This window comes from Nomascus leucogenys, chromosome 8, assembly GCF_006542625.1.
Source record: "Nomascus leucogenys isolate Asia chromosome 8, Asia_NLE_v1, whole genome shotgun sequence".
Lineage (NCBI taxonomy): Eukaryota > Metazoa > Chordata > Mammalia > Primates > Hylobatidae > Nomascus > Nomascus leucogenys.
The window spans coordinates 113,069,255-113,347,556 of NC_044388.1; the positions used below are offsets into that span (position 1 = coordinate 113,069,255).

At 57.1% G+C, this 278,302-nt stretch overlaps 8 protein-coding genes and 1 pseudogene across 24 annotated transcripts in view; 4 read left to right on the top strand and 5 right to left on the bottom strand.

Annotated features, from left to right (window-relative positions):
• The first annotated feature begins 795 nt into the window (after window positions 1–795).
• Window positions 796–19,537, top strand: NELFB (negative elongation factor complex member B). Its single transcript, XM_030818289.1, has 13 exons — window positions 796–1,109; window positions 1,405–1,568; window positions 1,827–1,926; window positions 2,322–2,552; window positions 9,897–10,082; window positions 10,947–11,059; window positions 12,528–12,630; window positions 12,902–12,997; window positions 13,662–13,804; window positions 13,986–14,092; window positions 18,054–18,195; window positions 18,480–18,588; window positions 18,751–19,537. Exons 1-13 carry the CDS (start codon window positions 1,008–1,010, stop codon window positions 18,895–18,897), a joined length of 1,743 nt encoding a protein of 580 aa, XP_030674149.1. The 5' UTR covers window positions 796–1,007; the 3' UTR covers window positions 18,898–19,537.
• Window positions 19,538–23,684: 4,147 nt separating this feature from the next.
• TOR4A (torsin family 4 member A) lies at window positions 23,685–28,057 on the top strand. The gene is made up of 2 exons (XM_030816500.1): window positions 23,685–23,783; window positions 24,474–28,057. Exon 2 carries the CDS (start codon window positions 24,511–24,513, stop codon window positions 25,780–25,782), a length of 1,272 nt encoding a protein of 423 aa, XP_030672360.1. The 5' UTR covers window positions 23,685–23,783; window positions 24,474–24,510; the 3' UTR covers window positions 25,783–28,057.
• A 23,324-nt stretch (window positions 28,058–51,381) lies between these two features.
• NRARP (NOTCH regulated ankyrin repeat protein) lies at window positions 51,382–54,005 on the bottom strand. The gene has a single exon (XM_003279814.3). The coding sequence runs from the start codon at window positions 53,654–53,656 to the stop codon at window positions 53,312–53,314; it is 345 nt and encodes a 114-aa protein (XP_003279862.2). The 5' UTR covers window positions 53,657–54,005; the 3' UTR covers window positions 51,382–53,311.
• Window positions 54,006–58,600: 4,595 nt separating this feature from the next.
• Window positions 58,601–169,046, bottom strand: EXD3 (exonuclease 3'-5' domain containing 3). 15 transcript variants are annotated; one of them, XM_030818291.1, is made up of 24 exons: window positions 168,898–169,033; window positions 139,415–139,516; window positions 126,969–127,033; window positions 121,038–121,211; window positions 120,517–120,684; window positions 115,587–115,640; window positions 114,170–114,309; window positions 103,799–103,899; window positions 101,675–101,748; window positions 101,314–101,352; window positions 99,380–99,546; window positions 98,804–98,939; window positions 98,060–98,270; window positions 97,780–97,889; window positions 96,670–96,832; window positions 96,403–96,575; window positions 96,348–96,353; window positions 95,308–95,463; window positions 74,865–74,918; window positions 74,500–74,631; window positions 65,387–65,509; window positions 61,290–61,383; window positions 59,315–59,353; window positions 58,601–58,970 (listed from the first exon to the last, which is right to left on the bottom strand). In XM_030818291.1, the coding sequence occupies exons 2-24, from the start codon at window positions 139,467–139,469 to the stop codon at window positions 58,657–58,659; spliced, it is 2,748 nt and encodes a 915-aa protein (XP_030674151.1). In that variant the 5' UTR covers window positions 139,470–139,516; window positions 168,898–169,033; the 3' UTR covers window positions 58,601–58,656. The 15 variants fall into 15 exon arrangements, with proteins under 15 accessions (XP_030674151.1, XP_030674152.1, XP_030674150.1 ...); XM_030818292.1 differs by having other exon boundaries at window positions 101,675–101,745; window positions 168,870–169,033; XM_030818290.1 differs by having other exon boundaries at window positions 168,870–169,033.
• On the top strand, window positions 166,937–167,031 carry LOC115836533 (annotated as a pseudogene).
• Window positions 169,047–169,098: 52 nt separating the features above from the next.
• Window positions 169,099–179,978, top strand: NOXA1 (NADPH oxidase activator 1). Its single transcript, XM_030818305.1, has 15 exons — window positions 169,099–169,508; window positions 172,022–172,104; window positions 174,117–174,225; window positions 174,851–174,985; window positions 175,245–175,367; window positions 175,732–175,741; window positions 176,384–176,418; window positions 176,650–176,675; window positions 176,812–176,917; window positions 178,618–178,663; window positions 178,794–178,852; window positions 179,029–179,183; window positions 179,325–179,439; window positions 179,538–179,652; window positions 179,796–179,978. Exons 1-15 carry the CDS (start codon window positions 169,332–169,334, stop codon window positions 179,930–179,932), a joined length of 1,431 nt encoding a protein of 476 aa, XP_030674165.1. The 5' UTR covers window positions 169,099–169,331; the 3' UTR covers window positions 179,933–179,978.
• Window positions 179,936–183,143, bottom strand: ENTPD8 (ectonucleoside triphosphate diphosphohydrolase 8; the record flags this gene model as incomplete). Its single annotated transcript, XM_030818306.1, has 7 exons — window positions 179,936–180,672; window positions 180,754–180,888; window positions 181,269–181,379; window positions 181,565–181,828; window positions 182,207–182,437; window positions 182,555–182,714; window positions 182,845–183,143. Coding segments are annotated over 7 exons (1,392 nt in total), but the record flags the coding sequence as incomplete, so codon positions are not given.
• Window positions 183,144–193,411: 10,268 nt separating this feature from the next.
• NSMF (NMDA receptor synaptonuclear signaling and neuronal migration factor) lies at window positions 193,412–202,667 on the bottom strand. Of its 3 annotated transcripts, XM_030818307.1 has the most exons (16): window positions 202,327–202,667; window positions 201,788–201,849; window positions 200,710–201,204; window positions 199,715–199,790; window positions 198,933–198,938; window positions 198,542–198,610; window positions 197,700–197,752; window positions 197,195–197,284; window positions 196,564–196,688; window positions 196,270–196,353; window positions 196,088–196,121; window positions 195,900–195,970; window positions 195,392–195,471; window positions 195,139–195,241; window positions 194,815–194,890; window positions 193,412–194,705 (listed from the first exon to the last, which is right to left on the bottom strand). In XM_030818307.1, exons 1-16 carry the CDS (start codon window positions 202,395–202,397, stop codon window positions 194,608–194,610), a joined length of 1,593 nt encoding a protein of 530 aa, XP_030674167.1. In that variant the 5' UTR covers window positions 202,398–202,667; the 3' UTR covers window positions 193,412–194,607. The 3 variants fall into 3 exon arrangements, with proteins under 3 accessions (XP_030674167.1, XP_030674168.1, XP_030674169.1); XM_030818308.1 differs by lacking the exon at window positions 198,933–198,938; XM_030818309.1 differs by lacking the exon at window positions 198,542–198,610.
• A 586-nt stretch (window positions 202,668–203,253) lies between these two features.
• Window positions 203,254–278,302, bottom strand: part of PNPLA7 (patatin like phospholipase domain containing 7) — an 86,723-nt gene continuing 11,674 nt past the window's right edge. The window contains exons 9-35 of the mRNA XM_030818320.1: window positions 263,596–263,724; window positions 262,610–262,690; window positions 261,084–261,210; window positions 256,542–256,682; window positions 248,644–248,744; window positions 248,275–248,421; window positions 244,358–244,435; window positions 243,398–243,603; window positions 240,691–240,822; window positions 239,771–239,894; window positions 237,579–237,692; window positions 235,850–235,919; window positions 226,553–226,702; window positions 222,948–223,011; window positions 222,299–222,467; window positions 221,044–221,226; window positions 220,052–220,170; window positions 210,682–210,838; window positions 207,817–207,933; window positions 207,602–207,671; window positions 206,857–206,973; window positions 206,132–206,280; window positions 205,637–205,789; window positions 205,389–205,499; window positions 205,019–205,103; window positions 204,109–204,212; window positions 203,254–203,951 (exon numbers count right to left, since the gene is read on the bottom strand). Coding sequence (XP_030674180.1) covers window positions 203,868–203,951; window positions 204,109–204,212; window positions 205,019–205,103; window positions 205,389–205,499; window positions 205,637–205,789; window positions 206,132–206,280; window positions 206,857–206,973; window positions 207,602–207,671; window positions 207,817–207,933; window positions 210,682–210,838; window positions 220,052–220,170; window positions 221,044–221,226; window positions 222,299–222,467; window positions 222,948–223,011; window positions 226,553–226,702; window positions 235,850–235,919; window positions 237,579–237,692; window positions 239,771–239,894; window positions 240,691–240,822; window positions 243,398–243,603; window positions 244,358–244,435; window positions 248,275–248,421; window positions 248,644–248,744; window positions 256,542–256,682; window positions 261,084–261,210; window positions 262,610–262,690; window positions 263,596–263,724 — 3,282 coding nt within the window. The 3' untranslated portion in view covers window positions 203,254–203,867. The remainder of the gene's footprint in view (window positions 203,952–204,108; window positions 204,213–205,018; window positions 205,104–205,388; window positions 205,500–205,636; window positions 205,790–206,131; window positions 206,281–206,856; window positions 206,974–207,601; window positions 207,672–207,816; window positions 207,934–210,681; window positions 210,839–220,051; window positions 220,171–221,043; window positions 221,227–222,298; window positions 222,468–222,947; window positions 223,012–226,552; window positions 226,703–235,849; window positions 235,920–237,578; window positions 237,693–239,770; window positions 239,895–240,690; window positions 240,823–243,397; window positions 243,604–244,357; window positions 244,436–248,274; window positions 248,422–248,643; window positions 248,745–256,541; window positions 256,683–261,083; window positions 261,211–262,609; window positions 262,691–263,595; window positions 263,725–278,302) is intronic.

Consider the following 278,302-nt stretch of genomic DNA (forward strand, 5'->3'; position numbering starts at 1 on the left):
GAAGGATGGAGCGATCTCCTCCAGCTGGGCTGAGGAAGGAGGGCTTCCTGGGGGAGGTGGTGGAGGAAGAAGCCTTCAAGGAAGAGCAACAGTTTGCTGGGCAGCGGGAAAGAAATTTCTAGAGAAAATCTCAGCAGCGGAGACCGAAAAGAGAGAGGGTGTGTGTAAGGTGCTTGGCGCGGAGGGCGGCGGGCTGGAGAGGCGGGGAGGCCCAGGGAGCCCACCCGCTTGGGATGAGAAGAGACACTGTGGAACCTGGACTCTCCACGGCTCCGCGGAGCTCGGTGGGCGCCACAGCCTCCCGGTACCGGGGAGGGCGGCCGTCGCTCGCGCTCCCGCTGCGGGCCCGGTCTCCGCCAGGCCCCGGCCCCCTGAAGGCGCTCAGATCTCAGTCTTGGCGACAGCGCTGGGGTGAGTTTCGTGCCCGTTTCACGCAGAGGAAGCCACGCTCAGGAGGGAGTCTGCGCCTGTGTCCGGCCCCTGCGGGGCAGAGGGGCGGGGAGCTCAACCCCCTGCAAAACGTCCCGGCGACGCGTGGCTGCCGCGAGATCTGCAAGAGCGTTTTCCACGCTTATGCAGACGAAATTCACTCGGCTGAGATGACGTCCGTTCCCGGAGCAGGCGGACCCTGCGTCAGACCCCCACGCTCTCAACCCGCCCTCTTCGGCCAGAAACCCCGGGCGCGGGCGGGACCTGGCGGGCGCATGCGCGCTGGGCTGGCTGGGCGGGGCCTCTCGTGCCGGGTGAGGGAGCTGTTCCCAGGAACCTGCGCGCGGCCCCGGCGGTGTTTCCTGGGGGCCGCTTGGCGGGTGGACCTGGGCGGTGCGGGGCGGAAGTGGGCGGCTGCGGGACGCGCGCGGAACCTGGCCGAGCTGGAGGGCGCCGGGGAGCGCGGCTCGGGCGGCCCCCGAGGCCCGGCGGAGCGGGCTTCCGGGGCGTCTGCGGCGGCGCCGGGGGAGCGGGCTGGGGATGGGGCGCCTAGCCGGGCGGTGGCCGGGGTCTCGGCCATGTTTGCGGGGCTACAGGACCTGGGCGTGGCCAACGGCGAGGACCTGAAGGAGACCCTGACCAACTGCACGGAGCCGCTCAAGGCCATCGAGCAGTTCCAGGTGGGGCGGCCCCCGGGGCGGGGGGAGCCCAGTGCGAGGGCCGGGCCGCCTGCTTGGGAGTCGGGCCTGGCGGAGGCGCCGGAAGTTTTCCGGCTTTCTGCTGGTGGCTGAGTCCTGTTCTGGGGGTGGAGTCCGGGGCCAGCACCCCTTTGCTGGACGGCTGGGTGGCTTTCGGTGGCTGCGGTTACCTCCAGCACGGCTGGGAACACCTGGGTTCGTGCCTCCCTGTTCTCTCAGGACCTCGGGGTGCCCGGGCGCACTGGGCTGCGTTTGAGGTTTCTCTTGGCTTTCTCAGACAGAGAATGGCGTGCTGCTTCCCTCTCTTCAGTCAGCCCTCCCCTTCTTGGACCTGCACGGGACGCCGCGGCTGGAGTTCCACCAGTCGGTGTTCGATGAGCTGCGGGACAAGCTGCTGGAGCGAGTGTCAGCCATCGCTTCGGAGGGGAAGGCTGAGGAAAGGTGGGTTAGCGGGAGGGGTGGGCAGGTGAGATGTGCAGCAGGCCTCTCAGCCTCGGATCGACTCAGGGGCATTTATGGTCCTTTTGGCTCCATATCCTTGCTCCCAGAGGTGGCCTGGGCCTGTGTCTGAGTGACCCCTTGACCCATGTGTTCTGCGCGTGGAGGCTTGTCCTGGTAGCTGTTATCTGTGTGGGGACAAGCAGATAGCTGCTGTGATTTGGTGCATCGCTGCACTATCAATCCTGTGAGTTGTTCCAGGTACAAGAAGTTGGAAGACCTTCTGGAGAAGAGCTTTTCTCTGGTGAAGATGCCGTCCCTGCAGCCCGTGGTGATGTGCGTCATGAAGCACTTGCCCAAGGTAGGGCCCTAACCCTAACCCTGATGGCTTGGACCGTCCGCCCACCCTCATGCCCTTGGTTAGTGGAAGTTCCGGTGGCCGCCTAGTTTCGGGAGCTTCCTATGCTGCCTGCCCGCGTGCTGTCCATGGTGAGCTCTGTGCTGGCTTCTCCCACATGAGCCGCGTGGAGACTGAACCTTAGCACTGGAGTTGGGGTGTGGGGCCCTTCCTAGGAAAGAGCTGTTGATATTTAGCATGTCTCCCTGAACCTGCTGGGGCCGGGGAACCAGTCATAGGTGCCCTATGGGGTGGGGCTTACTCGAGGTCGTCTCTGGGGGGCTGAGGCCTATGGGCTTGTCTTGAAGGAGACCCAGGGACACAGGTGCCACTCACAGGCAGCCTGTGGTGTCATGTAGGTTCCTGAGAAAAAACTGAAGCTAGTTATGGCTGACAAGGAGCTGTATCGAGCCTGCGCTGTGGAGGTGAAGCGGCAGATCTGGCAAGACAACCAGGCCCTCTTTGGGGACGAGGTTTCCCCACTGCTGAAGCAGTACATCCTGGAGAAGGAGAGCGCTCTCTTCAGTACAGAGCTCTCTGTCCTGCACAACTTCTTCAGTCCTTCCCCCAAGACCAGGCGCCAGGGCGAGGTGAGGGGACAGGCCGTGTGCAGGGTGGGGCATGGGGATTCCATGGCTAGCCCCTTCAGCTGCTGGGGATCAGCACTCTGCTGCCCTGTGAATGGTTGGGTGGTTCTGCTTCTTGGCTGGGTGGTGGGGGAGGGCTGGCTTGTACAGGTGCTGGAAAGAAAGTTGGTTGTTTTTCTGTTTGTATTTTACTTTTCGTTAAAGTGATTTATGGACAACATTTAAAATCTGCAGAAGGGCCCCTGATGTGAAGTTACAGCATTCCCCCTCCCCTACTTTTTTTTTTTTTTTTTTTTTGAGATGGAGTTTTGCTCTGTTACCCAGGCTGGAATGCAGTGGCGTGATCTTGGCTCCCTGCAAGCTCCGCCTCCCGGGTTCACTCCATTCTCCTGCCTCAGTCTCCCAAGTAGCTGGGACTACAGGCGCCCTCCACCATGCCTGGCTAATTTTTTGTATTTTTAGTAGAGCCGGCATTTCACTGTGTTAGACAGGATGGTCTCTATCTCCTGGTCCCGTGATCTACCTGCCTCAGCCTCCCAAAATGCTGGGATTACAGATGTGAGCCACTGCACCCGGCCCTTTTTGTCTGTTTTTTTTTTGAGAGGAGAGTTTCACTCTCATCACCCAGGCTGAAGTGCAATGGTGTGATCTCGGTTCGCTGCAGCCTCTGCCTCCCAGGTTCAAGCTATTCTTCTGCCTCAGCCACCGCAGTAGCTGGGATTATAGGCATGTGCCATCATGCCCAGCTAATTTTTGTATTTTTAGTATCATCATGTTTGCCAGGCTGGTCTCGAACTTCTGAGCTCAAGTGATACGCCTGCCTTGGCTTCCCAATTTTTTTTTTTTTTTTTTGAGACAGAGTCTCGCTCTGTCACCCAGGCTGGAGTGCAATGGCACAATCTCGGCTCACTGCAACCTCCACCTCCCGGGTTCACGCCATTCTCTTGCCTCAGCCTCCCGAGTAGCTGGGACTACGGGCGCCTGCCACCACGCCCAGCTAATTTTTTGTATTTTTAGTAGAGACGGGGTTTCACCGTGTTAGCCAGGATGGTCTCGATCACCTGACCTTGTGATCCACCCACCTCAGCCTCCCAAAGTGCTGGGATTACAGGCGTGAGCCACTGCACCCGGCCGGCTTCCCAAATTGCTGGGATTATAGGCATGAGTCACTCTGCCTGGCCCTTTTTTTTTTTCTGTTTTTTTTTTTTTTGAGACGGAGTCTTGCTCTGTCACCCAGGCTGGAGTGCAGTGGTGCAATCTCAGCTTATTGCAACTTCTACCTCCTGGGTTGAAGCGATTCTCCTGCCTCAGCCTCCCGAGTAGCTGGGACTACAGACGCGTGCCACCAAGCCTGGCTAATTTTTTATATTTTTAGTAGAGACGGGGTTTCATTGTGTTAGCCAGGATGGTCTCGATGATCTCCTGAACTCGTGATCCACCTGCCTCTGCCTCCCAAAGTGCTGGGATTACAGGCGTGAGCCACCGAGCCCGGCTTTTTTTCTTTTTATTCTTTTTTAAGTGACAGGGTCTCACTCTGTTGCACAGGCTGGAGTGTAGTGGCGTGATCACGGCCCACTGCAGCTTTGACCTCCTGAGCTAAAGCGATCTTCCTGAGTAGCTGGGACCACAGGCACATGCCACCACACTTGGGCTAATTAAAAAAAATTTTTTTTTGTAGAGATAGGGTCTGGCTATGTTGCTCAGGCTGACCTTGAACTCCTGGGCTGAAGCGATCCTCCCACATCAGCCTTCTAAAGTGCTGGGATTATGGACGTGAGGCACCACGCCTAGCCGAGATTTCTTGGGGTTTGTGTTTTTTTTTTTTTTTTTTTGAGACAGGGTCTCACTGTCACCCAGGTTGGAGTACAGTGGCGTGATCATGGCTCACTGCAGCCTCGACCTCCTGGACTCAAGCAATCCTCCTACCTCAGTCTCCTAAGTAGCTGGGACCACCGGTGTGTGACACCATGCCTGGCTAATTTATATATTTTTTGTAGAGGTGGTGTTTCGCTGTGTTGCCCAGGCTGGTCTCGAACTCCTGGGCTCAAGTAATCTGCACACCTCGGCCTCCTGAAGTGCTGGGATTATAGGTGTGAGCAACCGCAACTGGTTGTGAGATTTTTTAATTAGCCAATTTTTTTTTTTTTGAGACAGAGTCTTGCTCTGTCACCCAGACTGGAGTGCAGTGCCTTGATCTCGGCTCACTGCAACCTCTGCCTCCTGAGTTCAAGCGATTCTCCTGGCTCGGCCTCTTGAGTAGCTGAGACTACAGGTGCACCCCACCATGCCTGGCTAATTTTTGTATTTTTTTGTTTAGTACAGACAGGGTTTCACCATGTTGACCAGGCTGGTCTCGAACTCCTGACCTCAGGTGACCCGCCCGCCTTGGCCTCCCAAAGTTCTGGGATTACAAGTGTGGGCTACTGCACCTGGCCCTAACCAACTTTAAACTAGCACCGTTCAGTGGAAAAAGGGAACTATAAGTTAAGATTTTTCAGTATCCACATTAAGAAAAAAAAAGTGACATCAACTTCATTAATGTTTTCTTTGGTCCAGTATATCCAAAATATTATCTTTCAGCGTGTAATTCATGCGAAACATTGGGCTAGGTACAGTGGCTCACGCCTGTACTCCTAGTACTTTGGGAGGTGGAGGCGGGAGGATCGCTTGAGCTTAGTAGTTAAAGACCAAAGGGAGACCTTGTTTCTACAAGAAAAAAAGTTTAGCTAAGCATGGTGGTACATACCTGTTGTCTCAACTACTCAGGAGGCCGAAGCAGGATTGCTTAGGCCCCGGATATTGAGGCTGCAGTGAGGTATGATTGAGCCACTGCACTCCAACCTGGGCGACAGAGTGAGAGACCCTGTCTCAAAAGGAAAAAAAAATATTGAGCTATAATGCTTTTTGCGGGAGGATCACTAAGATTTGAAACCTGGTGAGTCTTTCACGTTTAGAGCCCATCTGAACTACTGCACTTCAAATGCTGAGCGGTTAGTGTGGCTCTGGGTTCCCTTCGGGCCGTGGTTCCTGACCACGTGCACAGGCAGCAGCAGGCTTGTTGGGGGTGGCTAGTGCCACCTCTGTCCTCCCTTCCCTGTTTGTTTATTTCCAGTTAGGTCCTCCATGGGCCTGATTCTTGTTCCATTGCTGTCAGACAGAGCCCTTGGACCTCTCTGCTAACTGTGGGGTGCTCTGCATTTCCCAGGCCTTCCTCCTATTCCCTGTGTCTTCTGGTGACTTGGTGCTGCCTATACTGATTCTGTCTGTGAGGGACTTGCCTGGTTAGCTTAGTCCTAGGTTGATTCTCTTTTATTTTTATTTTATATATTTTATTTTTATTTTTATTTATTTATTTATTTATTTTTTCGAGACGGAGTCTCGCTCTGTCGCCCAGGCTGGAGTGCAGTGGCGCAATCTCGGCTCACTGCAAGCTCCTCCTCCCGGGTTCACGCCATTCTCCTGCCTCAGCCTCTCCGAGTAGCTGGGACTACAGGTGCCCGCCACCACGCCCGGCTAACTTTTTGTATTTTTAGTAGAGACGGGATTTCACCGTGGTCTCGATCTCCTGACCTCGTGATCCGCCCGCCTCAGCCTCCCATAAGTGCTGGGATTACAAGCGTGAGCCACCGTGCCGGGCCTATTATTTTATTTTATATATATATATATATATATATATATATATATAATTTTATTATTTTTTAAATTTATTATATTTTTATTATTATTTATTATTATTATTTTTTTGAGACAGGGTCTTGCTCTGTCGCCCAGGCTGGAGTGCAGTGGCACGATCTCGGCTCACTGCAAGCTCCGCCTCCCAGGTTCACTCCATTCTCCTGCCTCAGCCTTCCAAGTAGCTGGGACTACAGGCGACTGCCACCACGCCCGGCTAATTTTTTGTATTTTTTTTTTTTTTTAGTAGAGACGGGGTTTCACCGTGTTAGCCAGGATGGTCTTCATCTCCTGACCTTGTGATCCACCCGCTTCGGCCTCCCAAAGTGCTGGCATTATAGGCGTGAACCACCGCACCCGGCCTATTTCTATTTTTATTTATTTATTTTATTTTATTTTATTTCTGAGACAGAATCTCGCTCTGTTGCCCAGGCTGGAGTGCAGTGGCGCAATCTCGGCTCACGGCAAGCTCCGCCTCCTGAGTTCACTCCATTCTCCTGCCTCAGCCTCCCTAGTAGCTGGGACTACAGGCGCCCACCACCATGCCCAGCTATTTTTTTTTGTATTTTTAGTAGAGGCAGGGTTTCACCATGTTAGCCAGGATGGTCTCGATCTCCTGACCTCGTGATCCACCCGCCTTGGCCTCCCAAAGTGCTGGGATTATGGGTGTGAGCCACTGAGCCCGATGGGTGTGAGCCACTGGGCCCGGCTATTTTATTTTATTAATTTTTTTAATTTTAAAAATTTATTTAATTTTTATTTTTTATTTATTTTATTTTAATTTAATTTTATATTTTGTTTTATTTTATTTTATTTTATTTTACTTTTTTAAGATGTAGTCTCCTTCTGTTGCCCAGGCTGGAGTGCAGTGGCGTGATCTCTCTCGGCTCACTACAACCTCAGTCTCCCAGGTTCAAGTGATTCTCCTGCCCCAACTTCCCGAGTAGCTGGGATTACAGGCGCCCACCACCACGCCCGACTAATGTTTGTATTTTTAGTAGAGATGGGGTTTCACCATGTTGGCCAGGCTGTTCTTGAACTCCTGGCCTCAGGTAATCCACCCACCTTGGCCTCCTAATTTGCTGCAATTACAGGCATGAGCCACCGTACCCAGCCTGATTCTCTTTTAAAAAGTTAAATTAGGCCAGGTGTGGTGGCTCATGCCTGTAATCCCAGCACTTTGGGAGGCCGAGGTGGGCGGATCACGAGGTCAGGAAATTGAGACCACGGTGAAACCCCGTCTCTACTAAAAATACAAAAAATTAGCCGGGCGTGGTGGTGGGCGCCTGTAGTCCCAGCTACTTGGGAGGCTGAGGCAGGAGAATGGCGTGAACCCAGGAGGCGGAGCTTGCAGTGAGCCGAGATTGCGCCACTGCGCTCCAGCCTGGGCGACAGAGCGAGACTCTGTCTCAAAAAAAAAAAAAAAAAAAGAAAAAGTTAAATTAGTCCAGGCGTGGTGGCTCACACCTATAATCCCAGCAGCACTTTGGGAGGCTGAGGTGGGTGGATCACAAGGTCAGGAGTTCGAGACCAGCCTGACCAACATGGTAAAAACCCATCTCTACTAAAAATACAAAAATTAACCAGACGTGGTGGTATGCACCTGTAATCCCAGCTACTCAAGAGGCTGAGGCAGGAGAATCACTTCAACCCGGGAGGCGGAGGTTGCAGTGAGCCAAGATTGTGCCACTGTACTAGGCAACAGAGTGAGACTCAGTTGCAAAAAAAAAAAAAAAAAAAGCTGGGCGCAGTGGCTCACGCCCGTAATTCCTGCACTTTGGGAGGTCAAGGTGGATGGATCATGAGGTCAGGAGATCGAGACCATCCTGGCTAACATGGTGAAACCCCATCTACTAAAAATACGAAAAATTAAGCCAGGTGTGGTGGTGGGTACCTGTAGTCCTAGCTGCTCGGGAGGCTGAGGCAGGAGAATGTCGTGAATCCGGGAGGCGGAGCTTGCAGTGAGCTGAGATCGCGCCACTGCACTCCAGCCTGGGTGACAGCGCGACTTGGTTCCCAAAAAAAAAAAAGTTAAACTGGGTCAGATGTGTGGCTCACACCTGCAATCCTAGCACTTTGGGAGGCCGAGGCGGGTGCATCACCTGAGCTCAGAAGTTCAAGACCAGCCCGGGCAACATGGTGAAACCCCGTCTCTACTACAATACAAAAAATTAGTCAGGCGTGGCGGCCAGTGCCTGTAATCCCAACTTCTTAGGAGGCTGAGACAGGAGAATAGCTTGAATCCGGGAGGTGGAGGTTGCAGTGAACCGAGATCTTGCCATTGCACTCTAGCCTGGGTGACAGCGCAAGACTCCGTCTCTAAAAAAGAAAAAAAAAATTGGTTGGGTGTAGGGACCAGCCCCACAGGGTCGGTGGGTTTTTTCTCCCCGTGTGCAGAGATGAGAGATTGTAGAAGTAAAGACACAAGACAAAGATAAAAGACAGCTGGGCCCAGGGGACCATTACCACCAAGACGTGGAGACTGGTAGTGGCCCCGAATGCCAGGCTGCTCTGATATTTATTGGATACAAGACAAAGGGGCAGGGTAAGGAGTGTGAGCCATCTCCAGTGATAGGTAAGGTCACATGGGTCACGTGTCCACTGGACAGGGGGCCCTTCCCTGCCTGGCAGCCTAGGCAGAGAGAGAGGAGAGAGAGAAACAGTTTATGCCATTATTTTTGCATATCAGAGACTTTCAGTACTTTCACTAATTTTGCTACTGCTATCTAAAAGGCAGAGCCAGGTGTACAGGATGGAACATGAAGGTGGACTAGGAGCGTGACCACTGCAGCACAGCATCACAGGGAGACGGTTAGGCCTCCGGATAACTGTGGGCGGGTCTGACTGATGTCAGGCCCTCAAGAGGTGGAGGAGCAGAGTCTTCTCTAAACTCCCCCAGGGAGACTCCCTTTCCCTGTCTGCTAAGTAGCAGGTGTTTTTCCTTGACACTGACGCTACCTCTAGATCACGGTCCGCTTGGCAACAGGCGTTTTCCCAGACGCTGGCGTTACCGCTAGACCAAGGAGCCCTCTAGTGGCCCTGTCTGGGTGTAACAGAAGGCTTGAACTCTTGTCTTCTGATCACTTCTATGTCCCCTCAGCTCCTATCTCTATATGGCCTGGTTTTTCCTAGATTATGATTGTAGAGCGAGGATTATTATAATACTGGAATAAAGAATAATTTCTACAAGCTAATAATTAATATTCAAATATAATCATATCTATGATCTGTAGTATAACTATTCTTATGTATTTTATTACACCGGAACAGCTTGTGCTCTCGGTCTCTTGCCTCGGCACCTGGGTGGCTTGCCGCCCACAGTTGGGTGTCCTGGCATGCAATTGTAGTCCCAGCTGCTTGGGAGGCTGAGGCACGAGGATCACTTGAGCCCAGGAGGTCAGGGCTGCAGTCAGCCACAGTTGCACCAGTGCACTTGAGCCTGGGCAACAGAGCAAGGCCTTGTCTCAAAAAAAGTAATAAAAAAAATAAAAATAACAGAACCTGCTACCATCAGACTGGGTGCCAATATTTAATGAGAGGAGGGAATGTTTTCTGCCAAAAAGTAGGAAGGACAGATGTCCGGAGAGAGGGCCGCGCTGTCGCTAGGTGTGACGTCCCTGTGTCTGTGGTGGAGCCCAGGAGGGTCCTGGGGCCTGACGGTGCTTCTTGCTGCAGGTGGTGCAGCGGCTGACGCAGATGGTGGGGAAGAACGTGAAGCTGTATGACATGGTGCTGCAGTTTCTGCGCACGCTCTTTCTGCGCACGCGGAATGTGCACTACTGCACGCTTCGGGCTGAGCTGCTCATGTCCCTGCACGACCTGGACGTGGGTGAGATCTGCACCGTGGACCCGTGCCACAAGGTAGCACTGCCCTCCCTCCTTCCCCCTGCCCTCCTGAGGGTAGCACTGCCCTCCCTCCCTCCTTCCCCCCCACTCCCCAGCCCTCCCTCCTCCCCCCCACTCTCCTGAAGGTAGCGCTGCCCTCCCTCCCTCCTTCCCCCTGGCCCTCCTGGCTCCTCTCCTCTCTGTGGGTTTGGCTGGGCTGGGGACCACCTGGGCGCCCTTCTCTCCCAAGCCTGTTTCCTGGGCTATGGTCTTTCTGTCCTGTGTGCTGGCCCTTTGGCTCCTCTCCAGACCCTGATGGGGGAAGGAGGCTAGTCCCCTGCATCTGAGCCAGAGACCTGGCCGTTCCCGGGGACTCCCTTGCCCCATCCAGCCCTTTCTCTGTTCCTGAGGGCTGTATGACCTATGGGCTGGACCTTGACCATTGCCCCAGCTTCCTCCCATCTTTCCCCCTGGCCCATGGCCCTCCCCTTCCCCAGAACCCTGGGGGCTGCTTGCTGGCCAGGTCCCGGGTGCTCTAGGAATGGGGTGTCCCTTCATACGGACCCTCCAGCCCCGGGACCATCTTTCCGGGACTCTGGAGTCACCCTCCGAGGCTTCCATTGTTTGGAGTGCTGCAGTGGCCACCCCCATACTCAGGGTGCCATGAGAGAGTCCCTTTTTGGAAAGAAACATCATCACTTTCTCCACCGCTGTCCTGACGCTGCTGCTTTGGCCAGGAGGTGTGGGGAACACTGCACCATCAGGATGACTGGTGCCCGCTGCCCCCTCAAAGCAGCTATGATTGAACAAGAGGCCAGGGCCTGGGGCTGTGTTTGGGGCCTGGGTCTCTGGTCGTCCTGGGAGGTTTGGGCTGGTCCCGACCGTGCTTCCTCCTTGCAGTTCACCTGGTGCCTGGACGCCTGCATCCGAGAGCGGTTCGTGGACAGCAAGAGGGCGCGGGAGCTGCAGGGGTTTCTCGATGGAGTCAAGAAGGGCCAGGAGCAGGTGCTGGGGTGAGGGTCAGCTCCACGAGGCCTCTGCCCCTCAGGGCCCTGTGCGAATCCGGTCTGCGCTCGCCGTGTTTTGTCGTGGGTAGCAGGCGTTTATTCCCGGATGTTGCTTTTTCTTTTGTTTTTTTCGAGACAGAGTCTCGTTCTGTAGCCCAGGATGGAGTGCAATGGTGCAATCTCTGCTCACTGCAACCTCCGCCTCCCAGGCTTAAGCCATTCTCCTGCCTCAGCCTCCCAAGTAGCTGGGATTACAGGCACGCGCCACTGCGCCCAGGTAATTTTTGTGTTTTTTAGTAGAGACAGGGTTTCGCCATGTTGGCCAGGCTGGTCTTGAACTCCTGACCTCAGGTGATCCACCCGCCTCAGCCTTCCAAAGTGTTGGGATTACAGGCATGCGCCACCGTGCCTGGCCTGGATGTTTCAATAGAGCTATGCCGGGCACTGCTGGCCCACAGCTTAGGGACATGGTTGTTGGGATGTGTGTGGGTAGCAAAGTCTCCCTCCTCAATTCTGCATTCTGGAGCCGGGCCCAGGGGCTGGGGTCTGGTGTCTGCAGCGGCGTGGGGTCAGCCTCTGAGCTGAGGGGCATCTACTGGCATTTGCTTTCCAGCATCCTCTGGCTGGTGTATAGACACAGTGCTGCTTGGCCCTGCCTTTGCCACTTTTTTCTTTCTTTTTTTTTTTTTTTTTTTTTTTTTTTCTGAGACAAGGTCTCTGTCACCCAGGCTTTAGTGCAGTGGTACAGTCTCCCTCAACCTCCTGGGCATTGATTCTGCTGTCTCAGCCTCCCGAAGTGCTGGGATTACAGGCACACACCGCTGCGCCTGGCCGATTTTTGTTATCTTTAGTAGAGATGGGATTTCACCACCTTGCCCAGGCTGGTCTCAAACAAGCAATCCACCAGCCTCAGCATCCCGAAGTGCTGGGATTACAGGCGTGAGCCACCACACCCAGCCTTTTTTTTGTTTGTTTTTTTAACTTTTTAATTTGAAAGATCTTTGAATATGTTAAGGACAAATTGCAAACCTTAAGCTTTTTTTTTTTTTGAGACGGAGACTCGCCCTCTTGCCCAGGCTGGAGTGCAGTGGCGCGATCCTTACTCACTGCAAGCTCTGCCTCCCGGGTTCAAGTGATTCTCCTGCCTCAGCCTCCCGAGTAGCTGGGACTACAGGCACCCGCCACCACACCCGGCTAATTTTTTGTATTTTTAGAGATAGGGTTTCACTTTGTTAGCCAGGCTGGTCTCAATCTCCTGACCTGGTGATCCATCCGCCTCGGCTTCCCAAAGTGCTGGGATTACAGGCGTGAGCCACCGCGCCCGGCCATCCTTAAGCTTTTTTTAAGAAACCCAGCATGTGATGGGCACCCACTGCCAGTCCTGAATTCAGCCTAGGCCACCCCTCCTGAGGCCTGTGCCACTGAAGGGAGGGGCAACAGGCGTCACATTAACGCCAAGGCGGCCTCCTTCCAGGGACCTGTCCATGATCCTGTGTGACCCCTTCGCCATCAACACGCTGGCACTGAGCACTGTCAGGCACCTGCAGGAGCTGGTCGGCCAGGAGACACTGCCCAGGGTGAGTGTGGGCTTGGCCAGCAGCTGTTGGGGCCATGTGGCCACCCTGCCGGCCGCTCTGGTGGTCGGGGATGTGGACGGTGGCCCAGATAGAGGCATGTGCTTCCTGGCTGTGAGGCTGGGTTTCACCCCGTGTGCGGGGCTGGTGATCGCAGTCGTGTGGTCCTGGCCATGGGCACCAGACACCCTCCTGAGTAACGAGTAGGGTCAGAGGAGCTCCATGGCCAGGACACAGCTGCCTGGGAGAGGCACTGAGCCCATCTTCCCTACAGGACAGCCCCGACCTCCTGCTGCTGCTCCGGCTGCTGGCGCTGGGCCAGGGAGCCTGGGACATGATCGACAGCCAGGTCTTCAAGGAGCCCAAGATGGTAACGAGCCTCCTGTGGGGGCTGCCAATTTCCCACGAGGGGTTGTGGGCTGGAAGTGGGGTGGAGGGGGAGGTGCTAGCAAGGTGATTGTGGAGGCCCCTTTGGTCCCAAAGATTCCTGCCTGGAGGTGCCCACCTTCCTTTTGGGAAAATGCCCACCAGGGGAGTTCTGGGGTGTCTCCGTGGACCATGGCTGGTTCTGGGGTGTCTCCATGGACCGTGGCTGGTTCTGGGGTGTCTCCGTGGACCGTGGCTGGCTGGTTCTGGGGTGTCTCTGTGGACAGTGGCTGGTTCTGGAGTGTCTCCGTGGACCGTGGCTGGTTCTGGGGTGTCTCTGTGGACAGTGGCTGGTTCTGGGGGTGTCTCCATGGACAGTGGCTGGTTCTGGGGTGTCTCCGTGGACCATGGCTGGTTCTGGGGTATCTCTGTGGACCATGGCTGGCCATAGGTGGTGACTACTCCATGTGGGTCCAGACCCAGAAGGGGGTTTGAGGAGATGGCCTGGGTGGGGGACTCGGGAGGTGGAAAGAGGGACCTGGAGACCTGGAGAGGAGGGAGGGTTGGTGAGGTATTTGGGGGAGTGGGAGGGCCAGGGGCAGGGTGTGTGTCACGTCAGGGTGGGGTGGGGCGGGGCCCGGGCCCGCTCATGGCCTCCCTCCTTGTAGGAGGTGGAGCTCATCACCAGGTTCCTGCCGATGCTCATGTCCTTCCTGGTGGATGACTACACTTTCAATGTGGACCAGAAACTTCCGGCTGAGGAGAAAGCCCCAGTCTCATATCCAAACACCCTTCCTGAAAGTTTCACTAAGTACGGGCTGTGGGGCCATGGTGCAGGGGTGGCCGTGGTGCAAGGGTGGCCGTGGTGCAGGGGTGGCCGTGGTGCAGGGGTGGCCGTGGCGCAGGGATGGCACTGTTGCCCAGGGGGCTGCCTCGGGTGGGCAGGGGTCGGTGTGGGGGCTGAGGTGGGGCTGATGGCGCCCTGGGCACAGGTTTCTGCAGGAGCAGCGCATGGCCTGCGAGGTGGGGCTGTACTACGTCCTGCACATCACCAAGCAGAGGAACAAGAATGCGCTCCTCCGCCTGCTGCCGGGGCTGGGTAAGTCCTGACGGGCGGTGCCTGGCTGTGCCTTCCCTGCGGCAGCTGCCGCATGCAATCCTGCCCCGGGTGCAGGCCCCAGGGCCCCCAGGAGCTGCCCTGTCTCCCGAGCCTACCTCCAACTTTGCTAGCTTTGTTTTCACTTTTTTTTTTTTTTTTTTTTTTTGAGATGGAGTCTTAATCTGTCGCCCAGGCTGGAGTGCAGTGGTGCGACCTCAGCTCACTGCAGCCCCTGCCTCGCAGGTTCAAGTGATTTCTCGTGCCTCACCCTCCTGAGTAGCTGGGATTACAGGCGCGTGCCACCACGCCAGGCTAATTTTTGTATTTTTAATAGAGACGGGGTTTCTCCATGTTGGTTGGGCTGGTCTTGAACTCCTGACTTCCGCCCGCCTCAGCCTCCCAAAGTGCTGGGATGACAGGCGTGAGCCACCGCTCCCAGCCTCGTTTTCACTTTTACTTTTGTCTGTAGTTTACTAGGAAAGGGAGAGGAAGTTCAGCTTTGTGCTTTCCCACAAAAAGGTGATGCAAGAGCTGTCTTTATTTCCTCCTAACTGGAGAGGGGTTTGGGACCTCTTAGGTGCTCAGAGGATGGAGCAAAGGGGAGGGAGAGAGATCCCCTGTCCCAGTTGCCCACCCCAGGTGGTGACAGGCCCACTTCCTCCTGGGGGCCTTGACGGGGGAGGGGTTGTTGCAAGCCAGGAAGAAGAGGAAGGGTCCAAATGGGCGCCTTCAAAAGTAGAGCTGCAGGTCCCATGGGAGACGGGGCCTCCTTAGCCTGCTGCGGGTCCCATGGGAGACGGGGCCTCTTTAGCCTTGCGGTACCCACTGTGACACAGACCCTGGGCTCTTCCTTGCTGACTCAGGCCTTGTCTGGGGTTTGCTGTCTTAGTCCACATTATGCTGCTGTAACAGAGACTTGAGACTGAGTAGTGTAGAAAGGGCAGGGACGGCCGGGCACGGTGGCTCAGGCCTGTCATCCCAGTGCTTTGGGAGGCTGAGGCGGGCGGATCACGAGGTCAGGAGTTCGAGACCAGTCTGGCCAACATGGTGAAACCCTGTCTCTACTAAAAAAAATACAAAAATTGGTCGGACACGGTGGTGGGTGCCTGTAATCTCAGCTACTTGGGAGGCTGAGGCAGGAGAATCCCTTGAACCTGGGAAGTGGAGGTTGCAGTGAGTGGAGATCGCACTGTTGCACTCCAGCCTGGGCGACAGAGTGAGACTCCGTCTCAAAAAAAACAAAGAGCAGGGACTTCTCCCAGTTCTGCGGGCTGAGATGGGAAGTCCAAGGTCAAGGGGCCTGCATGTGGCCGGGGCTTTTTGCTGTGTCATCCCATGGTGGAAGGCAGAGAGGGCAAGAGAGCACGGGCAGGGGAGACACAGACACAGACCGAGATGAGAGACAGAGACACACAGACCGAGATGAGAGACACAGAGAGATGAGAGACAGAGATGACAGATGAGAGACACAGGACAGAGACAGATGAGAGACAGAGCTAGAGATGAGACATAGACAGACGGAGACAGAGAAGGGGGCCAAACTTACCCTTTTATCAGGAGCCCACTCCTGTGCTAACAGTGAGAACGCTTTGGTGAGGACGGAGCCCTCACAACCTCAGCAGTGTTGCGTTGGGGATCAGGTTTCCGATGGTGAACTTGGGGACACGTCCACAGCACGGCACGTGCCTAGTGTGTTTCTCGGTGGCTGGTGTGTTTGAGGGCGGTGCGTGCATGCGTTTTCCAGCTTTCCTTGTGGAGGAAGTTACCTGTGGGTATTAACCTGTCCCCAGCCACTCTCTCACTGAGCTTGGGTCGCCTGGGCCTGGGTTTCCTGTTGTTGCTTGAACAAATGACCATAGACAGTGGCATTAGACGGCGCAGGCAGACATGACCCCCTGGGCTTCTGCGGGCGCCAACACTGCCGCTCCTTCTGGAGGCTCAAGGAGGCTCTTGAGGGCATTGGGACATCGTGCTGCCGGCTGCCGGCCGCCGGGCAGAGCCGGTTTGTTTATTTTTTGAGACTTCCGGGAACATAGTTATAAATAACTTTGATTTGCCTTGGCCTGCCCACTGCAGTACAGTCACGTGTCATAACATTCTGTCCACCGTGGACCACATATACGACCACACGGTCACATAAGCTGACAATACTGTATTTTTACTCCACTTTCTCTATTTAGATACACAATCAGTTACCGTTGTGTCCCAGCGGCCTCTGGTACTCGGTACAGCCACGTGCTGTGCAGGTGTGTAGCTCAGGGGCACGAGGCCATGGCCCAGCCAAGTGTGCAGTGCGTGGCACCTTCTGGATTTGTGTCAGTCACTCTGGAGTTTGCACAATGACAGACTCACCCGGGAGGCTTTCCGTGTGCTTCTGTTTCTTCCTCTCATTTGATTGTGGCTAGAAACAGGCTGGGAACCAGAAGTGCGGCTTCTCGGAGTATGTGGCTGCCCCACAGGCTGGGATGTGCATTTTCAGTCCCATTTGGGGAGAGCATGCTTGCTCTTAAGTTTTTAGTGGGTTCTAGTAAGAATGAATGTTGATTTTTAGAATTCTCTCCTGTTTATTTTTTAACATTTTGTGGTGGGAATTTGTGAAAGAATATAAAGTCAAGAGCATGGTATGGTGAGGACCCAGCACCATCTCCAACCTCCCCGGGGTCCGCGTGTGGCTGCCTGTCTCTCAGTGTGATGTCTGGGTGTAAATCTGAGACATCACAGCATGCAGGCTGCAGACGTAGGCATCTCTACGAAAGAAGGATGCCTTTACAGGAGAATCGCTTGAACCTGGGAGGTGGAGGTTGCAGTGAGCTGAGATTGCGCCACTGCACTCCAGCCTGGGTGACAGGGTGAGACTCTTCTCAAAAACATAAAAAACAGTGACCACAGACCATGGGCCACTGTCACATCTGAGCTGGGTTCACTGCTGCTCCTCTGCCAACTGCCTGACAGCGGCTGCACTTCTGCAGGTGTCTCCTGCCTGCTGTGCGGACGGTCCCGTCAGGGTTGGGAATGCAGCTGCCGTCCCTCTCCGGTCTCACGGTCTTGGGTTCCCTGGAGGAATCAGGGCATTTGCCCAGTGGGGCCTTGCTGCTGGATCCCCTGGTCGGGACTGTGTGCCTGCCATGTGTCCCATGGCCACCTGGCCATGTGGCCGGCCAAGGCCCTGTGAGATGTGGCAGGCAGGCACCTGGGGGGCCTGGGACTCCTGGAAATGTTTCTGTCACTCTGTGGGTGCAGGTGGCGCCAGCTGGGTCTGTCCTCGGAAAGGCCCCATCCGGGATACTAGGAAGGCCACCCTCAACCTGTCCGCACACGTCACCTCCACGTGGCCTGGCCACAGCTCCTTCTGGCATCATTCCACAGGCATCAGTCCGCAGGCGGCCGCCCTCCCTCCCTGCAGGGGCCCCGTGTGGGGCGTTGTGCTTGCTCTTGGCAAATGTCTGCCATGCACCGTGGCTTCTGTGCTGCGGTCGGACGTGAGGTGTCTGTGGGCACGCTTGCTGTCTTTGTTGTGTTTTGGTGTCTGGCTTCAGAAAAGAATGTGGAAGAGCTTCATTCTCTTTCCTGTGGCTCAGTGTAGCTGGCAGTCGGGGAGAATTCTCTGCAGCCGGCGCCAGCCCTGTATTTGTTAGGCTTGTTTCTCCTGGGCTCGGCTGCTGGGAAAGGCCTTTTGGGACTGGAGGAGCACCTCATTTTTCTGTCTCCTCCTCCCTCCATCCTCCTCCTGTCCCCGGGCTGCAGCTCTGCTTCCCTGCTGAAGGTCCCACCCCACCGCCTGCCCCCGTCCACCTCCCACCCTCCTCTTCACCTGCTGAGACCCTGTGCCTCTCACCTCAGAACAACCGAGAACTCTCATGTGCGCACCCCCAGAAGTAGGTTCTGAGGTCTCCGAGGACAAAGGTGGCTTCTGGGGTGGGCGGGGTGGGTGGCACTGGGCTGACGCCTGCTGTGTCTGCAGTGGAGACCTTTGGCGACTTGGCCTTTGGCGACATCTTCCTCCACCTGCTCACGGGCAACCTTGCGCTGCTGGCTGACGAATTTGCCCTTGAGGATTTCTGCAGCAGCCTCTTCGATGGCTTCTTCCTCACCGCCTCTCCAAGGTAGGCCTGCTGGGTACCATCCAGCCCGCTCTGTCCTCTCAGCTCTTGTCCGTAGCAGCCTGAGAGGTGGCTGCTGTCCCCAGCCTGGGGCAGAGGGTCCGCGGGCGGGTCTGTTGGGCACCAGGGCTCGCACGTGGCCCTGCAGGGTGCCTGGGCACAGCTGGGGAGGGTCCCAAAGGCTGGCCATGTCCTGTCTCCAGGGGCCTTGGCCACCTGCATCCGGGCTGGGCCTGGGCAGACAGCAGGACCTGCCTCCTGCCCCAGCCCTGCACGGCCTTTTCCAGGAAGGAGAACGTGCACCGGCACGCGCTGCGGCTCCTCATTCACCTGCACCCCAGGGTGGCCCCGTCTAAGCTGGAGGCCTTGCAGAAGGCCCTGGAGCCCACAGGCCAGGTGGGTGCCCGGGGGGGCTGCGTGTGAAGGCACCTGGTCCCTACCAGCCCGTGTGTGCTTGCCAAGCTGCCCTTGCGGTGCCTGTGGTCGGTGGGCACCCACCCCTGTGTGCCCTGGGCCTGCCCATGTGCCTCGCCTGCCCCATGGTGTGGTTCCCCACAGAGCGGAGAGGCAGTGAAGGAGCTTTACTCCCAGCTTGGCGAGAAGCTGGAACAGCTGGACCACCAGAAGCCCAGCCCGGCACAGGCCGTGGAGACGCCGGCCCTGGAGCTGCCCCTCCCCAGCGTGCCCGCCCCTGCCCCGCTCTGAGGGTCCTCCAGACCTGCTCAGGCGCCGGGGCCATGCCGAGTCGCAGCCCTGCTCAGCCAGAAGAGGCTCCCGGACCTGGGTGTACAGGGCAGTCCTTCCCCCCAGGGCTGTGGCTGGGCCTGTCCTGCGGTCATGGCCCCCTGCTTCCTGCTCTTTGGAGCTGGCTCCCGGACCTCGTCTGCCATCCACGCGGTGGCTCCGAGGGCACAGCCTCTCCTTGTACTTTGACAGCTATAGAAAGTGTGCTCATTTTCCGTTTTCCTGGGTTAGGAAAAAACCACCTGTTTTCCAAGGGGAGAGGGCAGGGCCTGAGGGTGGGGGCGGGGCCTCTTCATTGGCCCAGCCTGGCGAAAGCGAGGCTCACTGCTTACTGCCTTGGGGTTGTGGAGATGGACCCGTGACCTCGTGGAGGCTGTGTGGGGGCAGCAGCCTGGCCCGTGCCATGGTGGGTGTCCTGGGGCCTGTGCGGAGGGAGCCACCTCACCCTGCAGCCCAGGTCGCAGGTGTGGCCAGAGCAAGCCCAGGTGCATCTGTGGCCTTGTTTCTCCTTGCCCAGCAGTGCCGCCTTCAGCGGCGTGACGGGGCCAGCTGGACACACGGTGAGATTTTCTCTTATGTAAATAAAAGGCATTTTGGTAAACGTGGAGGCTGAGATATCTCTGTGCCTGCCCTGGGGTTGGATGCAGCTCAGATGGACACAGGCATTCGTGCTATGGAGCCAATACTTGGGGCTTTGTGGGCCACAGCCTCTCTGGACTGCTCAGCCCTGTCTGTGACCAGCAGCTGGGGATGATATAATAATTTATAGGGGAGAAGGATATAATTTCTGGGGGAGGATATAATAATTGTGGGAGGTTGATATAATATCTGGGGGAGGATGATATAATTTCTGGGGGAGGTTGGCAGGAAGCCCTCACCCTCGGGGCTTGGTGCCCCTAAGACGCAGATCAGCTGCTTTGTTTTTATCCTGCGATTCCAGGGGGCACCTCTCACCTCCCCGTGCGCACCCTGGAGGCCCAGGATGTGCCATGGGTCACAGTCACAGAGCCAGGGCCATTTCCAGCAGATGAGACCTCAAAGCCGGGTAGCAGTTCATAGCATGCAGGGGCAATGGCCCGGCTGCCAGGTGTCACCGTGTCCTCAGAGACGCCTGTTGGCGAGCTCGCCTCCCTGGAGTGTGAGGCCACAGCTGAGCAGGTTGGGACCTGTTGGGCGAGACAAGCCCATGGTGCTGGGATATCGTCAGTATGGGAGTCTCCGAGCTGGTATCCTCGGGGACAGAGCCGGGGACGCCTGGGACTCTGTTGCCCCTGTGCATGGGGCTTGTGGTCTACACTGCCGGATCCGTGCCTCGGTTTATCGTGGTCTACACTGCCGGATCCGTGCCTCAGTTTATCCAGTCATGTCTTTCTCTTCAAGAGCCCCAGGGCAGGCGGAGAAGTCCCAGCCTGAGGGCTTTGGTGGGAGCTGGGGACCCAGGTGAGGCTGGGTGTCTGGGGCTGGCCTGGCTGGTGGGTGGAAGGCGCAGGTCCTGGGTAGGTGTGAGCAGCAGAGGAATCTTGAAGGGTCCAGGGCTCTGAACTTGCCCAGGTGGGCTGTTATGGGAAGATCAAGGGCTTGTCTGACAGGCACATGCAGTGGGTTTGGGGGTGTGGAGCTCAGAAGAGATTGGGGCCAGGTTGTGGATCTGGATGCTGTCACAGTGAGTGGTGTTTGAGCTACTGACTGGGCCAGATCAGCCCAGGTGAGGGAGAGCAGCCGTGTGCTCTGGGTGGGCCTTCCTGGCCAGCTGGGGCTGGGGGGGCAGCTGGCAGCAGATTGGGTGCCCCACAGCCCAGGGAGGAGGGGCTGAGGAGGAGGGGCTGAGGAACAGTGCTTTGGAGGGAGAGCTGAGGAAGCAGGAGAGGCCTGGAGACCCAGCTGAGAGGCACTACGGAGTGGGATGAAGGTCAGGTTTGGCCAGGAGTGCGTGCTTTTTCTGCTTTTTTTTTTTTTTTGAGATGGAGTCTTGCTCTGTTGCCCGGGCTGGAGTGCAGTGGCGCAATCTTGGCTCACTGCAAGCTCTGCCTCCCGGGTTCACGCCATTCTCCTGCCTCAGCCCCCCCCAGCAGCTGGGACTACAGGCGCCTGCCACCACGCCCAGCTAATTTTTGTATTTTTAGTAGAGACGGCGTTTCACTGTGTTAGCCAGGATGGTCTTGATCTCCTGACGTTTTGATCCGCCTGCCTTGGCCTCCCAAAGTGTTGGGATTACAGGCGTGAGCCACCGCGCCCGGCCTGGGTTTTTTTTAAAGATAGAAGAAATAGATGTTTCTGGGCTGATGGGAATGACCCAGTAGGGTGAGGAGTGGAGAATGGTCCAGGGGCTGGGCTGTCACTGAATGAGCAGGTGGCTGGGGTCTCAGCACAGCAGGGGTGTCCGCAGAGGAGGGCTGGTGGGCGCAGATGCTGGGGTGACACTGAGGAGACACTGGGAGTCCCCTGCTGCTGCCTCCCGTTTTCTCAGGTCTTGGGCTAGGAGGCAGGATGGGGGAAGTGGCAGGGGAGAGGACGAGGAGAGGACTTGACTGTAGGAGGAATGGCCGGTGAGTGGACCCGGGTGCCTGGTGTGGTCACTGGGCAGCGGGCGTGTCCTGTGCAGGGTGCCTGCAGGGGGTGCCAGGCCCACGGGTGGGGAGGGAAGGACAGAGAGTGAGGAGCCCGTGGGTGAGGGACTGGTGAGGTGGAGGGTGTGAACTGCAAGGACTGGGATGGGACCGCGAGTGGACGGCTGAGCCTCGGGGGCGCATGGTTACTGTAGCGAAAGCCTTTAGGGACAGAAAGAGCAGAGCTGCCTGAGCGACCGGGTATGGACGCTGCTGGGAAGTTAGGGAGAAGGACTTGGTGGGGGAGGACCGAGGGCCTGGGCATGGGAGGCATCGTCTGGTGAAGTGAGACCTATGGGGAATTTGGGAGGAGGAGTGGGGAGGCTGCCCACGGTTTGGGGAAAACAGCCTTGCTGGTGAGGGCTGGGGGAAGCAGTGAGGGTGAAGTCCTTTCAGAGGCTGAGAACATGGACTGTGTTTGTGGGTGATGGACATGAATTCCGGGCGCAGCGGCAGGACTGAGTTGGGTAGGGAGGCGGGAGGGGAGGCCTGGAATGGGAATGGGTGTGATTGGGGGTGGCCCTGGGTATCACAGGAGATGGCGATGGCCCTGGGAGCTGGGGTTCTGGGGCTCCCTTCACCCCTGTAGATGGGAGAAAGTGCAGGGGGTGAGACCTTGGGCCAGGGCTCAGATTCACCTTTGACCCATAGGGCCAGGTCTTGGGGCACCCCTTGAGTGAGTCCCTTTTCCGCAGAGGGTTCTGCCCTGAGGATTTGCTGGGCCAGCGTCTGGCAGAAGCAGCTCCAGCCTTGGGTGCACTTGGAGGCAGGGCAGAGGCTTTGCTGCAGGTTTTCCAGGGCTCGGTCAGCCTGCATCTGCCCGAGGGCCCCCCCTCCAGGGTCGTCTCTGTCAGAAGAAGCACCGAGACTCAAAGCCTGAGGCCCCCAAAGGACCCCAGCCTCCGTGCTGGGGCCACGGGGCCTGGACAGCCAACCTCTTTCCGCTCTGGTCCCACAGAGGCCGGGGAGTGGGCCCAAAGAGCACCGGCATTCCACGTGGTGTGTGCGGCCCCCGCGCACCCCCTGCACAGGGGAGGGGAGCCCTAGGCCTGGCTCCTGGAGGGGAGCATGACAGTTCGGTGGACCCCATACCCTGGAGAGAATGGAAACCCCCAACCCACGACCGATGTTTCTGTGATGCAGTCCCTCTGGTTGGGTGCAGCGTGTGAGGAACATACAGCTGGAACCCATCAGCCCCGGCTGGCTGTTAGGAGGAGTGGGGCGTCCCTGGGACTGCAGGGTCCTGAGCTGAATGCCTGCAGCACTGGTGTGGCTGGAGTGGCCACCTTGCCCCTCCTTGGAAGGCGGCTTCCAGGCTGGGCCAGGGTGGGAGGAGTCCAGGGTCCTGCAGGCGGGCCAGCAGGGGGAAGGGCCCAGAGCTCCAGCTCCTGGCTCCCGGCCCAAGTTGTTTCTAAATTTGTTCCCCAACCCCCACAGGGACCCTGAGCCACACGTGGTTTTTTCCGTGATAGAACTTCCGTCTGTGTGTGCTGGCCTGTCCTGGGCAGGGGGCTCCGGGCTGGGGACAGAGGAAGGGGGGAAGGAAAGACAATGAGCCCTATTTTAGGGGGCCCCGATTGGGATCAGGAGGGGAATGAAAAACCGGGGAGAGGAGTAGTAAGAGAGGGACTGGGGGTATGCAGCTGGGCAGAGGACCCTGCCCGCCCCCTCTGCTGCTGCCCTGCTCCTCGCTTGCTTACGCAGGGCCTGGAGCCCCTCCCCCCAGCTGTAAGCCCTGTGTGTGGGGTGACAGGTGGAAGGGATAACCTGGGGGAGGTGGGGGCCGTGGAGGACAGGCTGAGGTGCGGGGGCCCAGGGTGGGGGCAGGGCATGCAGCAGGGGCCCTCGGCCTCACCAGGTGTCCTGAGCCTGACCAAGCCAGGAGGGCTCTGAGCGCTGGAGAACTGAAGAGGGGATGTGACCTCCGGCCAGGGGATCTGGGCAAGCCGGCCAGGCCTCCCCCCTTTGGCGCCTCCGTCCAGCCTAAGTCCCGCCTGGGCCGCACCCCCTGACTCACTTCCTTTGCATAGAAGCGGAAACCTCCCCAGAGCTTCCTCTGCTCTGACCCGCAACTCCCTGGGGACCCGCAGGTGTCGCTGCCCCTCCAGGCCGGAGCTGGCCCAGGAGGCCCCTGGCCCCACCCCCTCGCCCTGGGAGGCGCATTTCCTGCTTGGAGTCTCAGGCCCCAGCGTCTGGCACAGGCAGGGGCCCCCGGAGCTGAGGGCAGTGGACCAGCCGCAGGTAGGGGGTGGGTTGGGGCCCAGAGCCCAGGCCAGTTCCTGCCAGTCAGTGGCTCTCTTGCTCCGACCAGCCTTTTCTTTCTGTCCTTCTTTTCGCCTCACCTCCACTGGTTTCTGGGGGGCTCCCTGCACTGCTCTGCTCGTTCACTGGAGGGGTGTTGGGAGGACCCCAGTTTTGGAGTCGGGGCTGGGAGGCCTGGGTTCAGCCTGGGGACGGGGCCCGGGCCTATTCTGAAAATCGTAAGTTCCAGCCAGACCCCCACCAAGTGTTCTGGAGCGTGTGGGGGCGTCTCTGAACTCCTGGGCGCTCAGGCCTCTGCTTCCCGCGGCCCCTCCTTGGGAGATGGCCCAGTCCAGTGGGAGCCGCGGGCGGGGGCAGGGTCCGGGGGTGACTGTTCACCCCAGTGGGCGCCTCGGCGGCCACTGACTCCTTCGACGACTCCTCCAGGAAGCCGGGGCGGTCACCAGATAAGCCTCTACCCCGCCACTTCCTCAAGGCCCGCGGCCGTTTATGGGAAGACCCGAGAGATTTGCATCGGGGCCCTGCGGAGGGGCGAGGCCGCGACGGGCAGCCCGGGTCGCACCCCACGGGACTCCCAGGGGATAAGATCACTCGGGGGACCGGTTCCGGCGGCCCGCGGGAAAGGGCAGTGGCGGGAGTCCAGAGACCCTCCCCGTCTTCCCGTTGCAGGGAGGGCGACCTGTATGCGGAGCGCCGTTCCTGCGCCATGGACCGCGGCCAGCCCAGCCTGGAGCCTGCTGCCGCGGCCCCCCGAGCCTCGGGCCGGTGCGTGATCGCGCCCGTGCGCGCTGTGCTCCGCCTGCGCCGCCGGGTGTGTGTCCTACGCAAACGGCGCCTCCTGCAGCCGGGTGGGGGGCCCGACGTCGGGACCGGGGCGCCAAGGCCGGGCTGCAGCCCCCGGGCGCCGCGCGCGGACCTGGACCAGCCGCAGTTCTTCACCTTCGACGGCCCCGCGGAGCTACCCTCCAGGACGCCACGCAAGAAGCGCCGGCGCAGCCGCCTGGTGCTTTACCCGGAGACCTCGCGCAAGTATCGGCCGCGCGTGGAGCACAGGAGCCGCGCGCAGCGCTGCCTGCTGCTGCTAGTCGCCATCGTGGGCTTCCAAGTTCTCAACGCTATCGAGAACCTGGACGATAACGCGCAGCGCTATGACCTCGATGGGCTGGAGAAAGCGCTGCAGCGCGCGGTGTTCGGCCAGCCCGCTGCCGTAGCGCGCATCGTGGCGCTGATGCGGGACTACCTGGCCACGCATGTGCACAGTCGTCCGCTCCTCCTGGCGCTGCACGGGCCCAGTGGCGTGGGCAAGAGCCACGTGGGCCGCCTGCTGGCGCGCCACTTCCGCTCGGTGCTGGAGGACAGCGCGCTCGTGCTGCAATACCATGCGCGGCACCACTGTCCCGAGGCGCGCGCCGCACAGGATTGCCGCGAGGAGCTGGCGCGGCGCGTGGCCGACGTGGTGGCGCGGGCCGAAGCGGAGGAGAAGACCCCACTCTTGGTGCTGGACGACGTGGAGCTCATGCCGCGGCTGCTGCTGGACGAGCTGCACGGCTTCCTGCAGCCCCAGCGCTCCCACCACTTCCACAACGCCATCTATGTGCTCCTCAGCGGCGCGGGTGGCGCCGAGGTCACGCGCTTCGTGCTGCAGAACGCGTCCCGCGCGCTGCCCCTGCGCCCCGAGGGCTTCCGCAGTGCCGAGGCCGCAGCGGCGCAGGCGGAAGAAGACCTGCGCGCCAGCCTGCTGGCTCTGCTGTCCCGGGAGCATCCGCTGTGGCAGGCCGCGGCCATCGTGCCGTTTCTGCTGCTGGACAAGCGGGATGTGGTCAGCTGCTTCCGGGACGAGATGGCGGGCGAGGGCTTCTTTCCCGACCAGGCCCGCGCGGAGGACCTGGCCGCGGAGCTCAGCTTCTACCGCGTGGCTGGCCGCGAGTTTGCTGTCACCGGCTGCAAGCAGGTGGTGGCCACGGTGAACCTCCTGTAGTGGAGGCGCAGGACGGGACGTTTGGGTTAATGGCGGCAGTAGGAGGGCGACCAGGGACCTTGTAGGCTGGTGCAGGCCCCTGAGGTTTCTAGTGAATTTGTGGTTGCCCGGCTGGTGGGTGCGGATCAGCTTGGAGCTCTGCTTCCAGGTCCACACCCGCCTCAGAGTCCCGAGTCTGTCCCTGGGGGCGGCAGGACAGCAGCCACCTCCCTCCCGAACTCGCCCATTGCCCTGCTGGGCGTCCCAGGCATGGTCTGGTGCGTTCTCCCTGTGGCCCCAAGAGGTGGGTTCCCATGGTACAAGGATGATCTCAGGGCCAGCAGTTCCCGGGGTCACACAGCTGGGACGTGACCCCGCCTCTTGGGGGTGGTCGCGTGTTGCTCAGTGCTGGGGTGGGGTTCTCATTCCAGCCCCCCTGGAGATGACCGCGGAGGAGGCCACAGCCAACCATAACAGTGCTGGGGTCCTGGCTGTCTTCTCCACCCACCCCAACTCTCACTCAGGTCGTGTTTTCAGGAGCTCAAGGCTTGCGTGTCTTGATCGTAAGGGGAGGGGAGCGGAGGCGGAGGCGCCTCAGGCAGCCTCTCCCCCTCCTTCCTGGACCCCCTAACCCCGTGCCCGCCAGCCCTGGCTTGGGTTCACTGGGTGACCGAGAGCCCGCGGGGCAAGCGGGAGGTGCATAGGCCGCTCCGCATCCCCCTCTTCTCCGCACGTGGGACCCTTAGCCCGTGGCCAGCCCCCTGGTCACCACGATTGCGCGACCTCCCTTTCCCTGGGGCCTTTTGTACCCCGAGTTCCGCCCACCCGCACCCTCTGCGCAGAGCGCCCTCCCCACGCCAGTCGACCCACACCCCCCACTCCCCACGCTCCGCCTCCCGGAAACCCTCCCGGACGCCTCCCGTGGATGGGCCCACCGCGCCCACGGGGGCTTTAGAGGAAGGTGCTTTGGGCGCCTTTTGCGCCGTGTCTTCTCGGGGGCGGCGGTTGCCTCGGGACGGTTCTCGCCTCCTCCCGCAGACCCGGTGTCTGGGACGCACCCGGCAGCCTCACTGCTGCCGCCTTGTGGCGCGCCCGGCCCAGCCGGTGGCTTCTGTGGCCGCCGGGGTCGGAGCGCGCGCCTGGGCCCTGAGTCCCCCAGGCCGCCTCGAGCCTCTGTCCCCGCCGCCGGCCCTGCTGCAGTCCCAACCCGGGCCTGCCGGGAGGAGTGCACGGGCGGCGATGACCGGTCCCGAAAGGGGCTCAGAGGGCAGCGAGGAGGTTTCACGCCGGGGCGGGGCGCAGTCGAGGTGGGGGCACCGCGAAGGTGGAGGCGGGGCCGCGCCAGAAGCCCGGAGTCGAGCGCACACGGTGCGCGCCCCTGGCAAGTGGGAATCCTCCGGCCCCGAGGCCTGAACTCAGCCCGGAGACCGCGCCCGCCAGCGCCGGTGTCCCTGGAGGGGACCCGCTAGCTCCCTGAGCAGAGGTCCTGCGGGTCCCCGGAGGGTGTCCTGTTCTCTCCCCCGCCTCGCATCCATTCTCGCCCTGGTGGTTGGTGTCTGTGGTCCGGGGCGAGGGCCGTCTAATGGAGACAGGGATTCAGGCCGCTTGAAAGTCTGGGATCTCTAGGCGGATGGTAGCGGCTCCCCGGAGCTCGAGCTCGGCACGCAGGTCCTGGGCCCAGGGCGGGAGCGCTGGCGAGAGGGCTGCTCCGTCCTGCCCAGAGGGTCCTGAGGACTCCCGCTGCTCCTGGAGTCTCGGGGAGGGGTCCGGCTCCACGAGGTGGGGGTGGGGGCTACCAGGAAACCTTTGCCTCCGGGGACTGTGCAGGACCGGCTAGCCAGCGCTGGGAGCCGGGGCTGAGTTCAGCCCAGCTCTGTCCACCCCACCCCCAAGACTAGGGGAAGGAGCTGGGAGGAGCCCCACCTCTCCCAGGCGAGTATCTGTCCCAGGAGCCCACACAGAGGGACACCCAGCTCTGGTCTGGCCTTCGCGTTGGCTTCAAGGTGGTAACAGAGAGAGAGCTGCAGAATGCGGGTGTGTTTGCTAGTCCCTGCATGGGTGAATGTTGGGGTGCCCACTGCTCCCCAGGCAGGACTCCCAGGACTGTCACCTCCCCTTCCCACAGAGCACCCACCTGGAGGTGTCATCTGCCGGCAAGCGTGGGCCATTCATCCACCTGTCAGTCAACAACACCCACTGAGCATCCGCTTGTATCAAAAGATCCAGACCTAAGGGAAAATTTTCTTTTTTTGTCTCTTTCTTTCTTTCTTTTTCTTTTCTTTCTTTCTTTCTTTCCTTTCTTTTTTTCTTTTTTTCTTTCTTTCTTTCTTTCCTTTCTTTCTTCTTTCTTTCCTTTCTTCCTTTTCTTTTTCTTTCTTCCTTTTTTTCTTTCTTTCCTCCTTTCTTTCTTTCCTTCCTTTTTCTTTCCTTTCTTTCTTTCCTTCCTTCCTTCCTTTCTTTTCTTTCTTTTTTTTTTTTGACACAGAGTTTTGCTCTCGTTGCCCAGGCTGGAGCACAATGACACGATCTCGGCTCACTGCAACCTCTGCCTCCTGGGTTCAAGCGATTCTCCTGCCTCAGCCTCCCGAGTAGCTGGGATTACAGGCACCCGCCACCATGCCCGGGTAATTTTTTTGTATTGTTGGTAGAGACGGTGATTCACGATGTTGGCCAGGCTAGTCACGAACTCCTGACCTCGTGATCCACCCACCTCGGCCTCCCAAAGTGCTGGGATTACAGGTGTGAGCCACCGTGCCTGGCCTCTTTTTATTTATTTCTAAAATATTACATTGAGGCCAATTTCTGTGCTTAAGAAGAATGTGCACCAAGTGCTGGGGTGGAGGCTGGTTATAAATGAGGCCACAAATCATGCTTGTTAATAAATTGTGTGATTCAAATCTGACGACCTACTGTTTGGTTTGTTTCTTGTCTGCTTCGTCTGGTAATAATTAAGGAGGATGCTGAAATCTTTCTCTAATTGTAGATTTATGGTAGATTTATCCATTTCTCTCTAAGCTTCTATTTAATAGGACATGCTGATCGAGAGTTTTGTTTTTTTGTTTTGTTTTGAGAAACTTCTGAATGGGGAAGTGGTGTGGACCTGGAGGCTGTTGGAAGGATTGGGGCTCACATGCAGTCTGCAGCTCAAACATCCGGGCTTTCCAGGAAATCCATAAATAACTAAAAAAGTATTTTATTTAATTGCCCTGGACAGGTGCTGAGGGCAGAGGACCCAGGCTGGACATGTGGGAAGCTGCCAGCTAACCAGATGATCCCAAATGTCATAGCTGCTGTCCCTCATATGTGCAGAAACCGTTTCTGTGCAGTTATCTCTGAGTTATTCTTTGACATCTGTCATGTATGGTTATGTAGTAACCCTCGTGATCTGTGTGTGCACATCATAATGGCTTTTTTTTTTTTTTTTTTTGAGACAATGTCTCGCTCTGTCACCCAGGCTGGAGTGCAGTGGTGTGATCTCCACTCACTGCAGCCTCCACCTCCTGGGTTCAAGTAATTCTCCTGCCTCAGCCTCCTGAGTAGCTGGAATTACAGACGCCCACCACCACTAACTTTTGTATTTTTAGTAGGGACTCAGTTTCACCATGTTGGCCAGGCGGGTCTCGAACTCCTGACCTCAGGTGATCTGCCCATCTCAGCCTCCCAAAATGCTGGCATTACAGGTGTGAGCTAACGTGCCCGGCTTCTCTTTTCTTTCAATAGAGACAGGTTCTGTCTGTCATTCAGGCTGGAATGCAATGGCATGATTGTGGCTCACTACAGCCTCCACCTCCTGGGCTCAAGCGATTCTCCCACCTCGGCCTTCCAAAGTGCTGGGATTCCAGGCAGAAGCCATCACACCCGGCCCTTCTTTGCATTTTCTTGTTTTCTTTTTTTTTGAAATAGAGTCTCTCTCTTGTTGCCCAGGCTGGAGTTCAGTGGTGCGATCTCAGCCCACTGCAATGTCCGCCTCCTGGGTTCAAGTGATTCTCCTGCCTCAGCCTCCTGAGTAGCTGGGATTACAGGTGCCCACTACCATGCCCACCTAATTTTTGTATTTTTAGTAGAGATGAAGTTTCGCCATGTTGGTCAGGCTGGTCTTGCACTCCTGACCTCAAGTGATCCACCCACCTCTGCCTCCCAAAGTGCTGGGATTACAGGCGTGAGCCGCCGTGCCTGGCTGTTCTCTGCATTTTTCAAGGTCAGCATCCTTCCGACCATAGCCAGGAAGAGTTTTCTGCTTTTAAGGACCCATGTGACTAGATGTGTCCACCTGGGCCAGGCGCAGTGGCTCACGCCTATAATCCCAGCACTTTGGGAGGCCAAGGCGGGCAGATCACCTGAGGTCAGGAGTTCAAGACCAGCCTGGCCAACATGGTGAAACTCTGTCTCTACTAAAAATACAAAAATCAGCCGGATGTGGTGTCGAGTTCTTGTTATCCCAGCTACTTGTGGGGCTGAGGCAGGAGAGTCGCTTGAACCCAGGAGGTGGAGCTTGCAGTGAGCCAAGAACGTGCGACTGCACTGCAGCCTGGACAACAGAGTGAGACTACGTCTCAAAAAAGATAAAATAAATAAATGTGTCCACCTGGATAATATCGGATTATCTTCCCATCCAAGGTCCACACTCTTACCTACATCTGCAAAGTCCCTGGGTCAGTTTTGGTAATTTGTGTCTTTCTTAGAACTTCTAGGAATTTGTCCATTTCATCTAAATTGTCTAATTTTATTGATTTTTTTTTTTTTTTTGAGACGGAATCTTGCTCTATCGCCCAATCTGGAGTGCAGTGGCTCGATCTTGGCTCACTGCAACCTCCGCCTCCTGGATTCAAGGGATTCTCCTGCCGCGGCCTCCCTAGTAGCTGGGACTACAGGTGTGTGCCACCACGCCCAGCTAATTTTTGTTTTGTTTTGTTTTGAGACAGAGTTTCACTCTTGTTGTCTAGGCTGGAGTGCAATGGTGCGATGATCTCGGCTCATTGCAACTTCCACCTCCTGGATTCAAGCAATTCTCCTGCCTCAGCTTCCCGAGTAGCTGGGATTACAGGCACGCACCACCATGCTCAGCTAATTTTTGTATTTTTAGTAGAGACAGGGTTACACCATATTGGACAGGCTGGTCTCAAACTCCCGACTTAAAGTGATCCTCCAGCCTAGACCTCCCAAAGTGCTGGGATTATAGGCATGAGCCACCGCGCCCGGCCCTAGGAAAACTTCTTGAAATAAAGCTTTTTTCTTTTTTTGGTTTATTTGTTTGTTTGAGACAGGGTCTCACTCTGTCACCTAGGCTGGAGTGCAGTGGTGCAGTCTCGGCTCACTGCAGCCTTAAACTCCCAGGTTCAAGTGATTCGCCTGCCTTGGCCTCCTGAGTAGCTGGGACCACAGGCGTGTGCCACCATGCCCTGGTAATTTTTTTTTTTTTTTTTTTTGAGACAGAGTCTCGCTCTGTTGCCCAGGCTGGAGTTCAGTGGTGTGATCTCTGCTCACTGCAAGCTCTGCCTCCCAGGTTCACGCCATTCTCCTGCCTCAGCCTCCCAAGTAGCTGGGACTACAGGCTCCCATCACCACGCCCGGCTAGTTTTTGGTATTTTTTTTTTTTTTTTTTTTGAGATGGAGTCTTGCTCTGTCACCTAGGCTGGAGTGCAGTGGTGCATTCTTGGCTCACTGCATGCTCTGCCTCCCAGGTTCACGCCATTCTCCTGCCTCAGCCTCCCAAGTAGCTGGGATTACAGGCATCCACCACCATGCCTGGCTAATTTTTTTTTTTTTTTTTTTTTGCATTTTTTTAGTAGAGACGGGGTTTCACCATGTTAGCCAGGATGGTCTCGATCTCCTGCCCTCGTGATCCACCCGCCTCGGCCTCCCAAAGTGCTGGGATTACAGGCGTGAGCCACCGCACCCGGCCCCACATTGGGTAGTTTCTATTGATCTAGGCTCAAATTATACGGCAAGAGCATACAATTCCAGCTGCCCGGGAGGCTGAGGCAGGAGAATCTCTTGAATCCAGGCAGCAGAGGTTGCAGTGAGCCCAGATCGAGCCATTGAACTCCAGCCTGGGAGACAGAGCAAGACTTGTCTCAAAAAAAAAAAAAAAAAAATCTGTTGCTTAGCCTCTTTAGTGGATTTCTCATTTCAGTTTTTGTGCTTTTTAACTCCAAACTTTCCATTTCCATTTGGTTCTTTTTTTTTTTTTTGTCTTTCAATTCTTTATTATAAAAAAATTGTTTTCCTCTTGAAAGTTTTTTTTAAATTTTTTTTGAGAGATGAATCTCAATCTGTTGCCCAGGCTGGAGTGCAGTGGTGCAATCTCAGATCACGGCAACCTCTGCCTCCCAGGTTCAAGCAATTCTCCTGCCTCAGCCTCCTGAGTAGCTGCGATTACAGGCATGTGCCATCACGCCCAGCTAATTTTGGTAGTTTTAGTAGAGATGGGATTTCTCCATGTTGGCCAGGCTGGTCTCAAACTCCTGACCTTAGGTGATCCACCACCTCGGCCTCCCAAAGTGCTGGGATTACAGGTGTGAGCCACTGCGCCCTGCCTAATTTTTGTATTTTTTAGTAGAGATGGGGTTTCACTATATGTTGGCCAGGCTGGTCTTGAACTCCTGACCTCAGGTGATCTTTCTGCCTCAGCTTCCCAGTGTTGGGATTACAGGCATGAGCCACTGTGCCTGGCTTTTTTTTTTTTTTTTTTTTTTTTTGAGATGGAGTCTTGCTCTGTCGCCCAGGCTAGCGTGAAGCGATCTTGGCTCACTGCAACCTCCGCCTCCCGGGTTCAAGCGATTCTCCTGCCTCAGCCTCCTGAGTAACTGGGACTACAGGCACCTGCCACCACGCCCGGCTAATTTTTGTATTTTTAGTAGAGAGGGGGTTTTACCATCTCGGCCAGGCTGGTCTCGAATACTCCTGACCTCATCATCCACCCACCTCAGCCTCCCAAAGTGCTGGAATTACAGGCGTGAGCCACTGTGCCCAGCCAATTTTTGTGTTTTTAGTGGAGACAGGGTTTCTCCATGTTGGCCAGGCTGGTCTCGAACTCCTGAGATCAAGCAATCCTCTTGCCTTGGCCTCTCAAAGTGCTGGGATTACAGGCGTGAGCCACTGCACCTGGCTTCACCTTGAAAGTTTTAAAGCCAATGTATCTTCTCTTTCTGAAGATTTGAAACATTTTGTAGACAGAATGGAAAGCAATGAAAATCTCCAAAAATGTTTTGAAGACCCAAAAGAAAAAGCATCAGATTTGTTTCTGGCAATACCTGTGGTTGAGATGAAGGAATCCATAGCAGAGGTTTCTTCAGAGCCTCAGGCCTGGGATCAGTTTTTGTTGCACTATCAGGTTGAGTGTCTGTGATTACATGATCAGAGGATCAACCAAAGTCAGAATTTCTGAAGTTGAAGTGAAACTACAGTATACTTTTTTTTTTTTTTTTTTTTTTTCAGACAGAGTTTCACTCGGTTGCCCAGGCTGGAGTGTAATGGCATGATCACAGCACATTGCTTAAGCACATAGCAACAGGATCAAGCAATCCTCCTGCGTCAGCCTCCCGAGTAGCTGGGACCACAGGTGCATGTCACCACGCCCGGCTAATTTTGTTCATTTTTTGTGCAGATGAGGTTTCACTATGTTGCCCAAGCTAGTCTCAAACTCCTGGGCTCAAGGGATCCTCCTGCTTTGGCCTCTCAAAGTGCTGGGACTACAGGCTTGAGCCACCACACCTGGCCCAGACTGTGTTCTTTTTTTTTTTGAGACAGAGTCTCGCTCTGTCGCCCAGGCTGGAGTGCAGTGGCGTGATCTCGGCTCACTGTAAACACCTTCTGAGTTCACACTGAGTTCACTTCCGAGTTCCTGTCTCAGCCTTCCAAGTAGCTGAGATTGCAGGCATGTGCCACCATGCCTGGCTAACTTTGTATTTTTAGTAGAGACGGGGTTTCACCGTCTTGGTCAGGCTGGTCTTGAACTCCTGACCTCAGGTGATCTGCCCACCTTGGCCTCCCAAGGTGCTGGGATTACAGGCGTGAGCCACTGCGCCTGACCCAGGACAAGGTCTTTGACTGTGTGGAGCTGGTGATGGATGAGCTACAGGGAGCAGCCCCTGCCATGGGCCTTCGTGGACTGAGGCCTTCGGAGCCTCCAGCAGGTGTCAGCGCAGCTCAGGGACAGACGCCCGCTCAGCACCGCCCCAGCTGCAGCCACAGCACTTCCAAGACATGCAGACTCACTCTAGGAGCTCTGGAGTTTCTGGAGGCTGGAAAGGGAACGGGGATGGAAGGTGCCCCAGCACGTGGCTATTGCCTGGGGGTGTGAGCTGGCGATTTCTGCCCTTCTGCCTCTGAGGATGAGCGTAGAGCATCGTAGTTTTTCTTTTTTTTTTTTTTTCAAGACGGAGTTTCACTCTTGTTGCCCAGGCTAGAGTGCAGTGGCATGATCTCGGCTCACTGCAAGCTCTGCCTCCCAGGTTCACACCATTCTCCTGCCTCAGCCTCCCAAGTAGCTGTGACTACAGGCACCCGCCACCACGCCCAGCTAATTTTTTTTTTTTTTTGTATTTTTAGTAGAGACAGGGTTTCACCATGTTAGCCAGGATGGTCTTGATCTCCTTGTTAGGTGACGCAAGGCGCCAAAACATGGCGCTGGTTCCGGGTTCTTCTTCACTCAACACTATGTCGGCCCGCCAAATGAGACCCAATAAAAGAAGGCACCTCCTACTCCTCCCTTCAGGCCCGCCCCCCATCCAAACATCAGTGCCCATGTAGCCCTGGGGGCTATAAATTACTCCACCCAACAGCTTTCTCTCTCTCTCTCCTGCGCGACCTGACCTCAACCTCTCCAATAAAGATCTCTTGGCCATACTCGGTGTGGTTTGAGTTTGCCGGCATCCCTTGCATTTGGTGCCGTGTCTCGGATCGGGACTCCCCACTTTTAGTGGGACCCCGATCTCTTCTTAGACTCAACCCAAACCCCCGACCAGCCTTCACCCATTCTCCTGTTCGCCAAGCTGTTCACCCAACACCGGCCTCGTCTCGGTAAGTCTTCCCCTCCGGGGTCTACCTCTCTAGGCAGGCAAGAGACCCCACGAAGTGCCTCGCCTCAAGCGCCTAAGGCCACGGTAGACCCCAAATAGCAAACTGGCCCACATATCCCCTAGACAACCAAAGCAAATGGCCCACTTATGGGTCTCTCGATCCTAACATTCTCCAGGATCTCTACAATTATTGCGAGCGAACAGGAAAATGGGTAGGGATCCCATATATCCACGGCTTCTTTCTCCTACGGGATAGACCTAACCTTTGTCTCCCTTGCAAACCGCAGCAGCTCCTTGCCGCTCTTAAACCGCCAACCTCTCCCTCTGCCCCTGACTTCGACCCAGCTGATGAACCCCCACCATACCACCACCCTCCGCCGCGCCATCTGGCCGCCACCCAACTGGAAGTTGCCCAGCCTCCCACTGCCCCCCCCATGCCCTCAACCACCTATCCCGTCAGCCCTGGCCTTCAGCCCCCCCACCACTCACTCCAAGTCACACCCCCCCTTGCCCCCCTTAGAGAGGTGGCAGGAGCTGAAGGTATTGTCCGAGTCCACGTCCCCTTTTCTATGGCTGACTTATCACAAATAGAAAAACACCTAGGCTCTTACACTTCCAATTCTGCTTTATGTATCAAAGAATTCCAATACCTCATCCAAGCTTATAGCCTTACCTTCCATGACATCTATATGATTCTCTCTAACACCCTCCTCCCCGAGGAGCGTAGGCGAGTCTAGGAACAAGCTCGAACTTATGCAGATGAGGTTCATCAAACAACCCCAGCCCTACCGCTAGGAGCGCAGGCAGTACCTGAGCATGAGCCCAGTTGGGATTATAACACCCAAAACGGAGTATCAGCCCAAGACCATTTCACTACTTGCGTCATAGCCGGTCTACGGAGGGCAGCTCAAAAGGCAGTTAACTTTGAAAAACTTCATGAAGTCATACAGGATAAAAATGAAAACCCGTCCGCTTTTCTAGACCGCCTTACACAGGCACTCCAACAATACACCAACATAGATCCCGAAACCCCAGACGGTAGGCAACTCCTCATGTCCCATTTTTTTGCTCAGAGTTTTCCTGATATCAAAGGTAAACTAAAAAAACTGGACAAAGGCCCCCTCACCCCTCAAACCGAGATCTTAGAGACGGCATTTAAGGTGTATCACAATTGAGATGAGAAGGCAAAGAGGCAAAAGTACCAGTTACTGGCACAAGCCCTTCAAGCCTCCCCTGGATCACACAGCCATAAGTTGTCATCTGCCCATCCATCCCAACGTCAGCCCCCAGGGCCCTGTTTCAAATGCAGAAAGGAAGGGCACTGGGTCTGAGAGTGCCCAAATCCCAGGCCCCCCAACCGGCCATGTCCTAAATGCCACCAATCTGGCCATTGGGGCGTAGACTGCCCCGGCTCCCGAAGGGGGGCCGGGCCGGCCACCATCCCAACTCCCGATCTTCTAGGATTGGCCATTCAAGACTGACGGGGCCTTGGGACTTCCTTCCCAACACAAATCATCACCACACAGGAACCCAGGGTCTCTTTAACAGTGGATGGACATCCCATCACCTTTCTCCTAGACACTAGAGCTACTTTCTCGGTTTTAAGAGAATTTTGGGGTGCCACTTCCCTCTTTGGATCTCCCACAGTCAGGGTCGGAGGCCAAACCATACATCCAGGAGCCACTCCTCCCCTCTCCTGCACTTTCTCCGGCCACATCTTTTCCCATCGATTCCTAGTCATGCCACAATGCTGACTCCCTTTGTTAAGAAGAGACATTCTCTCTAAATTTAAAACCTCCATCACCCAATCACCCTCCCGCAATCCACCTCACTCATTGCCTTGGTGGCAAGTTCCATAGATCAAACTCCTGCTCCTACTCTGCCTTCGCTCCCAGCCAGCGTCAACCCCATAGTGTGGGACACCACCACCCCCTCATTAGCACTCTGTCCTCCCGTACAAATATTCCTTAAAAACACACACCACTTCCCCAGCCAACCCCAATATCCTCTCCCTGTCTCCAGCCTGAAAGGATTACAACCAATCATTTTAGACCTCTTAAGAAAAGGGTTCCTCAGGCCAACCCATTCTCCATTTAACACCCCTATTCTAGCAGTGAAAAAATCCAATGGTACGTTCCGCCTCGTCCAAGACCTCAGCTCTTATCCTCTATTCCTCCTAGTGCCACACATTTCTCAGTCATAGATCCTAAAGCACCATTCCCCTCTCCCCTCAGTCACAAGACCTGTTCGCCTTCACTTGGACTGACCCAGACACTAAACAGTCACAACAGCTCACGTGGACAGTGCTTCCCCAAGGGTTCAGAGATAGCCCCCATATCTTTGGTCAAACTGTTGCCTCAGACCTACAAAAATTACACTTTCCCCAGTCCACCCTCCTACAATACATTAATGACCTCCCCCTATGCAGTCCCTCTCTAACTGTCTCACAAACTGACACCACCTCTCTTCTCAACTTCCTTGCTGACCGAGGCTACCGAGTATCCCCTCAAAAGGTCCAGCTCTCCCTCACTCAAGTCACCTATCTAGGAGTCCTCCTTGCCCATGACTCAAAGGCCATCACCCTAGACCGAAAGTGCTTCATTAGAAGTCTTCCCATCCCAAAAACCAAACAAGAGATACTCTCCTTCTTAGGACTAGCAGGCTACTTTAGAACTTGGATCCCCAACTACTCTTTATTAGCAAAGCCCCTATATGATCTCTCCCGAGGTACCCCATCCGAGCCTGTAGAGGCCACAGTCAAGCAGCCCTTCCTGTCACTCCAACAGGCACTACTCAAAGCCCCAGCCCTACATCTTCCAGACTTACAACAACCTTTACATGAGTGCAATGGCTTGGCTCTTGGAGTCCTAGGTCAGATGCATGGACCTACCTTTGCAGCAGTTGCATACCTATCCAAACAATTCTGAGAGTGAACTCGGCCTGCAGGGAACTCAGTTTTCTCCTTTCCCTCCTCACTCGTCTGGCCTGGGTTTCCTCCCTTCTCTTACTCAAAAAATCCTGGTACCAGGTAACCCACGGCCCTCGGCCTTACAGAGGCCCATCAGTTCTTTCATTTCGGTGACGACCGGCTCGAAGGTTCTGACTCGCAACACGGCCATCGGCTAATAGGGGACACCCTGTTCAGCCAGCCGCCGTATACATATACCCCTTCCTCTCTCACCATGGGAGGCTCTGCATCCCTGCTGGCCGACTAGACCCCACCGTGCCAGGGTGGGCCCCCTGCCTTCGGGCCCTGGCTGCAGCCTACCTACTACTTCAAGAGTCAAAGAAATTAACGTTTAGGGCAGCTGTTGTCATTACCTCTCCCCATCAAAACTCCTGACCCACAAAAGTCTACAAACCCTTCCCCCTTGCCGCGTACTGTCTCTCCTAGTTTCCTTCCTGCACGATTCCAAACATGTGCACACACCAATGTCATCAGTCCTCAGTAAACCTTCCCCTCCCTAAACTCACCACAATAAATAGCGCCATTTGCTTTCCACACCAACAATCTCGCAGCGCCTGTAAAACTGAATGGCCCCAAAACTATGGGTGTCCCTCGACCAGCTGTTATGAATTAAATCACCAAAGAAAACCGACAGACAGACCCCATTCATGTATTATTAAACACCTCTCAGGTCCCTACTTCCGATTGTTTCTTAGGTGCAAACATCAACACATCCCCTCTTGCTGCGGTTCCACTATCTAGCTCCATAAACACAAGCAACTCCTCCCCCCCGACCACCGGCTTTGTAATCTCCCAGGTCCCCTCCTTGCCAACCTCAGCATCCCTCTTCCTACCTGTTACAACACCAGCTACCACCGCCCCCATCGCCCCACAATGTAACATGCAAACAAACTGTCACTCCCCCCAACTTTCCAGCTCCAGACGGCCTTTTTTTTTTTTTTTGGTGTAACGGCCATTAATTCCTCTATCCCTGGCACCTGCATACCCACCACACTAGTCGCTCAACTCACATTGCTCTCCTTCTCTGAAGGCCTTCAAGCCTATCAGTTTAATCACCCTAAACCCAACTCTCCTGAGGACCATCTCTAACAACCTCTCTCACAGGTATACAGCGTATCCCAATTTTCAGACGGCCATTGAGGAAATGGCTCAGTCTCTAGCCACCCTCCAACGACAAATCACATCTCTAGCTGGTGTCACCCTTCAAAACCGCCGTGCCATCGACCTACTCACAGCCGAAAAAGGCGGTACTTGCATCTTCTTACAGGAGAACTGTTGTTATTACATTAATGAGTCCCAAGTAATCGAAACTAGCATTAAAACCTACATCAGATAAAAGGTAAACTAATGAATGCTAGCACTACTCCCTCCCTTTGGGAAACCCTCAAAACCCCCCTCTTAGCTTGGCTCCTTCCCTTTTTAGGCCCCCAGTGGGTATCCTCGCTTTCTGCGCACTACTCCCCTGCCTCATTAAGTTTCTCTTCCATATCTAACCAAACATTTAACCAGCTTCTCCTCAGAAACTACCAACTTTTAGCCACCAGCAAGGACGGGACAGATTCCACAGATGGGCTCACAACCTGCTAACCCAAGCTGGTCATGACAACCGCCAACCGATTCCACAAACTTCTCAACCATCTCCGCACCGACAGCTGGCTCATAGCCAATCCCTCGCTACCCTTCGAATGGATCACAGTGTTAGAGGAACCTTCACAGACTTCACACCCCAAGAGGCGTTTACATACGCCGCCACCCTACTCGGGCTTATTCTACTGATAGATGCCCCTAACAGTCCTCCCTTTACTCCCCTCAACGACCCCACTCAGCAGGAAGTAGCCAGATGAGACACGACGCCGCTGCACCCACCTCTAAGAGAAACAAAACGGAGGAATGTTAGGTGACGCAAGACGCCAAAACATGGCGCTGGTTCCGGGTTCTTCTTCACTCAGCACTATGTCGGCCCGCCAAATGAGACCCAATAAAAGAAGGCACCTCCTACTCCTCCCTTCAGGCCCGCCCCCCATCCAATCATCAGTGCTCATATAGCCCTGGGGGCTATAAATTACTCCACCCAACAGCTCCCCCTCCCCTCCCCTCCCTCCCCTCCCCTCCCCTCCCCTCCCCTCCCCTCCCCTCCCTCCCCTCCCCTCCCCTCCCCTCCCCTCCCCTCCCCTCCCCTCCCCTCCCCTCCCTCCCCTCCCCTCCCCTCCCCTCCCTCCCCTCCCCTCCCCTCCCCTCCCCTCCCCTCCCCCACCTGACCTCAACCTCTCCAATAAAGATCTCTTGGCCGTACGCGGTGTGGTTTGACTTTGCCGGCATCCCTTTCGCTCCTGACCTCATGATCCGCCCACCTTGGCCTCCCAAAGTGCTGGGATTAAAGGCGTGAGCCCCTGCGCCCGGCCTATTGTATCTTTTCTATGTTTACCTGTGTCTAGACACACAAATACTTAGGGCTGTGTCACAGTTGCCTACAGTGTGCAGTACAGCATCATGCCGTGCAGGTATGTAGCTCGGGAGCACCAGGCCGTGCATGCAGGCTGGGTGTGTAGCAGGCTGCACCCTCCAGGTGTGTGCCAGCATGTGCCATGATTTTCACCCAACAGGGAGATCATCTAACCATGCAGTTCTCAGAATTTGGGCCCATCTGCAAGTGACACGTACCCGTATATGTGTGCATGTGGGAACGGTGACGTGAGGACCCGGGAAAAGACGGCCACCCGCGCTGTGAGACACCACGCTCCGTCCCCCACGCCGCCCACTCTGTGGTGCTTTGTCTTGGCAGCCCCAGCGAAGCAGCAGGTGCACGTGCCTTGGAGTGGGATCTGAGTCTGGCTCCGCTTGGAGGGCAAGGCCGTTTCCCAAGTGGCTGTGCTCAGTACAGTCCCAGCCCTGGAGCCGCTTCCCTCCACACGCACCAGCCCTGCCATCGTCAGTGGCGCCGCACTGCGGTTGGAATTTGTACTTCCTGGGTTAATTCTTGTGCAGTGCCTGTGTAACCAAACCCAGGTTTGGCTGTTGCTGCTGTAAAGTCAGACATGAGAGAGGAGGGTTGGTGGGTGGAAAAGCAGGTTTAATTGGAGAGCCAGGCTGGGCGTGGTTGCGTGTGCCTGTGGTTCCAGCCACTCAGGAGGTTGAGGTGGGAGAATCGCTTGAGCCCAGGAGGTTGAGGCTGCAGTGAGCTGAGATCGCACCACTGCACTCCAACCTGGGTGACAGAGCAAGACCCTGTCTTAAAAAAATAAAAAGAGGGGCGGGCGTGGTGGCTCACGCCTGTAATTCCAGCACTTTGGGAGGCCGAGGCGGGTGGATCACAAGGTCAGGAGATTGAGACCATCCTGCCTACCACAGTGAAACCCTGTCTCTACTAAAAATACAAAAAATTAGCCGGGCATGGTGGCAGGTGCCTGTAGTCCCAGCTACTTGGGAGGCTGAGGCAGGAGAATGGTGTGAACCCGGGAGGCGGAGCTTGCAGCGAGCCGAGATTGCACCACTACACTCCAGCCTGGGTGACAGAGTGAGATTCAGTCTCAAACAACAAAATAAAATAAATAAAATCAATAAAATAAAATAAAATAACATAAAATAAAATAATAAAATAAATAAATAAAATAAAATAAAATAAAATATAAAAAAGGGAAGAAAAAGAAATTGGAGAGCCAGCAAACCGAGAAGATGGACCGAACCTAGTGTCCTGAACCAGTATCTTACATTTTCCGTGCTGGCAGGAGGGTTTTCATGGGACGGGGGATGTGGAGAAACCGTGTGCAGGGCTTGGGATCAGGAGGGGACCAAGGACCACACACATCTAGGTGCCAGTGAGGGTACGAGGAGGCTGTGGCCATTTCTCTGTCCTTGGTCAGGTCACGGTGCTCCTGTAAATTTTTTTTTTTTTCGAGACAGAGTCTCGCTCTGTTGCCCAGGCTGGAGTGCAGTGGCGCAATCTCGGCTCACTGCAAGCTCCGCCTCCCAGGTTCACGCCATTCTCCTGCCTCAGCCTCCCGAGTAGCTGGGACTACAGGCGCCCCCACCACGCCTGGCTAATTTTTTTTTTTTTTTTTGTATTTTTAGTAGAGACGGGGTTTCACCATGTTAGCCAGGATGGTCTTGATCTCCTGACCTTGTGATCTGCCCACCTTGGCCTCCCAAAGCGCTGGGATTACAAGCGTGAGCCACCACGCCAGGCCCGTGCTCCTGTAAATCTTTAACAAAACCTAGTTAGTGGGTTTTATTTTTATCTTTTTATTTTTTTTTTCAGGGTCTCACTCTGTTGCCCAGGCTGGAGTGCAGTGGTGCGATCTCGGCTCACTGCAACCTCTGCCTCTCGAGTTCAATCGATTCTCGTGCCTCAGCCTCCCGAGTAGCTGGGATTACAGGCATGCGCCATCATACCCAGCTAATTGTTGTATTTTTAGTAGAGACAGTGTTTCTCCATGTTGGCCAGGCTGGTCTTGAATGCCTGACCTCAGGTAACCCGCCCACCTTGGCCTCCCAAAGTACTGGGATTACAGGCATGAGCCACTGCACCTGTCCCCACATATATATTTTTTGAGACAGGATCTCTCTCTGTTGCCCAGACTGGAGTGCAGTGATGCAATCATGGCTCACTGCTGCCTCAACCTCCTGGGCTCAAGCCATCCTACCACCTCAGCCTCCCAAGTGGATGGGACCACAGGCATGTGCCACGTCTGGCTAGGTTTGAAAAATTTTTTTAGAGATGAGGTCTCACTATGTTGCCAGGCTGATCTCAAACAGCTGGGCTCGAGCAATCCTCCTGCCTCCTCCCAAAGTGCTGGGATTACAGGTGTGAGCCACCACACCTGGCTTTAAGTAGAATTTATTTTTACATATGTATTTATTTATTTATTTGAGATGGAGTCTTGCTTTGTCACCCAGGCTGGAGTGCAATGGCGCGATCTCGGCTCACTGTAACCTCTGTCTCCTGGCTTCAAGAGATTTTCCTGCCTCAGCCTCCCGAGTAGCTGGGATTACAGGCACCTGCCACCACACCCGGCTAATTTTTGTATTTTTAGTAGAGACAGGATTTCACCATGTTGGTCAGGCTGCTCTTGAACTCCTGACCTCGTGACTCACCTGTCTCAGCCTCCTAAAGTGCTGGGATTACAGTCGTGAGCCACCATGCCCAGCCTGATATTTCTAGTTTTATTTTACCAATAAGTTAAAAACCATTTTTGGCCGGGCATGGTGGCTCACGCCTGTAATCTCAGCACTTTGGGAGGCTGAGGCAGGCAAATCATGAGGTCAGGAGTTTAAGATCAGCCTGGCCAACATAGTGAAACCCTGTCTCTACCAAAAATACAAAAATTAACCAGGTGTGGTGGCACGCGCCTGTAGTCCCAGCTACTTGGGAGGCTGAGGCAGGAGAATCGCTTGAACCCAGGAGGCAGAGGTTACAGTGAGCCGAGGAGGCAACGTTGCACTCCAGCCTGGGTGACAGAGCAAGACTCTGTCTCAAAAACAAACAAACAAAAAACCATTTTATTTACCAAAAATTATAAAATTCATGTGAACCTGATAGACATTTGGACTTAACTTATGAGTATCCATTTACTTATAGGCCAATTTGGTAACATGCTACATACAACATATAACAATACCTGTACATATACATAAACACATTTAAACATGTATACACACACACACACACACACACACACACACACACACACACACAAAGATCCAAACCTTTTTTTTCTTTTTTTGAGACAGAATCTGGCTCTGTTGCCCAGGCTGGCGTGCAGTGGCATGATCTCAGCTCACTGCAACCTCCACCTCTGGGGTTCAAGTGATTTTCCTGCCTCAGCCTCCCGAGTAGCTGGGATTACAGGCACCTGCCACTACATCTGGCTAATTTTTGTATTTTTAGTAAAGACAGAGTTTCACCAAGTTGGCCAGGCTGGTCTTGAACTCCTGACCTCAGATGATCCTCCCGCCTCGGACTTCCAAAGTGCTGGGATTACAGGCGTGAGTCACTGCGCCTGGCCTTTTTTTTTTTTTTTTTTTTTTTTTTTTTGAGACAGAGTTTTGCTCTTGTTGCCCAGGCTGCAGTGCAATGGTGTGATTTTGGCTCACCACAACCTCCTCCTCCCGGGTTCAAGCAATTCTCCTGCCTCAGCCTCCCGAGTAGCTGGGATTACAGGCATGCACCACCACGCCCGGCTAATTTTGTATTTTTAGTAGAGACAGGGTTTCTCCATGTTGGTCAGGCTGGTCTTGAACTCCCAACCTCAGGCGATCCACCCGCCTCAGCCTCCCTAAGTGCTGGGATTACAGTCATGAGCCAATGTGCCCGGCCTAATTTTTGTGCTTTTAGTGGAGACTGGGTTTCACCATGTTGGCCAGGCTGGTCTTAAACTCCTACCTCAAGTGATCCACCTGCCTCAGCCTCCCAAAGTGCTGGGATTACAGGTGTGAGCCACCATACCCGGCCTGTTCTTTATTTTCAAGATTATTATTATTATTTTGAGATGGAGTTTTGCTCTTGTCGCCCAGGCTGGAGTGCAATGGTGCGATCTTGGCTCACCACAACCTCTGCCTCCAAGGTTCAAGCAATTCTCCTGCCTCAGCCTCTCAAGTAGCTGCATTACAGGCGCCCACCACCACGCCCGGCTAATTTTTGTATTTTTAGTAGAGATGGGGTTTCACCATGTTGGCCAGGCTGGTCTTGAACTCCTGACCTCAGGTGATCCATCTGCCTCGGCCTCCCAAAGTGCTGGGATTACAGGCATCAGCCACCGCACCTGGCCTATTTTCAAGATTATTTTGTTTATTTTTTTGACATTTGTGTTTCCAAATGAATTTTAAAAATCATCTAGCCAATTTCCACGGAAAGCCTGCTGGATTTTGATTGCGATTGCATTGAATCTGTAGATGAATTTGGGGAGCACTTATAACACTATCAAGTCTTCTAGGCAGTGAACATGATACATCTCTCTTTTGATTTAGATTTAAAAAAGAATTTCTCGGCCAGGTGCAGTGGCTCACACCTGTAATCCCAGGACTTTGGGAGGCTGAGGAGGGTGGATCACAAGGTCAGGAGATCGAGACCATCCTGGCTAACACGATGAAATCCCGTCTCTACTAAAAAAAAAAAAATGCAAAAAAAATTAGCTGGGCGTGGTGGCGGGCGCCTGTAGTCCCAGCTTCTCAAGAGGCTGAGGCAGGAGAATCGCTTGAACCCGGGAGGCGGAGGTTCCAGTGAGCCGAGATCAGGCCACTGCACTCCAGCCTGGGCGACAGAGTGAGATTCCATCTGAAAAAAAAAAAAAAAAAAAAGTTTCTAGCAATGTTCTATAGTTTTCGTTGGAGAGATCTTTTATTACACACTTTCATTAAATTTTTTGTTAAGCATTTTATGTTTTGCCATATGCTATTTTAGTGGTATTTTCTGAATGTTGACAGGATATAGAATCACAATTGACTTTTGAGCATTGACTTTGCGCCCTACAAGGTTCCGACATTCACATATTCGTCCTAGCAAAGTGCCTGGTAGGCAGCTCATTCCTCTCTGCTCTGGCAAAGGAGAGGCCCCAGATCTCAGGCCTGGTCTGGGTGGGAAGAGCCTTGCACGGGGAGCTGCCAGGTCTGCAACCCTCCCAGGTTGGATTTCCAGTCCCTGGGCTCAGTGCCTGTGAGAGGGGACGGACTACCAGGGAACATGGCGGGGCCCCTGCTGGGGACACAAGAGCTGGCCGGTGCCGCACTCTGGGATTCCAGGAGGGTGTCCTCGTGACGCAGTTCCTTTCTGGAGGAAGATGAGTGTGCCAACTGAAAAACCACCAGGGAACATGGGCCTGTGTGGCGCACCAGCCAGATTTTACGAGTTCCGAAAAAAAAAAAAAGAGGCTACACCTTGCAGAAGTTAGGGAAACACGAACCACACAGACAAATCTCAACAGCATGGCGACGAGTTTCAGAGGCAGGACAAAGGAAGCGCGTGCCACGTGATGCCTTTAGAGAAAGCTCTGGAACAGGCGCCGTGAACCCATGGTGCTAGAAGTCAGGTCGGTGGTGGTCTGGGGCAGGAGGAATTGACTGGGATGGGCCGGAGAACTTTCTTGGCTTTAATAATATCTTTATATAATTGTGATTGTGGTGTGGGTTACATGGGTGTAAACAGCTATCAAGACTTGCCACACCCTCAAGGGATGCATTTTATTGCATGTAAATTACATCACCGTAACGTCGATGTTTGGGAATGTGAATGATAAACCTAACGATTTTCTTTCCGTCTGGAGTCGAGTGAAAAGAAACAGCCCATAAAGAGACCGAGGGGAAGACTTGAGAAGGCGCACTTTATTGACAAAGTAACCTTGGGAGTTGAAAGAGCTGGGTTACTTATTACTTTCCTCAAGATAAGGGAGCAGGGACCTCGCCATGCCCTCGGAAGAACCAGGAACCAGGATCCCGCCGAGGCAAAGGCTGATCCCGGGCACTTTTCCGGGTGCTGCGTTACACGGGGCGAGACGCTGCCCGCAGTGCTTCCTGGGTCACTAGGTCAGAAAAGTTAATTTCCTGATGGCCACACAGTCTCGTGGGACATTGTATTATTCAGCTAATCTATAAAATAATGTTTATTTTTAACTGAGCTGTCTTTGCCACACTCATCACTGCACAAACTGTGAACGCATGGCTTGAGAATTTTGCCAGCAAGTTCATGTGACAACATGGCCAGAATGTTGACGCCACCGAGGGAGGCACAGCCTTTCGCCCACCCAGCCCCTACCCCCCAGATGGCTAGTCCGTCTTCCTCCATGGCTCCGTTTTAAGTGGGCACATTTCACAGATTAAAGACTACATTTCCCAGACTCCCTTGCAGTGAGGTGGGTCGTATGACTACGTTCTAGCCAATGGGATGTGAGCAGCTGTGGCAACACAACTGTTGGGAGGCATCCTTGAAGGAGAGGGCCCTGCCTCCTTTCTGCTGGCTGGAGTGCAGATGTGATGGCTGGATCTGGGCTGCCATTTTGAGCCATGTGAACGAAAAGCCTATCCATGAAGTCTGGGGCTCCCTGGGCCACCCACCCCAGCTTCATTGGGCTGAGAAATACACTGTGTTTTGACACCACTACTATTTCAGTTTTGTCATTTCTCTTTGGAAAGTTTATGGGATATTTTGGGCTTCATTCCTTTGCGGGTTCTTGTCTGTGGGGCCAGCAGATGGCAGTGGGGACCTTGTTTGGAGGCTCACAGACCTGAGGAGAGTTTTATCCATTTAAACACATAGCGGGTGTAAACCAGGTCTCCAGGCTCCATCTCCGAGCACGCGAGCGTCTGAACAGAGTTCTGTTCTTGCGCCTCCAGCACAGCCACTTCCGTGAGAGGAGTGCGGCGGGGAAGCCAGGACGAGCCTGCAATTTGCTGAGGCTCCATGGCTAATGTAGCGGCACCTACGGCCCAGTGGGCCCGGCTTCCAGCGGTCCTGAGGGATGGGCGCCGGGTCCTGCTCCCACCGGAAGTGTGGCCTGTGGTTGGCCGCGTCCACGGGGTCCTGCTATCTACTTACTCGTTGCGGCTCAGAGCCTCCCTTTCCCATCGGACCGCATGGAGAACCGCACACCATTGCCAACTGCTTGTTTAGGACTATGAAGGGGTCACTTTTCCAGACCCTGGTCTGGGGGTCCTTTTGGGGGCTGCAGAAGCCAAGAGTCGCTAAGGGGTACCTGCCGCTTCCTCTGCCCCAGGGCTCCCCTGACCTCCGGGTATTGGGGCCCGGCTCCCCGCAGCCTCCCACCCTGCCCTGCTCCCGAGCCAGCAAAACCCACATGGCCCCGCCATCGGACCCGGCGCCCGCCCTGCCTGCCCGCCTCCCTGAGGCCGAGGCGCGGGCAGGAAGACTCGGGGCCCCCGGGGGTCCAGGGCAGGGCGGAGCTCGGGGTGCACGCGCTGGAGCGCGGCCGGGCCCGAGGCGCAGTGCGGGCGGCGGCCACAGGGCGGCAGCACAGCCGCGGCGGCTCCGAGGCTCGGGGACCCGGGGGCTCCGGCCCTTGCTGCCGGGCGAGGTCGGTGGGAGCCCCAGGCGCGCCCCCTCCCCTGCCTCGCATGCCCCCCGCGGGCCGGGCCGGGCCGGGGAGGGCGGGGTCTCCGGCGAGGTCCGCGCTGGGTCGGAGCCCCCTCCCCACCTGCGCCGGGCGCGCTCGAGCCCCACGCGCGGCGGCGTCCGGTGGGCGGGGCGGGGTCCCCAGGACGAGCCGCGCGTCCCAGGACGAGCCGCGCGTCCCAGACCGCGACTCCAGCGCTGGGGCGAGTGGGTGCGCGGCGCTGCGAGCCGGGTGCGCCCCCTCGGCCCGGCCCTCGACTCTACCCTAGCCCCTCGCGGTGCGGGCGCTTTCCGGGTGCGCAGGCGCCCCGCCCCCACCGTCCCCACCGTCCCCACCGTCCCCGCCTGGCGCGCTGGGGACCGGAATGGCCCGGCTGGTTTTGAATGCAGAGATCGGGCTTTGTGAGCGGCTGCCCCCACCCCCACATGCCCCCCACGGCCCGGCTCCCTCCCCCCGCACCCCGGCCCCAGTCCCCCGCCCTCATTAGCATAGCAGCTGCTCGCCGAGCCGGACGGCTCGGAGGAAAGGGCAGAGGCCTCGGGAATGAATGGGGGCCGCGGCTTTGGAGGGGAGAGAGAAGAAAGACCGACAGACGGACGCGCGGAGGACGGTCGGAAGGACGGCCCGGCAGAAGAATGCGCCGGACGGGTGTTGGGGGTTTCCAGCGGGGGGAGCGGCTCCGGGCGGTGGAGCCTGAGTGTGCGGGGGTGGGTGGAGGGCGGCCTCCCGGGGACCTCCAAGCCCCGGAGGGTCTGCACTGGAGGCCCCGGAAGCAGCAGTTGCGGAGGTTCCCAGACCTTCCACGGCCCCCTCCCGTGGCCTGAGCCCTCGCATCCCGGCCTCAGGCTTGGTTCCCCAGGTGTCCCTGGCGCGGGACCTCCTTTCCCGTCCTTCAAGGCCCAGGTGGACGCTGCCTTCTCCCCGCAGGCTCAGCGAGCTTCAGGGGCAGCTGGCCTTCCCGAGGTGGGAGGCTCTGTGCGCCGGGTGTTCTAGTGTCCACGACCCTCTGTCCCAACCTGGGCTGAGCCATGAGGCCTTTGGGGGACAGACCCCAGCGGGCAGCTCCTTCTCGCTCTTCCTTACCCGCACCCCGTCTCCCTGGCTTCTAAGTCCTGTCCGCCCTCCTCTGGCCTGCTGTATCCTGGCTCCCACGCCTGCTGGCTTTGGACATCACTCTTTCTAGCTGACCATCTTCCTGCATTTCCTGGTCTTTCCGTGGCGTCCGTTCCAACGTCAGCGCTTCCTGCCTGCAGCCGGGGTCAGATCAGAGACAGACAGTTGGACGGCAGCCCAGCAGTCCTGGCGGGGGATGTGGGGCAGGTCCTGACCTTGCCGGGACTGTCTCCTTTCTCTCAGGGGTTCCCAGGGACCCAGCCCCCACCTGCCAGCCCCTCCACCCTGGCTCTCCTCCGTGCCTCTCGGCTGGACACCTCACCTGGCCTCCAAGGCACACCTGCAGATCTGGGAGGCCGGGGCTGAGGGTGTAGGCTGGGCCACCCAGACCTTCTTTCTCACCCTGGCCACAAAGGGGCCTGCCTGGGGAGGGGGGTTGGGGACTCCCCAGTAACTCTGCCATAGGCCAGTACCCACCATACCTGCTAATACCCACCAATACCCTGCTGCAGTAAGTGACCTGCTGAACACAGAGGCCCTGGAAGAAGTGGGTGCACAGGCCACTGAACTCAGGAGGAAAACAGGCATCAGAGACACATAGCAGCATCGACCTGGCCATATCCAGAGACCAGGGACTTCCTTCTTTTTGCCCATACACCAGAGCTGCCCCCCTCCCCTTGTAGCCAGGGAGGCCCACTCTTGGCGCACAGGTGGCCAGCCTCCCCCTCCACTGAGCTGCTCCTTCTAGGAATGTGCTACCCGGGGCTCCCTAACAAGGACAAGCCCGTGGGCCGTGCTCAGCGTCTGCGGACCGCCCTCCTGGGCTCACAACACCTGGACCCTCCCAGCTGAGATTTCATTCATAGATCTGACCCCCAGAGGTGGGAAGACAATCGTGGTTTTAGAGTGTGTGTCTACCCGTCCCCCAGGGCTGTGCCTGGTTTTAGAGTGTGTCTACCTGCCCCCTAGGGCTGTGCCTGGCAAGAAAGGTCAGCGAGGCTGTCCCCAGCCATCCGGGCTGGTCAGTGTACACAGCGGCACCTGGGGAGGAAGCAGACCCCCCCCCCCCCAGGGCTCCACCCTCTCAGCCCTCCTCTTCTCAGCTGCCCACAGGGCTGCCGGGCAGGCTTCCTTTTGTTCCTACTGGAGAGAAAAGCAGCACAAGGCCTTTCTCAGTCAAATGTATCTTTCAGAAGAGAGAATTTAAGGGAGCTGCAAAGAGTACCCTGGGGTGGCAGCCATGTGCCTGGGAGGCCCCTGGTGCCAGGCCAGGCCTCTCTGCAGTGGGAGAACTTCCCGGATATTGCAGGGGCAAGCAATTGGCTGGGACCCCACCCACCTGCAGGCTAACGCCAGTAACAAATGTTACCTTTGTTTTTCAGACCCTGGGTGGGGAAGGGTGGAGTGCTCCCGCATAGCCATCACTGGGGCTGCCTGACCTCATTCTCTGGTCACCCCAATCGTGTCCAGGTTCTTGTGGCCACTCTCCTTTCCAACGGCTGGGCATCCCCGGGCTGGCCCAGGGCAAGATTTCCCAAAGCCTGCTTCAGAGAGCTGGCCTGTCTCCCAGGCCGATTCTGCAGGATAGGAAATGCGTAACGACGGAAAACACGCCTGGAAAACCAAGGGTAAACAGGGCGGCAGTGCAGAGTAGGAAGGCAGAGAAAGTTTGTGGGAAGGGCAGCCCTTCTGCGAACACCGTTTAGGGAAGCAGATTCCCCTTACACTCGGCGGAGGGGTTTGAAAAGTCCTTACCTTGTAACTCCGGGTCTTTGCCCTTCTCCAAGTTCTCCCTGCTGGCTGCTCTTGCTGGGGGCGGGCGTGCTCCCTTGCAGCCCCGTACAGGGCCCCCAGGGCATCTCAGGAGTGGACCAAGACTCTCTGCCCCTTTCTATCTATCAGGTGCCGGCAACAGCCATCCTGCTCTGCTCTCCTCTCTTGTGAATGGGGGTGCCTGGCCCCGACGCTCGTCTAACTCAGGGTCTGTGCTCTTTGGGGTGTTTTGACTCCAGGCCTGTGCAGGCCTTCAGAGCTCCCGGGTGCTTCCAGGGGACTTTCCACTTGCCAGGAGTGAGCAGCTATATTTCCCCCCAATTTACAAGATACCCCTCCTGTGCAGCAGGCAGCCTCCAGCATGACCCCCTAGCGGGTCAGAGTGGGCAGGGCTTCAGGCCGAACTCTCCTCTCCGGCGGAGGTCTCACCTGTTCTGCTGGGGAGAGCAGAGGCTGTGACACCAGCTCTGGGCACTCTGGAGGTGCTGGGTCCTCGTGAGTCCTGTGTGCAGCAGGGTTGGGCTTGGCCGTTGCGTGGGGCTGGGAGCGAGTTTACCAGGCTCTGTCTTCAGACAAATACAAGCCAAGCATAGTGCACCCAGCACCCACAAACCATGTCACAGCCTGACCCCTGTCCCCAAAGAGGGTGTTCTGCAACTTGTGCCAAAGCCAAGAAGGACCAACAAACTTTTTTTAATATAAAAAGATCAATGAAAAATTTATTTATAAATTTTTCACGCTGGGCTACAGGTCAATATCGTACACTCAGGAATGTGCTGCACAAACTTTATCCAGTTAGAAGTGATCACCCCGTGACCCACACACAGCTTCGATATAAGCCTAGAAAGTCTTAACATTAATTAACATAATTAAAAAGGTATTTGCATCTAGAAAAAATATACAGAACTCCTTGTGGAGTAATCTGTGCCTCCATTTCAATGTCTGTTTCACTGACATTATCAATATATTCTTCTCACACAAAGTTTTATAAAAAGCGACGGAGGGCTGCCCGAATACGACCAGCCACGCACAAAGGGCCTCCACCCACCTGTGTCCTCAAGTGCTCCCCATTTCTGCACGAAGGGTCAGCAGCACTTCCATGAAGGGGAAACCTCATTTAAATTTGAATAATTCAGCCTCCCTTTTATTTCTCAGGATCAAAACAACAAGGGGTGTGGGGCTGCATAGAAAATTGGAGCCACAGAAACCAGGAAGGGCGCCTTTCAGGACAGAAAGTGACGCAGGAGAACCTCCCCCGGCCCAGGTCTCGACGCAACCCCTCCCCCACGGCAGGATTTCGGATTCGAATTGAGTCCTCGAAGCTCTGGGAGGCTGAAAAGGGGCAAAACGGTCCTTCAATTCACTCAGCCATTAGCACAAGAGATTCACAGTCTCATAGGTATTTTATAAAAATATAAATATGGGTACACTCTGTTGCCTTCACAACGCTGGATACATCGCCCTTTAAAATTGGGTTTATAACCAAGATTCAAAAAATACACCTAAAACTTGGCTTAAAATATGTTAATATTTTATATTCTGTCATAAATGTTATGACATTTAATTGTGGCAAATCCATTTACTTTTTTTAAAAAAGTGTGCAACCGTTAACTGTGATAGAACGCACTAGAAAAGGTAACGAACCTTCACCCCCCGCCCCCCCACCCCGTGTCCCCGCCACCCTCGAGCGCCAGCGAGCTTCCAGGATCCTGGGGAAACTGCAAAACAAGCCGGTTTGGGGGATGGTGGCCTCATCCAGGAGGGGCGGGGGGAGAGGCCCTGGGGCTTCCAAAACTCACGGATTTGAGAGAGAGGGAGAAAGAGGGAGGAGAAACAGGACGGGGGGTGTAGACGCGGGGAGAAGGGAAGGGGGAGGGACAGCACGGGAACACCATCAGGCTGGGCGGTATTTTCAGTGCAACCAAGAAATGGTAGACTCAAGTTTTTAGTTTTAAGACTAGAAAAAAATGCATCACTCCCCCCCATAACCACATTGACCACGCAGTGTTTTCCAAACAAAAAAAACCAGGCGCACAAACTCCACCCACAAATGTACACACACAAGATAAATAGTTTAGAACACCAGGAACAGCGAACAGCAGAGCGTCTCCTCGGCCGCGCGCCAGCGGCGCAGACCGCGGACCTCGGGGCTGCTCCTCGGCGGCAGCCGGCATCGGCGCGTCCCGGGCCTGCGGGCGGGTCCTGCAGGCGGCGGCGGGGCGCTCCGAGTCCGCCTTCGGCTCCCGCCGCCCGCCTTTCACCTTCGGGAGAAAACATTTTGCGCAGAGGATCCGGTATCTCGGGATTCCGAATTTGCTGGTTGCGAGACTCAAATTTCAAAAGGGGCTGGAGCCCGCGCCCCGCCCCCACCCGCGAGGCGGGCGGGCGGGCGGGGGCCGTGGGAAGCTGCTCCGGCCCGGCCGGGCCCGGCTAGGCCGCGGGGAGGCGCTCGGCCGGCGGGGCTGCCGGACCCTGGGGCCGGGACGCACGCGCCGTATTCCCGTGGCCGCGGGCCTTCTGGCGGGGCCTGCGAGCCGGGCACGCACCGAGGTAGTTGGCGGGAAGGTACAGCAGAGACGACGCGGGCGCAGGGCCGGGGTCCGGGGTCCCAGCGGGCATCACCGGCCGCTGGCCGCGTACTTGGCCTTGGTGATGAGATAGAGCACGATGTCCTGGTGGCCACCGAACGCGGCGATGTGCAGCGCGCTCCAGCCGTCGCGGTTGGCCAGGCGGATGTCGGCGCCGAACTTGACCAGCAGCTTCACGAGCTCCAGGTTACCGTCGATGACCGACTGGTGCAGCGCCGTCTGGCCCTCGGGCCCGAACGAGTTCACGTTGAACTCGCAGTTGGTCATGTTCTGCAGCAGCGACTGCAGCTCCTGCGTGTTGCCCTTGCGCACAGCCTCCTGGAAGATGCGCTGCGTCTGCGGCGCGGAGCAGGTGGACAGCTCGGCCTGGCTCATGCTGCCGCCGGGCGCGGGCCGCGGGCCGGGCCGGGGCTCAGCGCGGGCGGCGGCTGCGGCGCGGGCCCCCGGCTGTTTCGGGGCGCGCCTCGGCGCATGGAGGGCGCGGCGTCCCCGGGCCCCTCACGCCGCCTCTGGGCGCTCCGGGCGCTCGGGGCCGGGGGTCGCCGCAGCGGGGACCCCGCCGCATCCAGCCGCGCCCGGGTGGGCGACGGGGGCGCGCGCTCGGCTCGCGGGGGCCGGGCCCGGCCGGGGACGGCGGCGCCGCGCGGTCCCGGTCCCTACTCGGTTCGGCTGCGGCCCCCACGCGGCCCCAAGGCGCCTCCCCACGCGCCGCAGCACTAGCTCGCCCGCCGCGCCGGGGCGCCTTTTACCTTCTTTATATTTGCATAACAATGGCAGCCCGTGACGCGCGCGCCGGCGGCCCGGGGATTGGGCCGCGCCCACGTGGGGGCGGGGCGTGGGCGGTGCCGGGCGCAAGGGTCTGGGGGCGGGTCCCGGCGGCGGCGCGCTTCGCAGCAGGGGGCGCTGGTCGCCGGCAGCGCCTGGGCGGGGGAGGCCAGGTGGCCGCCGGGGGGGTCTAGCTCCGTCGCCACCGCCGTCCGCGCGCCCCCCGGGCGCTCCGCGTCTCTTCGCGGTCGTCCCGCCCCTTCTCCCTCCGGCCACCCGGGGAATTCCAAGCTCCCTGCGCAGCCAGACCCAGGCCTTGCCCGGTACCCGAGCGCGACCGCCAGGTGGCCCCGAGGGCGGCCTCTCCCGGGCAGGGGGTTCGCGGGCATCTCAGGCCTGTGGCGAAGGAGAGACCTCTCTGAGCGGAGAGGCGCGCGGCGACCCCGGCCAGCCTGCGCCTCCGGGCTCGCCGTCCACGCGGGTGGCAACTCCAGGCCCTGACGTGGGGCCTTCAGCCACGCGGGTCCTTTCCGCGCGCGGGCAGCCTCATGGCCGCCGGCTCAGCCTATGTGTGCCCCAACCGTACTGATGCGAGGGGCCTCCGGCCGGCCACCGCGGCTTCCATCGCCTGGCGGTGAAGGGGGTTCCGCTGTCCTCTCGGGAGGAAGCCCAGGGCCGGGGCGCAGCGGGAGGGTCGGGACCGCGGCCTGCCTCCCTTTGCTGCCCACCCACCAGCATGCGGAACACATGGGTCCTGCCCAGGTGAGCAGGGTTAGGTGTGGCGCCAGGGCCAGAAGGGAATTCTGAAACGCCTGGCTTCCAAACTGTAAAACCCATTTTTATTGACCACTCTTAACAATTGACCGGGAGGCACTAGCAGGGGAAGCACAGCGCATTTCCTCATTAGAGTTTTACAATTTACAGCTCGCTGTGGGCGTTGGAAATTAAGGAGGAGTGATTCTCAGGCGCGGAGCAGGAGGCCAGGCAGGCTGGGGCTTGAATTCCTTCTGAAGCCAAGCCGGGAATTCCGCGCAGGCAGCTCTGAGCTCGGGCTGGGGAGACCCCCATGCCAGGCCTTGTCTGGGGAGGCTCCCGCCCGCCAGCTCCATGTCCCCACATCCAGCTCCCCACAGGGGCGTGTCCCCACCCCATGCTGTGCCCATACTGGCAGGAAAAACTGGGCAGGCCCCCTTCGGGACCGACCCTGGCTGACTGGAGCAGGGTCCTGAGGCCCTAGGGTCCTCCTGGTGGCCTGGGAACCTCTGTCCCTCAAAGACACAGCTCAGAGCTCGCTCTGGTCTTCCTGGGGCCGTGGTCCCGCTGGTTCTGTTCAGCCCTCTCCCTTGGGCCTCACTGCTTCTCCCAGGAGCTCTCAAGGGGGCCACGGAGGGTGGAAGAGTGCTCCCCAATATGCAGGTGAGGACACAGTGGAGTCCCAGAGTAGGCCCCCAGAACAGAGATGGGCACTGTGGAGCCCAGGCCTGGGGCAGGGATGGCATGGCCCGGCCTGCCGTGCTCTGCTGGGCACCTTTGGCCTCTTAAGGAGGGGGAGCCGCTGGCCTGCCCACTGGTCCCTGGTGCTGGCTATGTCTGTGGACCTGAGACCAGGGCTGGGTGTGCAGTGTGCTCTGAGCTCACCTTCAGGAGGGCAGGAGCTCTGTCCTGGGCATTGATGAGTTTTGTGCATATGCCCAGGACCCAGCCAAGCTAGACTGGCAAGAGGCAGAGGGCATGGCTGGGGGGTGGGCAGAGCCCTTGGTGCTCAGCAGGCACAGGGCCTGCCCTGGAAGGTGGGTGGTTTGCAAACAGGCCGAAGCCCAGGTGGGCTCAAGCCGGGCCTGGAGAAGGCATTTGGCTATGCTGTGGGCCAGGAGCAGGGCCTGGGAGAAAGTGCCGTCGGCATCCGTGGCGGCGGCAAACAAAGGGGCCCTGTGTGAGCTCGGTGTGGGAACGCGGGGCCCCGCCACGGGCGTGAAATCGGCGGCGGCCCCTGGCGAGGGCCGGGCGGTGCGGGCGCCCCGGCAGGCACAGTGAGGCTGGTGTGGCGGCCCTGCACGGCGGGAGCCTTCCCCCTGCCTGGGGTCCAGAGTGGGGTCAGGCAGAGGTGGTGGGGCCTGCCACTGCAGTGTGGCTGTGGCCCAAGGCGGGTACCCAGGCTCATCTGTGGGACTCAGAGGCCAGCCACACCACACTGCCCACAGGGAGTTCGCTGAGTGGCCCCGGCTCCTGCTCCTTCACTGTGGCTCCCAGCTCCCCTGGCCACACCCACGGCCCTGAAGCTGCTCCATTTGAGGATGGGAAGAGGGGAGGGGCCGGGGGGCAACAACTCCGAGTCAGCACTTCCCGAATGTTTGCTGAGGGACATCCAAAAGGTGGACATCTGTTCCAAATGCTGGGACACGGGGTCCACCTCCAGCCACCCAATGCTTGTGCTCGAGAGGACCCCCTGGTGTTTGCTGGTGTTGCTTGGAGCCTTCTGCTGTCTGGGAGGGGACCCGGCAACAGGCTCAGCTCCGACTGTGCAGCTGGGCCCTGTCCTTCCTCCCCTGCCTGTCCTGAGGATACTGGCCCAGGGGGTGCCCTGCCTGTAACCCACCTGCCCCCAGAAGGCAATGGTGGGGCCCCTTCTCTCTGCAGGCACCCCCTTTCTTTCCTTCCCTGGAGGCTCAGAGCAGTGGGCAACATGGGGAGGGAGGTCTGTGCGGGGCGGCCGGCCTGCCTGAGAGGGCCTAGGGAGGACAGCGCAGAAGGGGCAGCTGGCCAGAGCTGGGCCGAGGCCTGCGGCCACCTTAAAGGCGCTAAGCGGGGAGGGAGGGTGGCGGGCAGTGGGGGCGGGGCTTCCAGCTAATTCATTAAAATGTGTCGGGAGCGTGGGAAAGAGGAGAGTGTTTCTTCCCAGCAGCCCAGACACCTGGTAGAAGGGCTGAGAGGATCGAGATCAAATAACAAACACTCAGCCCGGGCCAGCACAGGCCGCAGCAGAGGAAGGACGCCCGGGCAGGAACTGCCACAGACAATCCCTGCAACCGGTGGCTCCTGCCTGCCAGGATGGCTGCTCAAGGCATGGCCTGGCACTGGCAGCCTTGGCCACCCGGTCAGCCTGGTGTCTGTCCCCAGCCCAGGAAGCAGCCTGATGGGTGCTGACCCCCAGTGACCGAGGCGGGCTTCCAGCACCTGGACCAGGTTGGGGACTGGGCAGAGAGCCTCACCCCCACCAAAGCCTGGGCCTGGGATGGACGCCGCAGAACCAGGCCAAGCCTGTGCTTGGTAGTGAGGGACGTGTGGAGGCGGGAAACACATATGGCGCAGCATGGCCATGGCGGAAAGTGAGGGCGGGCGGAGGCAGAGCCAGCCGGGACGGAGGATGTGTGGTTTCTGTCTCCTTGCGGCCTCTGCACCGCTCTGCCTCCCTCTGCCTCCCTCTGCAGCACTCAGGCCTGTGTTGGGAGCGGTGTCTCCAGGATGCAGCCAGGCCGGGTGGAGGGTAGGTGCCCTCAGCCACTCCCTCTTAAACCCTGCCAGGCAGGAACGGTCAGGGGCTGCCTCCCCAGAACAGGATGTGGAGCTGGGGTTCCCCTTCCGGAAGCAGATTCCAGTCCCAGAAGGCCCTGACCCTCTCCTGGGGTCCTGCTCTGCTCACCGTGACGCCCCCACCTGACTCTCAGGCTCAGGCCCTGCAGCTGCCCAGCAGGTCAAGGGGGCAGGTCACAACTAGAGTTGGCTCTGACACAGGCCAGGCCCTCCCCGTCTCAGCCTCACACTCCCTATCTGTGAAATGACACCCCTGCTGGGGTTGCTGGGGGCTGAAGGGGCTGGGCTGCAGTCCCTAGGGGTACCCAAGGGCAGTGGCCAGCCCTGGTGTGGTCAGGACCCACAGGGAGGTCCCGGCTGGGCCAGTCCAGGGATGCCCAAGGCCTTCACACCCAAAGCCTGCTCCTTACTCTGGGCAGAGGCGGCTGCCTCTCCCCAGCCCCCAGGCCCCTGCTGCCTTAGGCTTCCGCCCGCCTCCTCGGCCAAATCTGAGCTGATTTCCGCTCCAGGCAGGAAGCAGAGGAAAAGGATGTGGGTGAGGGGAGGGGGTACATTCCTGGGATGGTCCCTCCCCAGGCTTCTCCTCCTGTCCCACCTCTGGGACCCTCTGCCCTCCCTGCTCCACCTGGCAGAGCACCTTCAGACCCTCAGGGTGGGCAGCAGTGGCCGCCTGGGCCTCAGCCTCCTCCCAGACAGGGGCAGCAGCTGCTATGTCCAGGCAGCTGTGAGGACGGAGACGTTGGCGTCCACGTGTGCAGAGCCCTGGCCATGGCCGGCTGCCCAGGTGCCTCTAGTGGGGCTGTGGCTGCCGCTCTCCCATGGGGATCACACAGCCCTGACGGGGGTGATGGAGAGACCTCATGGGTCCCACCCAGCTCGGGGTCCCAGCATCCTGACCATCTGGAAACCCTGTCTTCCCCCGACAGCTGCTCGGGCTGGGGCCCTGCCTTGGTGTTCCCAGCGCTTGCTGGCACAAAGGGGCCCACGAGGGGTTTGTGGGCGAGCATGACACACGTGAGCAAGTCCACAGCCATGGGCCCAGCAGTCGGGCACTTCCCATGTTTATTGTCTGGCTGTTCTCAGAAGGGGCTGCTGGCTGGGCTGGGGGCTGGGCTTAGCTCACAGTGGCTGGGGGTGCTCTCCAGGACATCTCGGAAGTGGGTGGCAACACGACCCAGGTGGGAGCCGTCCCAGAAGACCTTTCCACAGCGCGTGCAGCAGTAGAAGTACCGCAGCCCGGGTGTCCTCAGCACGCCCACCGGGACCCCTGCCAGCTGCAGCCGGGTGCCGTTAGCCAGCATGTCCGGTGTCTCCGCCCGCAGGTCAGCCGTCTGCAGCCAGCGGCAGGGGCGGTCATAGGTGCAGCCCCCAGGGGCTGCGTCTGGGGCTGGGCCTGGACAGATAGAAGTGGACTCCCTGAGCCCTCAGCCTTCAGGCACGGCCCCCAGGCTGCTCCCAGAGTGGCCCAGTTGGCGGCTCACACTGAGCCCATCCTCACTCCTCAGCAGCTCCTTCTTCTGCTCCCTATCCGCTGACTCTGCCTCCTCCACTTCCTCCTCTGTACCCATTTCTCCTATCCAGGGACCCCACCCCTCACCTTGTGGGCCCTAGGGCCTACAAGAGCCCCACAGAGCCCCCTCTGCCCAGCCGGGACCCAAGTCCCCCATTCTGGGGAAAGCCAGGCGCCAGGGCCATGGAGAAGCAGCTGTGTCCTTGGTGGGCGGTCCCAGGGCTCACCTGGCTCCTGCACCTCCTGGCTCTGGGTGGCCTCGTCACCTGTCAGTTAAGGATGAGAACTGGTCCGGGGCTGTCCTAGGGATGGGGGCTTGGCAGCCACCAGGGTCCACGACGCAGCCATGCGGCTGAGCACAGCCACCTCATGGGGTGCAGCCTCTTCACGCACCCCCCAGCCTTCGAAGACGGGCAGAGGGCAGGGGGCCAAGGAGCTGTGGGACCGGCCTGGTCCCCTCCCTTGGGAACTCACACCTCAAAAAGGTCTTGGGGCTCAAAGGTCCCTGGGAAACATGTTCTAGGCGCGAGATCTGCTGATTAGGGCTCTTGGGGGCCTGAGAACCGGCGGGCGGGGGCGGGGGCAGCCCATTTGTGGCGATGAGCAGATAAGCCCACTGCCAGTGAGTGAATTTCGAAATCAGCCAGCACAAGGGCGGGCGGGTGGGCAGGGCCCAGGGACTGCCAGGCTCAGGGTCTGTTGGAGACCCTGGGAAGTGGCTCGTGCTGGCCCTGTGAGGCCCTGAGCCCCCATTGAGAGCCCAGGGCAGGCAGGGCCGGTATCCACCCAGGGGTCACTGCGGGGCTGAGTGCACGATAGCTGAGGGAACACTGGCCAGCAGGTGGGAGAAGCGTCTGCCCTGCTCCTGTTGACCCTCGTAATTTGCTCAGCAAGCATTTCTCTACAGATGGCTCCAGATCAGCTGCAGCCGGGGATGAATGCACGAGGCCCCCACCCCAACCTCAGCTCCTCCCTGAGCCCAGGAGGCCATGACCCTCATCTGGCCTCCCTGCCTCACCCCTCCCTGGTTGGCCCCAGCTCTTACCCTGCAGTCCCTGTGACACCCGTCAGCCCATCTGGGTGTTGCCCACCACCCTGGGATGGGGTGTGTGCTGTCACGTCCTGGGGCTCTGGTCTAAGTGTGTCTTTGCGAGTGGGGGGACCTGAGGTTGGAGGCCACCTCCAGCCTCGCTCTCCGGGGTGTGCTCTGCTGGCCACCCTGGGTGATGGTCGCTCCCCGTCCTCCCACCCTGAACTTGGACTGACCCTTTTTTTTTTTTTTTTTTTTTTTTGAGACGGAGTCTCGCTCTGTCCCCCAGGCTGGAGTGCAGTGGCGTGATCTCGGCTCACCGTAACCTCTGCCTCCCAGGTTCAAGCGATTCTCCTGCCTCAGCCTCCCGAGTAGCTGGGACTACAGGCGCGTGGCACCACGCCCGGCTAATTTTTTGTGTTTTTAGTAGAGACGGGGTTTCACCATGTTAGCCAGGATGGTCTCGATCTCCTGATCTCGTGATGCGCCCGCCTCGGCCTCCCAAAGTGCTGAGATTACAGGCGTGAGCCACCGCGCCCAGCCTGGACTGACCCCTTTCTATCCACCTCCATTCCCTTAGCCCCCATGCCAGCCCCCGACTGAGGATGACCAGGAGCAGCACCCTCCACTCCCTCCCTGGGGCGCCTCCCTCCCGAGGGTGGGGACCAGCAGTTCTAACGGCAGCGGGGCAGGGCAGCATAGTTCCAGCCCCCGTGCAGATCTAAAACTGCAAAGTCCTTGGGCGGCCTGCACCCTCCACAGGAGGAGAAAGAAGCCCTCTTTCTGGTTTCCCAGGCAGGGAAACGGGCTGGGCCTTCCCTGGGGAGGGTGGACATTTGGGGTCAGCTAGCGCTGTGTGCAGGTGGGGGTGCACGTGTGTGTGTGTGCACCGCGTGCCTGGGCCCAGCAGAGAGAAGGAGGTGCACACCACTCCAGAGGGTCGCCGAGGGCCCTGGTGTCCTGATTTTCTGGTCTGCTACCGCACAGAAGGGAGCAGAGGCCACCTGGGCACCTGACCCTGGCTGTGGTTTTTCCACCTGTTGTCACCTGGCCGCCACCCTTATCTGAGGAAGCTCAGTGCTGGACGGGCCAGACCCCCCTCCCTGGCTTACCTCAGTAGGTCGACCCATCCCAGGCCCCACAGACCCAGTGCCTGATCCTGACACACTCACCTGAGCTCCTGGGCCCCTCCTGGTGGCCGCTGAGCCACATGAGCTGCTTCATCATGTCCCTCGAGACCTTTAGGTACTGGTCACAGTTACAGGCCTGGGGGCCAGAGGGGGTGCTGAGGCCCAGGCGGGGCTTCTCCGGGTGCCCCTACCCCAGCCCTGTGCTCGCTCCTCGAAGCTCTGGGTCTGGCCATGGGGTTTCACAGAGACAGATAATGGGTCCCCTCCTGTCCCCACACATAGTCCTGTGGGGTTCAGGCCACACCGCCTCCTGGAAGCCCTCCCTGACTGTGCTGGCTTCTCATGGGCCCTGGGAAGCCTCTTCTGTTTTTTGAGAACTTGTGGGACTCTCTGCCCAGCTGCCCTCTCCAATTCCAGAGCCCTCGAGGGCAGAACCAGGTCTGGGTCCCCCCGGGCCACCTCAGCTGGGGTGCTGGACACAGGGCCCAGCCTTAAAGGGTCAGCGTGGGCAGCCCCATAGTTGCCCCAACCCCTGACCTGTCCATTTCCGCATCCACATTTCCCTGATACCTGTGCCTCCCACTGCCCTGGGGCGGGTGTGGTCCTGAAAGTGGCGAGGGGACTGGAGCAACACCACTGTGTGCCTTGTCCAGGGCACACAACGGGTCCGCGTGGCTGCATTATTATTATTATTATTATTTTTTTGAGATGCGGTCTCACTGTCACCCAGGCTGGAATGTAGTGGCGCAATCACAGCTCACTGCAGCCTGAAGCCCCGGGGCTCAAATGAGCCTCCCACATCAGCCTCCTGAGTAGCACACCACCACACTCAGCTGATTTTTGTATTTTTCATAGAGATGAGGTCTCACGATATTGCCCAGGCTGGTCTTGAACTCCTGGGCTCGAGTGATCTTTCGTCCAGGTTTCCCAAAGTGCTGGGACTCCAGGTGTGTGCCACGCCCAGCCCCTCTGGGTGGTTTCTGAGTATGATCAACCCGCCAGGCTTACGGTGATGCTGGGGGTGGGGGCAGGGAGGCCGGGAGGCTGGGACCAGCTTATACCCCGAGTCCTGACTTGGAGCGGGGTGCACGGCCTTCCCAGTGGTCACTTCCTGGACAAAGAGATGAGTCAGATACCCAGGACTCCCCGGGCAACGACAGGAGGGGGCTGGGTGCCCACTGAGAGCCAGGTCCCAGGCAGGCACCTGCAGGTCCTGTGGAGGTGTGGCCTTCCCATCACAGCCCTTCTGATGTCAGAGCACCCTGGGGAGGAGGTGGGGCTCCCAGGCCATCTGTGCAGGGGAGCAGGGAAGAGGAGGCTGAGATCCGTGGTCACATGGCTATTCCAGGACCCCTCCCCATGCAGGGGCTTTGAGTGGGCCCCGGATGACATGGTTGCCGCAGGCAGGTGGCCTCGAGGCCCCTGGAGCCTCCGGGTGTGGCCATGTTGGGGGCACCGGCCCTGCCCCACACGCTGTCTTCCCCTGAGCCTTTCGACACTAAGAGGCTGCACTACCTGCCTCTAGCATTGCAGCCCCCACCAGTTCAGGGGCCTGGGGCTGGAGGTGGTGAACAGGTCGGGCTCTTCTGCTAGGAGGCCCAGGCTGGGCTAGGGAGACAGGACCCTCCCTTCCTCTTCCCCTAGCTCCCATCTCTCCCACCGGGAAGCTCCTTGTGCCACGATGGCAGGTCCTGTGCCCTGGCCTCTGGGCCCAGCCCAGATCTGGGTCCAGCAGGCTTCCTGGGCAGGTGTGCGGGTGGAGAGCCCTGGCTGCAGATTTGGCTGGGAAGGGCTGAGAACAAGCAGGTGGCCCACCCTCCACAGAGCTCCACTCTCCACTGTGCAGGCCACCTGCAGGGACAGTGCCAGTGGATGTGGGAGGGGTGGCGAGACTGCAGCAGGGTGGGATGGGCTCCCCACGCCCCCAAATCCTCCACATGGGGTCTAGGGCCTTCCCAGGACCTGGGCCAGGTGCGCACGCCTGGGCGGGGCCAGCCAGCTCGTGCTGAGTCACCGGGTGCCGTCAGTGAAGGCCTGGCCCCACCCTCGGGAACCACTGGTGCTGGTTTTCCCACGGCTGCTGCCCGCTGTGGGCCTTGCTGTCACCTACAGGGCCCTGGGAGGCCCTGCCCCGGCCAGGGCTGGAAAAGCCGGTTCTGGGTCCACTTGCTGTGCCCGCCCTTGGCCCTGGGCTCCCCAGCCACAGGGGGGCCTGGCAGCGAGGGCCTCCCTGTCCATCTGTCCACTCCAGGGCCAGCAGCCCTTGCTGGACCGACTGCCCTGGGCAGGTGGCTGCCGCAGGCTGAGGGAGTGAGTGGGGCTGGTGGCCCAGCGCACACCTTGCCTTTGGATGGTGATCGTCCACCTGAGACCACCTGCCTGATACCCTGAGACCCGTCCCCCAGCACTCGGGGTCTGAGAGCCTCTGCCCTCCCATTTTGAAGAAAAGGGGCTTCTGACGGCTTGCTCAGTCACAGGGCACTCAGCGGGCCAGGACCCCATGCCAGGCTTCCCACACCGCCTCCCTCCATCAGTGTGGGACGCACAGACACCCACTCCAGGGTGCCGTCGGGTCTGGGCAGAGACAAGTGGGGCCTGACGGGGACCCTGAGCAGAGGCCAAGGCTGTGGGTCCAGAGCAGCACAGCGGGGTGCCTGGGCACCTCCACCCCACCCCCACCAGTCTGAGAGCCTGAGGGCAGGCAGCCGCCACCCCCAGAGCCTGACTGGGAGGGCGGGGTAGGAGGGCCCAGGTGAATGGGGGGCAGGACTGGCTGGGAAGGCTCCCAGCTACCTGCCCAGGATCCCGTGTGCCTGGTTCCCACGCTCCTCAGCCACTGGGTGCCAACAGCGCCGTGCCAGCCCTGACACGGGCCACTTCCGCCCGGGACTGTGTGGGCCGGGCCATGAGCCCGTGGGCGTGTGGCTGCCTCCTGGGGGCCGGGCCACCAGCCAGGCTGTCCTGGGGATGTTGGGGCCCATGGACCCACAGCCAAGTGGGTCTGAGTGGACACCCACCCTCCAGGGCCCTCTCCTCTCCAGGCCCAAGGAGGAGTGAGGGAAAGAGCTGGTCAGCCACGGCCCCAGAGCTGGCCATCCAGGGAGGCGCACTCAGGATCAAGGCAGAGGCCAAGATGTGTTAGGGGTGGGGTGGGCAGCTAGGAGGGCTTGAGGGGTCTGTTCCCAGGGTGTTTGGGGGCTCTGAGCATCAAAGCTGGGAGCCACACCCATGAGTAGGCCCAGTTCCCACCCCCACCACCAAGGGAGTGACCACAGCTGAAGGAGCCAGAGCTGGGCTGCAGAATGTGCCTCCAGCAGTGTCTGTGCCCACCTGACCTGGTGCCCACCTGACCTGGTGCCCACTTGGGTGCAGGGGTCACACCCACTGCCCCAGGCTGCAGGCCTGCGGGTGTGCCAGCCTGTGCATCCCAAGCAATAGGTGGCTGGTGCACAGGAGTGGTGAGGGAGGACTGGGCACTCCCAGGCAGACAGGGCTGTGCAGCTGCACACAGCCCCTGCACCCAACACCCTTGGACCCCACACACCCCTGAGGCCTTGGGTCTTGACAAGTCGGGGGCTTGAGGGAAAGAGGAGAGTGAGACATGAGCCCTGGGACATGCCAGGGCCAGAGCACGTGGGGAACCTGTGTCCTGGGGTGTAAGGCAGCAGGCAGCGGCCTGTTGGGTTGGGAGCCTGGGAAGGGAGCTCTGCTCCACCAAGAGCCTGGGCCAGGTGTCTGCTGGGCCCGGGCCGAGGTGACCTGAGCACTCCTCCTGCATGCCGGCCACCCTGGGGATTCCCACAGCCCCTGCTCTCCTGGCCCAGTGGAGCTCAGGTCCCACCACCAGGCTGGGAATGAGCCCAGGTCCCTCGGGTGATCTGGCCTGAGGGGTTTCTGCTCTGTGCCCAAGCCCAACTAGACATGACCCCCTGAGAAGGTGAGGTGGGACTGTGAGGGTGGCAGGGGCCTGAGGAGCCTCTTTGGGGCCTCCTGCTTCTGAGCAAAGAGCAAGCTTGTTGCAACCTCAGCCCAGGTCTGTCTCCTGCACTCCTCCCTCTGGGCCCCATGGCGGGTGTGGGAGGTGGGGTCCGCCGGGCTGGGGCCCCGGCCTGGGTGGAACTCCTGCAGGAGATGCCAACCTGGGATTTCCAACCCTGCAGGCAGGTCCAGGAGGAGTCAAGGCCTGAGGCCACCAGGCAGGGCGATGGGGCTGCAGGAGCACACGCCAGAGCAAGAGGACATTTCTGCTCATTTAGAGCAAACTGGGAAAATGGCAAAGCATGAAAGAGCAAAGATAAAATCTCACTCCGTCCCACCACCCACCACGCGGGAGGGTGCCCAGCACCTTCCCTGGACAGGCCTCTGCATGGCAAGGGCTGTGTGCTGAGATGCTCACGTCGGGAAGAGGGATGCTGGCAGGGGTCGCCAGTGTGCCGTCCCAGGATGGACGTTGCCCATTTGGTCCCTGGCAAGCCCCTGGGCGGGTCCTGAGACCCCCAGGCCGGCCCGTGCACTCTGACCTCCCCTAGAGCCGCCCAACAGATGGCGGGGCCTGGGGTGTGGGCCTGACACCTTGCTGGACAGGGTGAGCCAGAGGCCCAGGAAGAAGCAATCAGGCGCCAACCTGCCTTCCAAGGCCTGGGTCTGGCCCACACCTCACCTTCCCACGCTGTCCCCAGAGTGCCTTGCAGCCCTGGGCTGCCCGCCCCAAAGGTGACCCGACACTGTCCCCTGCTGTGGCACTGTGAGCCTCTTCAGAGAGAAGGGAGTTGCGAGTTTGCCAAAAGAACCTGGCCAGTCCCGATACTGACTTTCCACTGGAGACAGTGCTGGGGTGGGCGGAAGGCCGAGCCCCAGGCCCCTGGGGAGGTGTGTGCAGCTGGGGATAGCGGCCGTCTTTTGGGAAGCTTTTAAAACCCAGTCTATCCCGTGGAGCAAGCTGGCAGCCACCCCCTCAGTGACCCCCGCTCTAATGCCCCGGGAATGTCTGGAGCCTGTGACTGAGGGTGGCAGCCCCAGAGAGGCCTTGCTCCTGCCCCCTTGCCCCCTGTCCCTCCGCCCCCAGGGCCCCAGAAGGGCAGTTCCCACGAGCCCCAGCCCCTCCCCCACCCAGCCACTGCCCCGTCCCCTTTGTGTGGCCAGGACAATGTCTCCACAGACAGTGTGGGGGATGGGCCTCGGGCAGTGTTGGCGGCGAGAAGGTCCCTGGGGGTCAGGACAACTGGGCCCACAGCCCTCACCCCAGAGTCCCCAAAAGCCAGGGCCCTGAGTGTGGGAGAGGAGTGAAAGGGCATGTGAGTCTCTGGAGGCCGGGTCTGGGCACACGTGCGCAACAGCCAGCCCCTCGTGTGCCTAGAGACGTCTCTCAGAAGCACCAGGGACAGGGGCGTCTGCATGTGGGTGGGTGTCAGGGTGTGAGCCAGGAAGCGTGTTACTGTGTGGACACGGAGGACATGTGGCCGCCTGTGTCAGGGTCTCCACTTCCTGCAGCTGCCTTGGAATGTGCCCCCCGGAGCCACCAGCCCTGCCTGGCCCACCGGGCTGCCCCCAAGCTTGCTTAGCGGGGTGGGGGCTGGCACCTGGCAGTGGGTCACCATGTGGCACCTTGCCCTCCTTGGCCCAGCACCCCTCTGCACAGGTCACCCCAGACCGGGTTCCCGTGAGGGGTCTCAGCCTTTCCCTGGGCACCACCCGACCGGGCTTTCAGGCCTGGGCCCTGAAGGAAGGCTGCCCCACCCTGTGCCCCCCAACCTTGGTGTCCAGGCCTGGGGCTTGGCTGCCTTTGCCCACCTCCTCCCAGCCTGCACCCCCACCACCACCGCCTGAGAGACCACGCGTGTGGGCCTGACCTGCTGGCAGCTCTGAAGCCTGTGGCCCCAGCCCCGGGTGTCCGGCACCCCTCAGGGTGTGGCCCCTGTTCCAGCAGACTTGGGGGCCCCCGGTTGACCCCGTCCAGGAGGCTGGGGGTGAGCCACAGGGCCTGGGCAGGAGGCCGAGGCCCCAGCACTGGGTCTCCCACTCACATGGGATGGTCAGCCCCCACCCCGGGGGAGGGGGGCAGCAGGACACAAAGCCCCGTAGTGTGAATTTCAGATAAAGTGCAGGACACGTTTTTATATGAAAAAATGATCGTTTTCTGAAATTCTCGTTAGCAAGCGCCTGTGTTTGTCAGATCCCCCGGCCTGCCCTGGGCGGGCAGGAGGAATACAAACAGGGTCAGGAGCCCCAGACCCCACTCCTCGCCCAGACCCGGGCCACTCCCACCTGCCTTGGGTCAAACCAAACAGAAGCCGGGCCACACAGGCTCCCAACACGGGGCCCTGGGCCTCGGGCTCCCTCCAGGCGCTCCGGGGCGCCCCCACACCGTCCCCATCCCAGGGGATGGCAGCTCCCCTCTCCCCCTCGCTGTGGCCCCCTCCTGTCTCTGAGCCTCCCAAGGAGAGTCCCCCTTCTCCCCCTCCCCGGGGCTCCAGAGCTTCCCCTCCCCCCTCGCCCCCCAGCTCTCGTTCCCTCCCCCGGCCCCCCCAGCCTCGGCGGGGCGCGGGGCGCGGCGCGCTGGCTTTCCCAGACGGGGGAGGGGCGGCGGCCGTGAGAACCCGCCGGGCCGGGCCGCGTGGGAAAGTGGGAGGAGGGGCGGCGGGGGGCGGGGCGCGCCTGGGAACGGCCCCCGCCCCCGCGGCCGGCCTTTGAAACGGCCACTCAGGGCGCCCGGCGCAGATTCAAAAGCAAACGGCCGCCCGCCCGCGGCCTTCCCGCGCCGGCCTGGGGGACCCCGCCCGCCCGTCCAGGGTCGCAGGGGTGTGCGTAGGGGGCCGAGACCCCTCCTTCCCAGGGGCCGCGGGGTCGTTGGGGGACTGGGCTCCCCGCCCACAGAGGGGGGTAGCCCGCGCGCCCCGGGCGTGCCCATTCCAACCAATGGGGCCGGTCCCGGCAGCAGGTGGCAGGCCCTGAACCCGCCCCAAGCAGCCCTGGGCCGACCCTCGCAGCTCCCAGTGCCCGGGAGACAGGGCCCCGAGTACTCCCTCCAAGAGCGGTGATGGTCCCGCCATCGACTGGGGGACTTCCTGGAGGAAGCGACATCTAAGCTGGGGCCTGGCAGGCCAGGGGGAGACGGAGGCTGCTCTGGGCTGCAGGGACCGGGCGACAGCAGAGTGGGACGAGGGCCCCGGGCTGGGCAGGGCAGAGCCGCTGGGGGCTGAGTCTAAGAGGAGGCCGCGGTGGGAGCCGCGTGGGCTGCTGGAGCCCGGGAGCCACGCCCCGCACAGGGGCCTGGGCGTGACGGGCCTGCCTGGATGGAAGGGGAGTGGCCCATTCAGCCCACCTTGCTCTGGTCCTTCCAGGGGAGCTCGATGTGGGAGGGGCACATTGTGGGATCTTCAGAGGAGTGGGGAGCTGGGCAGGGACCCCTTCTCCTCTCCCCACCGCAGCAAACCCATGTCATGAGGCACAGGGGTGCAGGGGGCAGCTCTCCTGCTCAGCCCGACAGGGCGGCCCAGGTCATTCTCTGAGCGTGGCGGGCCTGGAGGGGTGGGAAGGGAAGGGTCAGGAGACCCCAGCCGGCCTGTGAGGAGGCTGAGGCTCAGGAGAGGCAGCCCTGCCTCTGCAGCTGCGGGCAGGGGAGGCAGCCCCAGGAGCGCACCTGCCAGCCCACCCGGGGCCTCTCCTGTTGGGTGGGCAAAACGTGGCGACCTGACACAGACCCTACCTTGTCACCCTGAGGAGCTCCCCAGGACTCCCTTCCTTGAACCTGGCCATGGCCAGTCCCTCCTGCGTGCACCCCTGGCACCCCGAGGCCAGCCTGCCCATCCCATCCATCCAGGCTGAGTAGAGAGTGGGGCTGCAGGAGCCAGGCCCCGGGGCCACCTGAGGAGGGGCGGTGGGCCTCGGCATGCTGCATGGCCCTCTGGTCCTCAGGCACTACCTCAGGAACCTGTGGTCCCCAGGCCGGTGGGTCCAGATCCTCCATCCCCAGGGGCCACCTGGTGGGAACCCAGGCTGGGCTCTGGCTGAGACCCACAGCTTTTCTGGAAGGCTGCTAGGAAAGGGGGGACGAGGGGGCAGTGGGGCCTTCTGGAGGGTCCCCAGCCCAGAAGGCTGTGGGGAGGTGGTGTGGGTGGCCTCCTGGGGGAACCACCTGGACCCCTGGCTGACCACCCTCCTGTCAGCCCTGGGGGCTGCCCTAAGCCCCCTCAGGTGCCATCACCCCCTCTTTGTCCCCAGCCTGGGTGTTGTGCTAGGCCCACCCGCTGCTGAAACTTGCCCTGCAGTTCCATGCCCTGGCTGGAGGGCCCGTCTTCCTCCAGAGCTCTGGGGCTGGGCCCCTCCCGCCACCTTGGGAGCAGGGAGGAGGTCCTTCTGTACCCTGTGTGCCTGTGTGACATGGGGGTGCCGAGTGTGGGAATGGGGTCTGGGCTGAGGCGGACAGAGCCTGGGAGGGGTGGGGTCTGTGACCGCTGCACCTCTTCCTGTCTGTCCCTCTGTCCATCAACTGAGCACAGAGAATGTGAGGCCTCCAGGCCCACGGCAGGAGTGGGCGGGGGCCCCCAGGCTGGATCTTGGGTCTGGGCTCTGAAGCCCCTGTCCACGGCAGGCTCCAGGTGCTGAGTGCGAACGCCAGGGGCAGCTGTCCTGGAGCCCACTCTGTCCCCTCCTCGAGAACCCCCTCTTGGACCCCTGTCCGCTGGGCTGGGGTCCACCACCCTCCCCAGGGTCCCTGCCCAGCCCCGCAGGGCATCCCAGGCGCCCATGAGCTGGGCCCCAGCTGCCGGCACCCCCCTCATCCCCCCCATAATGGCCAGCTCTGCCTGGGAGCCCTTGGAGGCAGGGTCACCACAGCCTCCTGGGATGCCCGCTTCCAAGGGGCTGACGCCACTGTTTCATGACGTGTCCCCGTGGGGGCTGCAGCCCGCTCCCCAACCATGCTGGGGGGGTGGGGACTGGGGACAGTAAAAATAGACGGTATGCCTGGCCATGTCAGGGGTTCATGGTAAGGGTTTTTTTTAAGCTTGAGCTTCTTTGATAAAATATTTTCCCATGGTAGACGGCACTGGGAATGTTCCCCACCCCCACCCTGCCCCAGAGGGCACGGCCCCGCCCTCTACGTGAGACCCACAGCCCCTGTGGCTTCTGTGGGTGGGCCACTGGGCCATCCTCACTCAAGGGGAGACCCTCCCTGCCTGGCTCAGGGGCACACGTGGGCAGATGCTACCAAAAAGCCAGCACCAGCAACCCCAGCACCCAGGGGTCCCCCTGCTCAGGGTCCCTGGTGAGTGGTGGGTCCGGCGGTGGTCACAGACCCCTGGCCAGGTCCCTGGCCCAGCTTTGGGCTCAGCCACGAGCGCCATTGCTCACTCCCTGCTGTGTGCCCACCGTACCACCCAGAGAGCACCCCAGCCTTGCTCTGGGAACCCTGCACATTGAGTGGGCTTTCCCTCCGGGAACAGCACCAAAATAGCAGAAGGAAGAAGAAAATGGAAACTCAGCCCATCGGCAGGCGCTCTCCAGGGAGGTGGCCAGCTCTGGCCGGAGCTAGGGGACAGCGGAGGCTGTGAGCCTCAGATCCTGTGACCAAGCCCAGAGCCAGGCCCCGTGGGCAGCTCCAGGGCAGAGGGCCGATCTCTCCTGCTGCGTCAGCCTGAGCGTGCCGCTCTCTGCTGGCTGGTGATGGCCAGCAGCCCTCTGGTGTCCAGATGGGTCGTAGCCAGCCCAGCCCTGCACTGTGGCCACGGGAGCAGGGCTGGGGTCTGCAGCTGCGTGGAGCTGGGCCTGCATGGTCCCTAGGCCTGGCCTCCATTGTTTTGCCTGTGCCCACCTCTTTGGCCCTGAGGATGGGCCTCTCTTCACCTCTGGGGTAGGGATGGGGCAGCCAGTGTGTGGGGTGGCCAATCAGTGGTGTTCCCAGCTGCCTGCTCAGGCCAAGCTCCCAGGGTTCAGCTGGGAGCACTGAGGCTGCAATGCTGCTGGAGTGGGTGGTGGGAACGTGGCCTGAGCCTGCCCAGCCCTAGGAAGAACTTTCTAGAGCACATGGCTATCACTGACGTGTGGCTTGGGGCCCTGGCCCTCCAGGCCCTGAGCACCTCTCGGGACTCCAGAGCCAAGGAGGCAGGTGTGCACGTGGGACCCTGGGCTGCGGGCATTGGGCCACCAGCCGGCTGAGACACTTGTACAAAGCAAGCTCCATTCTCCCACCTGGTGACCTGGAAGGCTGGCTTCAAATATAGACATCTCCGTTTCTCAGAGACCCCTTTCTTGCCCTCCTGGCCCCATCGCACTGGCCCTGAGGGACTCTTGTGCACATGGGGGGCCCTCTCCCAACAGCTCTCTGTCACCTGCCCAAGGGTATCCTGCTGGGGCTCAGCAGGGTCCCCAGCCCCGACGAAGGCCTCCCTCCCACCTGGGCTCCCACCTGAGGCCTCATGTGGCCCACACACGTGGGGCTCTGCACGGGCCAGCACCCACTCCTGCCTGCCCTGCACCAGAGGGTTTGGGTTCTGGTGTGGCTGCCAGCATGTGCTCTGCTCCCAGGCCGGGGCGGGCACGAGGAACGCATGGTTCCCTCCTCACCACGCACCACCCAGCATCTGTGGGATATGCACACAGAGAGATGCATGTGTCCGCAGGGCCCCTGGCCAGGCAGTCCGTGGGGCGAAGGCAGCCCACCCACCCCTTCCCCACGTCCTGCCCCCACATGGAGGGGCTGGCAGAGGTGGCAGGTCGCTGCCTGGGGCTGCAGCCAGGGCCCAGGGTACCCGCCAGGCCAAATTCCCCGCTGGCTGTTTGCAGTCTCTCAGACCCAGATGCTCCTTCCCTCACTGCCTTGGTCCTGGACAGCTGGCGCTGCCCTCTCCAGCCTGGACATTTGCTGGCCCCCAGTGGGGGTGCAGCTCTGGCCTTAGCCCCTCCCAGGCCTGCTCTACCTGCAGCACCCCTGGGCCTGGCGCTCCTGCTTGCCACAGCAGGGGCAGCCTGGGGGTTGCAGGGTGCGGGTGGCAGAGTGGCATCGGCAGCATGGAGATGCCAGTAGCCAGCAAAGAGGCAGGGCGGACGTGGGTCAGGGCGGCCCCCACTGTTCAGTCCCCGCCGCCCCCATCCCATCCACTCAGCCAGGCCAAAGTCCGCCCTTCTGCCTCACACCCTGGACACCCTTCTCCACGCAGGGCTTGGCGGCCCCTCCATGCCTGGCCTGGGTCCTCAGGGGCGCTCCCAGCACCCGGCTGCCCAGGGATCCAGCAGGGGTTTCCTCCCAGCTACCCAACTTCCTGTTTTCTCAAGAAAATGCAGCAGCAGATTCTGAACAGCTCATTAACATGCCTCCCCAGGCGTCCCGGACATCCTGGGGTCTTTACAGCACTTGCCGGCCTGAGCACAGACAAAGAGAGGCAGCGGACGCGGTTCCTGCCGCCCCTGGAGCCCAAGGCTGCAGGAGAGGCCCCTGGAGCACACTTCCTTGCCACCTGAGGCAGAGGCCGCGGTCCCCGCAGGGCAGTGGGGTCAGAGGGTCAGACTGCACCCCCAGGTCAGGGGCAGTGGGAGGTCCAGGGGCCTGTGTGTTCAGGTGCCTGACCGGCTGCGGATCGGAGTCGGAGCTTTCTCTCTTTCCTTCCTGCTTCAATCCCCGCCAGGCCCAGCCTGAGGCTGTGGGGGCAGAAGGGCGGTGGCAGGAGGCCCAGGCCTGCATCTGTTTCTGCTCAGCCAGGTGGGTGCCCCTGAGGGCCATGGGGTGGAGCTGAGCTCAGGGCCCCTCCCTTCCCAGCCCAGGCGCCAGCAGGGACCCTGACAGTGGCCTCCATGAGGGGATCTCCCTCCATGAGGGGGTCCCAAAACTTCCCCCAAAATTGGGCTTGGGAGGCTGGGATTACTCACGCCTGTCATCCCAGCACTTTGGGCGGCTGAGGCAGGTGGATCACCTGAGGTCAGGAGTTCAAGACCAGCCTGAACAACATGGTGAAACCCTGTCTCTACTACAAATACAAAAATTAGCCGCCCGTGGTTGTGGGCACCTGTAATCCCAGCTACTCAGGAGCCTGACGTGGGAGAATCGCTTGAACCTGGGAGGTGGAGGTTGCAGTGAGTTGAGATTACATCACTACACTCCAGCATGGGTGATGGAGTGAGACTCCGTCCCCCCGAAAAAACCCCAGGAAACAAAACTGGGCTTGGTGGAGCAGCCCCGACCTGCTGCTCCAGGCAGAATATTGACGTGGCCCTAACTCTGGAATGTTCTGGAAGCAGCCCATACCCTCCACTGGGAGCTGCTGAGAGCCAGCACAGCCCACAGTCCCCCTGCTTCCGTGTCGCCCACGGAGACCCCGGCGCCTGGCGTGGAGGGTAAAAGGCGGCATCAACTCCCCCCAGCCTGGCCATGCCCAGATGCCCAGTAGGCTCAAGCCAGTCGGTGTGGGGCATGGCAAGCTTGGACAGTGCAGCCCTGGGCAGGTGGCTCAGCCCAGTCCCCCACTGGGGACAAGAGAGGAGGGAGAGAGGTGAGTTGGGCTTTGGTGCCCCCACCAGCCTCCTCTACGGATCTCTACCGAGGTGCGGCAGTTCCCACTCAGGGGTTCTGTTGCCCAGACCTTGCTGGACGTCACCAAGCACACGCAGGCTGTCCTGCATGTTGCCTTTGGAAAGTGGGACCCACCCAGCCTGAAGGAACTTCCACAATTTCCCTCGATTCCTTCCAGAAGCCCCATGGGAGCCAGAGGGAATTCCCCAAATCCGAACCAATGCGTGATTGGAGCTGTCCCCGTGGCCATGCCAGCCTGCACTAGGGATGCTCTGCCGACGCCTCATCCCGGACCCACAAGGGATGCTCGGCCGATGCCCCACCCCAGACCCACGAGGGATGCTCTGCCGATGCCTCACCCAAGACCCACGAGGGATGCTCTGCCGACGCCTCACCCCGGACCAGGGATGCTCTGTGGACACCCCAACCCAGACCCACAAGGGATGCTCTGCCGACGCCTCACCCCGGACCCACGAGGGATGCTCTGCCAACGCCTCACCCCGGACCCACGAGGGATGCTCTGCGGACACCCCACTCTGGACCACAGCAGCCCCCCAAGGCATGTGGGTGTCTGGGTGGGGGTGGGAGCAAGAGGGTTGCTGCTTGCCATGGCTCCTGTGAGCAGAGCAGAGGGCGTGGCAGGTGCCTCTGCCGTCCACCACTGTCCAGGGTGGGGCCCACCTCCCTGGACACCCCCGTAGCTCCAGATCTCGTGCCAGCCCCAGGGAGGATGGGGTACACAGGACCCACCTGGCAGCGGCTGAAGATGTCTGCGTGGGTGACGCGCACGTTGAAATGCTTGAGCACAGCCTTGGCCTGCTGCTGGGCCTTCAGGGAGCAGTCAACCGAGAGGCAGCACCCAGCACCAACCTGGGCCCGGAGCTGCAAAGACACGGCTCGGCTACTGAGGGGCAGTGCAGAGCCCAGCACCTGCCCAGGCCCAGCCCACCTCTGCCAGCATGGGGCAGGAGCCTTCTCTTGGCCCACCAGGGGTACAGCAGAGGCGCTGGGGGTTGGCCCCACAGCAAGCTGACCCTGAGATGGGGGTGGCCAAGGGGCTGGGGGCCTGGGAAGATGGGGCTCAGGCCCACTGAGCTCATCTGTGGGACACTCACCTTGTGGAATGGCTGCCCCGACGTCAGGATGATCCTCCCCTCCTGCCTGGCAACCTGTGTGAGAGGGGCGACCAGCGGGTAAGGGGGGCAGCTCCATGCTCCTGGACTGGGCCACCTCTGCTCGCTGCCCCCTAGCTCCCCGGATCCTGGCCCTGCCCCAGGCCCCTTTTGTCCTCCAGGGTGGCCTCTGCCTGGGGTCTGGGTGGTGAGGAGCCCTCTGCTGGGTCCTGGATGTCACCTCATTGTATAGATTTAATCTTGGCACCACGCAAACATTTTTTTTCATAATTACAAACAAAATTGAATTTAAAAAGCAATCCCTCAAAAGCAGAAGAAAATGAAATACATAAAACATACACAGAGGTATTCCAAGAGACTGTAGAAATTTGAAAACACAGTAACTTGCCCCTAGCTCGTAGGGAGCCAACTACACATCCAAAATGAAGAAAACCCTGCAGTGACGATGCTCTGGGTGACAGTGTTGACACAGCTCTTCCAAAGCTTTGTATGAACTGTGGCATAAAACAGATGGATCATTTTGCTGATTTTGTGAGTATGAGAGTTTTTAGCTGACAAAGGAGATATAAAATTAAAATTAAGGATATTAAGCTTACAAGAAAACTCCAGATCTGAATAGAAAGCTTCAGTATGAATTTCTGATGTATGTTATATATATTTTTAAAAGTGTATTTCTGCACAGTCCACTGCAAAGGCCTAGAGACAAGACCCAGTCCCATCGCTGGGAGTGCCCTGTACCCAAAACTGGTTTCTACATACATTTTACACAAAAAGGAGCCTGAGCTTTTTGGAGAAATGACTGATTCCAGATCTAAGGTAGAAATGCAGACAATGAGGCTGGAGCATCTAGACCCTGCAGAAAGCAACGGTGAAGAGCCAAGTGTCACATCCGAGGATTCAGGAGCCAGCGGGGCTCCCACACCACAGGGAGGCAACATGCCAGCCAGGGAACAGGTGCGGAGGAGGACACGGGACACCTTTCTATGCATTCAGAGTGGTTCCTTAAAATCATTAGTTAACTTTTTTTTTTTTGAGATGGAGTCTCGCTCCGTCACCCAGGCTGGAGTGCAGTGGCACAATCTCGGCTCACTGCAAGCTCCACCTCCTGGATTCAAGCGATTCCCGTGCCTCAGCCTCCCAAGTAGCTGGGACTACAGGCGTGCACCAGCACACCCAGCTAATTTTTGTATTTTTAGTAGAGACGGGGTTTCTCCATGGTGGCCAGACTGGTCTCAAACTCCTGACCTCAGGTGATCTGTCTGTCTTGGCCTGCTAAAGTGCTGGGATTACAGGTGTGAACCACCACGCCCGGCCAAATCATTAGTTATCTTTAAGAGTGCAAGACCAACTCAAAAACATCAGAGCTAATACTATAAAACTCTTAGAAGAGGCCGGGCAAGGTGGCTTGTGCCTGTAATCCCAGCACTTTGAGAGGCTGCGATGGGTAGATCGCTTGAGTCCAGGAGTTCTAGACCAGCCTGGGCAACATAGCAAAAGCCCATCTCTACAAAAAATAAAAGAACTAGCCAGGCGTGCCTGTAGTCCCAGCTACTTAGGAGGTCAACGTGGGATGATTGCCTGAGCCGGGAGGTCAAGGCTGTAGTGGGTCGTGTTTGTGCCACCAGACTCCAGCCTGGGCTACAAAGTGAGACCCTGTTTCAAAAAAAAAAAAAGACTCTTAGAAGAAGACACAGGGGACACTTCCTGGTGCTGTATTTGGCCAGGATTTCTTTGATATGACACCGCAGCAAAGGCAGCAAAAGAAACACTGGAGCAACTGGACCCTCATTACAGTGAAATGTACACGTAGGACACTCTGGAGGAATAAAACACCTCAGGGTGGAGACGTCGGTATTTGCAAATCACGTATCTGACCAGGGGTTGATATCCAGAATATAGGAGGAACCCTATAATTCAACAACAGAAAAGCAAATAATGCACTTTAAAAATTGAAGGGCAGGGCGTGGTGGCCCACGCCTGTAATCCCAACACTTTGGGAGGCTGAGGCGGGAGGATGGCCTGAGCCTGGGAGGCTGAGGCTGCTGTGAGCTGTGATCGTGCCACTGCACTCCAGCCTGGGTAACAAAGTTAGACCTTATCTCAAAAAGAAAAAAAAAGTTGGCAAAGGACTTAAATGGACACTTCTTCAAAGATACACGCGTGGCCAATAAGCACATGAAACGATGCCCAACATCATTCGTCATTAGCGAAATGCAGATAAAAACCACAGTGAGACATCACATCCATTAGGGTGGCTTTTATAAAAAAAAAAAAAGGGAAATAAATGTTGGTGGGATGTGGATAAACTGAACTCTGATGCGTCACTGGTGGGAAGGCAAATGGTGTGGCCGCTGTGGAAAACAGTGTGACGGTTCCTCAAGAAGTTAAACACAGAGTCCGTAGAGGATTCAGCAGTTTCACCTTTAGCTGTATATGCAAAAGAACTGAAAGCAGGAACTCAAGCACATCCTCATACATCAGTGTTCGTAGCAGCCACATTCAGAATAACCAGAAGAGAGAGGCAACCCAGGGGCCCAGCCACAGACGAATGGAAACAAAACGGGTCCGTCCTGCAACGGAATGACGGAACGTCATCCAGCCTCAGAAAGGAAGGACGTTCAGGCCGGGCGCGGTGGCTCACGCCTGTAATCCCAGCACTTTGGGAGGCTGAGGCAGGTGGATCATGAGGTCAGGAGATCGAGACCATCCTGGCTAACACGGTGAAACCCCGTCTCTACTAAAAATGCAAAAAAATTAGCCGGGCGTGGTTGTGGGCACCTGTAGTCCCAGCTACTCGGGAGGCTGAGGCAGCAGAATGGTGTGAACCCAGGAGGTGGAGCTTGCAGTGAGCCGAGATCACACCACTGCACTCCAGCCTGGGCAACAGAGCAAGACTCTGTCTCAAAAAAAAAAGAAAAAAAAAAGGAAGGACGTTCTGACACAGGCTACATCGTGGATAAACCCTTACAACACGCCGAGTGGAAGATGCCAGACACAAACGGGTGGATACTATATGATTCCATATCTACGAGGTACCTAGGACAGGTCAATTCATAGAGGCAGAAAGTGGAACAGTGGCCACCAGGGCTAGAAGGAGGGGGAGGGGAGATAACTATTGGTACGGAGTCTTTTCTTTTTTTTTTTGAGATGGAGTCTCACTCGGTTGCCCAGGCTGGAGTGCAGTGGCGTGATCTTTGCTCACTGCAAGCTCCGCCTCCCGGGTTCACGCCATTCTTCTGCCTCAGCCTCCTGAGTAGCTGGGACTACAGGCGCCCGCCACCACACCCCGCTGATATTTTGTATTTTTAACAGAGACAGGGTTTCACCGTGTTAGCCAGAATGGTCTCGATCTCCTGACCTCGTGATCCACCCGCCTCGGCCTCCCAAAGTGCTGGGATTACAGGTATGAGCCACCACACCCGGCTGGTATGGAGTCTTTGGGATGCTACCAAGTTCTGGAAAGGGGTGGTGGTGATGGATACGTGATATAGTGAATGTGCTAATGCCATGGAATTGTACACTTAGAAATGGTTAAAATGGTCAATTTTGTGTTATGTATGTTTTACCACAAAAAGGGAAGAAATAAAGGAACACAGAAAGTAGTTACTTCGTGGTGATAACAAATATACACCCAAATGATGAGTAAAAACAACTAATATACACCCATATGATGAGTAAAAACAATTAATATACACCCATATGATGAGTAAAAACAACTAATATACACCCATATGATGAGTAAAAACAATTAATATACACCCATATGATGAGTAAAAACAAAAGTAAAAACAAACATAACTGGTAAATAAAGTAAATATACGGGAAAAAAATCAGAGGAAACAGGGGTCAAAGGGAAGAAACAGACTAGTTATACAGGAACTACACAGGGCCACACGCGGCTACACAGGAACTACACGGGGGCTACGTGGGAACTACAGAGGGGCCACAGAGGGACTACAGTGGGGCCACACAGGAGCCACACGGGGCCACACAGGAGCTACATGGGGCCACACGGGGCCACACGGGGCCACACGGAGCTACACAGGAGCTACATGGGGCCACACGGGGCCACACAGGAGCTACATGGGGCCACACGGGGCCACACAGGAGCTACACAGGACTGATGGCGGACTTCTCGAGGGCAACAATGGAGCCAAAAGGTAGTGGAGGGTTTTCAAAGTTCTGTGGAGCTACAAGTATAAACCCAGCAACACTCTCCTTCAAGAAAGAGGAAACAGCTTTTTAGAAAGGAAAAGTGGCTCCAATTAAAGAACAAGGAAAATTCATCATTAACAAGGAGTTTGTCATTTCCCAGAGGAAGGTCTGCCATGCAACAAACGGTCCACACATCGTCAACACTAAAATACATCGAGACCATAAAACAAACAGGATAATGTCTAATTTTCAGAATTAAGAAAGACAGCATCGTGTTAACTTTCTGGAAGATGACAGCAGGTAAGGTAAGAAAGACAAGTCGACTCTGCAAACGGAATCCAACAGCACATTAAAGCAATAATTCACCATGATCGAGTGAGTTTCATCCCAGGGATTCAGGGGGGTTCAACATGTGCAAGTCAGTAAGTTTGATTCATCACATAAACAGAATTAAAGAGAAAAACTACACGATCATCTCAATAGATGCATAAAAAGCATTTGACAAAATCTAGCATTGTTTTATGATAAAAGTCCTCAACCAACTACGCTTAGAAGGAACACACCTCAAAATAATAAAAGCCATATATGACAAACCCGCAGCCAACATCCTACTAAATAGGGAAAAGTGGAAACAGTCCCCTGAGAACTGGAACAAGACAAGGATGCCCTCTCACCCTCATCCTCCCACCCTCGCCCTCCCACCCTAACCCTCACCCTCTCCCTCCCACCCTCTCCCTCCCACCCTCACCCTCACCCTCGCCCTCCCACCCTCACCCTCACCCTCGCCCTCCCACCCTCACCCTCACCCTCGCCCTCCCACCCTCCCCTCCCACCCTCACCCTCACCCTCGCCCTCCCACCCTCCCCTCACCCTCGCCCTCCCACCCTCACCCTCACCCTCGCCCTCCCACCCTCACCCTCACCCTTGCCCTCCCACCCTCACCCTCCCACCCTCGCCCTCCCACCCTCACCCTCACCCTTGCCCTCCCACCCTCACCCTCACCCTCGCCCTCCCACCCTCACCCTCCCACCCTCCACCCTCCCCCACCCTCGCCCTCCCACCCTCACCCTCACCCCCTCACCCTCCCCACCCTCGCCCTCCCACCCTCACCCTCCCACCCCTCCCACCCTCACCCTCCCACCCTCACGCCCTCCCACCCTCACCCTCACCCTCCCACCATCGCCCTCCCACCCAACACAGTACTCAAAGTCCTGACCAGAACTGTCAGGAAAGACAAAGAAAGAGAGGGCATCCAAATGGGCAAACAAGCAGTTAGACTATCTCTGCCAATATTATGACTGTATACCTCGAAAACCCTAAAGCCTCCTCCAAAAGACTCCTCGGCTTGACAAATGAATTCAGTAAAGTCTCAGGTTACAAAATAAATGTGCACAAATCAGTAGCACAACGACCAAGCTGAGAAGGAAACCAAGAACTCGGGTCGGGTGCAGTGGCTCACGCCTGTAATCCCAGCACTTTGGGAGGCCGAGGCAGGTGGATCACAAGGTCAAGAGATTGAGACCAGCCTGGCCAACATGGTGAAACCCCATCTCTACTAAAATACAAAAAATTACCGGGCGTGGTGGCGCGCACCTGTAGTCCCAGCTACTTGGGAGGCTGAGGCAGGGGAATCCCTTCAACCTGGGAGGCGGAGCTTGCAGTGAGCCGAGACTGTAAAAGGATACATGGTATTGGCCGGGCACAGTTGTTCACGCCTGTAATCCCAGCACTTTGGGAGGCCAAGGCGGGCAGATCACAAGGTCAGGAGATCGTGAGCATCCTGGCTAAAACAGTGAAACCCCTCTCTACTAAAAAATACAAAAAACTAGCCGTGAGTGGGAGGCTGAGGCAGGAGAATCCCTTGAACCCGGGAGGCGGAGCTTGCAGTGAGCCAAGATTGTGCCACTGCACTCCAGCCTGGCGACAGACTGAGACAGTCTGTCAAAAAACAAAAAACAAATCTGGAGGCATCACATTACCCAACTTCAAATTATACTTGTGAGGGTTTATATTGAGTGTCAACTGGATTGAAGGATGCACAGTATGGATCCTGGATGTGTCTGTGGGGGTGTTGCCAAAGGGAATTCGCATTTGAGTGAATCCATGGACGGGGAGAGGCAGACCCACCCTCAGAGGGCACCATCTCATCAGCTGCCAGCACGGCTAGGATAAAGCACGCAGGAGAAGATGGAGGAGCGGACATGCTGAGGCTTCCCGCCCCATCTTTCTCCCGTGCTGGATGCTTCCTGTCCTCGAACATCAGACTCCAAATTCCTCAGCTTTTGGACTTTTACACGTACACCAAGTTTGCCAGGGGCTCTCCGGCCTTTGGCCGCAGGCTGAAGGCTGCACTGCTGGCTTCCCTGCTTTTGAGGTTTTGGGACTTGGACGGATCCACCACTGGCGTCCTGGCTCCTTAACTTGCAGACGGCCTATTGTGAGACTTTACCTTGTGATGCTGTGAGTCAACTCTCCTTAATAAACTTCTTTTCGTGTGCACATCTATCCTATCAGTTCTGTCCCTCTTGAGAACCCTGACTGACAATACACTACAAGGCTCTGCGGTATAATTTGAAGGTGTCCCCGCCCAGATCTCATCCTGAAATGCAAGCCCCGGTGTTGGAGGTGGGGCCTGGCCTGGAGGGAGGCGACTGGATCAGGGGGTAGGATTTCTCAGGAGTGGTTTAGCACCGTCCCGCTTGGTCCTGTCCTTGCCTGGTCGTTTGAAAGTGCATGGCACGTCCCCTCTTTCTCTCTCACTCCTGCCCTCACCATGTGACATGCAAGCTCCTGCTTTGCTTTCTGCCAGGACTAGATTTTCCAGAGGCTCCCCAGAAGCAGCTGCCAGTGATGGGGTTCCTGTACCGCCTCCAGAACCATAAGCCAATTGAACCTCTTTTCTTATAAGTTGCCCAGTCCCAGGTATTTCTTTTGTTCTTTTCTTTTTTTTTTTTTTTTTTTTTGAGACAGAGTCTCACTCTGTCACCCAGGCTGGAGTACAGTGCAGTGACGTGATCTCCGCTCACTGCAACCTCTGCCTTCCGGGTTCAAGTGATTCTCCTGCCTCAGCCTCCCGAGTAGCTGGGACTACAGGCGCCCGCCACCACGCCCGGCTAATTTTGTTTTTTTTTTTGAGATGGAGTCTCGCTCTGTCGCCAGGCTGGAGTGCAATGGTGTGATCCTGGTTCACTGCAATCTCTACCTCCTGGGTTCAAGCGATTCCCCTGCCTCAGCCCCCCGAGTAGCTGGGACTACAGGCACACACCACCACGCCTGGCTAATTTTTTGTATTTTAGTGGAGATGGGGTTTCACCATGTTGGCCAGGCTGGTCTCGAACACCCGACCTCAGGTAATCCGCCCGCCTCTGCCTCTCAAAGTCCTGCGATTACAGGCGTGAACCACTGCAACCAGCCTCAGGTATTCCTTTATAGCAATGTGAGAAGGGACTAATACAATATAGTTACCAAAACAGCATAGTACTGGTTTAAAAGTAGATATATAGACCAATGGGATGGAATAGAGAATCCAGAAATAAAGCCAAATACTTACAATCAACTGATCTTTGACAAAGTATAAATAAACATATATTGGAGAAAAAGACACCCTATCTAATAAGCAGTGCTGGGAAAACTGGCTACCCACATGTAGGAGAATGAAACTGGATCCCTATCTCTCACCATATACAAAACCCAACTCAAGATGGATGAAAGACTTAAATCTAAGACCCGAAGCATAAACATTCTAGAAGGAAATCTAGGAAAGCTCTTCTGCGCATTGGCTTAAGCAAACAATTTTGACTAGAACCACAAAAGCAAATGCAACAAAAACAAAAATAAATAAATGCGACCTAATTCAACTAAAAAGCTTCTGCACAGCAAAAGAAATAATCATCAGAGAAAACTAACAGCCCACAAGGCCGGTGGCTCACGCTGTAATCCCAGCACTTTGGGAGGCCGAGGCGGGCAGATCACGAGGTCAGGAGATCGAGACCATCCTGGCTAACACGGTGAAACCCCGTCTCTACTAAAAATACAAAAAATTAGCCGGGCGTGGTGGCGCGTGCCTGTAGTCCCAGCTACTCAGGAGGCTGAGGCAGGAGAATCACTTGAACCCGGGAGGCGGAGGCTGCAGTGAGCCAAGATCGCGCCATTGCACTCCAGCCTGGTGACAGAGCTACACTTCATCTCAAAATAAATAAATAAATAAATAAATAAATAAATAAATAAATAATAAACAAGTTAGTACAACATCTATGAAAACAACATGGAGATTTCTCAAAGAACTAAAAGCAGATCTACCATGTGCTCCAGCAGTCCCACTACTGAGTATCTACCCAAAGGAAAAGAAGTCATTGTATCAGAAAGACACCTGCACACATATGTTTGTCACAGCACAATTCACAGTTGCAAAGACATGGGTATCCATCAACCAATGAGTGGATTAAAAAATGTGGTATATATATACACCATGGAATACTACTCAGCCATAAAAAAGAACAAAATAACGTCTCTGCAGCAACTTGAATGGATCTGGAGGCCATTATTCTAAATAAAGTAACTCAGGAATGGAAAACCAAATACTGCATGTTCTCACTTATAAGTGGGAACTAACCTATGGGTACACAAAGGCATGCAGAGTGATATAATGGACACTGGAGGCTGAGAGGTGGGGAGGGCAGGAGGAGGAGTAAGGGATAAAAAAGCGACATACTGGGTACAATATATACTATTTGGGTGACAGTGCAGTAACGTATCAGACTTCATCATTATACAATTCATCCATGTAACCAAATGCCACTCGTACCCCAAAAGCTATTGAAATATATGAAACATAATTTGATGTAAGATCCCTGACTTAACTGTAACTTTAGATATCATTAACTCAAATATACGTGTTAACATTTCTCAGCCATGTGTGGTGGCTCACGCCTGTAATCCCAGCACTTTGGCAGGCTGAAGCAGGTGGATTACTTGAGGTCAGGAGATCGACACCAGCCTGGCCAACATGGCGAAACCTCATCTCTACTAAAAATACAAACATTAGCTGGGAGTGGTGCTGGGTGCCTGTAGTCCCAGCTACTCAAGAGGCTGAGGCAGAATTGCTTGAACCTGGGAGGCGGAGTTTGCAGTGAGCCGAGATTGTGCCACTGCACTCCAGCCTGGGTGACAAAGCGAGACTCCGCCTAAAAAAAAAAAAAAATTCTAGGGCAATCCCTACAAAGAAAAGAAATAAATCCACAGCAAAATATGCATATTTTAAGAAAACAAGGAAAGCAATAGCAATAGAATTTACAGCTTTCAAATTGATTGAAGGAAAAATAGAATGAAGGTAAAAAAGCTAAAAGCATGAAAAAAAGAAGAGGAAAAAGAATAGAAAAACTTGTACAAATAGAAAGCACAAATTAAGATAGTACGACTAAACCCAAATTCTATCAATACTTACAATAAATGTGAAAGGACTAAAGTAATAAGTTAAAAGGCAAAGACTGTCAGACTAGATTAAAAAAAAAAACCCAACTAGAAACAGTTTACAAGAAACACATCTACTATATAAAAGAAGGTTGAAAGTTAAAGGATAAAAAAGTGCTTTACTAGTACCAAAGAATAATGGAGAAATGGTATTAATGTTAGTTAAAATATATTTTATAGCAAAGAGCATTACTGGAGTCAAAGAGGTTCACCACATAATTATAAAAGATTTCACACAACAGAAAGATATAAGAATTCTAATAATAATATGTATATGCACCTACTAACATAACTTTAAAACATATAAGGCAAACACTGACATAACTGCATGGAAAATTTGACGAATGCACCATCACAGGAACCCTCAGTATGTCTCTCTCGGTAGAATCAGGCAGAAAAGTAAATAGCATAAAGATGATTTAGGCTTGGTGTGGTGGCTCACGCCTATAATCCCAGCAGTTTGGGAGGCCAAGGTGGGCGGATCACAAGGTCAGGAGTTCGAGACCAGCCTGGCCAATATTGTGAAACCCCATCTCTACTAAAAATACAAAAATTAGCCGGGTGTGGTGGTGGGCGCCTGTAGTCCCAGCTACTCAGGAGGCTGAGGCAGGAGAATGGCGTGAACCCGGGAGGTGGAGCTTGCAGTGAGCCGAGATTATGCCACTGCACTCCAGCCTGGGTGACAGAGAGAGATTTCTTCTCAAAAAATAAAAATTAAAAAAAAAAAGATGTTTTGAACACACATTTGACAAGCTGGATCAACTGACTGAGTGTGTGTATATGTTGGGGTGTAGGTGGAGTGGGAGGGAGAGAGGGGGAGAGAGATGAGCATGACTGGAAGGGAATACCATGTATCTTTTTTTTTGAGACGGAGTCTTGCTCTGTCGCCCAGGCTGGAGTGCAGTGGCGTGATCTCGTCTCACTGCAAGCTCCACCTCCCGGGTTCACGCCATTCTCCTGCCTCAGCCTCCTGAGTAGCTGGGACTACAGGCGCCCGCCACCGTGCCCAGCTAATTTTTTGAATTTTTAGTACAGACAGGGTTTCACTGTGTTAGCCAGGATGGTCTCGATCTCCTGACCTTGTGATCCACCTGCCTCGGCCTCCCAAAGTGCTGGGATTACAGGCGTGAGCCACCGCACCCGGCCAGTACCATGTATCCTTTTACAGTCCATGTGGATCATTTATAAAAAGGATCATCTACTTGGCTACAAAGCAAATCTTAAGATTTCCAAAATTGGAAATATACAGACTATGTTCCTGAAGTTAGGTTAGAAATCATTTTTAAGAAGATAACTAAAAAGTCCCAAGATCCAAGCTTTCTAAAATTGAAAAACAGCCTTCTAAAGGACGAAGTCAAATAAGCAATCATAATTGATATTCAAACGTTATTAGAACTAAAAACAATGAAAACGCTCTATATCAAAACTGATAGAGCGCAGTGAAAACAATACTTTGAGAAAAATTTATGGCCTTAAATATTTATATCATAAAATACAAGAGTCAGAAAATTAAAGAGCTAACCAACGCCACTTGGAAACAAACCCAAGAAAGGAAAAGGAAGGAAATTATAAAGATAAGAACAGAAACGGATGAGATAGACAACAAAATGCAATAGAAAGACTCAACGAAGCCAAATACTGCTTATTTTAAAAGGCAGTAAGTTGGCCAGGCGCGATGGCTCACGCCTGTAATCCCAGCACTTTGGGAGGCCGAGGCGGGCGGATCACGAGGTCAGGAAATCGAGACCATCCTGGCTAACACGGTGAAACCCCGTCTCTACTAAAAATACAAAAAAATTAGCCAGGCATGGCAGCGGGCGCCTGTAGTCCTAACTACTCGGGAGGCTGAGGCAGGAGAATGGCGTGAACCCGGGAGGTGGAGCTTGCAGTGAGCCGAGATTATGCCATTGCACTCCAGTTTGAGCGACAGAGCAAGACTTCGTCTCAAAAAAAAAAAAAAAAGGCAGTAAGTTGACACATCTCTGCGAGAGCACAAGAAGAGCAAGAGCAAAAGGAAGCGACAATAAAAAAGAGAGAACCCGGCTGCAGACACAGCAGAGCCTTAACAGAGGACACCAACAGTTTATACTTATGTATTTGAAATGTTGGATTAAATGGACACATTCCAGAAAAATTATAAATTACCAAATGTGATCAGGAAGACACAGCCAGCCAAGTGGTTCTATAACTATTAATAAAACTCAGTATCAGAACATTCTCCCCAAAGAAAACATCAGGCCAGGAAGCCTCATGGGAAGTGAGCCAGTTTCAGGAGCAGATAATTTAAACATTACTCAGTTGCAGAAAAAAGAGGGAAAGCTCCCCAATGTATTTATGAGGCCAGAAAAAAAGAGAAAGGAAAATTATATGTCAGATGTACCCATGAAGATGGATACAAGCTTCCTAAACAAAAATCACAGACCAGGCCGGGTGCGGTGGCTCACACTTGTAATCCCAGCACTTTGGGAGGCTGAGGTGGGTGGATCACCTGAGGTTGGGAGTTTGAGACCAGCCTGGCCAACATGGCAAAACCCCGTCTCTACTAAAAATACAAAAATTAGCCAGGCGTGGTGGCACATGCTTGTAATCCCACCTACTTGGGAGACTGAGGCAGGAGAATTGCTTGAACCCGAGAGGCAGAGGTTGCAGTGAGCTGAGATTGCGCCATTGCACTCCAGCCTGGGCAATGGAGCAAGACTCTGTCTCAAAAAAAAAAAAAAAAATCACAGACCAAAGTCTGCAATGTATTAAGAAGCGTAATATGCGGGACCAAGTTGAATTTAACACAGGAGGCCGGGCGCGGTGGCTCACGCCTGTAATCCCAGCACTTTGGGAGGCCGAGGCGGGAGGATCACGAGGTCAGGAGATTGAGACCATCCTGGCTAACACGGTGAAACCCCGTCTGTACTAAAAATACAAAAAATTAGCCGGGCGAGGTGGCAGGCGCCTGTAGTCCCAGCTACGCGGGAGGCTGAGGCAGGAGAATGGCGTGAACCCCAGGGGGCGGAGCCTGCAGTGAGCCGAGATCGCGCCACTGCACTCCAGCCTGGGTGAAAGAGCGAGACTCCGTCTCAAAAAAAAAAAAAAAGAATTTAACCCAGGAAAGAAAGATTAGTCCCAAATTCAAAAAGTTAATAATGTCATTCATCACATTTACAGATTAAAGGAAAAATAACCCTATGAGTATCTGAAAAGCTGCTGGGAAAGCATTAGGTAGGTCGAATTCAATATTCACTCATAACAAAAACCAACAGCAAATGTACAATCGTGGGGGAACTGCCTCAGCCTGGTACAGAATATCGAGCAACCACCATACTTCATGTTAAAACATTCCTTTCTAAATCAGAAACAAGACAAGGATGGCTACCATCGGCATTTCTATTCAAAACTGTCTTGGAGATCTTGATTAATGAAATAAGATAAGGAGCCGGGCGCGGTGGCTCAAGCCTGTAATCCCAGCACTTTGGGAGGCCGAGGCGGGCGGATCACGAGGTCAGGAGATCGAGACCATCCTGGCTAACACAGTGAAACCCCGTCTCTACTAAAAATACAAAAAATTAGCTGGGTGTGTTGGCGGGCGCCTGTAGTCCCAGCTACTCGGGAGGCTGAGGCAGGAGAATGGCGTGAACCCGGGAGGCGGAGCTTGCAGTGAGCCAAGATTGCGCCACTGCACTCCAGCCTGGGCGACAGAGCAAGACTCCGTCTCAAAAAAAAAAAAAAAAAAAGAAATAAGATAAGGAAGGAAAAGATATAAGCATTGGAAAGGAAGAAATAAAACCCTCATAGTTTGCAGATGATGTGTACAAACAGAACCCCAGATAACTGACAACCAATTCAGTAAGATTCAGGGGCATTTAGCAAGTTTTCTGGACAGAAGACTGATGCATCAAGAGCAACCACAGTCCATGTATCAGCAGAAAATAAAACCCACATGATTTATAAAAGCAACAAAAATCTAAAGTTCCTGAGATGAAATCTAACAAAAGACATGCAAGATCTTTATGGAGGTTATTAAATGTGTTTGAAAGAGGCCAGGCGTGGTGGCTCACACCTGTAATCTCAGCACTTTGGGAGGCTGAGGTGGGCGGATCATGAGGTCAGGAGTTTAAGACCAGCCTGGCCAACATGATGAAACCTCATCTCTACTAAAAATACAAAAATTAGCTGGGTGTGGCGGTGCGTGCCTGTAGTCCCAGCTACTCAGGAGGCTGAGGCAGGAGAATCACTTGAACCCGGGAGGCGGAGGTTGCAGTGAGCCGAGATTGCGCCACTGCACTCCAGCCTGGGCAACACAGTGAGACTCTATCTCAAAAAAAAAAAAAAAAAAGAAAAAAAGAAAGAGTTAAATATTCATGAACAGAAGACTCAATATCTTTTTTTTTTTTAAATGAGATCTTGCTGTGTTGCCCAGGCTGGAGTGCAGTGGCATGATCCTGGCTCACCGTGTAGCCTTGATCTCATGGGATCAAGTGATCCTCCCACCTCAGTCCCCCAGGTGGCCAGGACCACAGGTGTGCACCACCATGCCTGGCTATTTTTTTTAAGAAACAATGTCTCACTATGTTACCAGGCTGGTCTCAAACTCCTGGGCTCAAGCAATTCTCCTGCCTTGGCCTCCCAAAGTGCTGAGATTACAGGTGAGGCCACTGCACCTGGCCTCAATATCTTAAATATGTCATTTTTCCCTAAATTGATTTATAGAGTCAATGCAGTTCCAAGCAAAACTGAATTGGTGAGCTGTTTCTAAACCTATATAGAAAGGACAAAGGACTGAAGGAGAAGAACAAGGTAGATGCTCACCCTACCAGATACGAAGATGAGTGATAACACTAGAGGAATTAACACATCGTGGCATCATGTAAAAACTTAAGGCCAGGCCGGGCGTGGTGGCTCACACCTGTAATCCCAGCACTTTGGGAGGCTGAAGCAGGAGGATCGCTCGAGGCCAGGAGTTCAAGACCAGCCTAGACAACATAGCGAGATCCTGTCTCCACGAAACATTTTAAAAATTAGCTGGGTGTGGTGGCCTGTGCCTGTGTTCCTGGCTACTCGGGAGGCTGAGTTGGGAGGCTCACTTAAGCCTAGGATTTTGAGGCTGCAGTCAGCTATGATCATACCACTACACTCTAGCCAGACAGAATGAGACCCTGTCTCTTAAAAAAAGAAAGCAAAAGACTGGACCAGGCATGTGTTAAGGGTCCCCAAGATCATCCTGAGGTGATTCAGTGTTACTCACACTCAGCACACAGTCACACTCTGGCTAAGACTCATTACAGTGAATAGTACACAGCAATGTCAGCAAAGGGAAAAGGCACATGGGGCCTCAGGCACCCAGGAAACGGGGCTCAGGCACCCAGGAGCCGTCTCCCAGGGGAGTCAGAGGAAACAGGGCTCAGGCACCCAGGAGCCCTCGCCCAGGGGAATCCTGTATGATGTGCTTAACTTCTGCATAAGTTGTAATGACATTTGTGAAGTGTTGTCTATCTGAGAAGTTCAGTAGGGATTCATCGCCTGAGGTTTTTACTGGGGGTGGTCACACTGATACCCTTTGCCTGGCATATACCAAAATTTCAGAGTCCTAGGAGGAAAGTGGTGTCCAGCATAAACCACGTTATTTGTAAAGATTAGGAACCACAAACCACCTTCATCATCAGGGAAGGTTTATATCAGTCAGGGAACTGTTTCCCAGCCAAGTTCCCAGCCTTGCAGCCAGGCCTTTCTTAGGGCAGCAGTGGCAGCCACAAGACGTTCCACAGAACAGAAAGTGCAAATAGCTAGGGAACATATGGAAAGATGCTCAACTTCATCAAGAATCAGAGAAGGGGCCGGGCGCAGTGGCTCACACCTGTAATCCCAGTACTTTGGGAGGCCGAGGCAGGTGGATTACGAGGTCAGGAGATCAAGACCATCCCAGCCAACATGGTGAAACCCTGTCTCTACTAAAAATATAAAAATTAGCTGGACATGGTGGTGGGTGCCTGTAATCCCAGCTACTGGGGAGCCTGAGGCAGGAGAATCGCTTGAATCCGGGAGGCGGAGGTTGCAGTGAGCCAAGATCGCACCACTGCACTCCAGCCTGGGCGACAGAGTAAGACTCTGTTTCAAACAAACAAACAAACAAAATAATCAGAGAAAAGCAAGTTCAAAGACAATGAAATATAACTTTACATGGACAGGACTGGCCAAGTGGACAAAGTTTAATAACATCAGTTGTGAATTTAATTTCTGTTGTAATTCAGCTGCTCACAGGATTAAATTCTAGTAAAATTGCGTGTTCAGCAATTTTACTTCTGCAGCTACAGGGGATAAGGGCTTCTTTTAGGGCCAATATAGAAGCTTGCAGGTCCTTTGTGTGGAGCCTGAGCTCACCTTTTTCTTTCCCACTTTTTCCAGCACAGTTAGGAGCAACCAGCCCATCCCATCATATCCATTAGTTTGCCTGCAGTGTTTGGAAGTAGCAGATACTTGTTCCATCAGAATCTGTGCTTCTATAGGTTCCCAATGAAGGGTATCCCATGGCAATATTTTGAATAATTTTGCAGCATCTCACCATGGACTACTGTATCCTTTTTTTTTAAGACAGAGTCTCACTCTGTCACCCAGGCTGGAGTGCAGTGGCGTGATCTCGGCTCACTGCAACCTCCACCCCCCGGGTTCATGCCATTCTCCTGCCTCAGCCTCCTGAGCAGCTGGGACTACAGGTGCCCGCCACCACACCTGGCTAATTTTTAATATTTTTAGTAGAGACGGGGTTTCACCGTGTTAGCCAGGATGGTCTCAATCTTCTGACCTGGTGATCCGCCCACCTCGGCCTCCGAAAGTGCTGGGATTACAGGCGTGAGCCACTGCGCCCGGCCTGTACCCTCTTTACTACTGGAAACTAGGCCCTTAGTGTCTCTAAATCTAATAATATAGAGAACCAGTTCCAGAAGTCCCAGAAACAGTGCAGATGGCTCATCTGTAAGACTTTCCTCTGCAACAACTTCCGGCACCAAAATTGGTCAGTTGGGCCGATCTAGAGAAGCGAACCAATGGGAGATAAATATTAAGAGATTTACTATCAAGAACTGGCTTCCATGCTTGCGGTGGCTGATGAGACGTGTCTGGGAAGATTGTGAGTGGCGTGGAACTTCGCTGGCGCATTTCCTGTCCACTTCGGCATCTGCGGAGGCGGCCAAGGGCTGATGCCCCTGTGCTTTCTAGAAGCCGCGGGTTTGCTTTCGAAGACTGACTGTTCCGACCTCACTCCTGAACAGATACACACTCGGCTTTTCAGGTCACACTTTTGGGAGCGATCACTTATTCTTAGCATCTTTTGCCATCTGGACAGGATGAAAGTTTCCCAAATCATCAAGTCCTAGTTCCTTTTTGTTTAAGAGCGCTCCCCTCACTCCCTCCTGCTCACATTTCACCATAAGCAGCAGGAACAGGCCAGGCTGCACCTTCCACAGTCTGGAGATCTCCTCAGCTGAATATCCAGGTCTTCTGCTCACATTTCACCATAAGCGGCGGGAACAGGCCAGGCTGCACCTTCCACTGTCTGGAGGTCTCTGCTGTCAGCGGAACACCCAAGTTCACCTGACAAAGTCAGCTTCTGTCTGACAGCAGGACACAGCCCAATGGCGTTTCCCGCCACTGCCTGGATGTGACAGGCACTGTGCCTTCCTCCACTTTGTCAAGACATGCTCCTCACATCCTCTGGACTCTTGCCTGGAGTGCTCTCTTTCCTTTTTCTTTTTAAAAAATGTTTGTAAATTTATTAGTAATGCTCCTTTTGAAAGGTATGGAGAATGAAACTCAAGGTATAATCCTTATATGAAACAATTAACTCATCTCTGCAGGAGTCTTAGTAGAAAACACATGATTTGGAAAGATCCTGCAGGGTGCGGTGGCTCACGCCTGTAATCTCAGCACTTTGGGAGGCCGAGGTGGGCAGATCACCTGAGGTCAGGAAGTCGAGACCAGCCTGACCAACATGGAGAAACCCTGTCTCTACTAAAAATACAAAAATTAGTTGGGTGTAGTGGTGAGCGCCTGTGATCCCAGCTACTCAGGAGGCTTAGACAGGAGAATCACTTGAACCCGGGAGGCGGAGGTTGCAGTGGGCCCAGGTAGCACCACTGCACTCCAGCCTGGGCAACAGAGCGAGGCTTTGTCTCAAAAAAAAAAAAGAAAAGAAAGAGAAAGCAAAAGCTCCATAGAAGCCAAAAGGATACCAAAGCTTCCCTTCTTAAAAAATGTTCTCTCCAGAAAATGCCTGAAGCTATGTCTGCATCTGTGAGATTATTACAGCTGTGAGTAAGGTGGTTACAAACGTGAACGTCTATCTAGAACATCCTAGACAGACATAAACAGACAATCCTTGAAGCTGCAGAAAACAAATGAGGGTGAAAATAAAGCTGTACTATTTGGAGAGCAAGTCCTAAAAATACAGAATTCACTAAGAGCTTGGAACAGAAGACCTAGGAGATAAAAACCAGTGAAAAGTAATTAGAAAAATACTTCACTCCTTGATCGAGACCATCCTGGCTCACACGGTGAAACCCCGTCTGTACTAAAAATACAAAAAATTAGCCAGGCGTGGTGGCAGGAGCCTGCAGTCTCAGCTGCTTGGGAGGCTGAGGTAGGAGAATGGCACGAACCTGGGAGGCAGAGCTTGTGGTGAGCCGAGATCAGGCCATGGCACTCCAGGCTGGGAGACAGAGCCACATTCTGTCTCAAAAAAAAAAAAAAAAAAAAAAAAAAATTCACTCCTTACTGAAGGAAAAAAAGAAGGAATAAAAGTAATTAGAAAAATATATGGGTAAGTTTACCCATAACTAGTATTTAAACAAATTGAGGGTTCAGGATGGATTCCGCCTCTCCATGAAGAATAAACACCAACTAACCCACTTCTTACACCCGAGGGAGAAAACTGGTCAATTGGCTTTGATCTGACACCTGCACACTCTTGTGGTTTAGGTCTGACTATCTCGGCTCCGTCTGTTTCAGCTGCATTTACCAGCATCCCACCTCTATTTCCCAACCTTCGACACTTTTAATGTCCGTATTTCTACAGACGGTCTGTTTCAAGGCCCTCTAGGCCTTTCATGTTGTGATCCTCAGAACTCTTCCACCCTCTACTCATTCCCTGATCTGAAACTACTTCTGCATTTTTAGCTGTGTGATACACCAGCACCCCACACCTGGTACCACATCCACATTCTTTTTTTTTTCTCTATTGTTTTGAGACGGAGTCTTGCTCTGTCACCCAGGCTGGAGTGCAGTGGTGCAATCTCCACTCACTGCTGCCACCTCCGCCTCCCGGGTTCAAGCAATTCTCTGCCTCAGCCTTCCGAGTAGCTGGGATTACAGGCGCCCACCACCATGCCCGGCTAATTTTTGTATTTTTAGGAGAGACAGGGTTTCACCATCTCGGCCAGGCTGGTCTTGAACCCCTGACCTTGTGATCCACCTGCCTCGGCCTCCCAAAGCGCAGGGATTACAGGCGTGAGCACCCAGCCTCCATGTCATTTTTCTAATGCTGCTGTCACAATTTACTAAAAGCTCAGCAGCTTACAGCAGAGCTCTGTGGAAGTGCAGAAGTCCGGTGGACTCAACCAGGTTCTCTGCTCAGGGTCTCATGGCTGAAATCACAGTGTTCGCGACCAGGCTCCTCTTAGGAGACTCCGGGGAAGAACCTGTTTCTGGGCTTGGTCAGGTGTTGGCAGAATCTGGCTGCTTGTGGCTGTTGGACTGAGGTTTCCTTGTGTGGCCTCCTCCATCATCTTTTTTTTTTTTTTTTTTGAGACGGAGTCTCGCTCTGTCGCCCAGGCTGGAGTGCAGTGGCGCGATCTCAGCTCACTGCAAGCTCTGCCTCCCGGGTTCACGCCATTCTCCTGCCTCAGCCTCCCGAGTAGCTGGGACTACAGGGGCCCGACGCCACGCCCAGCTAATTTTTTTATTTTTACTTTTAGTAGAGACGGGGTTTCACCGTGTTAGCCAGGATGGTCTCGATCTCCTGACCTCGTGATCCGCCCGCCTCGGCCTCCCAAAGTGCTGGGATTACAGGCGTGAGGCACCGTGCCCGGCCAACCTCCTGCATCTTCACATCCTCAAGCCAACAATGGGACACGGAATCCTTCCCGTGCTTTGAATCTCTCTGTCTTGTGCGTTTCATTCCTGCTTTTTTTTTTTTTTTTTTTTTTTTTTTGAGACGGAGTCTCGCTCTGTCGCCCAGGCTGGAGTGCAGTGGCGTGATGTCAGCTCACTGCAACCTCTGCCTCCGGGGTTTAAGCGATTCTCGTGCTTCAGCCTCCTGAGTAGCTGGGATTACAGGTGCCCGCCACTACGCCCAGCTAATTTTTCTATTTTTAGTAGAGATGGGGTTTCACCATGTTGGCCAGGCTGGTCTCAAACTCCTGGCCTCAAGTGATCCACCCACCTCGGCCTCCCAAGGTGCTGGGATTATAGGCATGAGCCACTGCGTCTGGCCCCATTTCTGCTTTTAAGGGCTCATGGGATTACACTGGGCCCACCCAAATAAGATAGACTCTCTATTTTAAGTTCAACTGATTAATAGTGTCAATTACGTCTGTAAATTCCTTTTGTAGGACAATGAGGGCTGAGGCTGGGAAAATCTCAGCCACTTGGCCCCCAGCTGCTCCATCCTTGGCCACCCCGTCCTGTTCCCAGAGCCTGCCTGGCACAGCTGGCAGCCTTGGATGAGCTGGAGGAAGGAGTTTGGTGCTAGGGGTGGGCACACCTGTGCTAGGGGCAGCTGCACCTTGGGAGGACCCCAAGACCCTCCCCGCACACTCACCTCGGCCGCCCTGCGGTGGTCTTCACCGTCGCCCAGCATGCGTGCGTCCACACCCAGACAGCGGAGGCTCCGTGCCAGCCCCTGCAGCATGTTGTCACACACCACGCGGAAGGCCCTGGCCGGGACCTGAGGGGCGGTGCCCTCAGCCACAGGGACCTGCAGTGAGGCCCCGGTCAGCAGTCCCACGGTCACCCCGCCCAGCCCCTCACAGCCTCAGAGAGCGAGGGCCCTGAGGCTGTGTGGTCAGCTCTCTGTCTCTGTTTTATCTTCAAAAGAGGAGCACTGTGTGTGCTGTGCATAAAACAGCAGAAATGCAGACAAAATGCAACGAAACCACCCCTGGGGGGCTCTAGTGCTCATGCTGGGGGGGCCTCCACGTGTGTGTCTGGGGTGGTGTGTGTGCCCTGGAGAGGGGTGGGGATCACGGGGAAGGTGCTAGAGAGGGGTGGGGATCACGAGGAGGGGACTAGAGAGGGGTGGGGATCGGGGGAGGGGCTGGATAGAGAGGGGTGGGGATCACGGGGAGGGGCTAGATAGAGAGGGGTGGGGATCACAGGGAGGGGCTAGAGAGGGGTGGGGATCACGAGGAGGGGACTAGAGAGGGGTGGGGATCACGAGGAGGGGACTAGAGAGGGGTGGGGATCGGGGGAGGGGCTGGATAGAGAGGGGTGGGGATCACGGGGAGGGGCTAGATAGAGAGGGGTGGGGATCACAGGGAGGGGCTAGAGAGGGGTGGGGATCATGGGGAAGGGCTAGAGAGGGGTGGGGATCACGGGGAGGGGCTAGAGAGGGGTGGGGATCATGGGGAGGGGCTAGATGCTGCTTCGGGCCATGGTGCCAGGCCAAGTGTCAGGAGGGGACAGGGGCACTCAGGGGCACAGCTGCCTCCTGAGCAGTGGCCCCCCCCAGGCAAGGGCAGCCCCCATGACAGTCATGCAGGAAGTTTAGGCCTTTGCTCCCCTCTCGCTCCAGGAGCCGGGCCCCCTTCACACGCTCTGACCCAGCGGCCTTGTCTCCATGCAGGTCCTTGGTTTATGGACAGGGACCTCCTTCCCCAAGAATCCTGACAAACGGACCCTGCGGGGCTTCACCCACCTGCCTGGGTGCGGCCGATGCTGACGCTTTCGGCAGGCCAGGTGGCTTCTGTGCCCCTGGTCTCTCTCTGTGCCTGGGCCTCCGGCTCCCAGCCAGGTCCTCCGACAGGTGGAAGCGGGCGGGCTCTCTGCACAGGGCTTGGTGCACCTCCAGCAGGCAGTAGGCGTCGGCAGCTGTGTGGGGAGTCGGCCTCAGCCTCCCGGGGCAGAGGGCGGGAGGGCTGTGGGGCGTGAGGAGGGGTCACTTCCACCTACCGCCCCCACACACCTGCGTAGATGAGCTGCTCCTCGCAGAGCGGCCTCCGGTCCCAGTTGGACAGCTGCTGCGTCTTGTCCAGGGCTGTGCCCAGCACCTGTTGCACCAGGAGGCTCAGGCCCCTCAGCCCCCTGGCCCTGTCCATGCCTGGGGCTGGCATGTTCGCCACCCGCATCTGCTGAGACAGTGCCCTGTAGGGTAATGCGTCTGGCCCTGGAGGGAACACAGTCACCGCGCCCACTCACACCAGCCCTGTGGGGGCTCTGGAGGAGGCCCCGCCTCCTCCACCAGCGGCCCGTGCAGCAGAGACAGGGAGAAGGAGCGGACACGTCCGAGGAGAGGCTCCACGTGGGGGTCGCAGGCTGCAGGTACTGCACACCAGGGTCAGCTCCGGGGGCCCTGGTCAGCAGTCCCACGGTCACCCCACCCAGCCCCTCACAGCCTCAGAGAGCGAGGGCCCTGAGGCCGTGTGGCCGGCTCTTAGTCTCTGTTTTATCTTCAAAAGAGGAACACTGTGTGTGCTGTGCATAAAACAGCAGAAATGCAGACAAATGCAACAAAACCGCCCCTGGGGAGCTCTAGTGCTCATGCTGGGGGGGCCTCCACGTGTGTCTGGGGTGGCTGTATGCCCTAGAGAGGGGTGGGGATCACGGGGAAGGTGCTAGATAGAGAGGGGTGGGGATCACGAGGAGGGGGCTAGATAGAGACGGGTGGGGATCATGGGGAAGGTGCTAGATAGAGAGGGGTGGGGATCATGGGGAAGGTGCTAGATAGAGAGGGGTGGGGATCATGGGGAAGGTGCTAGATAGAGCCCCAGGGGCTCCCTCCCGGAGCTCCTCCAAGTGGAACCCAGGGCTCAGGTCTGGGGGAAGGTGTCCTCACATCAGATAAGGGCCCCACAGGGGCTCAGGGATGCCTGCATCAGGAGGTCCTGCTCCCTCCCTGGGGACGCCAGATCCACCTCTGCCAGGCTCTGCTCCGGGGCCCTGGTGACTAAGGCTGAGCTGACAGGAATCCAGCGGGAGAAGCCCAGGGCCACTGGGAAGGTGTGGAGGGGCCCCAAGCAGCCCTCGAACCCCAGGCCCACCCTGGCATCATGTGAGCGGCTCAGTGGGTGCCCACCTGTCTGTGCACCAGCAGCAGGTCTATGCCGCCCAGAATCTGCTTCTCCACATGGGCCAGAGTGGGGCAGGATGTGCCCAGTTTCTGCAGGTCCCCCACCATCCCGTAGCCTGTGGGCAGGAACCATCATGGGAGGGGTGCCTGCAGGCAGGGACGGCACTGTCCCCTGACCCCAGGGTGCACCCAGCACCCTCCCTGGGGCACACGGAGGGAGGGGTCAGGCAGGGGTGCAGGCTGCTTCCCTTCTGGACTGGGCAGGGGCCCCCAGGGCTTCACTCACCCAGCTTGGTGATAGAGGGGTCCGAGAGGAGCTGGGCCACCAGCCGGGAAAAGGCCTGGGCTCCCTGCCCTGTTGGTGGCTGCGAGAGTGCCAGGATGTCCAGAAGGAACACGTGGCCCTCCACAGCCACCTGCAGGAGTGACGGCCGAGGCCGGCCCCCAGCAACAAACACCGGTGTCCACTCCAGGTCTACACCAACCACTTGGTGGCGCTGAGGGCAGAGAGGGGCAGATGTGACCATCAGGGCCAACTCAGCTCTGCAGGGACCGCAGGCTGGAGGGCCTGAGCAGCTCTGTGAGCCTCAGGGAGACGCCCCTGTACCCCTGCATGCTTGCAGGGCTGGGGCTGTTGGGGGGCTCTAAGGCCAGTGCTCCAGCTGCCCCCTGCTTTCTGTGGCTGGACCAGAGAGGGAGGCCTGGCTGTTGCAAGCAAGAACCTGGCCTGGTGCCAACGGCAGTGCCCGTGTCAGGGAGGCACCCCACGTCTCGGGCCCCGTCTGTAAAATGGGGATTCCACGGCACCTTCCACAGGCTGGCAGGACTGGGTAAATGCCAGCACTCAGCATCCTGGAGTCTCAGCAGCACAGCGTGGGGGAACGGCTGCCCTCACAGCAGCCCTGAGGCACCTGGCGGGCTCATGCCCAGAGGCCTTGCCTCTCTCCGAATGCCATGCCCCTGATGCTCCTCCAATGCCTGGCAGGGGGATCCCACCACCGGGCGCTGCCCCAGTGGCCGAGGAACCCACCTGCAGGAGTGCACCCGCGTGTCTGGTCAGGTCTTCCCACGAGGCCAGGAGATGGACGTTCTCCCTGGGGATGGGCAGCTGGTAGTACTGGTCCTTCATGTCCTTCACCTCCAGCCTCGAGTCAGCCTCAGTCGCCCTGGGAGGAGCAGAGCTGGTCGCGCCCCCACCCTGGTCCCCCACTCACTCTGACCTTGGAGCAGGAGGGGAGCATTCAGGGCCTGTTTGGTGGGGGCATCTCAGGTCCTGGCTCCTCCTCCCACACCGGCTCAGTCCAGCCCAGCATGACCCCTGCTCCTGCCTCTCCTCCCAGTGGTCCTGGTGACTGCCCCCGCCAGGCCATAGGGCAGCCTGCTCCTCAGGATTCCACGTGGGTCGGGCTGGCCATGGATCTGGCAGCAGAGGAGGAGGGCTGGGCCCTGCTGTCTTGTCTGCTCTGTGTATAGCTGTGCTCTTTGTTTTGTCTTGATTTCTAATTCTCAAGCCACTGGCGTGAAGACTGGTGAGCTGTCATCCCAAGGGTAGGGGCCATCCTGGGCGGAACCCACCCCTGGCTGGGGTCACCCTGGTGGCGCTCACCTCCCCTGGAGTCTGAGCCGGTGGAGTTCCACAGCCACCGCAGCAGGCAGCTGCTCCTCGGGCAGCGAGAGGTCCATGGCACACTGTGCGGCCGTGACTGGGTCACCGTGGGAGACCAGCAGCTGAGACAGCTGCTCCTGAAGGCACGGGCTCTGCCCCACCAGGCCCTGTGAGGAGGGTGGTCGTGAGGATGGAGACGGGGACGTTGTGGTGCCACAGGGCTCTGCCCCGAGGGACCCCCGTAGACCCCGACCTTGCAGACTGGCTCTGAGCACTCAGGGAGAAGGGGCGGCCGTCCACCCGAGGCCTGCAGCGTCTGTCCTGCCTGAGGTCAAGGTTCCACAGGACCAAAGCGGCTGAGATAGAGGTGCTGAGGCAAACGCTGTCCACCCCAGTGTAGCCCCAGCTGGCCTTCCGGGTCTCCAAGCCTGAGGTGAAGGCTGCCCACCTCCGTTCAGCCCCAGCCGGCCCCTCCTGGCCTCCAAGCCTCCGCTGACCTTCCCGGCCTCCAAGCCTCCACTGACCTTCCCGGCCTCCAAGCCTCTGCTGACCTTCCCGGCCTCCAAGCCTCTGCTGACCTTCCTGGCCTCCAAGCCTCCGCTGACCTTCCCGGCCTCCAAGCCTCTGCTGACCTTCCTGGCCTCCAAGCCTCCACCAGCCCTCCTGGCCTCCAAGCCTCCACCGGCCCGCCTGGCCTCCAAGCCTCCGCCGACCTTCCCAGCCTCCAAGCCTCCGCCGACCTTCCCGGCCTCCAAGCCTCCACCGGCCCTCCTGGCCTCCAAGCCTCCACCGGCCCTCCTGGCCTCCAAGCCTCCGCCGACCTTCCCAGCCTCCAAGCCTCTGCTGACCTTCCCAGCCCCCAAGCCTCCACCGGCCCTCCTGGTCTCCAAGCCTCCACCAGCCCTCCTGCTCTCACCAGGCATCTGCCCCCACCCCAGGTCCCAGGAGCCCGGGTGTGTTTTCTGGAGCACCTGCCCAGCCTGCCCCATCTCTATGCTCCTCGTCTTGCCGGGGGAGCCCCTCTGCCCCTTCCCCTCCTCCTCGCTGTGTGAGGTTTGGCTGGCAGGGCTCAGAGGCTATTGGGCACCCATTCACCCATGGCCCAGGAGCAGACAGAGGGGTGCCCTCGGGGTGGCAATGACCAAGGGGGTCCCGAGAAACCTCATCCTCACCAGGGTGAGCTCTCTCCCGCCCCACAGCCACCCGTGGCAGCGCCCAGCCCAGGAGCAGAGGCGCCTACAGGCCTGCGGGACCCTCAGCCCCCGCCAGGAAATGCAGGGCCCAGCACGAGCGAGGGTCTCCCTCCCTGCAAGGTCCTGGAGTCCATGGGTCCAGGATGGCCTTGAGTGTCAGGCGGGAAGGGAGGGGACCTGCCCGGCAGGCTGAGCTCCTGCACGACCTCCCACCCCACGGCCTCCAGGAGGGTCCGCCTGCCCTGCTGGCTTCAGGCCCAGCAGCCTGAGGCTGCTTCCCCGGCGTGGGTTCCCACGTGGACGACAATATGTGGAAGCCACCCGCATTCTTCAGGACGTCCGCTGCCCTTCCGGCCGGCTCCGCGCTGGCACCGGGCGGTGGGGGCCGGCCTTCCTCCTTCCGGCCTCGCCCAGGCGCCCCGCACCTCTCTGGTGACTCTCAGCCCACACCCGGCCCCACAGGCAGCTCCGCTGGGCCGGTTCGGGTGGCACGGACGCTGCCGTCCGCCTGGAACGAGGCCCAGTCAGGCTCCACCGATGCCCTCGGCTCCCGCTCAGGCCTCCCGGGCCTGGAGACCGTGCACCTGCCTGCCGGCCACACGCCCCAACACGGGGTCTGGGGTCAGCAGCCTCAACGAAGGCCTCAGTTCTGCCCGCTTTCACCAGGAGGCTCCAGGCCTGTGCCCCCAGGACAGCCGCCCAGGCCGCTCTGCAGCCTCACGGGCAAGGGCACGAACTCACCTGCACGTGGTCGGTCCAGTTCTCCTGAGACAGGCTCTTCTGCAAAAGCAAAAAGGAAGGGGCGGTTGCCAGGCAGCTCCAGAGGCTGAATAGGGGCCTGGTGGGAGTCTTCCTCGACCCCTGGCAAGGTACATCCTTGGCAGAGCCCAGGTGCTCACCCGCCCCGGTGCCACAGCCCAGAGCCAGGGCCCCACGGCCTCCCCTTCATCCAGGCCTGGCCCAGCTCGCCCAGCTCTGGGGCAAGAAGCATCTCCTACTTGGGAGGTCCGTGCACCCCGCGGTGCGCAGTGAGTATCCCAGGCCAAAGTCTGCGGCTCAGGCCGTGGCTGGCTGCCCCCAGGACCCCCTCCTGCTCACGAACCTCCACAAACCGCTTGTGGCACAGGTGCCGCAGGGCCGCCAGGCGCTGCTGAATGGCCGCATTGGGACACACCGCTGAAAGGAAAGGCCAGCTCAGCACTGCGGGCTCAGGGCAGCCTCACCACGGCCTCCTCCTGGGGCAGGCTGGAGATGGGCAGAGGGGCTGTGCCTGCCTCTTCACCGTCCTCCACCTCTGCTCCGGACCCCACCCATTCCCCACCACCTGGGCCTCTGCTGGGGTCCACCCCACTCAGCCTGGGGGTCCCGCTGGCCGTGGGGTCTCCCTTGCACTTGTGCGACGTGCCCTTTCGTCTGGCCTCCCTCTGGGGCCTCCCTGTCTTTCCTCAGGGAGGTTCCTTCCTGGCGTTGGCATCTGCGTTTCTGCCCTGCCCTTCTCTCACTGGCACATGGAACCCTCGTGGACAGGGCTGGCTGCTCACTATGGGTCCTGTGACTCCAGCCCCGTGAGCGGCAGGGACTGAGGCACATGCACGTCCACGCTCTCTGTCAGCCTCACCTCCATACTCCACTCCAGAGCCTGAGGGGGCCCTGGGGAGGGCACCAGGGTCTGGCTGAGCCCCTTCCCCCCAGGGTGCAGCAGCCAGTGGTGCTAACGGGCTGGCTGGTCCTCAGTGGGATGCTGACCTTTCAGGGCCCCACCCACCCATGCCCAGAGCGCAGCTACGGGGAGCTGGGCGACCATCTGCCCTGAGGTCCCTGCCTGGCTCTGGCCCGACCTCACTGAGGGTCCCTGTGACCCACACTCTCAAGACACATGGGTGCCCTTGCCAGCACCTGCCTCCAACACCTGGGAGCACCCTGTGGTGGGGACCCCATCTGCAGCCTACAGCGGGGGTCTGTGCAGTTCACAGCAAGGCCAGGGGCCAGGGCTAGTCAGGGAGGGCCAGCCTTCCTGGAACACAGCCACCAGGGCACAGACTTCTAGCAGAGGCCTTGCCGAGGAATCTGCCACCTGCCCTGGGTCTGAGGGGTGACGAGGGCACCCTCCTCCCGCCTTCCTCCTTCCCAGAAACGAGGCCTCTGCTACCCTCGTGCACCTGACACCCCAGGGGCCGCCACTCCTTTAAACCACGTGGCACCGCTGGGTAGCACCTACACAAAGCCCAACACATACTTTTGGAGAAAGGAGGAAGGAGGAAGGAGAAAGAAAAGGAGGAAGGAGGAAGGAGGAAGGGAGAAAGGAAGGAAGGAAGAAGGAGAAAGGAAGGAGGAAGGGAGGAAAGAGGAAGGAGAAAGGAGGAAGGAGGAAGGAGAAAGGAGGAAGGAGGAAGAAGGAGAAAGGGAGGAAGGAGGAAGGAGAAAGGAGGAAGGGAGGAAGGAGAAAGGAGGAAGGGAGGAAGGAGAAAGGAGAAAGGGAGGAAGGAGGAAGGAGGAAGGAGAAGTTACTCAGGGGGCATAGCTGGGCAGCCCAGGTGTGGCTGCAAAGGCCCTTCCCTCAGGTCCAGACAGATGGGGCAGCTTTCCTGACATTGCCATGCTTTTAGGCATCATTTTCCCTGTGGGATACTGTGTCCAAAGGCTTCTGGATACAGTACTGCATCGACAGAAGGGATTGGGGCTGTAACCATGCTGAGAACCTAGAAACACTGCAAAATCCAGATAAAATTCAAACTGCTGGCCAGGTGCCAGCCCGAACCCTCCTGAGATTCAAGGGCCCCGTGGACGGGGCCTTGGTGCATCTTCCCGGCCCTTGCAGGGGTCCTGGGAACAAAGGGGACCTGGCTTCCTTGCTGTCCAACGACACAGGCAGGTGTGGCCATCAGCCTGTCCAGAGGGGCATGGGAGGAGTGGCTGCAGTCCTGCGGACTTGGACTCAGCACTCACCCTCAGCTCTGCAGCCAGGCAGGAGGCAGGATGCCCTCCTGGAGCCGCTTAGGTGGGCATAGGAGCTCACAGACCCGTCGGCTGCTCAGTCGCAGGGCCCAGGCCAGGCCCACCTCACAGCCACTCTGGCACTAGCTGGGCAGGAGGCAGGGAGGGGCTCTCTGGGAAGGTTGGTCTTGGTTGGCACCTGAACGGGCAGCCCCATTCACAGAACATGTCCCTGGCCACGCCTGGCGGCTCTCCCTGGCCTGCAGGGCAGGAATGTCGGGGCTGGACTCACCTGGGGCTACGCCGTACCGCTCCTGCAGACGCAAGACCTGCCTGCTCAGCACCTTCGGACTCAGCTTCTCCAGCCTCAAGGAGGTCACCTCAGGGTACTGTCTGTGGGGAGAGAGAGGCACAGCCTCTGTTGCTGTTTTAAGTTAATACATTTTAAGATTTTCATTTTCATCATAGTCATATGCATGCATAGTTTAAACCTCAAGTGAGGTTTATAAGAAAATGCAGGCGTCACCGCCCCCCGCCCACCCCATCCTTAGCACTTGCAGGTCGACATTGAAATGGTTGTGTATTTGCCTCCACGTTTCCAGATAACATCCTTGGATCGTGACCTCTTGATTATTAACTTCTGGGTATTTGGTATTGACTTCTCCCCATGAAGGCGGACTCCCAAAATAACAGTATTGGAGTTTTAGCTAAATCAGCGCCTTCCTCATTGGTGATATTCTGGCCTCGCAACGGCCTCAACAGCTCAGCCTTCTGCTGCTGCTTTCAGGGTTCATGCTTACCTGGCTCTGTTGTTTCTCAGTTTCCCGTCCTGGTCCCTTGACACTTGGCTCCTCCTGCGCCTCCAGCCACTCTCTAGCTCCTGCCCTGCAAGGTCCTGGGACTGACCCCCCCATACCCTGGTCCACACCCTCCGACCTCCAGGTAGTGGTGAAGCACAGCCGCTGGGTGTTTCCCAAGATAAGGTCCACGGGGTATTTTTGGAGATGTGCACCTGCAGGGTTTGTGCCCGCTGCACACCAGCTTGAGAGTTCAGTGGAGCCAAGACTTCTGGGTCGAGATAACGTTCCCTTAGCACAAGCAGGCTTTGCTCCCAGAACTGCTGTTGGGACCCCAGAACCCATTCCTATTCCTGACCCTCTGATGTGACCTGCTCTTCTGGAGGTTTTCAGGCTCTTCCATGTTCACTAGCGTTGAGAAATTTCATGACAACGTGTCCCACAGGGGGTCTCTCTCCACCCAGCTTCGGCCACTCCACAAACCTGCCAAGTCCGGCCCCCGTGGGGGATCCCGTGGCCTCGCATCTGGAAACCTGTCAGCGATGAATGACTTAGGAATTTCCTTCCCTGCTCTCCCTTCTTCCTGGAATCCCCGTGATTTGTATGTTGGACCTTCTTGACAGAATCTCCAATTTTAAATATCTTTTCTCTTTGATTTTCCTTCTCTTTATGTATTTTGTACTGCTTTTTGGAAGACAACTTCAAATTTATCTTCCAAACCTCCCATTGAGCTTTCATTTCTCATCCTGTCCTTCATCCACCAGGTTCTGTCCTACAGTCTGAAAGCTCTTTCTGTGGGGCCCCCACCAGGTTCTGTCCTACAGTCTGAAAGCTCTTTCTGTGGGGCCCCCACCAGGTTCTGTCCTACAGTCTGAAAGCTCCTTCTGTGGGGCCCCCAACAGGTTCTGTCCTACAGTCTGAAAGCTCCTTCTGTGGGGCCCCCACCAGGTTCTGTCCTACAGTCTGAAAGCTCTTTCTGTGGGGCCCCCACCAGGTTCTGTCCTACAGTCTGAAAGCTCCTTCTGTGGGGCCCCCAACAGGTTCTGTCCTACAGTCTGAAAGCTCCTTCTGTGGGGCCCCCACCAGGTTCTGTCCTACAGTCTGAAAGCTCCTTCTGTGGGGCCCCCACCAGGTTCTGTCCTACAGTCTGAAAGCTCCTTCTGTGGGGCCCCCATCTCCACTTCACAAACACAGTATCTTCCAAAGATCTTAGTTACGGCGTTTGTGCTTTTACGTTTTCTTTTGCTTCCTCCAAGCTGCAGCTTAGTGTGTGTATTAGGGTTCTCTAGAGGGACAGAACTCACAGGATATATATACATATATATTATATATAGGATATATATGTGTGTGTGTATATATATATATATATATATATATAAAGGTGAGTTTATTAACTCAAACGATCACAGGGTCCCACAATAGGCCGTCTGCAAGCTGAGGAGCAAGGAGAGCCAGCCCGAGTCTCAAAGCTGAAGAACTTAGAGTCTGAGGTTCGAGGGCAGGAGGCGTCCAGCACCGGAGAAAGGTGTAGGCTGGGAGGGTAGACCCATCTAGGCTTCTCACGTTTTTCTGCCTGCTTTATATTCCAGCCTCGCTGGCAGCTGATGAGACGGTGCCCACCTAGATTAAGGGTGTGTCTGCCTCTCCCAGTCCACTCAGTCGAAGGTGAATCTCCTTTGGCAACACCCTCACAGACACACCCAGGATCAATAGTTTGCATCCTTCCATCCAATCAAGTTGACACTCAGTGTTAATCATCCCAGTGTGTTAGTGTTAGCGCGCGTGTGGCTGGCAAGAGGCCCCACAACCCTGACTGCTCCTGCCCAACGCTGCCCTCCAGAGGAGCCACCTCCCTGTGTGCATGGCGTGGCCTGGTAGCCCTGGAAGGCCAGAGGTGCTGTCGGCTGAGAAGCGTCTGTGCACCTCCAGCAAGGGTCTCACCCGTGTCCTTCCGGTTTCAGCACGGAGCCCCAGTCCCATCCTCAGCTGTGGCCGGAACACCGTGCCGCTCACAAAGGCCCCCTGGAGACCGTTTCCATCCCTGCTTCTTGGAGGAACCTGGGCCTCCACTTCTTGTGCCTCCCTGGGGCTCCGAAGCCAACCGGCTCCTTGCATTTGCAGGTTCAGCACTCTCAGGCCTCTGAGGACAGTCACTGCCTGGACATCTGCCTTCCGGGTACCAGCTCCCGTCTCCCCTCTTATTCTCTTGAAATTTTTGTCTTCATTTTAAAGCAAAGAGGCAACAGATGCTTGTGTTTAACTGCCACTTTAAACTGTAAGTCCTACTTAAAACTTTTTAAAAATTAAATGTATATATTTGACACAGGATCTCACTCCGTCCCCCAGGCTGGACTGCAGTGGTGTGATCAAGGCTCACTGCAGCAGCCTCAACCTCCTGGCCTCAAGTGATTCTCCCGCCTCAGCCCCGAGTAGGGGGACTACAGGCATGCGCCACCACGGCTGGCTAATTTTTGTATTTTTTGTAGAGACAGGGTTGTGTCATGTTGCCCAGGCTGGTTTCAAACTCCTGGCCTTAAGCGATCCTCCCACTGCACCTGACAAGGCCTACATTTTAAGATAAACTATTTACTGAGGTATAAGTGACACATGGTAAGGTATGCCAATCATGGGTGCAAATGCACTGGTAAACCCACTGCCCAAATCTCAACATAGAACGTTCCAGGCCAGGTGCCGTGGCTCACGCCTGTAATCCCATCACCTTGGGAGGCTGAGGTGGGAGGATCACTTCAGCCGAGGGGGTCGAGTCTGCAGTGAGCTGTGATTGCCATTGCACTCCAGCCTGGGTAACAGAGAGAGACCCTGTCTCTAAAGTAAAACGTAAAGGACATTCCAACACCCCAAAGTTTCTCCCGTGTCCATCTCTGTGTATCCCCATCCCACATTTCTCTGACTTCTATGGCCAGAGATTATTTGCCTGATTTTGAACTTGATACAAATGGAATGATAGAATAGGGACACTTTGCCACTTCTGGATCTGGCTTCTTCCATGCAGTCTCTGTCCATGCTGCTGTGACGAGGTTCAGTCTCTCACAGCTGAGTTTGTGAACCGTGATCACTGCATCCACTGCTGCTCTGGGGACTAGGGCTGCTCCTGGGTTTCACAGATGATGATTAAAGCTGCCATGACCGTGATCTTTTGTGGATAATGAGCTCATTTCTCTTGGACATATGCTAAGGGACTTGGACAACATATGTCATAGGGTTGGCATACTTTTTTTGCTTTAGTAGAAACTGCTAAATAGTTTTCTGAAGTGTCTGCACCGGTGCACATCCCACCAGCAGTGCGTGAGGGTTCTGGTTGCTCCATGTCCTTCTCAACACTTGGTATGTTCGACTTTTAAATTTCAGCCTTTCTGATGGGAGATAGTGGTATTTCTTTGTGGCTTAATTTGCATTTCCCTGATTTTAATGGTGCTTAGCAACTTTTCCTACACTTATTGGCTATCTGGATATCCTCTTTTGTGATGTGCTTATTCAAGGCTTTTGCTCATTTAAAAAGTTGGTTTGTTTGTCTTTTATTGTTTATTTGCTTTGTAGGTTTTTTGCTTAAAAATATTCTGGATACAGTCTTTTGTAAAATACGTACTGTAAATAATCTTCTCTTGGTCTGGAAGTTGCCTTATCACTCTCTCAATGATTTCCTTTGACATCCAGAAGGTATTAAGTCAAATTTGTCAATCTTTTCTTTCTTTCTTTCTTTCTTTCTTTCTTTCTTTCTTTCTTTCTTTCTTTCTTTCTTTTTCTTTCTTTCTTTCTTTCTTTTCTTTCTTCTTTCTCTTTCTTTCTTTCTTCTTTCTTTCTCTCGCTTTCTTTCTTTCGTCCTTCCTTCCTTTTCTTTTTTTTTTTTTTGAGATGAAGTCTCGCTGTGTCACTCAGGCTGGTGTGCAATGGCACGATACCAGTTTACTGCAACCTCTGCCTCCCAGATTCAAATGATTCTCCTGCCTCAGCCTCCTGAGTATCTGGAACTACAGGCATCCGCTGCCATGCCCAGCTAATTTTTGTATTTTTAGTAGAGATGGGATTTCGCCATGTTTGCTAGGCTGGTCTCGAACTCCTGACCTCAAGTGATCCACCTGCCTCAGCCTCCCAAAGTGCTGGGAATACAGGTGTGAGCCACCGCACCCAGACTTTATTCTTAGTGATTTTATATCCTATTTGAGAAAGCTTTATTGCAAGTATAAGGAAATACAATTGGCTTTTATAAACTTACTTTGTAACCAGTGATCGTGCTACGTTTACTTATTAATTCTAAAAATTTATCTGTAGATTTTTTGGTTTTCCTTCCCTACATATAAAAACATATCTTCTGAGAAAATGACAGTTGTTTCTTTGTACCCGGTCTTTGTACTTATTTTCCTGCCTTCCCGCCTGGCATGGGTCCTTGGTACGGTATTGAATAAAAACAGCAGTTCTCAGACATTAGGCAACAGGTGGCTCAGGGCAGTGATGCCCAAGTGATGGGAAGTGAGGCTGCCAATCGCCCCATCTTCCCTCCTGGAGAAACTTCCAGCAACATTTGAGGGAAGGGGAACCCAGGAGACACTGGGTGCTTCCCTGAGTTCGCAGAGAAGAGATGCCCAGAAAAAGAGCCGTGGAGCTCTGCAGGGAGCGCCCTTGAGAATTCGTCCAAGCAAAGAGCACCCTGCGTGTGAGGAACTCACACAAAGTGGAGGAAGGGCCACCTGAGCACATTACAGGGAAAAGTTTTCAAGCCTTACAAAGAGCTGGGAATAGGATCTGCTCTCAAGACCCAGAGTTTAAAAAGCTTCCTAATTGGCAGGGCATTGACTATAGTTCTAAGAAGGCTCTTGCCTCAGAAATGGGGGAAAGTTAGGCCGGGCGCTGTGGCTCATGCCTGTAATCCCAGCACTTTGGGAGGCCAAGGCGGGTGGATCACGAGGTCAGGAGATCGAGACCATCCTGGCTAACATGGTGAAACCCCATCTCTACTAAAAATACAAAAATTAGCCAGGTGTGGTGGCAGGAGCCTATAATCCCAGCTACTCTGGAGGGTGAGACAGGAGAATTACTTGAACCCAGGAGGCGGAGCTTGCAGTGAGCTGAGATCGCGCCACTGCTGCACTCCAGCCTGGGCAACAGAGTGAGACTCCGTCTCAAAAAAAAAAAAATTACCAGGCATGCAGAGAAGAGGAAATATGAGGCCAAATGTGATGAGTAGAAACTGACCTAGAAATGACAGATCATAGAATTACTGCAGGACAAAAAGACATAAATCACCAGCACTGGGAATGAGAGCGCTGACATCACTACAGACTCTACAGGTGGTAAACGTATAACAGGAGAATATTATGAACAACTTTAAGCCAATACGTTTGACAACTTAGATAAAATGGACAAATTCCTTGAAAGACAAAAACAACCAAAGCTCATTCAAAAAGACATAGGCAATCCGAATAGCCCTATTTTAAGGAATGGGTTTTCGGTTAGAAGTAATACCAACTACACACAGTTTTCCCGGAAAATTGAAAGGCAAGGGAATAATTCCAAGCTCATTCTATCAGGCAAGCATTTTTCTGATACCAAAAGTAAACATATATTACAAGAAAAGACATCTGTCATTACAGACCAAGATCCCTCATGGACATGGATGCAAACATTCCTAACAAAATTTAAGCAAATGGAATAAAAGTTACCCCAAAGTAATACATAATGGCCAAGTGGAGTCCGTCCCAAAAATGTAAGGTTGGTTTAACATTGAAACATTAAATGGTGTAAATGCATCATATTAACTGATTAATAAAGAAAAACCATGTGTTCATCTCAATAGAAAAATCATTTTTATAAATTCCATCATACATTCCTGATAAAAATTCTAAACAACAAACTAAGTATAGAAAGGAACTTCTTTTTTTTTTTTTTGATAGAGTCTCACTCTGTCCCTGGAGTGCAGCAGTGCAATCACAGCTTACTGAAGCGTCGACCTCTTAGGCTCAAGTGATCTGCCCCACCTTGGCCTCCCAAAATGTTGGGATTCCAGGTGTGAGCCACTGTGCCTGGCCCCTTTGCCCATTTTAAGTTGGGTTATTCATTTTCTTATTGCTGAGTTTTGAGAGATCTTTGTATATTCTGGGTAACAGTCCTTTATCCCACATATCTTTTTCAGATATTTTCTCCCAGTCTGTTGGTGTCTTCTCAGTCTTTGTTGTTGTTGTTTTGAGATGGAGTTTCGCTCTTGTTGCCCAGGCTGGAGTGCAATGGCGTGATCTCGGCTCACTGCAACCTCTGCCTCCGAGGTTCAAGCGATTCTCCTGCCTCAGCCTCCTGAGTAGCTGGGATTATAGGCATGAGCCACCACACCCAGCTAATTTTTGTATTTTTAGTAGAGATGGGGTTTCACCATGTTGGCCAGGCTGGTCTTGAACTCCTGACCTCAGGTGATCCGCCCGCTTCTGCCTCCCGAAGTGCTGGGATTGTAGTCGTGAGTCATCACACCCAGCCCTCTCATTCTCTTAATTCTTTAATATGTTAGTTGACTTGATTGCTAATATTTTGTTTTGTATTTTTACATTTATCCTCATGAAATATGTTGGACTTTAGTTTTCCTTCCTCCTAATGTCCTTTTTGAGTTCTGGCTTCTGAGTTTAAGCTGAATAAAGCGAGTTGGGCTGTGCTCTTTTTTTTTTTTTAATTCTCTAGAAGAGTTCATGCAGGATTGGTGCAATTTCCTTTTTTTTTTTTTTTGTTTTTGAGACAGAATCTCACTCTGCCCACCCAGGCTGGAGTGCAGTGGCGTGATCTCGGCTCACTGCAACCTCCGCCTCCTGGGTTCAAGTGATTCTCCTGCCTCAGCCTCTTGAGTAGCTGGGATTACAGGTGCCTGCCAGCATGCCTGGCTAATTTTCGTATTTTTAGTAGAGACAGGGTTTCACCATGTTGCCCAGGCTGTTCTCAAACTTCTGACCTCAGGTGATCCACCCGCCTCAGCCTCCCAAAGTGGCTGGGATTACAGGTGTGAGCCACTGCATCCAACCATGGTGCAATTTCTTTCTTAAATGTTTGAAAACTTCACTACTGAAACCATCTGGGTTCTAATAAAGTTTTCTCTATGATAAAGCTTTAAACTGTGGATTTAATTTACTTAATAGATATATAGGACTATTTAAATGTTCTATTTTTGCTAGTGTCAGTTTTGGTAAATTATATTTTTCAAAAATTTGGTCTATTACATCTAAATGGTCAAGTATATTTGCATTAAGTTGCAAACAATATCCCCTTAGGACCACTTTAATGTCTATAGGGTCTGGTCCCCCCTTTCATTCCTGATGTTGGTCACTTATATTTTTATCTCTTTCTTTCTTAGCATCCCTTGATGATCTATGCCTGAATCAATTACTTTATTGAGAATTGCAATATGGTGATTTTTAATTTTGTCATTCTTTTTTCATCTGTTAGCTGGAAGATGTTGCAAAGAAGAGCTTTCCTCCCTACTTCCCTTGGGCATCACTGTGGACTCATGGACTTTTAAAAGTCAAGGTGTTCTACTCCATTACCATTGTCATTTTTGTGTCAGTCTATTCTCTGAAAAGCCCTTGCTTCTTTCAGTGGAGAATGGCATTTGGTGACTAAAAGCTGGCAGCCAGGCATGCTCATAGCTATGGGGTATCATTGCATCCAGGCCCTTTCCGAGCACAGAGCTAGGAAAAATTTTAAAAATCATTAATTTAGGCCAGGTGCGGTGGCTCATGCCTGTAATCCCAGCACTTTGGGAGGCTGAGGTGGGCGGGTCACCTGAGGTCAGGGGTTCGGGACCAGCCTGGCCAACATGGTGGAACCCCGTCTCTACTAAAAATATAAAAATTAGCTGGGTGTGTTGGTGTATGCCTTTAATTCCAGTTACTTGGGAGGCTGAGACAGGAGAATCGCTTGAACCCGGGAGGTGGAGGTTGCAGTGAGCCTAGATCGTGCCATTGCACTCCAGCCTGGGTGACAAAGGCTTCATCTAAAAAAAAAAATTATTAACTTAAACCAATATCTGCAATGAAATCTAACACTGCAGGATCTTCCTCACCCTCCCAGTTTCCATGTATATTTCTTTTCTTCACAATGAGACCCCTGGTTCCCACCTCAATCAATGCGTTCACTGTTTTGTTCTATGTCTTTTTTTTTTTTTTTTTTTTTTTTGAGATGGAGTCTCGCTCTGTTGCCCAGGCTGGAGTGCAGTGGTGCGATCTCAGCTCACTGAAAGCTCTGCCTCCCGGGTTCACGCTGTTCTTGTGCCTCAGCCTCCCGAGTAGCTGGGACAACAGGCGCCCGCCACCGTGTCCAGCTAAGTTTTTGTATTTTTAGTAGAAACGGGGTTCCACTGTGTTAGCCAGGATGGTCTCGAGCTCCTGACCTCGTGATCCGCCTGCCTCAGCCTCCCAAAGTGCTGGGATTACAGGTGTGAGCCACCGAGCCCGGCCCTATGTCCTTTTTTTTTTTTTAAGTAATAGGATCGATGGCAACCGACTACGTGCTCACCTGTGCCTCGCCTGGCGCTGTGCAGGTGCTGCCTGCTCCCTCTGATGAAAAGTCTTAGCAAGCTTTGAGTCAGGCGGACTCAGCCCCATTGTGCAAATGAGGAAACAAACTCAGAAAGTGGAAGTGACTTGCCCATTGATCTAAGAGAGGACAAATGGAGGAGGATGGGCCCGGGGCGGCCTGACATCCAAGTCCAAGCCTGTGACTTTCCAGTGAGACGACCCTGGGGCTGTGTGGGGACTGGAGGCCGGGATCTGCCTGCCAGTGGATGGGCCCTGGAGCCTTCACAGACCTTTCAGCTTGCTTCACTCTCGGGGCACCTTGACCAGTTATACAGCAGGAAGCCCCTCCCCTCCTAGATGTCATCCCTCATATCACACACATACACACACGCACATGCACACCTGCAGGCACACACACGTACACACACGCACACATGCAGACCTGCACAAACATGAACACAATGCACACACAGATACACATGCACACACATGCACACCTGCAGGCACACACATACATGTACACACACCACATGCACACACACATGCACACACGTACACACACGCACACCTGCAGGCACACACACGCACACACATACATGTACACACACCACATGCACACACACGTACACACACGCACACCTGCAGGCACACACATACATGTGCGCACACACACACCACATGCACACACACACATGTACACATCATATGCACGCATACACACCTGCACAAACATGTACACAATGCACACACAGATACACATGCACACACACACACACCTGCAGGCACACACATACATGCACACACACAGCACATGCATACACACACACATGCACACACGCACATATCACATGCACACACAGACACACGCATGCACACCTGCAGGCACACATGCACATGTGAACACACATGCACACACACGCACATGGCTTCCCTGAATCCATACAGGCACCATATGGGCTCCTTGTCAGGTGCTGCCTTTTCTCTGTAACTGCTGACAGACGTTACACACCAAGTGCTTCCAAAAACTTTATTAGATGAAAGAACAAACGAATGGATGAACAAGTGAGCAGTATGGTTGCCATGCCTGCATAAGAAGAGCCACCACGGAGAATTATTTTCGTTCTTCTAAGAGCAGTTAACTCTTTTCACTCGGGAGAAGAGGGCTGTGCTCCTGCCAGCCCCAGCCTCTCCACTCCAGAGGCAGCTGTTCCAGCTGCAGTCACGTGGCAGCTGTGACCCAAACACCAGAACGGCCTGGGGAGAGCTCTCCCACGTGCCTGCTGCCCCTACACTCCCTTCCCTAACCAGGGCTCCCAGGATGCCATCTGATGCCAGCTGCCAGCGCCCCATGGGACTCACCTGGCAACGTCCCTGATGTCAAAGCCGGGCTGGCACCAGGAATCCATGAGGGCCAGCAGCCTCCTCTGGAGGTCCGGGAAGCCAGCCACGTAGCGCTCCACGAGGCCCACCTTGTCCTGGAGGAGCAGTGGGATGCTCATCTGCAGGGGACACACGGTCAGGCCACAGCCTCCGCCACCTTGGCCAAAACCTGACTCGCCTCCAACCCGGAGGGAGCGGCCAAAGTGTCAGAACGAAAAGGGGCCCAGAGGCCATCCAGGCCCAGCAGTGCTCGCCCGGCCTGCACTCACGCTCACACACACTCGCCCCAGGCTCCTGGTGGGCTCTGTGGCCAGCCCCATCTCCAGGATGAAGGCCTGGAGGCCCTAAGAGGCAAGGGGGGCCCTGGGGAAGCTCATTTGTCACCAAATGTGGGGAGGCAGGACCAAGACAAACCACTGGCAGTAGCCCTGGTAGTCCGGAAATGCCTTCTCGTGGCACATGGTACCAGCACTGCCTCCCGGGCAGGCCGGCAAGACCCACACGCTGTCGGTGCCTCCAGGAGGCCCTGAGGGAGTCCCTGGCTGTGGCGCTGGGCCTTGGGGCACACCAGCCATTCCCTCAGCAAGAACCCGTTCCCGTAGATAACGCCCCTCGAGGAAGGCTCCTCACCTCCCTTCCCCCACCTCCTCTGCTCCACAGGTGAGGCTGCCTGGCGCCGACCGCATGGGGCCCACCTGCCCGGCAGTGCCTTGGGGGACAGTCCTCGGGCAGAACCCGAAGCCCCAAGAGCCCTCTCTGGCCCCAGCTCTTGTAGACCTGGAGTCTGCACCCATCGCCCGGAGCACAGCCCCGAAGGCCTTGATGCAGACACCCCTCGCTCTTGAGGGAGACCCCACCTGGCTCTGCCCGAGGGGTGCTCACTCCCCCACCCCGTCCCTGCTTAACCAGCAGGTTCCACCTGCATCCCTGTGATGTGCACAGAGTCCCACTGTAGAAGCTTGGATCTGCCATCCCTGCAGACACTGTGGGTTCGAGGAGTGTGCCGTCTGTCCGGAAATTCACTTAGGTGGCTGCTTCCCCCAGCCCACTGCGCAGTGGAGATGTGCAGCAGGAGAGGGTCCCGGAAGCACATGGGCTGCGTGTCCTCCTCGAGGCACCTGGTGCCCATTCCAGGGAAGGGGTGGCCCCAGCTGCTGCACGGAGCACACTCAGGGCTTCAGGGGACAGCCGGACACGTGCAGCTGTGTCTGATTTGGGGTCAGCCCACGAGGAGGATGGTGGTTTAGGGGGCTCTTGAGGCCCTCGCCGGCCCCCGATGGCCCTGCTCTCCCCGCCGTGGCTTGGTGGACTCCCCACCTCCACCAAACACTGTTTATAGAGACCTGGGCATTATCCAAGTTTGAACCTAAACAATTTACATGAGAAAGACATTCACCTTTTCAACATCAAGTTCTGGCTGCAGCTTCAACGTCGTGCCCAGCATGACTGCCTGGCAAACACAAAGGCGGCAGATTACTCAGGGTCTGGGAGGGGCCAGGCAGCACCACGGGTGAGGGGGCTACCCACCCTTTTGCACCAGCGCCTGCACTGAGGGCGGAGTGCAGGGCCTTCCCGTGTCCAGCCACGTGGCCCTCAGGCTGAGGGGCCTGGCCTGGCAGACAAGCCCCCTGTGCTGAGCCAGGCCTTGCATGGGCTGGGACAGGTGGGAGGTCTGGGCTTGGCCTGGATGGGGCAGCAGGGACTCAAGGGGGTGCTGGCCACACAGCCTGGGTCCCAGGGCCTTGCTCGGGGATTGCTGATGAGCCAGAGGAAGGCTAGGAGGTGGGGTCAAGGCAAGGGGCAAAGCCTTGACCTTCCACATGACCCATCTGCGGGGCCCAGAACACGATGGTGCCTGCAGTGGACGGGCCAAGGCTGAGGACCCCCAGCCTCAGCCCACCCTGAGGCCTGGGGGGTCCTAGCCCTTCCCACGAGGCGGGAGACGGGCACCCCGCGGGCGCTCCAAGGCCACACGGCTGCGATTGGGGCATGGCCGGGCCCTGACCGCCTGCACGTACCACGGGCCTGAGCTGCTATTAATAATTTCCATAAGTCACGCTCCCATAGCCAGCAAAAATGACCCACGAGAGCAGCCCGCGGAGCATCGGCGCCCCGCCCCCGCGCAGCCCAGAGAAAGGACCAAAATAGCGGCCTGGGAAAGCCTCGAGCCCGGCTTCCAGCCACGGTGCGCAGGGTGGGGGCGCAGGGCCGGAGGCCTTTCCCTGCGCAGCGCTGACCCGGCGCCTCCACTGTCTGGCCAGGGTCCAAGAGGCTAGGCCTCCACCAGGCCCGCGGGGCGCAGGGTCCGGGGCGGGGGGTCTCAGGGCCGTGGGGAGGGGCGAAGGGCCGGGGCGGGGCCTCAGGGCTGTGGGGAGGGGCGCCTGGCCCGGGAAGGGAGTCTCAGGCCCGCGGGGAGGGGCGCAGGGCCAAGGGAAGGGGTGCAGGGCCCGGGACGGGGTGGGGGGGTGTCTCAGAGCCGTGTGCGGAGGGGCGCAGGGCCAGGGGAAGGGGTCTCAGGGCCGGGGGGAGGGGCGCAGGGCCCGGGGCGTGGGACTCTCGGAGTCGTGGGGAGGGGCGCAGGGCCGGGGCGGGGCCTCAGGGCTGTGGGGAGGAGGCGGGGCCCGGGGCGGGGTCTCAGGGCCGAGGGGAGGGGACTCAGGGCCGTGGGAAGGGGCGCAGGGCCGGGGAGGGGCACCAGGCCACCACATGGGGAGGGGCGCAGGGCCTGGGAGGTGGGCTTAGGGCCGTGAGCATGGGCGCAGGGGCCACCACATGGGGACCACCAGCAGTGACACCCGCAGCTTCACACAAGGGCTCTGACCCCTTCTGGATCAGGGACCCCCTGAGAAGCTGCCAGAGCTCGGGAAGGCAGGAGTGCAGGCCCGGACACCTCACCGCTTTCAGAACCACAGGGTGGTCACAACCCGCCCTCCCTCTGCTCCTCCTGCCCCATGTGGGCATTGTCAGGTGCAGGGGGTTGGAGGATGGGGCTGCGCCCGTCTCGTCCTTGGGACCAGGCCCTCAGCAGGTGACGCTGGGACCAGGGAGGCTGGGGGCACAGCAAGGGGCAGGTGGCCAGGGCCTCCCCTCACCGCTGCTGCCCCCGGCCTCCCTCCCAGGACAAAGACTTCAGGCTCCAGTCCCAGCCCTCGGCGGGCCCCATCCAACCAGGAACCCCTCTGAGCCCAAGAAGGAGGCCTCAGGCTTGGGGAGGAGCCTGGGCGGGGCTGGGTACTGGCCATGCTCCCCAGGTGGGAGGCTTCTGCCTCCCTGTCAGAGGGGGTTCAAGGTGCCCAGCCCAGCCCTTCTCTTCTCCACGGCCATTCAGAGCCCAGGGCTAACGGGTGTCCGGACCTTTCTTTCTAGGCCCACAGGAGCTTCTGGGCACCCGGGGCCTCTTGAGGCCAGGTGGGCTTTCTGGACATGCAGGGGTCCTGGGGCCCCCAGCGTCTGTGTCCACATTTTGTACCTGGAGCCCGGTGGGGGCTCTGTGGCCTAGCAGCTTGAGGGACAGGACAAAGATGGAGCTCCCTCAGCTCCACTCTGGTAAGGGCTGAGCCCAGGCTTCCTCATGGGCCGCGTTGGTGACAGGGGTGGGGGGCTGGGGGGTGACTGGTAGCAGACCCACCCCTTCTGGGAAGCTCCCTGGCCTGACCCGTCTCAGGCTTTGGGGGCCCTGCTGGCCCTTTCACTGTGGTGGTGCCTGGCTTAGAATCAGCGTCTGGTCATTTCTGTCTGAACTTCCCTGAGAGGACGGTGTACAGCTGCCCACTGTCCACGCCTGGCCACTTGGGAAATTCAGCAGGCACAAAAAGGTCACCTGGCCCCAGAGCCAGGCCCAGGGAGCAGAAAGCAGAAGGTGAAGAGTCCTGGACCCCATGGGAGGAACGAGCCCAGGGCTGGGCCATGAGGACAGATGGGGCAAACTGGGCCCCTCTGCACCAGGCAGACCTTCCTGACCTCTGCTGCCGGAGGATGGGAGGCACCCACCAGGGAGACAGAGAAGAGGCTGTCCAGCTGGCGGGGTCGGGGTGAGGCTGCAGAAACCTCAAGACAGGCCCAGGAGCTGCTGCTTTCAGGAAAAAAAAAAAAAAAAAAGAAAATCTGGAGGGGCTGTGGTGTTGACCATCAAGAAGGGCATTCCCCGGCTCCCCTGCGCCCCCCATTCTGAGGGGCAGGAAGGCTGGGCAGGTGCCCAGGCTCGAAGGCCGAGGACCCCAGCGACAGCCCTGCCTCCCACCTCTGCGTGGGCCTGGAGCCAAGAGGGTCTTTTTTTTTTTTTTTAAAGCAAAGCTATCTTTTTACCTTGATAAGCTGTTTAAAAAATGTAAATAAAATAACTCAGCGGACAAAAGCAGGCATTCATCCCGCCCAGAGCCAGCCGCTGCCCTCGACATGAAATATCGCAGCACATTGGGTCGTGAGTCCCAGCTAATCCGAGCGGACAGGCCTGAATGCGGCCCCTTTCGGCCGGGCGCGGCGGTGAGCAGTGGAGCATGCATCGCCTGCCGGGCGGCCCCGCTCGGGGACAATGGCTTTCTTCGCAGAAGGGGCCTGTGCGGGACAAGACCCCCTTTGTGTGGGGATTCCTGCCTCGGAGCGCAAGGGAGGCGCATTCAGCCGGCCCCAGACAGTCTTTGAAAGGCTCTGTAACAGAAGACGGCCCGAAACCCTAGCCTGCCTTCTGCCTCCCTGCACTCTCCGCAGGCACGGCCGCCATTCCGCCTCGCGCCACATGAGCGGGACCCTCCATCCTGCATTGTCCTGTGCGCGCACATCGTGGCTTCTCAGCGCTATGCTCCCGCCGCGAGACGGCCCCCGGGCATGGCAGGCGACAGCGCCGGGGGTGGGGCCCGCGCGGCCGACACAGGGCACATTCCTGTGAGGGCCTGGCCAGGGCAGCCCCCGATGCCTGCGCCCAGCTTCCAATGCACCTCCTCACGGTGAGGGGTCTTGCTAGGAAGAGGGACCCAGGGTGCCATCGGGACGGCGTCTCAGCAGCAGGGTCCCACGTGGGCAGGCAGCGGGGTGGTGCCCATCACGCTCGGCCCTGAAGTAAGGGGGCCCTGAGGGGGCAGGGGGTGGACCAATGACCCTGAGTGCCGGCCTCCTCATACATGATCAGTGCACCCTGAACTGAGCACCCCCAGGCCAGGCACCCCCGGGACTGGGCACCCCCAGGCAGGAAATCCCTGGCAGGACACCCCCGGGCTTCTTTGCTGCACCTCGTGCTGCACCCTGGAATCTGCACTGGGATCTGCACTCTCAGGGCCCCGAGAAGTCATGGGGGCCCCCCTGCACCTGCAGGAACAGCTCAGAGCCACCCCATGCAAGACGGCCACCTCCCTGCCCACTGCAGGCCCCACCGCTCCCTACTGCTCCACACAAACCCATCACGGCTTGGCCAGGCTCAGGACGACGCGGCTGTGATGCCGGGACCTGGTCTTCCTCTTGGAACCTTCTGGGCTTAAAAGTCAGCCTTGTTCACAAAGGAGACTCAGCAAACCACTGCGATTCCAAAAGCTCCACCAGTTCTTATCCAGACACCTTTAGCTGCCAACCCCACACTTCTGCGACACCGCTTAAGACCCGGCCCGGACCGCAAGGGACCGAAGCCACCTCTCCCTCCAGCAGCCAGTGAAGGGCTGGATACTGACCGGACGCGTCTCGCACCTGGGCGACTGTGCTGAGGCGTAACTGGTGCCCTGGCCCTGAACCTCGTCCTGTGTCCCAGGTGCCGGCACTGCCCACTCTGGGCTTCTGTGAGTGGGCACCACTCTGGGGGTGCTGTGGGCGGTGGGGCCGGCACCAGCTGCTCTCACAGCCCTTCTGCTCAGCCCCTCCCAGGAGCGTTTCCTTCCAGGGCGCTCACTGCCGTGCTGGGGACTCAGTCAGCGCCCAGTGCCCAGGAGGCAAAGTCACCCACAAAGGGCAGCCTACTGGGTGATTCTGCGAAGGTTCTGGAGGCACGGAGGCTAACAGGCATGGTGGGGTGTGGCTGGACCAAAGCTGAGGCCCAGGCCCACCGAGGACCCTGTGAGTGTGAGGGCCCAGTGGGTGCTGGGAGACATAGGGTCTGCAGGGGGAGACCCAGGCCTGGGACCAGGCTGTGCCCTGACATCTCTGTTGGCTCAGGCAGCCTGAGGGCTCCTGGGACCCGGCACCCCACGCACAGCTGATGGCTGCCCACGGCCGGGTCCTTGATACCTCCATGTAGACCAGAAGCCCCAAACAGCCCCCCACAGAGGCGTCCCTGAGCCAGGCACGTCCTTGCCCCACTGCCCGAGAAGCCGTTTCCCCATGGGCCGGCCACGTGGGCCACTCACTTCTCTGAACCTGCCCTCGTGGTGGAGGCGGTGGACGTGCACCAGCAGGCAGCTCCTGTCTGCATCCTGCAGCTGGAAGATGCTGGCCAGTGGTGCCACAAGGCTGGGGGAGCTCTCAGTGAGGACTCTGACCGCTCGGGCCTGCAGCTGCTTCAGCCTCAGGCTGTGCTGGAAGAGCAGGGACCCAGACTTACTGGATGCAGCACCCAGTGGCTGGGCCATGAGGCCGACTGGGGCAGGCCTGGCTTTGGAAGCAGCGTCTGCCACTGTGGCCATGTGTGGGCATTGGGTGGCCTGCAGGCCTGGGGCACGGGAGGGGCGAGGCCGGTCTCAGCACGTGGCTGTCAGGGGGCTGAGGGTGAAGCCACGGGCTGGGTCTTGGCCACAGCCCCCAGCATCCCCCTGCCCTTCCCTGGCTTGCTCAGCGGGCTGCAGAGGCCTGGGCAGGTGGATGCCAGGTCCACTATGCTGAGGGGCGGGGGCAGGAAGAGGGGTGACTGTCACAGAGCCCATGGGCTCACCTGGGCCGGGCTCGGGCGTGGCTGTGCCTGTAGCCAGCACTGCAGCTGGTGCGAGATCCAGGCCTCCAGGGAGGGGCCCTCTCCCCGACGGCCCCGGCAGCTCTCCAGCATGTCCAGAAGCCCGGCCAGAGGGTCGTCCAGGGCAGCAAACCCCCGCCAGGCTTCCTCCCGGAGCTGTGGAGACACAAAACCACACTGTCACTTTGTCTTGCACTCAAAGCCCCCTGGCAAGGCCTCCCCACCGCAGAGAGGTTTTTAAAATTTAATCCATTCAGAAGGTAACTGTGGCCTTTCAGCCGCCATCCATCCGCGCCTCCGTGACTTTTCATGCTGCCGTTCTGGTCCACCGCACCCCAGGCCCTGGGGCGGTGGTCATTGTCTGCACTAATTATCCCATAAAGACAGAGGGCCTGTTCTCCAGGCAGACAGAGGGCCGGTTAACCGCAGCCCGAGCCACAGGTTCACAGGTCACTTCACCTGTGGCACTCGTGGGACACGGGCCTGGCCTGCCCTCAGCAGGCAAAAGAAACTGAAAGGCAAGAACCAAAACCCAAATGAAAAATGCGTTTTATGTACTTCTCTATCCCTGACCCGCAGGAGATTTGGGAAACGGATAAGAGGTGGACGAAGAGAAGCAAAGTGTCTCTTTTGGTCTCTGGCTTCCGGAAGATTCTAAAGCAAGTTGGCCCTTGCTGCTGCGCAGCAGCCTCGGCGGCGCCGTCCTCTGTGGATGCCTGCAAGCGAGTCGACCGCTATTTGCTTCAAGCCATAAGGACTGCTTGCAGGTCATCCCGCAAGTGGAGTCTTAAGAGCTAAAGGGGTGGACGGGTTCACAGCTCAGCGCTCGGGATAGGGCACAGCAGCCGACACCCTACCCTGAAGCCCACGGCCACGCAGGTGGGAAAGAGAGTGAGTTCCCAGCTGCTGGCGCCAGCTACAGGATGCACCCCTAGAGGCCCAGGGAGGCAGCAAGCCGAGAGCGTGGGCCGCGCTGTTCTCGTCCCTGCGATGTGGACGGTGTGCTCTCCGCGGGGTTCCAGGAGCAAAATCCTGAGGCTGCCGTGCGGCTTTGAAAGCACTGTGCTCACAATTTGAAAGCTTACCGAAACAAAAGACACACTCCGGCTCCTAGCACCTGACAGCTCTCCCCACAAACACCCAGAAACAGCCGTGGAGCACACACAGGTGAGTGTGTGAGGAGACCTCAGCGCTGTCCAGGAGGGTGGAAAACCGAAGGCGCGGGAGGCAAGGCTGGAAAGTCCAGACCCTCCAAAGGATGCGCCTCGGGGAAAGCGGCCAGACAGGGTGAAAGGCAGCTTGTCTGTCCCTCTGGACTCTGGGAAGAAAAGGAAATCCACCCTTAAACAAAGCCTGAGCGTCTCATGCATCCGGAACTTGAAGCAACTTGAAGGTGCTCCAGGAACTTAGTTAGAGCCCTAGTGAGTTCCAGCCCTAGTGAGTTCCAGCCCTAGAGAGTTCCAGCCCTAGTGAGTTCCAGCCCTAGTGAGTTCCAGCCCTAGTGAGTTCCAGCCCTAGTGAGTTCAGTCTAGTGAGTTCCAGCTCTAGTGAGTCAGCTCTAGTGAGTTCCAGCTCTAGTGAGTTCCAGCCCTAGTGAGTTCCAGCTCTAGTGAGTTCCAGCTCTAGTGAGTTCCAGCTCTAGTGAGTTCCAGCTCTAGTGAGTTCCAGCTCTAGTGAGTTCCAGCTCTAGTGAGTTCCAGCTCTAGTGAGTTCCAGCTCTAGAGAGTTCCAGCTCTAGTGAGTTCCAGCTCTAGTGAGTTCCAGCTCTAGTGAGTTCCAGCTCTAGTGAGTTTCCAGCTCTAGTGAGTTCCAGCTCTAGGAGTTCCAGCTCTTAGTGAGTTCCAGCTCTAGTGAGTTCCAGCTCTAGTGAGTTCCAGCTCTAGTGAGTTCCAGCTCTAGTGAGTTCCAGCTCTAGTGAGTTCCAGCTCTAGTGAGTTCCAGCTCTAGTGAGTTCCAGCTCTAGAGAGTTCCAGCTCTAGTGAGTTCCAGCTCTAGTGAGTTCCAGCTCTAGTGAGTTCCAGCTCTAGTGAGTTCCGCCTAGGAGTTCCAGCCTAGGATTCAGCTTAGTGAGTTCCAGCTCTAGTGAGTTCCAGCTCTAGTGAGTTCCAGCTCTAGTGAGTTCCAGCTCTAGTGAGTTCAGTCTAGTGAGTTCCAGCTCTAGTGAGTTCCAGCCTAGTGAGTTCCGCCTAGTGAGTTCCAGCTCTAGTGAGTTTCCAGCCTAGTGAGTTCCAGCTCTAGTGAGTTCCAGTCTAGTGAGTTCCAGCTCTAGTGAGTTCCAGCTCTAGTGAGTTCCAGCTCTAGGAGTTCCAGCTCTAGTGAGTTCCAGCTCTAGTGAGTTCCAGCTCTAGTGAGTTCCAGCTCTAGTGAGTTCCAGCTCTAGAGAGTTCCAGCTCTAGTGAGTTCCAGCTTAGTAGTGAGTTCCAGCTCTAGTGAGTTCCAGCTTAGTAGTTCTAGTGAGTTCCAGCTCTAGTGAGTTCCAGCTCTAGTGAGTTCCAGCTCTAGAGAGTTTCCAGCTCTAGTGAGTTCCAGCTCTAGTGAGTTCAGCTCTAGTGAGTTCCAGCTCTAGTGAGTTCCAGCTCTAGTGAGTTCCAGCTCTAGTGAGTTCCAGCTCTAGTGAGTTCCAGCTCTAGTGAGTTCCAGCTCTAGTGATTCCAGCCCTAGTGAGTTCCAGCTCTAGTGAGTTCCAGCTCTAGTGAGTTCCAGCTCTAGTGAGTTCCAGCTCTAGTGAGTTCCAGCCCTAGTGAGTTCCAGCTCTAGTGAGTTCCAGCTCTAGTGAGTTCCAGCTCTAGTGAGTTCCAGCTCTAGTGAGTTCCAGCTCTAGTGAGTTCCAGCTCTAGAGAGTTCAGCTCTAGTGAGTTCCAGCTCTAGTGAGTTCCAGCTCTAGAGAGTTCCAGCTCTAGAGTTCCAGCTCTAGAGAGTTCCAGCTCTAGTGAGTTCCAGCTCTAGTGAGTTCCAGTTCTAGTGAGTTCCAGTTCTAGTGAGTTCCAGTTCTAGTGAGTTCCAGTTCTAGTGAGTTTTTTTTTTTTTTTTTTTTTTTGAGACGGAGTCTCGCTCTGTCACCCAGGCTGGAGTGCAGTGGCGCAATCTCGGCTCACTGCAAGCCCCGCCTCCCGGGTTCACGCCGTTCTCCTGCCTCAGCCTCTCCGAGTAGCTGGGACTACAGGCGCCCGTCACCACGCCCGGCTAATTTTTTGTATTTTTAGTAGAGACGGGGTTTCACCGTGGTCTCGATCTCCTGACCTCGTGATCCGCCCGCCTCGGCCTCCCAAAGTGCCGGGATTACAAGCGTGAGCCACTGCGCCCGGCCGTGAGTTCTAACTCTAGTGAGTTCCAGCCCTAATGAGTTCTAGCCCTAGTGAGTTCTAACTCTAGTGAGTTCTAACCCTAGTGAGTTCTAACTCTAGTGAGTTCCAGCCCTAGTGAGTTCTAGCTCTAGTGAGTTCTAACTCTAGTGAGTTCCAGCCCTAGTGAGTTCTAGCTCTAGTGAGTTCTAACTCTAGTGAGTTCTAACTCTAGTGAGTTCCAGCCCTAGTGAGTTCTAGCTCTAGTGAGTTCTAGCTCTAGTGAGTTCCAGCCCTAGAGAGTTCTAGCTCCAGTGAATTCTATCTGTAGTTAGTTGGCAGAAACAAAACATCATTCTTTAACCACTTTGCTGGGCCGCGTGGGCCCTAGGTCACCAGAGGGAAAAAGTTCCAGTAAATGAGCTCACAATGAAAACTCAGAAAACACACAAGGAAGGAAGCCACCATGAGTGACAACCACAAGTAGGCTGATTAAAGCTCTGAGAATGTGGAGTAACGGGACATCGATTTGGGAATGTGTAAGCAACTACCCCCATTTTTCTAAACGATGGTTCACTTATTTTTACTCTCTCTTCTTTTTCCTTCTTTCCCTACTTCTTACCTATTTCTTTAGACATGCAATGATAGTGGCTGGGCACGGTGGCTCACGCCTGTAATCCCAGCACTTTGGGAGGCCGAGGCGGGCGGATCACCTGAGGTCAGGAGTTCGCGAACAGCCTGGCTAACATGGTGAAACTCCGTCTCTACTAAAAATACAAAAAAAAATTAGTCGGGCGTGGTGGCACACACCTGTAGTCCCAGCTACTCGGGAGGCTGAGGCAGGAGAATCCCTTGAACCCGGGAGGCGGAGCTTGCAATGAGCCGAGATCGCACCACTGCACTTCAGTCCAGGTGACAGAGCAAGGCTCCATCTCAAAAAAAAAAAAAAAAAAGGACAGGAACACCCCACCACAGGCTGCTGGGCAGTGGGGCTGGGAAGGGCCCAATGAACCAGGGGAGCCCCACTTTGGAACTGCATCTACTCCAGGCCCTCACCCCGCTCCAGCCCTGCCTCCTCCTCCTGCCCGTCTCCAGGTTGCTCTCACCCACCCAGTGTGCTGGCTTCTCTCTCACTTTAGAGGAACACCCAAGCGCTCCCAGACCACCAACAGTCCCGTTGCCCTCTTTATATTGCAGACTGCCCCAAGGAGTTCTCCAAAATGCTGGTTTCATCTCCCTCCTCTGGGGGCACCCGGTGTCTGTGCCACCATATGGGGGTCCCCAGGACCTCCATGTGCAGCCAGCTGTAGGGTTGGGCTTCTTCTCAGCACCCAGGACCCCATCTTCAAGGCTCCTGGCCCACCCAGGACCACTGGGCACGTGGCATTCGCCAGCTTGCTGGAATCCGGGAATGTGACGGAGGCGCGAGGAGGTGAGAGCACAAGGAGGAGGTGAGGTCGCGGGGAGGAGGTGAGGTCGCGGGGAGGAGGTGAGGTCGCGGGGAGGAGGTGAGGGCGTGCGGAGGAAGTGGGGGCACAGACACAGTCCCCCCATGAAGATGAAATGCGTGACGGCCTCACGACTGTCAGCAGAGCCCGAAGCAGATCGCTGCCCTGTCTGTGTAGAAACAAGCGCTGCTCAAAGGAGACGCCAGGACAAACGTCAGGACATAGGGAGGAAAGGACAGTGGAACCCCGCAACTCAGACACATGGGGGGCGGAGGGCGGGACCGGGGAGGCTCACACCACACACGCAGGTGCCAGAGAGCCAGGGAGACTGAGCATCACAGACGAGGGTCCGACAAGAGAGCCTGGAAACGGAACGACAGAGGGAAATCTCAAAAGCAAGGACAGAGATTCACAAGCTGGAGGCCCACGAAGCCACCGAGCTGATGGACAAACGAAAGCTGGAGAGGCGGGTGCAGGAGAGAGGCAGACCCAGGAGCAGGCAGCGCCAATGCTGGGGTCGGAGGGCATCCCCCGGGCCTGCAGGGGTGACCTCAGGCCAGTGGATGTGGCACTCAGAGGAGTTGGGCTGGGGTCGGAGGGCATCCCCCGGGCCTGCAGGAGTGACCTCGGGCCAGCGGACATGGCACTCAGGACTTGGCGGCCTCTCGTGCACAGGCCATTGCCACTAAGGAGGCAGAATCCGCGTCTGCCCCACAGGTGGCCGGCCCTCCCTCTGCAGCCTCTCCCCCAGCCCCTCCCGCCCAGCCTCCTGCCCTGCTCAAGTCCCACCCCTTCCTAAGGCCTCCCTGTCCTGGACACCTGCCCCAATGGCCACCCGGGCCTGGGTGCTCTGGCGGTGGCAGGACGGGGCCTCAGGCCTGGCAGTGCTGGCGACAGCTGTGTCCCTGCAGGGAAGTGGCCCCTGCGCCTCCCAGAGGTGACCTCAGAGGGGCTGCTGGGGCCAGGCAGTGCCTTTACCACCCTGGGGACTTGAGGAAGACCGCCCCGTGCCCCACACAGGCCACCCTGGAGGCTGTCTGGGGCAGCCGCTGCCGCAGGACCCTCTGGCCGTGGGGGGCTGTGCAGCTTCCTGACCAGGGAGGCCTCCTGTTAGGCCAGTCTCTGCCCAACAGGCAGTTCTGCTGGCTGTGACTCGGCCCCCGGTGGCTGCCACATCCACTCACCTGCTGCCGCTCCCGCGTGGACCACAGGGTCTGCAGGGCCTGCAGGAGCAGGAGGGGGTCCTGGCCTGTGGAGACAAGATAACAGCCGTGGGAGAGGCAGGTGCAGGGGCTATGGCGCAGCCCGTGGGGAAGTCCCTCCCACTGACCCGCAATGCCCGGGGCTCCTCTGGACCTGGGGGGCCGGGAACCCTCCCCACCTCTGTCCGGCACACACACAACACACCTGCCAGGTGCGGCAGCACCCACTCTGGCCCAGGCTCACCCCTGTCCCTTCCCTGTGGCCCGTGGCCGCCCATCCAGCTGAGTCCGCCCGGCAGCACTTCAGCCACACTCAGCCCTGGGAGCCTCGTCTTTCAGCTCCCGTCGCAGAGCAGCCCTCGTGGGCCTGAGCCTCTACCTGCTCTGCCTGGCACCCTCGGCAACCTCATCAGCATCTTCTTGCCCAAACCCTGCACCACAGTCCTGGCACCACGAGGACCCCAAGCCCCTGCCCTCTTTAGGTTTCGGTCCCTGGCCTTCCCGTGCCACCCCCTCCCTCCAGCCCCGCCTGGGAGGCCCCCCACCTCACTGTGCAAGCTCTGCAGCAAAAGTGCCAACCAATGACACTGCCCCACACGGACAGAGCCACCAGAGCGAGACCCGAGGGAGGTTTCCAGACAGAACCTGGGGGCTGCATGGCTTGGCTTGGAAGCCGGTGTTGCAGGGGAGTGGGGACCCACCCGGGCCTGGTCACATGGTAGGGTCAGGGTCGGAGGCCAGGGAGGGGCGGGTGCCAGCAGGGACTCCACAGGAGAGGCCTGAGGACAGGAGCCTGGGTGGATTCCGCAGTGAACTCCCCCTGGACCTGGGGGGCTGTGGAAGCTGCTGGGCCCCCCTAGAGGGCAGGACGGGAACAGGGAAGGCCCCGTGTTGCTGCGAGGGAGGCTGAGGACTCACATGAGATCAGATCAGACCTCAGCAGCTGGATTCTGCCACACACGCCAGAGGAGCGTGTGTGACGGGGGTCACCCCGGAGAGCCAGGCTGACTTAACACGAGAGCCCAAGGGTGTGATTCAGCCCAGGACCGGAACGGAGGAGAGAACCACGCGGCTCTTTTGGTAGACACAGAGCAAGTGTTCTAAAATTCAGTTCAGCTCACAATTTAAGAAATAACTCGCCTGGGACGGGCAGGGAGCGCCCTGAACTGGGTAAAAGCCATGGGCGAGTGTGAGGCGTGGCGCTCAGGGCAGTGCGTGAGGACACCACAGCCCGGCCTGGAGCCATCCCACGCAGGTGGCATCCAATGCGGAAGGAAAAACAGAAACGTCAGGACCCGCCAACAATGTGATTGATTACGCAGAAAGCCACAAAGGATCAAAACTACGCCGTTAGAATTAACCAATGGGTTCGGCATCAATGCTCAGCACAAGCCAAAATGAGAAAATCAGCAACAAACAGAAATGGCCATTTCAAAAATCACAACAGCATCAGCAAGTCAGATTCCCCGGGAGAAATGTAACAAAAGCAGCTTATGCAAAACGAAACCCGGCCGGCTGCCATCTCAGCACTGTGGGAGGCCGAGGCAGGTGGATCATTTGAGGTCAGGAGTTCGAGACCAGCTTGGCCAACATGGTGAGACACTATCTCTACTAAAAATACAAAAACTAGCTGGGTGTGGTGGCGGGTACCTGTAATCCCAGCTACTCAGGAGGCTGAGGCAGGAGAACAGCATGAACCCAGGAGGCAGAGGTTGCAGTGAGCCGAGATCGTGCCACTGCACTCCAGCCTGGGCAAAAGAGCGAGACTCCGTCTCAAAAAAAAAACAAAACCATAAAACATCGTGGGGCGCTCAGGCTCCACCACTGCGGCTCTGCAGCCACCTGGGCCTGAGTGGCGCGGGCCAGCGTTCCTGTCTGCACTCAGAACCGTCCCACCATCGCGCACAGTGTGCCGCACACGGAGGCTGAGAACACTCAAATGTCCACTGTAGGAGGATGGAGCAAATGGATCAGCCCCGGGATGATGCCCAGGTAGGGAGGATGTACCCCACCACGTGGCCATGGCAGGCAGTGTGACTGGCCCCGCGTTCTGGGTGCTGCATGCTGGGCACGGCTGGCGATGGGGCCGGGCGGGGCTCGCAATGGAGTTGGGCGGGGCTGGGCGGGGCTCGCAATGGAGCTGGGCGGGGCCAGGCGGGGCTGGGCAGAGCGTGCTGTGGTGTGTTCACGATCACGTGCCGAGCCGCATCGTGTGCTCTGCATTCCTTCCTACACGTGGGTTGCACTTCACAATAAACAAAACAGACTTTTATTTTGTTATTTAATTTAGTATTTTATTTAGAGACGGAGTCTCACTGTCACCCAGGCTGGAGTGCAGTGCTGCGATCTCGGCTCACTGCAACCTCCACCTCTCAGGTTCAAGTGATTCTCGTGCCTCAGCCTCCCGAGTAGCTGAGATTACAGGCGCTCACCACTACGCCTGGCTAATTTTTGTATTTTTAGTAGAGAGGGGTTTTCACCATGTTGGCCAGGCTGGTCTTGAACTCCTGAGCTCAATTGGTCCGTCCACCTCAGCCTCCCAAAGTGCTGGGATGACAGGCGTGAGCCACTGCGCCCAGCCCAGATTTTCTTTTAAAGCAGAGTTTCAGATGTGTGAGATGAGAAAGTTGTGCAGGTGGACAGTGGTGGTGGCTGTGCAGCCACGTGAGTGCACTTAATGCCACTGAGTGTACACGGGAAAGTGGTTAAAATGGTAAATTTCGTGTAATGGATATTTCACATATTTTTAAAAGCAGGCTGAAGCTGGGCAAGGTGGCTCACACTTGTAATCCCAGCACTTTGGGAGGCTGAGGTGGGTGGGTCACTTGAGCCCTGGAGTTTGAGACCAGCCTGGGCAAGATAGCAAGACCCCATCTCTACCAAAATAAATAAATAAAATTAGCTGGGCATGGTGGCGCCTGAGGTCCCAGCCACTTGGGAGGCTGGGGTGGGAGCATGGCTGGAGCCTGGGAAGTTGAGGCCGTAGTGAGCCCTGATTGTGCCACTGCCCTCCAGCCTGGGGGACAGAGTGAGAACCTGTCAATCAATCCATCCATCAATAAGCAGGGTGTCCTTATTATTCTTTCTAAGTTTTACCAAATCGAGATCCACCTTTCCAGGTGGGAAGATGGTGATGCCGGCCCTCCCACTCCCCAGTCAGTGTCGCTGGTCTTCGCCCTGCTCAGGTCCTGCTGGTTCTGCCCTCCAGGTGGGCAGGGCCTGCCCCCTCCCACCTCCCACAGACCTGGGCCACTCCAGCTTCCCAGGGGACTCCCTGCCTTGACACTGTGCCCTCAGACAACACCCAGCCCCGCAGCACGGCACAGCCCTAGCATCCTACAGAAATATGGGGTGGGCCAGGCCACTTCTCTGTGGACTCCACCGTGGCCCCCCAGCCTGGAGAGTCAAAGCCAGGGTCCCCCACATCCTCCCAGCCTCCACCCTCCATGGGACCTGGACCCGAGGCTGCTTCTTGGGCACCCAGCAGCCTGCCCGGAAGCCCCCTCAGCACCCCTGCTCCCTGCTGGCCCCCTCAGCACCCCTGCTCCCTGCTGGCCCCCTCAGCACCCCTGCTCCCTGCTGGCCCCTCAGCACCCCTGCTCCCTGCTGGCCCCCTCAGCACCCCTGCTCCCTGCTGGCCCCCTCAGCACCCCTGCTCCCTGCCTGGCCCCCGGCCCTTACTCCCTGCCTGGCCCCCGGCCCCTGCCCTTCTGCCTCTGTCGCTTCACTGTGGCCTCAACGCTGAACCCCAGGGCAGTGACTGCCTGGGTCTCCTTCCAGGCCATGGCCAGTGCACGATGGACACCCCACGGTGCCCACCCCAGCCATTCCAGGGCCAGCCGTGCACACATGGTGCTCACAGCCCACGTGACTGGGGAGCCCCGGGGAGCCCTGAGTCTCTCAAGCCAGAGCTGGAGGGACCCGTGGCAGGCGTGGCGGGACAAGTCTCTGCCGTGCCGGGCTCGGACACGGCCACGCTGACACTCATCTCACACAATTGCTGGCTTCCTGTTCGTACAAAAGAAGAAAAACAGGATGTCCAGGGGCGGCTTCTGTCTGAACGAAGAAGACAAGCGAGCTCTGTGAGCCCCAGGGCTCAGCAGTGAGAGGACAGGGTGCCTGGGAGGGCCCTGGGGGACACACCCCGCTCAGCACACAGCACCCCATGCACCCCAACTCAGGGAGACCACGCAGGGGCACGGGGTCCGAGAAGGGCGGGTGGGGCTTGGAGCTGACACCGAAGGACCTCCCAGACCCACCCTCCGGCCCAGAAGCCCCGGCCAGCCCTCCCTGAGGTCACCTCCTCCTGCAGCAGCTTCTGGGGCCTTTGGTCCCCAGCGTGGAGGTTCGGCCGGAGCTCCGTGGGTGGCCTTGGCCCCAGCTCCGTGGGTGGCCTCGGCCCCCACCTCCACATCCAGGCCCAAGTTCACTGAATTCGCCAAGTTCATCAGCGCCGCACCAATGCCTGCAGACAGGCAGGTCTAGGACGCTGAGACAGATGGCCCTGGCCAGGAGGCTGACCCCTGACCCCGAACCCCGCTCCTCGGAACCGTGTGGGTGGGGGCAGAGCGGGGTAGCTGTGTATTAGGACACCTAAAAGAAACTCAAGCTCAAGAATAAAAGTCCCACAGTCCCCTGAATGTGGATTCACATCCAAGAGCTGGGCTACTTCTCCCTGGGGGGCTGAATCATGGTCCTTACCCAGCACCAGTGCCCGGTGCCTGCACTGGCTTCCCCCCCAGCCACCCTCCCCAAAACGTGGGGTCGGCCTGAGGGTGTCCAGGCAGAGGCGGCCAGGACGGTTCCACCATCTGTCCCCAGGACGGTTCCCCAACTGACACCCCCGCGCCAGCCGACGGGAGGACAGGTGGTTGCAGGGATGCAGGATGGGCAGAACACAGGGACGCCACCCGGCTAACGGGGTTGCCTTCGCCTTGAGACACAGACACGCTTGGGAAACTGTGGGCTGTGGAGTGGACGGCGCCGAAGGCTCTGTTATTCTCGACACTCTACCATAAAGAGGGGGTAAGAAACATAGGGGGCTTTTTATCCACAGGGTTGGGGGCACAGAAGCCCCAGGAACTGAGGCCGATCCCAGCAGCGGACGCTGGGCAGGGGACACCAGGCAGCGGATGCTGGGCAGTGGATGCCAGCAGTGGATGTTGGGCAGTGGATGCTGGCAGGGCAGGGGACACCAGGCAGTGGATGCTGGGCAGTGGATGCTGGCAGGGGACACCCGGCCTCAGGGCAGGAAGTCTGTGACACGGTTTTCACAAGCCCCCGAGTGGGTCTCCCCTACAGCCGGCTCTCCTCTCGGGGCCTGGGTCACAAAGCTCACGGCCCGTCTCCAAGGCCGTCCCACACCTGCCAGCAGCATCAGACCCCGCGGCACTGAGAGTAGAAGAGCCCGGCCGCCCAGACCACACCCCACGCGCTGTGGTGACCTGAATGCCCACGGGTCCGGGCACCTGCTATCAGCGCAGCGCCCTGCCTGGGTCAGCCCTCTGACCGCCCACGGACAGCAGAAAGGGCCAGCCCACGGCCTCAGCTCCCCTCAGAGACCCCATGGCACCTCCCACAGGCATGTCCTGAGAGGCCGCACCCACCCACCACACACTGGGGCCTCCGTCCCTTTGCCGTGAGTCTGTGTCCTGGTGGCGTTCTGGCCTCCGGGGACAGCTGAGACGGGGCCACCCCCTCCAGCCCAACCATCTCTGGTCTCGGATTCCACCCACATCTGCCTGTGCTCAGCTGCAGCAGGGCGGGGGACATGATAAGGACGGAGGCGGCAACAAGACCCCAAGCCCGGCAGGCAGCATGTGCCCTCCACCTCGGCTCACCGCAGAGGACCACCGGCGTCTGCAGAGTGAGGTGAAGGGGGTCCCGGAGGTCCAGCATCTGGCACGGGGCCCCTTGCTCTGTCTGTCAACACAGTGGCCCACAACCCCAGCACAGCACCGTCTCTCATCCGTCATGGGTCCCCTCACCCTCAGTCCTACTCACTTGCCTCATCCATGAAGCCAGGGCCTTGGAGACAGAACCTGACCCGGCCTGAGCCCAAGCTGCCTCTGCTGGGAAGGCAGGATGAGGGGGAGAGCCCACCGTTCGCTGCTGTGGACCCCACAGGGAGGCAGAGAGGGAAAGGGCGGTACCAGCCCAGGGGGCACGAGGCAGATGCCACTTAGAGACAGTGAGGACATTGAGGTGCTGGGATGCTCGGAGTGAGAGGGACAGAGAGGGGACAGTGAGGCCGGCAGGGAGCTGGGACGCTGGGAACCAGGTGGATGCATGCAGAGAGGGACAGAGAGATCCCCAAATTTCATTCTGCAACCGCAGGTCAGAAAATCTGCTGAAGAAAAGATCCTACCTACAACAGAAATCTTGGAAGATGAAATGCCTGTTTTTAAAAAGTAACAGACCCGGCATGGTGGCTCACACCTGTAATCCCAGCACTCTGGGAGGCCGAGGCGGGCAGATCACCTGAGGTCAGGAGTTCGAGACCAGCCTGGCCAACATGGCGAAACCCCGTCTCGCCAAAATCACCCAAATACAAAAATTACCCAAGTGTGGTGGTGGGTGCCTGTAATCCCAGCTACTTAGGAGGCTGAGGCAGGAGAATCACTTGAACCCGGGAGGCGGAGGTTGCAGCGAGCCGAGGTTGCGCCACTGCACTCCAGCCTGGGTGACAGAGCGAGACTCTGTCAAAAAATAAAAAAATAAAAAAAAAAGGCCGGGCGCAGTGGCTCACACCTGTAATCCCAGCACTTTGGGAGGCCGAGGCAGGCGGATCATGAGGTCAGGAGGTCGAGACCATCCTGGCTAACACGGTGAAACCCCATCTCTACTAAAAAAACACAAAAAATGAGCCGGGCGTGGTGGCGGGCGTCTGTGGTCCCAGCTACTTGGGAGGCTGAGGCAGGAGAATGGCGTGAACCTGGGAGGCGGAGGTTGCAGTGAGCCAAGATCGTGCCACTGCACTCCAGCCTGGGCAACAGAGCAAGACTCCGTCGCAAAAAAAAAAAAAAAAAATTAGATAAATAAAAATTACACAAATAAATAAAAACTAAAAAGATAACAGTATGTTCTGGGTGGTTTTACATAAATTAACTCCTTCAATATTCACACAGAAATGAGGCCCAGTATTGGTGTCAGGATCATCATTCAGATGAGAAAACAGAGAGGTTAGGTAGCGTGGCCCGGTCACACAGTGAGGAAGGTGAGCCCTCTCTGCTGGCAGGTGTGGGAGGGCGTTTTCACGGTTTTATGAGGCCAGCTGTGACTTCCCTCCTGTCTCCCTCACGTCACCCTCATGTCACAGCCTGAGGTTTGGCTCCGCAGCCTTGGAGGCAGAGAAAGCGCCACCCCCACTGCCAGCTGGGCCTGGGCAGGCGCCGGGCCAGGCCAGCTCAGCCTCCTTCAGTGGAGCCGAGGAGAGAAAGGCCCGGGGGGCCTCCTGGCCAGGTCAAGGCCAGTGGACGCTGAGGGCAGGGGGCGAGGACACAGTGAGGGTGGCCCAGAGGCTGCCAAAAAGTGCCTGTGACCTCGTCGTGGGACTGGGACAAGCCCGTCCCCAGGGTCCTGGAGGCGGATCTGGTGCCCACACCTCTGGGGCACCCATGGTGGGGTGGAGGTGGCCTGCTCGGCATGGAGAGGGGCAGGGCGGCCTCGGCAGCTTCTCCTTCCCCCGCTCCCAGCAGGGCCTTGGCTGCTGCCCTTCCTCAAGTGTCCCCACGTCCACCCACAGCCACAGCCCACCAGTGAGGCCGCTGAGAGGGAGGCGTCTCCAGGAACCTGCGCATTCACTGTGCATTACGAGAGCCGCATGTGCTCATCATGGAGCTTCGTAGGCAAAGTGGCCTCTCCTGCGGGCCCTGCCCTGTTCACTGCCGTGTCCACGCTGGGTGGGTGCTGAGGAGCCCGTCTGGAGTGTGGACGCTGGATGTGAGGCTGGCCATGTCCCCAGCCCCAGGCACCTCAGCAGGCCCAAGCTGTAGGGCAGGGGCCTCCTCCGGGAAGCCAGGGCAGCCTCAGCCTTGGAGGCTCCCATTGTCTGGAGCCCAGCAAGACGGGGAGGAGCGGCGGATGTGGACGGAAAGGGGACCCAGACCAGCAGGCTTCCTGGAGCTGCTGCATCTGCCAGAGGGCCGGCCTCCCCGCCACACCCCACCGCCCGCCGGCCCTGGTGCTTCCTGGAGCTGCTGCATCTGCCAGACGGCCGGCCTCCCCGCCCCACCCCACCGCCCACAGGCCCTGGTGCCGAGCCGCAGTTCACTGCCGTCTGTGGGACCCTGAATTTCCCAAGGAAGGCTCAAGCGCCGCCTGGAAACCCCGAATCAGGTGGACGTGGGCAACGTGGCCTTTCTGACCTCAACTGCGCCTGATCGTGCAAAAGCTGAAGGTTTTTATTTTTCTTGAGATGGAATCTCGCTCTGTCCCCCAGGCTGGAGTGCAATGACACGACCTCGGCTCACTGGAACCTCCGCCTCCTGGGTTCAAGCAGTTCTCCTGCCTCAGCCTCCCAAGTAGCTGGGACTACAGGCGCCCGCCACCATGTCCAGCTAATTTTTGTATTTTTAGTAGAGATGGAGTTTCACCATGTTGGCCAGGATGGTCTCGATCTTCTGACCTCGTGATACTCCCGCCTCGGCCTCCCACAGTACTGGGATTACAGGCGTGAGCCACCGCGCCTGGCCAAGGCTGAAGTTTTAGGAGGAAAGGAATCTGTGAGCGCAGTGGACGTTCGGATGGAGAATGTTTCCTGGCCTCGGGGGAGGGAGAGGGGAACAGGAGCTCAGCCCCCTTCTCCTGCCCCCTGACGATGCCTCCTGACCCGGTGTGGGAGAGCCTCTGTACAACAGGCCAGAGGTGGCCACGTGGACTCTCCCCCCATGACCTGGACCAGGCACTCTACCTAAAAGGACAAACCCAGGCCTGGCTGTCAGGGGCAGCGTCCCAGGGGCCACAGACACGGATGTCCTGCTCGGTGACCAGGGTGGCACGGACAGGTGTCCAGGCAGCGAGGCGGGGCCAGCACAGGGGCCAGGACACCTCCCGGGAAGAAGCTGACCCAGAGCCTGAGTAGGGGAGCCCGCTGGGAGGGTTGAGCTGGGGCCTCTTGTGGGGCTGGCCTTGTTGACAGAGCTAGACACTAACCACGTAAGGGCAGATGCCTAAAGCAGCACAGGAAGGATGGGGGGATGTGGCCATTCCAGGAGGCGCCAGACTGTTCCAGGGGGCACTGTGTCTGTCCCAGGGAGCACCAGGCTGTTCCGGGGGGCCTTGTCTGCTCCAGAGGGCGCCGAGGCTGTTCCGGGGGCTCTGTGTCTGTTCTGGGGGGGCCGTGTCTGTTCCAGGGAGCACCAGGCTGTTCCAGGGGAGGCCATGTCTGTTCTGGGGTGCCGAGGCTGTTCCGGGGGGCGCCGAGGCTGTTCCAGGGGACATCGAGGCTGTTCCAGGGAGTGCCATGTCTGTTCTGGGGGCGCTGGGGCTGTTCCGGGGGGCGCCATGTCCGTTCCAGGGGGTGCCTAGGCTGTTCCAGGGGGTGCCGAGGCTGTTCCAGGGGTGCCGAGGCTGTTCCAGGGGGTGCCAAGGCTGTTCCGGGGAGTGCCATGTCTGTTCCAGGGAGTGCCATGTCTGTCTGTTCCAGGGAGTGCCATGTCTGTTCCAGGGGGCGCCGAGGCTGTTCCGGGGGCGCCAAGGCTATTCCAGGGAGTGCCATGTCTGTTCCAGGGGGTGCCGAGGCTGTTCCGGGGAGTGCCATGTCTGTTCCAGGGGGTGCCGAGGCTGTTCCGGGGAGCGCCATGTCTGTTCCAGGGGGTGCCGAGGCTGTTCCAGGGAGCGCCATGTCTGTTCCAGGAGACGCCGAGGCTGTTCCGGGGAGCGCCATGTCTGTTCCAGGGGGCGCCAAGGCTGTTCCGGGGAGTGCCATGTCTGTTCCGGGCACGCGGAGGCTGTTCCGGGGAGTGCCATGTCTGTTCCAGGGGGTGCCGAGGCTGTTCCGGGGAGCGCCATGTCTGTTCCAGGGGGTGCCGAGGCTGTTCCGGGGAGTGCCATGTCTGTTCCAGGGGGTGCCGAGGCTGTTCCGGGGAGCGCCATGTCTGTTCCGGGCACGCGGAGGCTGTTCCGGGGAGTGCCATGTCTGTTCCAGGGGGTGCCGAGGCTGTTCCGGGGAGTGCCATGTCTGTTCCAGGGGGTGCCGAGGCTGTTCCGGGGAGTGCCATGTCTGTTCCAGGAGACGCCGAGGCTGTTCCAGGAGACGCCGAGGCTGTTCCAGGGAGCGCCATGTCTGTTCCAGGAGACGCCGAGGCTGTTCCAGGAGACGCCGAGGCTGTTCCGGGGAGCGCCAAGGCTGTTCCGGGGAGTGCCATGTCTGTTCCAGGAGACGCCGAGGCTGTTCCGGGGAGTGCCATGTCTGTTCCGGGGGGTGCCGAGGCTGTTCCGGGGAGTGCCATGTCTGTTCCAGGGGGTGCTGAGGCTGTTCCGGGGAGCGCCATGTCTGTTCCAGGGGGTGCCGAGGCTGTTCCGGGGAGCGCCATGTCTGTTCCGGGGGGCGCCAAGGCTGTTCCGGGGAGTGCCATGTCTGTTCCGGGCACGCAGAGGCTGTTCCGGGGAGCGCCATGTCTGTTCCAGGGGGTGCCGAGGCTGTTCCGGGGAGCGCCATGTCTGTTCCAGGGGGTGCCGAGGCTGTTCCGGGGCCCTGCTAGCTGGGGTGCTGCACTTTGAAGACATCCCACTCTGCTTAGGTGGAGAAAAGGCTGTAGAAGCCCGTGGGTGCCTGTGCAGGGAGAGTCAGCTCTGTGCTGAGGCGAAGCCAGGGTCCCATGCGCTCCCCGGCCCCGAGGGCGGTCTCTCCAGGGGAGGTAACGGCCTCATCCCACACAGGGGCAGGGCCGGGGCCCGCAGATGGCCTCAGAGGAGGCGGTGGATGAAAGGAAGGGTGAGGGGGTCTGGGCCCATCCCTAGAGGGACAGGTGTGTGGTCAGGGCACCACAGGACAGCCAGGGTTGTGCCTGCTGAGGGGGCCACATCCACACCAACCCCCGCCCAGCTCAGAGGCGGCCCCTCCCCGAGCACGCGGTGACCTGGCTACATCAGGGAAGGCGACATGCCCGGAGGTGCCCCCACAGCCCTCAGCACCCACTGGGACACAGAAGAGGAGGGCAGAGAGGAAGCCCCTGGAGGGGTCCAAGGCCCAAGGAGGCAGCTGCGTGGGATAGGGAAACTGAGGCAGAGAGCCTGGGCCGCTGCCACGTGGGAGCGGGGCTTTCACCGGGGAGAGGCCATGGCCGTGCCCCATGGAGGGGCTGCCAGGCAGGGCATGTGCAGGGTGGGCCTGGGCAGAGGCCAGGGGGCGGTGAGTGAAAAGGCAGTAAACCCACAACAAACTGGGGGTCTGCAGCCCAGGGCGAGGCGGCCGGGCCAGGGCCTTACAGCTCTCACTGCTGTTTACAAGGACTGCAGGGTGAAGGACATGAAGGGGCCCCGGCCCCCACTTCCCACCCTCTGCCCACAAAGCCACGGCCCTGGACAGCTCCCATTGGGGCCGAGCCCCTTCCAGGAGGCTTCCTGCCCCGGCCCGTCCTCGGCACAGACAGCAGCTGAGGCTTGGGCTGACCCCTGTGGCACTAGGCAGCTCCACTCCTTCCCAGCCTCCGCTTCCCCAACCCCGGCCTCCCAGCCTCTGCTTCCCTAACCCCGGCCTCCCAGCCTCCGCTTCCCTAACCCCGGCCCTGTCTTCAACTTGCAGGGTCTTGATCTGTAGGAACAGGAGGGAGGGAGGCTGCACCTCCCCTCGGGCTGTTTATCCTCAGCACTGAATCTGCCAGGGCAGCTGAGCGGGGATGCAGCCTCCCCGGCTTTGCCCACAGGGGAAGGCGCCTCTCATTTCTCTTTTTTAACCTGAAAAAGCTGCTGAGAGGGCAGATGTTCTTAACTCCAAGGGATGAAAAATGCCTCAGTTTAAAAAACTAGGAACCCCAAAGGCCACCATGGAACTGCCCGAGACCCAAGAGGCTGTGGGTTCCCTGAGCCCCAGGAGGCGGCGCTGAGCCCCCAAGGGGATTTCGGGCCCTCCGCCTGGCACCCCGAGGGACAGAGGGGACCAGAGCTCCCGCCTCCGCGGTCAGCCCTGAGCGGCTGTGCTGTCCCTGCCACCTCCCCCGGATCCTGTCACAGGCCCGGCACCAGGCCACGCATGCTGGGGCCCAAGGAGGCGGCCTGTCCCGACCCCCGAGGACAGCAAGGCCACACTGGGGCCTCTGGACTCACAGGGTCCCAAGCCATGGACACTGTAGAGAGGCCGGCAGCTAGGGGCCAGCAGCCTGGCCCTCGTCACCGAGTATAGAGTGGACGCCACCACCCCCCATGCACCCCCACGCACCTCCCCCCACAGCCCCAGGGAGACTCGGCACCATCAGCCTCAGACTCACCCGTGCGGCGGCGCTCGCCAGCGGCAGGGTCACCAGTGGGGTCTCCTAGGTCCATCCTCAGGGCTGGGCCGAGGACGCTGGCAGGCGGCTAGGAACGAGGATCTGCAGAAACAGACGATCAGGTGGGGTCCCTGAATGAAGAGCCCACTGCAACAGGCAGCCGCGCGGAGCCCACGCCCGTAGCCCCTGGAGGTGGTGGAGGGACCCGGTGCCTGGGGGGGCCCAAGTGGGACCCCAGTCGCTGAGCATAGCTGGCAGCTCCACACTCCTCTCCCAGCTGGGGTGACGGCTGCCAAGTTTGGACCCTGCATTCCAGTTCCCTGCCAAACCGTCCCAGCTTTCAGCAGGGAGGGCAGGGGGTGGGAGGGGCCCGGGGGGGGGCACAGTAGACAGACCCTCGTGGGCGTGCAGAGGGGCCTGTTCTTGAGGACAGCGTGACCCCCCTTGCCATGTCCCCCTCAGGCTGTGTGTCCTGCCCCTGAGGGAGCCACATGGGACAGAGGTGCTGTCCTCCAGAGGGCAAGGGCGTGGGCAGGACCAGGGACCTCGGAGAGACGCCCTCAAGGCTGACCCAGCACGTGGCTCTGTTAGAATCCAGGCGGCCACTGACAGCTCTCATCCCAGGCAGACCCCAGCCTCCCTCAGAGTGCTTTTTTTTCTTTTTTTTCTTTTTCTTTCTTTTTTGTGGAGACAGAGTCTCTCTGTGATGCCCAGGTTGGAGTGCAGTGGGGCGATCTCAGCTCACTGCAACCTCTGCCTCTCGGGTTCAAGCAATTCCCCTGTCTCAGCCTCCCTAGGAGCTGGGATTACAGGTACTCACCATCATGCCTGGCTAATTTTTGTATTTTTAGTGGAGACGAGGTTTCACCATGTTGGTCAGGCTGGTCTCGAACTCCTGACCTCAGGTGATCTGCCTGCCTCAGCCTCCCAAAGTGCTGGGACTACAGGCGTGAGCCACCGCTCCTGGCCCCTGGGAGTGTTTTTGATGCAAAACCCTCATCTACACTTACGAGGGTTACCCTTCTCCTTCAATCTGCTTACACAAGGCTGCATAAAAAGACTTTCTTTGAGTGCATAGCTTTAGTTTGAATCACACACAGCAGTTACACAAAGCTCAGCATCTGAACCCCGAATCCTAACACAGGCATGCAGGAGAGAGCTGTGCTGCCCTCCCCCAGGCAGCCCTCACAGCAGCCATTCCCGGGGAGACGGACCTGTGTGTTTCTCAGCCACACGCGGCCCCAGGCGGCCATTCCCGGGGAGACGGACCTGTGTGTTTCTCAGCCACACGCAGCACAGTCACTTCTTGGCCTTCAGTTTTACACGTTACCGACAGCTCCGCCCAGACAGGGTAAGAATCTGTCTTACCTGCCGGCCAACACACACCCCTAAACACACAACAACACAACCTCCTAAAAAAGGTTACGTGGACATCATCTGTGGACTCAGGACTGACAGAGGCCGTTCCCAGCGGTGTCACGTGGAGGTTAGGATGCCTTTTCCTTTCTCACGTGGGCTGCTCCAGACTCCTGCTCCGCCATGGGGAGGGACTGCGTCTCTCCCACTGCAAACGATGTAAAACTGGATGATATATCTTAGGAAACCAGTTTCTGGGCAACAGGCAGTGTGAGGCCGCATTTCCTGGCAGCAGCCAGTGCCCCAGGCAGCCCCAGGACAGCTGCTCCCCACGCTGGAGCCCGGGCTGGGTACAGTGTCCCACCATGCCGAGGGGGCTGCTGGGGAACGCACACCTGCAGGAGGGGCTGCTGGGGCAGCGCGTGTGTGGGCAGGAGGACCCCCGAGCCTCCCAGGACCCGTGGCCCCAGGGCTGAGAATACAGTGGAGATACTGGAGGCCACACAGCGCCCGACACACTGCAGTCCAGCCCAGCCAAGAGGAAGGACCCCATCAACACACAATCAGGACCAGACGGCCACAGCTGAAGGCCACACTGAGAGGAAGGCCTGCTCCAGATCCTCCCGCCAGATCCAGACCAAGCCCGCGAAAGCCAGAGAAGGTCAAGTCCCACCCAGCTTCGGAAGCTTGAGAAAGGCCCTGGGGTCTCTGAAGAGCCCCTGACAAAATGTCAAGAAACAACCCCAAGTTCAAGGGACTCAGCCAGAAGCTGAACAGCCACCGGAGCAAAAAACGACGCTCTTCAGAGGATGAGACCTAAATCCAGAGTTTCCACAATGGATAATTCATGAAACTCAGTGCATAATAAAAATCACAAGACCTCAAAAGACTCCAGAAAATATGAACCATAAACAAGCAGAAAAACACAAAAAACAGAGAACAGAAAGCAACTTCGAGGAAGGCCTCAAAGTTACTGGTGTTAGCAAAAACTTTAACACGATTGCAACCGTGTTCACGGAATGAACAGAAAACATGTTCAAACAGTTAAAGGAGGCTGAGCGCAGTTTGGGAGGCTGAGGCGGGAGGATCGCTTGAGCCCAGGAGTTTGAGACCATCCTAGGCAACATGGTCAAACTCTGTACAAAAAAATTAAAATGTAGCTGGGTGTGGTGGCTCACACCTGTGGTTCCAGCTACTCAGGAAGCTGAAGCAGAAGAGTCGCTGGAGCCCCAGAGATCAAGGCTGCAGTGAGCCGAGATCGCACCACTGCCTTCCAACCTGGGTGACAGAGCGAGACCCTGTCTCAAGAAAAACCCAAAAACCCATGAATAAAGTTAAAAAATATGGTTTTAATGAGTAAAAGGAGAGAAATGAAGATTATATGAAACTACATAAAATAACTAAATGGAAACTCTGCAATAAAAGGTAAATCACGGAATGTGTTTGACTCACTGACTGTGCTTCACAGCAGGTGGATGGCAGGTGAGTTGGTGAATCTGAAAACAGATCAAAGGAGGATCAGATTGAAAGAACGAGGGGGAAAGACAGAAGGAACTGGCTCCATGGTTCACAGCCGGGCGTCCTCTGTTCCCCTGGTGAACAGCCCTGTCTGCAGCACTGCACACCTGGCTCTGGGGTTCACATGCTTTGTGGACACGTCCATTCCCCAGCCTCTGCCTGCCTTCGTCTGGATGGCTGCACTGAAGCCCTGCTTGCCCTGGACCCCCTTCTCTCTTGTCCCCTGCGCTCCCTGAAGTTCACCTCCTAGTTCTAAGGGAGCACCTTTTCCAGGAGCACCTCAGGCAGAACCACAAGGGAGGAGCACTGAGTAGCCCTTTGCTTGTCTGAGAACGTCCCCATGATACGTGTGCACCCATGTCCCCGTGACACACAGGCAACCACGTCCCTGTGACACACAGGCAACCACGTCCTTGTGACACACATGCACCCATGTCCCCAAGACACACAGGCAACCACGTCCCCGTGACACACAGGCAACCACGTCCTTGTGACACACGTGCACCCATGTCCCCAAGACACACAGGCAACCACATCCCTGTGACACACAGGCAACCACGTCCTTGTGACACACGTGCACCCATGTCCCCAAGACACACAGGCAACCATGTCCCCGTGACACATGTGCACCGATGTCCCCAAGACACACAGGCAACCACGTCCCCGTGACACACGTGCACCCACGTCCCCAAGACACATGTGCACCCACGTCCCCAGGACACACAGGCAACCACGTCCCCAAGACACACGTGCACCCACGTCCCCAAGACACACAGGCAACCACGTCTCCATGACACACAGGCAACCACGTCCCCATGACACAGGCACATCCATGTCCCGTGACACACGCACGCTGCACCTCCACTGGAAGCCTGGCTGTGTGTGGCTGTGGGGCAAGGGTCATTCTCCTGGCGGTCATGGTAATGCCCCTCTACTGTCTTCTAGCCTCAGGAGTTGCTGAGAAATCTGATGCCCCTGACTCGAGTGCCCGCGTCTTCTGGGGAGACCCCGGGCCGTGGCCGGATCCCAGCAGGATGGACGTGGCGTGGTCCCCTGGGGGCTCTGTGGCCACCCTTCTGCATGTGGCTTCCCGATGCTGTCCTGCCCTCCACGCCCTCAGTTCTATCCTCAGGAACTCCTGCTGTTTAGAACTTACACTTTCTGGGAATAACTTTGTCTTCTCATCTTTCCTCCTCTGCCTTTTTGGGAGATTTCCTGAACTTATTCTGCAACTCTCTCATTGAATGGTTCATTTCTGCTATCACAAATTTAATACTATCCACGAGTTCTGGTTTTCTGAAGCTTTTTTCGAGGGTCTCCTCTCTTATTCCTGGCTTCTTTTCCTACCCCCCGTATTAGTTTATTTTCATGCTGCTGATAAAGACATATCTGAAACTGGGAACAAAAAGAGGTTTAATTGGACTTATGGTTCCACATGGCTGGAGAGGCTTCAGAATCATGGTGGAAGGCGAAAGGCACTTCTTACATGGTGGTGGCAAGAGAAAATGAGAGCCGGGTACAGTGGCTCACTCCTGTAACGTCAGCACTTTGGGAGACTGAGGTGGGCAGTTCACCTGAGGTCAGGAGTTCATGACCAGCCTGGCCAACATGGCGAAACCCTGTCTTTACTAAAAATACAAAAAGTAGCCAGGCATGGTGGTGATGCCTCCCAGCTACTCAGGAGGCGGAGGCAGGAGAATCACTTGAACCTGGGAACAGGGGTTGCAGTGAGCTGAGATTGCGCCATTGCACTCCAGCCTGGGTGACAGAGCAGAACTCCATCTCAAAAAAAAAAAAAAAAAAAAAAAAAAAAAGAGAGAGAGAAAATGAGGAAGAAGCAAAAGAGGAAGCCCCTGATAAACCCGTCAGCTCTCATGAGACTTACTCAATATCACAAGAATAGCGTGGGAAAAACTGGCCCCCATGATGTAATTACTCCCACTGGGTCCCTCCCATAACACGTGGGAATTCTGGGAGATACAATTCGAGTTGAGATTTGGGTGGGGACACAGCCAAACCATATCATTCCACCCCTGGCCCCTCCAAATCTCACGTCCTCACATTTCAAAACCAATCATGCCTTCCCAACAGTCCCTCAAAGTCTCAACTTATTTCAGCATTAACTCAAAAGTCCACAGTCCAAAGTCTGATCTGAGACAAGGCAAGTCCCTTCCGCCTATGAGCCCATAAAATCAAAAGCAAGTTAGTTACTTCCTAGATACAGTGGGGATACAGGTATTCAGTACATACAGCCGTTCTGGGCTGGGCGCAGTGGCTCATTCCTATAATCCCAGCGCTTTGGGAGGCCGAGGCGGGTGGATCACCTGAGGTCGGGAGTTTGAGACCAGCCTGACCAACATGGAGAAACCCCGTCTCTACTAAAAATACAAAATTAGCCGGGCGTGGTGGCACCCACCTATAGTCCCAGCTACTCAGGAGGCTGAGGCAGGAGAATCACTCGAACCTGGGAGGCGGAGGTTGCAGTGAGCTGAGATTGCGCCATTGCACTCCAGCCTGGGCAACAGAGCGAGACTCCATCTCAAAAAAAAAAAAAGTTCCAAATGGGAGAAATTGGACAAAATAAAGGGATGACAGGGCCCATGCAAGTCTGAAATCCAGAAGGGTGGTCAAATTTGAAAGCTCCAAAATGATCTCCCTTGACTCCAGGTCTCACATCCAGGTCATGCTGATGCAAGAGGTGGGTTCCCACGGTCTTGGGCAGCTCCGCCCCTGTGGCTCTGCAGGGTACAGCCACCCTCCCAGCTGCTTTCACGGGTGGTGTTGAGTGTCTGCTGCTTTTCCAGGCACATGGTGCAGGCTGTCGGTGGATCTACCATCCTGGCATCTGGATGACAGTGGCCTGCTTCTCACAGTTCCACTAGGCTGTGTCCTGGTAGGGACTCTGTGGGGGGATCCCACCCATTTCCTTCTTTTTTTTTTTTTTTTTTTTTGAGATGGAGTCTCGCTCTGTTGCCCAGGCTGGAGTGCAGTGGCGTGATCTCAGCTCACTGCGAGCTCCACCTCCCAGGTTCCTGCCATTCTCCTGCCTCAGCCTCCTGAGTAGCTGGGACAACAGGCGCCTGCCATGACACCCGACTAAATTTTTTTGTATTTTTAGTAGAGATGGGGTTTCACCGTGTTAGCCAGGACGGTCTTGATCTCCTGAGCTTGTGATCTGCCTGCCTCCGCCTCCCAAAGTGCTGGTATTACAGACATGAGCCACCGTGCCCGGCCTCCACCCATTTCCCTTCTGCACTACCCTCGCAGAGGTTATCCATGAGGGCCCCGCCCTGCAGCAAACTTTTGCCTGGACATTTAGGCATTTCCAAACATCTGAAATCTAGGCAGAGGTTCCCAAACCTCAATTCCTGACTTCTGTGGACCCACAGGCTCAACACCACATGGAAGCTGCCAAGGCTTGGGGCTTCCACCCTCTGAAGCCATGGCCCGAGCTCTATGTTGGCCCCTTTCAGCCATGGCTGGATTGTCTGGGACATGGGGCACCAAGTCCCTAGACTGCACACAGCACAGGAACCCAGGGCCTGGCCCCAAAAAACACTTTTTCCTCCTGGGCCTCCAGGCCTATGATGGGAGGGGCTGCCATGAAGGTCTCTGACATGACCTGGAGACATTTTCCCCATCGTCTTGGGGATGAACATTGGCCTCCTTGCTACTTATGCAAATTTCTGCAGCCGGCTTGAATTTGTCCTGAAAAAATTGGTTTTTCTTTTCTACTGCGTCAGGTTGCACATTTTCTGAATTTTTATGCTGTTTCCCTTTTTAAACATAATTCTTTTTTTGTTTTGTTTTTGAGATGGAGTCTTGCTCTGTCACCAGGCTGGAGTGCAGTGGCGTGATCTTGGCTCACTGCAACCTCTGCCTTCCTGGTTCAAGTGATTCTCTTGCCTCAGCCTCCCGAGTAGCTGGGATTACAGGTGTGTGCCACCACGCCCGGCTAATTTTTGTATTTTTAGTAGAGATATGGTTTCACCATATTGGTCAGGCTGGTCTTGAACTCCTGACCTCATGATCCGCCCGTCTCAGCCTCCCAAAGTGTTGGGATTACAGGCGGGAGCCATTGCGCCCAGTCCCAGAATGCTTTTAACAGCATCCAACGCACCTTTTGAATGCTTTGCTGCTTAGAAATTTCTTCCACCAGATACCCTAAATCATATCTCTCTCAAGGTCAAACTTCCATAAATCTCTAGAACAGGCGCAAAATGCCGCCAGTCTCTTTGCTAAAAGATAACAAGAGTCATCTTTGCTCCAGTTCTCAACAAGTTCCCCATCTCCATCTGAGACCATCTCAGCCTGGACCTTATTGTTCATATCACTATCAACATTTTTGTCAAAGCTATTCAACAAGTCTCTAGGAGGTTCCAAACTTTCCCACATCTTCCTGTCTTCTGGGCCCTCCAAACTGTTCCAACCTCTGCTTGTTACCCAGTTCCAAGTTGCTTCCACATTTTTGGGTATCTTTTCAGCAATACCCCACTCTAGTGGTACCAATTTACTGCATTAGCCTGTTTTCACGCTGCTGATAAAGACATACCTGAGACTGAGAACAAAAACAAGTTTAATTGGACTCACATTTCCACATGGCTGGGGAGGCCTCAGAATCATGGTGGAAGGCGAAAGGCACTTCTTACATGGTGGCAGCAAGAGAAAATGAGGAGGAACCAAAAGTGGAAACCCCGATAAAGCCATCATATCTCGTGAGTCGTATTCACTACCATGGGAACAGCATGGGAAAGACCAGCCCCCAGGATTCAATTACTGCTCCCTGGGTCCCTCCCACAACAGGTGGGAATTCTGGGAGATACAATTCAAGTTGAGATGTGGGTGAGGACACAGCCAAAGCATATCACCTGCCTCGGGAGACCCTGTGGCTCGGCTTGGCTCATTTCCTGCAGGATCCCTGGCGCTGACCCCTCTCCTCTCCATGGCAGTGTGGGGACTGCTATGCGTATCTGAGAGTGAGGCGCTAGTCATCTGCTTGGAAATGGGTTGGGGGCACCCCAGGAGTGGGGCCCCACTGTGAGTGACCTGAGGGGCCCCGGAAGATGCAGACCCAACCGCATCTCCTCCCGGCTGGTCTGTCCAGGAAAAAGCCCTCCCAGCCGCACCTGCTAGCCACCGAGTTTGGGGGCACAGACAGGAAGCTGCAGACCCCATTCCTCTGCAGCCCTCCCCACCCTCAGCCCAGCTGCAGCAGCAGCCAGAACACCCTGGCCCAGGGTCTCCGAGGGTCAGGGGCCGCAGGGTCTGGCAGCACCCCATGAAGGCTGCCCCAGGTCCGTTTCAGCCCTCCAGAGGCCCGTACCCAGAGAACCTGGGTCTCCGTTCCCGAGCCCCCCAGTTTTTGCCTCTCCCCTTCTCTTTGCCCCTAAAGGGTTTTGCCTTTTTAATTCTTTTGCTGTCATCTTAATTGGCCTCAGGGGAGATGGACCACCAGGCCCAAGATCCAGGGTCTTAGGGCTCCTCCCAGCAGGGCAGACCCAGCCACACAGAGCCCACCGCCAGTTTCCAAGGGCTCCAGAAAGTGGTCACTGCCCTTCTCAGAAGGCCCTCTCCACCATGCCCAGAACCGTGGATGCCCCAGCCTGGGCTCTTCACCAGGAAATGAAGGGGAAGACAGACCTGTGGGATAGGGGTGGGTCCCGGGGTGGGGCAGTCACACCCCCACGCCATCTCTGCATAGACCCCGAAGGATGTGGAGTGTCCTCCAGGGCCGTACAAAGCACCACACACAGGGCGCGAGTGACAGGGACGTGTGTCCTCACCGTCCTGAGGCTGCAGCTCTGCGACTGGGTGGGGAGGGTGGGCCCCACTCCCTGGGTCTCCTCCCTGGGTCCTCACGGGTCCCCCCATGTGTGTCTGTGTCCTGATCTCCCCTTCTTGTGGCGACACCAGTCCTACTGGATTAGGGCCCACCCCGACGACCTCATTTTACCTCTGCAAAGACCCCATCTCCAAATACAGTGACATGGGGCCTAGGGCTTCAACATGGGAATTTGGGGGAAACAACTCAGCCCACAGCAGATCACGGGTCCTTCCCCAACCGAGGCAGAGGCTCCCCACGCCAGCTCTCGGGCAAGGGTCAGGGTGCCCACGAGGCCTCTGCACACTATTCTCTCTGCCTCCATGAAAGAGGCGTGCCCATCTCCCAGATGAGAAAACTGAGCTCAGCCAGGACCAAAGCAGGTCTCGTCCCAGTCTCCTCACTCTACCACTCTCCATTTTTATTTGCTTTTTATTGTCTTGGCTGCCTATAAAGGCAATTATGCATGTAATACAATATTTGGAAAACTACATTTGCAAATTCTGAAAAATCATGCAAAAAAAAATCACTAAAAGCCGGCTGGGCGCGGTGGCTCATGCCTGCAATTCCAGCACTTTGGGAGGCCGAGGCCGGAGGATAACGTGAGGTTGGGAGTTCGAGACCAGCCTGACCAACATGGAGAAACCCCATTTCTACTAAAAACATAAAATTAGCTGGGCATGGTGGCACATGCCTGTAATCTCAGCTGCTTGGGAGGCTGAGGCAGGAGAAATGCTTGAACCCAGGAGGCAGAGGTTGCGGTGAGCCAAGGTCGCACCATTGCACTCCAGCCTGGGCAACAAGAGTGAAGCTCTGTCTCAAAAAAAAAAAAAAAAAAAAAAAAAAATCACTAAAAGCCACAGTCCCCTCCTGGCCACGCCTGTCTCCTCCTAGCTCCCAGTGCCACCTCATCTGTCTCAGCCCCTGCCTATCCCCTCAGAGCTGTGGCCCCAGCCCTCCCAGGTGCTGGGGAGGGGACACAGTGCTGTCCCCCAGGCGAGCTGGGTGCTGGGAGGGGACACGTGCTGTCCCACAGGTGAGCCAGTGGCCATTTCCAAATTCCCAGGGCCTCTGACCAGCAGGTTTCCAAAGAGCCTGCTTGGGAGCCCCGCACATCCGCACATCCCACCCTTGGACCTCCTAACTATGCTGGGGTCCGGCACAGTGGGCTCTGACCCACAGAGGGCTGGGCCAGCACCCCTGGGGGAAGGCAATGGGCACCCGGGGCCAGGGCAGGGGCCGGAGCCCCAACCCCCGCTGCTTCCCCAACTGCTCCCTGGGGACCCCTGGACCACAGGACCAATGGGGGCAGGGTGGGCCCCCCACACAGGTCCTGGACTCGTTTGTGCTGGTGTCCATGTCCCAAGGATTTGCAGAGCCACAGATGGAGCCCAGGGCAGCCGTTGCAGGCCACTCACCTGTCCCCAGCCACTCACCCGTCCCCAGCATCCACAGTTTCTCAGGCTCTCAACAATAAACTTTATGTCTCATGGTTCAAGAAATGCCAGGCTCCCGCCCCGTCTGGGAAGAAGTGAGGAGCGCCTCTGCCCGGCCGCCCTGTCTGGGAAGTGAGGAGCGCCTGTGCCCGGCCGCCACCCCGTCTAGGAAATGAGGAGCGTCTCTGCCCGGCCACCCATCGTCTGGGAAGTGAGGAGCGCCTCTGCCCGGCCGCCACCCCGTCTAGGAAGTGAGGAGCGCCTCTGCCCGGCTGTCCCGTCTGGGAAGTGAGGAGCGCCTCTGCCCGGCCGCCCCGTCTGGGAAGTGAGGAGCGCCTGTGCCCGGCCGCCACCCCGTCTAGGAAATGAGGAGCGTCTCTGCCCGGCCACCCATCGTCTGGGAAGTGAGGAGCGCCTCTGCCCGGCCGCCACCCCGTCTAGGAAGTGAGGAGCGCCTCTGCCCGGCTGTCCCGTCTGGGAAGAAGTGAGGAGTGCCTCTGCCCGGCCGCCCCGTCTGGGAAGTGAGGAGCGCCTCTGCCCGGCCACCCATCGTCTGGGAAGTGAGGAGCGCCTCTGCCCGGCCGCCACCCCGTCTAGGAAGTGAGGAGCGCCTCTGCCCGGCCGCCCCGTCTGGGAAGTGAGGAGCGCCTCTGCCCGGCCGCCCCGTCTGGGAATTGAGGAGCGCCTCTGCCCGGCCGCCCCATCTGGGAAGAAGTGAGGAGCGCCTCTGCCCGGCCGCCCCGTCTGGGATGTGGGGAACGCCTCTGCCCGGCCGCCCCGTCTGGGAAGTGAGGAGCGCCTCTGCCCGGCCGCCCCGTCTGGGAAGTGAGGAGCGCCTCTGCCCGGCCACCCCGTCTGGGAAGTGAGGAGCGCCTCTGCCCGGCCGCCCCGTCTGGGATGTGGGGAGCGCCTCTGCCCGGCCGCCCTGTCTGGGATGTGGGGAGCCCCTCTGCCCGACCGCCCCGTCTGGGAGGTCTACCACGGAGGCCCGAAGCAATGTGGGGGCTGGACGTGGTGGCTCACACCTGTAGTCCCGGCGCTCTGGGAGGCCGAGGCGGGTTGATCACTTCAGGCTAGGAGTTCGAGACCAGCCTGGCCAACATGGCGAAACATATGAAAAATACAACAGACAAACCAACCAACCAACCCAGCGACAACAAAACAGGTTTACCCTGGAGTCGTACTCTAATTTTTTCTATTTTCCTCCCTTTCTGATCCTTTATCCCACTTTCTTTTTCTTCCTCTTCCTTCTCCTTCTTCTTTGTCAAATAGAGGATTGAGTTATTATCATTGATCCATACAAAGTCCCTCTCTCATTCATTCTCTTTAATTCCCACCCCCCATTTCTATTCCCTGACTTCCCATGTGCAACCTTCCTAATATGTTTGATACGCATCTTTTTGTTTGTACGTATTTTTAGAAAATGTTTACTGTTTTGTGTGCAAAAAAAAAAAAAAAAAAAGAAAGAAATGCCAGGCTCTGGGCCGAGAGGCAGAAGGCTCAGGCACAGCTCCCACTCTGTAAGGCGGCAGAAGCCACCATTTCTCTCTATTGCTGGTTTCCTCCTGGATCTTCTGCTGAAAACGCATTTGTTTTTCTTACATCACATTGAAGTAGATCAAGTTCCCGATAAATGTTAGAGTTAGCCTGACTCAGCAAGAGCCTGGCTTGGGTACCATGCACATGGTCTCCCCGCCCTGCCCACCATCTGCTGCCCTGGAACCCTCGGTGGGACCCGCTGCCCACAGACACCTTGCCCGTGCCCCAATGCCAGGCAGAGGCCTCTGTGCTCTGAAGCGTGAATAAAACGTGAAACTGGCTGGGCACGGTGGCTCACACCTGTAATCCCAGCCTTGTGGGAGGCCGAGGCGGGAGGATCACTTGAGCTCAGGAGTTTGAGCCAGCCTGGGCGACATAGTGAGACCCCATCCTACGAAAAAAAATCAGCTGCGCGTGGTAACATGCACCTGCACGCCCAGCTACTCGGGAGGCTGAGGTGGGAGGATCGCTTGAGCCCAGGTGGTCAAGGCTGCAGTGACCCAAGATTGGGCCACTGCATTCTAGCCTGGGTGACAGAGCAAGACCCTGTTTCCAAAAAAAAAAAAGAAAAGAAAGAAAAGAAGAAAAGAAAGAAAGAAGAAAGAAAAGGAAAGGAAAGGAAAAGAAAGAAAAGGAAAGGAAAGGAAAAGAAAGAAAAGGCAAGGAAAAAGGAAAAAAAAAAAAAAGAAAAGAAAAGAAAGAAAAGTGAGGCCCCTGCACAGAACCAGGGTGGCTGGCAGCAAGTTATCTAGAGCTGAGAGCCAGGGGCTGAGTGCAGCGAGGGTGGGGTGAGCCTCGTGACACCCCCATCGCACAGAGAGGCCCTGACAGGAGGCCGCTCCACCTCTGTTTGTCTTGTCCCAAACGGCAGAGGCGACGGCTGCTGGTGGCCAGCACTCCTGCCCCTGGCGAGCCCCAGGGCTGTCCGGAGGGTGGACCTGGCTTCCCGTACCAATGCACCCCTCGATCTCCAGACGGCAGCGGCATCAGTGGCGCTGATGGTGTTTGATGAGCAAATGAATAAAGGCAGCAGGTCCCCCACCACTACCACCTCCACTCCCACGGGCACTCCCAGCGGCTTCTGGAAATTTCCCTGGGCTCTCAGTACTCCCCAGGCCACAGCCTCAGTGGGTGGTACACCCTCTCCCCAGCCCTCCTCTGGGGTGTCTGTGCCCCGACCCCCACCCCAGGCAGCTCCTCAGCCCCCACCCCTCCCTTCCAGGAGTGCAGCCTGGCCCCCCTCAGCAGGCTGGGGACGGCCTTGCTGGTTGCGGGACCCGACGGGGCGGCCCCAGCCAGGCTGTCAGGCTCTGAGAGAAGTGCGGAGCCAACACTGCCTCCCAGCGTCCCAGGGTCCTGTGACCGGGAAGGCCCCGCATCTGCGGCACCCGGAGTCGTGGAGGCCAGAACGCACGCCGGCAAACCCGCCCGTTCACAGACGCACCGGAGCGGGCGGGCGGGGGCGGCCTGCGGAGGAGCCAGTCCCGGGCACCCCACGCCGACCGCCGCGTGTCCGGGCTGGTCTCTGGGCCCCTCTGCTGGTGGAACCCGGCAGCGCCTCCTCCGTCTCAGCCGCGTCAGTCCCAGGCGCCCGAAGTCCAAGCGCCTCCCCTACCCGCACGCCCAGGCTTGGTCTCTGTTTCCCACCAGGCCAGCGCTGCAGGCAGAGCCCAGCTCGGCGGCCGCAGCGAACACGGGGAGGCCCCTCCACCTCTGTCCGCCTGCCCTAAACACCGCAGAGGTGACTGCTCCCCCGCGAAGCCCACCCACCTGAGGCCCCGGCCCCCAAGGGGCCATCTGCCCCCGGCTCACCGCAGGCCCTTTCCTGGGATCCTCTGTGCCATGCAAAGGGCAGGTCTGGCCGCTCTCGGGCTCTGTCCTGCCAGCCCCATAACCCAGAACCCAGCGTCCCCGCCCCATCTCCTGGGATCCCTTGGCTAAGGGAAGGTGACTGGCGGCCCGCAGGCCCTTCAGAGGGTCCCTGACAGGGAAGGATGGAGACGCAGCTCCAGATCCCGGAGTGCGGCTCCCCAGACACGCCCACAGCTGTCTACCATCCAAGCATAAACCCCAACGCAGCGGCTCCTGGCCTGGTTCTGAAGACGGCCCAGCTGGAGTGGGAGAAGTGCCCAGTGTTTCCGTCACTGGAACCCACGGGTCCACAGGCATTCGAGGTCCTGGATGCGCTGGCTGGACCTCAGGACACACGCGGGAGGCGGGAGGGGCACAGCAAAGGGTCTGGGGGGAAGCCGGAGGGGGCTTTCCCCTTGGGCAGCATGGACACACCAGGCCCGGCAGCACACAAGTGTGGAGCCTCAATCCTCCAGGGGTTTTCCAGCCTCACGCCTCCGGGGGTCTCCCCAGCCTCACGCCTCTGGGGATCTCCCACCCTCATGCCTCCTGTGGTCTCCCAGCCTCACGCCTCCAAGGGTCTCCCTGGCCCAACCTCCTTGCTGTGTCTCCAGAAAGCTGTGAAGCCCAGCCCCTCCTCCTCGTGTTCGACTGAGCTGCGTGTTTTACTAAAACGCAACAGTGACTCTTCCTCACAGTGACTCTTCCTCAGTGCCTCGATGTGTCTCCTCCAACATTCGGCCAGCCCTGCACGTGCCCCAAAGCTCCCAAGGGGCTTTTAAGAGGGCTTTGGGGTGGGGGGCCTCACGCCTGTAATCCCAGCACTTTGGGAGGCCGAGGCGGGAGGATCACGAGGTCAGCAGATCGAGACCATCCTGGCTAACACGGTGAAACCCCGTCTCTACTAAAAATATAAAAAATTAGCTGGGCATGGTGGCGGGTGCCTGTAGTCCCAGCTACTCAGGAGGCTGAGGCAGGTGAATGGTGTGAACCCGGGAGGTGGAGCTTGCAGTGAGCTGAGATCACGCCACTGCACTCCAGCCTTGGACGATAGAGTGAGACTCCGTCTCAAAAAAAAAAGAGGGCTTTGGGGGAGACAGCAGCCCCTGCTGCCCCCACACCTCCCCCCAGCTGCTCAGCAAGGCCCTCCAGGGACGTCCAGCACAGCTGAACCAGCCCCTCAGACCAATGGTAACCCCAAATCTGAGATTGGGGGCCTTTTATCTGCAGTCCCTTGAGTGGCCTGTGAGTTCCAAGGTCCTCTTTAAAAAGGCGGAGCCTTGAGCCAATCGGAATGGACAGACCCACCGTGTACAGGGAAGCTAGGCCAGTGGGAGCACAGGCACAGCACCCGGGCACAGCTTGTCTCTCACCATCAGGCTGGGTCAGCCCCTCTCCACAAGAGTCTGCAGGGCTGTTTTTGTCCCTGAGCTCAGGATGAACTTGTACAAGGCCCCGATGGCACTCACTTTGCTGATCAGCTCAGGAAGGGGCAGTCGGCCTGTCCCTTCTGCAGGAGGACGGCTGCTATAAGTTAAAGTCTGTCCCTCTGAAACACGCTGGAACTCCATCACCATGCTGCAGCGTTTCCAGGTGGGGCCTTGGGACGTGCCTGGGGGGTGAGGATCCTGCCCCACTGGAGGGATTAATCCATTCATGGATTCCTGGGTTATCACGGGAGTGGAACTGGTGGCTTTATAAGAAGAGGAAGAGAGGCCTGGGGCCTGAGCCCGCATGCCGGGCCCTCACCATGGGTGCCCCAAGCCGCCTCAGGACCCTTCCGAGTCCCACCAGCATGAATACCTCCTCATTCAGAGTCCCGCCAGCATGAACGCCTCCTCGGACGCTCCCCTCACCCTTAGACTTAGCCTCCAGAGCCATAAGAAATAAATTCCTTTTCTTTATAAATTACCCAGTTTTAGATATTCTGTTTTAAGTAACAGAAAACTGGCCCAGCGTGGTGGCTCACACCTCTGATCCCACCACATTGGGAGGCCAAAGCAGGCAGATCGCTTGAGTCCAGGAGTTTGAGACCAGCCTGGGTAACATAATGAGACCGTTTCTATGAAAAAAATGGTATCTATCCAGGCATGGTGGCCTGCGGCGTGTAGGGAGGGAGCTGTGTCTACAAAGCCCTGGACGTAAAAATGGTCAAGTGGAGACACGGGCTGATGTGACTGAGAACGGAAACGGCTGGCAAGGATTCAGTTCACATTCCCTCACTGCACACTTTCTGTAACTGGCCTCATTTTAGGATGAAAAAGCCTGTCTGGATCCCTCAGCATCTTTCTCGGAACATGGTGCTGGGTCCCAAGCCCACACCAGGACAAGCGGGGCTCCCCGGCTCCCTGATGGGGCAACACCACTCACCAGTTTTGCAGCTTCCACTTAAAATTAACAACTGCTGGCCGGGCGCGGTGGCTCATGCCCGTAATCCCAGCACTTTAGGAGGCTGAGGCGGGTGGATCACGAGGTCAGGAGATCGAGACCATCCTGGCCAACACGGTGAAACCCCGTCTCTACTAAAAATACAAAAAATTAGCTGGGCGTGGTGGCAGGTGCCTGTAGTCCCAGCTACTCGGGAGGTTGAGGCAGGAGAATGGCAAGAACCCGGGAGGTGGACGTTGCAGTGAGCCGAGACCGCGCCACTGCACTCCAGCTGGGCAATAGGAGCTAAACTCCGTCTCAAAAAACAAAAATAATTAACAACCAACAGCTGGGCACGGTAGCGCATGCCTGTAATCCTAGCACTGTGGGAGCCTAAGGAGGGCAGATCACTTGAGGCCAGGAGTTCGAAACCAGCCTGGCCAACATGGTGAAACCCCATCTCTACTAAAAATACAAAAATTAGCCAGGCGTGGTGGTGGGTGCCTGTAATCCCAGCTACCTGGGAGGGTGAGGCAGGAGAATCACTTGAACCCAGGAGGCGGAGGTTGCAGTGGGCTGAGATTGCACCACTGCATTCCAGCCTGGGCGACAGAGCAAAACTCTGTCTCAAAAAAAAAAAAAAAAAAAAAATTAACAACCAACTCTTTTAAGTGTCTTCATTCCTTCTGAAAGGTGCTAACTCAAGCCAAATTGTTGCCATGAGTCCTGTGACCACAGAACGTTGGGTTCTGAGAACCCCAGAGGCTCTTGTTCCCTGGCCCCACGATCCACACCCAGGGAGACGACACAGCTGGACCCCCACCCACACGGGGCAGAACTGCATAACGACGGAGCGCCCCTGGGGGCGGCCTGGCATGGAGGAGGTGACCCACGGGGGACGTGCCTGACTCACTGTGGAGGCGACGCTGCTGAGGGCGGGGGGCAGGGCGAGGGCTGTGTCCTTTCCTGTAGAGCCTGGCAGACCCCCAGGGCCTGAGTGAGGTCCAGGGCTCTGCAGGTGACTGTGCCTGGAGCCCCAGCCCCTGGCCTCAGTGCAGATTCGGTCATTGGCTGTGGCTGTCCCGTGCGCTGAGCAGGTGTCCAGGTGGGCATAGGCTGGCACCTCCAGGGCCCCTGGACCACCGCAGAACCTGTAGCAGATTCCGGCTGAGGCCCCGAGGCCGGCCTCCAGGGTGGGGTATCCCAGGCCTCGCTGGGAGATGGAGTAGATGATGCTGAATGCAGCGCAGGTGTGGGAGTGACACACACACTCAGGAAGGCTCATCTTCACCCCAAACCCAGCTGAGCCCAGGATACCCCCTTCCCAGAGAAGGAAACCAGCGAAGGCACAGCTGCCCCTGAGCCCTGGGCATGGGGCTTGCTCCGGAGATGGTCTCCGAGGCAGGATGGGTGGCAGCCCTGCTCCTCGGTTTCCTGGGAGGCCCAGCCCGGACGCGGCTGCCTCCCAGGGAGCCTCCACAGGAAGGTGGGACCGGCGGGACCAACAGGACGTGCAGGGGCCCCTGCCTCGAAGCTTCACCCTCAAGTAGGACCCAAAGCTCCCTCAAACGACCCCTGAACAGGCCGACCTTGAAGGACCCCACAAGACGCCAGGTTGCTGGCGGAGGCTCAGAGGTGGCCATGGCAGGCCGGCGGCGGCCGTCAGTCTCTCCATCGGTGACACAGCACCACCGGCCCCGGGACCTGGAAAAGGAGCGGCAGGCGGAGGCGGGGGCAGGGGAGGTGGGGGAAGGGGGCGGGGGAAGGGGAGGGTGGGGGTGGGGGGAGGGTGAGGGGGAGACGGCGGGGTGGGGGGGAGACGGCGGGGTGGGGGAGTGGGAGGGGGTCGGGGAGGCGGAGGGCTTCCTGTGGCTGCGGTGCACAATGGTGTTTTCTGCACACCGCAGTGAGTCACCCAAGACGGACTGGAAGCTGGGCCACCCTGCATTCTTGTCCGGGCGCCAGGTCACGCTTCCTCTGTGGTTTTTCTGTGGTGTTTCCCTGAGGACCCGCAGGCTCTCCAGGTGGGCCTTGTGCTGCGAGCAGGCGTGGCCAAGAGAGCGAGAGGCGGCAAGAGAGTGGGCTGTGTGCCCCCCAGGTCTCCCTGGCACCCTGACGGAGGGCTCCCAGGCTCCCCCACCCCCACAGAGCCGGCCTTACTGCCCCCTTCTGAGAGCGCCAACCTTGAGGGCCCTGCAGCCGCCGCCCCCAGGATGCAGCAAGGACCTGGGGCTAGAGGCCGGCCTGAGACCTGGAGCCAGTGGGCCGGCAACACTGGCTTCAGAGCCCCCAGAAGCTGTCGATCCCAAGGGAGGCCTCCAGGGCCTGTCCCCTCCCCACCTCATATTGTCTGACACAGCAGCCACAGCTGAAAGTGCAAGACACGTGATTAGAGACAGTGTCAATATCTCTGTGACAGCTTTTTATATCGACTGCATGTGGAAATAGCAATATTTTGGGCATACTGGAGTTAAATAAAATATATTATTAAAATAAATTCACTTGTTTTTCATTTTTTAAATGTGTCTACAAGAAAACTTAAAAGCCTCCTCGTCATAAAGCTCCAGGTGCCCACTGGGGCCCTTCCAGGAGAAGCAAACAACCCCGCGGCCACCGCTCCCCAAACAGTGTTGGCAGAAACCAGAAAACATTCCACATGGGACAGGGTGGATACCCCAGAGCCCCCCGGGAGCAGCCCCCAGAGGCACCAGGGCACAGCAGGATGAGCTGATGCTGGCAAGATGGCCACGCACAGCCGGGGCCCCTTGGGAGGGAGGTTCAGGCGTCCTCAGTGAACAGCAGCCTTGACTCACACACTGTCCACCAGCTTCAAACGGAATTCCGTGTGTTTACCATCTCAGTGACCATTTTTATTTAATTTTTTTGTGACAGGGTCTCACTGTTGCCCAGGCTGGAGTGCGGTGGAGCGATCATGGCTCACAGCAGCCTCAACCTCCTGGGCTCAAACGATCCTCCCACCTCAGCCTCCTGAGTAGCCGGGACCACCGGAGTGCACGCTACACCCAGATAATTTTGGGGGGGTATTTTTGGTAGAGATGGGGTCTCACTATGTCGCCCAGACTGGTCTCAAACTCCTGAGCTCGGTAATCCTCCTGCCTCAACCTCCCTAAGTGCTGGGATTACAGGCGTGAGCCACCACACCCCGCCTCGGCGATTGTTTTACAACTTTGAGATATAATTCATATGCCATAAAATTTACCCTCAACGTTACAACTCGGTGTTTTTAGCATATTCACCGACGTCAGTCACCGTCACCACCATCAAACTCCACAACACTTTTTTCTTTTTGAGACAGAGTTTCACTCTGTCGCCCAGGCTGGAGTGCACTGGCACGATCTCGGCTCACCGCAAGCTCTGCCTCCTGGGTTCACGCCATTCTCCTGCCTCAGCCTCCCAAGTAGCTGGGACTACAGGCGTCCGCCACCATGCCCGGCTAATTTTTTGCATTTTTAGTGGAGACGGGGTTTCATTGTTGTTAGCCAGGATGGTCTCGATCTCCTGACCTTGTCATCTGCCTGTCTCCGCCTCCCAAAGTGCTGGGATTACAGGCGTGAGCCACTGCACCCCGCCTATTTTTATTTTTATTTTTTTGAGACAGGGTCTCACTGTCACCCAGGGTGCAGTGGTGCGATCCCAGCTCACTGTAACCTCCACCTCCTGGCTCAAGTGATTCTTGTGTCTAAGTCTCCCGAGTAGCTGGGACTATAGGCGCCCACTACCACACCTGGCTAAGTTTTGTATTTCTGGTAGAGACGGGGTCTTGCCATTTTTGGCCAGGCTGGTCTTGAACTCTTGACCTCAGGCGTCCACTTGACTCAGCCCAGAACATTGTCATTGCTCTAAAGACAACCAACCATGTGCCCATCAACAGTTACTCCCTCTGCCCCTCCTCAGCCCCTGGCCATTTTCTGTCTCTGTGAATTTTTCTATTTTGGGCATTTCCTATAAAGGAGACCACACAGGTTCTGGTTTTTTTGTTTTTTGTTTTTTTTTTGTTTTGAGACAGAGTCTCACTCTGTTGCTCAGGCTGGAGTGCAGTGGCGCAATCTCGGCTCACTGCAAGCTCCGCCTCCCAGGTTCACGCCATTCTCCTGCCTCAGCCTCCCGAGTAGCTGGGATTACAGGCGCCCGCCACCACGCCCGGCTAATTTTTGTATTTTTAGTAGACACGGGGTTTCACTGTGTGTTAGCCAGGATGGTCTCAATCTCCTGACCTCATGATCCACCCGCCTCGGCCTCCCAAAGTGCTGGGATTACAGGCGTGAGCTACCGCGCCTGGTCAAGGTTCTGTTCTCTTGTGGCTGACTGATCTCGCTTGGCACAGTGTCTTCAAAGCTCATCCCTGCAGCAGCGTGTGCTGGAACTGCCTTTCTGTGGCTAAGTCCTGCCCCACTGTGTGCACTGACCACGGGCTGTTTGTCCAGCAGACATTCGGGCTGCACCCCCTTGTCTGGCTGTTATAAACAGTGCTGCTGTGAACAGCTGTGTGCATGTTTCTGTGTGGAGTGTGTTTTCACGGATCTGGGGACACACATTCCTAGGACTGGAACTGCTGAGTCTCGTGGTGTTTCTATGCTTAGCTTTTTGAGGAACTACCAGACTGTTTACACAGGGGACGTACCATTTTATGCTTGCATCTATAACGCACGAGGATTCTAATTTCTCCACAGCCTCCCCAACGCCTGTTGAGGCCTGTCTTTTGTTTTTTTAAACTTACCAATTTCACTTAAGGATTTCACTTAAGGATTGTTCCTTTCTTTAACAATTAACATGACCAATTTTAAACACAAAAAGTAACTTTCCAGGGATATTGTACAGGAGACGGAGAAAGAGGCCAGCAGGTGTGACAGGTGTGGGGTCCCACACTGCCAATCCGGGGGGGTGCTGGTGTGTTTGGCCCCCGTGGGCTCCACGTAGGTCACGGGGTTTGTTTATATGTTTGTTTTTATGCTTTTAAGATGGAGTCTCACTCTGTTGCCCAGGCTGAGACGGAGTCTTACTTTGTTGCCCAAGCTGGAGTGCAGGGGGGCAATCTCGGCTCACTGCAAGCTTCGCCTCCAGAGTTCACGCGATTGTCCCGCCTCAGCCTCCCGAGTAGCTGGGATTACAGGTGCCTGCCACCACGCCCAGCTAATTTTTGTATTTTTAGTAGAGACAGGGTTTCATCATGTTGGCCAGGATGGTCTTGAACTCCTGACCTCAAGCAATCTGCCCACCTCGGCCTCCCAAAAAGCGGGATTACAGGCGTGAGCCACCGCGCCGGGCCGGTCGCAGGTTTGTTTTTTTTTTTTTGAGATGGAGTTTCACTCTGTCGCCCAGGCTGGAGTGCAGTGGGGCGATCTCAGCTCACTGCAACCTCCGCCTCCCGGGTTCAAACGATTCTCCTGCCTCAGCCTCCTGAGTGGCTGGGATTACAGGCATGGGCAGCTAATTTTGTAATTTTAGTAGAGACAGTTTCTCCATGTTTGCCAGGCTCATCTCGAACTCCTGACCTCGGGTGATCCGCCTCCCTCGGCCTCCCGAAGTGCTGGGATTACAGGCGGGAACCACTGCTCCTGCCCAGGCTGCGGTTTTGAAGGACACCTTCCCTGTTCACCGTGTTGGTTTTAGCCCTGAGGCAAGCTTCTCTCTGCACTCCACCTCCCTCACAGCTCACTGCCCACAACACACGGATGTACCACGGGACAGCTGGGAGGATGGGTCAGGTGGCCCCGTGGGCTCTGGGGAACCCTTTCTGGGAGGTGCCAATAGCACACATTGGGGTCACCATCACAGACGGGCCCGGGGCCAACAGGCCCCCATCAAGGGTAGGCTTTCCCGAGGACCCCAGTTCTGATCACACACGGTAGAATCTGATGAATGATAAACAGCATTTAAAAACCATGTTTTATAAAAATACTTAATGCCATGGGAAAGGTTACACAGAGCAGCATAAAGTTGAGTTACCCTAAGGCGATCTCGCTGCAGGTGCAAGGTCCCTTCTCAAAACCCAGGAGATGCGCATGTGAGGGCCTGGCTGCTCTGCCGACGGTGCCTCTGTGCTTTCTACCTGTTTTGTATTTTCTGAATACTACACAATGTATACACCCTGGTTTGTATTCATGAAAAACGAAAAAACCATGAATGATATTTTTGAAGGTTAAAACTAGGACGGAATCTTAGCTTTGGCACCTCCACACCTCACCCATGGTGACAGGGCCTCTGCCTGCTGCCTGCCACTGCCAGCCACACCTGGGACCCACAGCCAGGGCTTTCGCTCTCTTCTGCAGTGCCTGAGGGCCATGAATTCTGCGGTGGCTGACTGGGTGGCCACTCCACCAGGGGGAGGCACTGCACGTCTCAGTCCTCAGCAGCCCGAGGTCCCCAGAGCGAGGGACCCACAGGGACAAAGGGGCTGACTTGGGGCCCTCACGACCTATCTCCATGTCACACAGCCTCTGCCACCTTCCCATCAGGCCGGGCACCCCCACGTCCAGCTCACATTCCACCGCAGCTTCTGCACAGCCAGGGAGGGACTGCCGCAGCCCACCGCCTCACGTCCCAGGTCTCCACCAGAAACATCTGGCTGGCCCAGCTGATTCCCGGGCAGGCGCCCCGACCCTCGCCGGTCCCCGGGCAGGCGCCCCGACCCTCGCTGATCCCCAGGCAGGCGCCTGGACCCTCGCTGGTCCCCGGGCAGGCGCCCCGACCCTCGCTGATCCCCAGGCAGGCGCCCGGACCCTCGCTGATCCCGGGCAGGCGCCGGACCCTCGTCAGCCCAGCTGCTGCTTCCCAAAGGTCCTCTCCACCCAGGACCCTAACACGTGCTGGGCAACACGGCTCAGAGCATCATCCTGCGCCACGCCAGGCGGCCACCCTCTGAGGAGGATGGGAACGGGACACAGCCAGGTCACACCGAGGTGGCACCAGGCGATTCCAGGACCTGGTTCTGCACTGCCCGTGACACAAGGATCAACAACCAGGGTCGGTCGACCGTTCCGCAGCCCAGGCTGGGGCTGTCGCCAGCTCGCAGGGGTGCTCATGGAGGCGCCCCGGGCAGGAGCCGCTCCCACCTGGAGCAGAAGGGAGCAGGCCCTGCCTGAGCTGGGCTCGGGACTGATGACGGTGCGGCCGTCAGGAGGCCAGGAAGCCCCGACACCTCCCCGTTTCCCGACAGACGTGGCCAGAACATGCCCAACTCCACGGGAGGGTCGGACCAAGGGGACCCACCTTAGAATCTCCTCGGCCTCCCTGTGGGCCTGAGAACAGGCGGAGGCGGCAATGGCAGTAGAGGGCGACCCTCGTGACGACCGAGCTCCCGTGCACAGCTGGGGCCGCGTTGGGGGGTTTCATCCCCGGGGGAGGGGCGCCCACCAGACGCCGCGGGAGAAGGCAGGCGGGCGGTGGGAGACACACGGGTCTGGACTCGGACAGAGGACGCGGCCACGGACTCACGCGGGCGCCGCAGGCACGGGGATGGCCAGTTTCCCACGGCTTGTCGTGAAAATGGGAAAGTTGGCGGGTGGTGAGTGCAGCACACTCCGGCAGCGCCCAGGCTGCCAGGAAGCGAGCGCGCCCGCAGAGGCGCCAGACGGGTCTACGGGTGAGGCCGAACCTGACCATGGCTTCTGCGGCGCGGAGGCCCCTGCTGACCGCATCTGCATGGAGTGAACGGCGCGAGGGGCGGGAGGCGGCGTGGCCACACCCCACAGCCCACCCGTTCCTCGGAAAGCCGAACACAGCGACCACGGGCTCTGGCAGTTCCCCTCCCGGACAGAGACCACGGGGACCAGCAACGCGTGTCCGCACAAACACTCGCGCACAAACGACCCCAGCTGCGCTGCGCGTGGCGGCCGCAGAGGAGGAACCGCCGAGCGGAGGAGGAGGCGCGTGGCCACCACGTGGCGCAGCAGCGTCCGTCATGAACCGAACAGGAGGTCGGCGCAGGCGACACCATCGACACCACGTGTGCGCCCCGGGCACACCGGCCACCGCGGCTGGGCCCTTCCCGCCTCCTTCAAGCGCAGGCCGTGCCGCGGGCGGGTCCTGCCCAGGGCGCCTGCAGGGGAGGCCGGGCCGTCAGGCGGGGAGGAAAGGACAGAGCCGGAGGATCTGAGGAGCCCGTGGGTGAGGGGCTGGCGGGGCTGGAGGGGGTGAGCTGCAAGGACGGGGGTGGGACCACGGAGGGGACGGGTGAGCCTCGGGGACGCACCGGTCACTGGGAGGCAGAGGACCCCCGGGGCTGGCAGGAGGTCTGTGCCCTGGGTGATGCCACTTCTCCTATTAATCTCCTTTTGTAGCCGGGCGCGGTGGCTCACACCTGTAATCCCAGCACTTTGGGAGGCCGAGGCGGGCGGATCACCTGAGGTCAGGAGTTCGAGACCAGCCTGGCCAATATGGTGAAACCCCATCTCTACTAAAAATACAAAAATTAGCCAGGCATGGTGGTGGGCGCCTGTAATGCCAGCTAACTCAGGAGGCTGAGGCAGGAGAATCGCTTGAACCGGGGAAGCAGAGGTTGCAGTGAGCCGAGAGTGCGCCACTGCACTCCAGCCTGGGTGACAAGAGCGAGACTCCCAGACTCCGTCTCAAAAAACAAACAAACAAACGTCTGAGTCATTTCTAAGTAAAACATTGAAGCATTAATTACTAAGCATAAGTTTAAGCTTATATACTTTAGTATCTTATTTTTATATGGTATAGGAAAGCTAAATATATTTACATCTGCTAATAAAAAATTTAGGAGACGTATCTCTGTAAAACATGAAATGCTTTTCATCTACAAATACAGTTCAAAATTACTCGCTAAGTTTTTAACTGAAAATTAGGGTCACTAAGTTAACACTAATTAATATATGTAACTGAAACTACTAAATATAAGAGAAACAATTCTGTATGTGAGATGTGTAAGAAAAGCAGAGTTTGTTTTTCTTTTGAACAACGTTTGGTGTAGTGATAAGAGATTGTAAATTTTTTTTTTTTTTTTTTTTTTGAGACGGAGTCTTGCTCTTTTGCCCAGGCTGGAGTGCAATGGCACGATCTCGGCTCACTGCAAGCTCTGCCTCCCAGGTTCACGCCATTCTCCTGCCTCAGCCTCCCGAGTAGCTGGGACTACAGGCGCCCGCCACCGCACCCGGCTAATTTTTTGTATTTTTAGTAGAGACGGGGTTTCACGGTGTTGGCCAGGATGAGTCTCGATCTCCTGACCTCGTGATCCACCCGCCTTGGCCTCCCAAAGTGCTGGGATTACAGGCGTGAGCCACCGCGCCCGGCCATGTAAATATTTTTATCTTTTGAGTAAACAGAAAAAAAAAGAGGAGAAAGAGGGAGAGGCATTCTGTTTGCCTCACAGAAACTAAGTCTTCTCTCTGTCATAGTAAAGGTTTTTGCTTTGGGAAATCTCTGAATTACCAATTTGATTAAATGAATGGCTTATTTTACAGTGACCCGTGGTCCTATTTTGAGATTGTTTTAAGTCTCTGATATTTGGCTTCCCAAAACCAAATTTCAAGTCCTAACATTAAGGGTTTTTTTGACCTGAACTAACTTGGACAAAACAAATAGGAACCCCCAGAAGTCCAAGGGAGATGCATGAGGCTTATGTGGTACATTAAAATCATACAGGAAGCATCATCAACTGTGGAATGCTGTTGGAGTTATATTTGTATAAATGTGTTATTAACATATGTTCCAAAATTGTATGAGATTCCTAAAAATTCTGACATGTCTTGGCATATGTTATCAGTCATGATTATGATTATATGTTAAACTGTTTTAACCACAGAAGTAACCAAATTCCCTGCCAATCGCATCTTCACCCATGGCTACTCTAAGTCGTTTGTCATCCGCAGAAAATTACTGTTTTACTTTGATTCTTCTCAAAATGAAGTTTAAGGCTGGGCACGGTGGCTCATGCCTGTAATCCCAACACTTTAGGAGGCTGAGGCAAGTGGATCACTTGAGGTCAGGAGTTCGAAACCAGCCAGGCCAACGTGGTAAAACCCCGTCTCTACTAAAAATACAAAATTAGCTGGGCATGTTGGCTCATGCCTGTAATCCCAGTTACTTGGGAGGCTGAGACAGGAGAATTGCTTTAACCTGGGAGGCAGAGGTTGCAGTGAGCCAAGATTGCGCCACTGCACTCCAGCCTGGGCAACAGAGCAAGACTCCATCTCAAAATAAATAAATAAATAAAATAAAATAAGCTACAGTCCAAAATCTGCATTTTCTTCAAGGAAATTCATGGAAAGGACATTGACAAGTATACAGACTTCTGATAACTTGGGAGATCACACCAGTTGACCAGATAAAAACTTCCAGGACTCTTATTTAAAAGCTGATGCATTCATGAGGATTGCTAACCCAACATCATACAGAAAAAGGCAGCCGGGCGCAGCGGCTCACACCTGTAATCCCAGCACTTTGGGAGGCCGAGGAGGGCGGATCACGAGGTCAGGAGATCGAGACCATCCTGGCTAATACAGTGAAACCCCGTCTCTACTAAAAATACAAAAAATTAGCCGGGCGTGGTGGCAGGCGCCTGTAGTCCCAGCTACTCGGGAGGCTGAGGCAGGTGAACGGCGTGAACCTGGGAGGCGGAGCTTGCAGTGAGCCGAGATCACGCCACTGCACTCCAGCCTGGGCGACAGAGTGAGACTCCGTCTAAAAAAAAAACAAAAACAGCAAATTACATAGAACTGAACTGATAGAGGCCTGAAATGCTTTTTATGATTTTTTGTTGTTACTGAAACCTTGCTGACTCTTTTTATATTTTGTTTTCCAGAGTCGAAAAACCTTTTTCTTTTTGAGCTATTTATAGCTATAGCAATTGGGTGACATATACTTTTGTGAGCAAAACTGAAACATTTGTCTTTTTCTCTACCTGATTTCTCAAAAATCTGGAAGTGATTCATGAGTATTCTTATTTTATGGCAATGTAGTTCTTTGCATGAGTTCAGTAAGAATCTGTTTTCCCTGTAACAGGACACAATTGGAGACCCTGGTTATCCTACCAAGGCTTGGACTGGGATGACGTATTTTTGGATATGACCAGACTGCTTTGAGGAATCGAGGTTCGCTTTATAGAGCCAATAAAAAGCCCCTTGGGACGACTGGACTGGTACCGTTTACATAGTTCCCTTACAAGGTTCTTGGCCTTGAGGTAAGGAAAGAATGTCACTTTCCGACAGATCCAGGAACTTCAAGATAGTTTGGGACCTGGAGGACAGACATTCACCCCCCAGTTCATACAGGTATTATACGTACACTGTGATGGGGAGCCATTGGCTTGGCTTCCTAGACATGGGAAGTGTTTGTTTGCTTTAGAGACAGGGTCTTGCTCTGTCACCCAGGCTGGAGTGCAGTGGTGCAATCATAGCTCACTGCAGCCTCAATCTCCTGGACTCAAGCGATCCTCCCATCTCAGCCTCCTGAGTAGCCGGGACTACAGGTGAGCACCACTATGCCCAGGTAATTTTTAAATTTTTTGTGGAGACAGGGATCTCGCTATGTTGCCCAGGTTGGTCTCAAACTCCTGGGCTCAATGAATCCTCCCACCTTGGCTCCCAAAGTGCTGGGATTATAGGCATGAGCCACCATGCCCAGCCCTCAGGTGGCTTTTAAAAGTCTATTCTGACCCTCTTGTAGTTCATAAGCATGATGATTGCCTCGTGTGTAGGGTATGTCTCCCTCTAACGTTGTTAAGACGCCAGCACGTTACCTGTCTGATATGGGGGAAAAAGTCTGAAATTCCTTATGGCAAAGTTCCAGCCAATTTAGAAAGGAGCCTGTATGGCCAGCCACCACTGTCGTTGTACTTTAGGCAAATCATCAGGCCAAATATAATCCTAAAATTTATTTTACAAGGAAATTGGTCTTACCAAGATTTATCTTTGGTAGAAATGCGGACGTAGATAAAAATTATGTTTCAGAGAAAAACTATAGCATACCTGTTACTGGATTCTAGCCCTGATCACTGTATTTTTTATTTTCCTACAATCTGGACTAAATCCTGAACAATCTTCTGGCAACAGGTCTCTAAAGAAGAACCTGGCTGGGCACAGAGGTTCACACCTATAACCCCAGCACTTTGGGAGGCCCAGATGAGAGGATCACTTGGGCTCAGGAGTTCGAGACTAGCCTGGGCAAGGTGTCAAGACCTAGTCTCTACCAAAAAAATTTAAAAATTAGCCGGTCCTGGTGGCAAACACCTGTACTCCCAGGTACTCGGGAGGCTAAGACAAGAGGATCCTTTAAGCCCAAGAGTTCAAGGATGCGATGAGTGGGAATCGTGCCTCTGTACTCCAGCGTGGGTGACAGAGCAAGACCTCATTTCTAAGTAAACAAATAAATAAAAAGAAAGAAGAACATGGATTTTAGTTTCTTCATGTTTTTAGTTGTCTCCCTAATGGAACAGGTTTGTTTTTTTCATCCTGGCATACAAATTGGTTATAGTCCTATGTGTTACTTCTGAGAAAATTAAAATTAATGGTGTTTCTAAAAACTAGAGATGATTCAACAGGTGATAGCAGTTGTATAAATTAATGACTTCACTGAGACCTCATGTTTGCCACCCTGTAATGCCATTCCAATTCAGTTTGTGGTGTTCTTAAAAAAAAAAAAAAAAATCTCCCTGAAATGTCTCCTTCCCTGCTCGGCACGGGACAGGACTACGTGGGAATGAGCCTTCCCAGCAAGAGGGGACACTTTGACCCTCAGATTTTGATAATCAATGCCTTCAAGAAGAAAGATTTTGATCAAAAGGGGGGCAAATGAGAAAGAAAAAAATCATTTATCTGAGGAATGCAAAGCCCTTTTAAACTGTGGGCCCAGAAAGCCTGATGTTAAGTGCCAGAAAGCATCTCAAATGAAACCGCAGCCCCTCACTACCCCTTGAGCCAAGTAACTCCCCACTGATGACACCAAGCCGTGGCCAATCGCGAACCAATGCCATTTCTACAAGCCAGTGAGGTCCTGGGCAACGTTCGAAACCACCTCCTCTCCGACGGGCTCTGTTTTCTTTAAAAACCTGAGCCTCTGTCTTGTTCTCCGTTGCACCTGGTGACCCAGGCCGCCCTCGACCTCTGTGCCTGAATAAACCCACCGGGCACCACATTCTGACCCTTTTAATTATTTTAGGTTGACAACTAACACAGGACTCAGCGCCGGTGGGCAAGAAGCCAAGGTCCCTGCAGGGAGGCGCCCGTCCCTTCTCCCGGGGAGGGCAGGGCGGGCGGGCGCGCGCGTCCCACCGGGAGCGCCTCCTCCTCGGCGAGGGAGCGAAGGGCCTACGGGTCCCGGGATGCCCGTGCTCAGAAGGCGCGGAGGAGAGCAGGCCCCGCGGGACAGGGCGGCGGGGTCGGCTCAGCTCCCCGCGGCGTCCGGCTGCCCGGCGGCCTCCGGAGCGGGCCCTGCGGGAGAACGCACCTTCCCCGCCCCATCGGGACCTCAATTTCCCCACCCCGGGAGAGACGGCGGCCCGCCCCTGGCTCACTCCCAGCTGCGGCCCTCACCTCAGGACGCGCACCCGGCCCGGCCCCGCTCTGCCTTCGGCGCCCAGGCCGCCTACCTGGCCCGCGCGGCCCGAGGTCGCTCACCTGCGGGGCCGGGACCACCCCACACCGTCCACGCCCGGCGCGGAACCTTGGCCCGACTGCAGCGGCTGGCCCGGAGGGCTTTATCCGGCGCACCGAGGCCAGCGCGGGCAGGGCGAGGAAGCCGGGCGCACAAAGCTCCCGGCGGAAGTCCGGCCGGGGCGGGGGCCGAACGAGAGGTGGGCGAGGCCTGAGGGGCTGGAGCGGGCGTGGCCGTTTCGGGCGGGGGCGTGGCCCTACCGGGGAGGGGCGGGCGCCTGCCGCCAGGGGGCGCCGCGGGGCAGCGGGGTTGCACCAGGCGCTCGGCGCCCGCACCTCTGCCCGCCTCCGAGACCCCGCAGCCCCGCGCCGCCGCCTGGACCCGGCCCCAGCCCCGGCCCCGGCCCCGGCCCCTCCGCGGGATCCCGGCCCCTTCTCGAGCTCCGCCACGGGCCGCCATGGCCTCTCTGGGGGACCTGGTGCGCGCCTGGCACCTGGGCGCGCAGGCTGTGGATCGCGGGGACTGGGCCCGCGCCTTGCACCTCTTCTCGGGCATCCCGGCGCCGCCAGCCAGGCTGTGCTTCAACGTGGGCTGCGTGCACCTGCTGGCCGGGGACGCCGAGGCCGCGCTGCGGGTGAGCGGGGCGTGGGGAGGCCGGTGCGGGCGACGCCTCCGCCTTGAGCCCCTGGGGAGGGCCCTGCGCCCCTCCCCGACGGTCACGGGGTCGCCCTGCCGCCCCCGACGCAGCGAACGCCCCGGCAGGTGGGAGCCGAGCAGTGGGGGCCGCACCTGAGCTGAGCGAGGCCGGGCTGGGGGGCGCGGCGGTCACCGGGAGAGGCCTGGGCCCGAGGGTGACTCACACCGGGAAGCGGGAAGCTGCTAGGCTGGGTCAGGCCGGAGGGTCCGCCCTGCCCCAAGGGGAAAGCGTTGCGCCTGTGGTCATGGCCGGGAGACCGGGTCAGTCTCCTTCTCTGAGCCCTCAGCCGTCCCCCAGCCCACTCCCCGAAACAGCCAGGAGTGCAGGGTGCCAGGGCGCAGCGGCCGAGGCCCTGCACGGAGCCCGGTGCCCTTCCCGTACCCGCTCGTGTTCCGGGGCCGCCTGTTCCTGCGCATCCCAAACGCCAGCGCTGCCCACCCCCGCTCAGTCCCAAGCACCCCGCAGAAGCAGGCAGGTGCCCACGGTTGTTGAAGGGTCGGTGACAGCAGCGATGAAAAGGAAAGGGAACTGTGTGCTGTGGGAGGGTCTCCACGCCCCTGACTCACAAAATATCCCCCTTGGAGGAGACTGGGCAAAGCGCATGAGACCCCCCTCTCTTGTGTCTTAAAGCTGCGTACAAATTTACAATCACCTCCATAATGATTTCATTTTTTTGTTTGTTTCAAAGATGGAGTCTCGTTCTGTCACCCAGGCTGACTCGAGTGCAGTGGTGCGATCTCGGCTCACTGCAACCTCTGCCTCCCGGGTTCAAGCAATTCTCCTGCCTCAGCCTCCCTAGTAGCTGGGAGTACAGGCGCCCACTACCATGCCCGGCTAATTTTGTATTTTTAGTAGAAATGGGTTTCACCATGTTGGTCAGGCTGGTCTTGAACTCCTGACCTTAGGTGATCCACCCTCCTTGGCCACCCATAGTGGTGGGATTACACACGCGAGCCACCTCGCCCAGCCCACAGTGATTTCATTTTAAAACTATTCAAGAAAGGGAATGTAATCATTAGACACCAGGTGGTTCAGCAACAAATCCTATGTTCGGGGCTAACCCAGTCACCTCATGCTCGTCTGCCTGATTTCACTACAGAGAGGGGACGTGGTGAAAGTCAATAGGACTAATCCACAGCATATGCATATTAGGAATATGGGAACTCAGGCAAGCAGATGGAACAGCTATGATTCATAAAGCCGATCATCTGAGGGGCAGGCCAGGGTGCAGAGGGTGTCACTGGAACCGCTGTCTCTTGGTAGGAGCCTTGCGTGACATTTGGGGCAGACAGGTGGGTTCTGCCGGCCCTGAGCAGCCACCCCACATCAGGGCTGCGTGCCTGTGCTCAGCCGCCACACTTCACATCTGTGTGAACTCGGTTCAACGACAAGCCCCCACTCACCAGACTTGTGAGAGATCATAGCACCCTTCCTGTCACACACATTTAACTGATGGCCACGGTCCCTGTTCAGAACCTTCTGTGTCCTTTCTGAGTCTGGTTTAAGGAAGAGCTGTGCTTTACACACAGATAAACCCATGAAGACATGTGTGTTGTTTTCTGATTCTAATAGATTTCTAGTGTGTCATTTTGCATGAACTATCAAAAAAGGATTTTTATTTTATTTTTTGAGACGGAATCTCGCTCTGTCTTGCAGGCTGGAGTACAGTGGTGTGATCTTTGGCTCATTGCAACCTCTACCTCCCGGGTTCAAGCGATTCTCCTGCCTCAGCCTCCCGAGTAGCTGGGACTACAGGCGCGTGCCACCGTGCCCGGCTAATTTTTGTATTTTTAGTAGAGATGGGGTTTCACCATGTTGGCCAGGCTGGCCTCAAACTCCTGACCTCAAGTGATCCGCCCGCCTCAGCTTCCCAACATGCTAGGATTACAGGCATGAGCTAACATGCCCGGCCTGTAATGCAGTTCTTTAGCTGGTGACTCTGGGATCTGGGCTGTTATCTCGTCTCCAGTATGTGACAGCCAAGGTTGCCTGAGGTCAGGAGTTTGAGAATCTCTTGAACCCAGAGGCGGAGGCAGCAGTGAGCCAAGATCGAGCCACTGCACTCCAGCCTGGGTGACAGAGCGAGACCCCATCTCAAAAAAAAAAAAAAGGATTTTTAAAAGAAAAATCTTGCATAACCCCACTCCCCAGAGGTAACTATTATTAACATACCGAAACACTTTTTTCTGGCCTCTGTTCTTGTGCTCATGGTAAACAAATCGGTTTTAGCCGCACCTCAGTGGGCTCTGCGCCCTGGACGGGCTGGGGTTGGGTGGCGACAGCCCTGCCCAGCAGGAGCTCCAAAGGTCCCTGGACAGGAGCAGGAGGGGCTGTGGGGGGTCCACAGGGGCTGACGGAATTCCGTGGCCCTGTCACCCATCGTGCTGTATCTGTGATGCTGCGTGACCAGGTTACAAACCTTGGCATCCCGTGGGCATTTTTGTCCCCAGGCATTTGACCAAGCTGTGACCAAGGACACCTGTATGGCGGTTGGCTTCTTCCAGCGAGGAGTGGCCAACTTCCAGCTGGCAAGGTGAGTACAGGGGTGCCTTGTTCCTTCTCTGACGGCCCTTTGTCTCCCTGCAGAGTCCACTCCTGCACCTCCTCCTCCTCCCTCTCCATCCGCTCCCTCCTCTTGCCCACCCCCTCCTCCGTGGTTCCTGGCTCCAGGGAAACCTGGGCCGAGACTGTGGTCCTCGCCTCTGCTGAGCGCCACCCTTGGACACAGGTGTTCGGGTCCTCACTGCTTACCTGGGCTCTCTGCACCATGTCCCTTCCTAAAGGAGGAATGAGAGAAGGGAGACCATCGGGCATCGGGACTGCAGACCAGGCCATGCCTCGGCCTCTCTGCTAGACGCTCACAGGCCCCATCCCAGGAGGGCAGGCTCTGTGGGGAAGTGGAGCACAGTCCTGAGAGCCTTGCAATCCTGAAATATCAAAACCCCTGAAGTCTAAAATCCCAAAAAATATAATTCTAGAAAAAATAATTAAAATTCTGTAAAAGATATTTATTTACTTTTTAAAAATTATTTTGAGAAGGAGCCTTGCTCTGTCGTCCAGGCTGGAGTGCAATCACACGATCTCGGCTCACTGCAACCTCTGCCTCCTGGGTTCAAGCGATTCTCCTGCCTCAGCCTCCCGGGTAGCTGGGATTACAGGCATGCGCCACCACACCTGGCTAATTTTTGTATTTTTAGTAGAGACTGGGCTTCACCATGTTGGCCAGGCTGGTCTCGAACTCCTGACCTCAGGTGATCCACCCGCCTCGGCCTCCCAAAGTGCTGGGATTACAGGAATGAGCCACCTCGTCCCGCCTATTTACATGTTTTAAGGGATTTATTTGAGAAACATAAAAACACGAGAGAACCCTTCATTGGCCGATAAAATAGACAAAAATAACATACATTTTTTTCAAGCACAAATTCATGCACGCTAGCGACAGGCTCACGGGTGTGAGAGCTACGAGCAGATGAACAGTGCTCATGAGGAGCTAGGTCAGAAGGGGAAGACGTACGTGCGTAGACTCTGGCTGGTGATTGTGTGCACCTGGCTTTATAACTGGTCATCAAAACACCAAGATGAACAACCCATCTTCTAACAAGACCCATCAAAGGCTTCAGGGACCACCACATACGCAGTCGCCCACAGAGCCAGGATCTCGAGATGTTTTGCCTTTCAGAAAGGCAGATGAATGAAAAAGCCGGCCGGGCGCGGTGGCTCACGCTTGTAATCCCAGCACTTTGGGAGGCCGAGGCGGGCGGATCACGAGGTCAGGAGATCAAGACCATGGTGAAACCCCGTCTCTACTAAAAATACAAAAAAATTAGCCGGGCGTGGTGGCGGGCGCCTGTAGTCCCAGCTACTCGGAGAGGCTGAGGCAGGAGAATGGCGTGAACCCGGGAGGCAGAGCTTGCAGTGAGCAGAGATTGCGCCACTGCACTCCAGCCTGGGCGACAGAGCGAGACTCTGTCTCAAAAAAAAAAAAAAAAAAAAAAGAAAAAGCCATCTCCTCCTTTACTCAGGAGTCCCGGCATTCGGGATTATGGCTGTGGGACTGTCTCTTTCTGGATTACGATCCAGACCCCTCTGGGGCAGCCTCTCCTTCAGATCGGCACGGGAAGCCCGCCTGGAGGAGAAGCCTCTCTGGCAGGTCCTGGGGAGCTCCCGGCAAGGCTTGGAAGGAGGCTCAGAGTTTGGAGGGGGAGCCCCCATGGGGTGGGGGGCCTGAGAAGCAGGAGGGAAATAACCAGGGTTCTGCACAGTTCAGAAGAGAGGCTTGGGGGCAGGCAGGGGCCCAGGAAGCTGAGTCTGAGCTGGGAAAATGCTGGAGCCCCAGCACACGGTGACCCCACACCCACTCAGCACACGTGTGCATGGACCCCCGGCCCACCAGACCTGAGTGTGGAGACCTAGGCACCGCACTGCCCTCCCTCAGGTCTCCTTGGAACCAGGTGTTGGGGGCGGCTGGAGCGGGGCTGGGTGTGAAAGCTGCCTAGGCCCAGCCCCGTCTCCACCCTGTGCTGCTGAGGGGACCCCTGCCCACAGGTTCCAGGAGGCTCTGTCTGACTTCTGGCTGGCCCTGGCGCAGCTGAGGGGCCACGCTGCCATCAACTACACGCAGCTGGGCCTGCGGTTCAAGCTGCAAGCCTGGGAGGTGAGGCCGGGCAGGGCTCACTGTGCTGCTGGCTGTGGGGCGTCCACAGGCGGCAGCACTGCCACAGGAGGGCCCTGTGGACTGGAGAGCACCTCTGGCCAAAGCTCCTGGTGCCATGGAATCCCCTGGCCACTCCTTGACCCGCAGGAGGTTCTGGTGGCAGTGGAGGTGGAGGGACCATTTTGTGCCATTTCAGGCCACCAGGGGTGGCTCCACCCAGGAGGAGGGCAGAGGCGAAAGGCCGCCGGGTGGGCAGGGAGCAGGCAGGGGGTCGTGCCCACCCTCCCCTGTGCCCCCAGCCCTTTCCTGGCTGCCTGGAATGTGTTGGCACCGAGGGAGGGGTGCTGAGAGGGCCCCTCCACCAGACCCTGGAAATGCACCGCCCTGAAGCCTTCTGGGAATAACATTGTCTTAGGACGAAAAGATGGAAGGGAAAACCCTCCAGTGTGGGTCTGGAGCCAGGAGGGCCCGCCAGCCCCCGACACAGAGTGGTGCAGGGGGGGGCCGAGTGGGGGGACTGGGGGAGGGGCCAGGTGGGGAGATGGGGGGAGGAGCTGGGTGGGGGAACGGGGGAGGGCCTGCGTGGGGGATCAGGCCCCTGCCATCACCTTGGCCCCACTCCCAGGTGCTGTACAATGTGGCGTCGGCACAGTGCCAGCTGGGGCTCTGGACAGAGGCGGCCGGCAGCCTAAGGGAGGCCATGTCCAAGTGGCCGGAGGGGTCCCTAAATGGCCTGGACTTGGCCCTGGACCAAGTGCAGGTGAGGAGTGCCAGCCCGGTCATGGTTTTGGGCTGCTGCCTATCACAGCCTCTCAAGACAAATTTCATGAGATGAAGAAGCTTCCAGAGGGAGATGGCTCTAGTGCCCAGTTTCGGGTGCCAGGTGGGGGCTTCCTGTGGCCTGCGGGAAGGGGGCAGGGGGCCCAAGCGGCCCCTTCTGCTCCAAGGTGCAGGGGCTCTGCGGCTGCAGGCCTGGTTGGTCACCCCGTCTGCATCTGCTGGATGCCCACCCCCTCCAGAGACGACGCTCACTGCCGCCACGGCAGGTCCCCAGGGGCGAGGTCTTCCGGCCCCACCGGTGGCACCTGGAGCACCTGGAACCCATGGATTTCCTGGGCAAGGCCAAGGTAAAGGTGGGGGCGGCGTCCCGGGACATCGCGGCTGGTGCTGAGCCCTCGAACTGTGTTCCCAGGGATGGGTGGTGTGCAGTCCAGGCCACCGTAAAGGCCAGGAGGGTAGAGAGTGGGCCCACAACCATCCTCAAACTGGCGCCCAGGGCAGGGGGCGGTGCCCCAAATAGGGCTGTGAACTTGGAGGCAGAGCCCACTAGAGCCAGCTGCATAGGAGGGGGCTCCAGCTCTCCCAACAAGGACCCTGTAGGTGCCACCCCGCCCCCAGACTGGGCCATGGCCACAGCCACCGCCTTGCAGCCTCCCAGAGTCCCTGCGTCTTTCTGTGTCCTTTCGTGCCTTTGCGTCTCCCTGTGTCCCTGCCACAGATAGCGAGGTCCCGGGGGGTCCCTGTGTCCCTGCCACAGATAGTGAGGTCTCACGGGGGCGGGGGCTGCAGTCCGACGGTCTGGGCCACGTCACGCCCACACTTGGGTCAGAGCCAGGCAGCACCCCTAAAGTCACAGGAATGGGGAGCTGCTCACCCCCAAAGGCAGGGGGCGAAACATGGTGGAGAAGAACTCCTGGTGGGCAAAGACTGGGTCACCCTTGGCTGGCCACGCCCCATTGACTGGCCACGCCCCCTCAGTCACCTGCGCTGCGCCCGGGCGGACTCCTGTGTGGTCCAGTGCAGCCGCCCAGCAGGGGAGGCCTAGGGGTGGGCGAAGCCGGGCTGTGACCTGTGTTAATGCATCAACTTAGAGTCTGCATATCACAGTAGAGCGCTGTTTATAAGAAACAAAAATGTTTTTAAAGTTGTGCTAAAAATAAGTTAACATTGCAGCAGATGTTTTCCTCCATCAGACATTTCCCTCCACGGTGGTCTGGCAGACGGGGGCCGGGCATGGGCAGCTGTCACCCAGCCCCCGAGGACTTAGAGCTGCGGGGCGCGGTGGGGCAGGCTGCAGGGAGCAGACCCCGCTGGGCGCTGATCCCTGACCCAGTGCCCCCACTGTCCCTGCCAGGTGGTGGCCTCTGCCAACCCCGAGACCAGGGCTGGGGCGTCCGCCCTCAGCAGCCACAGGTGGGTTTGCGGCCCCTCAGGCCCCTGCCTGGCCTCACCCAGCTTTCTGGGAAAGAAAACGCTGCACAAGCTCTGAGCCCTCCTGGGGCCGCAAAGTTCCTCTGATGGGAGGTGTTGGGTGGCCGTCCCATCCCTGTGTGAGACCTGGGGAAACCGCTCTTCAAGGTTCGGGAGGAGGGAGGGTGGCCCCCGACCCTTAACCAGAGCGAGGTTGTTGCTTTGTGTCCACAGGGACCAGAAGCGAACCATGATGCCAGGTAGGAGGGGCCGGCTGGGCCCTGCGAGCACGTCCCTTTCCTGCTGGGCAGAGGGTCCTCCACATGGGGCCATGCGGGCCGGGCACAGGAGGGCACTCAGATGGGTAGGACCTGAGAGCCTCCCTCCTCTCCCTAGGTCCCTAATCATGGACTCCCCAAGAGCTGGCACCCACCAGGGCCCCCTCGATGTAGGGACCGAGGTCGGTGCTGACCACTGCACGTCGACTGCCTACCAGGAGCAGGTGCGTGGGCCTGGGCCTCTTCCCCTGCTGGGGGTCGGTGCTTCTGCTGCCTCCGCGGACCGGGGACCACAATGGGACCAACATGAGGGTGGAGGGAGCAGCTCACTGGGGGGTAGATGGAGCCGGGCTCACCCATGGTCCTGGCCCAGCCTAGCCAGATGGGAGGGTGCCTGGCTGTGCCCAAGGTGAGTGGGCGCCAGCCATCAGGACAGGAGAGAGGTGGTGTCCAGTGGAGACATCCAGGAGGCCGTGCAGGCCCTCAGCCCCCAGGACCACCTCAGGTTGGCCACGGCCCCTCCCCTCCCACTGGGGTGTGAGTGACCAGGAGTGACCCAGCTGGGGACAGGCGGGAGGCAGGACAGCTCTGGAGGGGCCCCGAGGCTCCCACCCCCACATGGGGGCCCAGCAGCGACCCCATCCCCCGAGTCCTCCCAGACGCCCCTGGCACCTGGGTAGAGGCGGAGGAAGGCAGGAACCCCAGCTGCTCCCAGGGTGGCAGCCATGGGCGGAGGCTCTGCTGCAGGATCTGGGAGGCCCAGAGAAGGCACCTGCGTTTCACGCTGGGCGCATCTGAGGATGCGATCAGGAAGCAGCCCCGGCACTCTCTCTTTACGGATGCCCACTTCTAGTTTAACCGTGGCATCCCGGGTGCAAGGGCACGCTCCAAGCTGTGCTTCACTGATTCCCTCCAGGTCTGGAACTATTCGCCCAGTTCCCACGATGGGCCTTTAAGCCCTCGTCCTTCCTAACCTAAGGCAACTTCAACCATCTGATAAATCTAATACATTACGATCGAGGCCAAGCACAGTGGCTCATGCCTGTAATCTCAGCACTCTGGGAGGCTGAGGTGGAAGGATTGCTTGAGCCTGGGAGGTGGAGGCTGCAGTGAGCCATGACAGTGCCACTCTACTCCGGCCTGGGCGAGAGAGCAAGACCCTGTCTCAAAAAAAAAAAAAAAAGAAAAAAAAAAGCCAGGTGAAGTGGCTCACGCCTGTAATCCCAGCACTTTGGGAGGCCGACGTGGGTGGATCACGAGGTCAGGAGATGGAGACCATCCTGGCTAACACGGTGAAACCCCGTCTATACTAAAAAATACAAAAAATTAGCCGGGCGTGGCGACGGGCACCTGTAGTCCCAGCTACTCAGGAGGCTGAGCCAGGAGAATGGCGTGAACCCAGGAGGCGGGGCCTGTAGTGAGCCGAGATGGGGCCACTGCACTCCTGCCTGGGCGACAGAGTGAGACTCCATCTCAAACAACAGCAACAACGCCTGACCCTCAGGGTCTAGCCGGCGCTGGGCTGCGACTTTGTGACTTGCAGGCGGTGAACTTGTCCCCTGCTCAGTGCCCAACTCAGGGCACACGGTTAATGTCGAGCCCACACAGAGGCCGGGGGCCAGGGACTGGGTCCTCAGTTTCTTGGGGTCACTGGGGAGCCCACCCACCTGGAGCTGCCACCTCGGTGGGCCTGGGGGGACAGGGTGCTCCCTCCTGGTGACAGGCAGCCTCTAGGTCTGCAGAGACCCAGCCCCATCCTAAGGCAGCCGACTTGTGGCCAGTGCCCCAAATTCAATGCCCACAGGCCACCTGCTGGGCACTGGTCGGGCACACAGGCCACACCCTTGCTGTGGGCTCTGCCAGGACAGTACCGGCCTCTGGCACCTGACCGCCCCAGCCCACCCAGCCTGTGCTTCTCTTGCAGAGACCCCAGGTGGAGCAAGTTGGCAAACAGGCTCCTCTCTCCCCAGGTATGGGGGTCCTCAGCGGTGGGGTCCCCGGGTGAAGGAGGAAGCTGCTGGTGCGCGGGTGCCCGCTGCCCTCCGCCCACAGGGCCCACTTTGGTGGGAGTGGCTGTGTCAGTCTTGCTCTGTCCTGCAGGGCTGCCGGCAATGGGGGGGCCTGGCCCCGGCCCCTGTGAGGACCCCACGGGTGCTGGGGTAAGAGGCTCCAGATCCTTCCCCTGTCAGTACCTGAGGGAGGCCGAGGCCAAGCCCCATCCCGCAGAATCAGGCTTGCAAGCCCCCCTCACCTGCCCAGTCTCTGCCCACACCCCTCGGGCTGAAGATGGCCCTGGGCCTCAGTGGCCATCCCTCCCCCTCCTGCCTGGCCCCAGGGAGCAGGTTCGGGGGGCTCCGAGCCCCTGGTGACTGTCACGGTACAGTGCGCCTTCACCGTGGCCCTGAGGGCGCGAAGAGGAGCCGACCTGTCCAGCCTGCGGGCACTGCTGGGCCAAGCCCTCCCTCACCAGGCCCAGCTTGGGCAACTCAGGTGGGCCAGAAAGCCCCTGGTGGCTGCGGTGGAGCTGGGCACCGCCCCGACTGAGGCAGCTGCTGGAAGAGGGGGTGGCAGAGGTCACCACCCTCCCTGCAGGCCCCACCCAGGAGCCCCCTCTGAGGAATCTCTTTGCAGTTACCAAGCCCCAGGTGAGGACGGGCACTGGGTCCCCATCCCCGAGGAGGAGTCGCTGCGGAGGGCCTGGCTGGACGCGGCTGCCTGCCCCAGGGGGCTGCAGCTGCAGTGCAGGGTGAGCCGAGGGCGGGGCAGGGGCAGGGGCACCGAGGGGCGGTGGAGGCCCCTCCTCCCAGTGCCCGGCCTGACCTGCAGCCGACTCTCCTGCCTCAGGGAGCCGGGGGCCGGCCGGTCCTCTACCAGGTGGTGGCCCAACACGGCTACTCCGCCCAGGGGCCAGAGGACCTGGGCTTCCGACAGGGGGACATGGTGGACGTCCTGTGTGAAGGTAGGGTGGGCATGGCCCTTCCCAGGCAGCACCATGGTGCCCGGGTGTGGGGGGCTTGGGGCACGGCCTGTGCCATGAGCAGACGTGGCACCCAGAGGCCACGCCTGGGTAACGCCCTGCAGAGCCCAATGTCCCCCTTGCAGTGGACCAGGCATGGCTGGAGGGCCACTGTGACGGCCGAATCGGCATCTTCCCCAAGTGCTTCGTGGTCCCCGCCGGCCCTCGGATGTTAGGAGCCCCCGGCCACCTGCCCCGATCCCAGCAGGGACATCTGCCCTAGCAATGCTGTGTCCACAATGCTTTTAATAAAAACAACCCCCACTGCAGTCTAACCCTCCAAGCGGGTGTGGGAGGCCGGGCTGGCCCAGGAGAAGCCCCCGGGCCTGGACTCCATCCGTCTGCTCAGACAACAGCAGGGAGAGTGGGGGTCCGGGCGGGGCAGCTCCCTCCCCTCCGCCCCTCTCCGCCCCTCCTGAGGCCCCGTCAGGAGCAGGACCCCTGTGCCTCCGTGGTCTTGCCCCGCTTGCAGGCAGCATGTGGCCCTGCAGTCACACAGCCTGGAGACACCATGAGTCCTGGTGGCCTGTGTACAGAAAGGCACCCAGGGCCCTGGAAGCCCAGTTGCGGTAGGGGGGCGGGGACGCCAGGAGGGGCGGCCACGCAGCCTCTGTGGCCAGCACCACCCTGACGGTGCCCTGGAGGTGGCTGTCACCTGACCACAGACAGAGCCACAGAGCAAGGCCCCATGGTGCTCAGGGCTCAGGAAGCCTCCGGCATCCGGGACACAGCTGCCTGTGGGCTCTGTGGGGACCCACCTCTGCCTTCCCACTAGTCCTGCAACCAGAAGAGCTGGACCGAGGCAGCCCCCAGCACCGCCACCAGGGCCAGCACCATGAACACCACTTTGGCCACCCAGACGCCATGGTTCACTGCCCACCACTGAGCCGGCGCGTCGGCCGGGATCATCCCGGTCAGGTTCAGCATGTAGCCCAGTGTCCAGCCAATGTCCACACCGCCCGCCTGCGGGACACACGGCTGTTCAGGGCTGCGGGGCAGCTACCCCAGGACCACGACCCGCCCACGCCCAGGGGAGGCAGTCACCTGCTTTCGGAACTCGAGGCTGGGCCAGGTCTCCTCGCTGAACCCGTAGCCCTCGTGCAGGAGGGTGAGGATGTACAGGCCTGAGGCACAGTAGTCCCGCAGCCAGCGGTCCTGCCCAGGGTAGCTGGCCTCCACCTGGGACCCAGGAGGCCAAGGGGCCAGGTGAGGGCCCCTGATCCCCAATCATGTGGGGACCGCCCCATCTGCCCTGGCCAACCCGAGCACGCAGACAACAAGAGCGAGCTGGGCAGTGGTAGACAGCCCCTCGCTGGCCCCACCGACCAGTTTCGTGGTGCGGGCTGCGGCCCCCTCTCGGCAGGCCACAGGCTGAGTCCAGCTGCAGCCGTGGCCACAGCCTCCTACCTGGAGCGGCACGGCCTGGAGCTATCCTCCGCCCGTGCCTCCCCTGGCCCTGCTGGCCGCGCTGCCCAGAATGAGGCTCCAGCATCCTGCCCGGGGCAGCCCTGCACCCTCAGGGACCCTCGCTGCAGCCAGGGAGCCCGGGGCCCACCCACCAGTTTCCAGGGCCTCTGGCAGAACTCCCAGATGGTGGCGTTGACCGTGCTCAGGGGCTGCCCGGAGGTGAGGTTCAGGAAGTGGAAGGTGTAGTAGAAGTTGGAGAAGGCCTGAGCGAGAGAGGAGGTGGCTGTGCCTTCGCTGTGGCCACGCTGGGTCAGATCCCCACCCCACCCGGGCTCCCGGAGACCCTAAGAGCCAGCCTGGGCCCCTCCTGGGCCTGCTGGAGTCAGACAGGCACCTGAGGCCCCACAAGGAAGCCCGGACCCCTGGTGGGGGCAGTGTGGGTGCTCACGTAGAACTGGCCCCGCAGCGGGGGCTGGTAGACCCCATCAAAGGCACAGTCCTCCTGGCCCTGGCAGCTGGAGAAGTTGAAAAGTTCCCGGATGGCTGAGACGCAGGCCCCAGGGTTGCCTGTCCCTTCAACTGTGAGGTTCTGGGAGAGGCTCAGCGGGGGTGTGGTGTGGACACAGGGTGACTCATACAGCGGGGCCAGGGCCAGTGTGGTCTGATAGCCGCTGAGGTAGCACGGGTGACGGAGCAGGGCAGCCGGGCGGCTCTGCAGAGGGCAGGGAGGCCTGAGCACCAGCCCCACACCTGCAGCCCTGTGCACCCTCCCGGGGGCCAGATGACCCACGCCAGCCCTACACCCATACCCTGTGCACCCTCCCTGGGGCCAGGTGACCCACGCCAGCCCTACACCCATACCCTGTGCACCCCCTGGCCATGCCCGCCAGCCCTCACCCATACCTGGCCCCTCCGATGACCACGCCAGCCCTACACCCATACCCTGTGCACCCTCCCTGGGGCCAGGTGACCCACGCCAGCCCTACACCCATACCCTGTGCGCCCTCCCCGGGGCCAGGTGGCCCACGCCAGCGCCGTGCCCATAGCCCTGTTCCCACAGCCCCGTGCACCCTCCCCAGGGCCAGCTGACCTGCACCAGCCCCACAAGGAGCCTGCTCAGAATCTGGTCCCGTCCAAAGCAGAGGTAGCTGTGAGTGTAGACGCTGTAGTCGGAGCCGTAGAGACGAAAATCGGCCTGGGTGCTCTTGTCCAAGATGGGGCCCCCAGGCACGAACGTGATCTGGGTGGAGGCCCCCCCCATGTCCAGGGCGCCCACCAGCGTCTCCTCCGGAGGCCGGATCCATTCTCCAGTGAAGGAGTACTGGGCACAGAAGGGGCCACTCAGCTCGGGGCAGCCACCCAGACCCCGCCCTGGTCAGCCAGCCCCAGACACCAGCCCCTCGCAGACCAGCCCCTGCCCTCAGGCTGCCTGTGGCACCTTGACAAGTGTCTCCAAGCCGTAGTTGACAGTGATCCAACCGAAGGCACCTTCGTCCTGCCCGGCCAGGAGCTCAGCACCCCAAAAGTCCACGGGAGATCGGCCCAGGACCTGGGTGACGGCTGCAAAGATGTCCCTGGCCTGAGAGCTGTTCTTCTGGCTGGGCACAGAGGACCAGGGGCTGGAGCGGGCTGGAAGCCTGGGCCCGGCCCCACCCTGCCTGCCACGCTGGCTGAGACCGTGGCTTCTGCAGCCACTCCCCGTGGGTGCCAAGGCCATGACCGCCTCACCTGAGCAACCTCATGCCAGCCGTGGCCCCCAGGAACGTGGGTGTTCTCCGATGCTGGGCCTCTGGGATCAGCACCAGCGCCTCCTCCAAGCAGCCCTGCAGACTCTCACCAGCCTGCGCAGGGTTAGAAGTGTAGGAGGAGATTCCAGGCCCTGGAACAGCAGCCGGGGACAGAGCTCCAGACCCCGTAGGCTGGCTGGGCTGAAAGGCAGCCCCCAAAGACGTGACCACCTCCTGACCCCTGGTGAGGTCACCAGCCAAGGGCTGCGTGGAGCGCTCAGGCTGGAGGAAGCAGGAAGGACCCTAACCCCCAGCCTCTGGAGGGGGTGTGGCCCTGTCCACACCTTGTTTTCAGACTTATAGAATGCTGAGAAATAAGCTGCTGCTGTTTTAAGCCCCCAGTTTGTGGTAACTTGTTACCAGAGCCCCCAGAAAACAAATTCGGGGCCTCCTGTTTTCCCCCCTCAGGATCCTGGAGTACAGGCACCCCTGTAACTACCAGCCTTGGCCGCCAGCACCATGTGGTGCCAGGGTGAGGAGCACCAGGGGCCAGAGAGGGTCAGGACTGGAGGCAGCAGACGCTGGGCAGACCCCAGCCGGGACATGAGAATCTGACTGATCACCAGGGGAGGTCCCCAGAGTGCTACAGCGTGAACACAGGCTCCAGCCCGGCACCCATGCCTGGCGTGTGAGCTCGGCCAAGTCACTGAACCTCTCCAAACCCTTTCCGTGCAGCTGGGAATCCCAGCCAGGCAGCAACAGGCAGGTCCCAGCACCGGGCTGCAGAACTGCCCACTAACCTTCCACCTGGCAGGCCAGGGCCTGGCTGACCACACCCGTGCCATTCTCCTTGTTCGCCGGCCACTGATACAGGAAGAGGGACGTGTGGGAGGAGCCGGCATCAAACACGATCCCAAACTGGGGAGACAGTAGGGTGAGTGGGAGGCAACACCTGTGGACCCAGCCCGGCCTCCCCTGCCGGCGGGGACGCACCTTGATGTCTGTGGGCAGGAGCACGCTGGTGGCCTCCACCAGGAGGAGAATGAGTGCAGTGAGGCCTGAGACCCCCGAGGCCCCCAACAGGGCCAAGAAGACCTGCTCCTTCCGGGACAGCCCCATGGTGCAGGTGGTACTGGTTCCTGCGGGGGGACGGCCGTGGGCACCCAGGCTGCACTCGGTGTCCCCATCCCGCCCTCCAGAGGCAGAGGCTTCGCTCCCCGTCTCCCTGGAGACGCCACTTGCCTTAGAGGCATCCCCGGGGCTCAGATGGCCTCCTGTGGCCAAGGACCACTCCCTGGGAGCCACGCCTGCCAGGGGTGCCACGGGCATCAGAGGGCCCTGTGGGAGGGGGGCGGGGGGCAGCAGGGGCCTCGTCTGGGGACACAGCCCCAGCAGGATCCAAATAGCCCCCTCAGACCCCCTCGGATGGGACTTGCGGAGCTGCCCCTACCATGTGATGGGGCCACCCTGTGTCCCCACCCCTTGGTCCTGCCTCTCCCATGCCACCCTCCCCAGGAGCAGCCCCAGCTCCAGCCTGCACTGGGGGCTCAGGGCTCTGCCTCCTCTCTGCGGCCCTCACCCCAGGCTCTCCCAGGGTGAGTTTCTCTCTGGAGCCCTGAGGGGACTGTTGCCGAGGGGCTGTGGGTGAACCCCCAGGGTGAGGCTAGTCATCCTAGAAGCCGAGTGTGAGGCTTCTTAATGACATCGGTTTCTCTGGAAATCCAGCCCAAGGCTTCTCTAATCTGACTCTGCACCTTCTTAGCTGGCGCCAGATGGCCCCTGGGCGGGAGGTGGACCCAGGAAGGCCATCTGAGGGGCCTGGGCTTCTCTCACCCTGTGGCCGAGGTGTCCACCTCCTCCTCTGCCCGGACGCCCAGCAAGGGTCTCAGCTCTCAAACTACCCCAGGCCGACCCTGTGCCCCATACAGCCCCACTTCACACGGGTACCACTGCCCAAAGGAGTGGTCAGAGCCAGAAACTGCCCGCCAAGGTCCCGGCACCTGAACCCCATGTGACCGTGTCCTATCGTGTTCCCCCCGGGAAACGCTGCACCCACACTGAGTGGCAGGTGCGGGTGCTGCCCTGGTCCTGACCTGGGGCTCCTGGGCACATGTAAAGTGGGACACGCTGTGGGGTCCTCACGCAATTCTGTATGTCGGGGGGATATAAGCCCATTTTAAGGAGGATAGATGACAGAAGCTCAGAGGGGACAGGAGACCGGTCCAGCCCAGACAGGGCCCAGCCTGTGTCCCCAACCAGCACCCAGGCCACAGGCCACCTCATAGGGACAAACAGGTGACAGGGGCCAGGAACACAAGGACTCCACACCCAGAAGATGTAGCCACCTGAGACCCCCAGGCCTGAGCCTCCAGGTAGGCAAAGAGGATGGGGCAACCTCTCCCACACTCAAAAGACCCCCCAGACCAGAACAGCCTCCCAGATCAGAACAGCCCCCTAGACCAGGACACCCCCTCAGACAGAACAGTTCCCCAGACCAGGACAGCCCCCCCAGACCAGCACAGCGCCCCCAGACCAGGACAGCCCCCCAGACCAGGACAGCATCCCCAGACCAGGACAGCCCCTCAGACAGAACAGTCCCCCAGACCAGGACAGTCCTCCGACCAGGAGACCCAGACCAGGACAGCCCCCAGACCAGGACAGCCCCCCAAGGACATCCCCTTGGACCCTCACCTGGGCTGGTTGCCCACTTCCCGGAGCGGCAAGGAGGAAGCTGTTGTGCTCAGGCGTATCTGTGTCCGTGCACCTGGCGTCCAGCCTCTCCCTGCCCCTGGGTCCAGGACAGCTGGGGTAGGAGGGGCGGGGCGGTGACAGCCTCGGGCGATGCGCTGTGCACCTGGCTCCAGGGCCCGCAGGCTGAGGCCAGCGCCCAAGGTCGCCCCGCCCACTCCACCCTCGGGTCCTCCGCCCAGGGTCTCCCTGCATCCCCCACCCGCGGGTCTGTCTCGGCGCCCAGGGTCGCCCCGCCCCCGGGGGGGTGGGAGGCAGGAGAGGGAAGCTGAAGAGGAGCCCGGAGCTGCGAGGGGCAGAACTCCGGGACCCCGCCCCCTACGGCCTGTAGCCGCGCTCTTGACCCCGGCCCGGACTTTACCCCCCGCGCAGCCCGGCCCGGGCAGGTCGGAGTCAGGTGACCCCGAAGGTCCAGGCCCGGGGCGGGGGCGGAAGCGCCTGCAGACCCCGCGGCGCCGGTCGTTTTCCACTTGCAGCCACTCTGCCTTTCCCGCTGTCCGTGGGTCCCCCGGCCGCCGCCGTCGGGGTCCCGGCCTCTGAAGCGGCTCAGGGCCGGGGGTGGGGAGGGGCGGTGAGGGGCGGGGCCAGGGCCGGGGCTGGGTGGGGTTGGGGCGGGCGGGGCCGGGGCGGGGTCAGGCAGTGGGGAGGGCGCAGGGCGAGGCCGGGGCCGGGGCCGGGGCCGGGTTGGGGCTGGGGGTGTTGGGGGGCGGGGAGTAGGGTGGGGGAATGTGGGGTGAATTCCTTTCTGTGTGAGATCCGAGAACCCTCTTGGGGTCTCAATCGGGACTCTCTTTAGTGGTAGCATATTTGGTGTCATGTTTGCGCATTTTTGTGCTTTTTCTTGGTGAAAAAGCTGTTCACTGTTTATAATGGCCTCTCAGCATAGTGCAGAAATGCAAGAAGGCTGAGATGCACTTTACAGAGAAAACACACATTGGATAAGCTTCATTCGTGCAAGAGTTAGCGCTGTTGGCCATGAGTTTAATGTTAGTGACACTATACATATTAAATAAGGTGCCCTTAAACAAAAATAAAAGGTTTTATTAATATATTGATCATTTAACAAAAATGTGACCAGAAGCCTGCAGGAACGTAACTTTGCATTTCCTTAGGGGCAATAGTTTGGCATATTCTCTAATTCAGTGTTTGCAGCAACTTCATACCATTAGCTGCCATGGATAGTAAGAGTCAAATGTGCTTGTTGAGGATTTTTGCAGTTGTGTTCAACAAAGTTTCATAGTTTTCTTTTTTAGTCCTGGTTTCTGTATGGGGATAATGCTGGGCATATAAAATGAGTCTGGGAAGTTGTCCTTTTTTTTTTTTTGAGATGGAGTCTGGCTCTGCCACCCAGGCTAGAATGCAATGGCGCAGACTTGGCTCACTGCAACCTCCGCCTCCCAGGTTCAAGCGATTCTTCTGCCTCAGCCTCCGGAGTAGCTGGGATTACAGGTGCCTGCCACCATGCCTGGCTAATCTTTTGTATTTTCAGTAGAGACGGGGTTTCACCATGTTGGCCAGGATGGTCTCGAACTCCTGACCTTGTAATTTGCCCGCCTCGGCCTCCCAAAGTGCTGGAATTACAGGCATGAGCCACCGCGCCCAGCCAGCTGTCCTTGTTTTATTTTGTGGAATATTTGAAGAATTTGTATTAAATTTCTTCTTTAAATATGTTGTATAATTTGGTGGTAAAACCATCTGAGCCAGTACTTTCTCTTTTAGAAAAGTCTTAAGGTACAAATTCAGTTTCTTTAATAGTTAATAGGATTGTTCAAGTTGTCTATTTAATGAGTTTTGGTAGTTTGTGGCTTTCAAAGAATTGGTCCATTTCACCTAAGTTGCTAAATTTATGTGAATACAATTATTCATAGTACTTCCTGGTTATCCTTTTAATGTCTGTAGGGTCTGTAGTGATAACCCTCCTATTCCTCATATTGGTAATTTTGTCCTCTGTGTCTCTCATCAGTGTTGCTAGCTAGAGGTCTATCCATTTTATTCATCATTTCAAAGAACCAGCTTTTTGTTTCATAATTTTTTCTTTTTGGTTTTTGAATTTATTTATTTATTTTTTTGAGACAGAGTCTCGCTCTGTTGCCCAGGCTGGAGTGCAGTCGCCAGATCTTGGCTCACTGCAATCTCTGCCTCCCCAGTTCAGGCCATTCTCCTGCCTCAGCCTCCCAGTGCTGGGACTACAGGCGCCTGCCACCACACCCGGCTAATTTTTTGTATTTTTAGTAGAGACAGGGTTTCACTGTGTTAGCCAGGTTGGTCTCGATCTCCTGACCTCATGATCCACCCGCCTCGGCCTCCTAAAGTGCTGGGATTATAGGCGTGAACCACCGCGCCCGGCCAGTTTTTGAATTATTTTAATTCTGCTCTTACATGTATTTCCTTTCTTCTGCTTGATTTGAGCTTATATTGCTCCTCCTTTTCTAGTTTCTTAATGCAGAAGGTTAGATCATTGACTGGAACCTTTCTTTTTTTCTAATGTAAGCATTGGTGCTATGAATTTCCCTCTAAGCACTGTTTAGCTATCTCTCTCAATTTTTGATATGTTGTATTTTCATTTTATTCAGTTTAAATATATATATATATATATATATATATATTTTTTGAGACAAAGTCTCACTCTGTCACCCAGGCTGAAGTACAGTGGCACAATGGAGGCTCACTGCAACCTCCACCTCCTGGGTTCGGGTGATTCTCCTGCCTCAGCCTCCCCAGTAGCTGAGATTACAGATGTGCCACCATGCCCGCCAAATTTTTTTTTATTTTTAACAGAGACGGGGTTTCACCAGGTTGGCCAGGCTGGTCTCGAACTCCTGAACTCAGGTGATCCGCCCGCCTCGGCCTCCCAAAATGCTGGGATTAGAGGCGTGAGCCACCGCGCCTGGCCAACTTCGATTGTTTTAAATTTGCTAAGGTTTTGTTTTTGAACCACAATCTGGCTGATCTTGGTGCTACTCCATGTGCATTTGAGAAGAATCTCGATGTTGCCGTTGGTAGGTGCAGTGTTCTCCAAGTGTGCTTGTGTCCAGCTGGCCAGTGTCAGTATTAATATCTTGCTGATTGTCCATTAGTTCTATTACTGAGAAGAATGCTGGTGTCATCATGAATGTGTTTACTTCTTCTTTCAATTCTGTCAGGTTTTGCTTCAGATATTTTATTTTTACTTTTTAATTTTATTTTTTGAGACAGAATCTTGCTCTGTCGCCCAGGCTGGAATGCAGTGGCACGATTTCAGCTCACTGCAACCTCCACTTCCCGGGTTCAATCGATTCTCCTGCCTCAGCTTCCTGAGTAGCTGGGATTCAGGCACCCGCCACCATGCCCGGGTAATGTTTGTAGTTTTAGTAGAGATGGGGTTTCACTACATTGGCCAGGCTGGTCTTGAATTCCTGGCATCATGTAATCCGCCTGCCTCTGCCTTTCAAAGTACTGGGATTACAGGCGTGAGCCACCGCACCCTGCCCACTTAGTCTTTTAATCTTTTTTTGTTGTTCAGATGGGATAATCTCTGCTGATCCGTCTTCACATTTACTGACTCTTCCCTCTGCCGTCTCCGTTCTGCTATTGAGTCTGCTCAAGGAAGTTTGTTTCGTTTTCTCAGTTTTGGTTATTGTGTTTTTTGGTTCTAAAATTTTCATATGGTTCTATTTATTTGTTGAGACTTTCTTTTCTTTCTTATTTTATTATTATTTTTTGAGACAGCATCTCGCTCTGTAACCCAGGCTAGAGTGCAGTGGCAGGATCATAGCTCACTGCAGCTGTGAACTCCTTGGCTCACGCAATCCTCCCTCCTTAGCCTCCCAAGTAGCTGGGACCACAGGCATGCACCACCATGCCCGGCTGATTTTTTTTTTTTTTTTTTTTTTTTTTTTTAGTAGAAACGGGGTTTAACCATGTTTCCCAAGCTTCTCTCAAACTTCTGTGCTCAAGTGATCCATCTGCCTCGGCCTCCCAATGTGCTTGGATTACAGGCATGAGCCACCGGGCCCAGCCTTTGCTGAGACTTTCTACTCTAACATTTTAAGTGCTCACGATGGCTCAGTCGGGCACTACTGTAATAGCTACTTTAAAGTCTTCAGGCCGGGCGTGGTGGCTCACACCTGTAATCCCAGCACTTTGGGAGGCCAAGGCACGTGGATCACTTGAGGCCAGGAGTTCAGGACCACCAGCCTGGTCATTCCCAGAACCACCACTGGGGGGCATACGTGTGACTAGACCAGTGGGTGCCCCAAAATCTTGGAGAAAAACTGACCTTGGACCAATAGCCACTGAGGCTGAAACTAAAACAGCAATGGTCACCATAGGATAAAAGGAAGACTCCAAGTCTCATTAAGTAAGATTGAAAATATTACAAACCAGGCCAGGCGCGATGGCTCACGCCTGTAATCCCAGCACTTTGGGAGGCCAAGGCACGTGGATTACCTGAAGTCAGGAGTTCGAGACCAGCCTGGTCAACATGGTGAAACCCCCGTCTCTACTAAAAATACAAAAAATTAGCCAAGCGTGGTAGTGGGCGCCTGTAATCCCAGCTACTTGGGAGGCTGAAGCAGGAGAATTACTTGAACCTGGGAGGTGGAGGTTGCAGTCAGACGAGATTGCGCCACTGCACTCCAGCCTGGGCAACAGAAAGAGACTCTGTCTAAAAAAAAAAAATTACAAACCAGAATTCCTCCACACCCAAAGAACTGTGAGAATCCTGACCGCAGGGAAGAGGCCGTCAGCAGACACCGGGGTTGAGAAGGCGCTGAAATGACAGAAAGACTGACAAAATCTGTTTTTTTAAATTTTACTCATTTAAAATTTTTTTCTTGAGACAAGGTCTTGCTCTGTCACCCAGGATGGAGTGCAGTGGCATAATCTTAACTCACTGTAGCCTTGAATTCTCGGGCTCAAGTGATCCTCCTGCCTCAGCGTCCCAAATAGCTGACACCACAGGCACGCACCACCACCACCACACCCCATTAATTTTTTTTTTACTTTTTGTAGAGACAGATTTTCGGGCGCCCCCGGTCTAGCCACACGTGTGCCCCCCAGTGGTGGTTCTGGGAATGACCAAGGTTGGCTGCTCAAGTCAGTTGTCTGGGTGAGTTAGAGTGAGACACACACAGACACACAGGCGCGCCTGAGGGTTGGGGGGCATTGGGGGTGGTTTTTGGGTACTTCTCATCTCCTGGGCTCCCCAGACCTCCCTTCCCAGCCCTCAGGCCAGAAAGCAGGGGTGACAGCACACAGAGGCATGGGAGATTTGGCAGCAGGAGGGGAGCTGACCCGCCTGCCTGCAGGCACCAGGACAGGGGCAGGGAGCCATCGGGGCCATCTTGCACCTTTCAAGGACAGGTTTTATGTCTGCTCTCTCCTGCCCCCACAGAGGCAATGCTAACAGCAAGGGTGTGACCGCCACAGCTCCCTCCACCATTGCGATTATGCCTACATTATTGATACCTGCTCACGGGCGTAATACCTTACAGACAGGAATCACACCTCTGCTTGCCCTTAGCCGCTCCGGCACCCTGGCTGGAGGTCTCCACACAGCCCCCAGACCACATCCCAGGTCTCAAGGGTGGCTTCTCTGCTAGGTGCACGTCCGGCCACGGGGCTGCCCGGGGGGCCACTTGGGGTTGTATAGTGAGCGTGGACGTGTAGGCCTGGGCGTCTGCACTTGAGAGCAGGGCAGGCAGGTCGCTGGGGCAGGCGGGGGCTGTTCCCAGTGCTGTTCCCAGCCTGCTGGGTAGTCACGAGAGTGCATCCAGGCAGGTGGCAGAAGACATTCCACATGGATGCGAAGGGTGACCCAGTCACTTGGAACAGCTGGACCTGTTGCATCTTCCTCCTTAGCAATAAGCCTCATGAACATCGGATCCTTCCAGAAAAGCCTTTGTGTGATTGGGCCACGCCCAGATTAGCGGGCACGGCACAGCGGGGCAGTAGACACCCTCGGGAAAGGTGCCGGGGGTGGCTGGGGCTGGACAGGCTTGTGCACTCATCAGTCACACTACTTTAAGAGCTGTTACCACATTACCTTCAAAAAAAGGCTGTGACAGGCCGAGGAGGCAGGAGGATTGTTTGAGGCCAGGAGTTTGAGACTAGCCTGGGCAATACAGTGAGACCCTGTCTCCACAAAACATAAAAGAATTAGCCAGGCATGGTGATGCCTGTAGTCCCAGCTACTCGGGAGGCTGAGCGGATGGGAGAATCGCTTGAGCCCAGGAGATCAAGACAGCGGTGAGCCCCAGCCTGGGCGACAGATCAAAACCCTCTCAAATTAAAAAGGGGTTACCTCGTCGTTTTCATTGGCCTTTCCATGATTCCTGATGGGATGAGGACTTTCTTCGTGGAATTCCCGGCCAGTTTCCTGCTCCGCGAATGGTTTCTCCACATCTCTGCTCACTTTTCCCTATCGGCTTTTGTCATTTTCTTTAGGAACATATAAAAGCTCTTTAAATATTAAGGACCTTAGTCGCTCCCATGTGTGGCAAATATTTCTTATATCTTCCTCAACTATTTCTGGCTGCTGCTGCTGTTTTTGTATTTCAAGGGAGGCGAGGGCGGGTGCAGCAAAGTAGCCGAGGTTGCCCTGGTCACCAGCCCCCCCGCCCTGGCCCAACCTGCCTCTGCGTGGGGCCACCTCCTTCCCCGTTGGCACTTCTGCATCTGCTCCTGTGGGGCCACCACCTTCTGCGTCTGCTTCTGGGCCTGCTGGCTCCGACATCTCTTCCTCCTTTCACTTCCCCCGGTGCTTATGGCGTGAGGAAGGGAACCTCATGGACCATACGTAAGACCCCCCAGGCCTCACTCGCTCCAGCAGACCCTACGGACCGGACCGTGTGGGACGGGCGTGCGGCCGCAGCAGCCCCAGGAGCCGCCTGACGGGTTAGGGCTGCAGGGTCCCTGTTAGGGCAGGGGCGGGGGAGTGTCTGGCTGTTCTGGGACTCAAGGCTCAGGTGACGGACAGACGTGCCTTTGGAGCAGTGCAGTGTGTGGGCACGTGGTGACCCCGCGTGCTGTCCTACTTTGAAGCGTGCCACCCTCGAGGCCTGCAATGGCAGCATCAGCAGATTCCAGGCAGTGGCGACTTGTCTCATCAACTTTGCAGACAGGAGACTGGAATCCCCCATGATTTCACTTTCAAATAGTAACTGAATAACAGAAAGTCTATAGGCATTTGGAATTTACCTAAAACTTTATACACTCAAATTGGCACTGAAACCTGCCCCCTCCTGTGACCCCATCTAGAATGCCCTGGAAGAGCTGGAAGTGGCTGACGGCTGTGTGACCACCCCCAGCACCCTGGGCTCAAGCCTGCCAGGCTGTGCCAGGCTGTGCACCAGTGGCTCCCTGACCCTGACCCTAGCCCAGTTGATACCTGCTGCTCCATCCCCCAGCCACAGGGCAGGGAGCCAGCTGGCAGCCAGCCTGGCTGTGCCTAGTAGCGGTCTGGGCCCTGGGGACACCTGAGTTGAGAGTGGCCCCCATCTGTGGCCACACTGCTGACTGTACACACAGGGTGACGTGAGGGACAGACAGCCCTCTCCCTGGTGCCTTCAGTCGGCAGGGGGAACGGGCTGTCTCTGCTGTCCCCTCCAGACCCGGCGAGACCCCTCTCCGAGACTGCAGCCTCCCCCCAGCCCTCCTGCAGCTCCTCTCCGTCCCCTCCTGTGCTGGCCCCCCCGGCTATGCCCTGTGGGGTGGTCTAGTGGCCCAGCTCCAACTCTGTCCAGGCAAGAAGCCCCTGCAGCAGTGACCTCAGAGGAGAGGGCCCAGAAGCTGGCACGGGAAGGCCCCTGGAGAGCACCGAGAGGACAGACCCGCACGGCCACGGTGGAGGATCAGGTTTAATGGTCACTATGAGGGTATCGTACATCGTTCTGAGCCTGGCCCCCGCCCCAGCCCTCCCTCAGCCGGGAACACAGCCAGGTGCCCTCAGACCCCTGGCTCTGCACAAGGGGGGCCTGCCCCCTAGCCCCAGCTATATACACGAGAGCCCATCCTGCTGGCCGTGGACAAAAGCTGGGAGCTCCTGTGCCGAGTCAGGAGCCCCTACAGTCCACCAGCTGCGCGGCCGGGTCCAGGGGCCCACTGTGGTGCCAGTGAGCTTCTCGAAACCCAGGGCCCAGCCCCAGCTGGGCCCCTGCCAAGCCCCAGGCCTCTGTGCTGGGATGGAGCCTCCAGATTGAGGCTGGTAAAAGCTGAACTCAACAGCAGCAATGAAAATGCTGGGTGGGCTTGGGGGGATGGGGAGCAGGCCCCACCCAGAGCCTCCTCTGAAGGAGGGGACGCTGCGCCCTTCCTTCCTGCTGCCCAGACTGCCCCTGCCGGGTCCAGCGCCGGCTGAGGTCCAAGTAAGCAGGGATAGGGGGTGGCAAGAGGAGTGTAAGTGAAAGCACAGACAGCCAGAGACTCGGCCAGCGTAGACAGAGCCAGAGACTCGGCCAGTGTAGACAGAGCCAGAGACTCGGCCAGTGTAGACAGAGCCAGGCTGGGCAGCCCAGCGACGCTGGCCCCATGCACACGGGCCACCCTGGTGCTGGTGATTGATACGGCAGGGAGGGGGTGGGCAGGGAGGGTCCTGAACACATATGGGCTGCTGGGCTGCTGGGCTGGGGTGCCTACGCTGTAACTAGCAGCATAGTGCTTAACTAGTTAACAAGAAATGCTGCTTCCCTTTGAATTGTTTCGGGGGTGTAGAAATTGCACTTATTTCTATGAACCCCATGGAGGGGTTCCCACAGCCGAGCCTCCAGGCGAGGCATGGCAGGTCAGTGCCCGGCCGCTGAGCATCCACGGGCCATGGGGCGGGATCCTCCCGGCCCCCAGGGACTGCAGCCTCTGTGGCCATGGGTGCGGCGAGGACCGGAACCCACGGGGGGAACCTGAGCAACGTCTGAGGTGCCCTGAAGTGGCTCCAGGCAAGACCAGAGCCACACAGTCCCGGGGAGCACGAGGCGGCCCAGCCCCAGGTCCCAGTGCAGAGGGAGCGGCCTGATGGTGACTGGGCGGAGGCCTCTGCCCCTCACAGGACGTCGTCGAAGTCCAGCAGCTTCGAGTGCTGGCGGCTCTTCCACAGGCGGTACAACCGGAAGTCAAAGTACGTCTCGATCATCTGCTTCCCTGGGCGGAGCGGGGGCAGGAGGCTCAGGCCTGGCCGGCAGCCTCGGGATCCCACCCCAGCGTGGCCCTGCAGTAGCTGCAGAGTTTCGGCCCAGCCTGGGTAACTCACCTTGGGCTGAGAGCTCCAGGGGTGACTCAAAGGTGACCCTATAAGGAGTCATGAGGGTCCTGAGGTTCTGGAACAGCTGGAGGAAGCGGGGTGCCATGAGTCCGAGGCAGATAGATGGGGAAGGGGGAGCAGGGAGGAGATGGGGAGCAGGGCCCACCTTCTTTTCTCAGACCCCCCAAACCTGGCTGGGCTCAGGCATAAAGGGTTTCTAGGGGAATGCCCGGGGGAAGGAAAAAACATGCCAGGAAACATGGAAGGCCCTGCCCTGTCTGTCCACGTCGGGGGTCTCCAGAGGTCTGGGGTGGGGCTTGGGGGTCACTGTACCTTCTCCCCGTTGGGGTTCCCCAGAATGTAGCAGCCCATGATGTGGATGACGTTCGGCTCTGGGTTCACTTTGCTCATCAGGCGGCTCAGCCGCTTCCAGAAGCTGGTGGAGAGGGGCGGGTCACCCAGTGGCAGGGGACAGGCACCCCACTCCACAGAGGGCACCGTGGGGGAGGGACTGTGGGGGAGGGACACGCCGGGGCCTGGACTCTGCCTCCAGCCCTCCCCGCTCCCAGAGCACCCGGCTTCTCACTGAATCATGTCCTCTTCCTTCTCCACTTTGGCAAAGGTGGCCACCTTGTTCTTGAGCAGATAGAGGTGTCCAGGACCTCCCTGTAAGAAGCTGTGGTCAGGCACCTTCTCCTCCCTCCTCCCCCTCTCCCACACACATGCACACACGCACACACGTGGGAGGTAGTTTTGGTCTTCCTCCCCCTGGCCCTCTTGGTCCTCTTCCCCTTGGTCTTCTCCCATGCCTTTCCCCTTGGTCTTCCCCCACCAACGTCTACGCCTCTTCCCCTTGGTCTTCCCCCACCAACGTCTACGCCTCTTCCCCTTGTCTTCCCCCACCAACGTCTAGCCTCTTCCCTTTGATCTTCCCCCACACCTCTTCCCCTTGATCCCCCCCCACGCCTCTTCCCCTTGGTCTCCCCCCAAACACCTCTTCCCCTTGGTCTCCCTCAACTTGACCTCTTCCCTTTGGTCTTCCCCTGCCCCACCACGATTCTTCTCCTGGGCAAGAGAAGAGCACTGAGCCCCACCTGGCAGAAAATCAGCATCTTCCAGATCTTGGCTCCCTTGTGGTAGACGTTCAGCTTCCTCTCTATCTCCTCTGTGGGAGAGTGGGTGTGAGTGCTGCGGCCCCCACCCCAGCCCCAGGGGCACCCCTGCCTGCGTCTGCCCCTCCCAGCCCCGGAACCAGCAGAGAGAAGGCCAATGAGACACATACCAAGGATGTCCTCGAAGGTTGCGTGCTCATGGTCCTGGGGACAGACACAGGCCACAAGGCCACATCAAGGCTGCGTCAGAGCCAGCAGCGCCACAGCACCCTGGGGACCTGGGGTGCCGGCGCTGGCCCAGGGTGGGGCTGCAAGAGGGCATCTGTGGGGTCGGGCCCGGGGCGGGACTCACGTAGAGGATGGGGATGATGGAGGGGTCATCCCGGCGGATGATGGTGGGGATGTACTCAGCCTTGGGCACCTTGGAGGAAATGAGCTGGGGAGACAAAGAGCTGCTCAGGGGCGCCAGGCCCATCCAAAAGCCGAGGGGCTGTGGGAGCCCCCATGAGGCTACCTTCTGGCTGCCAGGCAGCCCAAGGGTACAGCCCTGTGAGACACCCTCTCCCAGGCAGAGCTGGCTAGACTCTTGGGATGGGGCCGAGTCCTGCTAGGGGTGCAGAGGAGCACTGCCCGGGCTGGGCCTCACCATGACCTTTGGTGGCACGAAGCCCTCGGTGTCGCAGGCCACGGCCTCCAGGCCCTTCTCAGTGTCCCAGTCCAGGTCCTCGAAGGCCTCGTCCAGCGTGCAGTGGGAGCTCTGCAGGTCACTGCCTGGGAAGCAAGAGGGTCACCAGGACAGCAGGCCCGGCAGCACCTCCTATCCTGGCCATGGCCCCAAGGCCCACAGGGCCCGAAAGCCCCGTCCCGGAGGGTCCTCCAAGCAAGCCCGGCAGGACGGGCCTGTGGACACCACTGGGCAGCGGCCTGATGTGGGCAGGGAGACCCTGGTGCGAGGCTGGTGGAAGGCGCGTGCAGGCATCAGCTCCAGCCAAGTCCGCGGGGCGCCTGGGAGGGAGTGGGGGTGGGCACCGCAGCCCCCTGTCCCTCAGGGCCTCTTGCGAGTGGCGGTGGGCACGGCCCTACAGGCGCCCACGGCCAGCACTGCCGCAGCTTATTGAGATCGGAGATGCTAAGGGCGTCTCCATCTCACAAATAGGTAAACCAAGGTTCAGAGTGCAAAAGCGCAGCCCAGCGGCCCTGGCAGGGGACGCCCAGCAGGGGTCTGGGGCCTAGGGGAGGCTCTGGGGAAGGTGGGCGGGCCTGTGCGGGGCACCTACTGTCTCGGGAGTCGTGGGAAGTGTCGGCTTTCATGGGGGTGGGGTCGCTCCAGGACCGGCTGAAGCTCCGCTCGCGCCGCTCAGCGAACGCTGCAGAGAGCAAAACCCGCATTAGCGAGCGGGCAGGGCGGTGCCTCGGGAGTCTCAGGCCCCAGGCGAGGGGACCACAGGGGCCCTGGGCAGTGGAGGAAGCTGATGTGGGTGGGGTCTGAGGCACATGAAGCAGACAGGGACCAGTGGCTCGGTTGGTTCAGGGGCAGGATCTGCGAACACTGGGGCGGGGCCGGAGGCGGAGTCTGGGAGGGGAGGAGCCTGTGCCGGGCTGGGGGCGTGGATGGGGAGGAGCCTGTGCCGAGCTGGGGGCGTGGCTGGAAGGGGAGGAGCCTGAGGCAGGGCCAGGCTGGGGTTAGGGCGGGGGTGGTTCTTAGCGCAGCTAGCAGCACGCAAAGCCCCAACCAGCCAAGCGCAACGCTACCCCCCCCACCCCCGCCCCACGGGGTCTTACTCTGGGCCTTCACCCTCCGGCTGCCGACCATGCGCAGGTGTTTGCGGAAGTTCCTGGGGGAGGAAGCGAGGGGCTGAAGAGGGCCGTGAGAGGGTGACGGCAGCCCCTGCCCACCTAGCCCCCGTAGGGTCATGGCTCTACTCTCACCCCTTCGGTGTGGGAAGCCAATGCTCTCCCTGGCTCCTGGCACCACCTCCCACCCAAAGGCAAATCCCACCCAGTGCTCTTCCCGCGAGAGCCTTCCAGGGCTCCCCTTCAACCCCAGAACAAAGGTGCAATGCCTGGCGCTCTGGATCGAGTCTCCTCCCGAGCTGCATTCCCAGGCTCTGACCTTTCGTCCTCGCCCGGGACTCACGCCCTGAGCCTCCATGCCCATGTGGCAGAGGATCCAGCCTGCCTGCGCTGCAGCAGAGCGGGGCTCCCGTCTGCACCACCCCATGGCGGGCTGGGGGCCTGTAGGAGCCCCCTCTCCTGCTCTGTGTCCTTGAGCCACCTCAGGGGCAGGTCCTCTCCTCCCCCAAACTTTGGACCCTGCCAAGGCCCAACATCCGAAACGGGCAAAAAAGCTTCCCAGACACATCTCTGTGGTTGGAGCGGGGGAGGGGCCTTGCCGCTGGCCCCAGCCCAGAGACACGTGTCCTCGGAGTGCAGGACTGAGGGTGAGATGCTTTCCTGCAGCCCGGGCCACATGGCCTCTCCTGCCTGCCACGTCCCCAGAGCAGGGCCAGGCCAGTGGTCGCCACCACCCTTCCCCCATCAGGTCTGCCAGGGCCGAGGGGGCCCAGGCCAGGCCAGCACAGACCAGAGATGGACCCTGGTGGCGAGTGGCTGGCAGGCCCTACCTCTGGATTACAGACGCGGAATCATTCTCCCGTTTCCGGCGCTTCCTCTCCGCGTAGCCCCTGAACACCCTGGGAAACCACCGCGAGTCAGCACTGCCCTTGGCCGGAGGCAGGAGGGACACAGACGTCGGGACAGTGGTGCGAGCAGAGGGCCCAGCAGGGCGTCTGGGGCACGGGGCCGGGCAGAGGAGTCCCAGCCTGCCTCACCTGTCGAGGCCCAGCTCCCAGCAGGCCCTGCTACGACCTCGGTGCCCGCTGGGAGCCAGGCCCGCAGAGAGCGGCACCTCCTCAAGACCCAGGTCCCTGGCCTGCCCAAACCTATTTGGGGGCGGGAGGGTCTCCCCAGGGACAACGGCTGTGCCCTTAGGCACCAAGTCACACAGGTACTTACGAGATGCTGAAGCCAGGGCCAGAAGGGATGGCGTGAGAGAGAAGACACAGTGAGCTCAACCCTGGGCCTCCCCTTAGCCCCCACCCGATCCCTACAGTTCCCTTCTTGTCACTGACCCAATAGGTCCCTCACAGGTAACCCAGCCACCAGCAGGATGCTGGCTACACTGCTGGCCAGCCCTCAATGGGCAACGGAAGCTGATGTCACTGCAGCCCATGCCACCAGGACCAGTTGCTGAGACCAGGCAGCCTGAGGCTGCGTGTGGGGTGGACTCCCCTGGGCAGGGCACTTCTTTGGTGTGGGGGCCAATGCAGCAAAGGGAACTTCCCTGGAAGGAACCCCAGAACAGAAAACCCAGATGTATGTCCAGACAGAGAGGAGCAGGTCCCTGGGGGGGACCCTGAAACTGTGATGACCTATGGCACGTATGAAACTGAAATAGGCTTCTATTTGGGATTTGAGAGAGGGCAGACACAGGCTGAGGAGAGGGGATAGGAGCAGGAGAACCATGCCACACCCCACACCCCACTGATAGCTCATCAGCTGCAGCCCTGGGCCAGGTCCCCCGACCACAGGACTGTGGAGGGGGGCTGGGCACCAGCCATGGGAGGGGAAGAGCAGCCAGCCCTGGCCCTCCTGGCAGGCCTGGCACAGCATGGGCACGTGGGGCTGTTCAGAAGCAGCCCCCCTGGCAGGCCGAGAGGCCGGGAAAAAGTGCTGTTTCCTGAGCAGCAGAAAGAGACCACCCGGCCCTGACCCCACGTCGTGGGCACAAGACTCACGCTTGCATAGTTGTGGTTGCTGTCTGGAAGCTGAAAAGATTTTCCTTGGGGAACCAGGTACGAATGGGGACGTCGTCTAAGAGAGACAAAAAGGAGTGGTGGCTGGGTGAAGCAGGGCTTCCTGAAGCCTCTTCCTCCCTGTTGGGAAGCAGATGCTTCTGGGTCCAGGGGTCAGCAGAAGCTGGCAACCAGGGCAGGTGGGGGGAGGATGGCATCCCCGCACGGGCCCAGAGGGCAGTGCTCGAATGTCTGCTGCTCACTCACCAAGACCACGCTCTTGGTGACTTGACACTTTGATTTTTTTGGCTTAACTTCCCCTTTGGCCACCCAAAGTTTGAGGAACATTCCTTTGAAAGCACAGTCTGTCTCCATGAGGCCCAGGAAAACAATGCGTCTGTTTCCCTTGGGCAGAAGAGGCTCTGAGGCCTTCTCTGCAGCCCCCATGCTCTAGCTGGAGGCCCTCACCGAGGCTGGAGACCACCTTGCTGAGGGCTGTCCCCTTCCGAGGGCCCCCACAGCCTTTCCCTGATGCCCAAGTGTGGGGACAGTGGAGTGACTTTCTGGCTGGTGGACAAGCTACCACACAACTCAACAACCCTGGGGAAGGGACCCACTGCCTGGCTGGGCCCCAACAGCTCCCCAGGACTCTCAGAGGGCAGCCCAGTCTCCTGATTAAGCGGTGCTTCCTCCCTACATATCCCTTAAGATCCTCCCAGGCCCCCTCCTCCAGGAAGCACTCCTTGATTGACCTGGTGCTGGCAGGGCGAAAGCGGACTGTGAGGCCTGGCAGATTTTGCTGAGGAGCTGAGGGAGCTCACAGCTCACAGGATGTGGAGGCCGCAGCAGGAGCCTGCCGGTTTTAATCTTGAGTCCGCTGGCATGCTGTGACCTGAGCACCTGTCCTCTGTTCCAAGCCTCACAGTGGCTGCTGCTGTCAGACCCTGGCAGCGGCATGCACCCCCAAACCTGTCCATGCCCTGACACAAGCCCCTCACCAGACACACGGTCAACGCTGTACATCCTCTCCAGCTTCTTGCGGCGACCGGAGGTCTCAGGCAGAGGTGGCTGTTCCAGCCCAAAGGCCCGAGGGGTGGGGCCAGGAGCCAGCTGGGCACACCCGGGGCATTCCTTGGAGCCCTGGCGGCTGCCCGCCCAGCTCTGGCAGGGCCTGCTGACGTCCTCCCGGCTGCCGCCAGGGCTGGCGCGCAGGGGCTGGCTGTGATGGTGAGGGTGCCGCTGCCGCCGCCCCTTCACCACTGCCAGCTCAATGGCCTCCGCCTCGGGGCTAGGCAGCAGGGCGGGCTCCCCAGAGATGGTGTACACTCGAGGCTGAGGGCCCTCGCCTGCGGGCTTCCTAATGCTGGGCTCCTCTGAGAGGCTGCCCTCGTAGCAGCCGTTGGAGACGAGGGACAGGCGGCGCTTGTTCTGGGGGGCCGGCTGCATCTCGGGGGACCCGTCGTGGCCAGAGTAGGCATCAGCCAGCAGGTGATCTGGGAGAGACACTGAGTGAGCCTGCCGCGCGTGGGCCCCCCGCTGCCGGTTTCATAGCAGGCTAAAGGCAGGGAACACCCAGTGGGCACCTGGCCTCTGTGGGGGGCTGGGGCTGCCCAAACCCTAGGCACTGGAGTGTTTCTGAGCCCCTCATTCCTATCTGGGCCTGAAGCTCTTGCATGCGCGTGGAGGCTGGGTGACTCCGTGCTACCTGTGTGCGGTCCTGCCGGGTAGGAACACGCAGGCCATCCCCCAGCCTGCTATCGCACCGTTTGCCTGATGCCAACTTCCCCCCTCCCCCCACCAGCTGGCCCCCAGAGGCAGTGGTGCCAGCCCTGGGGGAGCCAGGAGGCCTGTTGCCATGCCAACGGCCCAGGCGGGGTGGGTGCCATGGTGACGAGCGGCTGGGAACTGCTCCTGGGGCTCGGGCAGGGAGGGCAGGGGATGTGAGGAAGCCAGGCCGGCAGGGCGCCGGGCCCACGCGCAACCAATGCCCCTCACGCTCCACCCCCGGAGGCAGGGATCAGCATCCCCTGGGCTGGGGGATCTGGGCGGCCCTGGCACGGCCTCGCGTGCCCCTACCTGCGCCGTTGCGGTTCTCAGGGTGACTCTGGGACAGGTACTCTCCAAACGCTCGGGCTGCTCTGAGGGTGGACAGAGAGGGCACGGTCAGAGGCCACGGCACGACCCTCCCAAACACCGGGCCGCACAAGAGCCAGGGGTCCGGTCCGCAGCCAGGCCCTCGGCGTCTGGAGGGAGGGTCAGGGGTCGTCCCCCGCCGGGAGCCCACACACCCTTGGTCCTGGTGCGTCCTGGCCAGGCCTGCAGGCCCGGCCCCTGCCCGTCGGACCGTGGAGAGGGGTCGCGAGGCCGGTCGGCTGCTGTTCCCCGGGGGAACGGAGGCCACTCCCGACCTGGGGGGTGCGCTCGCCCACCACGCGCTCGCGAGGGGAGGGGAGGGAAGGGCAGGGCAGAGGGCCAGGAAGAGGAAGGCGCGGGACGCGGGGAGGGCGCCTCAGTGGGACAGGCCGGGGCCTGGAAGCCCCGCGGGGCAGGGGCGGACTCGGGCGGGGTCGGGGGTCCGGGGCGGGGTGCCGGGAAGGCGACCCCGCCGCACTCACCGCACTTTGGCCGCCACCGAGGACATGGCCTCGCTCCTCAGCGCCCTCCTCCTGGAGGCGGCGGCGCCCATGGTCGAGGCGGCGGCGCATCCCCCGGGCCTCAGAGCGCGCCCCGCGCCCGCCGCCTCCGCCGGGGTAGCCGCGCCGCACTGGGGGTCGCGCTCGGGCTCGGGCTCGGGCTCGGGGTCTCGCTCGGGCTCCGGCACGGGCTTGGGCTCGGGGTCGGGCTCGGGGTCGGGCCCGGTCCCCGCATGGCCGCACCCGGCGCTCCGCGCGTGCCGCCGCTCCCGGGAGAGCGCTGCCGGGACCGAGGGCCGGCCCCGCCCATCGTGACGTCAGGGCCTGGGCGGGCCCAGAGGGGCGGTCGGCCCCGCCTAGCGTGACGTCAGGGTCCCCAGAAAGCTTGGAGAGGACATATGGCCCCGCCCACCGTGACGCCCGGGCCCGGGTTGAGTTGGGGGCGGGGCCGGACGGCCTGGCTTCGCGCCCTCTCGTCCAGGCCTCCAGAGCGGGGAAACTGAGGCCAGCGGCCCCCTGCTCGCAAAGTCCTGGGCCCTCGGCCCTCACGATCTGCTGCTCAGACCTACAGGGGTCACAGGGCGGCCGGTTCTCCCTCCCCTTACACAAAAGGGCTCCCTGTTCAGTTTGGGCCCTCAAACTGATGGGGAAGCCAATTTAGGGGACACCCAGAGTGCACGAGACCAGAGAGAGACAGAGGGGCCCGTCCTGGTCCTGAGGGGCCACAGCTCCATGCAGACTCTGGACGCCCTACCTGCCTGGCCTGCAGTTGCCACCCTAGGGCTCTCAGGCCCCAGCAGTGGGGTCCTTTGAGGAGGACTGGGGACTGCCCAGCCTCAGGGATCACCCGCCTCAGGGAGAGCCAGTAGTGTTTCTTTGCCACAGGGACCTCGGCCGGGGAGACACGTCCAACAGTCAGATCCACCTTTATTGAAACATCACACGGCAGCATCAGGGCTCCCACACCTCACAGGGCAGCAGGTGGTTCATAGGGCTTCAGGGGGCCTCAGAGGGCTGCAGGGGGTTCACAGGGCTGCAGGGGGGCTCACAGGGCTGCAGAGGGTTCACAGGGCTGCAGGGGGGCTCACAGGGCTGCAGGGGGTTCACAGGGCTGCAGGGGGGCTCACAGGGCTGTGGGGGGGCCTCACAGGGCTGCGGGGGGCTCACAGAGCTGCAGAGGGTTCACAGGGCTGCAGGGGTGCTCGCAGGGGTGCTCACAGGGCTGCAGGGGGTTCACAGGGCTGCAGGGGGGCTCACAGGGCTGCGGGGGGGCCTCACAGGGCTGCAGGGGGGCCTCACAGGGCTTCAGGGTCCTCACAGGACTGCGGGGGGGCTCACAGGGCCCAGTGTGCAGGGCTGCCAGTATAAGAAGAGGCCCAGAGAACCCTAACACAGCCTGGGGCCCCCGGGAAGTCAGGGCTTCCAGCAGGGCAGGTACAGAGGCCCCTAGGACTTGGCAGGAGCCTCAGCCTTGGGGACAGTCCCACGGAAGACGCTGCATCCAGGCTCTTTAGCAGAGGTCTCTACCCGTCCTGGTCAGAGGAGCCCTCGGACAGTTTTGGGAAAGCCAGGCTGGGGTGTCGATGCCACAGCGAGGACTCGTTCTCCTGCAAGCAGAGCGCATGTTACAGGTGAGGACCAGGCAGAGCCAGGGCTCTGCAGCGCTGGTAACCCAGTGGGACCACAGGGAGGGAGTGGCCGGCTCAGGGCCAGGCACCAAGGCTCAGCTGCAGGCACCAGGTGGGACCACGCCCAGCTGCTCACCGAGTCTGAGCCCCGCTGGGCCGAGGTGCTCTGGAAGTCTGCGTATGCATCCCTGGGGACGTCCAGCAGCTCCTCCTCGTACTCCGTCTGGTAGTCAGATTCGTCTGGCGCCGAGGGTAGGGCTGCATCAGTCCCCTCTCAAGGAAGGGACCATGCCCAGCCTAGCCACACTCAGAGGCAGAACCGGCCACAGATGCCCACCCCTGCCCCCAGGTGGCCCGGGGCCCTACACGCAGCCACCTGGTCCCAGGGCAGCCCTGCACACCACCCCTGGTTCTGTCTGGCTCCAGCCTTGCCCCAGCCCATCACTTGGTGGGTCTTCCACAAGGACAAGGAGCAGGCAGACACTCCTCCCTTTGTCAGCAAAGCACCCTGAGGGCTCCAGCACCCCAGACCTGGCATCTGTGGATAGGGGCTGCCTTGCCCAGGGCCCTCTTGGCCCGCGGCAGCCATGAAGACGTCTCCCAGGAGAATGTCCAGTTCTGCTGTGAGGAGGCCACTGGCCGAAGGCCCAATCGCAGGGCCCTGGATGGAGCATGGAGGGTAGTGGACCCGCCCTTCTTGCCCTGCGGCCCCTCCGACAAGCAGCCTTCATTCCCATTTCCCACTGGGTGGGGTGGGGTGGGGTGGGAAGCAAAACGTGGTTCTACCTCAGGCCTGAGCTATGGCTGGGACGTGGGGTGAATGAAGAGCAGGGGCTGGGTGACCCGGGGTGGTCACAGTCCCACTGCTGTGGGGACACGTGGTGCCCGGGACAGAGGAGTGCCACCAAGCACCCCAGCTGCTGGAGCCTGGGCGTGGATGTGGGCAGGAGGGGAGGCCGTGGGCCTCTGGGGTGGGGGTGTCGAGCCCAACACAGAATCAGGAGGCCACACACGTCTCCACGGCCTCGTCTTGCGCCTCCACTCACCATCCACCATGGCGGGCTTGGCGGGCTCAATGCGAGACACAATTTCGGCAAGGTCCGTGAAGGAGGCGTTGGGACAGGGGAGGACCTGGGGGTGGGGTGAGGACAGCACGTTGCCCGTGGACATCCGCCTGCCAGTCCCCAGCCTGCTTCCTGTGGGGAGGCCCCACCCACCCTGTGCCCTCCCTGCAGCCTCCGCCTGCCCCCCAAGTAAGGGCAGGGGCCCGGGAGATGCGCCGTTCTGAGCAATCCTTGTCCTAGCCCTGGAGTCTTTGGCCAGTGGGGCAGGGCCTGTGGCCTGAGGAGCTGGGCGTGGCCTGAGGAGCTGGGCGTGGCCCGGGGAGCTGGGCGTGGTCCTGGCGCCCGTACTCACCGCACTCGCGGGCCTCTTGCTCGGCCCCTGCTGGTCGCGCAGCATCTTCTCCAGCACGCCGCTGCGGCCCCAGATGTCAAACACCGTGCGCCCGTGCTGGTACCCCACTTCCTGTGCACATCCCCAGGGCCCCATCAGGAGGTGTGGGGAGGCCCCCACTTCCTGTGTTCTCAAAAGGGGGAAGCGGGGAGGGGCAGCCACCAGAGTGCCTCCGCCCGCCTCCGCCGCCGCGGGTGGCCGGCACTCACACAGATCTCGTTGAACTTGCCGAAGTCCAGGGTGCCGTAGCTGTCGATGGGGGGGCGCAGGTACTCGCAGTAGTCACTGCTCTTCACCACCTCCAGCTGCCGCACGCAGCACACGTAGGCCAGGCGCGTCTGAATCTCTGCCATGTTCAACACCTGCTGCCATCACAGCCGCCTGAGTCTCCTGCTCCGGCCCCTACCCCCGTCCCAGCCTGGCCCGTGGCGCAGGACAGGTTCTGGGGACCCATCCTCTGGGGTAGGTAGGTTCAGGGGGGAGAGGGTAGCAGCACCAGGCCGGGGGTCCTCCCTGCGGGCTGCCACAGCCTTCAGGCCCGTCCGGCCTCGTGACTTCCTTCGCCCGACAGGGGTGGTGAGGGGTGGCCCCAGACCTGCTGGCCTCAGAGCCCAGGAGTGGCCTCCACTCCCCTGCCGCAGGACAGGTGTGGAGCTGCAGGGAGGAGCAGCAGCGACAGCCCAGCCCGCCCGGTAGCACCCCACCTTGACTTTCGTGGCCAAGGGGTTCCAGCGTTTCCACAGCAGCCACCACCCAGACAGCGCATCCCCATAGTTGGTGAGGTCCGTCTCATCTCGGCTGCCCACGTCGATGGCGATCACCACTTTTGCCCCCATGGACCGGGCCACATCCGCTAGGGAGAAGCCAGCCCTGGTTACCCCCTGGACAGGCATGCAGAGCCAGGGGACGGGGGCAGAGCCTGCCTCGCCGAGCCCTGACCTGGGGGTTGTGGGGTCTCCTGTCCGCCATTACACTTTCTAGAGGCAGAAGACCCACACGCCCAGCTCGGTGGGCAGCTCTGGGCACAAGGCTGTGTCCTGGGCCTTTCTGACCGCATATCCCACAGGTGACAGGAGTGGCCTGGCCCCCAGCAAGCTCGACACCTGCAGGCTGTTAGTCTCTGACTGTGGGCACAGATGGGGCTTAATTGCTTCCAGTCCCTCGACTTGGCCTTTGTTCTGCACGCTGCTGAGCTGACAAACAGGGCCATATGCTGAAGCACATGCTGCCAGTGCCTGCGTGTGCGTGTACATGCGTGTGCATGTTCTCGGAGCTCTGATGCCAGCCTGACATTTTCCCTTGGCACACTCTAAGGAAAACGTGTTCCAGCCCAGGCTTCTCGGAGTGGAGGCAGCTGTGGCAGGGGCCACGAGGCGGTGTGACCCAGGAGCCTGTGCTCCTGCCGGGCGTGGTCCCCCCACTGTAGTACCTGGGAGGTTGTTGATATAGCCCCCATCCATCAGCAGGTGTCCGTCCTTGGGGTCACAGAGAGGGGGCATGTAACCGGACAGAGACATGCTGGCACGCACGTACCGCCACAGGGAGCCTGGGGAGGGGGCCCGGAGCTGCTGGTTACCTGGAGGAGGCTCCTCCTGGGTCCGGGGTTCAGGGCCTTGCCACTGCAGTCCTGGAGCTGGTAGGTCCCAACTCTCTGAGGCCCTTCCACAGAGGGAAGCTCATGGCCCAAGGGCTGAACAAAATTGAGTTCTTTCTCTGGGGTCGCACTGCATTACGTGTGCCCAAGACTTCCAACTGCTGTGACCCCCTCACCCCAGGACTGAGGGAGCCCCTCACCCCATGACCGAGTGAACCCCTCATCCCCCTGAACCAGGTGAGCCCCTCGCCCCAGGACTCAGGGAGCCCCTCACTTTGTCCTCCTACATGGTGTCCATCAGTCTAGGCCAACATTGTTGATTGTGTGAGGGTCTCGTCCAGCCTTCTGGGGTCTCTGGCCCAGGCCACGCCCCCTCCCGTCTGAGGTCTCTGGCCCAGGCCACAACCCCTCCTGTCTGTGCCCCTAGTAGGGGCATCCTGTGTCCTCCATGGACAAAGCTGCCCACACGTCTGCATCCTTCAGGAGACCCCGCGGCCTTCCCAACCCCGGGGCTGCTGGGCTCTCCCCCTGCCCACACCTTGCACCCAAGCGGCCGCCCCTGTGCAGCAGGAGTGCTCACCGTCGGTGTGGACCCGCATGGCCGAGGCTGTGATGTCGGTGGTAATGGCGAAATAGGGAATCCACAGGTCCTGCGGGCGGACGGGGTTCAGACGGGCCCTCTCCCATCACGCTCCTGTCCCGTGTCTGGGGAGGCTGACCCAGGGCCAAGAGGTGGGGGGGCCAGGAGGGGACAGGCACTGGGGGCTGCATGGGCTTCTGAGGGTGGGGGTGCACCTCGATCTGCCGGTCCTTGAAGACGCTGCAGATGCTGCTGTTGAAGCCGGCTCCGGAGAACATGGATGTGATGGGGTAGGTGAGGTCCAGTGCGGCCTTCATCATGGACATCATGCCCTGGGGCCACATGCGCAATTTACAGAAGGCTCCCACCCTCCCTGCGGGCTGCCACAGCAGACACATGGCGCGCTGAGGGCCTCTCATGAATGGAACGGGGGTCTGGAGTGTCCTTGGGCCCCACCCAAGGTCCTGGGGCTTGGCGCCCTGGCTGGAGCCTCAGAGGGAGCAGAGGCTGGTGGACGCCCCAGGGCCTGAAAGCCAGGACACAGCCCTACCCTCGGTCCCTTCCTGACCCCTAAGCCCTCGCTGGCCCTACCCTCGCAGGCTCCGCAGCACCCCCATGTCTGGGGCCTCCTCGGCTTTCCCTGCTCAGCTCTGGGGCAAGGCGTGCCCATGCCTGTGGCCAGAGGGTCAGCAAGGAAGAGAGCTCGGGGCGGGCTGCTGGGCACATGAGGTTCCTGGGCCAGGGGGACACAGTGGATTGCTTTCGGGAAGGTCAGAGCCACCCAGCCCTGGCTCACATGCCACTGCGGTACTCCATCGGGGGTCCCGGGGAAGCCAGGCTCTCTTGGGCTCCTTCTGGGTGGGCCTGGGGCCAATCCTTCCTCGGTGAGGCAGGCAGGACTCGAGACTGACCTCAAACTAGCCTCAATGCCCAATGTGGGTGGAGAGGACTTGAGACTGACCTCAAACTAGCCTCAATGCCCAGTGTGGGTGGAGAAGATTCGAGACTGACCTCAAACGAGCCTCAATGCCCAATGTGGGTGGAGAAGATTCGAGACTGACCTCAAACTAGCCTCAATGCCCAGTGTGGGTGGAGAAGACTCGAGACTGACCTCAAACTAGCCTCAATGCCCAGTGTGGGTGGAGAGGAAGGGTCTTCCCTGCCACAGTGAGCCAGGGCTCAGGGGACGGAGGCTGGGAGGGAAGCGCTTGGAGTGTGGGCTGGACGTGCTTACGTCATGTGATGCAGGCAGTGAGAACGCCTCGGCCACAGGCAGAGGAGACCCCGGTCCTTCCCTGAGGAAGCCCCTGCCCAGTACCAGAGGGGCTCACAGTGATGAGCCAGACCACAGCGCCCGCTGTCCCCTCTCCTCAGCATGAGGGGCAGGCACACAGCCCCGGCCCCACCTTGCCCCGGCCAGTTCCCAGGGCCCAACGTTCCCAGCACGGAAGGAGGACAAGCCCAGAGAGCTCTGGCCATTCCCACACCTGGCCCCCCAGCGCCAGACCCGCAGAGGGAGAGACAGGGAGAGGGCCACCAGGTGGCTCTGGGACAGGACCGGCTCAGAGCCACCTCTGCCCATGGCGGGTTCTGTCCCAAGGACGCTGTCCCTGAGGCCGTCCTGCTGTGTGCCACTTCCCAAGCCCTCTTTTGAGCGGCCACACTGGAGGTGACTGGGTGACTCATTTTAGGGAAAGAAACATTTCGGAACAGAGAGGGGAGAAGGTGTCAGTGGCCTCGGGACTGGTGGCAGCCCAGGCCACGTGAATGCAGCACAGGCTTGCTTGGGAGCTGCTGCCGCACAGGGGGTGACGAATTTTCTTTCCTTTTAAAAGGAGAACACGAACCCTTCTGATGCTACTCATGACTCCAACCAAAGCTCGGTTTTGCTCCACAAAAGCAAGCACGGCACTGAGGAGGGCAGACGGCGGCCACGTCTGCTGGGGAGCGGAACCCGGCTGCCTCCCTTTGCTGCCCGAGGGGAGCCTGCTCTCACTGTTGTCTTTGATTCTGTATTTGGTATTCTGATTCTGGAATCTATTTATCCCAAGGCCAGAGTAGTGGCCAAAGTAGTTTACATCCCCCGTGACACTGAGCCACCCTGACCTGATCTCACATCCCCACGCCAACATCTCCCTGCCCTAAATCAACCCACGCCGGGTGCCATGCACCAGGGACAGCCCCACGGCCCCCAGCCTGCGGGAAGGACTTGGTCAGCCCATCCTCAGCTGCTCACGCTGCCCTGCCTGGCCGTTGGGTCAGAAACCCCCGTGGAGGCTCCGTGCCTCTTATTCCCAGGGGCTGTAACAATCAGCTCCTTTTCCACAATCCTGGCCTCCATGTCATCCTGCAGCCACCTCCACCATCTCAGACCCGGGCACGGATCAGACAGCCTCCCGTCATCAACCTCCACCATCTCAGACCTGGGCACAGATCAGACCGCCTCCCACCACCATCTCCACCATCTCCACCATCTCAGACCTGGGCACGGATCAGACCACTTCCAACCACCATCTCCACCATCTCAGACCCAGACATGGATCAGACCACCTCCCACCACCATCTCCACCATCTCTACCATCTCAGACCTGGGCATGGATCAGACCACTTCCAACCACCATCTCCACCACCTCAGACCCGGGCATGGATCAGACCGCCTCCCACCACCATCTCCACCATCTCCACCATCTCAGACCCGGGCATGGATCAGACCACCTCCCACCACCATCTCCACCATCTCCACCATCTCAGACCCGGGCATGGATCAGACCACTTCCAACCACCATCTCCACCACCTCAGACCCAGACATGGATCAGACCGTCTCCCACCACCATCTCCACCATCTCCACCATCTCAGACCCGGGCATGGATCAGACTGCCTCCCACCACCAGCCTACATCCGTGCCTTCTCTGTGCTGCTCCTTTGCCTCACAAGCTGCACTGGGAGGCCTCAGGGGGTAGCCTCCTCGAGGGCAGGGCCCTGCAGAGCCACATGCAGAGGCCAATGGCCCCAGCGTCCCCCAACACCAGCAAGGACCTGGGGGCTGTGCTCCAGCGAGGGTGGTGGGTGCCTGCTTACCTCGGCCCACTGCTTGGCCCGGATCCGCATCTGGCTGTAGTTCCGCTCCTCAGAGTACAGGGCACCCATGAAGGCCCCGATGGACGTGCCTCCCACCATGTCCACAGGGATGCCACACTCCGCCAAGGCCTTGAGAACGCCCACCTGGGCACAGCCTCTACACCAGCCAGGGACACAGAGCGAGGAGTGAGCACCAGGCCCAGGCTGTGCCCTGCAGAGGCCTCAGAGGTGGCCACCTGCCACCACTTGCTCATCCTCAGTTCCCAACTCCTCCACAGGCAGAGACACTGACTCAGAGAGGGACTCCAGATGCAATTTAAAATCCCTCTTTCCAGGCTCACGCCTGTAATCTCAGTACTTTGGGAGGCCAAGGTGGGCAGATCACTTGAGGCTAGGAGTTCGAGACCAGCCTGGCCAACAGGGCAAAATTCCATCTCTACTAAAAATACTAAAATTAGCCAGGTGTGGTGGTGCGCGCCTGTAATCCCAGCTACTCGGAAGGCTGAGGCAGGAGAATCACCTGAACCCAGGAGACAGAGGTTGCAGTGAGCTGAGATCACACCACTGCACTCCAGCCTGGGCAACAGAGTGAGACTCTGACTCAAAATAAATAAATAAATAAATAAATAAATAAATAAATAAATAAAAGAAAGAAATTCCTCTTTCTGGAGGTACTGAGGGACTGTGAGGCTGGGATGGGGAGGAGGCTGTCCTGAGAGACGACCGGCATTGGCCTCTTCTACCCGGAAACACAGCTGCTTCCAGCAGGGCGTCTGAGGGGTGGTGGGAAAACTGGAGTTGAGGGGCCCTGGAAGGGGGGAGCCTGGGAAGCGTCCTGAGGGGCAGCACCCCAGGAGTCAGGTGAGCTGGATGTAGACCAGCACCCATGAGACCAGGGAGCACCCCCGAGACCAGTGGGCACCCCCGAGACCAGGCAGTCAGCACCCAGGGCCTCCAATAGCTACTGCTGCTTTCATACAGAATGTCCAGCATTCAACCAAAGATTACCAGTCATATGAGAAGAAAAGCCTCATAGCCCAAAGAAAAAAACAGACAATGAAAGTGGGCCCAGAGTGCCTCCCAGGTAAGAGATACAGACACAGGCTTTTACAATGACCACGCTTAAAGTGTGCAAGGAGCCAAAAGGTGGCAACAGCAGATGAATGGGTACAAAGTAGACAAGGGAAGAGCACCCAGCCCAAAGGAGGGAACTCGGACGTGAGCCACAGCAGGGAGGGTCCCTGGAGGCATTTGCTGTGGTTTAGCTCTCTGCCCCACTGAAATCTCATGTTGAATTTTAATCCTCAGTGTTGGAGGAGGGACCTGGTGGGAGGTAACTGGATCATGGGGGCAGATTTGAGGTGGGAAGACTGCTTGAGCCTGGGAAGTCAAAGGCTGCACTGAGCTGACGTCACACCACTGCACTCCAGCCTGGACTGGAGTGAGACCCTGTCTATAAAAAAGTTCTGGAAATGAACAGTGGTAATGGTTGCAAGACATTGTAACAACATTGTATAATTAATTATATTAATATATATTAATACTTAATTGGATACTCAAAAATGGTTAAATGGTAAATTTTATGTTATGTATATTTTAACATAATAAAAAAGAACCATATGTAATACTGTCACAGAATATTACTCAGGTTTAAGCCTTAAAAACAAGTTCAAGTTGGGAGGCGGAGGTTGCAGTGAGCCAAGATCGCACCATTGCACTCCAGCCTGGGCAACAAGAGCAAAACTGTCTCAAAAAAAAAAACAAAAAAACAAAAACCCAAGTTCAAGGAATTAAAAACAAGAGTGTTAATTCTGGCATAAAACCAAATGGAAATTCTAGAAGTGAAAAATACAATAACAAATGAAAAACTCAAATGAGTGGGCTTAAAAACAGCTGAAGAGAGAAATGGTAAAATACAGGATGGGTCAGAAGAAAATATTCATTGAATCATGAAGCATCAAGAGGATAGAATATGTAAAAATATTGTTTTACAAAATCTGTAAGGGAGTTTAGGAAACATGGGATCTGGCACCAAACTCTAATGTATGTGTAATCGGAGCCACAGAAAGCAGACGGGGAGGGAGCCGTATCTGAAGAGACAGTGTAGCATGTTCTAGAGACAGACATCAGGCCTCAGAATCCAGAAGCACGATAAATCCTAACATAAATCAAAAGAAAACCATTCTCATGTTGTCAAAAACCCAAGGAAAGAAAAAACCTTTAAGCCAGCCTGATAAAACAAAAGACGCGGTACCTTAACTTTTCTATCCTCTGAGTGGTTGCGAGAGAGTATATATTTACTATCTGTTTCTTTACAGACAATGCTTGTCTAAATGTTAGGGAAAAAAGAACAATTTAAATAAAAGCGTAAAATTAAGCAAATAACAAAGATAAGAGCATAACTTAAGGAGCCAAAAACAAACATAGAGAAGATTGACAAAGATGAAAGTTGGTGTTGGAGGGACCGATTCGACGGACAGCCCTGGTGAGGCCGATCAAGGAAATAAAAGAGAGAAAGCATCAATGATGAACAGGAAAGAAAATGGGAACGTCAGTGCAGATGCTTTAGTTTAAAAGACTGAACAGCTTCATGACATAAATAGAAAAATTCAGATAAAATGGGCACATTTTTAGAAAAACCTAACTCACCAAAATAACATAAGAAATAGAACATCTGAGTAGTACTGTAACTCAGTAAAGATTAAATAAATTTAATCTATTTATTTTTTATTTTTATTTTTAGACAGGGTCTAGCTGTCACCCAGGCTGGAGTGCAGTGGCATGATCACAGCTCACTGCAGCCTCAACCTCCTGGGCTCAAGTGATCCCCCTCCTGCCTCAGCCTCCCAAGTAGCTGCGACCACAGGTACACACCATCACACCCAGCTAATCTTTTCATTTTTTATAAAGATAGGGTCTCACTATATTGCCCAGGCTGGTCTAGAACTCTTGGGCTCAAGAAATCCTCCCTGCTTGGCCTCCCAAATTGCTGGGATTACAGGTGTGAGGCACCGTGCCTGGCCTCTTGGAAGGTTTTATGTAAAATTTGTTTTATTTATTCCTTATATGTTTCATAAAATTCACTGGTGAAACCATCTGGACATGAAACTTTCTTTGTGGGGATTTAAAAGTTACAGATTCCATTTCTGGCTGAGCTCAGCGGCTCACACTTGTAATCCCAGCAGTGAGCTGTGATGACACCACTGCACTCCAGCCTGGGCAACAGAATGAGACACTGTCTCAAAGAAAATAAACAAAAATAAAAAAGTAAAAATAAAAAATTTTTAAAAACCTTCCAGAGAATAGGAAAAGAAGACGAACTTCCCATTTCAGCTTATGAAGCCGACAGACAAACCTTCATACCAAACTCGGTAAAGACATTTCAAAAAAGGGCAAGTTCAGTCCAGTCTTACTCAGGTTTGAGTAGAATCTAGCAATATACAAACAGGATAACTTTAACATCATGACGAAATGGGTCTGTCCCAGGAGCACAATGTTAATTTTAATTTGAAAATCAATGTAATTAACACATTAACAGATTAAATAGAAAATACAATCATCTCGATAGAGTCACAGAAACAACCATTCATGATTAAAAAAACTGAGGAAACTGAGAATAAAAGGGAACTTCCTCAGTCTGACCAAGGGCAGCCACAAAATGCCAGCAGCCAAGATCACAGTCAGTGGTGGTCTGAACACCTGCTCCCATGCCTAGAATGAGGGTTGGGTGTCTGCGCCCACCATGTGTATCCACACTGCACTGGTGGTTCTGACCAGCGCAGTAAGGCAAGAAAAAGAAACAGAAAGAAAGTACATATGCATATTGTACAGGAAGAGAAAATACTGTTTTAATCTCAGAAAATTTAACTATGTGTATAGAAAGTCAGAAAGAATCTACAACAAAGCTACAAGAATAAATGAATTTAGCAGGGTTGTAAGATATATAAGATCAATTTATAAATATCAATTATATTTCTATATACTGGCAACAAACAATTTGAAAATGAAGTCTAAAAGATACCATTTATGGCCGGGCACAGTGGCTCACACCTGTAATCCTAGCACTTTTGGAGCCCAAGGTGGGCGGATCATAAGATCAGGAGTTCAAGACCAGCCTGGCCAAGATGGTGAAACTCTGTCTCTACTAAAAATACAAAAATTAGCCAGGCGTGGTGGCAGGCACCTATAATCCCAGCTCCTCAGGAGGCTGAGACAGAGAATTGCTTGAACCTGGGAGGCGGAGCTTGCAGTGAGCCGAGATCGCGCCACTGCACTCCAGCTGGGTGACAGAGCAAGACTCCGTCTCAAAAAAAAAAAAAAAAAAAAAATGAAGATACCATTTATAATAGTTTTTTAAAAGCCTGTAAAACCCTTAGAAATATAGTTAACAAAAGATGTGCAAGACCTCTACACTGAAGACCGCAAATCATGGCTGATCGTAACTACAGAAGGCCTAAGTACATGGGGAGAGCTGTCTAGATTGTGGGCTGGAAGGCTCAATGCTGTCAACTAATGACGTACAGATGCAATGTATTCCTCCATCCAAATCTCAGGAGGCTTTCTTTTTGGAGACACTGACGAGCTGATTTTAAAATTCACATGCAAATGCAAAGGGCCTAGGACAGCCAAAACAATTAAAGAAAATGGAAAATGGAAGGAACTATGTGACTCCTCAATGCCAAGATTGACTGTGAAGCCACAGTAACTAAGACAGTGTAGTATTGTCACTAAGGATAGAGAAACACACCAGTGGAACCCAGCAAGGTCCAGATGGGCTCACACCTGCAGGGCCACTGGGTCTGACGGAGGCCTCAGCAGTTCCGGAGGGAGGGAAGGTGTACTCATCCATTTCCATTCTGCTCTGAAGAAACTCCTGAGACTGGGTTATTTATAAAGAAAATGAGGTTGAGGCTGAGTACAGTGGCTTGGCAGGATTACCCAGCACTTGAGCCACTGTACCCAGCCTCAACCTCGTTTTCTGTATCAATTACAAGCCTGTAATCCCAGCACTTTGGAAGGCCGAGGTGGGCGGATCACTTGAGGTCAGGAGATCAAGACCAGCCTGGCCAACATGGTGAAACCCCGTCTCTACTAAAAATACAAAAATTAGCTGGGTGTGCTGGTAGGCGCCTGTAATCCCAGCTACTCGGGAGGCTGAGGCAGGAGAATCACTTGAACCTGGGAGGCGGAGGTTGCAGTGAGCCGAGATTGCACCATTGCACTCCAGCCTGGGCGACAGAATGAGGCTCCATCTCAAAAAAAAAAAAAAAAAAAAAAGATTTAGGCCAGGCAAGGTGGCTCACATCTGTAATCCCAGCACTTTAGGGGAGGCTGAGGCGGGCAGATCACGAGGTCAGGAGTTTGAGACCAGTCTGACCAACATGGTGAAACCCGGTCTCTACTAAAAATACAAAAATTAGCCGGGTGTGGTGCCACATGCCTATAATCCCAGCTACCCAGGAGGCTGAGGCAGGAGAATTGTTTGAACTCAGAAGGTGGAGGTTGCAGTGAGCTGAGATTGCACCACTGCACTCCAGCCTGGGTGACAAAGCAAGACCCTGTCTCGAAACAAACAAACAAAAGAATTGGTGATAACAGCTGTGTTTGTAATAATCAAAACCAGAAAACCAACCAACTGTGCATGGACAGGAAGGGGGATAAGCAAAGCGTGGTGAGGGCACCACGGAAGCCGGCCCGGCACTGCCACTGATGAGAGTCAGGAGTGCAGACAAATCTCAGGCATGTTATGTCGCATGATCAACGCCAGACACCAACAGGCGCATAGTGGAAAATCTGAGCGAGCAAAGAGGGCACAAGGAAAGCCCGCGACGAGCGTTCTCAGGAGCGCGATGCAGCCCTGGAGGAACACTGGAGTGCCGTGGGGAAACGCACTCAGACCTCAGAGATATTTTAGCAGAAAAGATCAACTGCAAGATACATTTGAGAAAAATCTTCCAGAAAGTGGAACAGAAGGACAGAGATGAAGATTAGGGGAGAGAAAAGACTAAAAATTAGAAGATCCATCTAAGATGCCCCAAATCTGACCATCAGAAGCTCCATGAAGGCTGGGCACGGTGGCTCACGCCTGTACTCCCAGCACTTTGGGAGGCTGAGGCAGGCGGATCACGAGGTCAGGAGATCGAGCCCATCCTGGTTAACACGGTGAAACCCCGTCTCTACTAAAAATAAAAAAAAATTAAAAAAGTAAAAAATTAGCTGGGCGTGGTGGGGGTGCCTGTAGTCCCAGCTACTTGGGAGGCTGAGGCAGGAGAATGGTGTGAACCTGGGAGGCGGAGCTTGCAGTGAGCCGAGATCGTGCCACTGCACTCCAGCCTGGGTGACAGAACGAGACTCTGCCTCAAAAAAAAAAAAAAGAAAAAAAAAGAAGCTCCAGGAAGAGAGAACACAGATAAGAGGGAGGTAAACATTTTCATTTAGAAAAATTAAAAATTTCCCAGAGTTGAAGTCTGTGAGTTTCCAAATTTGAAAGGGTCCACTGGGAATCCAGTGTCAGTGGATGCAAAAAGAGCCACATGAAGGCCCGTCATCATGCACTTTCAGAATACCAAGAATGCAGAGTCTCGGCTGGGCACAGTGGCTCACGCCTGTAATCCCAGCACTCCGGAAGGCTGAGTGGGGAGGATTGCTTGAAGCTGGGAGTTGAGGCTATAGTGAGCTTATGATCGCCACTGCACTCCAGCCTGGGCAACAGAGCGAGACCCTGGTTTTTTTTTGAGATGGAGTCTCGCTCTGTCGCTCAGCCTGGAGTGCAGTGGTGCAATCTCAGCTCACTGCAAGCTCCACCCCCCCGGGTTCACGCCATTCTCCTGCCTCAGCCTCCCAAGTAGCTGGGACTACAGGCGCCCGCCACCACGCCCGCCTAATTTTTTGTATTTTTAGTAGAGATGGGATTTCACCGTGTTAGCCAGGATGGTCTTGATCTCCTGACCTTGTGATTTGCCCATCTCGGCCTCCCGAAGTGCTGGGATTACAGGTGTGAGCCACTGTGCCCGGCCGAGACCCTGTTTTTTTTAAAAAAAGAATCTCCTACAAGGTTCCAGAAGAAAAAATAGGCCTTGTGAATAAAAATTGCATTAAATTTCTCAACAGCAATACAAAAAACTAAAAAGACAATGGAACCATGCCTTAAAATTCTCAGGGAAATTTATTTCCATGTAGAATTCTATACCCAGCCAAACTATCATTGAAGTATGGGAATAGAATGAGGACATTTGCTGATATGCATGGTCTTAAAATGTTTACTTCCCCATGCATCTTGTCCTAGGGAGATTTCTAGAACATGTATCCACCAAAATGAGGAATAAACCAATAAAGAAGACATGAAATTACAGGAAATGGAATTGAACACAGGAGAGAAACAAAGGTAGTTTACAGGGTGTTGGTGAAAGAAAATTCCAGGCCAATGTCTCAGCAGCGTGTTAGAAAACAACCAGTAGAGATACGAGGAGGCTAGAGGGCTTTTGGGAGGACGACTCCTGAAAACTAAACAGAGATGAGTGGTATGTCCGAACATACCAAGAGGAGGTTAATGCCTGCCTCAGTGTCTTAGGGTAAATTAAGGATACCCAGAAAACTGAACAAATGTGACAATTATTAACTCCAAGGAAGGAACTTCAATCATAGGATAGGATAGGATGTGACTTAGCTCTGAGTGACACCCACATTGTCATAACAACACAGACAGTGAGTGCTGGCTAACTAGTGATGGGACCACACTGGGATTCTGAGTGGAAAGAAGGGAGACAGATGCATAGATGAGTGATTGATCAATAGTTAGATAGACTCTGACTGCAGGTGTTGAAGGGGGTTAAGAAGTCAACAATCTAAAACTAAAAAAAACAAAACAAAAACTTAGTAGAATAGGAATATGATTTAGAAATACAGACAAGCAAACAGCCCAGAACACCGGACATGGTTATTTCTGGGATAACTCTGGACGTGGTGCTGGAGGGAGGGCAAGGGACTGCAGTTACGTGCCTTACAGAACTGTATGGCTTCTAAGTATTACCTTGATCAAAGCTACGTTCTCATTAAAAATGCTGCTGATGTGGCCTGGGCTCAACTGCTCCAAGTCCCTGCACTGTCCCAGACCCACAGAAAGAGACTTGGGTCCTGTCCCCAGCCTGGCAACCTCGGGCAAGCCATTGAACTGCTCTAGGCCAACTTCCCCAGCTTTCAAGAGAAAGTGTGGCACAAGACAAGGTGGAAAGTCCCGTAGACAGAAGGATGCAGTGGGCACTTCATCACCTAGACCAGCCCCAGGCTGACAGGGCCCTGCCCTGGGGCCAGCAGAAGCATCCTCGAGGCCCTGGGGCTACCTCTGAGCTTTTCCCTGGGTAGCAGTACTGGCACTCCGTGGGAGATGGGAGGGGCTGCCGGAGAGGCCCCACCCCAGCAGGGGAGCCCTGGCCTGGACCCCCCCCAGGCACCCCTCGACGTCCTCCCTTCCTTTGGGGGCAGCAGTAGGAGGCTCCGCCCTGCCCCTTACACACACCTGACTCAGCAGAGGGGCACGTGCCTGTCCCACCCTCCTCATGGCTCCCGGGCTACATCTCTGTTCCAAGTGTATTGAAGTTTAGGAGAAGGTGGTGTCTGATGACAAGGCAGGGGAGGAGGTATCTGGGTTTGAAGTCCCTGGAGGACTCAGTTTGGGCAGATCATTCTTTATCAAGTACTGGAGTGAAGGAAACTCACTAGACCCCGGGAAAGACCGGCTAAGGAAAGAGCAGAGGTTTCAGAGGAGGAGACAAAAAGGGCCAACAAGCAACCGCTTCTTTTTTTTTTGAGACAGAGTCTCGCTCTGTCACCAGGCTGGAGTGCAGTAGCACAATCTCGGCTCACCACAACCTCCGCCTCCTGCATTCAAGCAATTCTCCTGCCTCAGCCTCCCAAGCAGCTGGGACTACAGGAGCGTGCCACCACACCTAATTTTTCTATTTTTAGTAGAGACTGGGTTTCGCCACATTGGCCAGGATGGTCTTAATCTCTTGACCTCGGGATCTGCCCGCCTCGGCCTCCCAAAGTGCTGGGATTACAGGCGTGAGCCACTGCGCCCAGCCCAAGCAACCACTTCTAAGCAAAGACAGTCAAAACGAGATATGTCTTCTACTAAACTGGCCATAATAAAACCAGGGCCACTTTGGGTGTCAGTGGACACACCGCATGTGCAAGGGTCTGCAGGGCCTGCTCAGAGGATAGGCCGGGGGGGAGGCTGGGTCTGGACAGGCGGCCTGAGGATCTCGTCTCCTCGTCTGTGGGTGACACCCCCCGCCCCCCACACCCAGCACCCGAGGGGGCAACTGTCACCACACGCACCAATGAGGAGTGTGTAGGAAGTGGGGGGACTCACCTTGCTCCCCCTCCCCCAAGCACCAGGGCAATGGCATTGCCCGTCAGCACCCTCGCCAGGCGGGAGAAGTCTGAATGTCGGTCCGGGGGCCGCTGGAAGACACGCTTGTACATCTCCACCTGGGGGAGGAGCCGTCAGGCAGGGCTGGTGCAGGGCCCCACCCTCGGCCGAGACCTCGAATCCTGGCTTGACTGGGGGGAGTTTCCTCCACTTCTGACCCAAACCGACCCCAAACCCTCTCCAGCATGCAGCAGGCCCTGCCTGATACGACTGGTCAGCACCTCAGTGCCGGGGCCGGGCCCCAGAGACAGCTACTGGGGCGAGGACACTGGCAGAGGGTACGTGGGCAAGAGAGTGGGCCCGGGCGGGGGGCCAGAGGGCATCCTCAGAGCTGTCCTCACTGGGGTCCCCCTATCCTGCAGCAGATGGTGCCTTCAGGGTGCAGGTTTCTCGACGGAGCTGTGGGCTGGGGGCCGTGAGCATGAGCAGCCTCCCCACACCCCTCACCCTCAGGCCCCAGGGCTGCCTGAGGACACAGGAATTAAAAGTCTCAGGGTCTTCTGCCCAAAAGAGGGAGCAGCGCTGGCCTGAGGACACCCTCATCAGCTGGATGTGGGGGCCTCAGCCTCAGCCCTGAGCAGCCCTGACATGAGGCCCATCCCCCAGGGTTCACCGAGCACCCCTGACGTCAGGCCCATCCCCAGGGTTCACCGAGCCCCACTGACGTCAGGCCCATCCCCAGGGTTTGCTGAGTCCCCAGCCCGATGGCCGCCCTGTGCCTGCCCCCACCACACCGGCTGCCTCCTGGCCGTGGCCACCAGAGGCCCAAAGGGCAAGATGAAGGAGATGTGAGGCAGGGTCACGTTCCCAAGCACAGGAAGGGCCCAGGGAGTGAAGGTGTCAGGGAATCAGGTGGGGAATGTGAACGCTTCAAACGTTCAAGGAAATGAACCACAGAGCCACGGGCAGGCAGCCTCCTCTCCCCGCCTCACCAGCTTGGGCAGGCTCCTCCTGGAGAAGACGCGGCGCGGGCAGCAGAGGTGCAGGTGGCCGGAGCACCAGCTCCGCATGTTGAGCCACTCCACGGTGCGGGCTGGCACCGGGCCCTCCTCCCTGTGCAGCAGGATCAGCTGCTTCTGGGCACGCACAGCTGTGCTCTCCAGCATCCGCTCCAGCTGAAAGGCAGAGCCCACGTGTCTGGCAGCCGGGCGAGCCTGGGACTCGGGGCAGGACGGAGCTGAGGGCCAGCACAGACGGTCTGAGGGCAGGACCCCGGGAGCAGCTCCTGGGTTCTGCAAAGCAACTTGGCTGTGGCCTGGTCTTGGCGCTGCCGAAGCTCCGACGGCAGGGGTCCGTCCGTCCACTGTGTGCCAGGCAAGGTCAGCAGGGCAGGAGGGGCACCTCCTCTTGCTGTTTCTCTAACACTGCCTCATAAACACACACAGCAACCTTTTCAAATGAGGCATTTTGCAAACAAACCCTCACAAGGGAGCATCAGTAGCTGCAGAACGGGAACATACATCAGAGAGGAGGAATTTTTAGCTGCCCCAGGATTAGCCCAGGCAGGCTTGTGATGAGAACAGAGCAGGGGGCAGAGGAGGGAGACGGGAAATGCGAACTGAAGGCAGGAAGCTGGAGAACACGGACAGGACTGGGCGGCTGTGAGCCCGAGGCCTCGCCTGCAGCAGTGGCCAGGTGGAAGGTCCACAAGCAATCGGGTCAGTGATCTGCTGCCATCTGGGAACCTGCAGACACAGCCTGGGGCCGGCGTCCCGAAGGTGCCTGCAGAAGGCTGTTCCTGTTGGCTGAGGATGCAGAGGCAGGGGGTGAGGCATTCACAAGAGGAAAACTAGGCAGCCAGAAAAAGCAGTGAGGGCAACAGGAACGACGCTGATACCTAAGTGCTGTGGAGAAAAGCAAACTTCAGACGGCACAAAATAGGGCACCGTTTACGTAAAAAGTTAGTCCTGGAAAGGGCTTCCTGCACCTGCTGTAAAAGTGCGAAAGGCGGCCAGAGGCTCCGGCTTCACAAGAGGCCACGTGGGGCACCTGCCCTGCTCTGTGCTAGAACCGCTGGAGGTCAATACAGCACCGTGTTTTAAAAACATGGGTGGCAGATATCTGAATGTTGGCTCTTATTATCTGTCTTTTTCTGAGTTTGTGCAGTATTTCACTCAAAGGAAAAGAGAAACAGGAGTTTCTGAAGAGAGGGCTCTCCCCAGCTCCACCAGCCCTCCCCATGCTCACCTCGCCCACCGTGGGCTCCTGGTCACCCAGGCCCACGATGAGGATGCAGTCGGCCTGGCGCACGCAGCGCTGGGTCCAGGGTGTGAGCGTGCCGTCTGCCTGGTAGAGCACGATCCTGTGGGTGTCCTCCTGCTGCCCCAGCCAGACGGACAGCCGGTACTCGTGGACACTGCAGGACGCAGAGGGAGTACCTCACTACTCTGCAGGGGCCTGGCACTCTTAGCATGTGTCCCAGGGGGAAAGAGGCAGCAGAGGCCAGCACCAGCCGCTGCCCCTTCCCCTCCCTGCCCAGCACTTCCTGCCATCGCTAGTTCGCAGTGAGTTATTCAGGGCCTAGGCGGTCACGCAGAGGCTGCAGTTAAGCTCAGAGGCTGAGGCTCATTGAGGGGCAGGCTGGGGAGGGTTAGACCCGGGGCTGCCCAGGCGGGAAGCGGGGGCTGGGGTCCCCTGGGAGGCCTGACAGTGCCCAGCAGGTCAGCGCTGCCCAGTGTGTCCAATGAAGGGAGTCACGTCATCAGGCCTCACACCACAGTGTTGCTGGACGAGGAGCACACTGCAGTGCAGATGCTGGATGTGGACACAGTGGGGACACATCTCAGGGCTGTGCTGGGCCGGCGGGGAGGAAGCAGTCGGGGCTGGCGGCACGCACCTGTCCAGGGCAGCAGAGCCGAGGCGCTGTTTTATGTTGTCACTGGTCAGCAGCAGGGTCGGGCCTGAAAACACCATCACCAGTAACGGAGCCTGCCTGAGCAGCCCACCTCCAACGCCCAGCAAGGCACCAACGCCCAGCAAGGCACTGACGCCCAGCAAGGCACTGACGCTGACAGGGCACCAACGCCCAGCAAGGCACCAAGGCGGAGGAAGGCAGTGAGAGCCCACTCCCCACCCCCAAGACCTGCTCCCCTTGAGCGCAACTGCCAAGCCTTCTTCACCTGCCAGTGAGGAAGGGCCTGTGGCCTGATGCTACCTCCCCTCTGCCCTGAAGGAGGCCTCGGGCTGCCTCTCTGAGCCTCGGTCTCCTCCAGCACGAGGAGCAGTGGAATCTGTGTCCTGCCACATGTGCAGGGCAAGGAAGGCTGTGCGATGGGAGACAACATAATTTCCAAAACCCAGATTGTCGAGGTGCCAGACGCCAAGAGGCCAGGGTCCCCAGTGTCGAGATGCCTGTTCGTATGCATCTCCCACATGGGCACGGCTGTCAGAGCCCTTCTCAACCAGGGGCGCCAGTGTCAGCCCCGGCGTCACGGCCACCAGAGGCTCGGGGGAGAAGCTAAGATGAGGGGCTCAGCCTGAGGGGTGCTGCTTGGCAGTGCCGGGTGGGAAAGGACTCAGAGCCCCATGTATGGGAAGCAGGGAGGTCTAATTCTAATTAAAAGCTAGAGATCGGCCGGGCGCGGTAGCTCACGCCTGGAATCCCAGCACTTCGGGAGGCCAAGGAGGGCGGATCACGAGGTCAGGAGATCGAGACCAGCCTGGCTAACACGGTGAAACTCCATCTCTACTAAAATTACAAAAATTAGCCGGGCGTGGTGGCGGGTGCCTATAGTCCCAGCTACTTGGGAGGCTGAGGCAGGAGAATGGCATGAACTCGGGAGGCGGAGCTTGCAGTGAGCCGAGATCGCGCCATCGCACTCCAGCCTGGGCGACAGAGCAAGACTCCGTCTCAGGAAAAAAAAAAAAGCTAGAGATCAGATCAGTGTGTCTCGTGCCTTGCCTTAACTAGCAACATTTGTTTCTTAGAGGCACACAAAATAAGGGCCCCTCTTACAAGTGAACTGGAATGCCCCCTGGGCTCAAGAGACAGCTGTGAGCCCAAAATCTAGCCCAATGCCGGTGCGATGTGCAGCAGCCGGAACCTGCTCCCTGCTGTGGGACTGCAGCCTGGTGCAACCTCACTGGAAGTCGGCTTGGTGGTTTCTTCTACAACTAAACATACTCTGACCACAGGATCCGGCAATTATGCTCTTTGGTGTTTGCCCAAAGGCACTGAAAACCTCTGTCCACACAGAAGCACGCACACAGGTGTTTATAGCAGCTTCACTCATAATTGCCAAATCCTGGAAGCAGCCAAATGCCCTCCAGTAGATGAACAGATAAACTGTGGTGCGTCCAGGCAGCGGAAGATGACTCAGCACCAAAAAGAACTGAGCTCCAGGCCAGGGAAAGGCCAGGAGGAACCTTGCGTGCACGTGACTGAGTGGGAGAAGGCCGTCTGCAGAGGCTACACCGTGTGGTTCCATTTCTATCACTTTCTCAGAATGACAAAATTACAGAGATCAAGAACAGATCCGCGGCTGCCGGCAAGCTGGGGTGCTGGGTGACAACGTGGCAGCCACCTGCAGGGTCTCCTCCGTGACAGAGTGGCCCCGTGTGGTGCAGGTCACAGAAACGGCACCCACGCCACACCGCACCACACACACCCAGGAGGGCAAGGACAGGCTGCTGGGACCCGAGGGGTCTGCAGACGGCGTAAACGCCAACGTCCCGGCCTCAATGTTACCCTCTAAGGCGCTGCCCGTGAGGGAGCCCTGGCGAGGGGCACATGGGGTCTCTACTATTCCATAATTTCTCCAATCCTATAATTATTTCAAAATAAAGTGGGTTTTTTGTTTTTGTTTTGACACGGAGTCTCACTCTGTTGCCCAGGCTGGAGTGCAGTGGCACCATCTCGGCTCACTGCAACCTCCATTTCCCGGAGTCAAGCGATTCTCCTGCTTCAGCCTCCCTGGTAGCTGGGACTACAGGCGCCCGCCAACAAGCCTGGCTAATTTTTGTGTTTTTAGTGAGACGGGGTTTCAACATATTGGCTAGGCCGCTCTTGAACTCCTGACCTCAAGTGATCCTCCCACCTCAGCTTCCCCAAGTGCTGGGATTACAGGCGTGAGCCACCACGCCTGGCTTAAAAGGGAACTAGTTTATGTGATGCGGGACAGCTCCACCGCCCAGCTCGAAGATGTTTTTGGATGCACTTGGAATACTCTGACTGATGTCACTGGAAATGAGTAAGATTTTCTGCATATACTGGGAATATGTGTCATGTAATGACGGTCAAGGCCATCAGACAAGGCAATCCATGCTTTACGTGTTTTAAAATTTTGTTTTGAGAGTAACTTTCATTTATTTATTTTTGAGATAGAGTCTTGCTCTGTCACCCATGCTGGAGTGCAGTGCTGCGATCTCAGCTTACTGCAACCTCTACCTCCCGGGTTCAAGCGATTCTCCTGCTTCAGCCTCCCACATAGCTGGGATTACAGGCATTCCCACCACCATGCCCAGCTAATTTTTGTATTTTTAGTAGAGATGGGGTTTCACCATGTTGGCCAGGCTGGTCTCAAACTCCTGACCCTAAGTGATCCGCCCGCCTCGGCCTCCCAAAGTGCTGGGATTACAGGCCTGAGCCACCGCACCTGGCTGAGAATAACTTTTAAATATTAGATGTTTATAGTAGCATCTTTCTACACTATAAATTTTTTGCATTTATTGTTTTCTATTACCAAATGTCTGTATCAAGAGAGAGCATTTTCACATGGTTCTGAAATACTCTTGCCACAATATATTGTTTCATAATAATTATACAACATTCATTGCATTTATTATTATTATTATTATTATTATTATTTGAGACGGAGTCTTGCTCTGTCACCCAGGCTGGAGTGCAATGGTGTGTGATCTTGGCTCACTGCAACCTCCGCCTCCCGGGTTCAAGCGATTCTCCTGCCTCAGCCTCCCCAGTAGCTGGGATTACAGATGCCCACCACCACGCCCAGATAATTTTTGTATTTCTAGTAGAGATGGGGTTTTACCATGTTGGCCAGGCTGGTCTTGAACTCCTGACCTCGGCCTCCCAAAGTGCTGGGATTACAGGCATGAGCCACCGCGCCCGGCCGCATTCATTATTATTGCATTATTTTGCCAAGACAACACTGAACTTTTTAGTATAACCTTAAACCCACAGAAAACTGACTTCCTGTCTATCATCATGGTCCCTATAATCACATGAAAACTTGTAAATAAAATGTTGCAAAGAATATAGAATAACTTAGTATTTTGAGAGTTCTCAGGAAATTCAATTCCTTGTCCTTGAATCCCCAAATTTAACAGCTGCCAGGAATTTGGAAACACTACCGAACACCGACCCCACCTGAGCCCTGGCCACCCACCGCCGTGTCCCCTCGAAGACAGAGGGCAGTCGGCAGGTGCCCTCCACCAGGCCCAGAACCCAAGGACGGCTGGAGGCTGGGAGGCCGGGCTTACCGATGGCGCTGAGGGCGTGCTCCAGCTCCAGGGCAAAGGCGGTGAGGGGCACTTCCTCTGACACGGGCATCACTGCCACCGTGGACAGGTTGACAGCCGGGTTCCCCGAGTCCCACTTGCTGCCCTCCGTGGGGAGCCCAAGCTGGTGGCCTGTGGAGCAAAGGACCCACGTCAGCTGGGACAGCCCACACGCTCACAGATGCCTCCAGACGCCCTGTGGCCCCCCAGGCTGCACTTGAGCAACGCAGCAGCACCAGAGGCTGCCTGGACCTCGCGCCTCCTCCAGGCCTCAGGGGCTGCCTGGACCTCGCGCCTCCCCAGCCCTCAGGGGCTGCCTGGACCTCGTGCCTCCCCAGTCCTGAGGCTATCTTGGTCTCACGCCTTCCCCAGCTCTTCCTAATGAGCTGTCAGTCCACGCCTGCAAGCGTCCCCAGGCCCCACACAGCACGCCTGACCAGCACTGGCCCAGGCCCAGGCCCAGGGAGTGGATTCGTCCTGACCCACCAAAGACAGTGATTCAGGGAGCGACTGAAAGGAATGTGAGGCTCAGAGTAAACCAGACCAACTCTCCAGGTGAGGCCTCATCCTCTGAACCACCCCTCGCAGGGCTTTCCACCACTCACTCCAGGAACAGTAAACAACACACGGGCTAGAGATCAACAGGCCCGTTTCTCTTGTCTGTCATCTGCAAAGGATTCCAGAAACCAAAGGAGCACAGCGCAGCCCTGAGAAGCCTGGGCCGGGCCCTGGAGACCCCGGAGATGCGAGAGAGGAGGTCAAGGCAGACCAGGCTTTCCTCTCCCTGAGACTGGAGCCTCCAGGGCCCACCAAGGGGCCCACCCAGACAGGCAGGACCCTCTCCCCGGCCCCCATGTGGGCTCTGGGGCCCCTCAGCCAGCACAGTGGCAAGGACGTGGACCGGGGGTCTGGGACTTGAGAGTCCCCCAGAGGGTCCCAGGCCCTGTTTACTGGACGCCGTCTGGTGAGTGGCATCTCTGCTTCCACAGAAGAGCTTGAGGGGATGGCCTCACCACTCCTGAGGCCACCGTGCCACCAGCCACGCTCCTGCCGAGGGTCTCCTGCATCCAGGTGCCGTGGACGCTCCTGCTCTGCAGTCCCCATGGCCCAGCCCTCCCACGGGCTGTCCCCTGGCCTATGCCTCCCGTCCCCAGTGAGGTGGCTTCCAAAATCCACCAGACACGCAGGTCCTGATTGGCCAAGGTCAGAGTAAGGGGACGCGGCATGGTCAGGGAAGAGGCCAGGAGAGCAAACCTGGGGACACAGAACCAAGTGAGGGCTTAAGGGCCACTCCCTGCGGACGGCAGCCAGTGGACGCCTGCAAGCTCCCGGGACGCACACGGCGCCGTGGCAGCACTGCGGGTAAGAGCCTGTGAATGGGGAACGTGGCTCGGAGAACCAGCGCACAGCCGGCAATCGTGTGCTCACAGGAAAATAGCTGATGACATGCTGCTGAGCAGGAAAGCTGCAGAGTGGTTTATAAAAACGATTCCATTATTAAATAAATACTCAAGGCCTCCTGAAACAAAAACACCTGTACCTGTATGCAGGCAGAAACACGGATAAATGATGCTGCCCATCCAACATCCTGAATGAGTGTCCAAGACTCACACAGCCCCAGATCCTCCCTCGGACTTGGCCCCCACCTCCGGCCCCAGGCTCCTACCCGACCCAGCAACGCTCAGTCCCCGCCCTCAGTCCAACTCAGCACTGGGAGCCCTGGGCCTCCACTGCCCAGCCTTGGGGTGGCTTCAGCCGCCTGCTTGAGAGGAGGCTCTGTGCACAGTGGCCAGGGCTGACCTTCAATGCCCAAATCTGCCAGGAGCCTTTTTTGCTCAAAGCCCCCAGTGCCCATCCCCACTCAGAACAAGCCAAAGTCTGCAGCCTCTGCCCATCTGCGGTCCCCGAGAGCTGCTGGTGACCCCCACACCACACAGCTCTCTCCCTGGCCCAAAGGGTCCTGACCTCCTCAGGGAGCGCTGCCCCACCATCTGCGTGCCCCTGCCCCTCCCCACCCTCTTCTGAGCCATCTCTCTTGCCTTCTTGGTCTGATTTCGTCCCTGACCCAACTCGACTGGAGCTCTAGGAGAGGGCTCTTTCCTGACTGGCTTCCTGAGCATGGTGCCAGCTTCCGACAGGGCCCAGTGCTCGGTCGGCCCCAGCAGGTAAGCCAGGGATGGAGGGTTGCGTGCTGCGCACCGGCTGCCAAGGGCTCAGTGTTCTGTGCCCATCTCTGCCTGGAGGTTGCAAAGCCCAGCTGCATCCCCAGCTGTTCACAGACTGCACCCAGCTTCTGCCAAGGGCTGTGACCAAGCAGCGCTGGAGACGTGCAGAGGCATCCACACGGGGCCCTGGCAGGGATAAGCGCTTGGAGCTGAGCGGCCCAAAGTGCAGGGCTGGAGTGCAGGGCTGGCCGTGTGTCGCTGTGGGGCTCATGGACCCCCGGAGGGGACCCCAGCCCTGGAGTAAATACCCAAACCAGCGGCCCCAGTAAAGGACCCTGCCTGACGCGTGTGCAGCTGTGTCTGTGCAGGAAAAGAACCAGGGTGCTGGCGCCTCAGCACCACCTGAGCAGCTGTAAGAGGGAGGCGCCCACGTCTTCATCTCCTGCCTGAGGGCTCTTAGGTCTTTTTGCAGCCTACACAGCCTTTGTGATAAAACTCCACAATGACAGACAAGAAAAATGAAGCAAAATAAAACCCTCCACACACGTTCCTCCTGGCAGCCTCTGCTCCTCTGGGGGAACCAGCCACACTGGCACGGAACCTGTTGTGCCGGCCACAGAGCCTCCAGTTCTCACCACCCCCAGCTGGCCCCCCGAGAGGCCGTCCCATCCAGCCTCCACCTGCCTGTCAGGGGCGTCTCAGGAGCCCGGGCCACCACCACGACCCAGCACGCCCTGCGAGGTGTCCCCAGCATCACCTTCACCGCACACACTTCAGCCCCTCCCTGCAGCTGAGCCTCCGCCACATGGGAGGAGAGGGAAACTCGGGCCCAGATGATGCTTCTCCACCTCTAGGCGCTGAGTGGAAGGCAGGTGCCTTCTATAATCAGGAGGAAATAACTCCCAGAGAGCAAACAAACAATGCACACACACGCCAAAGTGCTGCTGAGCACAGAAAGACGGAGAAGCGCCTCCTCGGCCCGAGCTTCGGCCTGAACGCTGCTCTTGCAGTCTGATGTGGATTTATTTTTCCTGCAGCTTTTCCTTGGGAATCCCCTTCCTCTCGCCTTTCCAGGGACTGAGGTGTCAGAGTCCTCATTTCAGGAGGAATGGGGGAGGCTATTGCTAGTTCCGTATGGCCTTAGCCTTGGGAAAAGGCACTGGTGAGGTTCTGGCTCTGGGCCAGCAGGGAGGTGGAGCAGACACAGGCCACCTGACTGTCACCAGTCATGATCAGAGAGGGACAGAGCTCGAGGCAGCTCTCACAAGACTCCAAAGGATGGAGAGGAAGGCAGGCTGGCCAGGGACCTCGGACTCATGGAGGAACCACCCGACTCAGGCCAAGAAAGAAGCAGAGTCTGCTTCCCAGCCACAAGGCTGCCACAGATGGAGGGGTCTGTCCCTCCCTCCCCATGGGAGCTGCCTCCAGGGACACTGACTGGCACCAAACAAGCACCAGCACACGTCCTTCCCAACTATGCACCCCCTGTACCAGCCAGCATCCTCCCAACTGTCCACTGCCCACAGCAGGAAACATCTTCACCAACTGTCCACCGCCCACACCAGCAGACATCCCCCCAACTGTGCACCCCCTGACCAGCAGACATCCCCCAACTGTGCACCCCCTGACCAGCAGACATCCCCCAACTGTGCACCCCCTGACCAGCAGACATCCCTCCAACTGTGCACCCCCTGACCAGCAGACATCCCCCCAACTGTGCACCCCCTGACCAGCAGACATCCCTCCAACTGTGCACCCCCTGACCAGCAGACATCCCCCAACTGTGCACCCCTGACCAGCAGACATCCCCCAACTGTGCACCCCCTGACCAGCAGACATCCCCCCAACTGTGCACCCCCTGACCAGCAGACATCCCTCCAACTGTGCACCCCCTGACCAGCAGACATCCCCCCAACTGTGCACCCCTGACCAGCAGACATCCCTCCAACTGTGCACCCCCTGACAGCAGACATCCCCCAACTGTGCACCCCCTGACCAGCAGACATCCCCCCAACTGTCCACCCCCCACCAGCAGACATCCCCCAACTGTGCACCCCCACCAGCAGACATCCCCCAACTGTCCCCCCTGACCAGCAGACATCCCCCAACTGTGCACCCCCTGACCAGCAGACCCCCCCCCCCCCCCCCCCCCCCCCCCCCCCCCACCCCCCAACTGTGCCCCCTGACCAGCAGACATCCCCCAACTGTGCACCCCCTGACCAGCAGACATCCCCCAACTGTGCACCCCTGACCAGCAGACATCCCCCCAACTGTGCACCCCCTGACCAGCAGACATCCCCCAACTGTGCACCCCCTGACCAGCAGACATCCCCCAACTGTGCACCCCCTGACCAGCAGACATCCCCCCAACTGTGCACCCCCTGACCAGCAGACATCCCCCCAACTGTGCACCCCCCCGCGCACCCCCCCCCCCCCTGACCAGCAGACATCCCCCCCAACTGTGCACCCCCTGACCAGCAGACATCCCCCCAACTGTGCACCCCCTGACCAGCAGACATCCCCCCCAACTGTGCACCCCCTGACCAGCAGACATCCCCCCAACTGTGCACCCCCTGACCAGCAGACATCCCCCCAACTGTGCACCCCCTGACCAGCAGACATCCCCCCAACTGTCCACCGCCCACACCCACTGCACCCCCCACCAGACATACTGTCACCGACCAGCAGACATCCCCCAACTGTGCACCCCCTGACCAGCAGACATCCCTCCAACTGTGCACCCCCTGACCAGCAGACATCCCCCAACTGTGCACCCCTGACCAGCAGACATCCCCCCAACTGTGCACCCCCTGACCAGCAGACATCCCCCAACTGTGCACCCCCTGACCAGCAGACATCCCCCAACTGTGCACCCCCTGACCAGCAGACATCCCCCCAACTGTGCACCCCCTGACCAGCAGACATCCCCCAACTGTGCACCCCCTGACCAGCAGACATCCCCCCAACTGTGCACCCCCTGACCAGCAGACATCCCCCCCAACTGTGCACCCCCGACCAGCAGACATCCCCCCGCAACTGTGCACCCCTGCAGAGAAAGCAGAGGAGGCCCCACCCCCTGCCAACTAGAGGTAGGAGATCAAGAAAGCCTCAAATCTGCTAATGAAGACCCAGCCTGTGCCAGGGTCAGGTGTGCGGCTCTGAGAGCTGAAGATGGTGCAGAATGTAGCCTTCACACTGGGCCTGGGCAGCACCCAGTAGGCAGACCAGGGTCAGTTCACGTTCAAACTACACTCCACAAACGTCGGCCAGGACATGCCCTGTGAATACAAGCATGCTGACAGTGAAAATTGAAGACTTAAATGGGAACGAGTCTCATAGCGTTAACACTCAAAACATCAGGACACAAAATCCACAGTGACCAGGACGGGTCCACAGTGACCAGGCCACATCCACGGTGACCCGGTACGCCAAGAGCAAGGAGAATCTGAACCACAGCAGCAAAAACAATCCACAGATAAAAACGACCACACGTCACGGATGGAATTATTTCTCCAGGACAATAAAGCCGTTATCATTACCAGCTAGAACCAGCAATCCTGAACACTCCTGAAACAAAGACAAAGAGAGAACGTCCTAGCAAAGAAACAGGAGGCATACAGAAGAACCAAAACACGACAGAACATTTTTTTAAAACTCTCTGATAGGCCTCAAAGCAGAATTGAGATGACAAAAAGCCAAAGATCCTGAAGATAGATCAAAAGAAACAATTCCATCTTAACATCAGAGAGAGAAAAAAAAGATTCAAAAAATGAACAGTGCCCCAGAGGCCTTGGGGACAATAACGCGAGGTCTAACACTTGTGCCACTTTATTTCCAGAAGAGGTGGAGGAGTACACGGGTGGAAGAATCGTTTGAAGACATACAGACTGAACACTTCCAAAATGTGTTAAAAGCTATAAACCTACGGGTTCAAGATGAAGAAACCTCAAACAGGACAGATCCAAACTATTCATGCTCAGACACTTCCAAATCACATTTCTGAAAACTAAAGACAGAGAAAAACACCTTTTTGTGTGTGTGTTTTGAGGCAGGGTCTTGCTCTGTTGCCCAGGCTGGACTGCGGCGGCACAATCGTAGCTCACTGTAACCTCAAACTCCGAGACGCGAATGATCGTCCCACCTCAACCCCCTGAGTAGCTGGGACGACAGGTGTGTGCTAACATGCCTGGATCATTTTTCAAATTTTATTCATAGAGACAAGGTCTCACCATGTTGCCCAGGCTGGTCTCGATCTCTTGGGCTCAAATAATCCTCTTGACTCGGCCTCCCAAAGTGCTGGGATGAGGTGTGAGCCACTGTGCGTGATCCAAACATTCTTGAACACAGCTAGAGAGAAATGATGCGTTACCTACTGGAGAACATCTGAATACCTGGATCCTTCATTAGAAGCAACAGAGGCCATGAGGAAGTGGCACAACATTTTTAAAGTGCTGAAATACTTTGTATTTCTGCCAAACCAGAATTATACATCCAGCAAAAGCACCCTTCAGCATGAGGGCGATGCGGAGACATTCTCAGATTCTCAGATGAGGGAAGGCAAGGGGATCTGCAGCCATCAGACCTCCTCTGAAAGAACCGCTAACCACGATTCTTCAACAGCAAGGAGACGAGCCCAGAAGGAAACCTGAGACACCGCAAATGAAAGAAGAGCAGGAGGACGGTGACTCTGGGTCAACATCACAGACTATTCTCCTCCTACGTTTTAAAAAGTATGTTTGATGCTGAAAGCGAAAGTTGTGGCCCTGTGTTTTTGGGGGGTGGGGTTCAGTGCACACAGAGGTAATAGTCAAGACAACCACATCATAAAGGGGGAAGGATGAAGTGACTGAACAATGGTGAGTTATCCACATTCCACTTAAAGTGCTGAGATGTGGCTGTCAGTAAACAAGGATAAGTTAGGTACGGATACTGTCACCGCTAGAGGAACCACTGAAAATATCACGTGAAGAGACATCATGGAAACCACAGTTGATAATTATAATGGAATACTCAAAGAAGTTCAAGTAACCTAAAAGTAGACAGAAAAGCTGGGCGCAGAGGCTCACAGCTGTAGTCCCAGCTACTCAGGAGGCTGAGGGGAGAGGATCACTTGAGCCTAGGAGTTAGAGGCTGCAGGGAGCTATGATTGCACTTGTGACTAGCCACTGCACTCCAACCTAGACAAAATAGTGACACCCCATCTCTAAAATAAAAAGAGAAAATACAGTAGTGTTTAACAACAGTGGGGGGTGTGAGAACAGAAAAAACAATAAAATGGAAGACATAAATCCCAACAGAATAATTACACTAAGTATCTACGGTCTAAACACACAAAAGATAAAGATTGCCAGAAGGGATGAAAAATAGATGATCCAACCAGACACCTTCTACAAGAAACTCACTTCAAAACTCATGGTGCAGGTAAGTGGAGAGTGAAGAGTTACATTACGTGTTAGACAGTGTCCCCCAAAATTCACAGTGCAGGTAAGTGGAGAGTGAAGAGTTACATTATGTGTTAGTGTCCCCCCAAATTCATGTCTACCCAGAACCGCAAAATGTGACCTTATTTGGCCAGGTGCGGTGGCTCACGCTTGTAATCCCAGCACTTTGGGAGGCCGAGGCGGGTGGATCACGAGGTCAGGAGATTGAGACCACGGTGAAACCCCGTCTCTAGTAAAAATACAAAAAATTAGCCGGGCGTGGTGGCGGGCGCCTGTAGTCCCAGCTACTCGGAGAGGCTGAGGCAGGAGAATGGCGTGAACCCGGGAGGCGGAGCTTGCAGTGAGCCGAGATTGCGCCACTGCACTCCAGCCTCGGTGACAGAGCGAGACTCCGTCTCAAAAAAAAAAAAAAAAAAAGGGACCTTATTTGGAAACGGTTTTGCAGAGGGACTCAGATGAAGATGGGGTCACCCTAGAGTGGGGCTGACACTTCACTGCCTCTGTGTGGCCCTCTGTGCATCTCTCCGCTTCTTGGACAGACGTTCAATGCTGTGCACACGTCACTGTGTGAACACAGGTGCAGGCTCCTGCTCCCAGCCAGCTCACATGCCAGTGCCAGAGGCAGGTGACAGGTCATGCAATGCGTCGGGGGTGACAAGCGCAGAGGAGTAAAAGGAAGTGGAAAGGGAGCTGAGAGTTCTGGGGGGATGGGGAGGCCAGGGAGGCTGCGCTGAGACGGAGCTGCAGGACACGCGGGAGCAGCCAGGCTCTCCTGAGGGCTCCAGGCAGAAAGCAGCAGGCACAGAGGCAGGAGGCAGGAGAGAGGCGCTCCCAGAATGGCAAGGGGGTCTGGGGTCAAATGCTGTCCAGAGGAGATAAACGGTCAGAGTCCTCAAGTATGTGGGACCCGGTGAGAGAGGACGGCCTGAGAGCTAACAGTGGCTCCAGAAAAAAGCACACCTCAGAACTAGGAAAGGATGAATACGCTGGAGCAGGAAAAACTAAATTCCCCGCACTCTAGAATGGTCTCATCATCTTTCCTTGCTTAGCACAAGAGAGAGAACACTCTCTGCTCCACCAATATCGTTTCCGGAGGTTTCACCCTGTTTCCTTTTTCCAATCAGCTGACAAAAATAGGAGGGAGATATATCACATTTCATCTTTTCACATATAGCGGAGCTTTCCTCCAATGCTGCCCACATTCAGACACAGTTTGACAAAATTACTGGGCTCGGGTGGGCGGGGCTCTGAGGTAGGTGGGGCCATGGGTGGGCGGGGCTCCAGTGGAGGGTGGGACCATGGGTGGGCGGGACTCCAGCACACGGCAGAGCCAAGGGTGGGTGGGTGGGTGGGCGGGGCTCCAGCACAGGTCAGGGCCGTGGGCTTGGCGGGTGGGGCCCCAGTATAGAGCAGGGCCCATGAGCTGGGTGGGTGGGACTGCACGACAGGGCGGGGCCGTGGGCTGCGTGGGTGAGGCTCCAGGATGGGTGGGGCCATGGGCTGGGTGGGCGGGGCTCCAGGACAGGGCAGGGCTATGGGCTGGGTGGGTGGGGCTCCAGGACAGGGCAGGGCTATGGGCTGGGTGGGCGGGGCTTCATGACAGGGAAGGGCCATGGGCTGGGTGGGCGGGGCTCCAGGACTGGGTTGGCTCTGGGTTGGGGGAGGTGACCCACCTGTCACAGGTCCCTGCTGGAGGCTGCCCAGGATCTTCTCACCCAAGAGATGAATCAGCCGAGTCACCACCTGCAGGCAGACACAGGAGCCGAGAGCCACACATTTTAAACAGAGAAACTGTGGGAACCAAAGGCAGTGATGCTCAACAACAGTGAGACTCAGCCAATGGGGCTGGGTCTGCTTTTCAAAACCTCCATGAACTGAGTTGCACGTGGCTCACAAGCCACATGCTGGGCCATGGCTGTCCAGGCCTTGAAGCCCTCTTGATGCCCAGCTAAGCCATACGGCTGCCTTTCTGGTTGCCAGGCCAGCAGGTACAAGGGGTATGTCCTGTGACTGTGAGCCCAGGCCAGCCTCTCGCTCTCACTTCAGGGCAGGCGGACAACTCCGGGGGAAGCCACCCACAACCCTGAAGGCAGGACAAGGGCAGGCTGGCAGGCTTCTCTGGAACTGAGGGCTCATTGTGGCTGTTGCTTCTGGGTGCCAACCCCGCTTCAGGGCACAGTTGGAGACATTCATCCTGACTGAACCAAACGGTCCCCACACCAGGGGTCGCTGGCTTGCAGGGACCCTGCCCAGGGGCTGACTGTACAGCAAAGCTGGCCCCACAACAGTGGACCTGCTGGCTCCACCCACATGTCCCCCAGAAGCTTTTGGTCGGACGGAGCCCTGCAGCGGCCTCTAAAGGGTGGGCCAGGGCTCCTGCTCCGAGGCGCTCATGAGGACGAGGCCTGCCCGGCAGGCCAGGACAAAGCAGACGGAGGAGTAGCCTGGCTCCCTGCTGCTCCCAGCAACTGTGGCTGCCACCCCGGAGCCTGCTGGCCCTGTGAGCTGCCCTCACATGCTCCGCCAGGCTCCCCTGGTCCATAAGTGGGCAAGTGCAGCAAGCGCCAGGACCCAGGAGCTGCGGGCAGGAGAACCAGGACCCAGGAGCTGTGGGTGGGAGAACCAGGACCCAGGAGCTGTGAGTGGGAGAAGCACTACCTGAGGGGAGGCGGTGGAGGGAGGGTAGTGATGGCCTCTCAGGGTGAGCCCCAGGGGTGGCGAGAGGCACTGGCTGTAGAAGGCCCTGCAACATGCTGGGGGCCACACCTGCACCCCCTTTCCATTTATTCTAGAATGCAAAACTTCTTGGGATCCGTGTGCTGGCTGATGAACAACTGCAGACGTGCCCTTCGGGCCCCTCGGCCGGTCCTTCCTGGGCACTCTCCTCACTGCTGACCCTGCACTTCCGAGCAGCCCGCCCTGCCCTTCTGCAGATCTCAGAGTGAGAGTCGCTTCCCCTTCCTCTGCCGCACCCACATCACTCACAAGTAGAGAGGCCACCAAGTAGGCAGCTGTGTGACTGTCCAGGGAAGCAGCCCGGGAGCCTCTCCAGGTTTCCTGCCCACCGTTCCCGGCCTCCACCCAGCTGGGCTCTGATTTTCACCTCCTCCAGGTCGTTTTCCATCCACATGTACGTAGACCGAATGATCACCACAACTCAGGACACAGCTTGAGACATGGCCTGTGCCACCCTCACCCGCACCGCCCTCACCCACACCCTCACCAGCTCTGCGCCCTCACCTGCTCCATGCCCTCACCTGTGCCTTGCCCTCACGTGCTCCGCGCCCTCAACTGCTCTGTGCCCTCAACTGCTCTGTGCCCTCACCCGCTCCGCCCTCACCTGTTCCGTGCCCTCATCCGCTCCACACCCGCATCTGCTCCGCATCCTCACCCCATCCTCACCTGTGGGTACCTGCGCTTGATGGACGTGAGGGCTCCTGCAGGCAGCTTGGCCAGTTCTGAGTCCCGAACAGCATGCACCGTGGTCACCCGGGCCTGGTGGGTCAGCGTCTCCACCTGAGGGGAGGGGCCAGCTGCTGGGGCTGCGGGCTTGGGAGGGCTGAGCCAGCTGGGCCTGTCCCTGCCAGAGCCACACATGGCCCCGGCGTGCAGAAAGCAAGGGAGGAGGCCAGGGCTCCCACACGCCATCCACACCGCAAGGGGGAGGCAGCCAGTGAGTGCTGGCGGGTGACGTGCTGTCAGAACCACTGGAACATGCCAGAAGCCAAAGGTGCCCCTAGCAACCCAGGCAAATCGCAGACACAGGCATTGGACACACAGGCTGGAACAAGGGCAGTCTCAGCTCTCCCGAAGAAATAAATGCCTTTGGAGAACACCCCTTTTTTTTTTGGAGACGGAGTCTCGCTCTGTCGCCCAGGCTGGAGTGCAGTGGCGCGATCTCGGCTCACTGCAAGCTCCACCTCCTGGGTTCACGCCATTCTCCTGCCTCAGCCTCCCGAGTAGCTGGGACCGCAGACGCACCACGTCCGGCTAATTCTTTTGTATTTTTAGTAGAGACGGGGTTTCACCATATTAGCCAGGCTGGTCTCAATCTCCTGACCTCATGGTCCGCCCATCTCAGCCTCCCAAAGTGCTGGGATTACAGGCGTGAGCCACCGTGCCTGGCCTGGAGAACACCTCTTTTTAAGATGTGTCCCTCAGAGCCTGCGGGAGCCCTGCTGTCTGGCACTGAGGCCTCCCTGCCGGCATCTGGCCAGGTGTGTGAGCCTTCACCCGGTGGACGGAGCTGGAACCGCCAGGCTGCACATACCACCAACCAGAGGCCCAGGGCCTGCTGAGCCATCGGGAGCGCGGGACTCTGAGGGGAAGACCTTCGGCCCTGGCAGAGCTGAGATGAGGCAGTGCTGGAGCACACTGGCACAGAGTTCCCATCACCGGCAAAACACAGAGCAACTCGGCACCTCCGACCTCAGAGGCTGCCCGAAGACCACGCTGTCCCCAGGAGAGGGCACCTAGGCCTCCCCACACACTGGTTTTTTTTGAGACGGAGTTTAGCTTTTTTTTTTTTTTTTTTTTTTTGAGTTAGAGTTTAGCTCTTACTGCACAGGCTGGCGTGCAGTGGCGTGATCTCAGCCTCTGCCTCCCAGGTTCAAGCGATTCTCCTGCCTCAGCCTCCCGAGTAGCTGGGATTACAGGCACCTGCCACCACGCCCAGCTAATTTTGTATTTTTAGTAGAGATGGGGTTTCTTCACGTTGGTCAGGCTGGTCTCGAACTCCCAACCTCAGGTGATCCACCCACCTTGGCCTCCCAAAGTGCTGGGATTACAGGCATGAGCCATTGCACCTGGCCACTGGTTTAAAACTTAACACAGTCTGGGAGCGGTGGCTCACGCCTGTAATCCTAATACTTTGAGAGGCTGAAGTGAGTGAATCACCTGCGGTCGGGAGTTTGAGACCAGCCTGACCAACACGGAGAAACTCCGTCTCCACTAAAAATACAAAATTAGCCGGGCGTGGTGGCGGGCGCCTTTAATCCCAGCTACTCGGGAGGCTGAGGCAGGAGAATCCCTTGAACTCAGGAGGCGGAGGTTGCAGTGAGCTGAGATCGTGCCATTGCACTCCGGCCTGAGCAACAAGAGTGAAATTCCGTCTCAAGAAACAGAAACAAAAACAAAAACAAAAACTTAACACAAATCGGCAGAAGCCCCAGGCCGCGGCACCTTGGAGCTGGGCAGCCCCCCGCTCGCTGAGGATGCAGGAGCCTGCTGTGAGGCCCAGACCGGCTGTAGCTGCTCCCGTGGAGCCTCAGACCAGAGGCAGCTCCTGCTGCTACCAGCTCTCAAGAGACACCTGAGGCATCTGGGCCAGTGCGGCCAGATACCAGGATAGGTGCCTGGGAGCCCCCCACAGAGGCAGAGCCCAGGACTCACAGCAAAGCAGCTGTGGGGAGTCCCCCCAATGGAGACAGAGCCCGGGGCTCACAGCAAAGCAGCTGCGGGGCATCACTCCTGCCATCCACTCCCAGGGCCTTTGCTCCCCTGAGTAACTGGCCAGGCCACACCCAGGCCAGAACCCAGGATGCCCCGAGAGAGATGCAGAGGTGGGGGAGGCAGGAGCAGGGCCCAGCGCCTACCACACCGACGAGGTCTCCTCGGCCGTACTCCCCGGCCAGGCGCTTCTTCCCGTCGTCCTTCTGGATCACAGAGCGCAGCCGGCCGCTGAGCATGATGTACGTGCAGTCGGACTTGTCCCCCTGCCTGCGGGAGACGCAGAGGCCCTGCAGCCCTGGGCCCCCAGCCTCAGCCTCCACACCCAGCTTCCCAATGCCAGACAGACTCAGGATTGAGAAAAAGAAAACGCAGGTTTCTCACTATCTTATTTTTTGGAAAACAAAATTTTAAAATATTTATGTTAACAGGCCTGGGTTGTTTTAAATGAATAAATATTCTAAAATTGTCTTGGTTTTAATTATTATTATTTTTTGAGACGGAGTCTCGCTCTGTCGCCCAGGCTGAAGTGCAGTGGCACGATCTCGGCTCACTGCAACCTCCACCTCCCAGGTTCATGCGATTCTCCTGCCTCAGCCTCCCAGGTAGCTGGGATTATAGGCACACACCACCACGCCCAGCTAATTTTTGCATTTTTAACAGAGACAGGGTTTCACCCATGTTGGCAAGGCTGGTCTCGAACTCCTGACCTCGTGATGCGCCCACCTCAGCCTCCCAAAGTGCTGGGATGACACGTGTGAGCCACCGCGCCCGGCCAATGGGGCCCTTTTAAAGGGACGGTGTGGACTTGAATATACTGACACGGAGAGATGCTCGTGGAACATGGACTGTGTCCAAGCGTGTGCGGGTGTCACGAAATCCAGGAGGCCACGAAGCGTGTTTCCAAGCTAAGCTGGGGTGGGGCTGGGGAAATCCAGCCTTCCGTGTGTGGTTTCCACGGTAACTTCCGTGTGTGGTTTCCATGGTAACTGCGCTTTGCCCATCCCCGGCTTGCATGGATGCCAGGGCAGCATGGATGCGGAGTGTGTGGCACCCACGGCCTCACCTGTATATTGCTCGCCCGGCCTCCACCTCCACCCAGTCCAGGGCGAAGTCGATTTGCCGCACGAAGGATGACATCCTCTTCACCACAGTGTGCGCCACGCCCAGGACGACGGTCGGCTGCTTCCGCATGATCCTGCCGGCAGCCCAGAGTCACTCCCCCCATCCCTCCAGCCCTACCCTTCACCCAGGGCCACGGTGCTCGGGAATGGATGGGACCCGCAACCCCCACCCCACCCTGAGAGTAGAGAGACCACTGGCGGGGGCTGGGACGGGGCACGCACCGGTCAGCTGCCTGCCCCATGGCACAGCACCGCCCACCAAGTGCCTAGTAGCTGTTGGGGAGCCCAAAGAGCCCCCTCCTGGCACACCCACGAGTGCCCCTTGGGCACAGGCCCTGTGTCAGGCTGCGGTCCTGGCAGGGGACTGCACATACCGTCAGGAGCAGCATAATGCACACTGAGGCCGTGGGTGTGGCTGGCAGTGAATGCCGTGAAGGGCACCAGCAGGCAAAGGCAGAGGCTGAGAGACCCGTGGGGCCTGGAGAGCACAGGGTCTCTCCTGGGTGGGTGGAGGGTGGCCGGGGCCTCTGACCTGGGGAACACTGTCGTCTCCCAGTGGTCGTGTGGGGACAGACTGTGGAGGGGGAGGGCTGCAGCAGGGACATGCCCAGTGGCTCTGGGCAGTGGCGAGGTGGGACGTGGGGCAACCTGCACCAGGCGTGAGAGTGATGCCAGACGACTCCAGGCCTAGCCCGAGCCACGGGCAGGTGGAGCTGCCATTTCCTCAGAAGGCAAAAGCAGGAGGAAGAGCAAACGTGGAATCAGGATCCGCTTTGCATAGGAGGTGGGGAAAGCCCCTTTGATACCCGGGAGATGGCAAGACAGTGGCTGGGTGAGGGCGTGAAGGGCGTGAGCGTGGCACTTACAGCCCTGGGGGTGGAGGAGAGCTTCGGGACACTGGCTGGGGTGATGGCTGCAAGGCACACCAGGCACAGACACACAGGCAGACACACAGACACACACAGACACACGGAGACACACAGACACACGCAGACACACAGGCACATGGAGACACGGACACACGCAGACACGCACACACAGAAACACACAGGCACATGGAGACACACACGGACACATGCAGCCACACAGACACACACAGGCACGTGGAGACACACACAGACATATGCAGACACACACAGGCACACGGGGACACACAGACATGGACACACAGACACACGCAGGCACACAGAGACACACACGGACACACAGACACACACAGGCACATGGAGACACACGTGGACACACACAGACACACAGTGAGAGACAGCACACGAGACACTGGGACACATGTCGCAGACACAGAGACACACGGACACATGCAGACACATGCACACACAGAGACACACAGACACACGGACACATGCAGACACACGGAGACACACAGCACGGGGGGACTGAGCTGCATTAAGACAGGGCTGAGGGCCCTGAGCTCTGCCCTGGGTGGTTCCTGTCCCTGTTCTTTGCCATCTGTCCTGATCTCCCTGGCGCTGACACGGAGCAGCTAGGGATGCTCAGGAGGGAGATGGGTCCAGCTCCACCCCGGGTCCCCTGCTGGTGGAGGGACCAGGACTTGGAGCCCCAGTCTCCCCATCCGCATGCTGCGGTGTCAGGGCACCCAGCATCGGGACCCAGCTGGAGCCACTCAGGCCAGGCCTGGAAGACAGAGGCCATGCAGAAAGACCTTCCCAACTGGGCCAGGGCCTCGCTGCCCCCACCCCTGCCCCTTGCCCGGCTCGGGGTCCCCAGGCTGAAGCAGAAACGGCGTGGTGCCGTTTGCTGGATTACAGGCGTGAGCCGCTGCGCCCAGCTGACCTGTTTTCTTCAGCTGCTATGCTTCCACTGACCTTTAGGCTCCTGACCTCTCCTTCTGCCCAGCCACTCAGACAGAAGAGATCTGGGACCACAGCAGACATCTGGCCTGCAGGGGTGCGGAGGCCTTCCAGAAAACACACACAGAACGGCTCAAGCTGCCAGAGGCGAGAGCTGGGGTTAAACTGAACCCCAGGCTCCAGGAGATTCTGGACCTGACAGAGCAGAATGCCCAGCGCCGTGGATGCGAAGACGTGGCGGCTCTGCCAGGCAGCCACAGGCGGGCCGAGGGCAGCTCTGGGCCTGGAGGGGCCGAATCTGAGACTTACGGGCTGGGCTCAAGCGGACAGACGTCTTCCAGCCCAGAGCCTGGAAGGCGACACGGGCACATTCTGCCCCAAGAAGGGACACACGTCAGCGGGGCTCCTCCCCCGAGCCAGACCCGTGTCCTCACCCACTGCCTTGCCCTTCCACCTCCGCATCGCCCATCGCCCATCGCCGGCTCCCGACACGTCAGCCCAGGCTGCAGGGGTGGGGCGGCTCACAGCCCCTGACGCCCGGCCCCGCCCCAACGTGGGCCTTGCTGAGCCAAGCTGGGCAGCCCCAGAACTGTCCAGCGATAAATGGTCACGGCTGGGAGCAGACCACAGAGATGGCCGTGCGAAGCAGATCGCTGTGGGCAGATGCGGTCGGCTGATTGAGCGCTGGAGCAGGGGGCACAGGCCTGGGCCTGCACAGGTGCCGGGGACAAAGCGGGGAGCCCGAGCAGCAGGGAAGAGGCCGGCCATGCAGGGAGGGGTCTCGGGGCAGGCGGGGCTGGGGCCAGGACCTCGGACTCACTCGTAGAAGTGGGCCTTGGAGATGGACAGGAAGCTGCAGTCCCTGTTGGCCTTGATGGTGAAGATGAGAGGTTCCCCTGTGAGCACGGCCAGCTGGCCCACCATCTCCCCGGGGCGCGTGAGGAACAGGCAGGTGTCTTCCTGGCTGCCAATCTTCTGCTGGTACACGTGCAGCAGCCCCGAGACCACGAACAGGATGCTGGTGTCCTGACAACACGAGAGGGCTCAGGAGGCGCCGCGAGTGGCCACGGGCAGGACGGGGGCAGCTCTGGACCCAGAGCAGACAATGCCACCAGGCTCGGCCGGGAGACCATCTGCCGACCTGATCAGCTCTGGGCATGGACTTCACTGGAAACATTTCGGCAGTGCCTACGGTTTCATGATTTCACGAGCAGTCATGGAAAATCTGGGTTCTCGAGGGCTCCGTGCAGCGAGCCGGGCCTCGGACCTGCACACCTTCTCTCCCGGCACCCGCATACTGACTGTCCCCAGTAAATACGCGTCAGCCCAGCGTTCCTGTGTGTCGGGGGTCCCATGCTGCCTCGCCTGGGGCCTGGCCTCTGAGGGGTGGGTTCCCGGCCCCTCCCACACTGAGCCCCCTGCACACGCCACATGTTTTGGTCCCACATCTGCAGATGTGCCCATGAAACCACTCCAAGGCCACGTCCACTGATCTGTATCCACTGTGACCTCTTATGACCTCTTCCCAATCTGCTTGCCCGGCCCACTCTCAGGTGCGAGCGGAAGGGCCACTGCAGCAGGGGCCAAAGGTGGACACAGCTCTCAGGGCTCAGGGCCGCCTGAGGGGAGGGGCTCTGCCATGGTGCCCAGAGGGGCAGCGGCCCAGTGCTGGGAGGTCCCCACTCACTGGTGTCCAGCCCAGGCCCTCCTCTGGTGCTCCACTTGGCACTGGGCTGCGGCATTGGGTGGTCCCAGTTCCCCCCACCGGATCCCCGCTCACCTGGTCTCCCTGCCTTGACACCACTGTGCCTGCAGGAACGTGCAGAAGTGCCACCCGGCCATCCAACAGAGATGAGTCCTGAAAACAGAGCAGGCTTCAGGGAACATGGGCGGGAAGCATAAATGAAGGTCCAGAGAACGGAGGCTGCGCTGGGCTGTTTGGGGCAACGAGCGGTGAGGCCAGAGGCCGGGCAAGGCCCTCCTCCGAGGCTGCCCTCCAACAAGGGCCTGATGGACACCGGGCATTCTGCAGAGCCACCGATGCCAAACCAGGGCCTCGGTACAGAGACAGACACCAAACAGTGGAGCAAGGCAGAAAATGCAGAAACAGACACTCGTATTTTTGTGAATTTATGTAAAAGAGAGAGGATGTCATTTCAGGGAGAAAGGGTGATTTCTTTATAAGTGGCGCTGGCATAGCCAGCAGTGGGACGCCTTCTCCACCCCACCTACAGAACGACGCCCTCCAGGGCACGAGGACTCTGGAATCTGGGAGCTCCCAGAGGTGACCCAGGAGTGCCCAACACACTCGAACCCAGGAGGCAGAGGTTGCAGTGGACCCCGAGCCTGTGGAGAGGCCCTGGGGCAAACCAACGGTGAGGGAGCGTCTGCGGGTACCACACCCACAAAGGTTTGAAACATCAGGTGTGTGAACCCCTAGTCCACAGTGATAATGAAATAAAAACAAGAAACCCCACCCATCACCTTTGGAAGATGATTGAAAACCAAACCATTAAACTTCCTAAACCCTGACGGTGAAGGGGGTGACGCCAGTTCCCCCCAAAAGAGAAATGACATCACACGTCTCCACAAGTCTGTCAAACAGGAGGGAGAAGAGGTGGAGGAGGATGAGAAGAATCTGAGCAGCCACGTATCTAGCTCTCAGGTGGAGGATGGCCGCTGACGGGGAGGCCACACCGCCCCAGGGCGCGTTGTCAGCCCGAGGAGCCGAGGAACCATGAGAAGCTCTTCAGGAGGAGAAAGTCGCCCCCTGAGGAAAGCAGCTGCGCGAAGAAAGTCAGAGCCTTCGGGAGACGAGGGAGACGTGGGGATGAGGGGGAAGAGGGGGATGAGACGACGAGGGGGATGAGGGGGATGAGGGAGATGAGGGACGAGGGGGACGAGGGATGAGGGAGACAAGGGAGATGAGGGGGATGAGGGGGATGCAGGGGACGAGGGGGATGCGGGGGACGAGGGGGACACGGGGGATGAGGGGGACGAGGGGGACACGGGACGTGGGGGATGAGGGGGACGAGGGGGATGAGGAGGACGCGGGAGACGAGGGGGACATGGGACGAGGGAGACGAGGGGGATGCAGGGGATGAGGGGGATGAGGGGGACACAGGATGAGGGAGATGAGGGGGACGAGGAGGTCGTGGGAGACGAGGGGGATGAGGGGGATGCGGGGGATGAGGGGGATGCAGGGGATGAGGGGGATGCAGGGGATGAGGGGGATGAGGGGGATGCAGGGGATGAGGGGACACAGGGGATGAGGGGGACGAGGGGGACGAGGGGGACGTGGGAGACGAGGGGGATGTGGGAGACGAGGGGGATGCGGGGGACGAGGGGGACGAGGGGGACACACGAGGGGGATGAGGGGGACAAGGGGGACGAGGAGGATGTGGGGGATGAGGGGGACGAGGGGGACGTGGGAGCCGACTACGGTGACACGGACAGGCTGCTGGACAGGGGGGCACTGACCGCACAGCTGAAGCCATTTGGCCGTTTTAAGGATTACTGTTAAGTGTTCAGAAATGATAAGAGTATTGTGGCTAGAGATGAATCCTGAAATATCCACCAGTGACGCACTGTGATGATGGGATTTGCTTCAAGGGTGAGCACCTGGACGGGACGGAAGGACGGGACGGAAGGACGGGACGGAAGGACGGGACGGAAGGACGGGACGGAAGGACGGGACGGAAGGGGTGCAGAGAAAACAAGGTGGGCTGTGGTGTGATTGTTACTGTGAGGGATGCTAGGTGCTCACCTTCACATATTCCATCTGTTCTAGATAGTTTTGAATTTTCCCACAATTAAAAAGTTGTTTAAGGAGAAAGAAGACTGGCTGGGTACAGTGGCTCACGCCTGTAATCCCAGAATTTTTGGAGGCCGAGGCAGGTGGATCACTAGAGGCGAGGAGTTCAAGACCAGCCTGGGAAACATGGCGAAACCCTGTCTGTACTAAAAATACAAAACTTAGCCAGGTGTGGTAGTGAGCCTGTGGTTCCAGCTACTCAGGAGGCTGAGGTGGGAGGATCACTGGAGCCCAGGAAGCGGAGGTTGCAGTGAACTGAGATGGCACCACTGCACTCCAGGCCGGATGACAAAGCGAGACACTGTCGAAGAAGGAAGAAGAAGGAGGAAGAAGAAGGAGGAGGAAGAGGAGGAGGAGGAGGAGGAGGAGGAGGAGGAGGAGGAGAAGAGGAAGAAGAAGAAGAAGAAGAGAAGAAGAAGAGGAAGGAAGAAGAAGAAGAAGAAGAGGAGGAAGGAAAAAGAAGAGAGAATTTTTTTTTCCTTTGGGACAGAGTTCACTCTTGTTGCCTAGGCTGGAGTGCAGTGGCGCTACCTCAGCTCACTGCAACATCCGCCTCCCAGGTTCAAGCAATTCTCCTGCCTCAGCCTCCCAAGTAGCTGGGATTACAGGCGCCTGCCATCACGCCCAGCTAATTTTTGTATCTTTAGTAGAAACAGAGTTTCACCATGTTGGTCAGGCTGGTCTTGGACTCCTGACCTCAGGTGAACCACCTGCCTCGGCCTCCCAAAGTACTGGGATTACAGGCATAAGCCACCATGCCTGGCCAGAAAAGGAGATTTAAGAGATAGATCAGCCAACTGTAGCGTATAGCCCTTACTCAGATCCTGTTCTGTACAACAAGAAACCACTGAGAACCACTCACGACACAGTCAGGGGTCCAGGAACACGCTGGGTGGGTCAGCAATCGCAGCTTTTTAACATTTCACTTGCAGAACGACACTGTGGTTATGCCTCAAAAGGAGTCCTTAACCGTTAGAGAGGCATGATGTGAAATTATATTGTGTTGGAGATTTTTCAGACAGAAAATAATTGGGGGAGGGACTAGGAGTACAGCTGTAAAGTGATTAGCCATGATTGGTAATTATGGAATTGGGTGACTGGTGCATGGGAACTCACGACACCGTCACGGCTGCCTTTTTACCTATTTAAAGCTTTCCATCGGCCGGGCGCGGTGGCTCACGCCTGTAATCCTAACGCTCTGGGAAGCTGAGGTGGGCAAATCATTTGAGGTCAGGAGTTCGAGACCAGCCTGGCCAACATGGTGAAGTGGCACTGCCTGGGCCCCGTCTCTACTGAAAATACAAAATTTAGCCAGGCATGGTGGTGGGTGCCTGTATCCCAGCTACTCGGGAGGCTGAGGCAGGAGAATTGCTTGAACCGAAGAGGTGGAGGTTGCAGTGAGCCGAGATCACATCACTGCACTCCAGCCTGGGCCATACGGCGAGACTCTGTCTCAAAAAAAAAAAAAAAAAAAAAAAAAAGCTTTCCATCATATGTAAGAAATTAAATCCTAGATGAACAAATGATTGAATATTAAAAAGTAATAAAAATAAATTATGAAAGTGAAGCTGACAAAATGTCATACTACAATAATCTGACACTGTCGTTGCTCTATTAAATATAAACATAGATGAGAATTCTGAAGTCCAGCTTTGGGACACCCTGATGTCCCAGAAAGCCTCAGCTTTGAGTTTGAACATAAGGCCATCTCAAGCTGCTAGCTTCCCAAAAGGGACACCAAAAGACAACTAAGCCTGCACTCCACCCACAGCACCTTCTTTGCAGCCACGTCCTCCACACCCGGAACCACTGCCTGACAGAGGCAGAGAGGAGGCCACGGGCCCTGCGTGGGACAAGGGCAGGTGCCTGCCGGGGCCACTCACTTCCAGCTTCATCAGGGTGAGCAGGTCCTTCTTGGCAGCTCTGAAGATGGCATCCGACTTCCCGCCGGCCAGGGTCTCGTCCGCGTGACTCTCTGAGTGGTGGGAGACCGTGGAGGGCACCTCTGCAACCGTCACGCTTTTCCTGGACTGGAGAAGCACGGAGATAACGGCAATTCGAAGGGATGTGGTTGGGGAACATCGCACAAGGGCGTGGTCAGGTCTGAATCGCACAGTGCGGAAAGGCCGGCTGAGCCTCCTGAAGCTGCCGGTGCCACATGACACCAGAGCCAGCGGTGCCCCCAATGCGCCAGCAAGCCACGGAGAGGGCAGGGCCCCAAGCGGAGGGTGAGAAGGACAGCCAGGGCCTACCTTGCTGGTCACGGAGCTCCCGGGGTGCTCGTCCGAGTGCAGGAAGACCCTGGCACGGTCACATGCCATCCCCAGGTCGGAAGTGGCACTGCCTGGGCCCCCTACACACAGAGGGGACACTCAGGACACGGCTCGCTGGGCCACAGACACAGACACCCGCGGTGTGGGCTGCGCGCACCCTGCAGTCTAACCACACGGACCCCAGCAGGTCCCTCAAGGGCGTCGGCCCCTGAGATCCCTCCATACCCTGCTTTCTTTCGGCATCTGCCTCAATGGCTCTGTGACCCACCAGCTACAGGTTTTCTCCGCAGCTTAAACCCACACGGGGCCTTCAACATTTCTGGGCACTGATAAAGGTAGCCCGGTCGGTGACTAAAACACTGAAAGAAACCAGCCCTGGCCCTGAGCCAAATTCCTCAAACCTTGCCATGCGCGCCACACCCTGACCGCTCGCTGCGGGCCACTCTGGGTGGAGCCCCCTTTCTCTCGCTGTCCATCTCAGGGATGCTGCCGCCCTCTGTACGTGAGCTCCCCTAACGAGGGCCCTGGGCCATCACCCTGGTGCTTTGGGCTTGGCTGTCTGCAGTCCCAGCCCCGTCTCAGAGGTTCGCTGTTTGCAGTCCCAGCCCCATCTCGGAGGGAGGGGGTTGAGGCACCTCCTGCAAAGAGCTCGCCTGTTGCTGCTTTTGGGCGGCCTCGGGCTGAGCGGGATGAAGCAGTGTGCACCCTTTTACGGCCCACCCTCAGCATTACACATCACTACACACGCAGCGTATCTGACCTCTGGACCAGCTGCTGTGGATTCTGAGGAAGGGTGCGCGCTCTGCACGACGGGGTCACGCACACCCAGGCACGGATCCAGCCCTGCGTGTGCGGCTGCGCATGCGAGCGAGTCATCCGCACTGCGGTTTCCCATCCAAACTGGAATTCGCAACACCCATTTCTCAGCGGAATACAGAGGAACCGCGCAGACACTAACCGCGGACACATGCCACACAGATGCCGCGGCCACATGGCGCTGCAGGAAGGAACCAGGCCCAGGAGCACAGCCACGTGCCCCTCCCTGGGAAGCCAGACACGGAGAGCCAGGAGCGCTGGGCCTTGGAAAGGGGTTTGTGTCTCCGAGGCTTACGCTGAGGGTGCGCTGGTAGGGTTTCACGAAGCTGCACCCTTCAGCCCAGTGCACTGTTTTGTGTGTTACTCATGCCCCCGTCAAGTCCTGCTGTTTTTTAAAAAAATCCGAACTGGAAACCAATCTATGGCAACAAAGGTCACCAGTGCTTCCTCTGGGGCTGACCCTCTGGGGTGGGCGAGAGGAGCGCAGCCCCTTTACCTGGCCGCAGCCACACAGGGGAACACTGGGGTGCAATGACCACACCTTGTACGTCAACAAGCACGTAGCTAAATGATAAAATTTCTTACACCTGTAATCCCAGCACTTTGGGAGGCTGAGGCACGTGGGTCGCCTGAGGTTGGGAGTTCGAGACCAGCCTGACCAACATGGAGAAACCCTGTCTCTACTAAAAATACAAAATTAGCGGGGCGTGGTGGCGCATGCCTGCTATCCCAGGTCCTTGAGAGGCTGAGGCAGGAGAATCCCTTGAACCCGGGAGGCAGAGGTTGTGGTGAGCTGAGATCGCACCATTGCACTCCAGCTTGGGTGACAAGAGCGAAACTCCGTCTCAAAATAAATAAATAAAATAAAATACAGGGGCCAGGCATGGTGGTATGCACCTGTGGTCCTTGCTGCTCAGGAGGCCAAACTGGAAGGATCGCTTGAGCCCAGGAGTTTGAGGCCTGGACAACATAGTGAGAGACTGCAGCTCTTAAAAATAAATAAATAAATAAATGGGCCAGGTGCAGTGGCTCATGCCTGTAATCCCAGCACTTTGAGAGGCCTAGGTGGAGGGAGCGCTTGAGGCCAGGAATTCAAGACCAGCCTGGGCAACACAGCAAGACATCTCTATCTACAAAAATTAAAAAAACTAGCCAGGTGTGGGGGCCACACCTGTGGTCCCAGCTACTCATGAGGCTGAGGCGGATGGATCACTTGAGCCCTCATGGGCTGAGGCGGGCGGATCATTTGAGCCCAGGAGTTTGAGGCTGCAGTGAGTTGTGATTTCACCACTGCACCCCAGCCTGGGCCATGGAGCAAGAACTTACCTCAAAAAAAGAAAAAGAAAAAGTGGTGGATCAACTAGATAGCCATTTAGAAAAGGATGTATCGGCTGGCTGCGGTGGTTCACACCTGTAATCCCAGCACTTTGGGAGGACGAGGCGGGAGGATCACGAGGTCAGGAGATCGAGACCATCCTGGATAACATGGGGAAACCCCGTCTCTACTAAAAATACAAAAAACTAGCTGGGCGTGGTGGCGGGTGCCTGTAATAACAGCTACTCGGTGGCTGAGGCAGGAGAATTGCTTGAACCCGAGAGATGGAGCTTGCAGTGAGCTGAGATCACACTATTGCATTCCAGCCTGGGCAACAAGAGCGAAACTCTGTCTCAAAAAAAAAAAAAAAAAAAAAAAAGAAAAGAAAAAGAAAAAAGAAAAGGATATACTTTTTTTTTTTTTGAGACAGAGTCTCGCTCTGTCACCCAGGCTGGAGTGCAGTGGCGTGATCTCGGCTCACTGCAAGCTCCGCCTCCCGGGTTCACGCCATTCTCCTGCCTCAGCCTCTCCGAGTAGCTGGGACTACAGGCGCCCGCCACCACGCCGGGCTAATTTTTTGTATTTTTTTTTTAGTAGAGACGGGGTTTCACCATGTTAGCCAGGATGGTCTCGACATCCTGACCTCGTGATCCGCCTGCCTCGGCCTCCCAAAGTGCTGGGATTACAAGCGTGAGCCACCGCGCCTGGCCCAAAAAGATATATCTTGACCCCTACTCACTTTCTACAAAAGAATAAATTCTAGATGGATAATATGAAAGGTAAAACGTTAAATCTTACAGACAGATTTCTTAAACAGGACACAAAATGTATTAACCACAAAAGAAAAATATTGATAAATTAGATCCCATTAAGTTTAAAATTTCCTATTCATCAAAAGACACCACTAAGATAGTAAAAAGTGAATAGAAAATATTTTTAATATACATACTGGACAAAGGAATCATACAGAGAATATATAAAGAATTCCTATTAATAATAAGAAAATGAAAGCCAAGAGGAAAATGGGCAAAAGACAAAGAAGGCTATCCAAGTGGAAATGACAGGTGCTCGGCCTCACAGTTCATCAAGAAGACAGAATCAGAGCACAGGCAGGCTCCACTGCACGCCTGTCAGAAGACAGGGCAGCACATGCTGGGCCGGAAGTGGCCGCTAACCATGGGTGGCCAGTAAGCACCTGAAGTGTGGCTGGCATGAGTGAGTTTAGCTGGTACGAATGAGTTTAGCTGGTACGAGTGAGTTTAGCTGGTACGAGTGGGTTTAGCTGGTACGAGTGGGTTTAGCTGGCGTGAGTGGGTTTAACTGGCGTGAGTTTAGCTGGCGTGAGTTTAGCTGGCGTGAGTGAGTTTAGGTGGTACGAGTGAGTTTAGCTGGCGTGAGTGAGTTTAGCTGGCGTGAGTGAGTTTAGCTGGCGTGAGTGAGTTTAGCTGGTACGAGTGAGTTTAGCTGGTACGAGTGAGTTTAGCTGGCATGAGTGAGTTTAGCTGGTGTGAGTTTAGCTGGCGTGAGTGAGTTTAGCTGGCGTGAGTGAGTTTAGCTGGTATGAATGAGTTTAGCTGGTACGAGTGAGTTTAGCTGGTACGAGTGGGTTTAGCTGGCATGAGTGGGTTTAGCTGGCGTGAGTGGGTTTAGCTGGCGTGAGTGGGTTTAGCTGGCGTGAGTGAGTTTAGCTGGTACGAGTGAGTTTAGCTGGTATGAGTGAGTTTAGCTGGCGTGAGTGAGTTTAGCTGGTGTGAGTTTAGCTGGTGTGAGTTTAGCTGGCGTGAGTGAGTTTAGCTGGCGTGAATGAGTTTAGCTGGTACGAATGAGTTTAGCTGGTACGAGTGAGTTTAGCTGGTACAAGTGGGTTTAGCTGGCGTGAGTGGGTTTAGCTGGCGTGAGTGAGTTTAGCTGGCGTGAGTTTTTAGCTGGCATGAGTTTAGCTGGTGTGAGTGAGTTTAACTGGTACGAGTGAGTTTAGCTGGTGTGGTGAGTTTAGCTGGTGTAAGTGAGTTTAGCTGGTGTGAGTTTAGCTGGCGTGAGTGAGTTTAGCTGGCGGGAGTGAGTTTAGCTGGTATGAGTGAGTTTAGCTGGTACGAGTGAGTTTAGCTGGTACGAGTGAGTTTAGCTGGTGTGAGTGAGATTAGCTGGTGTGAGTTTAGCTGGTGTGAGTTTAGCTGGTGTGAATGAGTTTAGCTGGGACGAATGAGTTTAGCTGGTATGAATGAGTTTAACTGGCGTGAATGAGTTTAGCTGGCATGAGTGAGTTTAGCTGTCAACAGTCACATGAGGCTTGTGGTCCCATGATGCACAGCACAGGCATGGAGCAGGCACAGCAGTCAGATGAGGCTGAGGAGTAGACGCTGGTGTCAGTGCCTGAAATGCCACCAGGCAGTGCTCCCGTGTGGGTGGAAAGCCACCCAGGTGCTGAGGCACGAGACTGAGGGCACAAGCTGTTCCAATATAATCAAGAAAATAGTTAGGATAGGAGAAAGTTATATTAGAAATAGGATATAGAGATGATTACATATGGAAATTATCAATCATTAGTTTTCCATATTAACCTTTGTATGATTATTATAACCAAAGAAAAACCAGGCCACACAGAGTTAGGAGCTGAAGGGACATTGTGAGAAGCGACCAGAAGACAAGAGTGTGACAAGCGCCCAGATAAGGGCTGCTTGAGGGCTCCTTGGTCTAGCAGTAGTGCCGTGCCTGGGAAGGCACCCGTTACTTAGCAGACCTTGGTCTAGCGGTAGCGCCAGTACCTGGAAGGCACCCGTTACTTAGCAGACCTTGGTCTAGCAGTAGCGCCAGTGCCTGGAAGGCACCCGTTACTTAGCAGACTGGGGAAGGGAGTCTCCCTTTCCCCGGGAGTTAGAGAACACTCTGCTCCACCAGCTCTTGTGGGGGCCTGACATCAGCCAGGCCTGCCCGCAGTCATCCGGAGCTTCGACGTCTCCTGTGGTGCTGTGCTTCAGTGGTCACACTCCTTGTCCACTTTCATATCCCGCCTGTACACCTGCTGCTTCTCTTAAGTTCTTAGAAGACAGCAGTAGCAGAATTAGCAAAAGTATTAGAGTCTTTCATCTCTCCGATAAGTGCATAGAAGAAATGCTGACGTCTGCTGTCCTCCCTCTCTGCTTCAGCTACCACAAAGGGAAAGGCCCCCTGTCACGTGGACACGTGACTTGCTTGACCTTATCAATCACTTGAGATGACTCACACTCCTTACCCTGCCCCCTTGCCTTGTATACAATAAATAGCAGCGTGTCCAGGCCTTCGGGGTCACTACCGGACTCCGTGCATTGGTGGTAGTGGCCCCTGGGCCCAGCTGTCTTTCCTACTATCTCTTAGTCTCGTGTCTTATTTTTCTACAATCTCTCGTCTCCGCACATGAAGAGAAAACTCACAAGGCCTGTAGGGCTGGACCCTACACCCCCGAGCCAAGCACACATGACTCCATGATCCAGCAGCCCCAGAAGAAATGTGTACATGCTCGTGCAGTGGACGCACAGACGCGAACATTCACACGGCGAAGCCTGCACCACAGCGAGAAGGTAGGGAGGCTTCTCCACATGACGGCATGGATGCACCTCCCCACAGGATGCGGGGCAGGGAGGCCAAACGCAAACGCACGCCACACGGCTCCACTTCTAAAAAGGAAAACAGGCCAACCTCACCCAGGCTGGCAGACATCGGGATGGTAGGCAGTCGTGGTGGGGAGCAAGTTTTACAACCAGACACGGCTGCTGGTGGTAACAAGAGGAGCATGAACGGGGCTTGCAGGGGCCAATTAGTTTCTTTACCTGGTTCACAAGTGAGTTCAGTTGATGGAGTCATCAAACCATCCACCTGCAATGTGCATCCTGCACGCGCATTCTACAACCATCACTAGTTAATAAACAAACAACAACTGGGCCGGGTGTGGTGGCTCATGCCTGTTATCCCAACACTTTGGGAGGCTGAGGCAGGAGGATCACTTGAGCCCAGGAGTTCGAAACCAGCCTGGGTAACATGGCAAGACACCCTCTCTACAGAAAACAAGAAAAAGAAAAAGAAAATACAAAAAAAAAAAAAAAAATGCCAAGTGCAGTGGTGTGCCTGTAGTCCCAACTACTCAGGAGGCTGAGGTGGGAGGATCACTTGAGCCCAGAGGGTTGAGGCCGCAGTGAGCCATGATCTCACCACTGCACTCTAGCCTGGGCCACAGAATGAGCCTCTGTCTGGAAAAAAAAGAAAAAAAAAAAAGCTATTACTTAAAAAAATCCATGTAGATTCAGATACCTGATGCCCGATGGCACAAAAAAAGCAAGAGAGAGACGACAGATTGTTTTGTTAATGGTGTTGGGTAAATTATCACCATAAAGAGTAAGAAAAAGATGAATTTCTTCCCTCATTCTTGCAGTATAAACTACAGATAAATGAAAGACCTCTATGTGAAAGGCAAAACTAAAAGCTAATAAAAATAGTCTTTGAGGCCAGGTGTGGTGGCTCAGCCTGTAATCCCAGCACTTTGGGAGGCAGAGGTGGGCGGATCACCTGAGGTTGGGAGTTTGAGACCAGCCTGGGCAACATGGAGAAACCCCGTCTCTACTAAAAATACAAAATTAGCTGGGTGTGGTGATGGGTGCCTAAAATCCCAGCTACTCCGGAGGCTGAGGCAGGAGAATCGCTTGAACCTGGGAGGCGGAGGTTGCGGTGAGCTGAGATCACGCCATTGCACTCCAGCCTGGGCAACAAGAGTGAAACTCCGTCTCAAAAAAAAAAAAAAATTAAAAAAAAGAAATAAAATAGTCTTTGGAAAATTTATTTATGACTCAGGAATAAGGAAAGAATAAATAAGACCCAAAACACAAATCACAGGTGCCAAGGCAAAAGGCTGGCTTTCCACAAAAGAACATCAGGGTCCCCGTTGCGTGAAGGTCCCGTGGCGGCATTTTCCAGCCCATGGACAAGAAGGAAGAGAGTCTCCAACAAAAACTAAGGAGACAACGGGGAAGAGAATCTCCAAAAGTGAAACTAACCAGGGATCTCTACCTACAGCACATAAAGAATCAACACAGATCAACCAAACTCCAGAATCCTGCAGAAAGTGGGCAGAGAATACGACCAGACAATCTGAGAGGCACGCCTAGATGGAACCGAATACAGCAGGAGCTGATGAGCTTGCCGGTGACCCGCGGGTGGCAGACGGCGGAGTGGGCAGGTCTGCGGCAGGAGCACGGCTGCACTGCCGGGCAGGATGGACTTGGAGGCTGCCCTGAAAATGCCCTGGGCCCTGGGACCGGGCTGCGGGCGGGTCACCCGGCTGTTGAGGTTTTGCTACACATCAATTACAGCAAAGGTCCCTGCGGGGAGGCACAGGTCAGCAGGGCTGGGGAAGGAAGGGCAGGCTTGCTAGAGACCCGGGACGCAAGGCAGGAGAGGGACCATGCAGGGAGGGCAGGAAGGGCCGAGCACACGGCTCTGCGGGGCATCTGGTGGCACCGGCCCAGCCCTGGCGGTGGTGGGGGTGAGACAGGGCGGGCACGCAGAGGAGCACACCAGGGTGTTCTGGGCAGCAGGACGGCCACCAAGCCTTAACCCTAGAGCCAGAGGACAGGCACAGGCCCCTCTGGGCATGTGGGGCTCAGTGGAGAGCGCCCACCTTGGTGGCGATGCTGGGCGTCAGTGCAGCTCAGCCTGGGTCTCAGATGCCGAGGGCCCTGTGGGTCACACGGGCTGGGCAGCTGTTGAGGTTCTTTACCTTGTGGGGCCGGAGGGTCAGAGTCACCTGCCCCGGGCTTCTCCAGCTCGTCCAAGATCCCTTTGCGAACGGAAGGCGCGGGGACGGAGTGGCTCCTCTTCAGCAGGGGCCCAGGAGCTGCTGGGCGGCCGCCCCCGTGACCTGCTGGGAAGGCGGCCATGAGCAACCTTGGTCTGCACGCACTCCCTGGGGCCACACAGGGAGCAGGGTCCCCACAGCAGCAGCAGCTGGTGTGCCCCGCAGTGCCCTGCTCACCTGCACACACTCTGGACCAGCCCTCGGGCCACCCATTCGTCTGCATCTGCTGGGCCAGCAGGTGAGTGCAAGCGAGTGCCACCCTCTGACTAGCCCTGGCCCCTCCCTGCCCTAATCCCCCCTCTCACATCCTCCTCCTCCCAATCCCCCTCCCTACCCCAATCCCCCTTCCCCAAATCCCCCCTCCCCATCTCAATCCCTCTCCCCCAAATCCCCCTCCCCATCTCAATCCCTCTCCCCAAATCCCCCCCCCCCCCCCCCCCCCAAATCTACCCTCCCCACCTCAATCCCCCCTCCCCAAATCCTCCCTCCCTACCCCAACCCCCCTTCCCCGAAATCCCCCTCCCCACCCCAATCCCTCCTCTCCGCCCTTTCCATCCCTACCCCAATCCCCCATGTGCCCCACCCCCAACCCTACCCTAACCCACCCCGTCCGCCCTCCAAGGCCTTGCTGCCCTGATTGTCCTGCTGTGGGCCAAGTGCCTTGAAGGCAAACTCCATCCAGGTGGGGCTGCCGGCCAGGCCCTTTCTCAGGGTGTCCCCTTGGTGGATGCGGCTGTCTGGGCTCACCTGGGATGGGCCACGCAGGGCTGCATCTGCTCCTCAGGTGAAACGAGGAAGGAGCCTGGCCTTGCCAACCACACAGGCTGAAGGAGGCTGCCCTGCCTGGACACTGTCCTTACCTACAGAGGCCCATGAGCCCCCCCCAGCCCTGGTCTCTGCCAAGACCCCACCCAGGACAGCTGCTGCCCCATCAAGTCACACGGACCTAATCCACTGAAAGAAATGCCATTCAGGCAACGACACATACTCTAAAATACACTTTGAGGCCAGGTGCAGTGGCTCACACCTGTAATCCAAACAATTTGGGAGGCCAAGGTGGGAGGATCACTTGAGACCAGGAGTTCAAGACCAGCCTGGACCACGTAGCAAGCCGCCATCTTTACAAAAAATTAAAAATAAAACTAAATGAGCTGGGCCTGGTGGCATGCGCCTGTGGACCAAGCTACTCAGGAGGCCGAGGAGGCAGGAGATTCCTTTGAGCCAGTGAGGTGGGTGTGGCAGTGAGCCAATATTGCACCACTGCACTCCAGACTGGGCAACAGAGCAAAACCCTGTCTCAATAATAATTATTATTATAATAGTATTAATAAAAATAAAATGCATTTCTGGGAAAAAGCAGACCAGCCAGAGCTGTGTTTAAAGGTGGCTGTGATGCTCATGGGGTCTCCCAAGCACACGTAAGTGGAGGAGTAACTCCACTCTGCTCACTCCATCCCCCACTCACTCACCCCACTCACTCCATCCCCCACTCACTCACCCCACTCTGTCCACTCCATCCCCCACTCACTCACCCCACTCTGTCCACTCCATCCCCCACTCACTCACCCCACTCTGTCCACTCCCCCCCCCCCCCCCCCCCCCCCCCCCCCCCCCCCCCCCCCCCCCCCCCCACCCCCCCCACTCCATCCCCCACTCACTCACCCCACTCTGCCACTCCATCCCCACTCACTCACCCCACTCTGTCCACTCCATCCCCCACTCACCCCCACTCTGTCCACTCCATCCCCCACTCACTCACCCCACTCTGCTCACTCCATCCCCCACTCACTCACCCCACTCTGCTCACTCCATCCCCCACTCACTCACCCCACTCTGCTCACTCCATCCCCCACTCACTCACCCCACTCTGCCACTCCATCCCCCACTCACTCACCCCACTCTGCTCACTCCATCCCCCACTCACTCACCCACTCCCCCCCCCCCCCCCCCCCCCCCCCCCCCCCCCCCCCCCCCCCCCCCCCCCCCCCCCCCCCCCCCCCCCCCCACTCACCCCACTCTGCTCACTCCATCCCCCACTCACTCACCCCACTCTGCTCACTCCATCCCCCACTCACTCACCCCACTCTGCTCCACTCCATCCCCCACTCACTCACTCCACTCACTCCATCCCCCACTCACTCACCCACTCACTCCATCCCCCACTCACTCACCCCACTCTGTCCACTCCATCCCCACTCACTCACCCCACTCACTCCATCCCCCACTCACTCACCCCACTCTGTCACTCCATCCCCCACTCACTCACCCCACTCTGCTCACTCCATCCCCCACTCACTCACCCCACTCTGCTCACTCCATCCCCCACTCACTCACCCCACTCTGTCCACTCCATCCCCCACTCACTCACCCCACTCACTCCATCCCCACTCACTCACCCCACTCACTCCATCCCCCACTCACTCACCCCACTCTGCTCACTCCATCTCCCACTCACTCACCCCACTCAATCCCCCACTCACTCACTCCACTCACTCCATCCCCCACTCACTCACTCCACTCACTCCATCCCCCACTCACTCACCCCACTCTGCTCACTCCATCCTCACTCACTCACCCCACTCTGCTCACTCCATCCCCCACTCACTCACTCCATCCCCCACTCACTCACTCCACTCTGCTCACTCCATCCCCCACTCACTCACTCCACTCTGCTCACTCCATCCCCCACTCACTCACTCCATCCCCCACTCACTCACTCCACTCTGCTCACTCCATCTCCCACTCACTCACCCCACTCAATCCCCCACTCACTCACTCCATCCCCCACTCACTCACTCCACTCTGCTCACTCCATCCCCCACTCACTCACCCCACTCAATCCCCCACTCACTCCCCACTCACTCCATCCCCCACTCACTCACTCCCACTCTGCTCACTCCATCCCCCACTCACTCACCCACTCTGCTCACTCCATCCCCCACTCACTCACCCCACTCTGTCACTCCATCCCCCACTCACTCACCCCACTCTGCCACTCCATCCCCCCACTCACTCCACTCCCACTCCATCCCACTCACTCCCCCCCCCACTCCACCTCACTCCCCACTCTGCTCACTCCATCCCCCACTCACTCCACCCCACTCACTCTGCTCACTCCATCCCCCACTCACTCACCCCACTCTGCTCACTCCATCCCCACTCACTCACCCCACTCTGCTCACTCCATCCCCCACTCACTCACCCCACTCTGCCACTCCATCCCCACTCACTCCATCCCCCACTCACTCACCCCACTCTGCTCACTCCATCCCCCACTCACTCACCCCACTCTGTCCACTCCATCCCCCACTCCACTCCATCCCCCACTCACTCACCCCACTCTGTCCACTCCATCCCCCACTCACTCACCCCACTCTGTCCACTCCATCCCCCACTCACTCACCCCACTCTGCTCCACTCCATCCCCCACTCACTCACCCCACTCTGCTCACTCCATCCCTCACTCACTCCATCCCCCACTCACTCACTCCACTCTGCTCACTCCATCCCCCACTCACTCACCCCACTCTGCTCACTCCATCCCCCACTCACTCCATCCCCCACTCACTCACCCCACTCTACTCACTCCACTCTGCTCACTCCATCCCCCACTCACTCACTCCACTCTGCTCACTCCATCCCCCACTCACTCCACTCTGCTCACTCCATCCCCCACTCACTCACTCCACTCTGCTCACTCCATCCCCCACTCACTCACTCCACTCTGCTCACTCCATCCCCCACTCACTCACTCCACTCTGCTCACTCCATCCCCTCCTCACTCTCATCAGCATTGCTTCATTTAATTTCACATACTTCTGTTAGTCACGTCAACTCTTCTGGGAACATGATGGGCTATAAATAACCAAATGTGCACCTCATCTGTAGGGTGGCTGTTAACTCCATCACACAGATCGTCCTGGGGTGACTCATGCGGTGCACGCCGCACCTGATCGCTTCCTCCTCAGATTCAGGCCCCCCAGTTAGCGCTCAGAACAGCGCACGAGAGCCCAACACGGGAGGCCCGCTCCCCACCAGGCACCGGGCCCAGGCCAAGCACGCAGGGAGAATTCTGGGAACAACTAAAGAATGGAGGGCGAAGGGTCCTGGGCCTGTGTGAGGTCATCCGGGCCTCGTGTGAGGAGACAGAGACAGTGTGATGAGACAGGGACACGTGATGAGACAGGGACATGTGAGGAGACCTGGGGTCAGTGTGAGGAGACCTGGGCATGTCTGAGGACATCCAGCCCGCATGTGAGGAGATGGGGACACGTGAGGGGACCTGGGGGGCATGTGAGGTGACTTGTGGGACTTGTAGGGTGACCTGGGCCATGTGAGGTGACCCGGGGATGTGTGAGGTGGCCTCAGGCATGTGCAAGATGACCTGGGGTGACCTGAGGCAGTGGCAGCAGGATCCCCCGGACTCTGGGGCTGGACATTGCCCTCCTTGGTGCAGGACAGTACCTGAGTCACAGGACTCCTGGAGCCGCGGTGACTTTTTAAGCCGCTCTTCTTCGCCATAGAACACCTGCTTCTTGGCCTTCCCGGCAGCCACACTGGCTACAGACACGAGAGGGATGGCCTGGCTCTCCTGGGACACAAGAAGGAAGTTCAGTGTCACCCCAGGAACACCCCACACCCACTGACAGATGTGGGCCTCTGAAAGGTGTGACAGGTGTGGGCCCCTCAAAGGTGTGACAGGTGTGGGCCTCTGAAAGGTGTGACAGGTGCGGGCCCCTCAAAGGTGTGACAGGTGTGGGCCCCTCAAGGCAAAGTTTAAGCTGCATTTCAGGCAATGGGAAGAGGCTGATCATCAACCCAGAAATCCAGTTATTCAAGAAAAGGACTGTTCTGTTTAAGGCTACCAAGCTCAGCCTGCTTTTACCCTAGGCCCTGTCTCAAACACTTTATCAAGTCAACATAATGCCCCAAATTGTCAGAACCTTAATACTCTTCATTAAAACAAAAAATAATGTAGAAAACAAAAAGATATTCCCTTAATGTCAACGACTGAAGACGACAAGCCCTAAAATGTCATCAGAATTACAATTTCCAACTGAAATGCACATATTAAAGACTAACGCGTGCTGGGCATTTACTAACCGAGCTCCACTTGCCCCATGACTAAAGAGAGCCCTCCACGTATCAGGCTACTGTTTCAGGCAGTGGGGATGGAGCAGGGCACGAAACCCTGGTCTCACTCGGTTCCCACGAGAGCTTGGCTAGGTGGGGACGGTCCCACGTCCTGGCCAAGTGCCTCCCAGGGTCACACTGCTGGGAGTAGGGAGAGCCCGGGTTGATAGACTCGTGCCCTTGACAACGCGCTGTACCCTCCAAACGGGTCACAGTTCGGGGTCAGCTCCGCCCCACCCGGTTCAGATAGGAGGAGCAGTCAAGGGCAACACACAGGGAGTGCTGGCAACAGGGACCCCACGGGATGGGCATGGGGAGGGGCAGCCTCTGCTGGACACGGCTGTAGGGACCCCATGGGATGGGCATGGGGAGGGGCAGCCTCTGCTGGACAGGGCCGTCAGCTTGGTGTGCAGCCTGCAGGGCCAGAAAGGGAAGGAGCGTGTGTGTGGCTGCCGATGTCCTACAGAACACAGGTGACCAAAGGAAGACTCATCACAGTCCTGAATGGGAGCTGCAGGGGCACCAGGCAGCTGCTCACAACCGTGTCCCTCCAGAGGGACAACTCCAGCGTCGGAGAAGGAATTCCACCTTTCCCAAGTCCCAACGGATCAGAGATTTTGGAACACAAGGCCCCAGGAGAATCAAGCCTCCAAATCGACTGGCAGGTGCTTTAAGGTAGGAAAATAAACACAGCACAACCATCCCCTCCAAAGTCCTAATGACCAGCAACTGGGAAGACTACAGCTGTTGCTGGCACTGCCCCACCAGGCACTGGGTGCCTGCTGTGCCAACCAACAGCTGTCCTGATGCCAGCTGCATGGAGCAACATGGGGCTTTGTGAGCTGGTTTCCACTTACAGGGTTGAAGAGCTCTGTGGTCAGGCCGAGGTAGTTGTGCAGAGCCAGAAAGGTCACCCTCTGCAGCCGCACCATGATGATCTGCAACAACATGCCAGCTGCGCAGTGACCACCGGCCTGGGGTACAGGGCGGGTCCCCGGCAGCACCACACAGAGCACTGAGAACCGTGCCCCAAGCCCCGCAGACACCACAGATCGAACCCTCTCAGGGTGAAGAACCCCGCAGACTTGACACCTCACCACGGTCACGTAAGATGTTCACATCATGGGGAACGGGGCGAGGGCCACATGAAGACTGCATTGTTTTTGCAAGTTTCCTATAATCTAAAGTTACTCCAAAGTGAGAAGTTTAATAAAAATGTAAAAATCTCTTTGGGGGGTAGTGAAGGATCTTAAGACCTCTTTGAGGTTGTGAACATTCATTTTTATTTTAAGATATATATTACAATTTTTTTTTTTTTTTTTTGAGACGGAGTCTTGCTCTGTCGCCCAGGCTGGAGTGCAGTGGCGCGATCTCGGCTCACTGCAAGCTCCGCCTCCCGGGTTCAGGCGATTCTCCTGTCTCAGCCTCCCGAGTAGCTGGGACTACAGGCGCCCGCCACCACGCCGGCTAACTTTTTGTATTTTTAGTAGAGACGGGGTTTCACCATGTTGGCCAGGATGGTCTCGATCTCTTGACCTTGTGATCTGCCCGCCTCAGCCTCCCAAAGTGCTGGGATTACAGGCGTGAGCCACCGCGCCCGGCCTACAAATTTTTAAAATATAACCTTAGTTCTTCCCGAACCCACTCAGAATCCCACATCACCAGTGGTAAGTCCCGCCAATGAAGTCGATTTCTCTATTCCTCTGAAATCACCTTCATGGCTGTAAAGCTGAGAACTGAGAAAGTAAGCGGGCAATAAACCCACTCAAATCCCAAACCAGTGCCCAGGCCCCCCCAGGGTGACCCACAGCAGCTAGAAGAGTTATCTGGAAAAGTGACCCACCTGCACCACCCTCACCAGAGTTTCCGGATATTTCTCAAAAACTCCGTGAAAAGCCGCAGCTGGAAGCCGGAGGATGGTGGACGGGATGGCCGCGCGGACGGAGACCGTTTTGTAAGGTGCAGCGTGGCCCTGAAACAACAGCTCCATCAGTCCCCGCTCTGTGGGCCTGGCCAAGCCCCCCAGGGACTGCCAAGGCTCCTGGAAGCCCTGGAGGAGGCCCCGCCTGCTGCCCGGTCACACGGCTCCATTCTCCTTCCCAGGCTGGGCTGTGCAAAGTGCTGCTTTTGGCACCAGCTGCACACGTTTTTTGACCGTCCAAGAGATGTGCAGCGAAGGGCTGGCTGACGACGAAATGTGGGTGAGGGGGAGGCCCGCAGGCAGCCACCCCACCAGCCCTGGGCACTCACCATGGGGAGCTCCAACCGCTCCCACCTGCCACTGAGGCTCACAGACCAGCTCACCAGCGTCCTACTCTATGTCCAACGTCAGCGTCGGTACCCCTCGCCAAAGGGCGTGCCAGACACCAACCTGAGCGGGCTTCCTAAAAAGGCCACCGAGAGGGTCAGGAGCCACCACCGTCAAACGCCCACCTCCACAGCCGGGTCACCACCTAGGACAGGGAGCGCGCACTGCCGGGTCGCACAAGGCCCAGGTGAGGAGCCAGAGCGGCTCACCGCGTGGATGTGGCCAGCAGAGCCCCATACGGCCATGGAAAGAGCCCAGGAAAAGCCCCAGTGAGTGCTGTGGTTTCCATCTTCCAGAAATCGGTGGGCTCTAGAGAGAAAAGGCTGTTTTTAAATCATGCTGTCATCTGCATGCAGGCAGATTCTTCTGGAAAGTTGTTGGCTCTAGAGAGGAAAGGCTGTTGTTTACACCATGCCGTCACCTGCCTGCAGAGACAGATTTTTTTTTTTTTGAGACGGAGTCTCATTCTGTCGCCCAGGCTGGAGTGCAACGGCGCGATCTTGGCTCACTGCAAACTCCGCCACCCAGGTTCACACCATTCTCCTGCCTCAGCCTCCCCAGTAGCTGGGACTACAGGCTCCCATCACCACGCCCGGCTAATTTGTTTTTCGAATTTTTAGTAGAGATGGGGTTTCACTGTGTTAGCCAGGAGGGTCTCGATCTCCTGACCTTGTGATCTGCCCACCTCAGCCTCCCAAAGTGCTGGGATTACAGGCGTGAGCCACCGCGCCCAGCCCAGATTCTTCTGGAAATTGGTTGGCTCTAGAGAGAAAAGCCTTCTGTTTACATCATGCTGTCACCTGCATGCAGAGGCAGATTCACCCTTTTTGGTGCACACCTCTAGCATTTTCACCCCCACCACAGAAACAGAACAATCCCAACCTCCAATGCCCCTGGCAGCCTTTTCTATCCTCCTTTCTTCCCACCACTGGGTCCTGGCAACACTCCCCTGTCTTCTGTCCCAGTGGTTGCACCTTTGTCAAAATGTCACATAAATGGAGGCACAGAGTGTGGGGGCTTCCCTCAGCGGGGTGACACACCCGAGATTCCCCCACGGTGGCGTGTCTGACAGAGGTCTCTGCCTTGACTCCCGAGTGCTGGCTGCCTTGTGGAGGCCTCCCAGTGTCTCCGTCCATTCAGCAGTCGAAGGATATTTGTGTTGTTTCCACTGGGGACAATTCTAAATAAAGCTACTTGATAAATACGCATCTCTCAGTGTTTGCGTGGACACAGTTCTCATCCCTCTTGCTAAATACCTAACGATGGGATTTGTAGGTTTTACAGAATATGTATCCTCACGTTTATATGAAACTACTAAACTGTCTCCTACAGCGGCTGCCGTGCTTTGCATTCTCACCAGTGGCGAATGAGTTTCCGTGGATGCCCCGTGTTTTGCATTCTCACCAGCAGCGAATGAATTTCCGTGGATGCCCCGTGTTTTGCATTCTCACCAGCGGTGAACGAGTTTCCGTGGATGCCCCGTGTTTTGCATTCTCATCAGTGGTGAATGAGTGTCCGTGGATGCCCCGTGGAATGAGTTTCCATGGATGCCCCGTGGAATGAATTTCCGTGGATGCCTCGTGGAATGAGTTTCCTTGGATGCCTGTCTTCACCAGCACTTGGTGCCGCCGTGTCGCGTAATAAAGAATTTAGCTGGTCTTGTCTTCAGTTCCCAGGAGAAAGCCCTCAAGCTCTTAGAAGCTCCTAGAAGTGTCTTTTTATTCACGGTGCGATTCACTTGGGTTTATGCTAGCAGGTGACTCCTGGTGGCAAGGCCCAACCCAGAAGTTTCAGGAGGGAGCTGGCCATCCGGGGAAGACCAAGCATGTGACTAGAGCCAGGGGTGTCAGCCCGACCTCCCACCTGCGGGGAGGGGAGGAAGCTAGAGATCGAGTTGGATCACACGGCCAAAGTTCGGGCAAACGTCCCTGGGTGGCAACACACATCAGTGTGCCAGGAGGTATAGGGTCCAGCCCTACTGGGCCTGTGGGTTTTTCTCTTCGTGTGCGGAGACGAGAGATTGTAGAAATAAAGACACAAGACAAAGAGATGGAAGAAAAGACAGCTGGGCCCAGGGGACCACTACCACCAAGTCATGGAGACTGGTAGTGGCCCCGAATGCCTGGCTGCGCTGTTATTTATTGGATACAAGGCAAGGGGGCAGGGGAAGGAGTGTGAGTTGTCTCCAGTGATAGGTAAGGTCACGCGAGTCACGTGTCCACCGGACAGGGGGCCCTTCCATATTTGGTAGCCGAGGCGGAGAGAGAGAGAGAGGACAGCTTATATCATTATTTCTTATATGCATTTCTTGGAGAGATCAAAGACTTTAATACTTTCACTAATTCTGCTACTGCTATCTAGAAGGCAGAGCCCGGTGTACAGGGCGGAACATGAAAGTGGACCAGGAGTGTGACCGCTGAAGCAGAGCATCACGGGGAGACGTTTAGGCCTCCGGATGGCTGCGGGCGGGCTTGACTGATGTCAGGGCTTCCACAGAGGTGGTGGAGCGAGTCTCCTCTAACTCCCCGGGGGAAAGGCAGACTCCCTTTCCGGGTCGGCTCAGTAACGGGCATCTTCCCAGGCACTGGCGTTACCGCTAGGCCAAGGAGCCCTCTAGTGGCCCTGTCTGGGCATGACGGAAGGCTCACACTTGTCTTCTGGTCACTTCTCACCGTGTCCCTTCAGCTCCTATCTCTGTATGGCCTGGTTTTTCCCAGGTTATAATTGTAGAACAGAGATTATTATAATATTGGAATAAAGAGTAATGCTATAAACTAATGATTAATAATATTCATATATCATATCTATATTCTATTTCCAGTATAACTATCCTTATTCTATATATTTTCTTTATTACACTGGAACAGCTTGTGCCCTCGGTCTCTTGCCTCGGCACCTGGGTGGCTTGCCGCCCACAAGGAGGATGGCATAGCTCAAGGACACAGGAGCCTCATGGTTGGACCATGCCAGACCTTACCCTGTGGGTCTCTTCTTTTGACTGTTTCGACTGATCCTGATTTTCATCCTTTTTTTTTTTTTTAAGACGGAGTCTCGCTTTGGAGTGCAATGGCGTGATCTCAGCTCACTGCAAGCTCCACCTCCCGGGTTCACGCCATTCTCCTGCCTCAGCCTCCCAAGTAGCTGGGACTACAGGCACCCGCCACCATGCCAGGTTAATTTTTTGTATTTTTAGTAGAGACGGGGTTGCACCGTGTTAGCCAGGATGGTCTCAATCTCCTGACCTCATGATGCACCTGCCTCGGCCTCCCAAAGTGCTGGGATTACAGGCGTGAGCCACCGCGCCCGGCCGATTTTCATCCTTTGTAGTACAAATGTGAGTTGTTCTAGAATATTGAATCTGAGGGGGTCACAGGAACCCCTGAACTTGTAGCCAGTTGGTCAGAAGTGTGAGTGGCTTGGGAACTGCCAAGTTCGCAGTTTTGGATGCTATTATAATTGCTGTTACTTTTAAATTTCAATTCCCAATTCTTCATTGCTAATATAGACAAATACAGTTTATTTTTGCATGTTGATAAACTCATTCATAAGTTCTAGTAGTTGTCTTATACAGTCCATAGGATTTTCCGTCTAGATAATCATGTTTGTGAATTGAGACTGTTTTATTTTTTCTTTTCCCATCTGCATGCCTTTTCTTTCTTTCTTTTCCCCTACTGCTCTGATGAGGACCTCCAATACGATGCTGAACAGGAATGGTAAGAACACACACTTGGCCAGGCGCGGTGGCTCACGCCTATAATCCCAGCACTTTGGGAGTCCGAGGCAGGTAGATCACGAGGTCACGAGTTCAAGGCCAGCCTGGCCAAGATGGTGAAACCCCGTCTCTACTAAAAATACAAAAATTAGCCGGGTGTGGTGGTGGGCGTCTGTAATCCCAGCTACTCAGGAGGCTGAGGCAGGAGAATTGCTTGAACCCGGGGGGGAGGAGGTTGCAGTGAGCCAAGATCGCGCCACTGCACTCCGGCCTGGGCGACAGAGCAAGACTCCGACTCAAACAAAACAAAACAAACAAACAAACAAACAAAAACCCCCCCACACACACTCTGGCTTGTTCGCAATCTTCAAGGGAAAATATTCAGTCTTTCACCATCAGGCATGATGTTTAATTTTTTTAGTACAGATGTCCTTTATTCGATTTAGAAAGTTCTCTTCTCCTGGCTGCTGAGAGTTTTTATCATGAACAGATGCTGAATTTTGTCAAATGCTTTTTCTGCATTTATTAAGATAATCAGATGGCTTTTCTTCTTTAGTCTGTCAATATGGAACATTACATCAACTCATTTTCAACTGTTGAAACAGCCTTGCTCCTGGAATAAATCCCACTGACCATGATGTATTATCCTTTTCCATATATTGCTGGACTCAAATCTCTATTTCATTGAGGATATGTATGCTTCTAATGATGAGTGACTGGTTTGAAATTTTCCTTTCTTGTAATATCTTTGTCTGATTAGGTATTAGGGTATTGCTAGCGTCAAAAACTAAACTGGGAAATAGTTCCTCTTCTACTTTTCCGGAGAAGTTTGTGTAAAATTAGCATATTTTGTCCTTATTGTCCTAAATGTTGGGAAGTATTCCCCAGTGAAGTCATCTAGATCTGGAGTTCTCCAGATGGGAAGGATTTTAGCTACAGATTCAATTTCTTTAGTAGATATACGGCTATTCAGATAATCTATATCTTAGGGAACTGTGGTAGTTTGTGCCTTTCAAGGAATTTGTCAATTTAATCTGCGTGGCTGATTTTATGGGCATAAAGCTGTTCAAAATATTTCCTTATTAGTCCTTTTATGTCTGTAGGGTCTGTAGACATGTGCATTCTTTCATGTCTAGTATTTGTAGTTTGTGTCTTCTCTGCTTTTCTACACTAGTCTGGCTGGAGGATTTTTCATTCTACTGACGTCTTCCAAGAGCCAGCTTTTGGTTTCGGTGATTTTCTCTCTTGCTTTCCATTTCCAATCTCACTGATTCTTGCTCTTTGTTTCTTCCATCTGCTTGCTTTGGGTTTTATTTTTCTTTTCTTAGCTTCTTAAGATAGAAGCTTGGGTCACTGATCTGAGACTTGTTTTATTTTCTAATATGAGCATTGCCCAGGCTGGAGTGCCATGGCACAGTCTTGGCTCACTGCAACCTCTGCCTCCTGGGTTCAAGTGATTTCCAGATAATTTTTGTATTTTTAGTAGACATGGGGTTTCACCATGTTGGCCAGGTTGGTCTCGAACTCCTGACCTCAAGTGATGCACCCGCCTCGGCCTCCCAAAGTGCTGGGATTACAGGCATGAGCCACCGTGCCTGGCCTTTTTTATTTTTTGAGAAACTGTCTTGCTACTCTATCACCTGAGCTATACTACAGAAGCACACTCAGAGCTTCCTTCAGCCTCAGCTTCCCAGGCTCAAGCAATCCTCCCACTTTAGCCTCCTGAGTAGCTGGGAGCACAGGTGTGCACCACCACACTAACCTAATTTAAATTTTTTGTAGAGACGGGGTCACTATGTTGCCCAGACTCGTCTCCAACTCCTGTGCTCAAGCAGTCCTCCCACCTGAGCCTCCCACAGTGCTGGGATTACAGGTGTGAGTCACTTCGCCCAGGCCAACCTTCTGTTTTCCATCTAAGGATTGATATTTAAAGTGGCTTTTTCCTGCAGACACCACAGAGTTGGGTCCTGGACTTTCCATCCAATTGGACAGTCTTCTTGTTGTATTTAGACCATTTGTATCCACTGTGATCATTTCTAATGGCTGGGTTTAGGGTATAATTTTCCGGAGAATGTTGCCTCGTTTTAGCAGGCGATTGAGCTGGTTGGGTTGAGACCACAAGTCTGTGTCTGTGGATGGTGGATTCGTTTCTCTGTTTTCAAAGCCTTGGTTCTGATGCTCTGCTCTGCCCTGAACGTGCACCACTCAGGAGTCAGTCTGAGATTTGAGCTGAAGTTTGAATCTTTGTTTTGTTTTTTTGAGACGGAGTTTCACTCTGCCACCCAGGCTGGAGTGCAATGGCGTGATCTCGGCTCACTGCAACCTCTGCCTCCCGGGTTGAAGCAATTCTCCTGCCTCAGCCCCCCGAGTAGCTGGGATTATAGGCACACACCACCACACTTGGCTAAATTTTTGTATTTTTAGTAGAGACGGGGTTTCACCATGTTGACCAGGCTGGTGTGGAACTCCTGACCTCATGTGATCCGCCCGCCTCGGCCTCCCAAGGTGCTGGGATTATAGGTGTGAGCCACTGCACCCAGCCTGAAGTTTGAATTTTTTTTTCCTGAGATAGAGTCTTGCTCTGTTGCCTAGGCTATGGTGCAGTGGCATGATCTCGGCTCACTGCAACTTCTGCCTCCCGGGCTCAAGCGATTCTCCTGCCTCAGCCTCCCGAGTAGATGAGACTAGAGGTGCGTGCCACCACACCCAGCTAATTTTTTTTGTATTTTTAGTAAAGACAGGGTTTAACCATGTTGGCCAGGACGGTCTTGATCTCTTGACCCTGTGATCTGCCTGCCTCGGCCTCCCATAGTGTTGGGATTACAGGTGTGAGCCACCGCGCCTGGCCTTGAAGTATGAATCTTAATGCAGTTTCAAAGTCTTTGTTATGCGGCTCTGGGTCTGTCCTGAGCCTTGTACAGGTTCACAGACAAAATCCGTGCATCTACTTCCCTGGCTCTCTCCTCCCTGAGATCCACACACTCTCTCTGGCCCTTGGGGGCCCTTCTTCTGATGGTTTTGGAGGATTCCCATCAGGGTTTTTGCTCCATAACTGGGCTACCATCAAGGCAAGGCCGTGAGTAACAGAAGAAAATGGAAAAGCAGGAAGCAGAACCCTCGTGGGTGGCGGCTCCACGTTTAGACTCCCATCCACAATCTACTGGCTTTATTTTCAGAGTCCTCCAAGAATTGTTTTCTGCATTTTGTCCAGAGTTTTTCACTGTAATCAGCAGGACAGGCTGTTGTGGCACTACCTGGCCACAGCAGAACTGTAACTCTCCCATTTATTTTAGTTAAAAATAAAATCTTAATTTCCTTCTTCTTTGAGAGCCAGAATGAAGATGCCTAACACATCACCACAGATGCTGAATCAAACAGCAGCTGCTCACCTGTGTAGACCAGGCTCACGGCTGCTGCTGTTCAGGAGAATTCCAATGTACGTTCCTGCACGAGGCCACATAAACGAGAACCCAAACAAGGAACTGAGAGGGTGCCCAGTCTCCTGGTGCTGGGCTCCAAAGCACAACCAGCCGACACGCAGGCCTGCTGCGCGCCCCGCACAGCCAGCACAGCAGATACTCAGCTCTTGGCACATGTTCATCAATCTCTGAGACTCAGCAGTTTTTCTTCCACTTGGAATTTTGTTCTGTTCCTTTCAAAACCTTTATGTAGAGAAAGTTCCTCCCTAAAAGAGCTACACCACACCACAAGAAACGCAAGCACAGAATGGTTGGGAGGAGTCATCTGCCAACCGCAACAGTCGGGGTCCAGCGACTGAAATCACGGCCTGCTCCAGACTCACGGGAGAGACACCCCCACCAACCACATCAGCTGGGCAAGTCTCATCTCCACTCTGGAATCAGCGAGAAAAGCACGTGCGTGTGTTTGGGGGCGGGTGGGGAAAAGGAATATTCAACAACTTAGCAGCTGTTGCTAAAAATGGCTTTTGTGTGTTTTATTTCAAATCCACTTGTTTACTTCAAAAAACCATGCCCTCACAACCTCACCCAAAATCAGGAAGCTGTGAAAACCACAGAGAGAGGCTGGATGCTGGGAAGCCCAGGTGGACACACAGCTCCCCTGGCAGGCAGGGGTCCCCGAGGGCTCCCCACACTTGCATGTCTTCAGATCTCGGCAGTGCTGTATGTAGCAGCCAGCAATCACACCCAACCCAGCTGTCACTCAGCCACGGGGAAATCAACGGTGGTGCCAATGACTGAACTAGAGCCATACCCACTCACGCCGATGAATCTCACATCCATAATGTTGCTCAAATTAAGAAAGGTGGGGAATCCTGGTGTGATGCCATTTATGAGATTTAGTCAAGCAAAATTATACTACATATTGTATAAGTACCAAATAAAATTCAGAAAAGTAGCTATCTCTGAAGAAAAGAGAGGGTGAAATGAGAGCACACGTGGGTAATGTGAACAGAGCCGGCAGTGTGCAGCTAACCTGTGTTCTGGCTAACCAGGGTTAAAACTATATAACCTGGGTTCGAGTTAAGATGCCTGTTTGCTGTGTCACGCCTACTTGTTTTAGAGACAGGGTCCTGCTATGTTGTCTGGGCTGGCCTAGAACTACGAGGCTCAGCAATCTCCTCTCCTCTCCCGAACGGCCAGGACTATAGGTGCCAACCACCATTCCTGGCAACATCACACTTTTTTGCATATCTGCAGTATTTTGTAACAACTTTATAAAAATTAAAATAATAAAGCCTACCTCCCATTAAAAATGGTGGGTTGGGCCGGGCATGGTGGCTCACACCTGTCATCCTAGCACTTTGGGAGGCCCAGGAGGGCAGACCGCTTGAGGTCAGGAGTTCAAGGCCAGCCTGGCCACCATGGTGAAACCCTGTTTCTACTAAAAATACAAATATTACACGGGCATGCTGGTGCACACCTGTAGTCCCAGCTACTCGGGAGGCTGAAGCACAAGACTCACTTGAACCCAGGAAATGGAGGTTGCAGTGAGCCCAGATCACGCCACTGCACTCCAGCCTGGGTGACAGAGTGAGACTCTGTCTCCAAAAAAGAAAGGTAAGTTGAAGGTAAATGGTTATCTTTGTCCCCTTGTGGAATATACATGCTTATCTCTGCTCTCTTAAAAAGATACAAACCTCCAAGGATAAAGACAAAAGCTAAGAGTAGATAAAAAATGTCACTGAAATTTTAGCTGCTGATGAAAGCAAGTGACAGAGTCATGGCTGGTGGAGCCCTCTAAGGAAAGCTGAGACTTGGTTTTAGAGGTGCAGAACCCGGAGAGAGAGGACTGGTCCTCACTGCAGAGCCAGAACGAGGCTAACATGCAGGTGAGACGGGAAGAAGGGCAGGCCAACCCCAAGTCACTTTCCTGACGCCAACAGGCTGGAAATGGCCTTTCCCCGTGGCCAGTGGACTACCAGGAACTCTCTGGAGAAGTTCTGAAGCAAGCGGGTAAGAGCCCAAGGACATCAGGTGTGGCTACGAACCCAAGAAGAGTGTCCACTCCAGACGGGAGCACTCCCAGGCTCCTCTGCAACAGTGTCCACTCCAGACGAGGGCACCCCCAGACTCCTCCCCAACAGTGTCCACTCCAGGCGGGAGCACCCCCAGACTCCTCCCCAACAGTGTCCCTCCAGCCCTCCCCAACAGTGTCCACTCCAGGCGGGAGCACCCCCAGACTCCTCCCCAACAGTGTCCACTCCAGGCGGGAGCACCCCCAGACTCCTCCCCAACAGTGTCCACTCCAGGCGGGAGCACCCCCAGACTCCTCCCCAACAGTGTCCACTCCAGGTGGGAGCACCCCCAGACTCCTCCCCAACAGTGTCCACTCCAGGCGGGAGGACTCCCAGACTCCTCCCCAACAGTGTCCACTCCAGGCGGGAGCACCCCCAGACTCCTCCCCAACAGTGTCCACTCCAGGCGGGAGCACCCCCAGACTCCTCCCCAACAGTGTCCACTCCAGGCAGGAGGACTCCCAGAATCCTCCACAAGTGTTCACTCCAGACGGGAGCACCCCCAGTCTCCTCCCCAACTGTCCACTCCAGATGGGAGCACCCCCAGACTCGTCCCCAACAGTGTCCGCTCCAGGTGGGAGCACCTCCAGACTCCTCCCCAACAGTGTCCACTCCAGGCGGGAGGACTCCCAGAATCCTCCACAACAGTGTTCACTCCAGACGGGAGCACCCCCAGACTCCTCCCCAACTGTCCACTCCAGACGGGAGCACCCCCAGACTCCTCCCCAACAGTGTCCACTCCAGACGGGAGCACCCCCAGACTCCTCCCCAACAGTGTCCACTCCAGACGGGTGCATCCCCAGACTCCTCCCCAACAGTGTCCACTCCAGACGGGTGCATCCCCAGACTCGCAACAGTGTCCACTCCAGACGGGAGCACTGCCAGGCTCCTCAGTGAGTGTCCACTCCAGACGGGAGCACCCCCTGACTCCTCCCCAACAGTGTCCACTCCAGACGGGGGCACTCCCAGGCTCCTCCCCAACAGTGTCTACTCCAGGCGGGAGCACCCCCAGACTCCTCCCCAACAGTGTCCACTCCAGATGGGAGCACTCCCAGGCTCCTCGGTGAGTGCCACTCCAGGCGGGAGCACTTTCAGGCTCCTCCCCAACAATGTCCACTCCAGATGGGAGCACTCCCAGACTCAGACAGGAGCACTCCCAGACTCCTCCCCAACAGTGTCCACTCCAGACAGGAGCACCCCCAGACCCCTCCCCCTCCTCCAACCCAGTGCCACCACAGCAGAACACAGGCAGATTCCTTTCTGAGAAGTTGCCCTAAAAAGGACCTACAGACCCTGACCTGTGGACTCCCAAACCATGAAGGAAAGAGCCAGCGTCCTGCTCAGTCCTCCTGCAGGGGGTGTCCCCCGTTAGCGAGCCCTGACCCCATGCACACGCGGCCTATACGCAGCTTTCAGGTGGATCATGCTCTTTTCGTTTTGTAGTTAACCCATGTAATTCCCACTGAAATCAAGACGTAGAATATTTCCAGTAATCTAGATTACCTTACGCCTCCCCGAGTTGACACCCAACCTAAACCCCTAACAGGCAACCACTAATGAGACCTTACCCCAGCAGGGCCAAACACCGGGACCAAGTCCCTCCAACCGCACGTTTTTTGTAAAGGAAGTTTTTTTTGGAACACTAGATGGCCACATTGAGTAGCTGCAAGAGAGACCACGTGGCCCATAAAGCAGAAATATTTACGCTGTGGCCTTTTACAGAGAAAGCTGGCTGGCCAGCCTCTGTCCTCAGGTGTCAGTGCAGCTGTAGCTGAGCCGCAGGTGAATGAAATTACACAGCGTGTGCTTTTTGTTGCTGGCCTCTTGGGCTCCACATTATTTCTGTGAGATGCTGGTTTGCATACCTGTGTTCAATAAGAACTTCATTCACACATAAAGTGACTGCTGGAGGCAGAAAAGCCCCGATCGGAAAGACAGAAGCCAAAATAAACAGAGAAGAGAAACTCAGGTCAGAAACAACTCAGGGAGCAAAAGAAAACCCATCTTACTTTATCCTTGAAGGAAGAACAAGATAATTTCAAAAAATTAAAAAATAAGAACAAGACACTTTTTTAAAAAGAACATTCAGGGCCGGGCGCGGTGGCTCACACCTGTAATCCCAGCACTTTGGGAGGCCAAGGCAGGCAGATCACAAGGTCAGGAGTTTGAGACCAACCTGACCAACATGGTAAAACCCCGTCCCTACTAAAAATACAAAAATTAGCTGGGCATGGTGGCGGGCGCCTGTAATCACAACTACTCGGGGGGCTGAGGCAGGAGAATCGTTTGAACATGGGAGGCAGGAGTTGCAGTGAGCTGAGATCACGCCATTGCACTCCAGCCTGGGTGACAGGGCAAGACGCCATCTCAAGAAAAAAAACAAAAAAATTCACAGAAAAAAACCTCTTGAAATGAAAAATATGACAGAAATTAAAAATTCAGTGGAAGATTTGGAAAATAAAGTTGAAACAATCTTCTAGAAAGTATAACAAAAAGGCTGGGCACGGTGGCTCACGCCTGTAATCCCACCACTTTGGGAGGCCGAGGCGGGTGGATCACGAGGTCAGGAGATCGAGACCATCCTGGCTAACATGGTGAAACCCCATCTCTACTAAAAATACAAAAAATTAGCCAGGCATGGCGGCGGGCGCCTATAGTCCCAGCTACTCAGGAGGCTGAGGCAGGAGAATGGCGTGAACTTGGGAGGCAGAGCTTGCAGTAAGCTGAGATCCCACCACTGCACTCCAGCCTGGGCGACAGAGCAAGACTCTGTCTCAAAAGAAAAGAAAAGAAAAGAAAAAGTACAACAAAAAGACAAAGGCGGTATAGAATAAAGACAATTCTAGATTTCTAAGGTTTCCAAACATACACCTCCCTGGCACCCTGTCTCACGAAGTGAATGGAGGATTTGCTCCACCAAAACACACCAGCCGAGAAAGCAGCAGCAAGAGCCCTGTGAGGGGGAAGGATGGGTGGGTGGCCCTGGGATGGTGGCTGGACAGCAGGCCTGGGGAGGGTCTGACTGGGCAAGAGGATGGGGGCTCCCAGGAGGGGCTTTTCCCAGAGCAAAGAAGCATTCATGGAGCCGCTGGTTCAGGGCGTGAATCTGTAATGGGTGCATAGAAAAATCACCAAGTAGCCAAAAATAACACAACTGTTAATTCCCAGAAAAAGAGAAAGTTGCAAGAAAGGAACTTTAACTATAGTACACTACACAGTTCAGCTGTGAATAGTATCCATGAAGTCGAAAGAACCGTCTAGGAGCGGCGCAGGTGGGAGTGTAGCATGAGGCATGGGGGCCATCCTCTGAGCCACGCTTCATCTCCCATGACAGGACGCATGGGGGCCATCCTCTGAGCCACACTTCATCTCCCACGACAGGAAGCATGGGGGCCATCCTCTGAGCCACACTTCATCTCCCATGACAAGAAGTCAGTGTGTCTAGAACGGACGGGTTAGGAAACAGCAAGAAAAGCTGCTCAGAAGGAAACGAAGCGTTTTCAGTGTGAGGGGACAGACGGCCACTGTTGATAAAACTTTAAGTATGTTTTTAGAAACTGTCCATGTTATTTTGCAAGAATTTAAATTTCGTTAAAATGACAAACACAAAAGTTTGATGAGGCAAAAACGATGTCACGCCAGATGATCAACTGATCACAATACAGAATTACCTCTCTCAGATATCACCCCCATTTTTTTTTTTTTGAGACACAGTCGGAATGTCACTCTGTCGCCAGGCTGGAGTGCAGTGGCGCAATCTCAGTTCACTGCAACCTCCAACTCCCTGGTTCAAGGGATTCTCCTGCCTCAGCCTCCCGAGTAGCTGGGATAACAGGCACCTGCCACCACACCCAGCTAATTTTTGTATTTTTAGTAGGGACGGGTTTCACCATGTTGGCCAGGATGGTCTTGATCTCCTGACCTCGTGATCTGCCCGCCTTGGCCTCCCAAAGTGCTGGGATTACAGGCGTGAGCCACCGTGCTCGGCCGATCACCCCCATTTTTTACTCCCACTACACTCCGGGAAGACCCATCCCCACCCCTGAGGGAGCGGGGCTGTGACACCAACGCAGACGAGACGGATTGCAGCAGCTGAGAGGAGCCTAGCCCATCTCAGCGCACAGCTCCCCTCTCCTGGCACAGGTATCGCTGCGCTGTGATAAGTGAGGCCCAACCTGAATATCACAACAAGATCAAGATCAGAAAGAACAAGAAATAATGGACCAAGCCTCTACCCCAGTGAAGCTGTTGTTTGCTTAAAGAGAAACGAATCATCCAGGGTAGGTCGCATACAGATGCCCCATGCTGAACGGGTTTACATCCACGTAGACCAAAGCTCCTCTAGTCCTTTCCCAGCTCTTCTCAGGCCCACAGGTGCCCCTTACACATCCAGGAGTCCCTGAGAAGCCCACCACAGCTCCAGAGACATACTAACCAGATGCTCCAAAGAGGCGCACAGAGCTGGGTCTGGTGGCCGAGACCCCACTCTGCCCCAAGCCATGTTGGGGGCTCCCTCGAAGATGAGCACTGGCTTTCTAACGGCAGGTCAGCCTTGCTCAAAGGAGGTGGGTGTCTTCTCCCTCCCCAGGCCGGCGGCCTCCCCAGCATAGGCCACGTGTCTCGTGAAGATACACAAGTCCCAGGGAGCACAACGAGATGCCAAGGTCCCATCCATGCCTCCACCCCAGGCCCCAAACAGCTCAAAGCCCACCTGTGCTCATCTGCCAGGGAGCAGAGTGAGCACCCCGGACACCCCAACGTCTGGCTGGAGCTTGTTACATCCTTTCCGAGCAGAGGAACGTAGGATGGGATCAGAGGACACCACCCAGGCTCCAGTGCGAGGTTTCACGCGAGGACCTAGCACTTGGTTCTGCCTGAATGCATCCGAGCCGGGGTTCTGGTGAGCTCTGGAAAACTCTCCTAACAAAGGCTAGAGAAACTGAGGTAGAAGTTACCTCGATACATAGCTAACAATGAATGCAAAAGGTACAACTCAAAAGAGTAAGATTAAAATCAGACACCTCTTTTGAGTT

Bases quoted from the DNA above. Each gene is read 5' to 3' on its own strand.
- EXD3 (XM_030818291.1), bottom strand. From the start codon at position 139,469: ATGGACCTAGGAGACCCCACTGGTGACCCTGCCGCTGGCGAGCGCCGC. The intron at 96,576-96,669 runs GTGTGTGGGGGC...CTCCCCACACAG, and splicing joins GGAGCAGCTCATCTACGCAG to CTGCCGACGCCTACTGCCTG. The intron at 59,354-61,289 runs GTGAGTGTGTCA...CTTAACTGACAG, and splicing joins GGAGGGGCCCAGGAGCTCAG to GTGACGAGGCCACCCAGAGC.
- NRARP (XM_003279814.3), bottom strand. From the start codon at position 53,656: ATGAGCCAGGCCGAGCTGTCCACCTGCTCCGCGCCGCAGACGCAGCGC.
- TOR4A (XM_030816500.1), top strand. From the start codon at position 24,511: ATGGACCGCGGCCAGCCCAGCCTGGAGCCTGCTGCCGCGGCCCCCCGA.
- NSMF (XM_030818307.1), bottom strand. From the start codon at position 202,397: ATGGGCGCCGCCGCCTCCAGGAGGAGGGCGCTGAGGAGCGAGGCCATG. The intron at 196,122-196,269 runs GTGAGTCCCGCC...GTCTGTCCCCAG, and splicing joins CCATCATCCCCATCCTCTAC to GACCATGAGCACGCAACCTT. The intron at 194,706-194,814 runs GTGAGTTACCCA...CGCTCCGCCCAG, and splicing joins CCTGGAGCTCTCAGCCCAAG to GGAAGCAGATGATCGAGACG.
- NELFB (XM_030818289.1), top strand. From the start codon at position 1,008: ATGTTTGCGGGGCTACAGGACCTGGGCGTGGCCAACGGCGAGGACCTG. The intron at 10,083-10,946 runs GTAGCACTGCCC...TCCTCCTTGCAG, and splicing joins CCGTGGACCCGTGCCACAAG to TTCACCTGGTGCCTGGACGC. The intron at 18,196-18,479 runs GTAGGCCTGCTG...GGCCTTTTCCAG, and splicing joins TTCCTCACCGCCTCTCCAAG to GAAGGAGAACGTGCACCGGC.
- NOXA1 (XM_030818305.1), top strand. From the start codon at position 169,332: ATGGCCTCTCTGGGGGACCTGGTGCGCGCCTGGCACCTGGGCGCGCAG. The intron at 176,419-176,649 runs GTGGGTTTGCGG...TTGTGTCCACAG, and splicing joins TCCGCCCTCAGCAGCCACAG to GGACCAGAAGCGAACCATGA. The intron at 179,184-179,324 runs GTGGGCCAGAAA...ATCTCTTTGCAG, and splicing joins GCCCAGCTTGGGCAACTCAG to TTACCAAGCCCCAGGTGAGG.